Source organism: Aquarana catesbeiana, linkage group LG03 (assembly GCF_042186555.1).
Source record: "Aquarana catesbeiana isolate 2022-GZ linkage group LG03, ASM4218655v1, whole genome shotgun sequence".
Taxonomy (NCBI): Eukaryota; Metazoa; Chordata; class Amphibia; order Anura; family Ranidae; genus Aquarana; species Aquarana catesbeiana.
Window position 1 is genome coordinate 270,552,625 of NC_133326.1, and position 281,554 is coordinate 270,834,178.

Sequence of the window (281,554 nt, forward strand, 5' to 3'; positions counted from 1 at the left end):
CTTCCGGAGAACAGGGATCTGGAAAAAAGGAAGGTAGAACAATGTCTTGGTTTAAATGAAAATCAGAAACCACCTTCGGTAAAAAAACTAGGATGAGGGCGTAGTACCACTCTATCCTTGTGTATAATCAAATAAGGCTCCTTACAGGAAAGAGCTGCTAATTCTGATACTCTTCTAGCAGAAGAGATGGCCACCAGAAAAATTAATTTCCTTGTCAACAAGACCAAAGGAATCTGACTTATTGGTTCAAAAGGCTGTTTCTGTAACACAGCCAGGACCAAATTCAAGTCCCAGGGGTTTAGGGGCGCTTTAACCGGAGGATTAAGACGCATCACCCCCTGCATAAAGTTTCGGACCAAAGAATGCGAAGCAAGTGGCCGCTGAAATAATACTGATAAAGCAGAAACCTGGCCCTTGATGGTACTCAAGGCCAGCTTCATCTCTAATCCCATCTGTAGAAAATCAAGGATTCTACCTATGACATATTTCCTGGGATGCCAACCTCTGGATTCACACCAGGTTATATAAGCCTTCCAGACTCTATGATAAATCATCCTGGAAGCTGTCTTCCTTGCATTAATCAAGGTAGATATGACAGGACCTGAGAGCCCACGACTCTTCAGAACGTGGGTCTCAATAGCCAAACCGTCAAATTTAGCGTTTGTAAGGCAGGATGGAACACTGGACCCTGAGATAACAGGTCTGGGCGTACCGGTAGGGTCCACGGGGAACCCACCGTCATCCTTACTATTTCTGCATACCAAGTCCTTCTGGGCCAAGCGGGGGCCACCAGAAGTACCGACTTCCTTTCCTGCCTGATCCTGCGAAGGAGTCGTGGTAGTAGCAGAATAGGCGGGAATGCGTAAATCAGTGAGAACCGATGCCAAGGAATCACCAACGCATCCGTCCCGCATGCAAGAGGATCTTTTGTCCTTGCCACAAATCTGTCTATCTTTTTGTTGAATCGGGATGCAAAGAGATCTACATCTGGAACCCCCCATCTTTGGCATATGGCCCAAAAGACGTCGGGATGCAGAGACCATTCCCCTGGAAGTAACTGCTGGCGACTTAGATAGTCCGCCTGCCAATTCTCTATTCCCGGGATGAAAACTGCCGATATGCATGGCACATGCATCTCTGCCCAGACTAAGATCTGGTTCACCTCTTTTTGAGCAGCTCGGCTCCGGGTGCCTCCCTGATGATTGACATAAGCCACTGCTGTGGCATTGTCGGACTGGATCCTGACCGGACAACCCTGTAGCCTGATAGTCCAGGCTTTTAGAGCTAGATGTATCGCTCGGATCTCCAGAATGTTGATGGGTAAGGTCCTCTCTGTCTTGGACCATACCCCTTGGACCGCAGCCTGTTCCAGAACTGCTCCCCAACCTGACAGACTGGCATCTGTTGTTACCACCGTCCAGGTAACCGGTAGAAAGGATTTCCCCTTCTGCAGGTTTTCGGGTATGAGCCACCAATTGAGGCTCTGACGCACCGCATGCGACAGGTGCATCGGAAAGTCTAATGCCTGAACCTTCTTGTTCCAGGTCGACAGAATACTGTGTTGCAGCATTCTTGAGTGAAACTGAGCATAGGGAACTGCTTCGAATGAAGACACCATCTTCCCTAGTAGCCTTATACAAAGGCGGACTGAGGGACCCTTCTTGGTCCTTACTGTCAGAATCAGCTCTCTCAAAGCAGTGATCTTTGCCTGAGGTAGAAATATTTTCTCCTGGATTGTATCTATAATCAGACCTAAATACTCCAGTCTTCTTACTGGTTTTAGGAAAGACTTTTTTAAGTTGAGGATCCAACCCAGGTGTTCTAGATACCTGACCGTGGTCCTCAAGTTTCCATTCAAAGAGGCTACCGACCGGTCTATCAAGAGCAGGTCGTCTAGGTATGCTATGACAGCTATACCCTGAGCCCTTAATCTGGCCAGAGGAGGAGCCAAGATCTTTGTGAACACTCGAGGTGCAGTGGCTATCCCGAAAGGCAGAGCCACAAACTGGAAATGGCGCCCTCCTACCTCGAAGCGCAGAAACTTCTGATGAGCAGGAAAAATGGGCACATGCAGATATGCATCTCTGATGTCTATTGATGCCAGAAATTCTCCTCCCTGCAGGGTGGGAACTACTGTTCGAATTGATTCCATGCGGAAGGATTGAATCCTTAGGAATCGGTTCAGATCCCTTAAGTCCAAAATGGGCCTGACATCCCCATTTGGCTTTTGGACCGTAAAAAGGTTGGAATAGAAGCCCAATCCCTGGTCCTTTGCGGGAACTATCATAATGACCTCCTGCGACAAAAGTCGCTCTAACGCTAGAAGGAGCGACTGCTTCTTCTCTGGGTCTCTGGGAACATTTGATCTGAGGAACCGAGGAGAAGGGAATTCCTGAAACTCCAGCTTGTACCCTAAGGTTACCGTGGAGACTACCCATCTGTCCTGGAAGTCCTCGTGCCAGAGCTCTGAGAACTGTCGCAGTCTTCCCCCCACTCGAGTGAGCGGGGGCGCCCCCTCATGCAGAGGTCTTAGTGTTTTGCCTAGTAGGCTTCTTTCCCCAGGACTTCTTTTGTCCCTGGGGTTGACTTTTGTCTCTGGACCCCGATGGAGGCGGCCGTCGAGACTGCCTGGAGGCTGAAGCCCCCGGCGCTGGGGAAAGAGTCAGTTTGAAAGAGGGACGCTTACTCTTCTTCTTGACAGGTAAGAGAGTGCTTTTCCCACAAGAGATTCTCTTGATATAGTTATCCAAGTCCTCTCCAAACAACCTTGCACCACGAAATGGAAACCCAGCCAGTAGCTTCTTACATGGTGCTTCGGCTGACCAATTTTTCAACCATAGGATTCTACGTATATGCACCAACCCCAGTGAAAGACGGGAGGTTTGCACGATAGAATCTCTAATGGCGTCAACCACAAAGCATAAGGCTGCTGGAAGGTTAGCAAACCCCTGGGCCTGCTGTTCAGGTAATACTTTGATGACCTGCTTAACATGGTCTCTTAAGTATTGACAGACTCCAATCGCTGCTACTGCAGGTTGGGCCACTGATCCTGCTAAGGAGAAAACATCCTTCAATAGGGATTCCATCCTTTTATCTACAGGATCCCTGAGCATCTGAGCATTGTCTACAGGACAAGTCAGGCTATTATTTACGGAGGAAATGGCGGCATCAATAGCCGGTATTCCCCACATTTTAATAAACTTTTCTTCCATCGGATAAAGTGTTGAAAACTTTCCCGGCGGAAAAAAACGTTTGTCTGGGTGATCCCACTCAGAATAAATAAGCTTTTCAAGTAAAGTATGAACAGGAAAAGCATGTGCTGCTTGGAAAGGTTTCAGTGACCCCAAAGCAGAAGAGGATTCTTTAGCAGTTTCAGGTATGGGCAACTTAAATGTGGAGCGGACCAATCCAGTGAGGATCTGCACTAAGACTTTCTCCTCTTGGGAAGTCGCAGAGGGTCCCTCTCCACCTGAATCCTCCGAAGAGGAATCATCCATCCCATCCCGATCCTCTGAAAGGGATTCATCTCCTTTATCCCAGAGCTCCTCTGTCTGAGGGTCTTGGGGAACAGAGGAAAGCCTAGTGCGTTTTCTTCCACTGAGTGAAGACGTAATCACGGCCATTAATCTTTCCTCTAGACCATTAATGGTTGAGGAAAAAACCTCTTGTGTAATATATACAGGGGCTGAAGTGCCAGAAGCAGGTGTAGCCCCTGACCCCGATGGCTCTCCCTGGCTAGCCGTCCCTGGCCCATCTTTAGGGGGGGAGGATGCTGCTGACAGGGGGCCCTCAGAACCTGAACGAGATCCCCTAGTGTCTCTGGTTCCTGGGGTGCTTGAACCTCTTCTACCCATAGTGCAAAGCAACAAGGTGTGAGGTATACAAATGAACACTGCCCGCTGAGCGATGTAGTCTGGCTAAAAGCCTTGCTACCCAATGCTCAGTCTGGTGTTACTTCAGTAAATGCTGCCTAGGAGAATGCCTGTGTCCCACCTTACATGCGACCGTCAGCTCTGTGTCTCTCAGAAGGCTGAGTGCACCTGTACAGAGTGCCTTTAATAGCCTGCAGCTGGCCTGAGTGGGAGTCTAAACACTCTGTGCTGACGTCCCGCCCCCTCCTCTACCGCCCCCCCCCCCTCGAGTTTTGAAAAAAACGAGCGCTTCCCGCACTGCCGACTCTCCTGTCATGCTTCTGGAGAAAAGGCTGGGGATAGGGGGGGGAGGGAGGGAGGCCGGTAACAAGATCTGCCTGAACGGCTATCTTCAGAGATGGTGGCCATTAGGCCGCAGAGCCCGGGTGGTATAACCACTTTCTAGACCCCTGTGGCCCCTCTCTAGCCTGGGGGGAACATTCAAACATGAGAAATCCCCCTTTCCACCTTACCTGCTTGCAGCCTGCTTTGAGATGCTGGGACATAATCAGCACTGAACACCTGAGACAGTCAGTCAGCATGTGTAGGTTTGTGCTCTTGGCAGCCCCCGGTGGTCACAATAGGCATAGCATGCATTTACCTTAAAGGAGAAAAGCCACTAGAACTCAAAAATTCTGTGGAATCTCCTCTTACCTTATCCAGCCGCAGGGTGCTGTTTACGCAGACCCAATCTTCACCTCTCACGGTGGGCTCCGTTTGAAAAAACCGTCAGACTGGGGCCCCCATCAGTAGGGGGATCCAACAGTTCTGGGACCGTAAAGCACCTCGCCAGAAATTAGGAAGTTTAAAGCCATTTTCTGATCTGCGGGGTCCAGCTCTCTAAAAAGAGAAGCATTACGGGTAAAACCTCGTTTCTTCGGACACGAGGCCCGGGTACCATTCAATTCGGCCATGAAAAGACACTTTGAATGGATCCGGTTCGCCTGGCTTGCCCCAGTATAGGATCTTAGGATATTCCCTTTGGAGCTCAGCACAGGACATCTTTACACGTCCATCACCCAAGACACTGGCGTAAAAACTGAGGTATCCCTGCAAGGGGGAGGGATTATATAGGGGGTTGAACTTCCTGATAGGGTGTGCCAGTGTCCAATCACCAGTGATACCTATATAACCCATCAGTAATTACTGTGGCTCTGTGTCCCGTGATGTTCGAGAAAGAAATCTCCCTTTAGTTGGGACTTTGACAGACCACCAGCTCTTGAAGTAAAAATATTGTTTTATTGATATGCTTAAAAAAGACGTGAAAGCATCTATAACACAGGATAAAACCATTCCATACATAATAGATACAAAATCAAAACAGTATTTGTATATAAGAGAAAAATAGTAGAAGTGCTCTCATGGGGGTGATGTACGCCAGTACCCAACGCGTTTCCGGTATCATGGTACCTTCATCAGGGGTTTGAGAGTAGTAAATGTTTTGTATATGTATGGATTCTAACGGAATGACTTGCACTGAGCACTAGCAGGGGAAGGTATCCCCTACTGGACCTGCATATTCGAAGGGTTATACCTAGGAACTAGCCACTATGGGACTGCATTTGGATGTTCATCCATCTGGCATGCAGCCGGCATACTACAGGTTCTAACAAACGCTCCCCCCCAGTTGGCTCACTGATGATTTTTTTATATTGTCAACACAATATGCGTACTACTTCTATATAGTTTTGGTTTGGTGTATACGAACCTTGAGGCCATAGGTGCTACCTGAACACAAAGTCATTCCGTTAAAGTAATCCATACATATACAAAACATTTACTACTCTCAAACCCCTGATGAAGGTACCAGAATACAGGAAACGCGTTGGGTACTGGGGTACATCACCCCCATGAGAGCACATCTACTATTTTTGTCTTATTGTCATAAACCAGATGTGACCAGAACTGTGTGACTGCGACAGAGTGAACCAGACATAAATAGGTGAAAGTAAGTTTATTAAGGAAAATGCATATATGAACACACCAATACAGAGTGAACAACCAATCAGTGATATAAAACCAACCAGCATATGTAGCAAGAGGGAGTGCCAGAATCGTAGTTAAGCCAGGCCGGGGTCATAAACAGGGAATAAGTAGCTGGGAAGGGAGATAAACAGGACAAGAGAGGATGGATGGATCACAGGAGGGACGGGTCAGGTACAAGGCTCAGGGTCCAGGGTCCAGGTAACAGACAGGAAATAGGATCAATCAGGCTTCAAGATCAGGCTTCAGGAATCAGGAATCAGAGTAACAGGATACAGGTCAGGGCTCAAGGAACAATACCAGGGCAACATAAGTGTGCAATTGCCGGGTATTTATACTACAGTTCTGCTATTTAAAGTCAGGTGACACCTGTCTGCAGAGGGGAATACCTGCTCCATACTGCCAGGATTCCTCCGCTGGTGGACGCCAGTACTGCGGCCCAAAGGTGATAGAATGCTTGCAGGAAAGAGCTCTTCTAACAGCTCGAAACTGCCAGGAGACACCTGCTGGTGGACCTCAGTACTGCATACCAAATGATCAATATCACCAGCGGGAGACCTTTCCTGACACTTACATACAAATACTGTTTTGATTTTGTATCTATTAGGTATGGAATGGTTTTATCCTGTGTGTTATAGCTGCTTTCACGTCTTTTTTTAAGCGTATCAATAAAACAATATTTTTACTTCAAGAGCTGGTGGTCTGTCAAAGTCCCAACTAAAGGGGGATTTTTCTTCCTTCTATGGTCTATTATGTAAGGGATGGGACCACCATGCTCTATACTATACTTCTTGTTTAGAAGTCTGTCAAAAGTCCGTCGAAAGTCCGCCGGAAAGTCTGTCGGACCAGTCCGGTCGAAAAGTCCGCCCGTGTGTACGCGGCATTACTTTCACCTACTGGGTGAGCTTGCCTGTAACTGGGACTTTCTTTACTGTATATGCTTTGACTGGGATGCTGAAAGATTCATGTGAGCCTATGTTGTGCTGATGGGAGGATTTACCTGCCGTGTGGAAACTGAATCTGAAGAAAAAGACTGTCATTTTTCTGTTTGGTGCTGAATAAAGCAGATTTTAAGTTTATTGAACTGTCTCCCAGAAGCCTCTGAAGTACCCCTCTGATCCAGACACACGGAACAATGTATTTACCTTCTGAAGTATCCCTCTGCACTTACATATATCAGAACATGATAGATCCTTTTAAAACAACATTTCCAGTGCCACAGAAGTGACAATAGACCACCACTTACCAAAATTGTCAAAGGAGAACCTGTTGACCCGAGTGAACCTGTAACGGTACACTTTGCAGAATTAACCATCAGTTACACAGATTATGAGGGATGGTCATGGAGTATGTAGATAGACCACCAAGAAGGCAGAAAAGTGAAATCTTTTCCTCTTTTGCAGGGATACATACTGGACACACTGGTTTCTCAACAAAAGGTGGGTGGCTGTCCAATCTGAGAAGGAGCGGGGTGGGGACTTGTACAGTTTGGCGCCAATACCTGCCCAATCATAGTCCCTCTTACAAGTATTGAGCATGCAGAGATGCATTTTGTTTTAATTTACCTTTTAATATTTTTTTTCATCCATGTTTTCCATTGTAAAGCCATCCTTACCCAGTTGAAGTATATATGGGCAGGGATGGCTATGCAACCAGAGATGGCTAAAAATTTTCTTTTTTTAAATGGCCAAAAACGTAAAAAGCCTATAAATGAAACACGGCTAAACGTGGGTTACCGTGTTTGGCGTCTGAAACATCTGACACTTAGGCGTCTGAACTCATTTTTTTGCCTTCAAAAAAAGGCCTATAAACGCAACTGCCTAAAAACGTCAGTAAACGAGACTATGTACATGTACACATAAGATAACATTGAATGAGTAGAGGGGCAGTTGAAAAAAGTGTCCAACTGCCTCTGAACATCCGTTTAGCAGCAGCAGTGTACATGGGGCCTGAAGAGGCAAGTGATCAGGGCAGAAACATGTCCTTTTGATAATGCTGAGATCAAAATACTGGTACAGACCAACCCATTCTAGCAATAGTATTTTTTCATGTTGTTAATGTTTATTTTGAACAATCTTTTTAACATTAGCTTGTTAATCATTAAAACATTTTATTTTTTTTATTTGTTTTGGTTACTTTTTTGTGGTAAAGCCATCCCTGCACTGGACAAACCCACACTGCATGTTTTTGAGCCATGCAAAAGTTGTTTACTTTAAGACTTTAGGTCCATTTCAGGAGTCTCTGAAAATTATGACTTGAGACTGAATTTGGCTTTCAGAACTCGTAGGTAAGCCATCTGCTTTGGGTTCTTTATTTTGGTCAATTGTTTCTAGACAATTTCAATGTTGTGACACTGTAGGTTGACATACCATTCTCATATTGTACAAGAGTACCATCATGGCTCTTTGTACATACAGACCACAAGAAGATATTTAATAGGCTTGTTCTATCTTCATCCTAGGTGATTGCTATTAATCATTTTACATTTTTGGTCTATAAGCCTGGACCTGGTCTTTCTTTCTGATTTGCCTTATTTTCTTTAGCAGCCCATGTTCATTTAGAAGATCTTCTATGACTATAGGGCAGTAGAAAGGAGTTTACAATGGCTGATAAAGGATTGATTAAATGGTTATAATTTTTATTATAAGAACTTTCTTTTCTTTTGTGAGGTTTTCTTTAACTGAAATCATGTGCAGATCAAAGGTCACTTTTTTATCCTGCAGTATAAATATATGGTAGCATATTTATGAACGATGCCTGCAAATTGTCTGCAAGCATCATTTCACACAGGAGCTGCTGCAGACGCTGGTGAGACTCTGGGGCTCCCGACACTCAAAATGACAGCTTGGCCTTGCTGAAATTAGAAACAGAATGGATGCAATTATCAAAGAGCAGCGTGTATGGGGTGCATAGTCTTGCTGCATTCTCAGGATTCTCAGTGGATTTGCAATGAGGCACAACCTCATTCTGGCTTAGGCTGCAAAGTAGGAAGTACTGTGATGCAGCACAAAAAAAGGCACTAAATCTTTTTGTTTGTAATGGAACATCACCCAATTCTTTTATTGGGGGGGGGGAGCAAAACATGATTTTATGAGTGATTTTCTGCTTTGAGTGGCTGAAAATTGAGGTTTTTGTTGCAAATATATGTTCTGCAAAAAGGCAGCAGTACAAAGTGTGGTGCCCATACACTTTGTAGATTCACACATCTCTGAACCACCATTGGTTTAAATATTTATACAATTAAATGTCCTCCCCACCATCATTTCTAAATAGATACAAAGTATACCATATTAAACTTTGACAGATGTCAAATTGGGAGCAGTGGCAGTCTGTGTAGACGCCACGTCCCAATAGACATAAATGAGACTACCTGCATGCAAAATGCAAGTAAAACACAGCATAGATGTACTCCTAAGTACCCCCTGTGAATGAAGCCATAGTAGGGTTGTTCTGTGTGTATATGTTTATCTTTTAGCTCCTAGAGGCAGCATGTGGGCAGGAAGTGGGCACACAGAAGCTAGAGGAGATCAGCACCACTGAGTTCCAAAACAAAAGACAAAAACCAAGACAGTGTTTTCTGAAAACAATTTTTGATACATAGTGATGTAGCAAATTAAATGTAATCCAGCTTGGGTTTACATCTACTTTAAAGTGGATGTAAACCGATTCATGAAATTTGAACTAGGCACATATATCTGTAGAGTTTTCTTATCTCTCCTCAAAGCCCTAAGTCCCATGTCTTTCTGCTGTTTCGTTCCTGTTATCAGCATGATAACTTCTAACAAGTTCTCCAAGACGGGAGATAAAAGCAGCTTGAAATTTGTGTCGGGGTGGGTGCTATAAAAAGATTAGCAGAGAGTGTGTCTTGTCACAGCACAGCTCTGAAAGTATCTTCATTCTTCTGCCTGCCATGTGGAGTGGGGGGGGGGGGTGCCTTTCCTCCAATCAGCTCACACACAATGTATGCCAAGACTACACTCCTACTGCTGAATGAGGAAGTAAAAATTCTACCACAATGTTAGAATTCTAAAGAATGTAGCAAGCTGAAGACAGCAGATATCCATGTAAAACCTATATAGGAGGATTTGTTTCATCCCTGTGTATGATCTGAGGCTGTTCACTTCACTGGGTATATGGGAGGGTTTACATCCACTTTAAAGCATAAAAGGAAATATCCTGACTCTCAACAAATCCAAAAAACATTACCAAGCTTATTTCTTGGCATAAGATATTATTCATCCAGCTTTTTGTAAACATTATTTGGAGTTAAAAACTATTTTTCCTTTTATTGTGTGTGTTAGGGCTGTTATTATGGCCACAGAGCTGTGTTTAGTTGATAATGAATTATAAATAAAGCATTCTTTTTTTGCCAAAAATGTGCTTACTTAATAAGTTATTATACAGTCTTGCTGTGCTTATCTAGTGTATTTGTACACTGAATACTAAATATTTGTTGCGGTTTATAAACAAGAAGTTATCGCTGTCACTGAAATTAATGATTTACACATTTTGATTGCACTTATTTGTGGAAATATAGGGCTATACCATTTTCTTTTAAATCCTGTTTAAATGCTCCTTTATAATTAAAAATGACTTTTCTTTTTTAGTACACCCATAGCAGGTCCTGTAAGTAACAATATTGGGAGATCTGCTGTATTAAAATAAAATTAGCCTACTGATGATAGCATGGTAAATATACAGGGATACAGTCATCTTGGTAAAGTACCTTTATTCATTGTAAACACATTTTTTTTTTAGAAAAAGGTAATTTTACTGCGCTATCCAAATAAATCATATATAATAAAAACAAGCCGCAACTATAATGTGAGACACACACACTAAATATAACATAAGAAAAAAAGCTGCGCTATATAATATTGGTGATCAAAAAATGTGACTTGAAAAAGCATTCAGCTAAACGAATTGAGACATGAAGACTCCATATGTCACACTATTACATAAATATTTAAATGCAATCACAAGTGAAATGTGCAGAAAATGATTGAATAAAAAATAAAAAAACAAAATACATTTCAAAAACTTCTCAAACAAGGTTACGTCCACTCCGATGGGCTGTTAAATAGAAGCCCCACTGAATGTACAGTTAACAGAGATCTTCCAAGTGGTGATATTTCAGCCCTCTAAATAGTAGTGACATGCGACCACAACGCCAAAGAAGATGTGATAAAGTGCAACAAGAAAGTTCCTCCACTTGTAATATTACTGCCGCTTACCAGCTTGTTAGATCTCTTGTTTAAGGAGATCGTGAGTGCCTGTGGCTCTTATCCCCAGCCCTGGGTCTTTGAACTTGAATGGCTAGATGTCCCCGGACTCTCTATGCGGAGTAGCCTCTGTATAGCAGATGTACGCTCATTCCCCATGAAAGAACATAAAGGCTTCCATAGCGTAACTTGCAGGCCAAGCTGTTCAACAAAAGAGCCAGTCATAGGGCTTGGTGCAATTTTCTCATCTCATGTGTTCAGACTAAGAGTTCATTTTCTTTTTAGTTTAAATTTTTAAGCATGTACAAGTATAGCGTGTGTAAGCAGGAAGGGGTGTATAAAAAAAAAAAAAAAAAGTCATTCACGCATGCCCGCTTCTAAATTATGAGTCCTCAATCTGCTTTCATGAATATCAAATACTGTATATATATATATATATATATATATATATATATATATATATATTGTGGTCCCACTTCTGTGGAAGTTTCAGTTTCTCTTCAGGTATCATCTTTGGCTTTTTTTGAGCATAGACTACATTTTCCTTTCTTGCCCTGGAGGTTTAGTTTACAATATTTACTAATCATTTACAACTTTGGGAATTTGCCCTATTCTGGAAATAATAGGACCAGGCTGGACTATACCCTTCAGATAGTATTTCCAATTTTTTTTATTTAATTGAGGAAAGAAAAAGATCCTGGACGGTCGCACACCATAGAAGGCATCTTTATCTTCATATCAATAAAGATGCCTTCTATGGTGTGAGGCCGTCCAGGATCTTTTTCTTTCCTCAAGCTTGTGCAGAGCCAGCACCTGTGAGTTCCATCAGGGCAGGTGTCCTGATATAGATTTGAGAGATTGGAGCAGCAATCTTTTGCTTATGATTTTTTTATTTCATGGTACCAATATAGTTACATTGCCCCCCTCTTGTAGGCATCTGGAGTTAATTCTGTATACTCTATATAAGGATTTGTGTGTTCTTTAGTTGGGCTGTATTAATATATTTCTAAATTGGATATTGAAATGGTGATGGGGTGAATCAGATATTAAATGGTGGTAGAGGATATTATAATCACAGGGGTATAAATATGGTAGTGGTATGGTGAATATTATGTGGTAGACAGTATTATCATGGCGGTAACTAGTTTTTATAAGAATGAATATCATTTTGAAATTGGGGAAAATATATGGCGGTCAAACATGTTATGATGGTGGTGAGAGATATCATTGTGGTGCCGAGGGAAATTATTATAGACAAGTATTGGCTGGGATGGATGGGATCTGGCATTGGCAGCTGGGTGCCGAGGAGCTACTCCAGTGCATCATTTCAGCATATGGGGAGCCTTCCATAACTTGCCCTAACTATTTATGCTTACTGAATCCGGAAAAGAGTTGTCAAGAATGATTATGTATTTTGTGCTTACAGATTATGTAGTTAAGAAATATGCATGTTTTTGCTCATCTCTAAATGTGCTGCAAAGGTATATCCTTTTTGTTCGTTAAAAGAGATTTTGTTTAGCAAAATAATACAGTGCTTTTATGAGCAGCACCTTGCCAAGAATAGAAGTTAGGACTGTTTGTAAGCAGTGTTCTTGTTTTTGGCAAAAAGACTTTGCTGTATCAGTGGCAGTATGACTGAGCATATGTGGAAATGCATTCCCAGCATTTAGCAATCACCAATGTACTCACCCACGGGCAGCTCTCCTAGGAATGGTGGCCAAAGGTTATCTCTCTGCTTAAGGCAGTAGTAAACTCTGCTATCCCGATGCTGCTTTTTATCTAGTTCATTATAATCAGTTATTACCAAACATTACCCAGTGTAATCCAGGCCCAATCGCAAATTACTTACTTTTTTAGCAAACTTTTAAAAATCTTGTATTCCAGGATTAGGAGGCGCCATATTAATTATGGTTTACCGAGTCCGCAATGAAGAACATTTACGCCCTTTCATGTTTCCCGTGCTGTAAACCCTTGCATGCGCAACCGTGTCTTAGCCAAGCCTCGGTCTCGATTCAACGTTCCTATGGCAACCATTCACTTTTCCTTTCTTGTAATGTGTGCCTGTCAGTCCGTTGTATGCTGTGGTAGGATGCAGTACGATGCCCAGGTTTTCTCCTGTCAGGGAAGTACTTACCGAGGCTGAGATGCCGAGAGCGGTTCACCCTTGCAACTAAGCGCAGTCTGCCCCCTGGGGGTGGTACAGGGAATAAATGGCACCAAGAGACACAGGCTACCCCAATGGACCGTAGAAGACTTGCGTGAAGGTCCTTGTAGAGAAGAGCCGCTGTGCAGAAACTGGTAAGCAGGAGTACTAGCAAGTAATAGAAAGTCCAGAACCAGGCTGTGGGTCAAACACCAGGATCAGTAATTAAGCTGCAGGCTGTAGGATGGTGTCTGGAAGACACAGGCAAGTCCAGGTACAGGCAGGGAGACAGGAGACAATCCGAGTAACAGGCCGAGGGTCAAACACAGGAGAAAGGCGGAAATCCGTTTAAACAAGCCAAGGTCAGGTCCAGGAGAAGAGCAGAGGAGTCAGGTAGCAATCCGGGTCACAACGGGTAATCAGGCACAGGTACAGGAGACAGGATCAAGTTTTAAACAGGAAGCTGAGACGAACCAGCAATGTGATCATTTGAGCGCCTTTTATAGGCTGCCCAAAGGGTCACGCTGGGTGTGCGCCAGTGCGCATGTGCGTGCGCCGTAGCGCCAGACCGCGAATGCGGACATGGCTGGAATGGTTGGAAGGAATATTCCTCTGACAACTCCCTATGTGACGTCACATGGGCACATGGGGTGTACCAGGAAGTTATGAATGAATCTGCATCTTTGATTGCAGAGCCACAGGGAGCAGAAATCGCAGACACTGTATCCTGTCGATGGACAGGCGGCACACAGGGCATACCATGAATCAAGGGTGAGATGCGCATTCTCCAGTGACATCATTAAACAGAACTGATTACACAGCAAGTAAAAATCTACAAGCAGCGATCATTAGTGTTTTTATGCTGATTAAAATCTGATAAAGTTGTGGGTGAGAGTTTACTACCACTTTAAGAAGGGGCCAAGTGTGCAAAGAGGAAAGTACCATAAGCAATAGGTATAACATCCAGATTTAGCTTTATTCTTAAAAAGCCAATGCGTTTTGGGGGTTCTAAAGGCCTTGGTACAGTTGAATGAAGCACGTACTGGACTGATACACTTGGAGGGATAATTAGTATGACTGGCTTAACTGCCATCAAGTGACCATATTCATTACCCCTCAGGATTACTACAATTTTTATTAACTTCAGTACATGCTTCATTTAACAACACCAAGCCTGATGAAAGGGGGCCCTTTGAAACCCCCAAAACACAATGGATTTTTTTTATACAATAGTCTGAATAAAATAAATCTTGACTTTATTTTTTTTGCTTTTGGCACTTTCGTCCTGGCACGCCTAGCTAGACAGTTGACAATCTTATTTTCTGATTCCTTGCAGTTTCTAGTGTCATTCATCTAACCCTTGCATTCAACACTGAATCAGCATCATAACCCCTACCCAAAGAGAAGGTAGGACCCAGGGAAGTGCAAAGCAGAAGCAGGAAAAAGTAAATACTGGTAGATGCTTCCTAAGCCATAGGTTTTGGAGAATGTCCGCTAGCCAACTGTGGATTGAGTCTCAAAGATTTAGATCACTTTCAAGTAAATCAGTGCTATGCCAATGCAGGGCGAAAAAATATGTTTACTTTAATGCAAACCTCCATGGATGCATTATCCCACCGCTGCTTTAAGCTTCTGGGAGTAAAAGCAAGAAAGCATGTAGGCATAGGACACCCCCGTACCACACCCCTTAAGGGAGAATTATACATATAAAAAGGAATAGCTCAACCCACAAATGTTTTTTTCCCACTACTATTGCTTTATACCAGCTTTTGAAATTTACTCATGTAATTTTGAAATTGGATGAAAGGTTTAGCACTGGGAAACACTTTTTGAAAGATAAAAAGTGAATTTTATTTACAACTATATAGATCAGACCAAAATGAGGGACAAATGAGGAGGGAAGAGGGACAGAGGGACATTGTTCCAAATCAGGGACAGTCCCTCGAAATCAGAGATAGTTGGGAACTATGACTTAGGTGGGCCTATGGACTTCCTGTGTGAAAGCGCTGATTGGCCAAGTCACATCCTGCTGCCACATCACTCCTCTTTCTGTGCGGACACACTGGAGTTGATTTACTAAAACTAGAGAATGCTAAATCTGGTTGCTACCATGCACAGCTGCACCAGATTTTGCACTCTCCAGTTTTAGTAAAACAACCCTATTGCTGTCGCTTTCATAAAGCACAATACTATATTTTAGGCCTGTGTTTAGTCAGTCTTTATCTGCTTTATTGCGCTTCTCCTCTATATTTTGCTCCTTCAATTAATTTACATGTTTGCTTTTATTAAATTTAGTTTTTTTATAAAATTACATTATGTGCACGGAAGAGAGTGTAAGATTATACTATACTTATTTCTAGCATAGTAGATGGGAAGTCATATCAGCAAAATCTGCAATGCCCATTGTCTTCAATAACTGAACATCCAGTAGCCATTTGAAAACACTTCTCCGTGGGGCTAACACACAGTATATGGAGATTTCAAAACAAGATACCACTTTTATAAATACGATGAAGAGCTTCAGGGTGGGTTCACACATATGCGAATTGGATGCAGTGAACCCACATCCAATTCGCAATAGCAGGAGATTTTGACCCTCTCTCTATGGAGCCAGTTCACATAGCTCCACTGCGGCTCCAATGCCAATTTACACAGGAGCCCTGTGCGTCATTTGGTCTATTTCGGGTACGAATTCAGCCAAAAATTCAGGCTGAAATCGGACCTGAAACGGTGAAACAGAACACACGGGACCCCTGCTGTGAGCCGCAAGCGGCGATGGTGTGAACCCAGCCTGAAGCTCCACTTTGGAGGATGGAGGGCTGTCTCATTTAACCCCATACTCAGTCCATCAGTGTTCTAGCATTGGCTCATCGCCAATAAATAAGAGCAGGGACACATCTACCGGTCTTTAATCACACTGGCCATTACCATTGGTAATCTTTTAAGTCGCCTGGTAAGAAAAAAATAGTACAACATAGTCACTACCTCTTTCTTCTCAGTGACAATGATTGGCTGAATCAACTAAAGATTTTCCAACAAATTGTAAAAAAAAGCTGAATTGCAATATTGCAACCAGTCCAATTGCAATAAGCAGGTGGACTGGGCCAGGTTAAAGAGGAGCTCCAATCTGTAAACAAATAAAATAAAATTCAGCAGCTGCAAATACTGGAGCTGCTGATTTTTAATATAAGTACACTTACCTGTCCAGGGATCCCGCAATATTGATACCCCGAGCCAATTCGTCAATCAGCTTTGGGTGCAGGCACCAGCATTGTAAGTAAGGGAAACCGGCAGTGAAGCATTCAGGCTTCATAGCTAGTTACCTACTGTGCATGCGCGAGTCACACTGCACTTTCTATATGGTCCGCTGACTTCTGGGACCAGTGTGTGTCCCAGAAGGCAGCGGGGGGAAGGAGGAGGGGCCAGAAATGTCGTAGACTGACAATCTCACCCGGAAGTGGGAGCGGGTACCTGTGAAAACCATGTACCTGCCCCCCCTCCTCCCCAAAAAGTGCCAAATATGACAGTGGAGGGTGTGAACAAGTGGAGCTTCCCCTTTTGGGTGGAGCTGCGCTTAAAGGTCGTATGCTATGGTTCATTTCTAAAATAATCCAAAAGCCCCATATTAAAACTAATTTTAAGCCTTTATTTCAGTTCTTGCTGTATCATTAGAATCATGACCATGTTATTTTTGCTGCTTTAATCATTCATTCTAAATACTGAAACCTGCCACAAAGATAAATGAAAGCATCTTTCAGGTAGGCAAAGTGTTCAGGGCAACATTGTGTCACAGCGGTCAAAAGCAGCAACCGATTTGCCAGTCAGTCGGATTAAAACAGTATGCACGTCTCATAATGCTTAGTGGTGCATCAGAAATGCCAGCTGCGGCTCAGGACTTTAAGCCTCTGAGCAATAATGTCATTGCCAATACACTTTATGTAAATTACAGTAACCCAGGTGTAGCACCGAGATGAAAATGAAATGTAGGATAAAAGCAATACGAAGGTCATGATTGTGATTTAATAGAACAGGCATGCCAACATTTTTTCTTTTTATCCTTTCTGGATCGCCCTTCCTGAGCCTATCCTTCCAACTCTAGAAATCCTCATTATGCTACTTTTCTATTAAACAATAAATAATTAATTTTCTTTCTAACACATTGGCAGATATGAGATGAGAAACCGGTGGCAGCTTACATTCTCTGAATGTCTAAATTTTTATGTACATTTATTTGTGGTCAGAAGTAGGGATGAGCTTTGTGTTGGAGTCGAACCCATGTTCGACTCGAACATCGTCTGTTCGCCCGTTCGCCAAATTGCGAACGATATGGGCTGTTCGCGCCAAATTCGTGTGGCACGTCACGGCCCATAATTCACTGCGGCATCACAGTGCATTGCTGGCTGATGATTGGCCAAGCATGCACTATGACCCACATGCTTGGCCAATCACAGCGCCGTCTGAACAGAGAGCCGTAATTGGCCAAAGCCAAGGAGGGTTTGGCCAATTATGGCTCAGGGGATTTAGTACTCGCCCCACACTATATAAGGCTGCCTGCACGGCGGCCCTGTGTAGTGTGTGTTCCGGCGTTGAAAGAGATAGACAGAGAGACAGTGTCATTTGATTTAAGTTAGATAGATTAGGCAGGACAGTCAGTGAGTTAGCTGCACTTACAGTGTATTGTGTATATATATGAATCCCAGGTGTTGTGTGTGTATATATATATATATATATATACACACACACACTGTATTCAGTTTAGCTAGATCCATTCCTGTTTTTACAGCTACCTGAAGAAAATTGCTGGTGTTCTTTTGATCCTATTAATACCACAGTCAGGCAGCTAGACTATTTACAGTTAGTGTAGTGCGTCCTCCTCACAGTGTTCAGTTAAAGCTACAAGTTAGTTTAGTGTGACCTCTGCACAGTGTTCAACTAAAGCTACAAGTTAGGGTAGTGCGTCCTCCTCACAGTGTTCAGCTAACGCTACAAGTTAGTGTAGTGCGTCCTCCTCACAGTGTTCAGCTAAAGCTACCTGTAGAAGGTTGGTGGTGTTTTCCTGATCCTATCACTACCGCAGGCAGCTAAATAAGCTACAAGTTAGTTTTTTGCAAGCTCTGCACAGTGTTCACCTAAAGCTACCTGTAGAAGGTTGGTGGTGTTTTCCTGATCCTATCACTACCGCAGGCAGCTAAATAAGCTACAAGTTAGTTTTTTGCGAGCTCTGCACAGTGTTCACCTAAAGCTACCTGTAGAAGGTTGGTGGTGTTTTCCTGATCCTATCACTACCGCAGGCAGCTAAATAAGCTACAAGTTAGTGTAGTGCGTCCTCCTCACAGTTTTCAGCTAAAACTACAAGTTAGTGTAGTGCACAGTGTTCAGCTAAAGCTACAAGTTAGGGTAGTGCGTCCTCCTCACAGTGTTCAGCTAAAGCTACAAGTTAGTGTAGTGCGTCCTCCTCACAGTGTTCTGCTAAAACTACAAGTTAGTGTAGTGCAACCTCTGCACAGTGTTCAGCTAAAGCTACAAGTTAGTGTAGTGCGTCCTCCTCACAGTGTTCAGCTAAAACTACAAGTTAGTGTAGTGCGACCTCTGCACAGTGTTCAGCTAAAGCTACAAGTTAGTGTAGTGCGTCCTCCTCGCAGTGTTCAGCTAAAACTACAAGTTAGTGTAGTGCGACCTCTGCACAGTGTTCAGCTAAAGCTACAAGTTAGTGTAGTGCGTCCTCCTCACAGTTTTCAGCTAAAACTACAAGTTAGTGTAGTGCACAGTGTTCAGCTAAAGCTACAAGTTAGGGTAGTGCGTCCTCCTCACAGTGTTCAGCTAAAGCTACAAGTTAGTGTAGTGCGTCCTCCTCACAGTGTTCTGCTAAAACTACAAGTTCGTGTAGTGCAACCTCTGCACAGTGTTCAGCTAAAGCTACAAGTTAGTGTAGTGCGTCCTCCTCACAGTGTTCAGCTAAAACTACAAGTTAGTGTAGTGCGACCTCTGCACAGTGTTCAGCTAAAGCTACAAGTTAGTGTAGTGCGTCCTCCTCGCAGTGTTCAGCTAAAACTACAAGTTAGTGTAGTGCGACCTCTGCACAGTGTTCAGCTAAAACTACAAGTTAGTGTAGTGCACAGTGTTCAGCTAAAGCTACAAGTTAGGGTAGTGCGTCCTCCTCACAGTGTTCAGCTAAAGCTACAAGTTAGTGTAGTGCGTCCTCCTCACAGTGTTCTGCTAAAACTACAAGTTAGTGTAGTGCAACCTCTGCACAGTGTTCAGCTAAAGCTACAAGTTAGTGTAGTGCGTCCTCCTCACAGTGTTCAGCTAAAACTACAAGTTAGTGTAGTGCGACCTCTGCACAGTGTTCAGCTAAAGCTACAAGTTAGTGTAGTGCGTCCTCCTCGCAGTGTTCAGCTAAAACTACAAGTTAGTGTAGTGCGACCTCTGCACAGTGTTCAGCTAAAGCTACAAGTTAGTGTAGTGCGTCCTCCTCACAGTGTTCAGCTAAAACTACAGGTTAGTGTAGTGCGACCTCTGCACTATGTTCAGCTAAAGCTACCTGTAGAAGGTTGGTGGTGTTTTCATACTACAGGCAGGCAGTTGATTTTGCTAGCTGCAGTATCAGTATATTATATATATATATCCCAGCTTAGTGCAGCTACAGGCCATTAGTATGTCTGGAAGGCCAACAAGGAGAGGCAGACAGTCACAAGCCAATAAAAGAGGGCAAGCAGGCTCTGTGTCTAGAGGCAACAGTGCTGGTCGTGGAGACGGTGCATCCTCATCAGCACGTGGCTGTGGGACACGCTTGGCCTTTTTTTCGGCAGCTGGCCGTGTTGAGCCGCAACATGCGGAAGACTTGGTCGAGTGGATGACCAAGCCGTCCTCATCCTCCTCATCCTCTCTCACCCATGCTCAGGGTACTTTGTCTGGCAAAGCAGTTGCCAACGCGGCCTCTTCCCTCGGCTCAATGGCCTCAGTGACTCCTTCCCTAGCCCCACCATGTCCTCCTGAGGAGTCCCTCGAACTGTTTGACCACAGTGTTGGGTACATGCTCCAGGAGGATGCCCAGCGTTTAGAAGGCTCTGATGATGATACTGAGCTAGATGAAGGCAGTAACGTGAGCACGGACAGAGGGGGTGCCCAAGAAGGACAACAATCTGGCAGTCATGCTCCCCCTGCTGCAGCATACTGCCAGGTTTGCTCCAGTGATGAGTAGGGAGGGGATGATGAGGTCACTGACTCAACGTGGGTGCCTGATAGGAGAGAGGAGGAGGAGGAGGAGGAGGCACATCACCAACGAGGCAGGAAGCCCTCCAGGGGCCAGCCTAAGGGCAGCACACTGACTGCATCACACCCCAAAGCTCTGCATGTGCAGGGTGCTGCTGTCTCTGCGCGTTATTCCAAAAGTTCTTTGGTGTGGGCCTTTTTTGAGACGAGTGCATCAGATCGCACCACTGCTATTTGCAACATATGTCTCAAGCGTATCTCGCGTGGCCAAAACATCTCCTGCTTGGGCACCACATGCTTGACCAGACACATGTTGACCTGTCATGCAGTTCGTTGGCAAGTGTATCTAAAAGACCCACACCAAAGAACAAAGAGGACCTCTCCTTGCTCCTCATCAGCTGAGATCTCCAACCCCACTATACCTTCAATCCTCTCTGAGACCTGCACTGAGAGGAATGAAGGTGAAGAATTAGGTGTGTCACAGCCAAGTACTTGTGGGCAATCTGCTTTCGGTACACCGACGTTAGATTGTACCAGGCAAATTTCCCTCCCCCAGCTGCTGCACCGCCGAAAGACGTTCGCTCCCAGCCATCCACATGCCCAGCGGTTGAATGCTAGCTTGGCAAAATTGCTAGCACTTCAACTGCTGCCTTTTCAGTTGGTAGACTCTGCCCCCTTCCGTGAGTTTGTGGAATGTGCAGTTCCTCAGTGGCAGGTACCCGAACGCCACTTTTTCTCACAGAAGGAGATTCCGGCTCTCTACTGGCATGTGGAAGGCAATGTCAATGCCTCGCTGGACAGGGCAATCAGTGGTAAGGTGCATATTACCGCTGACTCATGGTCCAGCAGGCATGGACAGGGACGTTACCTAAGTTTCACTGCGCATTGGGTGACATTGCTGGCAGCTGGGAAGGATGCAGGACAAGGTGCAGTAGTGTTGGAGGTTGTTCCGCCACCACGCCTCCAAAATGCCACTACTAATGATTGTGACACACCTCTCTCCTCCACCCCCTCTTCTTCTTCCTCCACGGCCTCTTCCTGTGCTTGGTCCTCGGAACCAGCGGTGCTCTGTAGCCGTTCAAGGGGCTACGCAAGTATGCAGGCCAAAAGATGCCATGCGGTGCTTGAGCTGGTGTGCTTGGGGGACAGGAGCCACACTGGGGCAGAGGTTCTGTCAGCTCTGCAGGGGCAGGTTCAGAGGTGGTTGACGCCACGCCAACTTAAGGCAGGAATGGTGGTTTGTGACAATGGCACCAACCTCCTCTCTGCCCTCCGACAGGGACAAATGACCCATGCGCCCTGTTTGGCTCACGTCCTTAACTTGGTGGTGCAGCGGTTTTTGGGCAGGTACCCGTGCTTACAGGATGTCCTGAGGCAGGCCAGGAAAGTCTGTGTGCATTTCCGCCGGTCATATAATGCCAGTGCTCAGCTGGCAGACCTCCAAAAGGAGTTTAACCTGCCCAAGAACCGCCTAATCTGTGACATGCCCACCAGGTGGAACTCAACGTTGGCCATGCTGCAGCAGCTGCACACGCAGCAGAGGGCCATCAATGAGTACCTGTGCGACTATGGCACCAGGACAGGGTCAGGGGAGCTTGTTTTTTTTCCCCACGCCAGTGGGCCATGATCAGGGATGCATGCACTGTCCTGTCACCATTTGAGGAGGCCACGAGGATGGTGAGCAGTGACAGTGCATGCATCAGTGACACTGTCCCCCTTGTCCACCTGTTGGATAATGGACAGGGCACTTAAGGCAGAACAGAGGCAGGAAGAGGACTTCCTTAGCTCTCAAGGCCCCCTTTATCCAGACAGTGTTCCTGCGTGCCCGCCGATCACACAGGAAGAGGACGAGGAGGAGGAGGAGGATTGTGTCAGTATGGAGGTGGAGCCTGGCACTCAGCATCAGCAGCAGTCTTTAAGGGATCAGTCCCAAGAAACACATGGACTTATACGTGGCTGGGAGGAGGTGGCTGCAGACCATGTCGTCCTTAGTGACCCAGAGGACTCCGGACCGAATGCCTCAGCAAACCTACGCTGCATGGCCTCCCTGATCCTGCAAAGCCTGCGTAAAAATCCTCATATTCGTGGTATCAAGGAGAAGGACCAATACTGGCTGGCAACCCTCCTTGATCCACGTTACAAGGGTAAGGTTGCAGACCTTATCTTGCCGTCGCAGAGGGAGCAGAGGATGAAACATCTTCGGGAGGGCTTGCAGAAAGGTCTGTGCAATGCGTTCCCAGAGACTGGGAGGTTACAAACTCCTGTTTCTGGACAACGTGCTGAAGCTTCGGTCAGTCAAAGAAGGAGCGGTGGAGAAGGTGGCCGTCTGACCGATGCGTTCAGACAATTTTTTAGTCCGCAGCCCCAAGGTATGATCGGTTCCAGCAACCATCACCAGGGTCTGTTTTACATGGTGCAGGAATACCTAGGGGCAAGATCTGACTTGGACACCTTTCCCACCGAAAATCCTCTTGGTTACTGGGTCTTGAGGATGGATCAATGGCCAGAGCTTGCACAGTATGCAATTGAGCTACTGGCCTGTCCTGCATCCAGCGTTCTTTCGGAACGCACATTCAGTGCTGCTGGAGTCTTTGTAACCGATCACAGGGTGCGTCTGTCCACCGACTCGGTCGATCGACTGACCTTCATAAAAATGAATCAGTCTTGGATCACCACCAGCTACCAAGCACCTGATGCTGATGTAACCAAATAATTTTTTTTGAAATCTCAGATCCCTTCAAAGACTGCCTATGCTGATGCTGAGTGACTATCCTGAGTAATTATCCTCTTCCTCCTCAATGATCACGCTGATAGCTTGTAAGAACATTTTTGGTTCTGGGCGCCGCCACCAGTGCCTAAGGCCCAATTTTTCAGCCCCTGTTTAACAGGGGCGTGTAATTACAATTTTTGATGCAATACTTTGCAGCAGGGCTCGTTCCTGCGTTCCAACTAGAGTATCTGTGAGGGGTTGCAGTGTTGTGGCACCAGCACCAGTGCCTAAGGCCCAATTTTTCAGCCCCTGTTCAACAGGGGCATGTAATTACAATTCTTGATCTAATATTTCACAGCAGGACCCTGAGAGGGCTTACAGTGTTGTGGCCACAACACCTAAGGCCCAAATTTCTGCTGAGTATATAGGGCAGGCCCCTACTTTCAAACATCCAACTTACAAACGACTCCTACTTGCAAACGGAAGGAGACAACAGGAAGTGAGATGAAATCTACCCCTAGGAAGGGACATTCTCTCCTGTAAGAGTTAATATGGGAAAAACATTTCTCCTTTTCATTGATGCTTTATCACCAATCCTTGTTTCACAAAAAACCCCAAATTTTCAAAAAACATTTGTCATTGGGACAAAAAGTGAGGTGAAATCTTCTGAAGAGGAGCACAGACAGCAAAACAAATGTCACAGGGGTGGTAACCCTTCCCTATGTTTTCCAAAAAGCTTAAAATAGATTTTTTGGCTGGAGCTAAACACGTTAAAATGTACCAGTTCAAAATTTCAAACAGATTCTACTTAACAACAAACCTACAGTCCCTGTCTTGTTTGCACCGCCTGTATACTGCTGTTTCCTTTTTTAATTTGGGTTCGGGGTTCCCCTTAATATCCATACAAGACCCAAAGGGCCTGGTAATGGACTGGGGGGTACCCATGCAGTTTGTCTCACTGATTTTCATCCATATTGCCAGGACCCGACATTACATAAAAGCCACAAGCAGTTTTAAATTAACTTTTTTCCTTTAAAAATGACATTTTGTGCAGGGACTGTTCTAAGCACGGGAAACACGCGCCATTTTACAGGCATACTATAGACACCCCCCAGGTACGAGATTTAAAGGAATATTTCACTTTTTTTTTTTTACTTTAAGCATTAAAATCACTGCTCCCGAAAAAAACGGCCATTTTTAAAAGTTTTTTTTGCATTGATACATGTCCCCTGGGGCAGGACCCGGGTCCCCAAACCCTTTTTAGGACAATACCATGCAAATTAGCCTTTAAAATTAGCACTTTTGATTTCGAACGTTCGAGTCCCATAGACATCAATGGGGTTCTAACGTTCGTGCGAATTTTCGGTCCGTTCGCAGGTTCTGGTGCGAACCGAACCGGGGGGTGTTCGGCTCATCCCTAGTCAGAAGGCGCATTCACTGTAACCACTGCTGTACAGCATATACATACACTATTTTAAAAAAATGTACAGTCTGTTTGATACCACATGAAAGTGAATGAAAATCTGACTTGAAACTTGAGCTGCTTTGGTATAGTTATTTAAATCTTTTCATTATAATCTAAGGGTCAAGATGTGCAGAACTAATAATTGGAACTGACTTTCAATGGAGGTAGTGCATTAGGCTGTGGTCATGGGACGCATGGAAGTATAGTATACATATTGGGGGAAGATGGTTCACTTTGGAATGAAGGTTGGGGGGGGTGCAAAAAGGCCTTTGTGGAAATGCACCTATACTTTATAGACAGACAAGCTTGTAAAGTTTGTCTTCCTAAAGCTGAAGTTTATTGAAAAAAAAAAAAAAACAGCACCAGGAATGGTACTTACCATGAATGAAGAGTGTCTCGTACTCTGGTGGCTTCTATGTTAGACTGAAATCTGAAGTCCTCTACTCGCAGAGCAGTGATCTTCCGGTGCTGTGGGGGTTAATATGAGCAGTTGTGATAGGCACTTGTTAGTCAGCCACCAATTGTGCAAGTTCTCCCACTTAAAAAGATGAGAGAGGCCTGTAATTGTCATCATAGGTATACCTCAACTATGAGAGACAAAATGTGGAAACAAATCCATACAATCACATTGTCTGATTTTTGAAAGAACTTATTTACAAATTATGGTGGAAAATAAGTATTTGGTCACCTACAAACAAGCAAGATTTCTGGCTCTCACAGACCTGTATCTTCTTCTTTAAGAGGCTCCTCTGTCCTCCACTCATTACCTGTATTAATGGCACCTGTTTGAACTTATTATCAGTATAAAAGACACCTGTCCACAACCTCAAACAGTCACACTCCAAACTCCACTATGGTGAAGACCAAAGAGCTGTCGAAGGACACCAGAAACAAAACTGTAGACCTGCACCAGGCTGGGAAGACTGAATCTTCAATAGACAAGCAGCTTGGTGTGAAGAAATCAACTGTGGGAGTAATAATTAGAAAATGGAAGACATACAAGACCACTGATAATCTCCCTCGATCTGGGGCTCCACGCAAGATCTCACCCCGTGGGGTCAAAATGATCACAAGAACAGTGAGCAAAAATCCCAGAACCACACGGGGGGACCTAGTGAATGACCTGCAAAGAGCTGGGACCAACATAATAAAGGCAAAAACAGAATACCAAAAAAATTGAGACTTTCCCCAAGGGGTTTTTTAGGCAGCAAAACATGAAGTAATGATGTGGGAATGAAACAGATCAAAAATTCAAGAAAGATTCAATTATGCAATTGATTTATTGTAAAATACAAATTCTGGTTCACGTTTAACAAACAACAACATATACATCGCTCATGGCCAAAGGCCCCCAGGAAAACATTTATCCAGTAGGTATACAAATTTATTATCCACATGAATACCCCAATGCATTTCAACTCAATCTGGTCTACTTCAGGGGGATATAGATTCTAGGGAAATATAGCAAAATAAAATGAGCTTAAAACTATAGTCAATATACAAAGTATTTTTACAATATTTTAAATTATGCAAAAAAAGGTCTCATCATGTTTGTGGAGGTATATTTACCATTTGGTAGATGATAAAATGAGGATGCATCACACAAACCACATTGTTAAAAACATTCAAGTTCAAAGATCCCAATGACCACGCATACCCCTTCCACACCCTCCAGGCGGATCCACAGTCCATCGGACTTGCAAGGGGCCACATACTTTGGAACAGGAGGGGAGGACGAGGGGCAAGGCACCTGCAATTGGGCAATGAAAGACCTTAATTATTGAGTATTCTAAAAATATCTAGTGCGGTTAAGCAACTTTAGATTAGCTCATACTGCAGCAAGTGTTAATTTGTATTAATTGGACCTGTTAATTTTAATGTATGATTTAATCATAAATTGAATAAGTTATAGTTATATTAATTAAGATTAGTATGAATGGAATGTTTGAAAATATAGTAAAATTAAAAAAATAAAAAATAATGTCACATTAAATCAAAATGTGAAGGTGAGCGTACTAGGTGTGCCACGTGTGATGATGAAAAAGCGGTGGAAATTATGTGTAAACATATGGTGTTCATGAAAACTTAATAATGTGGATTGAGTGCCTGTGAACAGTGAAAAAATACCATATAATGGTGCCTGTAGTGGTAAAAGAGGTACATGTGTTGATTAAGCTGAACAAAATGAAATGAAATAAAACGTTTTCATCTCCCATGAACCTCTGGGTGCCACTCCGTGTCCCTGGGTGATTGTTCCCCTTTACTTCTGGCTTCCTGGCACGTGAGGGGAGACGCGATTGATTTTGCGTTTCCCCTCATTGTGTTTTCCACAGTTAGGCCCTTTCATCAGGGCCACTGTGGGGAGCCTCCTTCGTGCTGGCGGCGTCCCGTGATCACCGCCGGACTGTCAGTGACGTTGCACGCGTGCGGGTTAAACCACGCACGCGCGTGACGTCATGACGTTACACAATTGCGACGGAGGTGACAGCGAATGCCGGGGGTTAAACACCTTTTGGAACGCTGAGGGGGCCACACAGATGCCGCTTGATCAGCGGTGCGGACGTGTGAGGGAGTCAGTGACGGGGTGGAGCCTGGCACCTGTAATTTGTAGGTAATCAATTGAGACAATATAAATTGGCAGTTACCAGATGATGCTGAGGTGATCTTGGGAATGCTGCCATTACACACTAGATGGACATAGCACCAGGTAAGTGCAGTGCTTTGAAAATGCTAGACGGGCTGGCATCAGTACTATTTTTCGATTGACCACTTCTCTACAATTTTCCCTCCTTTTGCGATCCTCACTACAATCAATAGTATAGCCACATCACTTCCTCATCATTACTACAACGGTTTTGCTAATACTTCAACACTTGCACCTACCCCAGTACACCTTTTATTTCATTTCATTTTGTTCAGCTGAATCAACACATGTACCTCTTTTACCACTACAGGCACCATTATATGGTATTTATTCACTGTTCAAAGGCACTCAATCCACATTAAGTTTTCATGAACACCATTTTTTGTTTTTCACATTATTATTTTTTAGCGTTTTCCATATGTTTACACATCATTTCCACCACTTTTTCATCATCACACGTTGCACACCTAGTACGCTCACCTTCACATTTTGATTTAATGTGGCATTATTTTTTATTTTTTTAATTTTACTATATTTTCAAACATTCCATCCATACTAATCTTAATTAATAATACTATAACTCATTCAATGTATGATTAAATCATACATTAAAATTACCAGGTCATAGTTACATAGTAGGTGAGGTTGAAAAAAGACACAAGTCCATCAAGTCCAACCTATGTGTGTGATTATGTGTCAGTATTACATTACATATCCCTGTATATTGCGGTCATTCAGGTGATTATCTAATAGTTTCTTGAAGCTATCAATGCTCCCCGCTGAGACCACCGCCTGTGGAAGGGAATTCCACATCCTTGCCGCTCTTACAGTGAAGAACCCTCTACGTAGTTTAAGGTTAAACCTCTTTTCTTCTAATTGTAATGAGTGGCCACGAGTCTTATTAAACTCTCTTCTGCGAAAAAGTTTTATCCCTATTGTGGGGTCACCAGTACAGTATTTGTAAATTGAAATCATATCCCCTCTCAAGCGTCTCTTCTCCAGAGAGAATAAGTTCAGTGCTCGCAACCTTTCCTCATAACTAAGATCCTCCAGACCCTTTATTAGCTTTGTTGCCCTTCTTTGTACTCGCTCCATTTCCAGTACATCCCTCCTGAGGACTGGTGCCCAGAACTGGACAGCATACTCCAGGTGCGGGCGGACCAGAGTCTTGTAGAGCGGGAGAATTATCGTTTTATCTCTGCAGTTGATCCCCCTTTTAATGCATGCCAATATTCTGTTTGCTTTATTAGCAGCAGCTTGGCATTGCATGCCATTGCTGAGCCTATCATCCACTAGGACCCCCAGGTCCTTTTCCATCCTAGATTCCCCCAGAGGTTCTCCCCCCAGTCTATAGATTGCATTCATATTTTTGCCACCCAAATGCATTATTTTACATTTTTCTACATTGAACCTCATTTGCCATGTAGTCGCCCACCCCATTAATTTGTTCAGGTCTTTTTGCAAGATTTCCACATCCTGCTGAGAAGTTATTGCCCTGCTTAGCTTAGTATCGTCTGCAAATACAGAGATTGAACTGTTTATCCCATCCTCCAGGTCGTTTATGAACAAATTAAATAGGATTGGTCCCAGCACAGAACCCTGGGGAACCCCACTACCCACCCCTGACCATTCTAAGTACTCCCCATTTATCACCACCCTCTGAACACGCCCTTGTAGCCAGTTTTCAATCCATGTACTCACCCTATGGTCCATGCCAACGCACCTTATTTTGTACAGTAAACGTTTATGGGGAACTGTGTCAAATGCTTTTGCAAAATCCAGATACACCACGTCTACGGGCCTTCCTTTATCTAGATGGCAACTCACCTCCTCATAGAAGGTTAATAGATTGGTTTGGCAAGAACAATTCTTCATGAATCCATGCTGATTACTGCTAATGATATCATTCTTATTACTAAAATCTTGTATATAGTCCCTTATCATCCCCTCCAAGAGTTTACATACTATTGATGTTAGGCTAACTGGTCTGTAATTCCCAGGGATGTTTTTTGGGCCCTTTTTAAATATTGGTGCTACATTGGCTTTTCTCCAATCAGCTGGTACCATTCCAGTCAATAGACTGTCTGTAAAAATTACAAATTTTTTGTATTGGACAAAGGTCCAATACAAATTAACACTTGCTGTATTATGAGCTAGTCTGAAGTCGCTTAACTGCACTAGATATTTTTAGAATACTCAATAATTAAGGTCTTTCATTGCCCAATTGCAGGTGCCTTGCCCCTCGTCCTCCCCTCCTGTTCCAAGTATGTGGCCCCTTGCAAGTCAAATGGACTGTGGATCCGCCTGGAGGGTGCGGGTATGCATGGTCATTGGGATCTTTGAAATTGAATGTTTTTAACAATGTGGTTTGTGTGATGCATCCTCATTTTATCATCTATTTAATGGTAAATATACCTCCACAAACATAATGAGACTTTTTTTTGCATAATTTAAAATATTGTAAAAGTGCTTTGTATATTGACTAAAGTTTTAAGCTAATTTTATTTTGCTATATTTCCCTAGAATCTAATTCCCTCTGAAGACAACCAGATTCAGTTGAAATGCATTGGGGTATTCATGTGGATAATAAATTTGTACACCTACTGGATAAATGTTTTCCTGGGGGCCTTTGGCCATGAGCGATGTATATGTTGTTGTTTGTTAAACGTGAACCAGAATTTGTATTTTACAATAAATCAATTGCATAATTGAATCTTTCTTGAATTTTTGATCTGTTTCATTCCCACATCATTACTTCATGTTTTGCTGCCTAAAAAACCCCTTGGGGAAATTCTCAATTTTTTGGTTTTCAACATAACAAAGGCTACCATCAGTAACACACTACCCTGCCAGGGACTCAGATCCTGCAGTGCCAGACGTGTCCCCCTGCTTAAGCCAGTACATGTCCGGGCCGGTCTGAGGTTTGCTAGAGAGCATTTGTATGATCCAGAAGAGGATTGGGAGAATGTTATGTGGTCAGATGAATCCAAAGTAGAACTGTTTGGTAGAAACACAACTCGCTGTGTTTGGAGGAGAGAGAATGCTGTGTTGCAACCAAAGAACACCATACCTACTGTGAAGCATGGGGGTGGCAACATCATGCTTTGGGGCTGTTTCTCTGTAAAGGGAACGGGACGACTGATCCGTGTACATTAAAGAATGAATGGGGCCATGTATTGTGAGATTTTGAGTGCAAACCTCCTCCCATCAGCAAGGGCATTGAAGATGAAACGTGGCTGGGTCTTTCAGCATGACAATGATCCCAAACACACCGCCTGGGAAACGAAGGAGTGGCTTCGTAAGAAGCATTTCAAGGTCCTGGAGTGGCCTAGCCAGTCTCCAGATCTCAACCCCATAGAAAACCTTTGGAGGGAGTTGAAAGTCCGTGTTGCCCAGCGAGAGCCCCAAAACATCACTGCTCTAGAGGAGATCTGCATGGAGGAATGGGCCAGCAACAGTGTGTGACAACCTTGTGAAGACTTACAGAAAACGTTTGACCTCTGTCATTGCCAACAAAGGATATATAACAAAGTATTGAGATGAACTTTTGATATTGACCAAATACTTATTTTTCACCATAATTTGCAAATAAATTCTTTCAAAAATCAGACAATGTGATTGTCTGGATTTGTTTCCATTTTGTCTCTCATAGTTGAGGTATACCTATGATGACAACTACAGGCCTCTCTCATCTTTTTAAGTGGGAGAACTTGCACAATTGGTGGCCGACTAAATACTTTTTTGCCCCACTGTAGAATGCGTACTGGTTTCCACAATGGAAAGTGCTTCATGAGTGAAGGAGGCAGATGCGGTTTTAACCATCCCCTATTCTATCTAAAACTATAAAAAAAGGCTTTAGCTATACTTTTACGTTTTTTGTAGAAAGAGTTAGTTTATATAACCCTAGGCTTTAAGATTTGTTCACACTGGATACATTATAACGCATTTTTGGACAATTCCCAGTGCATGGAGTATTCAATGTTTTCTAAAGGACCTGTTCACAACAGTGCATGGCAGTTCCATTTTGAATACATTGACCTAATTTTGCCATTCATGCCAATACAGTTCTGCCAAAAAAAACACAACGCAATGCAGCACACATCATTGCAAATAAATTATAATATATATATGCATTTCCTTACAATTTATACATAAAATCTGAGAAAAGTTGATATATGTATATAAATATTTAATTTCTTGTTTCAATGCTGCCATTTTTTTGAAGTTGTAAAAACAATTTAAGAAAAAACATCTAGTGATATGCCAGCTAAAGTATAATAAATTAAATCTTAAAATGAACTTCACTTTGTTGAGAAAAAGAGAACAATTTGTGGGAAAATTATTTACATTGCAAAGATTTTAGCAAAAATAATTGTAGCATTTTTGTGTGTTTTTCTTCTGTGGAAACAGACACATGCATTCTAGTTTTCTGAAATCCCAATCAGTCACAGTGCAGTAATAAGGGTAAAATGCTGAAAAAAAAAGCAGCATGCCAGTTTGCATGAACATTCAAGGCCCATTCACATCTTGGTGGCCTGGTGAGTTAATGCATATAAGATCATGCAAATTTTTTCACAAGTTAAAAAGGCTCTCAGCAGCTCACTGAGAGGCTGAGCCCGGTGCCAGTCTGATTTTCATGATCTTGCCTGAGCCTGGACCAGCTCTGTGACGTCAGCTGGCGCTGTTTGCTGAACCACAGGAGTGCAGTGAATGCAGTGAACTGCACTCCTATGATCCACAGGCGAAGTACAGCCAAACGAGCTTTGGCTGTACTTCTCCTTTAAGGCAACCCATTTCAATGATTTGATTGGCAATGCACCAAAATGTTCAAGAAAATGGGCAGGCAATATTTTTGATAAAGCGGCACTCCACAACACACAGTAGTGTGCTACTGTGCGCTGTAGTGCATTGCAATGCACAGGCATCGGAGAGGAGTTACATTAGTGCATTGCATCGCAATGTATTGCAGTGCAAAAGTCTGCTTGCAGCCTCAGTAATATTTTTATTATAATTATACAGGATTTACTTAGCGTCAACAGTTTGCGCAGCACATTACTATTTAAAGGGCGACATTACAGCAATACTACAATTTAATACAAGAGGGTTAGGAGGGCACTGCTCCTGCAAGCTTACAATCTAATAATAAAATATTTCTCATAATTCCTGCTGCTGGTAGGCTGCACAGTGCCACTCCTGAAGGGCTCTTTTTCTTTCTTAGTCTTCTTCAACAATTTAATTTTTTTCACTTTTTTGGGGGGAAGTAAACTGTTTGCTAATGACAGTTTGCTAATTGCTATTGATTGTGGTAATTATTGTAATTCAGAACAGCACTTTTGGAACCTAATTCTTTAGAATACACTGTATATCACTTTATAAAATGGGCTAAAATAGATGGCAAATTAGTAAAATATAATAATAGTTAATACAAAACATTGTTTATAAAGAAACCTCCCGCAGGCCTGGTCTGATTGGCACAGAGGGGAACAGTAAAAAGCAATCATTGAGGCCTTTGTATGTAAAAAAGCAAATATGGCTTCCCCGTTTACATGTATAATTACAAAGTATACATAAAAAAGATTTCCAAAACCTGAACATACATTGATAAGGTTATTTACATGCATATTTCTATTGAAATAAATTCATCCATTTTTAATCTTCCGCTGTTAATGTAAGTTGCTCTTTTACCTTGAAAGGCCAGTTGCCAAGCTGAAAACATTTGCATTTCACTAAATCATGACAGATACACTCTTTAAAGGTACATATTAAAAAAATAAAAGGTAAGGAAACACATTTTGACCGTTTAACACATGGGTTAAAAGTGTTTCTATGGGGAAATTTTTGTTTAAACAATCCTTATGTGCCATGAACAGTGATCCATGTGGCGCCCGTCCACCCCAGGGTACAAGTACCAATGAGTTTTGCTTGCTTAGACTCCTCTCCACACTATGTGCCTTACCATCACCAGGTAGCAATAGTAGGATACTTTGGAGGGGGCAGGGTATGGTTTACTGATCAAGAAGCTGGTTGGTGCCTACATCCTGGGGAGCAAGACTGCTATACTGGGTGCCTAGTATTTATTATAAAAAGGGGATTAAAAATGCCTCCACAAATTTGTCCTAATATGCTCATAAAAAATGTATCATTACTTTTTCCAAGCTAGTTAGGGAAAACCCAGGCATATTGTTAATTACCTAAAAAGCTAGTGTGGATTAGGAGTAATATTCAGTATGTAGCTATAATTAAGAAATATTAAATATTTATAGTTTTCGCAATTCATACATGATGAGGACTTTTGTCTGACAAATTCACCCTTAAATCATATGTGAGTAAGGGTTATTACTGTAATAATAGAAAGAGGAACTAACTTATGAAAAAAAGAACATGTTTTAAAGCTGAACTCCAGCCAAACTACTAAGTAAATGCACAGAAAAAACACATTGAAGAGTTTATCTCCCAAAGGATATGTATTTCTGTCCATCCATTTGCACAGCTCTGCTACACAGCACAACCTTGCCCTGAAGGGCACAAAATCAGATTTTCCTTTCTACTTTCCTGTAGTAAAGTTACACATACAGGCTTTCTTCCTCCCCCAGCCTATGATTGATGAGCTCATCTCTCTCTCACATTGCTCTCTCCTCCTATCAGCATGTCTGTTGATAGCACATGAGTGTTGTAGCAAAACTGGACCGCTCCTTGCTTTTCCCAGTTTGAGCTTCACTATACAGTGAACTGCAAGATGATGACAGCAGGTTAAATCCAGTTTTCATTTAAAAATGTATTTAATGATGTAAAAAATGAATACAAAAAAACTGCATTCATTTTTTTATTTTCTATCTACCTGGAGTTTAGCCTTAAGAAACACAATTGAAGCTTGGAAAAAAATGACCAACTCCAAATTTCCCATTTGATCAGTAAATGAATGGCACACTTGTATTTGGAATCAACTTATATGGGCTGACAAGCAACGTATCATATTCTCACTTTTGTGCTTAGAAAATAAAGCAATATAGAAATGTATATTTGTAAGACCTTTTCTGGATTTTGGACTGAAACATGCAAGCTACATTAGGCATAACATGGCTTGTCACCTTGAGTGCCAAATACAATAGTCTACACTACCTCTCACGGTGTTCATTATTACGCAAGGGCTCATTTAGACTTGCTTTAACTTCCACACACTTCCTACCGCTTAACCCTTTCATGACTAAGCCTATTTTTGAAATTTGGTGTTTACAAGTTAAAATCCATATTTTTTGCTAGAAAATTACTTAGAACCCCCAAACATTATATATATTTTTTTAGCAAAGAATCTAGAGAATAAAATGACGATTGTTGCAATATTTTTTATCACACGGTATTTGTGCAGCGGTGTTTTAAACGCAAATTTTTGGAAAAGTGACACTTTCATGAATTTTAAAAAATCCAAACAGTAAAGTTACCCCAATTTTTTTGTATAATGTGAAAGATGATGTTATGCCGAGTAAATAGATACCAAACATGTCACCCTTTATAATTGCACGCACTCGTGGAATGGCGACGAACTACGGTACCTTTGAATTTCCATAGGCGACGCTTTAAAAAAATTTTACGGTTACCAGGTTTGAGCTACAGAGGAGGTCTAGGGCTAGAATTATTGCTCTCGCTCTGACGATCGCGGCGATACCTCACATGTGTGGTTTGAACACCGTTTACATATGCGGGCGCGACTTCCGTATGCGTTTTCTTCGCTGCGCGAGCTCGCGGGGACAGGGGCACTTTAAAAAAATTTTTTTTTTTTTTTTTTATTTAATTTATTTATTTTTGTACTTTATAAATTGTGTTTAAAATTTTTTTTTTTTTTTTTTACTTTTATTGCTGTCACAAGCAATGTAAACATCCCTTGTGACAGTAATATGTGGTGACAGGTACTCTTTATGGAGGGATCGGGGGTCTAAAAGACCCCCCATCCCTCCTTTACACTTCAAAGTATTCAGATCGCCGAAAACGGCGATTCTGAATACTGTGTACTTTTTTAAATTCGGCGCCATTGGCAGCCGAGTAAACGGGAAGTGACGTCATGACGTCGCTTCCGCATTTACAAGAAGAAGGCTGGAACGAAGCCGCTCGCAGCTTCGTTCCAGTCCGCCCCCAGCCGCCGAAGGCAGCGGACCGGACACCGGGCCTCCCGATCGCACGGGAGGCCCGGTAACAGCGGCGGGAGGCGGCGGGAGGGGGGGGATGTCCCCTCCCGCTCCTCCGGTATAACAACCGAGCGGCTTTTAGCCGCATCGGTTGTTATATTCGGGTAGCCGATCGCCCGCTGAAAACAACGGTACCGGGATGATGCCTGCAGCTGCGGGCATCATCCCGGTATAACCCCGGAAAGCCGAGGACGCATATATGCGTTCGGTCGGCGGGAAGGGGTTAAACATGCTTTTTTGATGCTTTGGTGGTGCTTTTTTGAAGCTTTAATGAAGCTTGGCAGATGTCAGTGTGTGTTGATATCTCATACTTCAAAACAAAGCAAAGTTAAAACTGAATAAAAGCCTCTCAAAAGCTTCAGGTGCTTCAAGCGAGCTATGTCATAGACTTCTATGCAGGCTTTTGCACTTCACACACAGGGCATCATCTACCAAGCTTCAAAGTACCACCAAAGCACTGCAGAAGCATGTATTTTAATATGTGTTAAAGTCGAAGCAAACGTAAATGAGCCCTCAGGGATTCAAGACTCAGAAAACACAATCTGATTTCTTATTAAGAAATGGTGTGGAATTGGGGAATCTCTAAACTCGATAACAGAAAACATGGGCCCCCTTTACTATTTACACTTCAACTCTCTATTTGCTTCTTATTACATTAATCAGTAAAAAAAAAAAATAATGTAACAAAGTAAAAATGGCATACAGTAGCTGTGAAACATATTGCAGGTTGTGCAAGCCTGGGCAACACAATAATTATTTAATGTAATTGTTTAGCATTAAACAAACATGTCATTATGGAGTTCTAGTTGCAATCTCGATGGAAGTAAAAATGATAGTCTGTGTACAGGATTCCAGCAAAGTTTGGATCCGTTGAACAATTTGCAAGATCCTATAAAAAGAAAAGAAGAAAAAATTGTTATAAATATTTGCTTCGGAGTTTCTCTCATTTCTTTTTGCTTCCCTGCTGAGTCAGAGTGCCGCAATATTTCTTTGTTGGTATTCTTTAACTTCATGTAAAAAATAAAAATAAAAAGATGCCTGGATGCCAATAGGATGAAGGACAACTACTTCTCTACAGGCTCTCTCTTTCATACCACAGGCCTATGCATAAGGGCCCATTCATATGTGCACATTGCAAAAATTTGAGCAGTAATACATGTTTCTGCAATGCATTGCACCACATTGCACATAAAGAAGATGAGTTACCATGTGTTATGGGAACGCATGTTTTATTCAAATTTTATTTAAAGGTAGAGTGATTTTCCAAGTATATAACAAGGTAGGGACAAGCTGTCACTCAGGACAGTAAAACTGAAAATGACAAAGAAAGAAAAAAAGCACATGAAGCTCAAAGTACAGCACTGAGCACCCAGAGTATCATTCTTAAGTGAATATGACACCCATACTTCATACACACTATATAATAAGTTGACAGTTATCCCACAAGTAATAGTAAATGATTGTTGTTATTAATATACAGGATTTATATATAACGCCAAAACAGTTTACACATCACTTCACAACTTGAGGGTAGACAGTACAAATACAATACACTTTAGTACAGTAGGAATCAGAGGGCCCTGCCCATTAAAGCTTACAATCTAAGAGGGATTGTCAAGAGATACAAGAGGTAATAACTGTGGGGGATGTGGTGATGGATAAAATAAATGTACAGTATGTTGTTAGGTGCGGTCAGATGGGCTTTGCTGAAGAGATGAGTTTTCAGGGATCGTCTGAAAGTGGACAAAGTAGAAGATAGTCGGACAGAATGGGGTAGAGCAGGGGTCTCAACTGGCGGCCCTCCAGCTGTTGTAAAACTACAAGTCCCATGAGGGATTGCAAGGTTGACAGTTACAAGCATGACTCCCACAGGCAGAGGCATGATGGGACTTGTAGTTTTGCAACAGCTGGAGGGCCACCAGTTTGAGACCCCTGGGGTAGAGCATTCCATAGGATGGGAGAGGCTCGGGAGAAGCCCTGGAGGTGAGCATGGGACGAGGTGACAAGAGAGGAGCTAGAGCACAGGAGGTCTTGGGAGGAGCAGAGAGAACAATTAGGTTGGTATTTTTAGACTAGGTTAGTGATGTAGCTTGGGGCCAAGGTTGTGGATGGCTTTGTAAGTTATTGTTAGTATCTTGAACTTAATTCGTTGGTTGAGTGGCAGCCAATGGAGGGATTGGCAGAGAGGGGAAGCAGACGCTGAGTGGTTTGTAACGTGGATGAGCCTGGCAGCAGCATTCATGATGGATTGAAGGGGGGATAGCCTATTTAGAGGTAAGCCAATGAGGAAGGAGTTGCAGTAGTCGAGGCGAGAGATGACCAGGGAGTGGATTAGAAGCTTTGTGGTGACATTGGTTAAGAAGGGGCGTAACTTGGAGATGTTCCGAAGGTTGAGGTGGCAAGCTTTGGACAGCGATTGGATGTGGGGCCGAAAGTATAGTTCAGAGTCTAGGATTACACCTAGGACCTTGGCGTGTGGGACGGGTTGATAGTTGAGCCGTTGATTTTGACAGAGAAATCTGGAGAAGAGGCACGTGGGGGAGGAAAAATTATGATCTTGGTTTTTGATAGGTTGAGTTTGAGGAAGTGATGCGACATCCAGGCTGATATGTTTGTTAGTAAGTTGGTGATGCGTGAGGAGACAGATGGAGTGAGCTGAGGAGTAGAGAGATAAATGTGGGTGTTGTTAGCATAGAGATGATATGGAAAGCCATAGGAGGCAATCAACTGACCCAGGCAGGAGGTGTAGATCAAGATAAGGAGAGATCCAAGAACAGAAACTTGGGGGACCCCAATGGAGAAAACAAGAGGAGAGGAGGAAGTAGAGTTGTAAGTGACACTGAAAGTGCGGTGGTATAGGTAGGATGAGAACCAGCGAAGAGTACAGTCAAGAAGACTTTATATTGGCTGAAGTCTTTCTGGGACTTAGTCTTACACCACAGACGCTCAAGAGCGTGGCTATGATTTCTGAGACTTCTGGTGTCGTATGCTTGCCAGGGTTGTAGGGGTCGGGCCTGATTCTGCGTGTAGTGAGGGGTGCGAGCTTGTCTAGGGAGGACGACAGTGAACTGTTGTATTTGAAAGTGGCTAGGTTGAGGCAGGACAGGGGTGAAATTTTATCATGGAGGTGGTCCGTAGCAGAGTAGAGAAGAGAAGGGTTGAGGTGGCGAAGGTTTCTACGGGTAACTTTTAGATGGTTGGAGGGAGAGGAAGTGGAAAACTGGGAGAGAGTGAAACTAATAAGGTGGTGATCAGAGAGTGAGAGAGGATTGTTGGAGAGGTTGCACGGAGTTCACAGATAGGAGAAGACAAGGTTGAGGGTGTTGCCGTTGGAGTGAGTAGGAGCCTGTATCCATTACTTCAGGTCAAAAGATGAGGTTAGACTGAGAAGTTTAGAAGTAGTATTAGCATTAATAGGGATGTTGAAGTCGCTGAGAATGATTGTGGGGATTTCAAAGGAGAGAGAGTAGGGTAGCCAGGAAGAGAAGTCATCCAGGAAGGTCGATACTGGTAAATGCAGCATTCTCAAAAAATAAAAATGTTAAAAGGACACATTACACCTATCAAGCTAGGTCCAGCTTGATAGGCGTGATGTGTCCTTTTATTATTTTTTTGCATCAAAATTGCATACAGCATTACGGAGGTACATATGTTTCTCCCAACCAAATATATTTGTTCATTTCAGATTTCCACTCATCTACATTTGGTGGACTAGCCGATGTCCAATTGAAAGCAATCGGCTTTTATGCGATAAAGAGTGATCTTATGGCTGCCAAAGTTAAGTTAGAATCCAACATAGTGAAAGCAACATAACCTAGGTTGCAGAAAATGAGATCAGGGGCTAGGGCAGTTGGTATGCTATGTGTAAGGCTTCGGCCAAAAACGTGTTAGAATTTCATGATGTTGCAATTGCGGTAAATGCTCAAATAAAGTTTAATTATGAGAAGCTTTCAGGTTGCTGGCTCTTTGATCTTATGGACTTGTAGGCAGGGGCGGATCCAGAGTCTAGTCTCGGGAGGGGCACTGCCAGAAAATATATTTTTTTGGGGTACATCTATCGGGGAAATGGCTGGTGTTGGCGCTTCAATCATCACGGCACCATGGTTGTTATGGTGTCAGGATGATTGAAGCGCATTATTACTATTATTACATTGTTATAAAAAATTAAATAGTTTAACTCACCATAATGCAGAATCAGTGGGAGCCCCGAGTGTGTCACTTGCCACGTCACCTGTCACCAGATGCATATTGTCACTTGCCACGTCGCCTGCCACATGTTGCCGATTGTCACTTGCCACGTCGCCTGTCACCAGATGCAGATTGTCACCTGCCACGTTGCGGATTGTCACTTGCCATGTCACTTGCCACGTCGCCTGCCACATGTTGCGGATTGTCACTTGCCACGTCACCTGTCACCAGATGCAGATTGTCACTTGCCACGTCGCCTGCCACATGTTGCGGATTGTCACTTGCCACGTCGCCTGTCACCAGATGCAGATTGTCTCTTGCCACGTCGCCTGCCACATGTTGCGGATTGTCACTTGCCACGTTGCCTGTCACCAGATGCAGATTGTCACTTGCCACGTCACCTGCCACATGTTGCGGATTGTCACTTGCCACGTCGCCTGTCACCAGATGCAGATTGTCACTTGCCACGTCGCCTGCCACATGTTGCGGATTGTCACTTGCCACGTCGCCTGTCACCAGATGCAGATTGTCACTTGCCACGTCGCCTGCCACGTTGCGGATTGTCACTCGCATGTCACTTGCCACGTCGCCTGCCACATGTTGCAGATTGTCACTTGCCATGTCGCCTGTCACCAGATGCAGATTGTCACTTGTCACCTGCTAAGGTGGTCTCTTGTGTTCCAGAGACAGGCAGCAGAGAGATGATGTAATCTCTCTGCTGCCGCAGCTGCCTGCATGATGGGGGGGAACTGCAGGGATGCAGGGCGGGCGGTGAGAGATGATGTCATCTCTCTGCTCCCCCGCCCGCCTGCTCCCTGATTGGCCACACATGTCAGCGGTGCTCTGTCACCTATGGAGCCGCCCGGCGGCTCTTTTACTCACAGAGCCGCCCGGCGGCTCTCTCACAGTGACACTCACCTGCATTTCTCGGAGGGGGCAATTGCCCCGTTGCCCCCCCCCCCTGGATCCGCCCCTGCTTGTAGGGCAGTACCATAAAGATAATTTTAAGTTGCGATAACCCCATGCCAGTAGCATCTAAGCTTTGGGCATATCCACAGTAAACGAATAAGGTTATCATGCGGGTGGTTGCATCTGGAAAGGTTTCAGTTTTCCCTGAGGCCTATTCGATCCCAAAAAATTTAGTGTATGGTACACTCTATGCAAAATAAAAAACTGTCACCCTATGAGTGAAACCATCTAGTTGCTCTGCAATACTTCATCCCAAAGCTCCTCAGAAAGGGACCCCAAACCTTCCTTCCATCTGCGCTTACAGGGGAGTGGAAATTTAAGGAGACATTTCGCCAAGAACTGCGTGTATACCATTGGGATGAATCCTTTAGTACACTCAGCCCCGTAAAGTGTATCAAATAAAGGGTTGGAAGGAGTCAAGCCCTGCGTATGGAGTGCTGACGCAAATGTAAATATTGATAGAACCAGTTTTGTTCCAAATTGAACTCTGAACACAGTTATTGGATGAATTTTAGGGTTCCATCAGAGTAAAGCTAAAAAAGAGCTGTGACCCCTGCCCTCTCCCAAATCAAAAACCTTCCAGCTGAGAAAGTTCAGCCAACGAATCATTGATCAGTGCGGGGTATACATACTTTATCCAGTAATTCCTAAAAGAGCTGCCTGCCACACTTTATACATCAAATGTGATGTGGGAAGTGTGGGGTGTACATTAAGAAAAACAATGCCTGTAGTGAGTTTTTGCCATGGAGTAAAGAAATAGTATGTTATGAGAGGGCACATGAGGGTCCCATCTTTCCCAACCCGTAATGTGTTGAAGTTGAGCTGCAAGGAAATATAGGAGCTGACAATCCCCCCTAATCTTTGGAATATTGCAAGCAATCTAGCTTGATCCTGTTTTTTTTCCCTAGACAGGTCTCTAAACACTACAGTAAATTTCTTAAAATGGAAATACATGTTAACGGACATGTTTAAGCACATTTTGCTGGTGGTATCATTGTGAATGGCATCCTAACACATTGTACAGTAGAGCACAGCATACCCCTGTGCACCACAATGCATATGCCCTTGTGAGCAGTGTTGCTAAAAAAAGAAGTCATATACACATTTTACCCGTTGTGGTATGTCGGAAGCAGCCCTTATGCTGTGCACGTTAACATACTGCAACACTTATGCGAATGAGCCCTAAGATACAGATTAGGAAGGCAACAGTCCACCATTTCATGCATCTGCCCTGACATATTATATGTGACAGACACTACAGGTAAAAGCCATGATCTGCTCAGAATGTTGAGGCTTCTCTGGGTAAGTAGGATAGGTCGTAAAGCTCTTTAACAGCTATGTACATTGGATTTTCTTTGTTTTAATACCATTGAAGGCACTCAGAAGTGTCTCAAACTGATCTGAAATATAAGTGTATGCACCTGAAAGCACAATATATTTGCCCGTCTACACGGGCCCTATATCTTTTTGCCAGGGAGAAATTGATAAAGGGTACAGCAACTTCTGTAGTTTTTTTTTTCCAACAAACATTCTGTTCTATTCATGTTCTGTTTGGCAGTGATGAACTTGGCCCTGCTAGGACTAGGATCTGAACCTGCTAGAAAACCGTCACTCCGTAACTGCACATATACATGCCTGTTGTATATGGGCAAATACAGGGCAGATAAAGACTCAGACACATGCAGGCAGGTAACCTACTGTATGTATAGTTAGCATCTGGCTGTGAGGTCGGGGCAAGGGGTAAATGATTTTGCCACCATTCCCTGGTAAGTTTGCAGGCTTTCCCTGGGGTCCAGCCTCCCTCTCATGTTCTATAATAGGGAAGAGGTCCCTGGGGTTTTTCTTGGTATCTGGAAAGTGTCAGGTTTTCTGGCAGCATGGGGGACGGTGTTTGGACTCCCTCCCTAGCTGTCCATCTCTGTCGAGACAAGGAGAGAGGCGCCTCTAGGTGCAGATGTTTAACAGTTTTTAATATAAACTTAATACAAGCAACTCACATTTTTTAAGTTAAATTCAGGCATGTAAAAGATCCCAAAAGGAAAAAAGGACAATACATTTATATATATATTGTCTTATAACTTATAATACACACACACACACGAACAGACATATGCTTATATCCAATAAGTCAATAATTGCAATAAAATAGGAGAAGGGGGGGGGGGGGGTGGAGAAGGGATTTTTATTGTAGAAATTAAGCATGATGAATATTAAAAGTGAAATAGGGATTAATTATAGAGAATAGGTTCTGATGTAATTCTAAACAAAACACACTTTCTTGCTTTCACCCCCAAAAAAGGGGGGGGGGTCTGGGGTAAGGGAATAACCATACTTACGAGTACCCGCCACCCCCCAAAAAAAGAGAAGAAGGAATGGAGACCAACCTAAGAGAGCATGGATATAAGGTTATTATGGCATAGCTTATCAGTACAGTTATAAGTAACAGATGTCTATGTCTACATTAGCCACAAATAAATTGGGATAGAAATTAGATATAGAACTGAAAGCAGGGAACTAAAGGATGGTAGATATCTCAATCCCTTTGTTTATACCACCTGGTGAGAGAACATATAGATTGTATATCCAGTAAGTTTCTCTTGCACACAGCTGTTTAAATCTCTCGGCTGGAGAGAGAGATCTGGGGATCTGCTCTATAACCCATACTTTTAGTCCAGTAGTAGATTTATGATGAACCTCTGCAAAATGTCTCGGAACACTATGTGGGTCTTTATCTCCTTCAATGAACAGCCTATGTTCGCCGAACCTCTGCCTTAAGGCTCGGATAGTTCAACCAACATAGATGAGGCCACAGGGACATGTGAGGCCATACACTACAAAGTCTGATGAACAATTATAGAATTCTTTGAGTTGGTAAGTTTTTCCTTTTGTACAAAAGGATTTTTGACCATGCTGCACAAATCTACATGTTTTACACAATGCTTTGTGGCATTGGTACATGCCTACCAATGGTATCAGTACAGGCATGATTGGTGGAACTACAGTAGATTTGAATTTGCTAGGAGCAATTTTGCCTTTTAGGTTTGGGGCCCTATGGTATGTGACCCTAGGGTGTGTGGGAAGAATGGTTTTCAGGTGTGGGTCGTCTTGTAAAATATCCCAATGAATGGATAATATGTTCTCCATCTTTTTGTATTGTGAATGGAATGTAGTAACAAACCTAATGGAATGGTCTGTCTGAGTTTTATTAGCTTTGGGTGGTTTTCCTTGGAGATAAAGTTTATAAGCTTGATCTACTAGGTCCTCAGGGTACTGTTTGTCAAGGAACTTTCTTTTTAGGTTGGCACTGAATTCGATATAGTCGATGACCTTAGTACAATTTTGTCGTAAATGACAAAATTGGCCTTTGGGGATGTTATTAATCCATTTGGGATAGTGACAACTCCTAAAATGCAAATAGGAGTTGCCAGAAGTCGGTTTTCTGTAGTTTTTGGTACAAATTGTCTGGCAATCATAACCCAATTCTAAATCTAAAAAGGCCAATGTAGTGGGATTCAAAGTGAATGTAAAAGACAGCCCGTATGGGTTGTCATTACAGTGTTGGACAAATGAATGAATGAGGTCGGGAGTACAGTCCCAGATGACAATGATATTGTCTATACATCTGCCAAAGAAAACAATATTGGCTGAGAATGGGTTATTTTTGTGGATATGGTTAATCTCCCAAAAACCCATGGCCAGGGTAGCATATGAAGGGGCAAAATTTGCCCCCATCACGATACCTTTTAATTGCAGATAGTGGTCTCCGTCAAAATTAAAATAATTATGCGTTAAACAGAATTTGGTTGCCTCCACAATGAAGGCTGCCTGTCCAGGGTTGGTTAGAGGGTCCATAGCTAAAAATTGTTTCAAAGCCATTAGGCCAAAATTATGGGGGATCGAGGTGTACAGAGAATTTACGTTAAGTGAGAGCCACATATAAGTTGGCTCCCACCTGTATGGGGACAGTAGTTCCAAAAGATGCGTTCCATCTTGAATATAGAACTGTAATTGATGTACTAAAAGTTGTAAAAATTGGTCTATATATAAACTGAAGCCAGTGGTGACACTGTCCATTGCAGCCACGATGGGTCTACCTGGGGGGGATCTAGATTCTTATGGATCTTAGAAGATAGATAGATAGATCAACACCTACACCAGCAAAAAGAAGAACACCAATGATAGGAACAATGATAAAATTAATGCCCTTAATCATTTCTACAATAGGCCCCCCTCTACTCACAACCTTAGGAACATGCAGAATCCAACTCCCAGACTGAGATCCTCTCAGTCTGTAACTTCTGCCCTATCCCAGCCGAGTATGCCCAAGAATAATGACTCTGCTGCCCCCAATTGTTTTACAAATCATCTTGCCATGGCAACACCTTCCTCTATTAGTTTTAATTCCATGAATTGGCCTACTCTCTTATCACCTACCTCTGTAAATACCGTATCATCTGAACCGATGGAGCATATACTGTACCCACTCCTATCCACACTGTAGATCCTTCCCCTTCCCCCTCTTTTTTAGTACCCAGTCCTCTTCTGGCATCATCCAGAAAAAGAAAACTCACAGGAGAAGCTGTAGAGGAGGACGAACTAGAAACCAACCAAAATGCTCAGAAGTACCAAAAACGATAAAGATTTTCAATCTTTAGTCACATACCCTTTCTACTCTAGATACGTCTCTCCTTAGTCGTGGACTCAATTTCGCCCCAATTAATAAGCCTAACGCATTTCTCCTTTAATAGATTCATACTTAATCTCACCCTTAAAAGACATTTCTATATCAAACAAGAAAAAGAAAGAAATACCCTTAATGACCCAAATAGTCCCCCATCATACCTGTCACTACATCAGTTTGATTTTGATATTGATGATCTTGATATCAATGCAACTGACAGCCCAGATATGCTACCTATCGAGTATGAGCCTCTAAGACTACTCATACAACATCTGGCCACATCACCCCCTATAGTTCATTCTTCCCTCAGACCAAAATCCATTTTTTATACAGCCCACTCGAAAGGCCCATATTTGGAAAGTTTCTATAGAGTAGTCTATGCAGACTTATTAAAACTTTGCAACTCCACTTCTACCAAAAAATATAACAATCTTTCCCCATCAGAAATAAAAGCCCTAGATTTACTGATGCATGCACAGGATCTTGCCATCAAATCAACGGGCAAGGGTGGAGGGATTGTTCTCCAGAATAAGATGGATTATTTGGAAGAAGCAAATAGACTCCTTTCAGATAATCCTACAGCTGACTTTGCTAAGGAAGCCAATATCTTAATTTCCACTGCTCTTAGTGACGGTGTCATCTCTAAAATAGAAAGCTTCTATCCTTAGGATAGGATGATAGAAGGCCTTCTATCAAATACCATACTTCTATCATCTCCCAAAGATCCATAAGAATCTAGATCACCCCCCCAGGTAGACCCATCGTGGCTGCAATGGACAGTATCACCACTGGCTTCAGTTTATATAAAGACCAATTTTTACAACCTTTAGTACATCAGAGTCCTATATTTGAGATGGAACACATCTTTTGGAACTACTGTCCCCATACAGGTGGGAGCCAACTTATATGTGGCTCTGACTTGACGTAAATTCTCTGTACACCTCCATCCCCCATAATTTTGGCCTAATGGCTTTGGAACAATTTTTAGCTATGGATCCACTAACCAACACTCGACAGGCAGCTTTCATTGTGGAGGCATAATTATTTTAATTTTGACAGAGACCATTATCTGCAATTACAAGGTACCGCGATGGGGGCAAATTTTGCCCCTTCATATGCTAACCTGGCCATGGGTTTTTGGGAGCTTAACCATATCCATAAAAATAACCCATTCTTAGCCAATATCGTTTTCTTTGGCAGATATATAGACAAAATCATTGTCATCTGGGACAGTACTCCCGGCATCATTCATTCATTTGTCCAACACTGTAATGACAACCCATACGGGCTGTCTTTCACATTTACTTCAGATCCCACTACATTGGCCTTTTTAGATTTAGAATTGGGTTATGATGGCCAGACAATTTGTGCCAAAAACTACATTAAAATGACTGCTGGCAACTCCTATTTGCATTTTAGAAGTTGCTACTATCACAAATGGATTAACAACATCCCCAAAGGCCAATTTTGTCATTTATGACAAAATTGTATTAAGGACACCGGCTATATCAAACTCAGTGCCAACCTAAAAAGAAAATTCTTTGACAAACAGTACCTTGAGGACCTAGTAGATCAAGCTTATAAACTTGATCTCCAAGGAAAACCACCCAAAGCTAATAAAACTCTGAAAGACCATTCCACTAGGTTTGTTACTACATTCCATTCACAATACAAAAAGATGGAGAACATTATCCAATCATTGGGATATTTTACAACAAGACCCACACCTGAAAACCATTCTTCCCACACACCCTAGGGTCACATACCATAGGGCCCCAAACCTAAAAAACAAACTTGCTAGCAAATTCAAATCTACCGTAGTTCCACCAATCATGCCTGTACTGATACCATTGGTAGGCAGGTACCAATGCCGCAAAGCATTGCGTAAAATGTGTATATTTGTGCAGCATGGTCAAAAATCATTTTGTACAAAAGGAAAAACTTACCAACTCAAAGAATTCCATAATTGTTCATCAGACTTTGTAGTGTATGGCCTCATGTGTCCCTGTGGCCTCATCTATGTTGGTCGAACTATTTGAGCCTTAAGACAGAGGTTCAGCGAACATAGGCTGTTCATTGAAGGAGGCAAAGACCCACATAGTGTTCTGAGACATTTTGCAGAGGTTCATCGTAAATCTACTACTGGACTAAAAGTATGGGTTATAGAGCAGATCCCCAGATCTCTCTCTCCAGCTGAGAGATTTAAACAACTGTGTGCAAGAGAAACTTACTGGATAGAAACTTTCCCTCGCCAGGTGGTATACACAAAGGGATTGAGATATCTACCATCTTTTAGTTCCCCACTTTCAGTTCTATATCTAATTTCTATCCCAATTTATTTGTGGCTAATGTAGACATAGACATCTGTTACTTATAACTGTACTTAAAAGCTATGCCATAATAACCTCATATCCATGCTCTCTTAGGTTGGTCTTCATTCCTTCTTCTCTTTTTTTGGGGAGGTGGCGGGTACTCGTAAGAATGGTCACTCCCTTACCCCGAGACACGCAAGAAAGTGTCTTTTGTTTAGAATTACATTTTTACTTATTCTCTATAATTAATCCCTATTTCACTTTTAATATTCTATATCATGTTTAATTTCTACAATAAAAATCTCCCCCCCCCCACCCGTTTCTCCAATTTTTTGCAATTATCGACTCATCAGATATAAGCACATGTCTGTTAGTGTGTGTGTATATATATATATATATATATATTTATATATTATGTATGTATTTTCACACATACAAATATTTTAACTCCATTGTCTATCTACTTCAACCGATTATAAGTTATAAGACAATATATAAAAAAATTGTTTCCCCCCCTTTTTACCTTCCCTCTCCCTCCCACCACCAAACATCCCCCTCCCTATCCAACAATTAATTATTAATTTTTTATTTAAATTCAAGATTGATCAATGAATTGATCATTTATTTATTAATTGATTCATTTGCATTAATTTTTAATTAATTTTATACTCCTATTTCTAATTAATGTACTGTTTTTAACATTATCTTTAATTTTTCATTTTTTGTGTCAATTATTTGTTATGCTCTGTATAAGTATTTACATGTATTCATAATAATGCTGCTACATGCATAAGTTTTTTTTGTATGTATATTATGCTTTCCTCCCCCCCCCTCTCTTCTTCTCTTAATTACTGCTCATAGTGTGTAAAAAATGGCGCTTTCTTAATCATTCATTTCCTCTTGCTCATTATCAGTTTACTATTGTCATCATCTTATGATATTCAACCTTTATTAAATAGTGCCAGCGATTGAGCAACACATTGCCTCAGTATGTTACGTTTGTTGAGATATACCGCCCCCTCGTTCACTCCTTATAGTGCAGCTCTTCAGTCCCACTGCGTGTTATTCGCAGTGCGCACACTCAAGAAACGCGTCATACCTTTATGTTGTACTGTTTTCTGTACCGGTAAGTTTGTGGCCAGTTGTTGCCCACAATGTGTGGCTTGTTATAACATGTATTGTATAAAAACAAATAAAAAAATAATTTTCAAAAAGAAACGCGTCACTGTTCCAGTGGCATCATCCACCCGTGCCTGTTTACAACTGCGCCTCGCTTTAAAGTGCCTTCACTGCGGCTGGCCTTTCTCACGAACATCAGTACCTCAGCGAGCTCAGAGCTTCTCCTCCTGCCGGAGTGGACTGTCAACTGATGTCACCTCCCCCTCTTGGGATCTTTACATACCTGAATTTAACTTAAAAAATGTGAGTTGCTTGTATTAAGTTTACATTAAAAACGTGTTATACATCTGCACCTAGAGGCGCCTCTCTCCTTGTCTTTCCAGTTTTTTTGGAACACGCTTCTCTGTTCCTCTGTGACGGCAGCCCTGTGTGTTGGATTTCTCATCATCTCCCCTTATGGTCATTGGACTATTAATACTGTTTATGACCATGGACTACTGCCATTGTTTTTACCTTTTGACCCCGATTATTGTACGGAACTAATGTTCATGCCACATTACACTATGGGATTGGTTGCTCTAGTTCTCTGCGCCTTCACTTGTATTACTGTCAATCTCTGTCGGTCACTGGAAGTGGTCTACTGTTACGGAGATATATGCCTGGTCACTTAGTACATAAAGGGAAGAGTTAATTAAGAGCACGCATGAGCTCCATGCTAGGTACATGGCGGGACCCTATTCTGTTACTGGGAGTGAGGTAACAGAGGTACACTGACTGGTGGAGTAGACAGTGGCTCAGCCTGGCTCTTCGAATGCAACACATGTAGAACATGACACGAGGAAGCTTAACTTTGTATTTTGTGTAATGTAATGCAAACACATGGCTCATCAGGTGGGAGACCACCTTGTTTGACATTCACATGACCGCGGCTCCTGTCTGGTCCTCAGGCTTATTTGAGCATGCCATCCGCAAAACTTTAATACACGCAAAGGTTAATGGTACCGTTCAATATCTGGCATAGTCCAAGAACCCACCCTGAGGAGGAACCTCTCATGTGACCCTTACTTGGCGCTCAATACAAACATGACCAAGCGCATCACTGTTGTCTGATACCCATTAACTAGACAGGAAGTGAGCAGAAATCTCCCAAATGAGGACACAGACAGCAACAGAAAATATAGGTTTTTAACATTTGCACATCACACAAAAAAATAAAAATATCTCGCCTTCAAAAGTTATGACATAGATATGATACAGAGCTAACAATGGATTTAATCTCCCCATTTTTGTATAGGTTATGTAGGGAAAAAAACATGTGACAATGTAATCCATCATTAAACAGGTACTACTATTTCATCCTCAAGGCCATCATGATTATTAATAAATAAAATAAATAAATAGAGTCTAAAAAGTTACCTACTACCATTGGGCTATACAGATAATAGCTGTGTTCTTTATTTTAGTTATTAGCTGTATTCTAAGCACAGAGCAACTTACCGGGGTGGCTACACGAAAATGGTATTCACTGTCAAACAGATAGGCTACAGGAAGGATCCAGTGATGCTGAAGACCCTAAAAAAATCCAATGACATGAGGATGAAATAAAACTCAGAATGGATTAGGTACACACACTTGTATCTCAAGGAGAGATAATAAAGCAAATCATCTGATATACCAAAGCAAACATGTATTTTAAGTAACATTAAAATAATAAAAACTCCTAAATAGTTTAACAAATTGTAAAGGCCTGTGCCAACAGACTTTGATGGGCAGATTTACCATTCTTTTGACAGCACTCAGCATAATCCCCCCAAAAAAAGCTGCACACCGATGATGACTTCACAGGCGAAACTTTAATCAGCTGACATGGTAAGCTCAAATTACAGTGTACTTTCACAATATATATGTGGGTATGCAACAATGATAGGTTCACCCTGTGGTAAGAAAAAAACGGTGATCTTTGAAATATCCTAGTTTGAAGTGGCTGTAAAGGTAGAAGTTTTTTACTTTATTGTATTCTGTGCATTAAGGTAAAAAACCTTCTGTGCACAGGATCCTCCCCAAGCCTCCCCCCTCCAAAATACTTACCTGAGCGAAAGTCAGAGCTGTGCCCAATAGCAATGTCTCTCTCTGCTCTCCCTCTCTTCACTGGGCATGGAGGTAGCAGATCCTGCTGCCGTCAATCACAGCCTGTGAGGAGAGAGTGGGGTCGTCGCTGAGCCACACTGTGTTATTCAAATGGCTTGCTATGGTGGCACTCAGCAGGGGGATGGAGCCAGGAGCACTGGGTGGGGAACCCTAGAAGAAGAGGATTAGGACTGCTCTGTGCAAAACCATTGCAAAGAGCAGGTAAGTATGACGTTTTTTTTGTTTTTTTAATTTTGTTTTCAATCACTTTAAGGTAATTCCAGAGCTGGTTTTACATGAATTGGGGCCCTAGGCAGAACTAAATTGAGACCCTTTCGGCTGGAATATTGCAGGCGCTCTGGCACAACCCACTTTATAGGGTACAAAATGCTTTGCTCCTTTTTGTCTTTCTACCGTTCTGACTTTTTTCTTCAAGTGTTCATTGAGTTCAAATTGAAATAAAAATTTGGAATACTATGCCATGAGAGTTTTCATCTCATGAGTTACAAGGAGTGGACAGATGGAGTGATTGCAGGAAAACAGAGGTAGAAAGTTGGTGAAGGGACGGATATATGGTGATGCAGGAATAATAAAAAAAAAACATATTATACCGTCTGTTGATTAAAAGATCACATAAATCCAGTGAATGTGGAGTACGTCCAGAAGGTGTTGGGTAGTGTTAATTTGGCCATGTTAGCACTCTATCATCTGACATCCTTCAATTTGAAAACAAAAGCAGGCGGGCAGAAAATTGTCAGTCGAACAGCTTCTGCATCCAATCAGATGCGGCCATTGTTTGGGTATTCTGACTGCCGTGGATGCCAGCTGTCACAATACAATGGCTGTAAGGGGAGATACTCCCATTCACTCTACATGAAGTCGTACTAATGTATATCTTTATTATCATCTGTATAGAATACTTAATCTAGCAAAAAAAAATTGGCAATAGTAAACACAATTGAGTACCTAAAGTATAGTTTTCCTTTCATGTCCCTCGGCTGCTCCCCTTCTAAAACTTGCTAATGATTTCTAAGTGTCAAGTTGATATGTAGTAGTAGTAGTTGTATCAAGTGTAGATACAGCAGCTGTAATAGCTGCTGCTGTCAAAAAACAGACTGCCTGATACTGTGTAAATAAACACTGTTCAAAATTGAGATCAATTAAAATGTCACAAATGATAGAATAAAATTTGTACTTTTTTACAGTAATATTCATTTGTTTTAAACACTGATCTAACACTGTGGGGGTTATTTGCAAAAGGCAAATCCACTTTGCACTACAAGTGCACTTGGAAGTAAAGTCACTGTAGATCCGAGGGGGACATGCAAGGAAAATGAAAAACGGCATTTTAGCTTACACGTGATTGGATGATAAAATCAGCAGAGCTTCCACTCATTTCAGATCTACCCCTCAAATTCACAGCGACTGCACTTTCAAGTGCACCTGCAGTGCAATTGTAGTGCAAAGTGGATTTGCCTTTCGTAAACAACCCCCAATGAGGTTTTTTTTGCCATTTTTTTTTTTACCTATACCTTTAGTCTATGGATTGGTTAAACAAATTAAAACATTTTTGAAAGACAATATCACCAAAATGAAGCCTTGTTTGTCATAAAAAAAAATCATATGTATTATTTGTTATTTTAAGTAATGAAAAGGTTACTTTTGCAAGATCCACAGCAGACATGTACAAACTGCTCTAGTCCATAGGCAGTGTACAGGTGTGAGAGCTGAACTGGTTAAAACTTAGCTTCAAATGTATTTCTGATTTTACATGCTTGTATCCCAAGTAAAGTATAACCATAAAAGTTTACTTGCAGGTATTTTAGGCTGGGTTCACACTGGTGCGACAAGACAGCTGTCCTACTTTGGATCTGACTTTGCCCTGCGATTTGAAGCCAACATACGTCCAACTTTCAATGAACGGGGATCCGACTTGGATCCCCTCCAATGCCAGGCACTGTGTTTGGTATGATTCTCGAGGGGGAAATCCGTGCCAAATTTTAAATAAAAAAACAGCATGGGTTTCCCCTCCAAGAGCATACCAGGCCCTTTGGTCTGGTATGGATTTTAAGGGGCACCCCCTACTCCATAAAAACAGTGTGGGGGGGTCCCCCCAAAATCCATACCAGACCCTTATCCAAGCACGCAGCCCGGCCAGTCAGGAAAGGGGGTGGGGACAAGCGAGCGCCCCCCCTTTCCTGAACTATACCGTACCAGGCCACATGCCCTCAACATGGGGGGTGGGTGCTTTGGGGCAGTGGGGCCACCCTCACCCCAAAGCACCTTGTCCCCATGTTGATGAGGACAAGGGCCTCTTCCTGACAACCCTGGCCGTTGGTTGTCGGGGTCTGCCAGCGGGGGGCTTATCGGAATCTGGGAGCCCCCTTTAATAAGGGGGCCCCCAGATCCCGGCCCCCACCCTATGTGAATGAGTATAGGGTACATCGTAATCCTACCAATTCACCTGGGGGAAAAAAGTGTCAATAAAAAAAAAAAAAAAAACACTAGACAGGTTTTTAAAGTAATTTATTAGGCAGCTCCGGGGGTCTTCTTCCGACTTCTCCGCGCTGTCCGGTTCTTCTCCCGCTCTCCTCCACTATCTTCTGCTCTTTTGCCTGCTCTTTTGCTAGCAGTGGCCTGGTCTTCTCTGCTGTCTTCTTCCCTTTTCTCTTCTTCCAATGTTGACACGACGCTCTCTCTCGCTGTAATGCGGTGTGCACGCTGTGCAACGACTTATATAGGTATGGGGCGTGGTAACCAGGTGATATCATCTGGTGACTCCACCCCTTATAACATCACTGCCCGGGGCATGATGGGATGTGACGTCATAAGGGACGGAGTAACCAGATGACATCACCCAGTGACCACGCCCCATGCCTATATAAGTCGTTGCACATTGCGCACACCGCATTACAGCGGGAGAGAATGTCGTGTCAACATTGGAAGAAGAGAAGAGGGAAGAAGACTGCGGAGAAGACTGGGGCACCGCTAGCAAAAGAGCGGGCAAAAGAGCAGAAGATAGCGGAGGAGCCCGGCAGAAGAACCGGAGAGCGGGAGAAGAACTGGAGACCGGGAGAAGAGGCCGGAGAGCGCGGAGAAGGAAGAAAGAGACCCCCGAAGTCGGAAGAAGACCCCCGGAGCTGCCTAATAAATTACTTTAAAAACCTGTCTAGTGTGTTTTTTTTATTGACACTTTTTTTCCTAGGTGAATGGGTAGAGGTACAATGTACCCCATACTCATTCACATAGGGTGGGGGGCCAGGATCTGCAGGCCTCCTTATTAAAGGGGCCTCCCGGATTCCGATAAGCCCCCCACCCGCAGACCCCGACAACCAACGGCCAGGGTTGTCGGGAAGAGGCCCTTGTCCTCATCAACATGGGGACAAGGTGCTTTGGGGTGGGGGGGCCGCAGGGCGCCCCCCTGCCCCAAAGCACCCACCCCCTATGTTGAGGGCATGTGGACTGGTACGGTTCATTGGGGGGCGCTCGCTCGTCCCCACCCCCTTTCCTGACCGGCCGGGCTGCGTTCTCGGATAAGAGTCTGGTATGGATTTGGGGGTGACTCCCATGTCGTTTTTTCGGCATAGGGGGTTCCCCTTAACATCCATACCAGACCGAAGGGCCTGGTATGCTCTTGGAGAGGGAACCCATGCCGGTTTTTTATTTAAAATTTGGGGCAGAGTTCCCCCTCAAGATCATCTGAGCACAAGTCGCATGCCAAAGTCGGATCATGCAAGATGGCGATCCGACTTTGATCCGACTTCAATGATAGTCAATGGGCTGAAGTAGGATCAAAGTCGGACCAAACTAGTACAGGGAGCATTTTCAAAGTCGGACCGACTTGTGTCGGACCAGTTAGGATGGCTCCCATAGGGAAACATTGATTTTCTCACGTCATGGGACATGATCTCCCAATGTCGGAGCGTTTGTCGCACTAGTGCGAACCCGGCCTTATGCTTCTCAGAGATCACAGTACATTTCTTGACAATGCCTTCAGCTATCATTTTACTGAAAAGCCCAGCATCATCTTTGTTCAGGCATCATCCTGGATCACTATATACTTCCTGGACTAAAATTATTTTCCTAGATGACACAACCATGAAAATTATTGTGCATGCACTTTAAACATTAGGTTCTGGGATGTGCTTACACACTGATTAGCTCTTTCCTGTTGCCTTGCCATAGTGACTTGCTACATAGTTAGTGACCACTGGGAAGGAGAGACTGAGGAATGAAGAGACTGGTTGAATAGCATCTCTTGTCTAAAAGAAGCTATCATTTCTGTTACATGCACATATGCTGTTAAAAGGTATAGCAAGAGGAATGGCAAGAGTCACTTTAAAGCTGAACTCCAGGTAAATAGCTAATTAGACAGATAAAATAAATATAAAACAGCTATTTCAGGTACCAAAGGATTTGTGTTTTTATCCACCTTTCACATGGGCGTTCCATCTTCCGATTTTTCATCCATCTGTTGACAGATGAAAAACAGGCAGCAATGCATTCCTATGGGCAAACAGATGTAAACGGATGTCTTCCGTTTTCATCTGCTTCCGTTCAGGTACGCTCTTTTAAACTGAACAAGTTTGCATTTTTGTTCAGTTTTAAAAAGTGGATGTAAATGGATGATCATCCGTTTTTTTTTGTCCTGTTTTTTTACTAAATATTTTGATTTACATACTTTAATGTACTTTATGTACCAGAAGTTAACCTGTAACCCAGGTAGTGGTCAACAAAGGAAGTGAAAGGATGACACTCATGTGAAAGAGGCCCAAGTCTTCAGATTTAGGTAAAAAATGTAGGTACAATCATTTAAACTAGTCCATTTTAGTAATTCCCCTTAATTTTTTTTTTTGTAATGGATACATGCATGCATGAATTGGTGTTTTTTATCTGGCTGGAGTTTGCCTAGAAAGGTTTGTTGAAAAGCTGTGGCACTGAAGAGAGAGAGCAATAAAGAGCTTACAACTGCCTTTATGCACAGGTAGTGGTTTACACCTATACATTTTTAGTGCTTTTTGCATTTTGCAGATTTGCACTACAGAACGTGTTCCATAGGAAACCATGTTAAATGGACTGTCGTGCAAATTGCAAAAAGCACTAAAAATGCATAGGTGTGAACCAGGCTTACTGTTATATGGGATTGCAAGAGGAATATCATGGTTTGCTTAAGGCTCGATTTACATCTATGCATGTTGCTTTTGAGTGTTTCTGCAGTGCTTTTTTGGTGCTTGCCGCGTTTCGGTCACGCGTTTTTATGGCGATTTTGCAATTTGTGGTTTTTTTTACACCGTATGTAGCTGGTTGCTAAGGATGGGGTCGGGAAGCAGGCCGCCGCATCCCTCACAACTGATGAGTCATCAGCTGTCAGCAGGCTTCCACCGCTGAATGTAAAAAAAAAAAAAAAGAATTCCCTGGTAAAAAAAATTGTGAAAAAAAAACAGCATGGGGTCCCCCTCACAAGTCCATACTTGGCCCTTGGGTCTAGTATGGATTTGGTGGGGACCCTCCATGCCAATTTTTTTCTTCAAAATTGCTGTGAGGTCCCCCCCAAAATCCATACCAGACCCTTATCCGAGAATGCAGCCCGGCAGGTCAGGAAAGGGAGGGGAGGAGCAAGCGTCCCCCCCCTCCTGAACCATCCCAGGCCGCATGCACTCAACATGGGGGGATGGGTGCTTTGGGGCAGGCTGAGCTCTGCACCCCCACCCCAAAGCACCTTGCCCCATGTTAATGGGGACAAGGGCCTCTTCCCGACAACCCTTGCCCAGTGGTTGTTGTTGCCCGGCGGGGGGCTTATCGGAATCTGGAAGCCCCCTTTAACAAGGGCCCCCAGATCCCGGCCTCCTCCCCTATGTGAATGAGTATGGAGTACAGTGTACCCCTACCCATTTACCAACAAAAGTAGTGTAGTGTGAAAAAAATACAGTAGACAGTTTTTGACAAGTCTTTTATTAAAAATATCTCCTTCTTCCCCTGTATATTCCTCCTCCGGTCTTATTCTTCTTCTTTCTCCTGTCTTCTTTAGCCAGTGTTCTTCTTCCTCTGCCGCCGACCCTCCTCCGATGCTGCGTCCCGCTGATCTGTCCATGTCGATGTCAAGCGTGTCTTGGATAACAATGGGGGCGTGGCCATTGGATGCCGTCTTCCGGAGGCCCCGTCCCCTTGTGACATCACCGACCGCAGCATGATGGGTTTGTGACGTTTGGGGGGACCCCAAGCCGACCCTTTCCAAAAACGCAGAGGCACAAAAATGCATTGATGTGAACGTGTTCCATAGGAACTCATGTTAAAAAATTCCCTGCATTTCTGTAAAATGCAAATTGCATCAAAAAACGCATTGTGAATCAAGCCTTAAAGAGGAACTTCAGTCTTCTCACATAATTTGTAATAAAAACATCTTTGCCATTCTGAAGCTTCCCTCCAACCACTTTGCAGATTATTTTATATATACTGTGATTCTGTACTTGCCAAATATGCTGCAGAAATCTCCCTCCACTGAGTCTGGCTGCAACCATTTTAAATGTGGGCAGAAGCTGAAGCTGCTGCCTGTTCACTTCCTGGATTTACACAGACACACAGAGGCACACCTCCAGCCTTGCAGTTCTCATTAGCCCTCTTATGACTCCCCTCCCTCCCTGGCAAGCTCTCAGGAAAGTGAGAGAGAGAGCTGTGCATGATGTCATAAGCCTAGGCTTCTTCTAGAAATTATGACCTTGTTGTCTGATAAGTCAGGGCAAGTGACAAAACTATGTTTCCCATTAAAACAAATTAATAACTTCAGTTCGATAGATTTAGCTTGGTAAATGTATTTAAAATGTATCCACAATTTTCTCAAATGATCGTGACTTTTCAGTTAATAATACCTACCAATTACAGTGTCTTGCACCAAATAAGACATTGGAGCTAGTGAAAGAAGTAACCCTTTGGGATTTTAACATGCTGACATAACGAGGGCTCCTCCATCTACTTTTCTATGCACCAGTTTTTCTTTTTATTATTAGTGCAGTTTACACACATTCTTTTTACCTGAGTTGCCTCTGGAGAATCATCTCTTTTTTTCCTTACATGAACACGTCTGTTACAGATATTTCCCAGGATCACCTTACATTGGTAGACAATCAGTGGTTCTGTAGTACTAAAGGCAGAAATAACATACAATGCAAATTAATAAAAGGGGAAAAGCACAGCAATAATTATGAATGTCAGACAGATTACAGCAAACCTGATATTTCAAGATAACATTAAATAAAGGCATAATAAACATATTAACATATAACTTTTGAAAGATTTGTATTTCCACTTATAAATTTAAATGTAGAGAGAAATAATCATGATTGATGGGGCTGCACAGCTTGTTATCACAGAGATAGTAATAAATTGAAAGTGGTATCAAATTCTATGGGAGAATGTCAGGGCTGTGGACCTTCACTTGAGGTTTAAAAGAAATTTAGTGAAAGAACAAAACAATCACACAGAGAGAAAACCACACAGAATGGCAATAAAATGGAAACGTTAGAGGGTACATTCTATGATATACAGGCTTCTACATAGTTCTGCTTAATGACCCAATACCTAGTGCCTTTCACAATATGCAGTGGCTGATCTGTTTTATTCTCCTCGCAGCTAAAATCTCAGTAGCAGGAGCATGGAAGAAATCCTCTGTAAGTTCACAGCAGGTCAAGCACAAAATCTCATGGATTATGATTCATGAGAAGTTGGCCAGTGTAATTAATGATAGAGTGGATCAATCTGAGAAGACCTGGGATGCTGGGAGCACAATATGTACCAGACCAGCATATTTTTCCTTCCATGACACACTCCACACCACACTCAATCGCATGTGAATTGAACAGGAATGCAATGCGGTTCCTGTACCATTCACATGTGGTTCATAATGTGAACCAAGGCTTGAGCCAATCTGATCAGCAGCTAAAGGAAACATTTGCTGGAAGTTATTTCTAAGGAGGTTATAACAGATATAAGGTAAAAGTACACACCAATTAAAGTAGCATCGATCAATTAGCAATGTTCAGCAGGCTTAAACAGTGAAATTTGCCAAATACAACCATTTGAATGCAACACTGGCAAAGAAGAGGAGGAAGAGAGGCTTACCAGTCAGTCAGCTTCCTCTGGGCCACCGGTGCACTAAAGAGCATGAATTTATGTATATACAGTATATATATATATATATATATATACACACATAAATAGTTAGTTTTTTATATATATACATATATATAAAAAACTAAGGGCCCCCCATCTATGATGATGATAATAGCCTCAGAAAGCAAAGGGTCTCCTTAATTAAAGGAATGCAGTCAGGAATCCTGGATTGCTGAGAAATCCTGGTGTGGTGGTATCAGTTGTCTTCTGCTAGCAATGGTGGGGCCCATGAGTAGTGTTGAGTACTTATAGGACAATGAAGTTAAACAATGGTGCTGCTTGCAATAGTGGGTTCTCAGTAACTGAGGTGTAAAGGTGCCTGCATGCAGTGTCTCTAGAATGATGGATGACAGAAAGAGGTTGGGCATTTGACCGCTCACCAATCCTGAGGATAAAACCCCCTCCAAGGAGACAGGGTGCCCTGTGCAGGCTCCTGAGTGTCAGTAGGGAGTTGAAGGATAGCCACCCAGTAGGCAGAGAGCAAGACTGGAACAGCGACTGATGTAATGAGATGGATAATGGAAGTCTCAGGGTGAGGTTGCACAGATGCAGTCCCGATCCAGTGATCTATATCACAGCAATGCAGATTCGCTGAGCTGAATATCGCAGTGGTTGGCTAGGCAGCAGAAACCCACTGTGTCCACTTGAAGACAGCCTCAACTGACCTACAGAAAGTCCTGCGCTCCAGAAGAGCGAGCCCATCACTCGCAGTTAATATCTACTCTGCTAAAATCCTCCTTGCTTCGCCAGCCTTCTGGCATGTGTAGTCCAGTCAGCACTCAGGAATACAGTATGTATGGAGTGACTACAAGTACCAAGATCTTCTGCTATCCAGGATAATTTGCTCTAACTCTACAAACAGGAAGTGATGTAGTTATCCTAATACTGGGCACTAGAAGAAAAGGTTTAATCCACAGTCCAGCTTGTAATTGTCACTTAAGTTCACCATATCATAGCCAGTCCCTGGCTACATCAGCAGAAGGGTTCTTTATCCATCATGGACTATGAATATTTAAATAATGCATTCCATAAGGACAATAAAAAGCTGCAGCTCTTTGAGTGTTATTATTTTTTATTATTATTATTAAGTAAATAGTTTTTGTCTGTTATTGCACTTCAACTGAAGACCAGACCACACTTTAGGCTGGGTTCACATCTAAGCCGCATGCGGCTCACAGCAGGAGTCCGGTGCGCTTCCAATCATCGTCTCAGGTCCGATTTCATTCCGAATTTTGGACTGAATTCGGACCTGAAACAGACCATAAGACGCACAAGACTCCTGTGCAATTCGCACTGGAGCCAATGCGGAGATGGGTGAACCAGCTCCATAGAGCATCCAATTCGCATAGGTGTGAACTCAGCCTTAGGAACCATTAGTGCAGAAATCCAAGTGTCCTGGTGTTACAAATGATCAAATATCTCTTTTTGTTTCACCATCCTAATACCAAATGCTTACACCTGCAGATAACAGTGTTTTCGTTTGCCACATCAGTCAGTATTTTACCAGACTTCAACTGGTAATCTTGGCATTTAGGTTGCTTTATACACTTATTTCAAGAACTATACAAACCAATATTTTCATCTTAACTAGCCACATAACATGAACCCAGGGTAATTAAGAAATCATCCACCTTTTAAGGGAAAAAAATCAGGGTCCCCACAAGTCAGTCACAGGGATAGAGGGAAATGCCAATACTTTTCTTCCTGGCAAATTGAGGGTTAAGACCCTTTGGTGAACATACATAAATAAAAAGTCAAGAGAAGATCTATTCCTTCTTTATTTTAATAAAAATGTCTTTTAGAGTGGTTTGTTTCTCTGTTAAAAAGTTTTCCAATTATGCCCTGCTCTGGCATGGGTGCTTAATGATGGAGAAAGTAAGGGGAAATCTCCCCAACAAGAAGGACATCCATATGAATCCAGCAGTTCTCATTCATCCCCACTCTACAATTAGTAAAAAATAAAAATTAAGTCATTTTTTGCATAAAGTTCCAGATTTGCACACAGGAACACCCTTATTTTGGGAGTCCTATGGCACTCAAAAACAAATCAAAAGGTACATGCAGGCATCTCAGGGTACGTGCTTTTCATGCCAACTGGTGCTTTGGAATGTTTAGTGAATTAAATAGCTCACAAAAAAAAAAAAGTAATCACCTAGTAATAACATAAAGAAAGATACTAAGCCATCATTTCCATCAGGAAATGTCATGTAACAAATGAACGACTTTGGTATTAAAAATAAATTTGTTTCTCTGAGATTTAGTACAATAGCTTTATGCCACATAGCATCCTATACTAGTTGAAATGCTAAGAGACCTGACCATAATTCCTTACAATAGAAATGGGTGAGATGACAACTGGGTCAAGGACTCTCCTGAGTGTTCTTCTACAGAGTATAATAAAGCTCACATCAAAGTGGGGATTGAACTATACGTGTCTCTGTGCATAAATGAACAAAACAGTAGCAGTCACAGGGATTTAAGTGAGAAAACAAATAGAGTGCAATGTGTCAAGGGAATAAAAAGTCTGAGTAATTGAACAATAAAGAAGATTATTGCAAAAAACAACAAAGCCAAATTTCAGCACAAGTAAGGCTGTAACTAACAGGTTTTTTGTCACACAGAAAGGTATAGCAAAACATAGGTAGTGACGCAGATTATGATAGGTATTTACTTTACAACTGGTTTAGGCTTTACACTGTGCTTTATGTGAAATAGTCTTTCAAGTTTAAAGTTAAATCTTACAGTTGGCTGCCCAAGTTTGCTGGATCAGTTATCAAAACTACAGACAAAACAGTTGGAAATCCTTTCCTTTTTGAGGGGCAGCCTAATTTGCACCAGATATTTGGCTGAATATGCTGGAAACTTGATAAAAGGGAATATATAGTATTTTCACTGATTGGCTTGACCTAGATCAATAATTTTTAAGAAAAACGAAATATAGTTTCAATTATATACAGTATGTACATGGGGAAAGCCATATATTGTCATTACATACTTGAAATATCTCCCATTTTGCAATGCTGCACAACACGTGCCTTGTTGGGTTTTTTTCCCCACAATGTATGTTTATCAATCAGCTGACTCATTGTAATTAAAAAAGTTATCTCACCATTTGATAAACAGACAGGCTGGTTAAATTGGAACTATGGGCATAATAAAACATAGTTTTTTTGACCTGTTGATCTAATTCCTTTAATAAGCCAAGCTGTCCAGCAAAGGTTTTGGTTACAGGGGCTGGAACAGACAATTTAACAATTCTTACAGCGGTCAAATTTTTTTTTACAAAAAAAAAAAAAATGGTAATACCTGTTGCGGTAACTGCTTAAAATGTTAGCTAAATTTGGACATTTATTTGTTTGTCTCTTACTTAAAGGTCTATGAATATGACATGTTCATCTAAACCTGGCCATAGATGGGTTGTTTTTTTTTTTTTTTTATTCAGAAAGCGAGCTGAACAGAAATAAATTAGCAGATTCCTCCGTTCACATAAATAAGTTGGATGGAGGAATCCCACCACCCACCAGAACATTGCCACTGATTGACAAAAGTTTTTCCATATACCAGATTACCAGAAGTTGATCTAATGACCAACTTCTGTTGAACAGGGGTGATCACATAAGGATTAAAACTCTGCTGGTCCCTGTTGAACCAGTTGAATTTTGATCCATCTATGGACAGCTTAATGCTATCATTTCAACCCTGACAACATTGCTTTACAATTTCACACCAAAAAGAATAGTGTTGTAAACCTATTACTGAAAGTGGAAAAATAACAGCTCTACTGCCATGATCAAAATGTAAAAAATATGTTAGACAGGACTGCTGTGTTATAACCTGAGTCCATGTTTTCTGTCATTTTAAACACTGGGGTTTGTTTGGACCAAGCTGGTACAAGTCCTCCACAGACACTGCCAGACCACAGCACTGCATAGTGTACTGTATGTAATTGATGCTATATACAGTATGATACAGAGCTCACAGCAGTCACATCACTAAGTAAAGAAAATACAGTGAGGGTAAAAAGTACTTGATCCCCTGCTGTTTTTGTACGTTTGAGCACTGACAAAGAAATCAGTCTATCATTTTAAAAAGGTAGGTTTATTGTATCAGTGAGAGACAGAATAACAAAAAATTCCAGGAAAACGCATTTCAAAAAAAGTTATAAATTGATTTGGATTTTAATGAGTGGAATAAGTATTTGATCATCTATCAATCAGCAAGATTTCTAGCTCCCAGGTGTCTTCTATACAGGTAATGAGCTGAGATTAGGAGCACTCTCTTAAAGGGAGTGCTCCTAATCTCAGCTTGTTACCTGTATAAAAGTCACCTGTCCACAGAATCAACCGATCAGATTCCAATTTCTCCACCATGGCCAAGACCAAAGAGCTGTCCAAGGATGTCAGGGACAAGATTGTAGGCCTACACAAGGCTGGAATGGGCTACAAGACCATCGCCAAGCAACTTGGTGAGAGGGTGACAACAGTTGGTGCGATTATTCGCTAATGGAAGAAACGCAAAATAACTGTCAATCTCCCTTGGTCTGGGGCTCCATGCAAGTTCTCACCTCCTGGAGTTTCAATGATCATGAGAATTGTGAGGAATCAGCCCAGAACTACATGGGAGACTCGTGTCAATGATCTCAAGGTAACTGGGACCATAGCCACCAAGAAAACAATTGGTAACACACTAAGCCATGAAAGACTGAAATCCTGCAGTGCCCGCAAGGTCCTGCTCAAGAAAGTACATGTACAGGCCAGGCTGAAGTTTGCTAATGAACATCTGAATGATTCAGAGGTGAACTGGGTGAAAGTGTTGTGGTCAGATGAGACCAAAATCAAGCACTTTGGCATCAACTCAACTCGCCGTGTTTGGAGGAGGATGGCTGCTTATAACCCCAAGAACACCATCTCCAACGCCAAATATGGAGGTGGAAACCTTATGCTTTAGGGATGTTTTTCTGCTAAGGGGACAGGACAACTTCACCACATCAAAGTATATAGATACGTTTTCACCATGTCAGAGATTGGTGTGTTGTTGCCACATCTCTTTTATATAGGAAAAAAGGAAACCTCTTTCAGTTAAAAACAAGACATAACAAAAAAAAATCAAAAGAACAAAAACGTAACAAAACTGCATAGCAAGCATAGAATTATATCATAAATACGCTTCGATTATTGAAAATCTCCGGTACCCGACATGTTTCTGGTTCAAGCCCTTCGTCAGGGATATTGGATAGGAGAATATGTAATCATAATTTGTCTAACAAAGTAAAATAAGAAAATCATAGCAATATGACATGGATTATGGCAGCCATACAAGAAGAGGACAAAAAGTTGTTCATGGGAAACCTACCATAAGGTAAGCAAAAACTGATCTGAAGGAGTATACTGTACTATGCGAACAGAAGAGGTTGATAAGAAATTGCCGAGGATAGCGTCACTGGAAGCCTATTAACATTGTTACCAGTGGTTCAAACAAATATCTTGTGTGGGCCCTCCATGAACTGGTTGGTCACAGATCAAGGTGGTACATGAAGTGCAGCAAAGGAGTTATGAAACTGCATATATAAAGACAAAGAAAACAGGAAAAAAAAAAAAGAAGAAAATGATAGAAGAGAAAAAGGAATAAAGAGCAAGAAAAAAGAAGGAAAGAAAAAGAAGAGAAAAGGGGAGAGAGAGAAACGAGAAGGAGAGAAAAGGAGAGAAGGAGAAAGAAGGAAACCAGGAAGCAGAGAAGAAAGTAGAGAAAAAAGAAACAGATTAGTAAGTCTTATCACGGCTGTAAAAAGATATGTACTGAGTACTGCAGCTGTCTGTATCAATATTGTGACCTAGCCACAAAAGCGAATGGAAGGAGTGTAACAAACAGTGTTTACTGGTAGTCAATCTGATGATGGTTGAGTGATGCTATCCAAGCCTCAAATATAGCCTTACTTAGTCCGTTTGTAGCACACTCAGGGTCACTTGAAACACCCCTCTCTAGAAGATGTCCATATAGAAAAGAGCTTATAAATTATTCAACGACCACTATGTACCTATATAACTCCAGCATCTCAAAGGAGGCTGAAGTGCTCACTGTATCTGTGGTTAATGCTGCTCATCCGCATCTGACATCCATCTCCTCCGGCAGTGCTATGGAACAGCACTGCTTAAGGCACAGCCACAGGGGCAGGTCAACAAATAGACAACCCCAGCCGTTTGGCAATTAGCAAAGTGTGAGGGCCTGTACCTCTGTCCACTAGCCAGTATCTGGTTATTGCCTGTATCCATAAACTGACACTGAGCACATCCCCCACATCTAAAGGTGCCCTTCCTTTTGCATGGGTCCCCTCTAATTTCCCTGTGCATTCACTGGGGACCAAGATATCTTTCAATGATTTGGTTCGTCAGTAGGTAATTTGGGGGTTTTCTGAGACAAACTGGTTTAGGAACAGATCAATACGTAAGATATGCCAGTGTCTGGCTAATATCTTTCTGATCTTTTCACGTTGTTTTGTATATGTTGTAACGATCCTAGTTTGCATGCTCCCCATGTTGGACTAATTCTTGTTCTTTGTCATGCCAAAAAGCAAATTCTGTCTAGTCTGGTCCCTCGCTCTTTTATATGCCTTTTTGAGACCAGTTGCTGAGTACCCTCTCTGTAGGAGTCTTGTCCTTAGATTTGCAGCTTCCGTTCAGAATGTGTCATCACTGGAGCAATTCCGTCAATATTTCCTGGGGAGGAACAGGAGCGAATAACAAAAAACACGTTACAGAAACCAAGGTTTCCACGCAGTCAACTTCAGTGGTGGTGGGATCTGATCACGTGTCTAAGTCAGGTAACTCACATAGTGGCCCCTCTGGGCAAGGGAAACAACAGGGATCTAGCACAAATCCTAAAACGAATCCAACAAATTCCGAGGAACCATCCGTGAAAATGACTGCTGATGGACCCTCGGAAGCCCATTGACATAAGGCACAAGGAGAAAAGATTGATGATCGTCTCAGTATTATCAATTTATCAGATTATAAATTATCGGATATTGAGACCCAAACATTAAACAAAGGACTAACATTCTGTCCAGATTCTAATGTTGATGTCTTTGAGACTATCAGAGATCTTCAACTCTTTGCTCAGAAACTAATTCTACAAAGTCTATATGCAAAACGCATGCAAAAAGATGAACCAACGATACAAAATTAGAAGGCCTTGAATGACCTGATCTCCCTTTTGGAGGATCAGGACAACAAGGTCCTAATAGATCAGGTAGACATTGAGGCTTTGCTTAACAAACAAGCAAGCTCAGATTCTACTAAAATTTGGGCAAGTCTGATCTGAAAAAGAAATCCAATAAATTCCCTTCCCCAAACCTCATCTCAACCTAGGCGCTTTACTTGCCATGACCAGACAGGAAATTCGGAATTTGAAACAAACCCTCTCATATGACAACCTATCTAGAGATGAGAAAGAGGCACTAGTGAAATTAACCAGTCAACAGCAATCAGCTTACTATTAAACCCTCAGATAGAGGGGGAACATTGTAAAATTTAACAACTGCCAATATAAAACTAGGTGCAAAAAAATCCTCTCCAATACGGCCTGGTATAAACCGATATCCAAATTGACCATTGAGAACTTTGACAAAAGATTTTATCTCCTGGTTGATCAGGCATATCTGAACAATACCATTAGTAAACAAACATGGGACTTTATATGTAGCAGCCACAAAGAGGATCCCCACTTTCTACGGCCTCCCCAAGGTCCACAAGGATCTTAAAAATCCACCCGGGAGACCAATAGTCTCCGGTAGGGGTAGCATAGCAGAAAACCTAAGTAGATACATGGACGAACAACTTTGACCCTTGGTAACGAATTTCCCTTTGTACATCAGGGATACATCAAATCTAGTACGAAACTTGGAAGGCCTTTCTATCCCACCAGATGCTATTCTGGTCACAGTGGATGTCGAGGCACTCTATAGCTCTATTAAACACAAAAAGGGACTTGAGGTCATTAAACACTTCATATCCCAGTCCCATAGGGATAACAAAGTTTTGCATATATTCATTCTGTCCTCTCGAGTTTATTCTAACACACAATGCTTTTTCCTTTGACGGCCCCCACTTCCTCCAGGTACAGGGTGTGGCAATGGGGACATGCTGTGCCCATCCTACGCCAACCTTTACCTGGGGGAATGGAAGAGTTTCTTTCTAGCGGACAAACATCTGAGTGCCCTCACTAATAACATAGTGATTTGGTACAGATATATTGGCGACATTTTTTTAATCTGGAACGGATCGGTTGACTTGTTGAATGTATCCTGGTGATGAGTCATAACAACTTCAACCTCAAATTCACAATGACACATGACCCCTACAAAGTAACCTTTCTGGACGTAACTATCATAAAGGACTTGGAGGGCCACCTCTTGAGCACATTATATCACAAAGAGACGGCTGACAACACAGTCCTATATTCCACTAGCTCCCACCCAAAATCCTTGATAAAATCAATACCCTATAGCAGTGATGGCGAACCTTGGCGCCCAGATGTTTTGGAACTACATTTCCCATGATGCTCATGCACTCTGTAGTGTAGTTGAGCATCATGGGAAGTGTAGTTCCAAAACATCTGGGGTGCCAAGGTTCGCCGTCACTGCCCTATAGCCAATATCTCCGCATCCAACAGAATTGCTCCAGTGATGAGACATTCTGAACGGAAGCCACAAATCTAAGGACAAGACTCCTACAGAGAGGGTACTCAGCAACTGGTCTCAAAAAGGCATATAAAAGAGCGAGGGACCAAACTAGACAGTGCACTAATTCAACCTGTGGAACATACACCTGTGCAAGAAAAAATATTTTAGATACTGCTAATTGGCGTCAATAGCAGGGGTACCTAGTGCTAACAAATATATCTGTTCAATTTGTGAATTAAGGTATAAACCTCACTAATGTGATAAAAAGTATAAAATAGGGCTGTTACTGATTAAAACTTTCATGTTTGTTTAATCAATTTTTTTTAAATCGATTAATCGACTAATTTCGATTAATTATAACGCACATACAGATCCAACTACTTTTAGCTGATTTAGCACCGTTGTTATGGCAACAGCTAAACATAGCGGAACATGGCTAGAATGTCACGTCATAAACTCAACCTCACCGGGCCCATAATCTCAGCCTTACCGTGCCCATAATCGCAGCCTCACCGTGCCCATAATCGCAGCCTCACCGTGCCCATAATCGCAGCCTCACCGTGCCCATAATGCTGTCTCACCGTGTCCATAATCGCAGCCTCGCAGTGCCTATAATGGCAGCCTCACCATGCCCATAATGCAGTCTCACCGTACCCATAATGCAGTCTCACCATGCCCATAATCGCAGCCTCACTGTAGTCAGTGCCTATGCCTGGATTATACAGTCTGCGGGCATCTCACACAGTCCGTGTGTCTCGGAGCTGAGTGTGAAAACTTTGGCCGCACTGTGAGAAAAGTCCCGCTCTCCTCCTAGATCAGCTAGTGTGATAGACAGAACACTGCGTCTATCACACAAGCTGATCTAGGAGGAGGGCAGGACTTTTCTCACAGCGCGGCCAAAGATTTCACACTCAGCTCAGAGACACACAGCGGGAGATGCCCGCAGACTGTGTATGACATATAGTGGAGGAGGAGGAGGAGGAGGGAGCGGAGCGCTGCGCTGCAGCCACAGCTTGTCCCAAAGCGGCCCCAGGGCAGGCAGCCTACCGATCAAAAAAATTTTGATTGATCAAAAAAATTAACAATCATTAATTTCTGCAGCCCTAGTATAAAACAATAAAACAAAAGGAAAAAGTGTGAAAAAAGTCCCAGACAAATTCTAATAAAGGAGGCTTGTGCGGAAAACTTGTTCCAATATGTGCCATGCAGCAAAAATCCAGTGATTCGTTCACCACCACTTCCACCTCTAGGTGAATTGCCTGTGAACTGGTGGATTCCCGCCGTTTTGCTCAGTACAGAGCCTGCGCTTTTTAACCTGCGATGGTCTGCATTTAGTTGCTGCTCCGACACAGGCGGTCAGTGTTCTTCGTACCATTGTAAACACCTGGAAGAAGGTGAGAGTGTGAACATAGCTCACTGTAAAATGATTCTATGGTACAAGCAGCTTTCAACTTATAACCAGGTGCCAGTGGGGACCGAGCAGTTTAAAGAGTCATGGCAGAACAGAGAACCCATTGTATGAAACGGTTCCTTCATGGCAATCTTTAATGAGCAGATTCCACTATATGCTACAAGGACTCCTGGCGATCCTGGATACAGTGTACGTTTTCTTATGATCTTGGAAGATCTCTATACCTATGATGTGACTTGACCCGTGGGGTTTCCCTTTGAAGTGAGCAGGCGATTCACATAGAGGTGGCCGTAGTGGTGAATGTATCACTGGATTTTTGCTGCATGGCATATATTGGAACACGTTTTCCCCACGAAGTGGATCCTTGTCTCATTTATTAAAATTTGTCTGGGACTTGTTTCTCACTTTTTCCTTTCGTTTACCATTGTAGGTGTGAGATCACTATTCTAACGGTTGCAGCTGTTCATTGGTTTCTTCTAATTCTTTTTTTCTATTTCAAAATATTCACATTATTTACACATAGTAGCACTTAAGGTACTATACAGTATCTCACAAAAGTGAGTACACCCCTCACATTTTTGTAAATATTTTATTATATCTTTTTCATGTGACAACACTGAAGAAATTACACTTTGTTACAAAGTAAAGTAGTGAGTGTACAGCTTGTATAACAGAGTAACTTTGCTGTCCCCTCAAAATAACTCAACACACAGCCATTAATGTCAAAACCGCTGGCAACAAAAGTGAGTACACCCCTAAGTAAAAATGTCCAAATTGAAATTGGGCCCAAAGTGTCAATAGTTCACCAGAGCTTCAAAGGTTGCCACTGGAGTCCTCTTCCACTCCTCCATGACGACATCACGGAGCTGGTGGATGTTAGAGACCTTGCGCTCCTCCACCTTCCACTGGAGGTTGCCCCACAGATGCTCAAAAGGGGTTTAGGTCTGGAGACATGCTTGGCCAGGCTGTCACCTTTACCCTCAGCTTCTTTAGCAAGGCAGTGGTCGTTTTGGAGGTGTATTTGGGGTCATTATGTTGGAACACTGCCCTGCGGCCCAGTATCTGCAGGGAGGGGGATCATGCTCTGCTTCATTATGTCACAGTAAATGTTGGCATTCATGGTTCCCTCAGTGAACTGTAGCTCCCCAGTGCCAGCAGCACTCATGCAGCCCCAGACCATAACACTCCCACCACCATGCTTGACTGTTTCCACCCGGTCGCCGCAACACACGCTTGACACCATCTGAACCAAAGACGTTTATCTTGGTTTCATCAGACCACAGGACATGGTTCCAGTAATCCATGTCCTTAGTCTGCTTGTCTTCAGCAAACTGTTTGCGGGCTTTCTTGTGCATCATCTTTAGAAGAGGCTTCCTTCTGGGACGACAGCCATGCAGACCAATTTGATGTAGTGTGTGGCATATGGTCTGAGCACTGACAGGCTGACCCCCCCACCCCTTCAACCTTTGCAGCAATGCTGCTAGCACTCATATTTGCAAAAGACAACCTCTGGATATGATGCTGAGCACGTGCACTCAATTTCTTTGGTCAACCATGGCGAGGCCTGTTCTCAGTGGAACCTGTCCTGTTAAACCTCTGTATGGTCTTGGCCACCATGCTGCAGCTCAGTTTCAGGGTCTTGGCAATCTCCTTATAGTCTAGGCCATCTTTATGTAGAGCAACATTAATTTTCTTCAGATCCCCAGAGAGTTCTTTGCCATGGGGGTGCCATGTTAAACTTACAGTGACCAGTATGAGAGATTGAGAGCAATAACACAAAATTTAACACACCTGCTCCCCATTCACACCTGAGACCTTGTAACACTAACGAGTCACATGACACAGGTGAGGGAAAATGGCTAATTGGGCCCAATTTTTACATTTTCACTTAGGGGTGTACTCACTTTTCTTGCCAGCGGTTTAGACATTAATGACTGTGTGTTGAGTTATTTTGCGGGGACAGCAAATTTACACTGTTAAACAAGCTGTACACTCACTACTTTACATTGTAGCAAAGTGTCATTTCTTCAGTGTTGTCACATGAAAAGACATAATAAAATATTTACAAAAATGTGAGGAGTGTTCTTACTTTTGTGAGATACTGTATATACAGCCTCAAATTCTTAATGACTTGGAGAGGATCTGCAAAGAGGAGTAGGACAAAATCCCTCCTGAGATGTGTGCAAACCTGGTGGCCAACTATAAGAAACCAAAAAAGGGGGGGAATTGGGAAATTGGGACTTTATATGAGGCTATACTGGCTGGGTAGAACCATGTGCCTCCATCCCTGTCAACTATGGCGAAACATACACTAAAGCGGCCAAGGCAGCAAAGTGTAGCAAGAGAAGTGGGACTTTAAATGAAGCTTGTGGTGACAAAAAGAACAAAGTGGTGGACGATAAAAAATTGTTTAATATTGCATAGAAACATATTTAACCAACTTAAAATTGCACATACATGAGGATGCACCCATAACTAGGCGCCAGACTCTATAGTAGCAACAACTGGTAATAACATGTTTACAATCATATACAATAATAGCAAAGTTTAGGGAGTCCGCCAGTGTTCATGCAATGTAAAAACATTCAAGAGGTAACAACTGCACAGTCAATAGTTCTTAGATCCTTCATAGGTAGAATTGTAAAAACTTTCATAACATAATAGGTGTATAAATGGTTCACAACATCAATTAGCTCGACGAATTTTGCGGCTTAAAACCACTCTTCAGGAGCAGATATGCAAATTGTCTGTAATGAAAAATGTGTAGATACTCAATAACGAAGTTGGGGGAGTATGGGTAAACTTCCACCCAAGAACCCAAGACACATGACGTCCAGGTCAGCAGGTCAGCCCAAAGTCAGTAACGGGAGCCGAGAGGGCGCTTCCAATGGCGCCAACCAACACAGACAGCAAACACGGCAGACCAGCACTCCCAGGCTCACCTGGTGTGAAAAAAATGGTGGAAAAACCTCAAAGTGTAGGACAATGTGAAAAAAACAAACAAATGTGGTTGCAATGGTAAGAGAATAGGAATAGGGGGGGGGGGGGGGAGAGAAAAGGAGGGCAAACTAGAGGGGAAAGTGGTGGAGGGGGGAAAAAGATGATTGGTGGTCAACCAGAGGTGAAGGTGAGAGACCATGGTAGAAGCGTACTGGAGCCCTCCTCCCCCCGCCCATCGTCTGAGGCTCGGGGGGTGGCCACGCCACCACTGTGCATCGACGTCACACACACACGCCGGATGTATGGCGTCTGTGACGTGGCCCTTCCGGCGGTTGCTTTCTATCTGCGCGAGCGGTGGGAGGGTTCGGTGCCGGTCAACTTTTTGCCTATGCGTTGACGTCCGGACGCCCCTCCCCTTACACTCGTGTGGTGTGGCGTTGGGGGCGGGTCCGTGGCGGCGCATATATGCGGGCGGCGGCCCCGACGTGTTCCAGTGCTCCCTGAGCTCCCTGCCAGTCAGGCTCCACGGTTTTGGTTGGACTGCTCGTTCCTTCCTTTCCATCAGGTACACTTCCCAGCCTCTCCCACTTCTTTCTCTCCCCCACACTGGGCGTTTTGGTGTTGACCTTCTACCATGGTCTCGGGCCACCCCCCGAGCATCAGATGACGGGCGGGGGGAGGAGGGCTCCAGTACGCTTCTACCATGGTCTCTCACCTTCACCTCTGGTTGACCACCAATCATCTTTTTCCCCCTCCACCACTTTCCCCTCTAGTTTGCCCCCCTTTTCTCCCCCCCCTCCTATTCCTATTCTCTTACCATTGCAACCACATTTGTTTGTTTTTTTTCACATTGTCCTACACTTTTAGGTTTTTCCACACCAGGTGAGCCTGGTCTGCCGTGTTTGCTGTCTGTGTTGGTTGCCGCCATTGGAAGTGCCCTCTCGGCTCCCGTTACTGACCTTGGGCTGGCCTGCTGACCTGGACGTCATGTGTCTTGGTGTACATACCTAGTAAGTTTACATGCCCTACCCGGGTTCTTGGGTGGAAGTTTACCCATACTCCCCCAACTTCGTTATTGAGTATCTACACATTTTTCATTACAGACAATTCGCATATCTGCTTCTGAAGAGCAGTTTTAAGCCGCGAAACACGTCGAGCTAATTGATGTTGTGAACCATTTATACACCCATTATGTTATGAAAGTTTTTACAATTCTACCTATGAAGGATCTAAGAACTATTGACTGTGCAGTTGTTACCTCTTGAATGTTTTTACATTGCATGAACACTGGCGGACTCCCTAAACTTTACTATTATTGTATATGATTGTAAACATGTTATTACCAGTTGTTGCTACTATAGAGTCTGGCGCCTAGTTATGGGTGCATCCTCATGTATGTGCAATTTTAAGTTGGTAAATTATGTATCTATGCAATATTAAACAATTTTTATCGTCCACCACTTTGTTCTTTTTGTCACCATGAGCTTCATTTAAAGTCCCACCTCTCTTGCTAAACTTTGCTGCCTTGGCTGCTTTAGTGTATGTTTCGCCAACTATAAGAAACATCTGACCTCTGTGATTGCCAACAAAGGTTTTGCCACCAAGTACTAAGTCATGTTTTTTGAAGGAGTCAAATACTTATTTCACTCATTAAAATACAAATCAATTTATAACTTTTTGGAAATGCGTTTTTATGGATTTTTTTTTTCACTGCAAAAAAATACTTACCATTAAAATTATAGACTGATCATTTCTTTGTCAGTGGGCAAATGTACAAAATACTTTTTTCCCTCACTGTAGTTGGTTTTGCCAGCTTGGCCCAGACAAACTGTTTTTTTCTACCATAAATTTTTATTGATTATTGACATAAAAAGGAAAATACTAACTGTCGCAGTTACATATGATGAGTGAGAAGATTCACAGTATACAGAAGAAGTATAAGGTAATATATGTGAATATGGAAAATTCAAACAATATCTGTACATTTATAATGGAAGATTAAATAATCGCATAAAATCTTAAATGGTGATTATGGAACAATAATGAATGATAATAAAGATTATATTATCAATAATAATATAAAGGAATTCTTAAGCTATAGCCGTCAATCTACCATCATGGTGTAGATATGAAGATCTGGGATATGGGAAAGGGAAAAGAGAAAAGAAAGAAAGGACCAGAGAGGAAGTCATGAATGAGGACCAAGAGAGTGTATATCAAAATGAGCAAGTAATTAGATCATAAATGTAACAAGGATTTATTAAAGTCTCGTGGGTGGTATGACTTAATCAAGGAGATCAGATTTTCTCAAATTTATGGATTTTTTCATGAAGAATGCCAGCAAGTTTTTCACTTATATTATTACATATACATCATCTTGTTCTTAACTAAAGTAGAAGTAGGTAAGGAGGGCCACTAACATTTTGCTAAAGTTTATTTGGTTGCAGTAAATAGGAATGTGAGCAGATGGAACTGGTCATTAGTGTAATTGGGCGTTTTCCAATTTAGCAATGCCTCCTTTGGATTTTTTGGATTTTTTTGTAGTTTTATACCCAATAGTGTAGGTATCATTCAGTAAACGTTAATCCAGAAATGTTTAATTTAGGGGCAATCTCACCAGATGTGTAGAAGTATGCTGGTTGTTTGGCAGCTTTGTAAACATTTATCAGAGATGGGAGAGTTAATTTTAGCCAGAGGTTGGGGAACCATACAGTATATCAATGCATCAATAATTTATTAGATTCAATTGTTGGTAAGGAAGATTAGACGAATGGCTTTATTGTGTATAAAACATATAAGACAATCCACACGGGCAGGGGAACAAAGGTAGACGTGTTTCACACGGAATCGAGCTTTATCAATACTATATGGAAATGCGAGTGTAGTATTGATTTTATATATATATATATATATATATATATATATATATATATATATATACACACACACACAAACACATTTCAGAATCTGAATTCAGGTGTATCCAATTCCACACTCGCATTTCCTGTTTCAAGTTCCAGGTTTCCCGTCATGCACATTCATATTTAAACAACATTTAATATAGTATGAACAATGCAAGAACAATAATAAAACAACAGAAAACAAAGAAAGAAAAAAAAAAGAAGGAAACTATTTAACAAGCGTTGTTCTTAAAACAGTACATGAACAAACCAAAAACGAAAACTAAAAACATTTATAAGTATAGCATACAAGAAACCGTGGAGGATATAAAAAGAGGACATCATGTGGATATCAGTATGCATGAAAAATACAAATATAGGTATGAATACCTGAAAATGTATATATACATGCCACCATGAAGTTCATACAGAAGGAAAGGAGGTGGATTTATGAATTATGAATTTGTAAACTATAGATTATAAACTGTAAACATCATTAACCAACACCCGCACTCACATGTCAAACGTGTATGTGCAGGTGTATACATGTATTGCCAACAGACAACCGTGCCTAATTAGATCCGTAGCATCAGTCAATTGTCTATTGCAGGGGTCCTAAAACTTTTTAGACAGGGGGCCAGTTCACGGTCCCTCAGACTGTTGGGGGGCCGCACTATAGTTTAAAAAAATATGAACTAATTCCTATGCACACATCTTATTTGTAGTGCAAAAAAAAAAAACAGGAAAAAACAGTACAATATTTAAAATAAAGAACAATTGTGATCAATATGAACTTATCAGTATTTCACAGACTCCCCTCATTACAGAACCACTCCCAATCACAGACCCCCCCTCCCCATCACAGACTCACCCCATAACAAATCCCCCCATCACAAAGCCCCCCAACACAAACTCCTCTCCATCACAAAGCCCCCCATAACAGATTCCCCCATATCACATACTTCCCCCATAATAGACGCCTCATCACAGACTTTCCCCATATCACAGATCCCCCCCATAGCACAGACCCCCCCCCATAGCACAGACCCCCCCCCATAGCACAGACCCCCCCCCATAGCACAGACCCCCCCCCATAGCACAGACCCCCCCCATAGCACAGATCCCCCCCATAGCACAGATCCCCCCCATAGCACAGATCCCCCCCATAGCACAGATCCCCCCCATATAACAGATCCCCCCATATCACAGACTCCCCCATATCACAGACCTCCCCCATATCACAGACTCCCCCATATCACAGACCTCCCCCATATCACAGACCTGCCCCATATCACAGATCTCCCCATATCACAGATCTCCCCATATCACAGATCTCCCCATATCACAGATCCCCCATAACAGACTCCCCCCATATCACAGACTCCCCTCATCGATATTACACTGCCGCCCCTTGTATAATATCACAGCACTCCCACTCCCCTCTGTTACCTGTATCACACAAGACACGAAGCATGGTAGGTCCGGACAATGGGCGGGACTTTGCAAGTGAAAGGCAGGTGATTGATTCCTGGGACCGCCCCGATGCCTAGTAACCAATCACCTGCTTCTTAACACAAAAGGTCCTTTGTCCAGACCTGTCATGTTTGCCGTCCTGTGTGATAAAAGTAGCAGAGGGCAGGGGGAGTGCTGCGATGTTAAAGGGGCAGTCCGCGGGCCGGATAAAATACGCTGGAGGGCCGGATTCGGCCCACGGGCCGTAGTTCGAGGACCCCTGGTCTATTGTATACACTGGTCAATCATAATAATGGGTTAAATCCCATTCAAAGTTTAAGCCCTGCGAAATTCTAGTTATATATATAATATCCTAAAGCTGTCATCTCCTCGTTTTGGTGTTTTAAGGAGGTGATTTGTGTCAAGGAAGTATTGCCATTGTGGATCTCATTAAAATGTCTGGCAACGTTAGTGGCATATTCCTTTTCAGTATTTGCGAACGTGGTCGTTCAATTGATCTCTCAGTCTTCTAGTGGTGTGACCAATATACTGAATGCTACATTCTTTACATTTAATTAAATAAATCACATGTCTAGTGTTGCAATTAATATATATCCCTATGCTGTAGGACCTGCCACTAATGCTGGAAGAGAAACTATCACCCCTTATTATACGTGGGCAACATGGGCATACATTGGCTCCACATCTGTAGTTACCCACAAAATCAAGTCATGTCTTATTGGGAATGCTGGAACAAAAATCACTAGGTGATAAAGCATTACCCAAGGACAGTGCCTGTCTGGATACCACTTTGATCTCTTTAGTTAGAATATTGGCATATGTATTGTCCTCATATTTAATGGGTATATATCTCTCAACAATCCTCTTGATAATTGCTGTTGTATTAGTTGAGCAATGTGCTGTGGTATGCCAAATATGGTGCCATTCTTTTCCACTAACTTCTCACCTAGATCTTCCTTCCATTTCATCATATCTGAATGTGGGAAGAAGACCCATCTTCCAAGGATGAATGTAAAAATGATAGTGATAATCCCTTCAGCATTAGGATTATGTAAACAGAATTTCTCAAAAGGGTTAGTGCCGGTTCACACAGGGGCGACTTGTCAGGCGACCTAGCCGCCTGACAAGTCGCCTCCCGTTCTGTACAATGGAACCGTTCTAAAAGGAGCGACGCAAGTCGCTCCGACTTAAAAAAAGGTTCCTGTACTACTTTGGGGGAGACTTGGGGCGACTTGCATAGACTTCTATACAGAAGTTGTTTTGCAAGTCGCCGTGGCAGTCGTGTGCAGGTCGCCTCGGTGAGGCGATCTGCAAGTCGTGCCGCCCCTGTGTGAACCGGGGCTTAGGGTTTGAAGTGAAGAAGAGCTAATACTGTGTCACAAAATTCTTAATTTGGAGATTTCCCAAGAAGGTAAGTTGTGTAGTGTTTTCATAGCAGATAGGTCTAAAACATTTGTGGATGATATTAGGTTATAAATTTTGTATAGATGGTTGGAGATACCCTGAAGTGAAAATTGGATTGTGTGTAATAGTAAGTAAAGGGGAATAAGAGGACATAAGGTTCCCATTGAATTTAAAATTTTCCCAAATTAAAAGGGAGTGTTTATTAATGGGTTTAGAAACCCTTTTATGGAATCATTTGGGTAACCATAGAATAGTCTCAATGGAGGTAGGCAGTGGTGTATTTAGGTTTTGTGCTGCCCTAGGCCTGACTAAACTCACGCACCCCCTAATTTAAGTATGACCCACCCCTTCCTTTTTAAGACCCATGCTGTCAACTTCATGAGAGGAGGACAGAGGGACGCCATGGAAGAAGGACGCCGTGGGAGGACGACAGAGGGACGCCGTGGGAGGACGACAGAGGGACGCCGTGGGAGGACGACAGAGGGACGCCGTGGGAGGACGACAGAGGGATGCCGTGGGAGGACGACAGAGGGACGCCGTGGGAGGACGACAGAGGGACACCGTGGGAGGAAGACAGAGGGACGCCGTGGGAGGACGACAAAGGGACGCCGTGGGAGGACGACAAAGGGACGCCGTGGGAGGACGACAGAGGGACGCCGTGGGAGGACGACAGAGGGACGCCGTGAGAGGAGGATAGAGAGACGCCGTGAGAGGAGGACAGAGGGTGCAATGGGACTGTCAGGGCTGGGCTCAGCCCTTCCTTCTCAGAGAAGGCCGCTCAACTGTCAGTTAATTTCCAGCTCTAATCTTTCCACAGTGACTCACCTGGTGATGATATCCTGCTCGTCAGTCCTGCTGGCTACTTAAGCCTCTCAGTTCAGATCCTCTCTGTCTTTTCCTTGGTCAACATTTCAAGAGACTCTCTCCTGTGTTCCCATTAAGACTTGCTTGGCTGACGTCCCTTCTGGTTCCTGATCCTGGTTGCTGTTCCACTACGCTGATTCTCCAGTTTCTTGATTTCCTGGCTTGTTCTGAACTACGCTGATCCCTGGCTCCCTGACGTCCTGTCTTGTCTGACTATCCGTTCCGGTTACCGAACTCTGGCTATGTTTTGACCATGTTTGCTCTGTTTACCTTTTATTAAACAGTGTGATTTTTACTGCATTTCTGTCTCAGTCTGATTCATGGTTCCTGACAGGGAGGAGGCCAGTGGGACGCCGTGGGAGGAGGACAGAGATAAGGTATGGCTCTCTTCTACTAACCTCAAAGTTTCTTGTCCTTAAAGGAAACTTGAGCCAAGATTTATCGGTCCATTCGAAATTAAGAGGGAGATTAACCCGTTGGCATTTGAACTTTCCCTGCCAAGCTCATACAAGATTCATCCTGTATTCCACGTCTCCCTGCTGAAACTAGAGGTACCCAGCCCATTTCCTGGAAGAGAAGAATCACCTCCACCTCCAGTCTCGGTTGGAGACAAAATGAAATTCGAGGTAGAAGCCATTGTGGACTGTTGTAAGAGAGGTAGTCAAAATCAGTTCCTTATTAAATGGAAGTGGTATCCTGCAGAGGAAAATTCATGGGAACCTGCAAACAATATACATGCTCCTAGGCCTTTACAGCTATTTTGCAATAGATATCCTGAAAAATTGGCTTGTTTGGGCATCCGAAGGCTGCCCCTTGGGGGGGGCACTGTCAGGAAAACGGCCATAGGACTGGCAATGTCGCCAATACTCATAGCTTCACTAGACAAACCTCCAGACGCATTGGCGAATGCAGATGCGCAACGGCGCTAAAGCTAGCACGCAGGTGCAGGTTGTGATAGATGCTGACGCCCACTGCCTATATAAACCCACTGCTGAGATCCATGAGTTGCTGGATTATTGTTAGCTCCCCTGTGTTCCTGCATTCTGATCTTGGACTTCCCATTGAACGACCTGGCTTTCTCCACCCACTTATCCTGATCTCCTGGCTTGACCCCTGGCTTATATTCTGACCTACTTCTGCCTGCTCCACTGCTTGATCCCGGCTTGGCTCACCAACTCTGCTTCTGCCTGTTTTACTGTGAATGACCTCGGCTTGTTCCAGTGACCCTACCTGAATCCAGAATCTGCTTATGGACTGATCTTACTGTGTATGACCCCTGGCCTGGCTTCTGACTCTCCTACCGGATTTCCCAGCTACCCGCAACATCTGGCTCCTTTATAGCACGCCTGCCACACAGTGCATCCAGCTTTCTTCAGCTGCTTCATGGTGATCAAGTCATCAGGCCACAGCCACCGGCAAACCCTGCTTCTTTGGGCACTGCATTCCCTGTTCCACCTTCAGGATTGCACTGCACCTTGGCCTCCAACTAGACTTCTGACAGACGCCGTGGGAAGAGTACAGATGGATGCCATGGGAGGAGGACAGAGGGATGCTGCAGGGAGACGACAGAGGGATGCCGTGGGAGAAGGACAGAGGGACACCATGGAAAGGGGACAGAGGGACGCTGTGGTGAGGGGGACAGAGGGACACCATGGGGAGGGGGACAGAGGGACACCATGGGGAGGGGGACAGAGGGACGGCGTGGGAAGGGGGACAGAGGGATGGCGCGGGAAGGGGGACAGAGGTACGCCGTGGGAAGGGGGACGCCACGGGGATGGGGACAGAGGGACACAGAGGGGACGGGGACAGAGGGACGCCGCAGTGAGGGGGACAGAGGGATGCGGCATTTGCGGGAAGAGGTGGGTAAGAGGATATGTGCTGGGGTGTGCTTTGGGAGGGGAGAGGAGAGGATCAGACCCCCACTAGCAAATATATTCTCCCCTCCCAAAGCACATATCCCTTTACCCCCCTCCCCTCCCATCACTCCATGTGTGCACCTGTTATCTGCCCTCCTCTACCCCCTTCCCGGTTACCATTTCCCTCTCTGGTTGCACACAGCACACATAGCAGCACGGCTCTCTCAATGAAGTTATGTTCCTCCTCTGGGCTCCTCCTCCTCCTGTGTACACAGGAACATTGGAGGCGAGAAGGAGGAGGAGCCGAGGAGTGTGTTCAGCTGTGAGTGGGGAGAGAGGGGTGGCCGATTGCGGGACCCCGGGCCGCAGATGTCCCGGGTGCCCGCGCTAGCGCATCCCTGTCTAGCCAGTTACTTGAGCATAATGCCGAAACTTGTGGCACTGAGCTCCGGGATTCAGCTGTGCGGCTCTGCATGCGAGAGGAGGGGAAAGGCTTTTTTCGTGCAGGGGGCAACAAAGTGCCGTCCTAGGCCTGGGCCTTGTTGGCCTAGGCCAAAATACAGCACTGGATATAGGATCTAATAGAGATGCTGCAGTGGAGGTCCAAAGAGGTGGGTCTTTATATTTATGATAAGCTGTAAGTTGAGCTATTTGTGCTGAACAGTCGTAAAATGTTACATTTGGGACTGCAAGACCTCCTGTGTCTTTAAGCTGAAAGAGAGTTTTACGATTGACTCAGTGTTTAACCTTGTTCCAGTTAAAGGCAAATATCAGGTTATGAATTGATCGCAATATGCGGGAGCGTATCTTAACTGGGAGTACACAAAATAAACAGAGCAATTTAGGGAGGATAACCATTTTATCAACGATGTGTCCCTCTCCCAACCATGAGATCTGGTATCTTTTCCAGGTCTCAAGAAGGGTGTGCGCAAATGTCGTATGACAGAAGGGTAGTTGGCAGCATATAGAGACTCATAAGATGTACTACGTAGAGGGTTCTTTATTGTAAGAGCAGCAAGGATGTGGAATTCCCTTGTAACTATGTAGTAAGTAAGATAGACACCTATAATGAGGTATATTCCCATGGGAAAGAAAAGTTTGTTTTGATATGGGAGATAGTTTCAACAGGGAAATTAATATTGATAGCTTTAGATTTGTCATTATTGATGTGTAGGCCAGATATAGTTTGAAAGTTATTCAGTTCTTTTTATAAGTTAGGGAAAGCAGTTAGAGGGTTTGTTATGACCATAACTGCATCATCTGCAAAGAGACACAGTTCATGATTATGTCCTGCAAATTCAAAGCATCTGATATTCATGTTATTTCTTAGAGAAATTGTTAGAGGTTCAATGACAAGTACAAATAATGGTAAAAGAGGACATCTGTGTCTGATACCTCTCTACATTTCTAAATAAGATGAGCAAAAGCCGGTATGGAGGACAGATGCTTGTAGTGTATTATAAGGGTGTTTACCCATCTACAAAAATTGGGTTTTCCAAGAGGAAAGTCAGATATCGGCCATAGAACTGTACCAAATGCTTTCCTGATGTCTAAAGACAAGAGGAAAGTAGAGATATTGTAGATTTAGCGGTCTGAATAATATGTAAAATTCTGCGTATATTATCGCTCGTTCGCTTCCTAGGCATAAAGCCAACTTGGTCTTTTCCTATTAATTTGGTTATATCAGTGTTTAGACAGATTGCTAATATCTTAGCAAGAATTTTAGAGTCGTAATTAGGTAGGGAGATTGGACAGAAATTAGACCATGATGTAGTGTAAGTATTTGGTTTATCTATCTTACATATAGAAGCAAGGAGTGTATTGGAATCCAAAGTATCCCCTTTGAGAAGAGCATTGTGATAAGATGATAATTGTACACATAGTATAATATACTGTATCTACACATTTTTCTATAATAGAGGGCAAATAGGCCATCCGGACCAGGTTTCTTCTGGATTTTAGGTGATTTGATAGCAGTGGTGGCTGGTGCTCCATTTTTTTTGGGGGGGGGGGGGGTGGCAAACAAAAACAACTGGAACCCCCCCCCTCGGTGGGTGATACTCATGCAGTCAGGCTCTGGCTTCTGTGTTGGCAGAGACGCAGAGCAGAGAGATCGCTCCGATGAGGATGACCATCTCCCGAATCTTCCTGTACATTGCCCCTGGTATCGGCCAATACAGTCGCGGCTCCTCTTGGCCAGTCGGGTCTTAAGACCCGCTTCCTGATTGACCTGGAGGAGAAGCAGGAAGACAATAGTGAATATTAATTCGCTATTGTCACACAACTTGGTGAGCTCAGGGCGCAGTGCTCTGCACCCCAAGCCCACCCTTTTTTGAAGCCAAATAAAGCCTCAGGCTCTAATCATGTGCTTAAAAAAAAAAACCATTGAAATCCATGCGTCCGGCACCATGCATTTAGATTAGGGGCCGGGCGCATGGATTAGGGGGCTAGCTAGCGATTTATTATAAGTAATAGGGGCCTGGTAAAGTTTAGCCAATTGGTTTTGAAATATTTCTAAAATTTTAATTGGATTACTGGTTATGGTGGATAAGTTGATTTTCAATCTAACTGGTTTAATTGTAGGGTCGGATTTGCATAATCTGTTAGCTAAAAGAGTATGAGGTTTATTACCAAATATGTAGAATTTGTTTTTTGTCCATCTGAAATATTTTTCAAAAAAGTGACAGAAAACATGGCGTTAGGCTTTCATGCTAGTGATAGACTGCATTACATGTGTATTTTTTTTTTACATTTTAACCATTATTACATTTGTAAGTTAAATACAGCACTCTCGCTTGTGGTAAGGCTACAAAACTCTAAATATGGAACAACAAGCTGTCAGGGCTGGGCTCAGTCCTTCCTTCTTGGAACTGGCTGCTCAGCTGTCGGCTAATTGCCAGCTCCCCAGCTGTTGTTGATTCTGCTCGTCAGTCCTGCCTATTTAAAGCCGTCCAGCTCACTTGATCTCTGCCTTCACCTTTGTCAACATCACAGAGACTTTCTCCTGCGTTCCTGTTGAAGACTTGCTCAGCTGACGTCCCTTCTGGCTCCTGATCCTGCTTGTTGTACTACTACGTTCATCTCTGGCTCTCTTACATTGGCTTGGCTAACTACCCGATCCGATTACTGAACTCTGGCTTGTTTTGACCATGCTTACTCTGTTTACCTTTTTATTATTATTATTAAACAAGTGTGATTTAACTATACTTCTGTCTCGGTCTAATTCCTGGTTCCTGATAGTAGGCAAAGGCCATGAATTCAGACGATACAGGCAATACTCTTGTTGGTAATATTTTTTCCAGATTGGGTGAGCAAGATCACCGCATGGATCAGTTTGCCATGGCGCACGGCTTACCTGGAATCTCCCACTGTGGCTGCTCCGGTACAACTTGAGTTGCATGCCGTCCCTGCTGCTGTGCCAGTCTCTGTGCAGGCACCCCCCTCGAGTATTACCCCTATAAGAGGTTTGTCTGGTTCCACTCCGCTTCCCCAACGATTTGGGGGTGATCCAGTTCAATGCAGAGGTTTCTCAACCAGGTTGAGATATACTTTGAGATGCTGCCCCAGGCGTTTCCCACGGACAGAAGCAAATGACCCCTGATGACGTTAGAACGCACTGACGAAACCGGTAGGGTGTTTTGAACCTGACACGCAGTTGAAGTGCTAGCGGCATTTCCGTTTTGCACAGGGATCTGCCTGCCCAGCTGCTATGAAAGTTTTAACTGGTTTTTACTTCGTTCAATAACTTTGATACACTTAACCATGGGAGCCTTTTACCTTTTTCCAATCTATGGCATTAATGGTCTGGTATGACCAATCCTGCAATAATATTTTGCACTTGCACTTTATTAGAGAGCGCGGTGCTAATTAATTTATCAATTAATTATTCTCTATCCAGAAGCAAAGTAGGTTTCGTGATATCTTTGCTTTTTTGAGAGATCCTTGGCCTGGGCAAACCCTCTATGGGAGATGCAAAAACCTGTTGTCTTGAGTTACCCTGAGTTTGTGGCCTCCTTTAACCACTTGCCAACCGCCTAACGCAGATATACTGTGGCAGAATGGCACGGGCAGGCAAAATCACGTACCTGGTACGTGATTGCCTTCCCGCGGGCGGGGGGTCCGATCGGACCCCCCCGGTGCCCGAGGCGGTCGGCTTTGGTCTGGGAGCGATGAGAGGTGAGGGGGAGACCATCCATTCGTGGCCCCACCCCTCGCGATCGCTCCCAGCCAATGAGAATCATTCCTCTGCTGCTGTATGCTAAACAGCAGCAAAGGAAATGATGTCATCTCTCCTCGGCTCGGTATTTTACGTTCCGGCGCCGAGGAGAGAAGACTGCAATGTGAGTGCACAACACTACACACACAGTAGAACATGCCAGGCACACTTTACACCCCCCATCACCCCCCAATCACCCCTCCCCCCCCCCCGTCACACTGACACCAAGCAGTTTTTTTTTCTGATTACTGCATGGTGTCAGTTTGTGACAGTGAGTATGGTAGGGCAGTTAGTGTTAGCCCCCTGTAGGTCTAGGGTACCCCCCTAACCCCCCCCTAATAAAGTTTTAACCCCTTGATCACCCCCCGACGCCAGTGTCACTAAGCGATCATTTTTCTGATCGCTGTATTAGTGTCACTGGTGACGCTAGTTAGGGAGGTAAATATTTAGGTTCGCCGTCAGCGTTTTATAGCGACAGGGACCCCCATATACACCGTATAACTGTTACGGGTGACGCTGGTTAGTTTGTTTATTTTTTATAGTGTCAGGGCACCTGCCGTTTATTACCGAATAAAGGTTTAGCCCCCTGATCGCCCGGCGGTGATATGCGTCGCCCCAGGCAGCATCATATTAGCGCCAGTACTGCTAACACCCACGCACGCAGCATACGCCTCCCTTAGTGGTATAGTATCTGAACGGATTAATATCTGATCCGATCAGATCTATACTAGTGTCCCCAGCAGTTTAGGGTTCCCAAAAACGCAGTGTTAGCGGAATCAGCCCAGATACCTGCTAGCACCTGCGTTTTGCCCCTCCCCCCGGCCCAGCCCACCCAAGTGCAGTATCGATCCATCACCGTCACTTACAAAACACTAAACGCATAACTGCAGTGTTCGCAGAGACAGGCCTGATCCCTGCGATCGCTAACAGTTTTTTTGGTAGCGTTTTGGTGAACTGGCAAGCACCAGCAGCCCAGTACACCCCAGTCGTAGTCAAACCAGCACTGCAGTAACACTTGGTGACGTGGCAAGTCCCATAAGTGCAGTTCAAGCTGGTGAGGTGGCAAGCACAAGTAGTGTCCCACTGCCACCAAGAAGAAGACAAACAGGCCCGTCGTGCCCATAATGCCCTTCCTGCTGCATTAGCCAATCCTAATAATTGGGAACCCACCGCTTCTGCAGCGCCCATACTTCCCCATTCACATCCCCAACCAAATGCAGTCGGCTGCATGAGAGGCATTTTTATGTCCTCCCGAGTACCCCTACCCAATGAACCCCCCCCCAAAAAAGATGTTGTGTCTGCAGCAAACGTGGATATAGGCATGACACCTGCTATTATTGTCCCTCCTGTCCTGACAATCCTGGTCTTTGCATTGGTGAATGTTTTGAACGCTACCATGCACTAGTTGCATATTAGCGTAGGGTACAGCATTGCACAGACTAGGCACACTTTCACAGGGTCTCCCAAGATGCCATCGCATTTTGAGAGACCCGAACCTGGAATCGGTTACAGTTATAAAAGTTACAGTTACAAAAAAAAAAAAACCACAAAAAAATATATAAAATAAAAAAAAATAGTTGTCATTTCATTGTTCTCTCTATTGTTCTGCTCTTTTTTACTGTATTCTATTCTGCAATGTTTTATTGTTATTATGTTTTATCATGTTTGCTTTTCAGGTATGCAATTTTTTTATACTTTACCGTTTACTGTGTTTTATTGTTTTGTCTTCAGGTACGCCATTCACGACTTTGAGTGCTTATACCAGAATGATGCCTGCAGGTTTAGGTATCATCTTGGTATCATTCTTTTCAGCCAGCGGTCGGCTTTCATGTAAAAGCAATCCTAGCGGCTAATTAGCCTCTAGACTGCTTTTACAAGCAGTGGGAGGGAATGACCGCCCCACCTTCTTCCGTGTTTTTCTCTGGCTCTCCTGTCTCAACAGGGAACCTGAGAATGCAGCCGGTGATTCAGCCAGCTGACCATAGAGCTGTACAGAGACCAGAGTGGCTCCAAACATCTCTGGCCTAAGAAACCGGAAGCTACGAGCATTTCATGACTTAGATTTCGCCGGATGTAAACAGCGCCATTGGGAAATTGGGAAAGCATTTTATCACACCGATCTTGGTGATGTCAGATGCTTTGAGGGCAGAGGAGAGATCTAGGGTCTAATAGACCCCAATTTTTTCAAAAAAAGAGTACCTGTCACTAACTACCTATTGCTATCCTAGGGGATATTTACATTCCCTGGGATAACAATAAAAATTATTTAAAAAAAAAATGAAAGGAACAGTTTAAAAATAAGATAAAAAAGCAAAAAAATAATAAAGCAAAAAAAAAGCACCCCTGTCCCCCTCCCTGCTCTCGCGCTAAGGCGACCGCAAGCGTCGGTCTGGCGTCAAATTTAAACAGCAATTGCATCATGCATGTGAGGTATCATCGCGAAGGTCAGATCGAGGGTAGTAATTTTAGCAGTAGACCTCCTCTGTAAATCTAAAGTGGTAACCTGTAAAGGCTTTTAAAGGTTTTTAAAAATATATTTATTTTGTTGCCACTGCACGTTTGTGCGCAATTTTAAAGCATGTCATGTTTGGTATCCATGTACTCGGCCTAAGATCATCTTTTTTATTTCATCAAACATTTGGGCAATATAGTGTGTTTTAGTGCATTAAAATTTAAAAAAGTGTGTTTTTTCCCCAAAAAATGCGTTTGAAAAATCGCTGCGCAAATACTGTGTGAAAAAAAATGAAACACCCACCATTTTAATCTGTAGGGCATTTGCTTTAAAAAAAATATATAATGTTTGGGGGTTCAAAGTAATTTTCTTGCAAAAAAAAATAATTTTTTCATGTAAACAAAAAGTGTCAGAAAGGGCTTTGTGTTCAAGTGGTTAGAAGAGTGGGTGATGTGTGACATAAGCTTCTAAATGTTGTGCATAAAATGCCAGGACAGTTCATTGATGCTGCCTTTGTATTGCAGCACTCGATTCTGCTGCAGCTGCGTGACACTCCACTTGCCATTGAGGCGCTTGACGGGAGACCTCTACAGCCTGCCCATGTGACTCATGAGACAGTTCCGTTGTCCATGGCCGCAGGGGCTCTTCACCATGAGATAATCCCATTCCAAGTTATTTCCTCACCTAGGTTTCCACTGGTTATTGGTTATCCTTGGTTACAGAGGCACATCCCCTCTTTTGATTGGCTCCGTGCTGAGGTTCTCTCCTGGTCACCACAATGTAGTGAGACATACATCCAGAAGGTAGCCAAGGTCCTGTGCACCTCTTCACTCTCCTCCCTGCCAGAGGAGTACCGCAATTTTAGTGATGTCTTTGACAAAGGTCAAGCCGTTAGTTTGCCTCCACACCGGCCTTATGATTGCGCAATTGGTCTTCAACCTGGTGCCATACCCCCTCGTGGCTGGGTTTACCCTTTGTCGGTCTTGGAGGATAAGGCCATGGAGGAGTATGTTGCAGACGCACTTTCTCAAGGTTTCATCCGCAAATCCTCGTCTCTTGCTGGTGCTGTTGTCTTCTTTGTGAAGAAGAAGAGCAGTGAACTGAGACCTTGTATTGATTATAGGAGTCTCAATCGTTTCACGATTAAGAATGCCTACCCGATTCCGTTGATTACAGTGTTATTTGACCGCCTCAAGGGAACGGTTTTCACAAAGCTTGATTTGAGAGGGGCATACAACCTCATGCCGATTAAGGAGGGCCATGAGTGGAAAACTGCGTTTAATACCAGAACTGGCCATAAGGAGTACCTCGTAATGCCTTTTGGCCTTTGTAATGCCCCGGCAGTTTTCCAGGAATTTATTAACGATGTCCTCCGAGAGTAGTTGCAGTTATGTGTGGTGGTTTATCTCGATGATATCCTCATACTTTCCAGGTCCCTGGAGAGCCAACACACAGATGTCTGTCATGTGCTTCAGAAACTAAGAGAGAACAATCTCTATTGTAAACTGAAGAAGTGCAAGTTCCATCGTGAACAGGTTAAATTCCTGGGCTGTCATTTCCACTGTTGGTTTTTTGATGGACCCAGAGAAACTATCGGCAGTCCTACAGTGGCCCCGACCCGTGGGTTTACGTCCTCTGCAGCATTTCCTGGGCTTTGCCAACTTATCGGAAGTTTATTCGTAACTTCTCGTCTCTGGTCAAGCCCCTGACTGATATGAACCGAGAAGACAGAGTTGGTCTCTGGAGTCTATTAAGGCCTTTGAGAGTCTCAAAGCTGTCTTTGTTTTTGCTCCTGTGTTGGCACATCCTGATGCTACGTTGCCTTTTATCCATGAGGTTGATGCTTCCGAGACTGGTGTTGGCGCCCTTCTGTCTCAACGTCCTACCTCTGAGAGCGCTATGCATCCTTGTGGCTACTTTTCCAAGAAATTGTCACCTGCGGAGTCTAATTACAAGATTGGTGGCAGAGAGCTGTTGGCGATCATTTTAGTCCTGAAAGAATGGAGACATCTCCTCGAAGGTACCGCTGTACTGGTTCTTATTCTTACTGACCATAAGAATCTCACATTCTTGTCTGAGGCTAAACGCCTCTCTCCCAAATGGGCGCTTTTCTTGTCAAGCTTCAGTTACATTGTCGCATTCTTACCTGGTACTAAGAATGTAAGGGCTGACGCCTTGTCATGACAATTTTCCTCCACTTCCAAGTTGGAGTCCGTTCCGCTTCCTATGATTCCTCCTGTTCATATTCTGGCTACGGTTCGCACCAGTCTTACTTCTCCTTTGGGTGACAAAATTCTTGCTGCTCAGGTCCATGCCCCTCCTGAGAAACCTTGTGACCGCTGCTTTGTCCCAGAGAGTCTCCGTACTGCCGTGCTCCAGACTTACTATTCTCCCAAGGCAGCTGGCCACCCTGGGAAGATTCAACTTGGACCATTTCCCAACAATTCTGGTGGCCTAGTCTACGGGCTGATGTAACTGCCTTTGTAGCTGCCTGTTCCGTGTGTGCTCAGAGTAAGACTCCACGACACCTTCCAGTGGGCCTCCTACAACCCATACCCAATGGAGAGAGGCCTTGGACCCACCTGTCTGTGGATTTCATTGTGGAGTTACCCAACTCCCAAGGCAACACTGTTATCCTTATGGTGGTTGACCGGTTCTCAAATATGTGTCATTGTATTCCACTTAAGAAGTTGCCCACTTCTAAGGAACTGGCTTTCATTTTTGCTCGGGAGATCTTTCGCTTACATGGGCTACCCAGGATGATTGTCTAGGACAGGGGTAGTCAGTTTGTCTGGTTGAAGTTCTTACTAGGGCGGTGTCATTCCAGAGCAAGAGTGTTTGTGAGCTGCATTTCCTTTTCCTGTCTACTTACCTAGTCAGTTTGTCTCCCGGTTCTGGTGAGCCTTTTGTACACAGTTGGGAATTCAGCTTGCTTTCTCCTCTGCGTATCACCCGCAGTCTAATGGGGCAGCAGAATGAGCCAATCAGTCCTTGGAGCAATTCCTACGTTGCTTTATTTCTGACCATCATAACAACTGGTCAGACCTATTACCGTGGGCAGAGATTGCTCACAACAGTGCCTTAAATTCTGCTTCCCGATTGTCCCCGTTTATGGCCAATTATGGTTTCCAACTTTCCATGTTGCCTGACTCGTTTGTTCCGCAGAGTATTCCTGCATTGGAGGAGCATCTCCGTGGTCTTCGTTCCACTTGGGCACAAGTCCAGGAGGCTTTGCTCCATGCTAATGATATGTACAAACTCCATGCTGACCGCAGACACCTGCACCTTCCTACCAGGTTGGGGACCGGGTCTGGCTGTCACCTCTCAACCTCCGACTTCATGTTCCCTCACTGAAGATCGCACCTCGGTTTATTGGGCCCTTCCGTATTCTTTGCAGGATTAACCCAGTGGCTTACGCATTAGACCTTCTTTCTAATATGCGTATTTCGAATGTATTTCATGTCTCTTTATTAAAACCTTTGGTCTGCAACCGTTTTACCACCTCAGAGCCACGTCTTCACCCTGTACAGGTTGAGAACCATGAGGAGTATGAAGTACAATCCATTTTTGACTCCTGTAGGTTCCGTGGCGCATACAGTACCTGGTGCATTGAAAAGGGTACGGTCCAGAGGAAAGCTCTTGGGTCTCATCTTCGGACGTACATGCCCCTGTCCTTCTCCGTGATTTCCATAGACGTTTTCCCCTCAAGCCTGGTGGTCCCCCGAGGGGGAGGGGTCGTTGAGGAGGGGGTACTGTCAAGGCTTCTTTGAGCTGGCCGCTCAGCTGTCGGCTAATTGCCAGCTTCCATCTCTCTCCACAGTTACCCAGCTGTTGTTGATTCTGCTCGTCAGTCCTGCCTACTTAAAGCCGTCCAGCTCACTTGATCTCTGCCTTCGCCTTTGTCAACATCAAAGAGACTTTCTTTGCATTCCTGTTGAAGACTTGCTCGGCTGATGTCCCTTCTGGCTCCTGATCCTGCTTGCTGTACTACTACGTTCACTTCTGGCTCTCTGACATTGGCTTGGCTGACTATCAGATCCGGTTACTGAACTCTGGCTTGTTTTGACCACGCTGACTCTGTTTACCTTTTTATTATAAAACAAGTGTGATTTAACTATACTTCTGTCTCTGTCTGATTCATGGTTCCTGATACAAGCATTTTAAATCACATCACAACTTATTGCAATAGTATTTAGAATATTAGTGCATTAAAGGTACTGGAAGACTTTAGGTGATCATTGCCTGAACTAACTTTTTTTTCCCTTTTATTGGTTGAACTAGAAGGACTTGTGTCATTTTTCAACCAGACTAACTATGTAACTACAGTATTTAAATAACTATGTAACAACTGGACCTTCAAGATCAGAGATAAGTGGGGATTTTTTAGGCACTTTCAGTTCCAATCAGATACTGCCACCCAATGCATTCTGAAGAAAGCCAAGTTGGTTGGTAACTAAAGGACTAATGCCTAGTACACACGGGCCGAATGTTGGGAGACATCGGCCTGTTCAATAAAAACAGCCGACATTCGGCCCGTGTGTATCAGGCATCCCCTGATGAAGCCACGTGACCCGTGACGCCACGCGTAGGGACAGGCACCGCCCACTGTCAGCAGTGTATGAGCTCGCCGCTCGTCTGGATACACTGTACCTTTTGTTGTTTTAATGTGTGAGTACCCTGTTTGTTGCTAATGTCTAATAAAGCCGGAAACATTCTTTAAATACTACACTATATGGCATCTTTATCTCTCCATTTACTATGATGTTCCCCATGGATCTGAGGTCTGGTATATGACAGTCTATGACCTAGGACCCCCCTGCACAGGAGACACTACAAGCGCTATCTGTTCTATGCTGTAACCTCAGTGTAGTGAGGTAAGGGACCATTATCTACCACTAGAGGATTGTTGCATGGAGAGGATCCTGCTATACACTTCACATCCACCACTCTTCTAAACAAATGATATCTAAACCCAGCTGCCATCTGCACGACTTAATTGTCTGTCATCACTAATGAAGCATTGAAGCTGTTTTTTTGCTGCACTAAATCACCTTTATTGAACTGTATTATTGTCTTTTTAAGTTTGAGCACCCCCTGCTGGCGCTGGACACTATACTGCACGATGCACAGTTATTAAGATCACTTTGGACATTCAATGTAACATTGTATTATTTGGCATTATTCGCTTTTATGTTATTTAGTTTTTAGCTATTCATCTATTTGTATGAATCACGGTTGATTGAACTACATTAATTCTCGGATATTAATTTACAGCACTTTGTACTGGCACTAAATGTTTTGGCGGCAATCACTGCCTTATTGGGAAAAAAAAAAAATTTTTTTTTTTTTTTTTTTTAATTTTATTGCAGACTTCACTATGGTTTCATTTTTTTACTCAAGCTGAGATATATATATATATATATATAGATATATATATATATAGATATATATATATCTATATATATATATATAGATATATATATATATCTATATATATATATATATAGTCTGTTTTGATGGGCTCCACCCCTTAATTTCTCATGCATATACTGTTTGTACGTTCACACAGTGCTATATTCCTCATTGTGGTCAAGACCATCACCATATGCCTCAGTGAAGGCAAGAATTAAGCCCCCTACCCTAGGATATCCATTACACTTATTGATTTTAGTTTATTTCAGGATTAGCGCAGCACCATTCCCATTTGTCAGTTGAAGTCTACACCAGGGGCTAGGCTGGACCCCATTCGGTGCAGGCTGCTTTTCCCTATCTAGTATCACCTACACCACCACTACTTGGTAGCGCAGGAATAATATACCCTACATATCAGTATATAATATACATTGACAAACACATTACTGGACAAATCAATACTCAACCCTTCTGCACTTTAGAAAGGCCAGTTAATACTTACACAAATGTAATAAATGAATAAATACGTGTATAGTCCTTAAGAATAGCTGCTGTGCTTAAAATACCCCTAAAAATTGTGGAACAGTCTGAAAATCATGGAATCTCAAGATCCCCACATGGTATTGATCCCCAATCAATTCCAGTGCATATATAACAATAAAACACAATAAAACAATAAAAATGTGACAGGAATGTTCAATCAATATACAGTATACATGCAAAACACCAAGGTATTGTGTCCATAAATTACATAAACTTAAAATATAGTGTCCATAGAAAAAACATGTAGAGCAATATTCTATTTCCAAATCCAAATGACCATCCAGTGTGTTAAATGAATTAACAAAATATATAGTCCTCCGTGCTCCCTTCACTACACTCTTGGAGTTACATTCACCAAATGTGTTTGCAACTTGTTACAGAATAGGCAGACACAGCTTGTGTAAACATATAGAAAAACAGGGAGGGCACACCGACCTTGTGCACAAGGTTGGTGCGCCCTCCCTGTTTTTCTATATGTTTCAGCTCTAAGGATACCCATTGTTCTGAGGAGGGCAGCAAGACCTTTGACATTCCATATTTCATCCGAAGGGTTGGCTACACCACCTACACATTGACTAAGCTCCTGAGCGCAGGAGATTGTGTTGTACAGCTTGTGTAAACACAATCCACTTGTGAAGTGTCTGGAATGATCTCCTCCACTCACCTTCCCTCAATGGTTTCATACAATCCAGGAAGATGATATGCAAACCATAAGAAAACTCACATAGTGTGATAACATTTCAAAACACTTTTATTAAAAGCATTGCTAGCATACTCACGTAATGATAAGAGACTGTAAGCATAACACAAAATATGTAAACTGTGCACTTGTGCAGCAAAAACAGCACTCTGAATGAGCCACAGACTCCCGCCAGCCACCAGCTGCTCCACTCATAATAGCTCACAGAGATGCAGTGCAATCCAAGTCCAATTTGGTGGACAGTGTTAGGCTCCGCCCCTACGCACATTTCATAATTTGAGACTCTGTCAAGGGGATCCACTTATATGTGTGTGTTTTATAGTTATACTGTATATTACTGGAATTTATTGAGCAGCGCTGTACCAGGTGTGGATCTTAGGATTTCATGATCTTCAGACTGTTTCACATTATTGAGCATATCTTTTTGGCTTTACTTACATATAGATGTACACAAAATATTCATTACTAGTATTTTGAAGAGCATGATAATAAAAATTTAAATTATCTCACAAAAAAATACAGCACATCTTTTTCTGAGCTATAGCATACAAGCAACAACATTTCACTGGAATGAAGCCATATACAGTATCTCACAAAAGTGAGTACACCCCTTACATTTTTGTAAATATTTTATTATATCGTTTCATGTGACAACACTGAAAAAATGACACTTTGCTACACTGTAAAGTAGTGCGTGTACAGCTTGTATAACAGTGTAAATTTGCTGTCCCCTAAAAAAAACTCAACACACAGCAATTAATGTCTAAGCTGCTGGCAACAAAAGTGAGTAGACCCCTGAGTGAAAATGTCCAAATTGGGCCCAATTAGCCATTTTCCCTCCCCTGTGTCATGTGACTCATTAGTGTTGCAAGGTCTCAGGTGTGAATGGGGAGCAGGTGTGTTAAATTTGACGTTATTGCTCTTACTCTCTCATACTGGTCACTGGAAGTTCAACATGGCACCTCATGACAAAGAACTCTGACGTTCTGAAAAAAAGAATTGTTGTTCTACATAAAGATGGCCTAGGCTATAAGATTGCACAGACCCTGAAACTGAGCTGCAGCATGGTGGCCAAGACCATACAATGGTTTAACAGGACAGGTGCCACTCGGAACTGGCCTTGCCAAGGTCGACCAAAGAAGTTGAGTGCACATGCTCAGCGCCAAATCCAGAGGTTGTCTTTGGGAAATAGACGTATGAGTGCTGCCAGCATTGCTGAAGAGGTTGAAGGGGTGGGGGGTCAGCCTGTCAGTGTTTAGACCATACATCGCACACTGCATCAAATTGGTCTGCATGGCTGTTGTCCCAGAAGAAAGCCTCTTTTAAAGATGATGCACAAGCAGGCCTGCAAACAGTCTACTGAAGAAAGCAGACTAAGGACATGGATTACTGGAACCATGTCCTGTGGTTTTATGAGACCAAGATAAACTTATTTGGTTCAGATGGTGTCAAGCGTGTGTGGCGGCAACCAGGAGAGGAGTACAAAGACAAGTATGTCTTGCCTACAGTAAAGCATGGTGGTAGGAGTGTCATGGTCTGGGACTGCATGAGTGCTGCCGGCACTGGGGAGCTACAGTTTATTGAGGGAGCCATGAATGCCAACATGTACTGTGACATACTGAAGCAGAGCATGATTCCCCTCCCTTCGGAAACTGGGCCGCAGGGCAGTATTCCAACATGATAACGACCCCAAACACACTTCCAAGATGACCACTGCCTTGCAAAAGAAGCTGAGGGTAAAGGTGATGGACTGGCCAAGCATGTCTACAGACCTAAACCCCATTGAGCATCTGTGGGGGAACCTCAAACGGAAGGTGGAGGAGCGCAAGGTCTCTAACATTCACCAGCTCCGTGATGTCTTCATGGAGGAGTGGAAGAGGACTCCAGTGGCAACCTGTGAGGCTCTGGTGAACTCCATGCCCAAGAGGGTTAAGGCAGTGCTGGAAAATAATGGTGGCTACACAAAATATTGACACTTTGGGCCCAATTTGGACATTTTCCCTTAGGGGTGTACTCACTTTTGTTGCCAACGGTTTAGACATTAATGGCTGTGTGTTGAGTTATTTTGAGGGGACAGCAAATTTACACTGTTATACAAGCTGTACACTCACTACTTTACATTGTAGCAAAGTATCATTTCTTCAGTGTTTTCACATGAAAAGATATAATAAAATATTTACAAAAAATGTGAGGGGTGTACTCACTTTTGTGAGATACTGTATACAAATCCAGTATATATGTGTTTGTAATTTATACACTGCTCGAAAAATGAAAGGAACATTTTGAAAACACATCAGATCTCAATGGGGAAAAATATCATGCTGGATATCTATACTGATATGGGCTGGGCAATGTGTTAGGAAAAATATTTTAAAAAAGGGTGAAAGAAACTGCGCTAAGGAAAAAGAAATAAATAGCTGGAAAACGTATTCCCAACTATTCAATTGGAAGCTGTGATTCTCACGTATAACAAATACAAAAACAAAAATTGGAAAAAATTAGAATCGTGCTACCCACATAATCCTAAAACTATTAAATAAAAAATGACATATGAACCACCTATCGTTCAAATCATGTGATAGAATCCTGTGCGTATCATAGCAAAAAATTGTAATAAGGATCAAAAAATTAATCAAAATCCACAATTAAACTTATTATTAATTTCTAAAACATAGTGTCCATAAATTATGAAAATAAGCATAAAAATTAGTGAAAACTAAGATGAAAAGTATATATACTCAGTCCATAAAGTGCACAAAATAAACTGATTGAGAATTAAAAGAATTGTTAATAAACCAATATACACCAGTGCACTGTGAAAAAAACATCCATATACATGTGAAAAAGTCATCTTCAAATTCTATGATCAGGAAACCGTGTTGAATCCACCACCAAACCAGCAGAAATGGACTCTTACCAAATCACCGTGATCCCCCATAACAGAAGATCAAGGAGTGCATGAAATGGATCACAGCTTGGCTCCAAAGGACAGCAGACACATACAGTATAACGATGCTTGGCAACCACCTCCCAGACAGTCAGACCATCACATGGATATACGTGGTGCATAATTTTTTTTTTTATGCACCACGACTGGCCGGGAGCAGTCGTGGTGCAGCAACTCAAAATGGTACTCAGTAGTTTGTATGGCCCCCACGTGCTTGTATGCATGCCTGACAAAGTCGGGCATGCTCCTAATGAGACGATGGATGGTGTCCTGGGGTATTTCCTTCCAGATCTGGACCAGGGCATTGCTGAGCTCCCAAACAGACTGAGTTGCAACCTGGTGGTTTTGGATGGACCGAAATATAATGTTCCAGAGATGTGCTATTGGATTTAGGTCAGGCGAGCATGGGGGCCATTCAATGTTATCAATTCCTTCATCCTCCAGGAACTGGCTGCATTCTCTCGCAAACATGAGGCCGGGCATTGTCGTGTACCAGGAGGAACCCAGGACCCACTGCACCAGTGTAGGGTTTGACAATGGGTCCAAGGATTTCATCCCGCTACCTAATGGCTGTCAGGGTGCCATTGTCTAGCCTATAGAGGTCTGTGCATCCCTCCATGGATATACCCCCCCCCCCCCAGACCATCACTGACCCAGCACCAAACCAGTCATGGTGAATGATGTTACAGGCAGCATAACGTTCTCCATGGCTTCTCCAGACCCTTTCATGTCTGTCACATGTGCTCAGGGTGAATCTGCTCTCATGTGAAAAGCATAGGGTGACAGTGGCGAACCTACCAATTCTGGTGTTTAATGGCAGATGCCAATTCAGCTCCACGGTGCCAGGCAGTGAACACAGGGCTCACTAGAGGATGTCAGGCCCTCAGGCCACCCTCATGAAGTCTGTTTCTGATTGGTCAGAGACATTCACACCAGTGGCCTACTGGAGGTAATTTTGTAGGGCTCATCCTGTTTCTCCTTGCACAAAGGATACCGAGTCTTGCTGATGGGTTAAGGACCTTTTACAGCCCTGTCCAGCTCTCCTGGAGAAACTGCCTGTCTCCTGAAATCTCCTTTACGCTCTTGAGACTGTGCTGAGAGACACAGCAAACCTTCTGGCAATGGTACATATTTATGTGCCACCCTGGAGGAGTTGGACTGCCTGTGCAGGGTCCAGGTATCGCTATTTTGTCCCTATTTCAGTCCATAGCTGGGACATGCAATGTATAATTAGTCCCACCCTCCTTTATGCTTCAGCCTCTGTTCTGCTTCAGCAATCTAAAAACTGAAACTGTGATCTCTATGGCTGAGCCAGTTTTAGTGAGAAACCTTAACTTACAGTCTAGTAGCTTGGCAGACAGTGACTCAATCCAAATTACAACTTGCATAGATCCCAACAGATGAACATCAGATATGTCAAAAAATCATAGTGTGTCTAACTCCAGAATACAGTACATAGGATGAATGAAGACTTAAGCATGAAAAAGAAGAAAGGTGGGCCTAACTACATTGAGAATCCTCGAGCTATGGAGTGAAAGAACAAAAATATTTTTCTCCTTCAAAACCTCAGCTCCCAGTCTCAGCAGCTGTATCCCTCAACCAAGCTCAGCACACTCTGTCTACCCCCCCTCAAAACAATCTCCCTCCTCATCCCCCAGTACCAGTGTTAATTTTAGTCTTAGGACTAAAATGGCATTTCAGTCCCATTTTAGTCTTCTGCAATTATTTTAGTCGTATTTAGTCGACTAAATCTCCAGTACATTATAGTCGACTAAAATGTCCTACGTTTTAGTCGACTAAAATCTCTAGTACATCTCAGTAATTGCAATTTAGTTTTAGTTATAGTCTTTTGACTAAAATGGCATTTTAGTTTTAGTCTCATTTTAGTCTTTTGACTAAAATGGCATTTTAGTTTTAGTCTCATTTTAGTCTTTTGGCTAAAATGGCTTTTAGTTTTAGTCGTATTTTAGTCATCTCAATTGTTTTAGTTTTAGTCGTATTTTAGTCTACTAAAATAGTATTCATTTAGTCGACTAAAATGCTTTAGTCATTTTAGTCGACTAAATTATCACTGCCCAGTACACCAGGTTTTCACTCCTCAGCACACTGCGGACATGCAGATAATGCACACACTACCTTACCATGGTTCTAGTCAGTTACCTCCTGCTAAGTACTCTGTATCTCAGCTGCAACCCAACACAGCAATCAACTCTAAGCCAATGTCAAGTATGAACTCCTTTGCACCACCATATCTCCCAAAGTCACTCTATCTGAGCACACCAGCCAATATAACTTTGATACACATGAAGCTGTGCATTCAAAGTCTGAAAACTCAGATATGTCACAGTTTGTACAAATACATGCATCACAAATAGCTCACCAAAGGAGGTCTCACTAAGTTTGATGGGTGACAGACCTGAAAACTACTGTGGCTGGAAACACACCTTCAAAGGCCAATTAGTAAACCAGATATCACAACTTTGGAAGAACTAGATCTGCTAATCAGGTGGCTGGGTCATTAAAGTATCAAAAGAATCAAAGCTATTCACATTGATAATCCTGCCACAAGTCTTGATGGTGCTTGGGACAGACTCGAGCGTAGCTTGTACTCTGAAGAAAATGTGAGAGTAAATTAAGCACCACAGTTGGTGCCCGGGACAGCAATAATAACCACCAGCATTGGTGCCTGTGCCACTATTAGTCCCCAGTATGCCTCAGGGCCAGCAATAACCCCCAGTAAGTGTCAGGTCCCGCAAAGATAAACTCCAGCAATAACCGCAGCAAGTTTCAGGGAAAGCAATAACCCACAGAAAAGTCAGGGTCAGAAAATATAGCCCCCAGAAGTGTCAGAGCAAGCAATATAGCCCCTTCAATGACACAGTATAATAGCACACAGCATTGGTGTTCAGTAGTTTTCTTACCTGAACACCCACTCCCTCTTTCCAATGCTTCTGCTGCAAACATGTCAAAACAGCACCATTGCATTCAGTCTGCAAGAACACATTGCATTTTTTGCACTTTTTTCTGCTAAGGAAGTAGGGGGCAGATTGACAAGATTAGGGCATGTTCCACATACTTCAATAATGCTTTAAAAATGGGTGGCTGAAGCAAATTGCAAAGGCCTGTTTTAGAGCTGCACGATTCTGGGAAAAATGACAATCATGATTTTTTTTGTTTACAATAAAGATCACGATTCTCTCACGTAACATCATCTTTCACATAATACAAAAAAATTGGGCTAACTTATTTGTTTAGTTTTTTTTAAATTCATTAAAGTGTATTTTTTCCAAAAAAAAAAAAAAAAAATATATATATATATATTATATATATATATATATATATATATATATATATATATATAATGTTTGGGGGCTCTAAGTAATTTTCTAGCAAAAAATTATGATTTTAACTTGAAACCAACAAGTATCAGAAAAAGGTTTAGTCTTTAAGTGGTTAAACTTCCCTCATTTAGAGACCGAATTTCATTCCTTTGATCTAAAGAACAAAATGTTACAATGTTTATAGTTAGCTAAGTGGCTGAGGAATGTTGCGAAACTTGACAGACTGCCTTTTTTTTTTTTTTTTTTTTTTTTGACAGCTGTCGGCTTGAGCAGAGAACTCTGCATAGAATCGGGAAAATGTTTTGTTAAGATCGCGAGGGGGAAAGAATCGTGATCTCGATTCCTAATGATTAATCGTGCAGCTCTAGCCTGTTTGTACACCAGTCTGTTGATGGGCATTTACCAACCCCAATAAAATAATTTAATCACATTACTATAGACTGCTGAGGATGCAGTTAACCTAAATGCATAACATTCTGAAGGCTACAATTACTCAAAAACAATATTCTCAGTTTGAGTGAAATGAAAAATAAGATAAATCAAAGAAAGCAGAATTTGTAAAATAAAAAAAAAATAAAAAAGCAAATAATGGAACATTTCAATTAATACATAGTAAAGCTAGTGTAGTTTCCCATTTAAGGGGAAACTTCCATTAGCTGCTATGTGAAGCTCAAGGTTTACAGATGACCATCTTTTTTATTCTATTTTCTATTGAGTGATTTTGCTTTTATAACTTGTTTAGATAAATATTGAAAGACATGACTCAATTTAGGCTGAAATTATTACGGTTCAGTTCTATGCTGTTGCTATGGTTTTCAGAGACAAAAATACTATTTACTTATATCAACAAGTAGTAAAAAATGAAGGTATGTTGACTTGTTGCATAGAGTGCTATGTCATGAGTGGACTGAGATGAGGACTTTTTATTAGGACTGCTTATCATTTTGCTCCATAACAGTTTTGCTATTCTAAATGTTAGCATTTCAATTGTCCCAGGAAAATCTCTTGGGCAAATGTTTGGAGACTGCAATAAAACTGGACTCTATAGTGTTAGGGGCCAGGGCCCATATCCTGTGGACTTTTCTGCACTTGATCAACACCAGTCAATGAAAGGGGACATGGAAAACAATTGTCTTCTATGTTCCCTCTTCCCACTGACATACTGCATTTTTTGCAACGCACCAAAAGCTCACTTGTAGTCACTTCCACTTTCATACTGCAGCTCTGCTGTGATGCATAGAAATGAATGATTGATATGAAACTTTGACAAACAAATAGAGTTTAAAGTAAAGAAAAAATGGTAAAGAGTACCTGGGGTTGTAACAACACAAGGCACCGCCCCCCACCATCAGCACACAGCAGGCACTAGTCTACACACTAAAAATGGTGTGTGGGCTAGTGTGAATGGCCCCTCAGAGAGCTGTTAGAACTATGAAATGGGTGCACATTGGCAACTTATAAAAACACTATTTCACCTGCCCATGGCATACCAAACCTCTCCAGTGCCAGCATGTGGGCTTGCCCTCCTGTTGACAAGTACACACTGGTCCCACATTGTATGTAGTGACATTGGCAAAAGGAGCAGTGACACAACCTGTGTGGGGGCGTTTGGGCGCGTTTACAGGCGTCAAGTGGTTGGGCGTTAATTCATTTAATTGGCCAGAATAAATTACATTTAAATTTAAAATGTAAGTACACCATTCAGTCTTGGATATAGAAGGCTTTTTCCTTGCATACCTGCCATGCAGGACAAGGTGTTATTAAACTTTAATCAAAAAAGCATACTGTATAGTGCTATAGAACACAGCACTCCTGTTTGCACATCTTTTCCTTTTTAAGTGTAAGGTTGCTTTAGATTTCCTATCTCAAAATTCTCCCTTTTCGCTTTCGGTTTTTGAGTGGCTCCTTCCCCATACAAAGTCTCATGGAGACACCTGTTTCTGCACACTTTCTTATGGCACTACACAGAAGTCTCCATGCATCTGAAGAAGCAGAAGTGTTGGCAGCAAGCCACCCCCCTGTTCCTCCTCCTTCCAGCTAATGATTGCAGGCAGCTGAAGCCTGTGCTATCTCCTTTCAACTAGTGTGGTGAAATGCTCAGGACATGAGATCCCCTACCCAGAAGTTTAGGGAAGCAGCGCTGTGCAACCTGGAGCCAGCGGGGGTGAGGAGTAAACAATGTACAGGGGTTGGACAAAATTATGGAAACAAGAATTGAAAAAGAATAAAATTGTTACCTAATCTGGTGTTGGACTGCCTTTGGCATCCAAGACGACCTGAATTTTCCTGGAAATTAACAAATATAAGTCTTGGATGGTGGATAATGGAATCTGATACCACTCTTAATGCAAAAATCTGGATCACAATCCTGCGCAATGTCCTTTTGTCTCTTTTGGTCAGTTGACCATGTCAACCGCGCTTATGCTTATCAGAAGACGTTTTCCCGGAAACTGTATATGTCATCATAACCTTTGATACTATACGTTGCGACAACACAAATAAATTGGCAACTTCAGTTACAGAGGCACCAGCTAAGCGGGCACCAACAATCTGCCCGCTTTGAAACTCCTTGAGCTCTGACATGACTTCATATTACTAGCAGCACATGCCGTGAATGATGAAAGTGAAGCTTCCCACCTGTTAGCAAGGTGTCTCATCACACAGCGGAAGCAAAAGAATGTGACTTCCGCTTTCAACGCAAAACACGTTGTCATTTTCACACCTGCAAATCATGTAGTGTTTCCATATTTTTGTCCAACCCCTGTAAGTGTTTATGCACAGATATAAGGCAAATACAGTGCTGTTTCATTGTTTAACCCTTTAGCCGCCAAAGTCTTTTGTGTATTTTTTTTACACATATGTTAAAATGCCAAATTTAGGCCTGAAGACTAAACTCACAAACATGTTTTTTTATTTTTAAAGCAGAGACCCCAGATAATATAATTAGTAGTTGCCATTTTTTATGTCACACCTAAATTTAGTGCAATGGTTTATCACATTTTTTGCAACAAAATGTGCATGGTAAAAGATAAAAGACAAAAGATGAGGCTGCCTCGAGTAACTAGATCCCAAATATGCATAAGTAAAAGAGAACAGATGCGGGACTTTGAATGAGGCACAAGGGGGCAAGAATGTAAATTGGAAAAAAAATGCGATTTATTCTTGAGATAATACACAAATTGCAAAGTTACATATCATTACATACATATTAAGGCACAAGGCTCTATATATGCTGGCACATAGCTCAATAATAATGATTAAAAACATTTAAACATTGTATAAGATTCGACAAGAATTATTAATGCAAAAAATGACATATGACAAGATGTTATTTTCTCACCGGAAACATGGACTCGCAACACGTATGCACGGAGGCGTCACGGCCCCACATGCCACGCCAGCCCGTGTGCCGGGGTCCGAAGCTTGTTTTCTTGTCACACTTTGAATAGTTACACACTACCCCCCATATTTGTCTCTTACAGGTCGGGCAGTGCATCACCCTTTCCCCCCCCCCCCCCCTCATGGGGTCACACACTTCACCTATCCATCTTCATCCCCCACACCGACCTAACCTGGAGGGTCACCTGTGTGGTTGGCGCCGCTGAGACACACCCCCTCAGCTTCGGACCCCGGCACACGGGCTGGCGTGGCATGTGGGGCCGTGACGCCTCCGTGCATACGTGTTGCGAGTCCATGTTTCCGGTGAGAAAATAACATCTTGCCCTGTTCCACCATTACCCATTTATTTTTTATTTTTTATTATTTTTTATTTATACTCATGATTGCTATTTCTTTAATACATAGATGATACAACGGTTACGCTCCTGATGAGGGGCTATAAGGCCCCGAAACGACGTAGAGCTCAGATCCACCGTTTTGTATACATAATGATTCATCACAAACGTATGAACGTTCCTACCTACTGTATGTCATTTTTTGCATTAATAATTCTTGTCGAATCTTATACAATGTTTAAATGTTTTTAATCATTATTATTGAGCTATGTGCCAGCATATATAGAGCCTTGTGCCTTAATATGTATGTAATGATATGTAACTTTGCAATTTGTGTATTATCTCAAGAATAAATCGCATTTTTTTTCCAATTTACATTCTTGCCCCCTTGTGCCTCATTCAAAGTCCCGCATCTGTTCTCTTTTACTTATGCATAGAGCCGGGATGGAGGAGGGGTATTGGACGGCCCTACTGTCCTCACGTAAAGTCCCAATTAGTATCTTGTTACATTTACCAATAGATCCCAAATATGTCAAGCCTTACAATTGCACACGCCCATGAAATGCCAACAAACTTGTCCATAGGTGACGCTTTGAAGGCCCTTACAGTTCAAAAGTTTAGAGCTAATCATAATGATCCTAGAAATATCGCTCTCACTACAGCCTGTGCAGTGATACCCAGTATGTGTGGGGTGTTGGTTAAAATTGTTTTTGTTTTGTTTTTTATTGATTCTTTGAAAGCTTAATTTTTTTCATTTTCAATAATTTTTTATGTAAGATTTTAAAGGATACAAAAGCAGAACCTCATGCAGATATATAGGCAAAAGTAGAACCTTTCATTTTTTTTTTTTAACCTAACTTTGTTAGCACATCGGGGGCTAGTCAGGCTATCACACAGGGGGCTTGAACATGACAGGTCTTTTTTAAGGAGACCTTAGGAATCTATTGGTCCCTTAGATCCTCTATCCACCTCCTTTGTGTGAATGGAGGAATCTTAGTTTATTCATTCAGCCCTCTGGCTGAACGAAAAAAAAAATTACAGTGTACGACCAGCTTTAGAGCCATGACACCAACCACATTAATAACAAACAGAACAGCAGATTCTAGATTTCTGAGGATTAAATAATACTTCCTAAGTAGGTTCTAATCATTGGCACCTTTTCTGGAACACCTGCTTTTAATTTCATGGATTTGAACGTGTGGTAAATGCAGAGATGTACTTACTTTTTCCATGTGAAAAAGCTGCATTTTCATTCATTTAGATTATGAAAATTAATATACCATGTTAATTGTAGGTCTCATTTATTCAAGTATAATAGTTTTATCTGTAGACACTGTTTGTACAGCCCTACTGTCATGTAATTTTTCTGTGTTGTATTGAACTGCATGAGGCTATTATTTTTTCCTTTCGTATGCTAAGGATGAGCTCCGGTGTGTTCGCACACTCCACGCGCCGAGCCCACCAGGAAGTCGACACGGCGCTGCGCTAATCACAGGCAGTGAGACATTTCCCAATCTCTGCAGCCGCACATCGGGAAAATGTCTCACTGCCTGTGATTAGCGCAGTGCCGTGCTGACTTCCTGGTGGGCTCGGCGCGTGGAGTGTGCAAACACGCCGAAGCTCATCCTTAATGCTGACATCTAATTTGGCCACTGCACCTTGCTTGCTATGTGATTTTGGTATCTTACTCTGTCTACCCCTCCTGTTTAGTACTAGTTAGTTTAGTCCTAAGCTAGACCCTCCCCTTTTTTCCATGCTCCCTCAGTCAGTGTTAGATATTTGCAGAAAGAGGGCTCAGGAAAGCCATTGTCTTCTAATGCCGTGTACACACAGGTGGACTTTTCAGCATCAAAGGTCCGACAGTCTTTCTGACAGACATTTGACGGACTTCCAGCGGACTTGGCTGCACACGATCACACCAAAGTCCGACGGAATTCTACGTGATGACGTACGACCGGACTAAAACAAGGAAGTTGACCGCCAGTAGCCAATAGCTGCCCTATCGTCGGTTTTCGTTTGTCGGACTAGCATACAGATGATCAGACTGTATCAGTCTTTGCTGATCTCTAGTTGCTGATCACAGATATATCAAAATGTTGTATACACGAAATGCATAGACTCGTTTACCCATTTAATATATATATATATATGTGTGTATATATAGATATCTATATATCTATATATATATATATATATATATATAATATATTTACTACCTTTTCAAAAGTAGGAGATTATGACAACATTTTACAACAAAAGCGAGCTGCAACACTTTTTAACTACCATGAATGTAATAAATACATTATGGATATTGGGGGAGAGTCAGCATCATAAGGGTGAAGTTTACCACCTGTGGATGATTAGGGGACCCGATAGTCATTATGATCCTTCAAAGAGCAAAACAGTGCTTCTAAAAACGATTTGCCTCCCTATCATGTTTTTGGAACATTGACTCACAATGGTTTTAATTTTGTTTTATTTTTTACACTGATCAACAGAAATAAACTGTTTCATATCAATGTGAACACATATCTATAAAGAGTGAATGAAATTAATTACAGTAAAAAAATAATAATAAAACGAAATACCGGACTGCATAAGTATATACTCCCTTTGAATCAGTATTTAGTAGATACACCTTTGGCAGCAATTGCAGCCTTCAATTATTCTTCCTTCCTCCTGGCAAAATGTTCAAGCTTGGTTATGTTCTTTGGGGAGCAAATAGTATTTTTAAAATTACAGCCACAAACTCTTTATAGGATTGAGGCCTTGACTCTGACTTACCCATTCCAGCATTGTTGTTTTTCAGAAAATCTTGTATAGCTAGTAGTAATCACATTAATTTTGACTTGCCCAGTAAGAAGTTTCATAGTTTCTTCAAATCACTTCTTCAATTGCTAAATAAGTGGCCTGGAAAAGCTACAAGGTGTCTTCAATCGCACAGAACAAGTCCAGTTGAATGTAACTAACCACTACTAGCTTTACTATGGCCCTATTCTTTTGGCTTTATGCTTGGGGTCATTGTCTTGGTATAAGGCAAATTCGGAAAACTATTCCTTGTTATGTATATATTTGATACGAAGAACATTATTTTCTCCTCACAAAAACGCTTGCGGACTGCCTACTGCAGATTTACTGCGGCAGAGCTTTCCCGCTGCGCTGGATCACGTACATATATCATGTACGTGATCCAGCACTTCTGGGTAGGGGGCGCATGCATGCGCTCCCACCGCCCTGGCTGTGCTGCAATTCACTACAACACAATCCTCAGCAGGTCCCAGCCAATGATTTATGGCCGGAACCCACCGCTCAGCTGAGCGAATGACAGGAGAGAGCCCTGTGTAAGTAAGCAACACAGCGCTCTTTACTGTTAGCAGTGATGTGCCACTTTTTTCTCCCTGCCAAGCAGGGAGTAAAATCTCGCACATTGCTTAGTAAAAGAACCACACAGTAAACATTGTTAGGCACACATTTAACCCCTTGATCGCCCTAGATGTTAAGCCCTTCCCAATCAGTGTCATTAGTACAGTGACAGTGTATATCTTTAGCACTGATCACTGTATTAGTGTCACTGGTGATGTCAGAGGAAGATAGTCAGTTTCCCCCCCCAGCATCAGTTAGTGTCAGATTTCCTTCCGCACTATCGCAGTCCCATTAGAAGTCACTGATCACCGCCATTAATAGTACTGTATATATATTTAAAAAATTAGTTTGTAGACACTATAACTTTCACGCAAACCATTCACTATACACCTATTTTGATTTTTTTTTTTTACTGATGTAGCAGAATACACTTTGGCCAAAATTTATGAAGACATTTTTTTTTATTTATTTATTGGATATGTTTTATAGCAGAAAGTAAAGAATATTGTTTTTTTTTTTTTAAATCTTCGGTCTTATTTTATTTATATCGCAAAAAATAAAACCCAGTGGTGATCAAATACCACCAAAAGAAAGCTCTATTATATAGATTTAGTTTGGGTACAGCATTGCATGACCATGCAATTACCAATTAAAATAGCGCAGTGCTAAATAGCAAAAAATGGCATGGTCATGAAGGGGGTAAAATCTCCTGGAGCTGAAGTGGTTAAAGTAAAGTTTTCTTCTCCCTTAATTCAAGGCACAATACTGCTTGCAGAAGCCAATGTGCAGCCCACAATCTGATGCCCATAAAAAATGACTTGCATGTGGCAATCCTCTCCTCTACAGAATGTTGATCAATAGAGCAGTTTATAAACAACAAAGTACTGAAAATGTGTATTGCATCATGGGAGCTGACCTTTTCATTCCTGGTTCAAACCCACTCAGCTGAGAGAATGTGACCATGCAACGGAAGAAAACTTCAAACTAGTGCACATTTCAAAACTTTACAGGAACATAATGTGAATTTTTATCAGTTAAAGTAGTCATTCATTCTAAAAATGATGGAGGCATTTTTATGTGACTATTTTAGTTACAGGACCTTTATCCCACACAGAGACGGTCTTTCAATGTGGCAGACAGAAGAGGAAATAAAGCAGCAGTCACTAATGACTTTGGATAGTTCTGCTCCAGAATGAAGGGGATCATCTGGGATGGTGGGGGTACATTTTTGTAATGGCAGACCCAAGGGGACCAGGGAACCTTAAGATTATTTTTGAGTTTATGTCTGTTTTAAGACAGCTTACTACATAATGCTTTGTGTGATTTAACTTACTTCATTTCTAAAGTAATGCGCATATTGGTTGGAGTATACTTGCTCACTGGAATGATGTAACTATAAACTCCAGACCTAAAACAAAGACATATAAGTAATCAATCAAAACAATTATATACGTGATTAAACAAATAAGGTACATAATTACTTGCAAAACTGTTTTACAATTGAATGGCTCCATATAACATTTTACAGTGATAAATGTCACCACCCCGATTTATATAGCAGGCATTATGCCCCATACGAAAAAAAATCCCCTTCGACATACAATAAGTTATACTTGTTAAAGCAGATCTTCACTGCATCCGAGCACCACAAACCAAAAACACTATTTAATTCATTTTTAATATTCAAAGCAAACTCCCCCATACATCCATGTCTCCATGCTTTATTTTGTTGAAAAATCAATTTAAAAAACAACCCCCTAGCATTTCTGGCTATGGCCATCTTGAGCAAGGGCAAATGATTCCTGTAGACTTTACTTCCTGGAATCCCCCTGCCCTTAGCTCAAGCATGCATACAGGAGAGTGTGCTTAGCTGAAAAAAACCTCCTCCCCTCCTGAAGACTCCTGGGATGTATGACATCATTTGTCTAGACAAGAAACCAGGAAGCAACTGAAATGTAAAAAAAAAAAAAAGCTAAAAACAAGTAAATATGATACACGTTCCTATCTGTTTGCTAATGCTATCAGCATAATAAAAAATAATCAATGTTGATTGGGAGAGTGAAGTTCAACTTTAACACTGAACACCTACAATTCATTATTTTTACTTTTTTTCCCTATATTGAGTGCATGCTCACATAAGTTCTTTGGCTTTCTAGTCTTCATATGTCACTACAACTTTAGGGAATGATAGGGTACAGGTAAACTTTTAATGAATCCCCAAAGTAAGCAATCCCATAGATTAGAGCAAAGTTAACACTGTACAGAGGGGCCTTGAAATTTGGCAAATATATGCAAGGTGAGATATTCTGTTTTTTATTCGAAGTTAAGAAGCAGTATTTACTTAGGTGTATCTTGGTGGTTTACATAATAACATTTTGTATATGATACTTGGGCAGTGGTTCCTCCCATTGTGCAACTTCCCTGTTAGTTACAAAAGGCTGAGCATTTATCATTGTCTATTTATGTCTCTTAAGGACACACATCCCCATCATCAGCAATACACAATAAAGGGTGAGGTTATGGCAGTTTATTTTTCATTGACCTAATTTTACCTTGTGATTTATTTATCCTATGTGGAGGGTATGTGGCTCCTACCTGAAGTCCACAGCTACGCTAAATTATCTGTAGAGAGCTGTGCAGGGATATATACACAAACTCTTGACCCTGCCCATTGTATTTGCCTCATTCCCCCTGGATACTCAAGACTACTCTCGGCCATTCCAGGTCAGTTATTCAGATATCATCTTTTATACTTTTCAGTCCTTGCCTTTACTTTCCCCTTTCTCCCTACTCCCCCCCCCCCTTTGCCTTTCCCCCCCTTTCTCCACATTCCCCCCTTTTCTCCCCCCCTTCCTCTCCCCCCCTCCTCATCCCCCTCACTCCCCCCCCCTTCCTCTCCCCCCCTCCTCACCCCCCTCACTCCCCCCCCCTTCCTCTCCCCCCCTCCTCACCCCCCTCACTCCCCCCCCTTCCTCACCCCCCTCACTCCCCCCCCTTCCTCACCCCCCTCACTCCCCCCCCCTTCCTTCTCCCTTTCCTCTTTCTCCCCTCCCCCCTATCCCCATTTCCCCTTTCCCCCAATTGATCATCTGATCTATTAGATATTTATATCATAAATGACTATACTTATATTTTTTATGACAGTTATATTTGCCATCCATGCTTTATGTGCCCCCACATCTGCCGTAGGGGAACTCTGGGTGTTGTTTTGATGCAGAACCATCAGTAAGCGGCAGCTTTAGAACTTTTCCCTCGTATCCCCATTTGTAAATTAAATGTTTTGTATTTATGCATCTATGCATGACGGTTATCGTTTGCTTACCATGTGTATTTTTATCAATCCACTACAGACAATACTCTCCTGATGAAGGGGCTAAGGTCTGCGAAACATGTTGAGATCGAGTAATGCATGATTTGTGAGGATCCACTATACCTCTGTTCTCCACTATGGAGCACATTCAGTATTAGTGACACACATGTGATGTTGGGATATATTTCTAAATGGCATTAGAATGTATAACCTTTTATGTTATTCAGGGATATGTATCCTCAATTTTAATATTTTGTATTAATAAAATATATCTTTTTATGAAATTTGTATACTATTTGTTTTCAAGCTGGTACCGTGATAGTCCATCTCCTTCTTCCCCTTTCCCCTTCTTGGTGACCTGTTGGGGACAGGTTTTCCTTGTCTCAATCTCCTCAATCAGCAATACACAGACATGTAACCACTATCTCAAAGACAGTGTAAAATATTTTTAAAAATGCAAATGAATGTAAATGCAAAAAAAAAAAATGAAAACAGTATTTATCTATATCCAGTTTACAGACATTCCAGAACGCAGCCTGTTGAAGCCAAACAATTATTAAATTATGGTTACAATAACGGCAAACTGTTTATGTAAACCAGAATAACTTCTAACTGGTGTGATAGCTGTATGTTCCTCTTACCCACACTGCAGGTTTTTTTTGCAGTAGTGATGATCAATTACTTGCTGATTCTCTACAATCTGTATAGAACTGATGGTTGTATCAATCCCTGAAAAGACAAAAGGGATAATAATATAATGAACAGAATAGTGATGTATGCATGTAAAGTAGTTATGAGTCCTTGAAAAAATGTATTAAACAGTTAAGAAAGGGCATTTACTGAATACATATAATGTTAATGTTCCGATAAATTTGGGGGTCAAAGTCATGACCTTTCTCTTTCCATAATCTGTATAGTAATTTCCTCTCTAATAAAACCATGTATGCTAATTCTGAGGTCTAAAATATTCTAATAAAGCAAATCTAAGTAAAGAAAAAAAAAAACCCATACCCAATATAACAAAGCCATCTGAATGTATGTAATTATTGATAAATGATATCATGAAAAAGAAAAAAAAAAGGGCATGACTGAACGTCTCTTATTAATTCTTTATAGTAAAATATACATTTGCATCATATTTAGTGGGAACGAATCCTTTCCAGACAATTTACTACCTTCAATGGGGTAGACAAAAAATTAAAAATAATTGAACTTGTTGTTCCACTTCTGTGGATGGTTTAAAAACAAAGACACAAAATGTAAAAGTACACGAAAAATGTTTATATTGTGATATCAGCCTAATTCAATAAGTTGTAAAAAAATTGTAAAAAAGTACAGTAAATGAGCTGTAAAAAGGTTAAAGTAGTCTTAACAGGGCATTAATATTTTGCAGCATGTTTGTAGGTAAATGAGTATTGCTATACATACAGTGCAGAGACCACTGTAGCATCATAGTCAATTTCTGCAAGCTATTGCTAAATCCCAGTAATCCCAAACTAGAGCTTTCGGTTTTCAACAAAGTAAAAAAAAATGTATAATAATAACAATACTGCTGCTAGTAATTCCTCATTAAGGGTATGTGTACCCACAACCTATATTTCAGTTTTTGGTACATAGAGTGTTAAACCAGCTGACAGCTTTTGGTTGCTCAGTTGGTAAGAGTTTGTACACCTAATGCAGCCATTACAAGGGGATTTTAATATTGGATTTTAAATTATTTTATACCAAGAAGAATACAGGAGGGGTGTGGAAAAGATGGAAACACACAACTTTTAGATGGACAGGAAAAATCAGGGATAATGGTAATGAGTGTTCCATGTTGACATTTAGAACAGCGATGGCATAACATTCATCAAGTCTTCCCCTTCTGGTTTTTTATTTTTTTTTCCTTTATTAACCTCATTGTATTCATCTACAGCATGTTTGTCTCTTGTATGTTTGAATTCACTTATTGTTTACTGCTGGAGGTCTGCTCCAAGCATCAACTACTGTTTCAGCAAACTAATACTTTCTGTATATCAAACACAAAAGAACACTGGGGCTGAAACAGCCCAGAAGACCACACCTATAACTAAAGTATAAAGGCTCATTTACAGGTTATGAAAATCGGACGGAAAAATTTGTACGATGAGCTATCTGCCAATTTTCGGATCGTTAGTATGGTGCTTTCGACAGCCGATTTCACTTTTTCGTCTGGATGTGCAGACTATAACATTTTTGTCGGATGTGAACTCAACATCCAATTTTTGTTTCATTAGTATGGTTTCGGGAAAAGAAAATCGTAAGAGCAAGACTACACATGCTCAGAAACTAAAGAATACATACAAAACTATTCAACACATTACGTCACTTCTGACGTTGTATTCTGTCGTATTGTGAGTAACCTCTTCACTTTTGACATGAGACTAGCATTCCACAAAAAACAGACGTTCGGTCTTCCGAAAATCTAAGCGTGTGTACGAGGCTTAGCTTTCGGGTTGACTGGCCCTTCAAGTTTCTACTACCAAGGGATTGGTTGGTTAGGCTGTAAACTGACTTTTTATGGCTTGTTCACATTGGTGCATTTCAATGCATTTAATGAGTTTCCCAGCACACTTGATATATGTGGACATCTCAGAAATCTTCTCTTCAAATGAGAATCATTTACACCAATGTGCTTTGTTACATTAATTGGGAAAAGGTCTCACATGCCGCACTTTTGGTGCACTGACCTCTTTTTACCCATTAAGTCAGTTCAAATAGGCTGCTTCAAAAATGTAAGGCAAGGCATTTGTGTTCTGATGTGAACAAGCCCTTAAATATTTTTATTAATGTGCTTATTTATTTTTTCCTCCTACCAGACCTTCATTGTCTTTTATAATGACATAATAATGTTTATAACGTCAAAAAAGAACGGCAGCAAATACAAACAATGTGTGTTTAATACATACATTATATTTTTGTGCAATAGTTTTAGGTCTTTTACACATTATGCTGATGATTTTCTGCATTCATGTGTATGAATATTTTAGCATTTATTTTTTCAAATATAATATCCATGGTTCTTTTAGCACATTTCAGAATCTTTAACTTTTCATATACGTACTTTATGAAGCATGCACGTTTCTATTGTGATGGGTTTGTAATAAACTCACCAACTGATGCATACAGAAAATAATGTGTTGCACCATTCTAACAGCTGACTAACCCCATACAGGAGGCGACACAAAAATTAGATGCTATTATTTCTGTATCAATTTGATATATAGTTATTGCACATAATAGCTACTTAATTATAGCCATTAGTATTAAAGTTCTGGAAAAAGGAATGCATGAAGGGTCCTTAAATATTAGGTGTTGTAGATAACATTTATATAGATGACCCTATAAATTGCAAACTGAACTCACCAACTAGAGTTCGGTTCATAAAAGCCTTGTGAGTACAGGGATTATGTTGTGAAACAGTGCCCTCTGCTGGACAGTACCAGTATTTGTGAGAACAAATAAAATCGTGTCTCTGTAGAATTATTACATAAAAACTATAAAATGTATTAAGGAGCAAGATAAACATCTTAAAGTAGAATTCAAGCCTAATGCTAACTAGTCCTAAAAGTGCTCCCTCTCCACTCCTGCTACCAAACCTGTGTAAAAACAGTGGAGTTGATTTATGAAAACTGGAGAGTGCAAAATCTGGTGCAGCTGTGCATGGTATGGTAACCAATCAGCTTCTAACGTCAGCTTGTTCAACTGAGCTTTGACAAAAAAACTTGGAAGTTAATTGGTTTCTATGCAGAGCTGCACCAGATTTTGCACTCTCCAGTTTTAGTAAATCAACTTCAATGTGTATAATGTACTTTGCTATCTTTAACATTTTTAACATTAGTCTTAGGCTGGCATCCTACTTTAAAGTTGAACTTCAGGCACAAAATAACGTAAAATATATTCCTTGATAGCCTCGAAAGATCTCAATTCACTTAGGCTGGTTTCACGCGGCCAATCAGGTCCACCTGTCAGTTTTTCAGGCGGACCTGATCAGACCATCCATAGCTCTCTATGGAGCGGCTGACACCTAGCTGCATGGCATCAGATCAGACCCTGACGGCCAAAAACAGCGGATTGGATCAGATGACAGTCGGATGGAAACGGACCAGCAGTTCATTTCCATCCGACAGCCCCATAGAAAACAGCGGGGCTGTGTTCACATACGCTCTGCATAGCGAAGCGAACACGGACCTGTCATCCGCCTGCTCAGCGGGGAGATCCCCAGCAGAGCAGGCGGATGCACATTACGGAGAACACCCATGTGAAACCAGCCTTGGCGTGCACAAACAAAATGTATTTCAAACCCAGTTATTACCTTGTAAAAGTAATGGCGGCATCATCACTGTGTGTACATAGCCTGCGAAGAGAACCTAGAGGGACCCAGCAGCTTCACCAAATACTGGGTGAAAAAAAAATAAAAAGGCTGCCTGCAGAATGTTACAGGAGGGGGCCGACACAACACCAGCCACACTACACAAGAAGATAGAGTAGCAGTGACTGGTCTTAATACAGATAGCTACTACACAGAGGCAACATTACACACTGGATTATTGCACAGATCTGGAAGAAATACACAAAAGCTCTCAAAGATTCAAGTAAAAATACAATTTCCCCTTGTAGACAATATTTGCTTATCCTAGAGTTTAGCTTTAAAGTGGTTCTAAAACCTAAACATTTCTTACCATAATGCATTTCCTGCATTAGGGTAAAAAAATGTTCCAGTAGCAGTATCCCCCGCCCGCATATATTTATAGTGGTCCTCACTTAATCCAACGCTGTATCTGTCTCTAGTGACTCTCTCTTTGCTTTCACAGACTTTGTTGAGACAACAGGAGTCAATTGACACCCGCTGCTGTCAGTCAAATCCTGTGATGAGGGAGCCAAGGGGGCGCGGTTGAGGTGTGCTAAGTGTGTCTATGGACGCAGGCAGTGCCGCTTGGGATCAAGCCCACACGTACACACCCATAGGAAGTGCATTCCTAGGGGGGTGCACAGAGAAGAGGAGGGCTCAGGAGTGCCAGGTGGGGACCCCAGATGAGGAGGATCGGGGCTGCTCTGTGCAGTTCCATTCCACAGAGCAGGTAAGTATAACATGCTTGTTATACAGAAAATGTATACTTGGCACTGCTCCTATGTATCAAATATACAATAAATCAATACATTTACGAAAAATGTGAATGAATTAAAGTGCAGTGCAAACATTTAATTCATAAAGTTCAAAGATAAAGTTCATCCGTGCAAATAAAGTACCAAAACGTGTTCAAATCCTGCTTGTAAGGGTTCTGGTGCCAAGCAGAAATTGAACACATTATGGCACTTTATTTGCACGGGTGAACTTTATCTTTGATTGCACTTTATGAATTATATGTTTGCACTGAACTTTAAGTCATTCACATTTTTCGTAAACGTATTGATTATTTATTGTATATTTGATACATAGTAGCAGCGCTAAGTATACAGTTTCTGTATTACTTTAAGTTTTTTTTTTTACCTTGCACGATAGAAGCAGCTCCATAACTTAATTTAACTCAATTTACTTAATATTACTACACCATATAGCGGGCAGTTACATTTTTTCATACCATGTTTGTTATTTAAAAAAAAAAAAGAAGACATGACAATCACTTTAAATATAAAATAGGGTGATATTGCTATGAGTCTCACAGTGTACTCTTAGATTTTCTGCTTAAGAAAAAATACAAGACCCTATGTAGAGCAGAGCCCAGTGACAGTTTATCCTAGCAATGAACTTAGTCAAAAGTAAAACATTTTTTAATGTTTTCATTACAGGAGTATGAATTTAATCTTCAAGATACAGAAAACATAACTTACAGTCACTTGAGAAACCAGGTTTATCGATCCGCCTTATTTCTGTTAAACCTTTACTGGTATTTCCTGTGAATAAACCGTATTTATTAAAATCTGTATTGTTATTTCATTCACAGTTTGATTTTGTCATTAAAACATGTAAACTAAAATTAGGAGAGAGCAAAAGCAGAATCAAGTTAATTAATGTTAGGCAGCCTCCCAGCTCCTTCCACCTTCCTTGTCAGCTGTGGGGTAATGAGTTTGGCCACAAGCCTCCAGCTCTGGGATGACTAGGCAGCCTCCCAGTGCTTACTGGGGGCTTCTCCCCTGTACTTTCCCTGTCTTCCTTGTCAACTGCTAAGTAAATATGGCTACACTCCCCCTGCTCTGGGATTGGTCCATGGTGCAAGAGATGCCCTATTTAAAGTGCATTGGCCTGTACCTGTGGGCTTGTGATAGCAATTTCCCTGTGAACAATGTTGCTTGTACCTTTTGACTTTCACCACAATAACAGATCCCTTTACCATCTGCTGTCTGCCCTGGCCTTAGCTATATTTAATAGGGAATTCAACAGGCAAGAAAACAGAGTGGAGAGTGTCTGAGTTTCAATTTAGATAATCGTAAAGGAGGTATAATATATCTGATGATAACGTTTGAGCTGGAAAAGTCTATCTTTAGCAGAATTCAGACAAAAGCGTTGAAACGCGTAGGGGTCACTATTGGGCTTCTTAGCCTTCATGGCAGAATTATTTTAACACTTGTTCTAATTTTTTCTAATTTGTACAGAATTATTGTAACACTTGTTCTAATTTTTTTCAAATTTTTTCTAATTTGTACACATTATGGTTTATTTTCTTAGTATACTAACAGCATACTAATTATCTGCAAATTGTCCTTTGACAAACACGAACGTAGTGACATACAGCGTATAAAGAGGAAGTTCATTTCTCAAGCGCCACCCTTTGGACCCTTATGCTAATTTCATGTTAGTAGAGGTCTGGTGAGCGTTGATTCGCGATTTTCAGATCGTACAAAACAAATGCCTTTTAAAATATGTTTGGCATAACTACATGCAAAGCAGCTTCATTATTATCCAATTAAAGAAGATGAGAATTTTGACATTTCATCAATTGCCGCATCACGAATGTTAATTCTAGATTACGGACAGGAGTCGGGTCTCTTTTAGCCAAGAGCAACATAGTGTAATACCTGGAAATCAAGTTAGTATTATTCGGGGATAGTAGTATTTCCTCTGAAGGGGTTTTGTTTAAGACCAAGACATCAGGCTTGAAGCAGGTAACAGTACTGGATTTCAGTAGAGGGATCGCATATTCTAACTTAAAATCCTTAAATGTTCCTTCATTAAAAAGTGTATGCACAAACCTAAGGCTCAAAGAGGACAAAGAATCCAACACTAGTGATCAACAAAAACTCAGGCAAGGGATGGTTGACCTAACTACAGTTATTAAAAGAGGTGGACCAGAACTCCCTACAGATGGTCGTAGTAGCATAATGAAGAAGCTTTAACGTAGTTTGAGGGTGGTGCCCTGAAAATTATCTATATTTTGATGGTATACAGAGTTATTTATGAAGCCATAATAGCAGCCCTGAGGCTGTGTTGGTATTATTACTCATCGGTCATAGCCAATCATGTATAGGGATCAATTGTGCTGCCAAATAATAGAGACAGAAGTTAGGGAATACCAGTCTGGGGAGATCAGATGGCAAATGACCACAGCTGATCACAGTTGAAAGTCAACTGGCTTTGTCTGCCATTGATAAGGTGATTAGCTACATCTGATTACGTTTAGGGGAGGAGGGTGATCCTTTTTTCAACTCAGTGATTCTGATATTGATTTATTTTTTTTTTTAAATGCTCTGACATGTTGGTTTTATATCTTTCACTTGGATGTTATAGGTTGCACTGAGTAAATACAGCTGGATAAAACAAAAATCGTGTCTGTCTTCTTTTCAAACACAATGTGATTAATTTAAAGGGGGCGATTCTTTTCTATACCCACTGTACAGTATATGCAGCACTGTAATTTTTATCCTTTTTTTGTGTATGGCACCTGGTATTATAGGTTAGTCATTTGGTATTATCTCTCATTTAACATGTTGGTACAGTATATTTTACAGTGTGAAAGATGTGGTACAGAAAAGACAGCAAGCATAAAAGTTTTGTGCATGAAACGATTTATTAGTAAAAAGCTTACTGTTTATCAAAGGCAAACAGGGAGTACAGCACCAGCATTATTAAATTTAAACAAAAAAAATGGCACATCCTACTCCAAGATTGCAAATTGGGACCCTCATTACCACCTATACCCATAATAATCTACAGGAAGTCTCCAGTATTAAAAATAAGATTTCCCCAACAAACTTAAATGTACCTACAAAGAAAGAAAGATTCTTTGCCATTTCTTAAATGATTTAAACAAGGACAGAAAACTTTTCATGCTAGTGATAGAAAAGAATTTAAAGGGTAACTCCACTTTCGTGGGGGGGAAAAAGAGCAAATAATAAAAAAACATAATATAGTGTACACAATTGCGACTCAAGTCATATTGTAATTGAATGTTATTAAAATGTACCTTTCCTTTTCAAATCAGCAGGACTGTAATTTTTGGTAAAATGCAATATGGCTACCTGGAGGCATTCTGTACACAGATGGTGTACAGAATGCCCCCTGAAAAATATAATTTCCTGCTTGTGTGATTGGCTCACTGATTTGCTCAGAAGTCTGCACTAAGCTAAGATTTTTGGCATCCCCTGCAAAAAAAAAATCTTTTTTGGTAAATATATAAAGGGAAATCACATTTAAAAGGGATGAACCTTGCCAATTTCCTCAATAGAGCCCTGCAGGTGCGGCAGCTGACTGATAATTATAAAACCACTCTCATGCAGATTGACTTTGTACATGGACACAGAAATAAATATTTCTTCAGAATAAAAAAGTTTGTTAAAATCCCTGCAATGTACATAGATCAACCAGAGGGGAATAATTTTTTTTCTCAACAAAAGTACTCTAGTGAACATGTGATTTATGGCCTTACCTGTCCCCGTGGCCTTCTTTACATTGGCTGGATGAACAGAATGTTCTGCAGTAGGTGTGGCGAGCTCTGCAGATTGAAAATGGCAGTTTAGACCATGGTGTTCTATAGCACTTCATGTTGAAACATAACAAATCCACAGAAGATTTGAGGGTTTTTGTTATTGGATCGATTCCTTCTGACCTTCCATCAGCTAAACAATTCTGTACACTGTACAGAAAATTATGTAAATTATGTACACAAGAAACATTCTGGATTTATACACTAAAACCTCTAGCCCTCATATGTTTAAACTAACAGCTAGAAATACGTTTTGTTTTTTGACAAAACGTAGTTATATAGTATCTGTTATTTATATATCATATATATATTTATATATATATATATATATATATATATTTACCACTTATTATGGCTATTTATTTAGACCTCATTTTATATAGTACTAATGATTATTATCATTAGTATTATATTTTACCATTTTTTAAATAATTTTTATAAAATGACAAAATGCCATACAATTCAAAATCCTCTAATACTTTAAAGGGCTTGTAAACCCTCGTTGTTTAAAAAAAAAAAAAAAAACATGTCATACTTCCCTCTACTGTGCAGTTCATTTTGCACAGAGTGGCCCCAATCCACCTGTTCTGGGGTCCCCCGGCATAGCTATCAGTTCCTCCCCGCATTGGTAAACCCCCTAGGAGAAGCGCTCTCCCTGTTGGTTACCATGTGGGTGCACTCCCGAGTCCAGCATTTGTCCCTAGACACAGAATGCCGGACTCGGCCCCGTCCCCCGGCGCCCACATCATTGGATGTGAATGACAGCAGTGGGAGCCAATGGCTGCGCTGCTATCAAGCTATCCAATCAAGAGCCAAGACAACGGACAGAGAGGTAGAGCGCATCTCCACCAAGGGAATGAACGGGCTCAGGTGATTAAAACAGAGGGGCTGGTCAGTGTCCGAAGTTTTTTTTTTTTTAGGATGCATTAAGGTGAAAAAACACAAGGGTTTACAACCCCTTTAACATTTTCAATATAAAAGTTTTAATTTTAGGATTTATTTGTATGGATGCAATTTTTTTTAAATGTTTCAATATATTGGGGAGTATGTCTCCCCAGTGATGCCTCTTCTAGCAATATCATGTATCTTATTACCTTTACTTAACGATGTTATGCAGTAGTAGAACTAATGCGACCCCCTTCTTGGGTTACCCTATACAAAATTTGGTATTCCTTCCTTAAAGATAAATAGAACTGATAAAAAACTGTGGACTTACTTTTTTCTACAGTTTGTGCTGCCTCATAGTTAATATCTCTCAGTCTGGGTGGTTGAATGGAACAGCAGTACTCTTGGTTACACGGTAGGAGGTCACAAAAATTGATTTCCGTTGCACCAACAGGCATAGATGTTGTCGTAGATGTTTCCCTTGAAACTGTACAATAAAAATAATCATCAGTTCTCAACCTCACTGGTGACACTAACTATCTAAGCACTCCTTCAGTGTCACCTTCAACTCTACCTCTTCTCATCTACTTCTTTCTGTAGGGGTCTGTCCATGGACTCCTTCTAATCTCTATCTGCACCATCACCCTTGGTCAGCTGATAACTTTGCACGTCTTCAAATACCATCTCTATGCTAAAGACTCTCATATCTATTTCTCTACTTTTCAGTTCACACCCTTCAGTCTTCTTGCGCATCACTCATTTCCTGACATATTAGTATGAATGTCAGACCACTTCTTAAAACGCAATCTTTCAAAGACTGAACATATAATATTGACAGAACTATTAGTCCTTCCACTCTAATAGGGTACTAGGTGTAATCTTAGACTCTGACCTCTCCTTCCAGCCCCACATCTAGACATTGTACAAATCTTGCCACCTTCACCTTCAAAAAATGTCCAAAATACACCCCATCTTAACCAACGACACCTCAAAGCTACTAATTTACTCACTTATGCTCTCATATACTGCAACTCCCTCCTTACAGCCCCCCCCCTTTCATTCTAACAGGAATGCTGCTGCCAGAGTCATCCATTATTAATCACCCAGAATCTGCCACCCCTGTCTGCCAATCCTTTACCGGCTTCTGATCACCCAATACATTTAAAATAATGAACTTCTTATAAAGCAATCTGGAATCCCAACCTCATCTCAGAATATCAACTGAACCACCCTCTTCACTGATTTCTGAAAACTCATATCTTCAGGCTATCTTGCCTCCAGATAATAACTGAATTTTACTTTCTCAAACAACTTATTCCCACACAGTTATTACCTTTTGTATCACTTGCCCTTCCCTTTAAATTGCAAGCTCTCATGAGCAGGGACCTTGAATTATATTGGAACTGTATCATCTCCCCTATTTTGTAAAGTGCTGCACAAACTGTTAGCTCAATATAAATCCTGTATAATATTATAATAGTAACATACTACCCAGTAAGAATTTTATTCTAATAACTGATGCAATCAATCGTAGTTTTATCCTTAAAGGTTTACTTAAAAAGTTACTGGGAGAAAATGAAGGGCTTAGTGAATCCTGACCTAGGTATGGGCCTAACTAACCTTATGATAAATGCAGATATACAGTAGGTACATGGTTTAAAATGCATTTAGGGATGTTTTACAGTGGACAGTATAAGAACCTTTTCACAAGCAGCAGCTTCCTATAGTCAACACAGATAAAGTTTTCAACTCACCTGCTAGTCCCTCCATTTTATATTGAACAGAAAATAATATGAAATCAGTTCTACAAACATTAATTATTGCATGATTACTTTTCAGATATGTGCATACCTATCATGGTTGTGTAAACTGGTGGTATCAAAGAGCTTGCAGCACTTGTGAAGTTATTCCTGTAGTTGAAAAAGAAAAATGATGGCAGCGCAGGATGGAAACATACAGTAAAAATGTACACATTATAGGGTCTATATTTATAAATGTTTTCACACAACGGTTACACAACTTTCACAAAAAATTAACACATTTGTCCAATTGGATTGAATTGGAAAGCAAAAGTGAAGCTTCTTAGTTTTCTAATTTAATAGACCCCCGTGTCTCCCATTTTTGACAGATTTTGAGTATTGTAAATATACAGTGCCTTGCAAAAATATTCACCCCCCCCCCCCCTTGGCTTTTTACCTATTTTGTTACATTACAGCCTTTAGTTCAATGTTTTTTTAATCTGAATTATATGTGATGGATCAGAACACAATAGTCTAAGTTGGTGAAGTAAAATTAGAAAAATATATGCATAAAACTATTTTTCAGAAATAAAAAACTGATAATTGGCATATGCGTATGTATTCACAAAGTATTCACCCCCTTTGTTATGAAGCCCATAAAAAGCTCTTGTGCAACCAATGACCTTCAGAAGTCACATAATTAGTGACATGATGTCCACCTGTGTGCAATCTAAGTGTCACATGATCTGTCATTACATATACAGACCTTTTTGAAAGGCCCCAGAGGCTGCAACACCTAAGCAAGAGGCACCACTAACCAAACACAGCCATGAAGACCAAGGAACTCTTTAAACAAGTAAGGGACAATGTTTTGGAGAAGTACAAGTCAGGGTTAGGTTATAAAAAAATATCCAAATCTTTGATGATCCCTATGAGCACCATCAAATCTATCATAACCAAATGGAAAGAACATGGCACAACAGCAAACCTGCCAAGAGATGGCCGCACACCAAAACGCATGGACCGGGCAAGGAGGGCATTAATCAGAGAGGCAGCACAGAGACCTAAGGTAACCCTGGAGGAGCTGCAGAGTTCCACAGCAGAGACTGGAGTACCTGTACATAGGACAGCAATAAGCCGTACTCTTCATAGAGTTGGGCTTTGTGGCAGAGTGGCCAGAAGAAAGCCATTACTTTCAGCAAAAAACTAAATGGCACGTTTTGAGTTTGCGAAAAGGCATATGGGAGACTCCTAAAATGTATGGAGGAAGGTGCTCTGGTCTGATGAGACTAAATATGAACTTTTTGGCCATCAAAGAAAACGCTATGTCTGGCGCAAACCCAACACATTACATCACCCAAAGAACTCCATCCCCACAGTGAAACATGGTGGTGGCAGCATCATGCTGTGGGGATGTTTTTCAGCAGTCTGGACTGGGAAACTGGTCAGAGTTGAGGGAAAGATGGATGGTGCTAAATACAGGGATATGCTTGGGCAAAATCTCTACCACTCTGTGTGTGATTTGAGGTTAGGACGGAGGCTCACCTTCCAGCAGGAAAATAACCCCAAACACACTGCTAAAGCAACACTTGAGTGGTTTAAGTGGAAACATGTAAATGCGTTGGAATGGCCTAGTCAAAGCCCAGACCTCAATCCAATAGAAAATCTGTGGTCAGACTTAAAGATTGCTGTTCACAAGCGCAAACCATCCAACTTGAAGGAGTTGGAGCAGTTTTGCAAGGAGGAATGGGCAAAAATCCCAGTGGTAAGATGTGGCAAGAAAGCAACTTGGAGCTCTGATAGCCGCAAAAGGTGGCTCTACAAAGTATTGACTTTAGGGGGGGTGAATAGTTATGCACATTGACTTTTTCTGTTATTTTGTCCTATTTGTTGTTTGGTTCACAATTAAAAAAAAAAAATCTTCAAAGTTGTGGGCAAGTTCTGTAAATTAAATGATGCAAATCCTCAAACAATCCATGTTAATTCCAGGTTGTGAGGCAACAAAACACGAAAAATGCCAAGGGGGTGAATACTTTTGCAAGGCACTGTATGTAAATATACTGTATATGTACAGTATATGAATTGCAGTTTACCAATTCTTAGTCTGCGTTTGATTTCTTTTTTAGGCTTTTTATCCTTTTTTGTCACCTGCTGTTCTGGCCATTAAGTCTGCTATTTTTCAACAAACCAAGCTGTCCAACAAAAGTGACAATTATAGTGTTGAGACAAACCCATTAACACTCACAGGGATGCTTACAATGATCAGCTTTTATTTATGTAAACCTGTTGGCTGGGGCCTACAAGGGTTTAACTTGTTTTCTGTTATATGCCCATGTTTCACCTGGCTGAGCTCATTTCCTCCTGTTAGCTAAGCCAGCTGGGTGCCAAATGTTTGTATTTTTTCCTGTGTCTTCAAGTTGACCTGTGTGTTGAGGTAGCCAGGCTGTAAGCGTTAATGTCTTTCCCACCATATTCAGTCGGATACCACCTCCTACAGGCCAGCCAACATAAAATGGGCTGCCTTAAAGCCCCTGGGTTGATCCATGGAGAAATATTGCCAAAATGTAGCTGGATATTCTGCTGGAAGAATTACCCCCTTTGGTGGTGGTGATAGAAGCCTTTACAGGGTTCCTGGAGAGGGTCTCATGCTGGGGACCTTATGGACTTGTAACTGTTAATCATGGACTTACTGCCTTTGTGGGTCACTGCCAATCATGGACTCTAAGGGACTATTAGTACCTCTTGTGGATTATTGCTCTAATGGACTATTGCCTAAAAAGTGATTGCTTTCTGGACTTGCCTTCTGTATAAGGTATGCACACTCTATGTATGTTAGAAGAGCTCTGTACAGGATTTTTGTTGAAACTGCTTTGTGAGAACTGTACTGTATTTAGCAATTACATCAGTAAAGAGGATACAATACATGGGTCTAACACACAGAGTACTGTCCAGTGGAAGTAAATGTGTTGTTGCTAAGGACTACAATGCTGTGTCATTGCTTAAAGCGAAGTTCCACCCAAAAGTGGAACTTTTGCTTATTTGTCTCCTCCCCCCTCTGGTGCCACATTTGGCACCTTTCAGTGGCCGACTCCCCTCTATTTGGGACGGGACCAGCACAGAGTGTGTAAAAACCTAGCCTGGAACCACGGAAGAGAGTGTGTAGAGGGGCCTCTGGAGAAGAGAGCAAGCACAGAGGTTAGAGAGAGAAGGAGAGAGCGCATTTCCTGTATCCCATAGCAACCTTGGGATGTGTCACTAAGAGAGATAACATCCACTGCTGGATTGGTGCAGCCCAGTACAGGCACAGTGGTACCAGCTTCAAAATGCCACACACCTGGCATCTATGCAAAGGAGTACTTAAAAGGTAACTTCATTTTTGCCGGAAAAAATTAGCAAATAAACAAAAAGTGTAATATAGCATATACAATTGCAACACAAATCATATTGTAATTGAAAGTTATTAGGAATTACCTTTCCTTTTCAATCTGCAGCTGCTGTAATTTGCTGTAAAATGCAATGCCTTCAAGTCATACAACCGACTTAAAGTGAAAGTAAACCCTCCTATCATTTTCAGCCAAGGAAGCTGCCATCATGGCCTCTTTTCAATCTTCAGATGCCATGATACTGCACATGTGATCAATTATGACACCAGCCATTGGATGGTTTGACAATTAGGTTGAGAGCACAACCAATGTGACAGTTAGCATTCCCAGCATGCCGGGAATGTAACTCTTTTTGAAACTGTTAAATTGATGGGTTTACTTCCGCTTTAAGAGAGTATATATTCCCTCCAAGGTCTTCAATCAAAGCCAGGACATCTGGCACATGAAAATCTATATCTGGGACTTTGCCAGGGAATCTGGCATATTAAATCTTATGCCTGGGTCCTCCTATCAGCCACATTAGGTGTAAACTGAGAGGTGCCTCCAAAATAACAAAAACAGACTCTTAAAATCATCCACACAGACATAATACATACTGTAATAGTGGTTCTTTTTCGATGGCTTCTTCTTGCACATATAATATATACAATGTAGAAATGGTCATGGCACTAAAAAACAAACAAATTATGGTCACTGAAATCATCACATTAATAAGAATTAGTCTAATAAATCTAATAATACTTTACAAATTACAGAGTTCTGAACTATGTAGTTCCATAAACATAGCTAAGTATTTACTGACTGTATAAGATGCCTGTAGGCCAAACACCTAGCAGTATACAAATACAGACTTTTTTTTTTTTTTTTTTTTTTTTTAGAAAAGTCAGTTGTTGAATAGGATTCCTTTCATGGGCACCAGCATGGATTTGGGTGGTGAACAGAAGCAATAATCAAACTATGGCACTGGAGGGAACCTGCTATGGATTACAGAAAGGAGTTTTAGATCTGATTTGTCGATGAGAGGTTTCATTTTAACTTATGCAGAGGAAAACCAAAAGAACCCAAAAAGCTCTCCACTAAAATGCAATCAGGATCAGATGATTAGATTATTATAAAAAATGTATATACATGTTATCACTTCCATCACATATATATTAGATTAGATCACTAATACAACCTAAAATATTGAGCCTTATACCAAACGTGCAAACAGCTGTTTCAAGCTTAGCCCTGATAAGGAACGGATATACAGAAAAATATATGCAAACCTGCAAACAGCTGTTTCAGGCTTAGCCCTTATGAATAAACAGAAGAAGCTATGTATTCTTTGAATTAGTGCTCAGGGTGCAACAACACAGAACAGCCATTAAGGTTATCGTGAGCCAAATCCCCTCTATTTTAGGCTGCTCTCCAGGCAAACAGCTAAACAGTTGGAATACACATATGGGACCAGTTTTCCTGGCCAATTAATGTTTATGTCTGTCAAAGCCCATGCAGACTTGACTATTCATTACTGCAGCTATGCATCTCAGTTTGGTCACCATCTTGCCCCCAGCTTGTGACTGAACAAAAGAAGGAGCATCAGAAATTTAAACGAAAATGCCATGTAAACAGAGCCATGAAAGTAATTCCTTGCGGCCAAGTGGGTATTTAGAAGTTGCATAGATACAGCCTAAAATTACAGAGCCATTTGTTCTATCTTGAAGACAGTTTTTTGATCACCAGGTAAGAAAAACACAATACATGGACTCAAGCTTGGGGAGTATCATACCAGAAGACCTAGAAAGTTTATGGTGAGGTGGACAAAAAAGTAGCTAATGAGATGAAAGGATGCATTCACATCTACCCATTCGAAACATGCATTTTGTGGGCTTTTTTTGGTGCAACATGCATTTAGCAGCCCAATGATTTCAACGGGCTGCCCTACATGTGACAAAGTAGCTCCCTGGAGCATTTAGCCATGTTCCAGTTGGTGCATTTTTTTACTATGCACTTGTCGTGCATTTTGCCTGCAGCAAAATGTGCTTTCTTACGTTTGGCATGCCATTACCAATTAATGGCACCGCAAGCAAGATGCACGCAAATGCGTTAAAGTTTTTAACACACAAAAAAAAATTGGTTCCCAATCAAGTTACCACTGTGACAGTCAATCACAGAAGTCAGATGATCAACTGATGCTTCTCACCCTCGTGTACAAACGTATGGTGATACAACTGCTTTTGAATTTTTTTATGTATATGTAGCACCCTGAAGTCTAGACATGGTTGCTCCCAAATTTACCTGCCAGGTATAGTTGCCTTGGCCAATTGTTAGGGATCAATTGATTTCACCCTAAGTCTGAAATTGCTGCACTTCTCTCTTCTGTCGCTGGGTGGACGGGTACCTGGTGACATTAGATAAGACAAGGGCGATGCAAGGACAGATTAGGAGTATATGGGGTGTCTCAGCCAATGGGCAGGGGTTTTCTTGGGCCCCTTAGCCTGTTGGGAGAACCTATATATTTGGATGGAGTCAGGTGATCGGGGTTCTGTGCCACCTGGATGGGTGTCTGGGTGGACGTGTGTTGTGCTGCCGGGCTGCTAGGCCAGAGTTTGGGCCTATCCCAGGCACATCTGGCTGCTAGGCTGTCTGAGGGCCTATCCAGAAGCAGGAGAGCAGTGTAGGGTTGGTATTGCGGCTTGCAGTCCAACCAGAAGTGACGGTTCTGCTGGCTGGAGAACCTGTTGTGGTCAGAGGTAGAGGGGAAGCTGCCACCACTAAGGGACCATCCACCTTGTTACCAGGGACCACAGTGAGTAGCTGAAGCAAGTACCAGGGCAGTGTTCTACCAACCGGGGATGGTGAAGAAATGGGAAACCTCAGCAGGTGCCAAGTCAGGGACCCAGCCAATGGGGTGACGCTTGAGGAGTATATGGAGTGCCAAGCCAGGGACAAAGCACGGAAGCGGGGGTGATTGAGAAAGATACTAAAGTAAGAAGATTAGAAGAGCTCACGGGATTCAGTGGCAGTGAATCATCAAGTCTAGTGAGAGAGACTGGGAGCTCAGTGGGCTATGAATCTACGAGAAGCTATTGTATAAAAGTAAAGGAGTTTGTTACAATTTGTGTTAGGAATTGTTCTAAGACTGTTGCCATAGGATACAGCTACAGCTCTCCTACACATGCAGATGTGGTGCCGGCTGGGTGCCTTTCCCTGCATGGCTGTCTACCTGTAGAAGTCTCGGAGTCTGCCAATTGACATTGCAACTACCTAAGGGTGTCCTGGCCCTAAACGCTCTCTCTCACAGTTCTGTTCAAAAGAAAATAAATCTCTTTGCATTCAAGAAGTGTCTGGCACCCATGAATCTACCTTACATCACACCCACTATGCCTTGCAATCCACTCTATACAGAAGGATGTCAGCTGTTCCTGGCTCTGGAGGTTCTCATTAGACCAAAGGAGGCTGGGAACCTTGCTACATATAGCGCCCAATGTGGGGCAAAGGTGTTATCCTTGCCCATAGCAGTCGCCCATAGCAACCGGTTACAGCTGCATTGGGAGTTCATCTGACTCTGTGGGAAAGCGGCAAGTAACATCTCTACTTCTCATAAATGTGTTATTTAGCATTCTAACAACGTGGGGAAGAACCAGCAAGTCTCATTGCTCATGGAAGAGGACAAGCCTGGTCGTTTGACACGCCAGCGATGTGAGGGTTAAAACAAACTCCATTACAGTTTTGGTGCGCTGCAGTATAAAGAAGTCGTGCGTTAAAGTTTCCAGAAAGTATCTGCAACAATCCGTTGGCAGGGGAGGGGCTCCTGCTCTGCAGAGGAGAATAAGGAAGTGCTGCCACATGTGCCTGGTTGTGGGTTGAAGAAGATGTCGCAGTTTGGAAGCGAGATAGCAGATTAAAGAAAGTATGCTCCGGGTGTTGGTTTTGGCCTGAGTGAGGCTAAACCTGTTCTGACTGACACCGAAGTGCGGTACATACCGAAGGGTAATCTTGCCCTGTACACGGCTGGGACAATTTTCTGCGGGAAATGTTCCAGTCTGGCCACGCATCTGAGGCCTTGGATCGTCTGTGGACATTGTGGGGAACACCTGCTTGAGGTAGTCGCACCAGCCCAACCTCCGCAGACACTACAGGCTGATTGGGACAAGAATGTCGCTATCCCAGGTAGGAGTGATATCAAGAGCCCACCTGCCATCACCAGAGTCATGCAGGAAATTGCTCCTACTGTCTCGGCAGCTGCCCCAGAAGCCAGCGCTCCGGTTGCCCCTCGAGGCTGCGGTCAGACCCATCTGCACGCCCTGATGTCCGAGCCACCAGGGAAAAAGAGTACCAGAGTTGGGTAAGCCTGCAAAGGGTGAAAACCATGTGTCTGTAGGGGAGGTGATACCCGTGGCCATTACGGGAGACAACGTGGTTGTGCCGGTTAAAGCCAGTGCCAAACTCAACTACCTCTCAGTTGAAGAGTGCTTCTCCATAACAGATTCAGACGTCCCCTCTGATGGATTGTCTGACCTGTTTTCGGACACTTTATCCTGGACAGGGAAGTGGAGTGAAAGTGATGAGGAGCAAATGTGTGAAGTAGAGGAGGATGAAGTTCCCATTGCTACTGCTGCTAGTGTAAAAATTGAGCTGTCTACCAATGCAGCTCAATCCGTACACATTATCAGGTCCTTTGAGGAGGATTGTTGGGCCCAATGGGTCCCCAAAGTTTACACTACTAAGCCTGTGCCTGCGACCAAACCTGATTGCAAGCCAAAAGTCATTGCTGGGTACCTGGTTCAGCGTGTTCCAGACGCACGGGTCCTACCAAGGTATGAAGACCCCAACACTGCCTCGGCTATCTAAAATACAATGGATCATTATAAAGAAGGTGGCTGAGGAATACGGGTACCTGTATTCCTACATACCACCTCACCTAGAATAGGACATTTTGGATAAAGAGACCCAGTTTTCTCTGGATCCCTCTTCAGATATACTTTCCAAAGCTGTCACCAAAAGTTGCCGAGAGGTATGTCTCAGTGCTAGACACCTGGGGTTACGGACAGAATATAATCTAGACAGTGTGATTATCAGGCCCGACAAGAAGGGCATCAAACACTTCATTACTACGGTAAATACCAAAGGAGAAGATTTGAAGTTGACATCCCAGGTACTGCTGGTAAACTCCATGGAAGTGTATCTGTTCATATAACCCTTGGATTACAAATGTGTGCTGTGTGGAGTTAAGGAAGCTATGCTGGAAGCCACTTCACATAAAATGTATTGCTAGTGGAGAACATTCCTGCTGGCTGTACTGCTGAGATTGCGCTGGACTGAATGCTTCAGGCAGATACAGGGAGTGTCCACTTGAGTCGTGCTGGCCAGTACTCAAAGTTGCCAGTATGCCTCTCTCTGAAAAGTAGTCTGCTGATGTGAAGTTCAGCAGGTTTGTTCCTCAACTAATGAGGAAATCTTCCTCAGTTCCTGGCCGTCTTGCGGACAGATTGAGGCTACTATTGCAAGGGGACCTGTGTTCAAGAGTGCGGTCCCTTGCACCATGGTTTGGCTGCTTGTTGCCTGAATGCAGCTGTGTCTTCTTGTCCCTGGAATTATCCCTAAAGAAGAAGGGAAACTGCTAGGAAGTATTGCTCACCCTGAGTGAAAGTTTGATGGACTGTGCCATGTCAAGGACACTGGGGTGTGTAGTTACTCAGGTAGAATAGGCTGTGGCAAAGGGGCCAATTCGTACCTCTTCTCTATGAATAATGGACTAACCCATGCTTCAGAACTATGTTAGTGTTGATCACCAGGTGGCGTGAGCAGTGCTGACCTGAGTGAATCTCTTCTTATTATGAGTAGTTTGACAGAACATGCTAAGTAAAGTTCTTTAGATTAATTGGAAGGGGTCGGCATTCTCAGCTGAGAACAGGGCCCACTTCTATATGTATATGGTTCAGACCTACCATAGGGTGTACTTACACTGCTATGCTGCCCTTGGCTAAGGACAAGTAACAATTACTTAACCACTTCAGCCCCAGAATGATTTACACCCTTCCTGACCAGAGCATTTTTTGTGATTCTGTACTGCGACGCTTTAGCTGACAATTGCGTGGTATACTAAACTAAAGAGATACGTAGGATGGTAAAGGAAAAAAGAAGATATAGAGGTATAGCTGAGAGAGAAGAGTATAAAAATAGATTAAAGGAGGTCAAACTCATTATCTGTGGTGCCAAAGGACAGAAAGAGAAGGAAATTGCTAAATCTATTAAGAAATCTGTTAATGTACCTTTTTTTTTTTTAGGTACATTAGTGATAGAAGTAAAAAATACAATGGGATCACTAAAATGAAAAATGGGCACAAAACTTATGATGAAGGAAACCTGGATGTAGTAAACCATTTAAACAATTACTTCTGTTCAGTCTTCTCAGAAATAAATTGTACCAACAATAACGAGTTGGGGAATCATATTAGTTCTGATTTTTAGGATTTCTGGAGACAGAGGTAGCAGAGAAACTGGCTCAGTTTAAGCTTAATAAAGCAATGGGCCTTGACAGTATTCATCCCAAAGTTCTAAGAGAACTATGAGGTATAGTTTTTGGACCATCAAGGGATCTTTTATTCAATCCCTTCTAACAGGAAAAGTTTGCCATGACTGGCATACAGCAAATATTGTATCTATCCACAAGAAGGGCAGCAAGGTAGAAGCTGGCAAATACAGGCCAGTGAGTTTAACATCAGTTGTAGTCAAATTAATGGAATCATTTCTAAAAGGAAGGATCATTGATCACTTAAAAATACACAACTTGCTGGACCCAAAGCAGCATGGCTTTATTGGGGGGCAGATCATGTCAGACAAGTCTGATTTAATTTTTTGACTTTATTACAAATGTTTTGGACTAGGGTGGTGCTGTGGACATAGCATATCTTGATTTCAGCAAGGCATTTGATACAGTTGCACATAATGATCTAATAAAAAAGTTGTATAAGCTAGGACCTAACCCTTGTGTGGTTCAGTGGATATGGAGTTGGCTAAAGGATAGATACCAGAGTGTGGTTGTAAATGGAGTTCACTCAGAACAGAGACTAGTCACTAGTGGTATACCACAATGCTCTGTACTAGGTCCTGTTCTATTTCAACGCTATGTAAGTGATATAACTAAAGGTTTCTTGAGCACAGTATGTCTTTTTGCTGATGATACAAAGGTGTATAATAGGGTTGATATCCCTGGAGGTGTCTGTAACATGGAACATGATTTAGCATTGGTGGAAGATTGGTCAAAGCAGTCAAAACTGCAGTTCAATGTTTCTAAATGTAAAATAGTGCACCTACAGAAAAATAATCCCTTGAGAGAGTACAACATTGAGGGGTACAGTGTTAGCTAGCACTACAGGAGAAAAAGATTTGGGGGTACTTATTTCAGATGATTGCAAAACAAGCAAACAATGTGACCAGGCAGTGGGAAAAGCGAATAGAATTCTAGAATTCATCACTAGAGGGATCACCAGCAGGAGGAAGGAGGTTTTGATTCCCCTATATAGATCTTTAGTTAAAATACTGTGTCCAGTTCTGGAGACTTCACTTACAAATATATATTGATAAGATACAACGAGTCCAGAGACAGGTAACACAAATGGTGAAAGGTTTGGGGGATAAAACATACCAGAGCGACTTCAGGAAATGAAAATATATATTAATATGTACAGTCTGAAGGAAAGAAGGGAAAGGGGAGACATGATTAAAGTCTTTAAATACATCAAGGGGGTGAATAAGGTTTAGGAGGGCAATTCTTTCAATATGAAACCAAAAACAAGAACACAGGAACATGACCTCAAACCGACTGGAAGCAAGTTCAAAACAAATTTTAGAAAGCATTATTTTGCTGAAAGCGTAGTTGATGCTTGGAATAAACCTCCAGCAGAGGTAGGAAGACAGTTAACAGCTAATGGCTTCAAACATGCTTTGGACAAACGTAGATCTATACTCAGACAAAAAAGTTAATGAAAAAAACATGATAAACAAAAAAAAAAAAAAATGGACAGACTTGATGGACTACTTATGCCCCATACACATGGATGGTTTTTCCGACAGAATTCCGCTCAAGCTTGCCTTGCATACACACGGTCACACAAAAGTTCTCTGAACTTTCGACAGTCAAGAACGCGGTGACGTACAACACTATGATGAGCCGAGAAAATTAAGTTCAATACTTCCAAGCATGCATTGAATTGTTTCCGAGCATGCGTAGGAATTTTGCGCGTCGGAATTTGTACAGACGATTGCATTTTCGTATAGGAACTTTTCCCGACCGAAAAATAGAGAACATGCTCTCAATCTTTTGCTGGCTGGAATTCCGCCAGCAAAAGACCGATGGAGCATACACACGGTCGCATTTTCCGACAAAAAGCTCTCATTGGAGTTTTGCTGGCGAAATTTCCTATCGTGTGTACGTGGCATTAGTCTTTTTTTGCTGTCACTTTTCTATGTTTCCCTCTTTGACCTCTCCTGGTTCCTTCAATCCACCTGATTCCTGAACGCTGTTGGTTCTGGCAGGGTAGGGTACATCTTCTGGATGTTTTTGCTGTTGCCTGAAGTCCTGTCAATGGGGGGCCATTTAGTAGCAGCAGTGGTGGGATTATTCAGGCCCCACTCCTCTGAGGATGCCTGACAGGGGAGGAAAAGGCATCGGATCTTGCCTGGTGTTCCGTCCCCCTGCTTGGCATGTTTGTGGCACACAACACAGACTTACCCCATAATGTACTTTGAGATGGTATGCGAAAGATGCTCATTCACCTATGTTGTAGGAGCATTTTCAGCTTCGTATACAATAGAGAAAGCACTATTTCCAGGACTTGCTACATGCATTGTTAAGACATGGCATATACTGCTCCAATTACATATGGACATCTATGACATCACACTACAGTGCATAGGGGATATAGTATACATTGGATAGGGGTATCCTAAAGGCTTGGGGACATATTCATACAAGACTATATAGTCATTGACTAATGCCACTCTTGCACACTACAATTACTTCCCTGACAGATATAGCCGGTCGGCATATATCCCCTAGTTTTGGCACTGCATGATATAGGATGATTGCCCCATATTAAGAGGATCCACTAATGTATACATCTTCTTCATATACTCATGTGGGACAATTTTGTGGCACTCATAATTGTACATTGTGGACCAGCTAAATACTGGTCCTAATCTCTTGGGGATTGAAGCCTATATCTTCCACCTGCTTGGTAGCTGCATTCTGGGGCAGGACAACCTGTGAATTCATAAGTTGGTTGGATAACCTATTGCTGTATGAGCACTTTTTGTTCACTTGGTTGCTTATGTTTGCTAATTTAGTTGCTTGCATTTTGAAGACATTCTGACAAATCTGGATGGATTGGGATTATTGAAAATGAGAGGTAGCCTTTGATCATTATTAATTTAATGCATAGGAATTTGAGGCATGATGCCTTAAACAATCATTAAAGGATCTGAATTTAACCAAAGTGAAATTCCTTCCAAGAAACCATTTTAACGTGATTTTAAAAGGTATACATTATAAGTGATATACGGTATGTATATTTAACGTTGTGAAATACTTTTTAAAAAAGGGGGAAGGTATATTTATCATGCCTTTTAGTCATATCTCCACTTTGGGGACATTTTGTTTTAAGTACTTACCAAAGTATCATGACAGAGATCAGTGCAATTACTGTAGCCTGGAATATTCTTCTGGAGCATTGTTGTTGTTTTGTGGGAATCTACAAAAATCAAGAAAGTGAAACAATAAATATTGTGTACTGTATTCTTCAAAAAAATTGCATAATGAGCATTGCAGAAACATTTTCTTGTCCAACATATTTTCACAATGTTAAAGTACATAATTTGATTTCCTTTAACATCTTTGGTTTTTTCTACTAACCTTTTTTACTTTTACAGTTAATGGTATCTTTTGCAGTGGTGCGCGACTAACTTTGCTATATCTGTAAAAACAAAATCAAATTGTTGAAACTGGTAGTGTATTGATCAAACTGCAAGGATAGCTTCATGTGTCCTATATGCACAAAAATGGTGCCCTGTGTACAATTCTAATATATTTCACAAGCACACTATTGGGTCATTAAAGCGGAGTTCCAGCCAAAAGTGGAACTTTCGCTTTAAAAAAATCCTGTCCCCCTGACATGCCACATTTGGCATGTAATTTTTTTTTGGGGGGGGGGGGGGGGGGCAGGTACCTAGTTTTGCCAGGTACTCAGCCCCACTTCCATTCAGGCCACCTAGATGGCCCCTCCCTCCCTGCAATCTTCTGGGACACGTCACAGGTCCCAGAAGATTGCCAGGCCATTCAGGACGTGCAGCGCGATTTGCGCATGTGCAGTGCGCACCCGGCTATGAAGCAGTAGTGAAGCCGGCACCGTGGAGAGGAGAGGGAGAGAACCGAGGTTTCGGGCAGCCGCATCCCTCGACCATGCGACAGGTGAGTGGGTGTTTATTAAAATTCAGCAGCTACATTTTTTGTAGCTGCTAAATAAACACAGAAACGTTTGGAACTCCGCTTTGGGTTGAAATTAAAATGTCCTTTCTAAACCAGATAGATAGCTAGCTATTTTAGTAAGAAGCTGTAGTTTGTACCACCCCATATGATAAATGTTTAAAGCATGGGAAGACGGGAAGAATAAAACCTAATCCCAACTGCTTCTACCCATTCTCAATTTTAAAAAAAAATCTTCTGAAACACTTTTTTCTTTCCATAAAGTTTTACTGAGTTTTTCCTTGTATTACAGCAAGAGAAGAAAACGACAATCAGAGTGCAGAAATGGAAGCAAGGATTAACATACTATAACAGAGATATAAAGGGGATAAATTCAGTGCCCCCAGAATAAGGCATAAACTGATACCACAATGGTTTCAATGGACATAAAGTAAACATTGGAAAAGTTCAAAGAATAACCTAAGGTAAATATCCCTGGGAACCATGGTCTTAAGCTAGTTTACTCAAATAGTTAAGCTACATGCTTTGGAACAGTGTGAATCACTCCATTGCCCAAACAGAAACCACATGGGGATCTTTGAAAAGAAAGGCAGGAAGAGAAACAGATAGCAGTAAGAAAAACAATAAAAGAGGGTGGCAAAAACAACAGAAAAATGAAAAAAAAAAAGGAGGGGGAGGGAGGCAAGTATCAACTTGATTCCGGAAGCCTTAGGTGCAGGGGGTGTACTGGATGGAGGGGTGGAAAGGTAGAGGGAAGGTGTGGGCATAGGATCAGGATTAGGACAGGAAAAGCTAACAGTTAACCAACCCTCATGATCACTATTAGCCCTCAACCATTCTCTCCGGGGCCCGCTAAAACATTTACTCCTATTTGTCTATCTGCAGGTAAAGAACCATACCGGGTTCAATCAATATTGTATTTAAACTGATGCCCCCAAAATAATGTTAAACATAATGACTTATTACAAAATGACTTCTGAGTAAAGAGACCATTTCAGCTATTCTATCCAACTATGAATATGTGGTTTTTCCTAGGTGAAAAATCCCTCCTATACTAGGTCAACCCCCACTGCGCCTTGGATAATTAACCTTGATGATCTTATTCACCTGGTTAAGAGCTCCTACCTAAAGCTGCCACTTAATGTAAATCAGACAGTGTATATGAGATTTAAATCCGTGCTGTGTGATCAGTGCAAAAACACCACACGTGACAAGTTAAATCGTGGCGCTATTACTAATGAGTCTGTTCCACCTCCTGTGGTGAAAAATTCAAATCTAACGAACACCTCTTTGCTGGTGCTTATCTACATATAGTGCAAAAATAGAAAGATGTGTGCAATAGAACTATAATGAAAATATACTATTGATAAATCCACATCAAAATAAAAAATATATATATATAAACAATATATATGAACACCACAAAAATACAAAACGTGACTTGGTGTCAATATTACTCAGATCCTGTTAAATATAATCCCCATGCAATGATTGCCCAAAGATATTAGTTCATTAGATGGCGATCCGTGAGCATCACCACACACTTCTATAAAACCATAAAAGTGCAAGTATTACATTAGTCAACTTTCGCTTTTGCATCTGTGTGGGCATTAGCTATACCAATAGAGTGTCAACAATGCTGTAAATAACCATTATTGTTTGTGAATGTAAAAAATGTTGATTTTGTACAATATATGTCCCTTGTAGGACTTTTTATTATTATTATGGAATAAATTTATATTTTTTAATAAAAACAAGTCTTTTCCTTATGGTACCGCAACAGTCCCTTTTTTTCCTGAAAGAGGCAGGACTCTGTTGGAGAAGTCCCTGCTTTTTGCTTCTCTTTCAACCTCATTTTTGGCTCTATTCATACTCAGGATGATGGTACCTATTCATGAGATTATACCCCCTCTTGTAAACTTTGTGGCATATTTGTCAATTTCATTATAGTGGGTGGATAACACACCCGGATCCTCGGATCCAATTTTTTCTCCCCCCTTTTTTTTTTTTATTTTTTCCCCTTTTGCCACTTGATATTATGATTCTATGTATGTCTTCCAATTGTGGTTATCTCTGTCTTTTGTAGCAGCCGTTTAATTATTTAATTTTCTTTGTTTGAGTCCTTCTTGTTCACGGTCAGGGCTTTTTTCCTGTTGTTTTGCATAATATTTACTATGGATGTTTTAGGTACTGCCTGGGGGGACTTTATGTCCACCATACAGGCAGGATGTCTAGCCCATCAACAGCTAGAGGACGAAACTAAAACGTTCCTAGATAGGTTGTTTAACCTCCTTAAGAAAAAATCTCATTTACATTGGCACATCCAATATTTTGAACTGTACATTACTGAAAAAGTTTGTCCCCTTGGGCTTCGCGTCCAACTATTCCCTACAATCAAAGATCCCTCTGTGGATTTTAAAAAATCCTGGGAAAATACGTTAACTAACTGTAGCATTGAACTCATGTCAAAGCTTACTACCCAGTACCGTTCCGATATGATATCTCTTGACGCGGAAATTGACAGATTACTCGGTCAATTCCCTAACATCCAAGAGTCAAGTTGCTTCACAAATAAATGGAAGGAAATACGAGACAAAATTGAAAATCTAAACAAAGACATCATCATTAAAAAACAAAGAAAATTTTCCCAGGACAAATTGGCATTTTCGGAGGGCTATGCATACAAATGGTCCGGAAAACCATTCCCTCACAAACCTAGACGCCAAAATCGGCAATTTCCAGCCCCGACGGCAACAGATTATACGGAATCTGACTCATCGATATCTTCTGTATCCTCACAGATCACTACCCGTCCCACTTTATCACGAGCACCGGGTGCCCCTCGAAAGAGATCCCTTACTGGTGATAATTCCACCACTAAACACCCTAAAAAAGGCAAACAACATGGCAAAGCACTAAAAACACCACAAACACCAAGGCCAGGTGGACAGGCCCCCCCTACGGGACCTCTCCACTCTACTCTACATAATGTTATCCCGAAACTCTTGCAACCTAACATCCAAACACTCCTATCACAGCCTGGTTTTTTGGTGCAACCAGGCCCAGAGCCCCCCAAACAGGGGAATCTGGACCTGTTTGTACAAAGGACCCCAACCCCAAGCACGTCTCACGAGTGATCACCCCCACCATGGTTAATGATTCCCATTCCCTCAACATCATCAATCTCACACCCTATCGGCTGACACCGGAGGAGAAACAGGTCCTTCATCTAGGCCTGGGTTTCTGCCCTTCGGAGCCAATCGATATCTACGAAACAATTAAAGACCTTTATTTATTTGCCCGTAAGTTGACTTTCAACTATATGTTTGATCCTGACCGTAAATGTGCCAATTTGGAAAAAGAACTAGCAGAAAAGACCAAGAACTTCACGGTAGCGGAGTCTAGAGCATTAAGGGATCTTATGCTACTCCTTGACGAGGGAGAGGTTGAGTCGGATGCCCTAGATAGCAATTCCGGCTCCCCCTCCACCTGCCACACGATCAGTACCCCCCAATCTCAACATCTTACTTCTAAAACGTCTTTAAAAATGAAGTCCAAGGTCTTTCCTGATTTATTAACTTGCCCCCCCATCTGGGCTTTCCTACATGAATGCATCCTCTCCCTTAAAAGAGAACGGTGGCAAACATTACCCTCCAATCTGACTCGACAACAATTTTGAGCAGTTACCAAACTGCAAAAAAACACTGATCTAGTCATAAAGCAATCCGACAAAGGTGGAAACCTGGTGCTGATGACTCATCATCAATATCAGTCTATGTGTCTCAAAATTCTTTCCAATACCAATTGGTATTTACCGATTGAAAACTACTTTATTCAACAAACCATTGATGAATTTAGGGGACTCATCGGTAGGGCCTTCCTTGAGGGCCTCATCGATGATGACACCTATAAATTCATCAATGTACAATACCCACGTACTCCTACGTTTTATGCCCCGCCGAAAACTCATAAAAATCTCTCTGTACCTCCAGGCCGACCTATTGTCTCTGGCAAAGGTTCACTAACGGAAAACGCCAGTAAGCTGGTGGATACCTTTCTTTTACCACACGTCATGAGACTACCCTCTTACATCAAGGATACAACTGACCTGTTGAAACACATTGAGGGGGTCCAGGTCCCTCCGGACGCCCTCCTCGTGGGTATTGATGTCGAGGCTCTCTACTCGAGCATCCCCCACGAGCAGGGCGTCCGGATGGCTGGCTCTTTCTTAATGGAACAGGATCATCATACCTGGCCCACCAATACTTTCATCCTAAAACTTTTAGAATTTATTTTGACTAAAAATTATTTTCTATTTATGGATCAGTTGTACCTTCAAACACAAGGTGTCGCAATGGGCACATCTTGTGCCCCTTCGTACGCAAATTTATACCTTGGTGGTTGGGAACGGGCTATTTTTAGTGATGACCTCATGGAACCATTCCTGGGCCATGTTCTAGGGTGGTTCAGATTTATTGATGACCTTTTAGTCATCTGGACAGGTACAGAGCAACTCCTACAGACCTTTATTGCAGAGCTTAACATTAATCCTTTTAATCTCCATTTCACTTTCTCCTACGATAGATTAAGTATTCCGTTTTTGGATGTACAGATTATTAAAAACTCCACTGGTTATTTAACCACTGACCTATACCGCAAACCCATCGCGGGAAATACGTTGTTGCACGCCTCGAGCCTTCACCCCCGTCCTCTGGTTCGCAGTATTCCCTTTGCTCAGTATCTCAGACTGAGAAGAAACTGCACAGAGGACGGGGATTTCCATAGACAGGCCAATGCTCTCCGTACACGATTATTGGCGAGAGGCTATAAACGTACGGTTCTTAGAAAAGCATTTAATAAAGCCCGAGCTCTAGACCGACAAACATTACTATATGGTCCTCCACGTTCTCAACAACCCTATATGACCAAGATCATTACTAAATTTTCTGCCCATCACCAGCAATTAAGAAAAATATTGTCCAACCATTGGCACATCCTGACCGACCATCACACCCTTAAAAAATATATTAAACCAACCCCAGATTTGGTCTTTAGAAGGGCCACCTCTTTAAGGGATAGATTAACACATAGTCATTATAAGATTCCTTTCCCTGGTCCGTCGGAACCCAGGGGCACTTTTAAATGTGGCAATTGCCCACATTGCCCCTGGATTCAAGAAGGACAACACTTTTCATTACCCAATGGGGAAATGTTTTTCCCCAAACATTCTGCCAACTGTGGCACGCGTGGGGTAATTTACCTCATGACTTGCGCATGTGGCGCTTTTTATGTGGGGAAAACGATCAGAGAGTTACGGCAGAGACTGGGGGATCATTTATATGCCTCCACAAATGGCAAGCTCACTACTGTGGGCCGCCATATAGGCATTCACCATCGCTTCAATCTGGATTACATCCGGTTTACTGTGTTAGACGTTGTCCCTGAAGACCCCCGCGGGGGCAATTGGGACCGGGAAATTTTAAAACGTGAATCCCTTTGGATTGAGCGATTGAATGCATGTGTTCCTCCCGGTATCAACGAGGCACATTCATATAAATATTTTCTCGAATAAATTAGTAACAATGCTATTTTCTTCCCCCTTTTTCCCCCTTTCCCCCCTTTTTCCCCCACTCTTCTTCCCCCCCCCCCCCTAGCCTCTGCCGTGATTCCACCATATATTAAAACTCTTGGGCTTCTTTTGCAGAATTTCAGGTCCCCCCTCCCCCTTGACTATACTTGATCGGACTCTATACATATAGTGGTTTGCACTACATTAAAATTTGTGAATTCTGATAAATTTGATGTTTTTTCTCTGTGGCTGACTCCAAATTTTCAGTAGATTGCTTGCTTTATTCATTAAAGTTATGTATACCTAGATTGAATTGTTATTTTATATGTTCTGGGATGGGTTATGATGCTTATTTCTTTAACTGTGGGTTCCTTTATGTCCCCACCGTTTGAGATTATGCATCGTCCTTTCCCCCCCCCTTTCCCAGTCTATTCCTTGTTTTACATAATGTGTATTGAAATCCTTATTAATAATTTGCACTGACCACTCTGCTTTGGAGGAATGTGAGGAGTTAATTCTCCCCCCACGGCGGGCTTGCGCTCCTCCGGCGGCAGGCTGGGCTCTAATGAGCCCAGCTGCTGCTTCGTATGATCAATGTTCAGGCACTGATCACTTTTGAGCTGTGCGCTTGCGCCGGGCATTCTCCCGCGCATGCGCAACAGTGGAGGACCGGACCCGGAAGTAATCACGGCGACTGTTGTCGCCGCTGAACTTCCGGGTTGGAGGCATTTAAGATGCCCAGACGCAGCTGCTTATTGCACCAGACGGACACCCAGCACTCCACTGACGCCATCCGGAGCCCCTGTAAGTACCTAGCTGATGTCCCCCATGCAGGATGGGGACATCCATCCTTTCTGTTTGGTATCCCCCCTTCCTTATTGGTACAGAATACTTAGGGATTATTGTTTAATCTTCAGATTATCTTTAACATCTCCCCATCGTTTTACCTTTCTTGCAGTGACTCCCCCTGACAGTGTGGTGTGGCGCACTGGTTACTAATTGTATCAGTCACGCCATTCTGAGTGCCACTGGCTAGCAGCGTCTGGGTTTAACTTACTTTATATTACAGCAATGATAGGTAAAGAATTTTTCTGATATTATTAACTTTCTTCTTCAAAACGCTTTGTGTGCTTCTGATTTCCTTTACCAGGCATATTGGGACTTCTCTTCACCTCTCTGGCACTTCTCTTTTTTCCCCCTCCCCTCCTCCCCCCTTCCCCCCCCCTTTTTTCTTCTCTTCCCCCCCCCTCCTTCCTTCCCCCCTTTCCTCCCCCATTCTTTCCCCCCCCCCTTCCCCCCCCCCTCCTTTCCCCCCCCTCCTTTCCTCCCCCCCCTTTCCCCCCCCCCTCCTTTCCTCCCCCTGATCCCCTCCTTATCCACCTCCCTCATCCTCCTCCCCTCTCCTTTTTCCCCCCATATTTTTCCCTTCCCCCCCTTTTTCCCCCATCCTTCCTTCCCCGTCTCTTCTGTCTTTTTCTCCCCCTCTCTCTCCCCCCCTTCTCTCTCCCCCCTCCCCCCCCTCCTCCTTTCCCTCTCCCTCCCCTTCTCTCCCTTGCCCTCTCCCTTCTTCCCCTTCCTCCTTTTCCTTTACCCTCTTACCCCACCCCTGTTTTTCCCCTCTCTTCCCCCCCCTTCCTTCTTCTTATTTCCCCCCCCCTCTACCTGCTTTCCCCTTTCTCTCCCTATGGTTCTAATTCTTTCCTTCAATTATGGCACTTCCTGGGTGGTCCCCTTTCATAAGAAAATATATTATATCAATTTGCTAAAAATAATTTACCCTATTAAATTTTCCACAATAGTATTTTCCTAATCTGCCTCCCTGGCCCGCCCCCGGGGGAACGCCTCTTGAGGGCGTCTCACAGTATTGCTCCAGAGAACCTTTGTGGTTACAGCTTGGTGAGTGCAATTTTTTAAATCTAAGTATGCTCTCCAATATTAAATCTGTATACTCTCTTTGACAATTATTTATATATTGTTACCTGTCATGTTGATACTATACTGTTTTCTCCCTTTCATAGACTATATACTATCAGACGCCTCCTGAAGAAGCGGCTGTGACCGCGAAACTGTAGAGGTCACGTCTGCAAGTATTACATTAGTCAACTTTCGCTTTTGCATCTGTGTGGGCATTAGCTATACCAATAGAGTGTCAACAATGCTGTAAATAACCATTATTGTTTGTGAATGTAAAAAATGTTGATTTTGTACAATATATGTCCCTTGTAGGACTTTTTATTATTATTATGGAATAAATTTATATTTTTTAATAAAAACAAGTCTTTTCCTTATGGTACCGCAACAGTCCCTTTTTTTCCTGAAAGAGGCAGGACTCTGTTGGAGAAGTCCCTGCTTTTTGCTTCTCTTTCAACCTCATTTTTGGCTCTATTCATACTCAGGATGATGGTACCTATTCACGAGATTATACCCCCTCTTGTAAACTTTGTGGCATATTTGTCAATTTCATAAAAGTGAATATGTAAATGATATAGTCTCTTAAATAACACACAAGTGTGCCAAACAAGTGTCCAAAATAGTGCTCGAAAAAGAATATAAAATTGTGCTTCAGTAAGTTCCTTTATTTTAGGAGTGTAGATTCTTCTAGTGCAATCTTCCACCACACCTCTGTGTTCAGTGACCACTCTCCTTATGGACAGCCACTCACCAGCTCCTCATGCCTCCACTTTCGTATGAGGCTAAAAGGCATAGATGACTACTGCTAACGGCAAGGGTCAAACTCATATCCATCCGGAAGATCGTTCCATATAAAATAAAAAAAAACTCCCAATAGTGTAATACTGTAAAACACTTTAATTCACACTGCAAATACCACTTCAACAGTTCCACTCACATTGTGTAAAAAATAAACCAACACAGCAAACTCCACAGCAATCTGTCCAGTGTAGTATTAACCAGCTGCTAAGATCAATCTCCTAGGGGGTATGCGGTCATGGCGGACCCTCCAAAAGCCAGCGTACAAGAAGTATCTCTCACCCTCTCCCCGCCTGCTTCCTTGATGAGTGTAGCCGTCTCCTCCACTCGGTAAACCGTGCAGCTAACTTTCTCCTGTCACTTGTACGTGGTGTTATCCTTCATATGGCCACGCCCCGACATGTTTCGATACGCCTGTACCTTAATCATGGGACTATCCCATGATTAAGGTACAGGCGTATCGAAACATGTCGGGGGCGTGGCCGTATGAAGGATAACACCACGTACAAGTGACAGGAGAAAGTTAGCTGCACGGTTTCCCGAGTGGGGGAGACGGCTACACTCATCCAGGAAGCAGGCGGGGAGAGGGTGAGAGATACTTCTTGTACGCTGGCTTTTGGAGGGTCCGCCGTGACCGCATACCCCCTAGGAGATTGATCTTAGCAGCTGGTTAATACTACACTGGACAGATTGCTGTGGAGTTTGCTGTGTTGGTTTATTTTTTACACAATGTGAGTGGAACTGTTGAAGTGGTATTTGCAGTGTGAATTAAAGTGTTTTACAGTATTACACTATTGGGAGTTTTTTTTTATTTTATATGGAACGATCTTCCGGATGGATATGAGTTTGACCCTTGCCGTTAGCAGTAGTCATCTATGCCTTTTAGCCTCATACGAAAGTGGAGGCATGAGGAGCTGGTGAGTGGCTGTCCATAGGGAGAGTGGTCACTGAACACAGAGGTGTGGTGGAAGATTGCACTAGAAGAATCTACACTCCTAAAATAAAGGAACTTACTGAAGCACAATTTTATATTCTTTTTCAAGCACTATTTTGGACACTTGTTTGGCACACTTGTGTGTTATTTAAGAGACTATATCATTTACATATTCACTTTTTGGTTTTATAGAAGTGTGTGGTGATGCTCACGGATCGCCATCTAATGAACTAATATCTTTGGGCAATCATTGCATGGGGATTATATTTAACAGCATCTGAGTAATATTGACACCAAGTCACGTTTTGTATTTTTGTGGTGTTCATATATATTGTTTATATATATATATTTTTTATTTTGATGTGGATTTATCAATAGTATATTTTCATTATAGTTCTATTGCACACATCTTTCTATTTTTGCACTATATGTAGATAAGCACCAGCAAAGAGGTGTTCGTTAGATTTGAATTTTTCACCACAGGAGGTGGAACAGACTCATTAGTAATAGCGCCACGATTTAACTTGTCACGTGTGGTGTTTTTGCACTGATCACACAGCACGGATTTAAATCTTATATTCTATCCAACTGCATGAACCATTCTTTCAGTTTAGGCGCTTTGGTTGTTTGGTAAGTGGACCATAATGCACATCCATGTCATAATAACCATGTGCAAAGCTAATAATTTCAGGTAACTAGAAACCATTCCAGGAAGGAAAGGGGGGGTCCAAGATTTTTTTGAACAAGTCAGGTGACGAAACATGTCAAGGAAGTGACATCAGACATACAGACGGGAACATGAAGTACGGTAGCCGCCTTCTTTGTTATTCTGCGGTTTGGAAAAATAGGATTTTTTTGTCATACTTACCTGTAAAATCATTTTCTTTGGCACATCATACTGGGATGTCCCAGAGCAATAGCCTTGAGGAGAGGGAGACACCCTTCCAATAGCCATCAGAACTTATACGGCAGTCCGCAGTACACTGCGGCTGAAAGCCAAATCCTTGACTGATCAAACATCCACTTGATAAAAGTTTGTGAACGTATGCACTGAAGACCAGGTAGGTGCCTTACAAATCTGAGCCACAGATACCTGATGGCGAAAAGCCCAGGAGGTTCCTATACCCCTGGTAGAATGAATTCTCACCCTAAAGGGAGGAGCTTTATGTTTCAGACTGTAGGCCTGAATGACCAATTGACGGACCCAATTGGCAATGGAAGCTTTGGAAGCTGCCTGCCCTTTCTTGGGTCCTTTTTGGTAAAACAAAAAAGGAGTCTGATCCTTGGATCTCTGCAAATCTAGACAAATACACCTTGACTGCCCGGACAACGTCCAAAGAATGCAGTCGCCTCTCTTCCGCCGAACGAGGCTGATAGAAAAACGAAGGCAAAATAATGTCCTGATTTAAATGAAAGGCCGACGCCACTTTTGGCAAAAAGGATGGAACAGGTCGTAAAACGACCCTGTCATGGTAAAGGATCAAGTATGGTTCCCTGCACGAAAGGGCCGCCAACTCCGACACCCTTCTAGCTGAGGTGATGGCCATCAGGAAGGCTAGCTTGCGTGACAGCAAGTCTAATGGAATTTCCTTGATAGGTTCAAATTGTCATTTCTGTAACACAGACAACACCAAGTTCAAGTCCCAAGGACACATAGGTGACCTAACGGGGGAAGCAAGCGAGTTACCCCCTGCATAAAGGTTCGGATCAGTGAATGGGAGGCTAAAGGCCTTTGGAAGACTACTGATAGGGTCGAAACTTGACCTCTGATTGTACTCAAAGCCAATTTGATCTCCACAGCTGACTGTAGAAAAGAGAGAATTCTTCCAATCACGTATTCCCGAGGATGCCATTGTCTGGTTTCACACCAAGTAATACAAGTCTTCCAGACATTATGATAAATTTTCCTAGTGACAGCTTTTCCAGCATTCACTAGGGTAGACACTACTGATCCCGAGATGCCACGGTCCTTTAACACGCTGGCTTCAATAGCCATGCTGTCAAATTTAGAGACTGTAAATTGGGGTGCAATATAGGACCTTGAGACAGTAGATCGGGGTGATGTGGAAGCCTCCATGGCCCGTCTATTGTCAGTCTCACAATCTCCGGGAACTAGGGCCTTCTGGACCAGGCTGTTGCCACCAGAATGACTGGAACTCCCTTTTTCCAAATCATGCGCAACAAAAGTGTAAGAGGGATTGGAGGGAAAGCATAAACCAGGGAGTACTGTCTCCATGGAACTATCAGAACATCTGCTCTGATTGCCAGAGTATCCCTTGTTCGATACACAAATTGCTGTAGCTTGTTGTTGAACCTGGATGTCAATAGGTCGACCTCTGGCCATCCCCAACGCTGGCAAATTTCCTAGAATACCAGTGGGTGTAGGGCCCATTCCACTGGGCAGATCTGCTGGCGGCTGAGATAATCTGCCTTCCAGTTCTCTACTCCCGGGATATGGACTGCCGATATAATCGGCACATGTCCCTCTGCCTAGGCTAGTATGTGGTTCACTTCCTTCAAAGCTGAACGACTCCTGGTACCGCCTTGGTGGTTTTTATAGGTCACTGCAGTGGCATTGTCGGACTGAACCCTGATAGGGCAGTCCTGAAGCTCCATCATCCAGGACCATAGAGCCAGACGTACTTCCAGGACGTTGATGGGCAGGATCTGTTCTGTCCCTGACCATTTCCCCTGAGCTGTGAGCCCTTCTAGGGTCACTCCCCAGCCTGAGATTCTGGCATCTGTAGTCACTACTCTCCAAGTTACCGGGAGAAAGGATTTTCCCTTTTGCAGGTTCTGATCCTGCAACCACCAGTTTAGGCTTAAGCGTGCCCGGGGATATAAGCATATTGGATAATCCAGGGCTTTTCCTCTTCTGATCCAGGCCAACAAGATATCTTGTTGTAAAGGCCTGGAATTGAACTGGGCATAGGGCACTGCCTCGAAGGAGGATGCCATCCTCCCTAGAAGACTCATACAGAGCCAAATGGAGGGTTGTCTGGTGCCCCTTATCTGATGCACTTGAACCTTCAGGGCACAGATCCTTACAGGTGGCAAGAATATTCTTGCTTGAACCATATCTAGGATCAGACCTAAATACTTTAGACTTTGAGCTGGTCTCAAGGCTGACTTTTCTGTATTTTATGATCCAGCCTAAGCTTTTCAATTACCGCATTGTGCATATTATGCTCTGTTCTAGAGCCTGTAATGAGTGATCTCTGAGTAGGAGGTCGTCCAGATAACCGAGCACCAGGATCCCTTGGGCCCTTAAAAGACCCAGTACAGGTGCTAGGACCTTTGTGAACACCCGGGGAGCTGTAGCCAGCCGGAAGGGTAGAGCCACAAACTGAAAATGACGTTCCTCTACTGCAAAACGTAGGAACCTCTGATGAGGCTGAAAGATAGGTATGTGTAAATACGCGTCTTTTATATCGATGGAGGCTAGAAAGTCTCCCCTCTGGAGTGAGGTTACTACTGAGCGGACAGACTCCATCCAAAAGGACTGTATCAGTAGATACTTGTTCAGGGATCTTAGGTCAAACTCTAGCTTGTAACCACGAGATATAATTGGGGTGACTCACTCGTCCTGAATTATTGTTCTACAAATGTCTGCAAAATGCAGCAGCCTTCCCCCTCACTCAATGGAGTGGGGGCGTCCCCTCAAAAGGAGGGCTTGGTGCTGGGTTTTGAAGAATCTTGGACCCAGGGCTTCTTCTGGCTCACAGCTTGCCCCTGGCCCTAGCACCCTGTTGGTGGCGGAACCGCCTTGACGCTGAGACATTTGAGGAAGCAGTCCCTTTGGTTTTAAACGAGGGATGTCTGGTGCTTTTCTTCACAGGAAGTAGAGAACTCTTCCCTCCAGAGATCTTTTGGATATATTTGTCCAAATGATTGGCAAATAAATGTTCCCCATGATGAGGGAAACCTGCCAATAACTTTTTACAAGGAAGCTCGGATGACCAATTTTTAAGCCATAAGAGTCTGCGCATATGTACAGACGAGAGAGCCAAACGAGAAACCTGCTGTATTTAATCCTTTAAAGTGTCAATAGCAAAACATAGCGGTCGAGAAATATCGGTCTTATTTTCAGGCAGATCATCCTCCTGGTTAGGCGTATCAGGCCCTTTGACCTGATCCTTTACGGACTAGCAGATACCAATTTCTGCAACAGCTGGCTGAATAGCTGAACTGGCCAAAGGAAGCCTTTAATTATGACTTCAATTTCTTGTCAACAGGGTCTTTCAAACCCTGTGTGTTATCTACCGGACAAGTTAAGTTCTTGTTTAAGGAAGAAACTGCTGCATCTACTGCTGGCATGCTCCATTTTTTAATTAACTTTTCATCCATGGGATATAAAAGGGAAAACCTCTTAGGAGGAACAAAAATCCTGTCAGGATGTTCCCAATCGGCATACACTGCCTGTTCCAACAGGGGGTGTAGAGGGAAAGCCTGTGCGGCCTGAAGAGGCCTCAGGGATTCCAAAGAGGACCAGGGGGGCTCAGTCACCTCTGCAAGAGGCAACTTAAAGGCAGAACAAACCATTTCAGATCAAAAGCCTCTGCGACTGAGGTGCAGACATCAACTGGATATCTTCTTGTCCAGATTGCTTGGAAGCAGACTCGTTTGCCGAGCCCTCCACAGAGTCCCAAGCTTTAAGCTCTTACCCATCCTCAACCCATTCCTGCTCCAGACTGTAAGGCTCCGGGGAGGGGGTTCTGTCACGATTTCTGCTATCCTGCGGGATGGAGGCAATCATGCCAGCAATCCTGTGCTCTAACCCGGCTAGGGCCGAGGACAGTTCATCCTTAGTGATAAAGGGTGAAGCAGCAGCATTGAGTGTAGGCACAATACCAGATAGGCGCAGCGGCTCCGATTGCCCGGAAGCCTCTGGTCTTTCAGGGGATACAACACTAGGGATACGACTAAGTTTATCAGGAATTACTGACGACATTGGTGTGTCCTTTCCTGTAGTGTTAGTCCCACTCCTCTTTTTTGAAGACATTTACTAGCCACAAAAAAAGTACTTGGGTGTAGTATTAAAACAACTCAGAAGGGAGACCCTTTAATAGGGCTCCCAAGCCCCTATGTAACAATCCTGCTAAGCACCTTTAGCCTGCCAAGCAACACTTGGTGACTCACGTGACCCGGTAAGGAAAGAATGAACCGCTGCAAGTGTCTGTTTAGAGCCTGCTCTGTGTCCCACAGCTGTCTGGAAGCACTGCATGCTTGGCCTATACAGCTTAAATAAGCTGGGTGTGCGCCGGAATGTTCTATGCATGGGTACGCACGTGCGTGGTCCCGGTGGAGGGGCGTGGCTGTATTCGTGTATGACACAAATCCTCGTGCTCCCAGATAAAGGCTACTGCGCATGTGTGGTGAAGCCGTGTGCGCCATGGCCACCAAACAACTGCTAAGTCTAGCGGAGCTTTTGCGAACGCACGTGCGACCTGGTGAACCAAGTCGAAATGGCACACCATCGTGCGCCATCATACAGGTAGCAAAAAGCCAGACACAAGCAAAAAAAGGTACACTTTGCAAACACCCACAGCTAGCCCAAAACACCCTGTATGGTCACTGCACACAGGCTCTAGCTAGCTTGACTAATTGTTACAATCACTGGGACACCCCACAATAATAAGTAGAGGGGTTTCACTTACCCATCAAGGTGCAGGGCAGCTTAGAAACTAGGAGTCCAAACTTCATCCTTTATGGCGGATTCCTGTCACTTGAGGCCCTTCAAGGACTGGGTACCCTTTTCATGTTTAGGGTCCACTCCCTTGGACCTGTACAGCACCCTGCAAGAATGCCTTAGCACTGTGGTGTCCAGGATTCCACTTTGCAGGGTCCAGCGCCCATAGGCCGCATTACAGGCAAAACCTTGCAAGAGTCTTCTTTGCGAGGCTTGGGTACCATTTACCTAAGCATATAAGCCTGTGTCAAATGGATCCGATCGGTCAATCCCTTGATTAATTTAAGAACCGTTTGTGGGACTAGAGACCTGGAGCTCAAAGAGCCGAAACAAACTGTGCCATCCACCCTACAGACACTGGTAAAAAACTTAAGTGCTTCCTGTGTGGGAGGGGTTATATAGGGGATCACTTCCTTTTTGAAGACCTTTGGTCTACTAGTGTCCATTCACCTAGTGATGGAGTATAACCCAGTAGGTAATGAATATTAGCCTGACTCTGTGTCCCCTGATGTATGAAAAAGAAATTGCTTTTCTGTGAGCATTTTTAACCCTTACTTGACTTGAATGCTTTCACAATTGCACTTTAAGATCAGGGATTCAATTGTATTGATGTATGAGATTTGTTTTGAATATACTAGATTATTGTTTTGTTACTTTTGGGAACATTCCGTGGAGGATGTATAAGGTATGAAGGCGGAGCACGGATTAGGTGAAGTAGTAATATATCTGGAGAAGCTAGTTGTTATTTTAAGTGTTGCATGACCTACTGTTTTTTTTTACGGTCAAAATACCTATTGAGAGTTTAATATTTTTATAAGGGAAGAAGTAAGAATTTATCACATAAGAGAAAATTTAGATGTTGGACTTTATTAAATTTAGAGATTTGCATTATATTTTTGCACCAACTTTTTCAGGGATTGTATGACTTTGGAAGAGCTGCATTACTTATGGTTCCATGGCATCTGCCCAGGGGGACAAGAAATACCTGCAGCTGGGGAACTGGGAATAAAGTTAATGTCTTAGCCTGAGCACTAAGAAATCTATACTAATATCATCCATCAGCCAACTCTTAGCTCTCTTTATTTTTACATCTGGTCTACTCTAAATTAACTGCTTGTTGGAGACCCAAGTGATTATAGTCAGGCATTAAATGTTAAAAATGATAAAATAAAGACAGTTTTATTTAAACAGGTTTGGGAAAGATGAATACCACCATGTAAATATAAAATATATGTCTTTTTCCATTATATCATAATAACCTTTTAGTATTCTCTACCCTTGAAGAAGGCCTCTCATTGGCAGTTTGTTTTAGGCTGCTAATACGTTTTAGTTTGGCAAGCTTCTGGTTCCATATTTCAAGTTCCTCAATTCTCATTTCAAGGTTATTTGTGAGTTTGCAGAGCTGTTTTACTGCTCCTACATTTTCCATAAAAATCTGGTCCTGAAAGAGAAAGCCATCCCATTATTTTTTATGATCATTTACTGTATGGGGAATAATTTTGTTTATAATGCAAAAATACAGCAACATTTATTTATTCAGTGCAGTGACAAATCTGTAGTTACCAATCAGATGTAATTTTTTCCCTTAAATGACTGCAGTAAACTGAATTTAGATCGTTAACATGTAGGTAATTATGTCTTACCTTAGGTAATGAAAATAGCATACCAGAACTGTTAGAATTCACACCTCCTGTAACCTATGGGCATGCATACTAGCTCACTGGCTAAATTTAGAGAAATCCACACTATAGATTCAACTCACTTAAAATAACCATTATTGGCCATAATAACAATTACCATATATACTCGAGTATAAGCCGACTTTTTCAGCACACGCCTCCTCCTCGTCCGTGATAGACGGAACACTGAACACTGATACAATGCTGGGAAACTGAACCAGTGTTCCGTCTATCATGGACAAGGAGGCAACGGGCTTTGTTACAGTGGAGGGCCGCCGACCAGTTAAGACTGCATGACACAGCGGGAGATACCCGCTGTTTTGGTTATCAAAAGGTACAGGTGGGCACAGTGAGGCTGCAAATGGGCACAGTGAGGCTGCAGATAGGTATTGTTTACCCAGCAGCTGCCGCATTTCCCAGCCTAGGCTTATACTCGAGTCAATAAGTTTTCCCAGTTTTTTGTGGTAAAATTAGCCTCGGCTTATACTCTATTTTATTTATATATATATATATATATATATATATATTTGCAGCAATGTGGACTACATACAATGGAAAACAGCAGTCACATGGTTGAAAACTAACATTATTGTGGCAAACAACACCTATTTTATGGCTTATTGAATGAAGCCCTATGACCGCTTTTTCAGTATATCATTTTTGCATATTAATTTCTGGATCATGTTACCTAAACTAAGGAGCAAGTCACATAAATCGACCTAATGGTACTTATAGAGTAGTTTGAGTGTCATTGATAACCCAGTGTTTACTAGGAAAACGTATTTGTTTTTAATCTGGTGATTACAGTTCAGTGTATCCAGTTCGAATGATGGTAATAAGTGCAACTATGTAAAAACATTACCTTTCCTTCTGCAGTAAACTATAGAAATAAATGGAGTTACCTTATCTACCATCAGGAAATTTTCAATTGTTTCTCCATTTTCACATTTGATGTTGCCAGTTTCTTTAACGGCATGTGGTAAAACATTCCTCATTTCTTGAGCAATTATACCTGAAATATAGAAATATGTATTAGTTTACATATGGTAGCATTGGTGTTATCCATATGGTTGTGACATGCTATTATATACCTTGATAAATAATGTATTTTCTACTAGACCAGACAGTTTTAAAACACTTGGCTAAACTACAATGGCAATTTTAGTCCTGGGCTATCAAGTGATTTAACGACTTACTGGTAGTCACCTCACTAATTTCAACTGCAGATTAAAGCGGGGGTCCACCCACACCGCCAAAAAAAAAAATATTAAAAGCCAGCAGCTAAAAATACTGCAGCTGCTGACTTTTAATACATGGCCACTTACCTGTCCCAGGGTCCAGCGATGTCGGCAGGCGACGCCGAGAACCCGCTCGGTTCTCGGCAGCTGCCGCCGCCATCCTAGGTGAGGGAATCAGGAAGTGAAGTGTTGCGGCTTCACTTCCCGGTTCCCTACTGCGCATGCGCGAGTCGCGCTGCGCGTCCCAAGTGATCCCCGCTCTCTCCTGGGAGCTGTGTGTTTCCCAGGAGACAGCGCGGTGGGGACGGGAAGAGGCGTAGACTCCCATGGGAGTCTATGCCGGAAGTGGGTGCAAATACCTGTCTTAGACAGGTATCTGCACCCCCCTCCCCCCTGAAAGGTGTCAAATGTGACACCGGAGGGGGGAGGGTTCCAAAAAGCGGAAGTTCCATTTTTGTGTGGAACTCCGCTTTAAGTAATTGCAAACATAAAAAATGTTCAGTGGCATGGGATTAAAATCACCACTGTAGTTTAGCCAATTGACATCTAGCAGTAATAAGTCAGGCATATAGCTTACAAACAAACAAAAAAAAAAAAAAAAAAAAAAAAGAACTGAACTGTGGCTACTACAAAGATAAATGCACATTGTACAACCATCAATCACCAAAAAACATTTAGGTTAGAGAATGATAGTTCGGCTGTAAAAAAAAAAAAAATCAAAATGGCGCAAACAGTTCACTATTTCTTAACCACTTCAGCCCCGGACCATTTGGCTGGCCAAAGACCAAAGCACATTTTGCGATTCGGCACTGCGTCGCTTTAACTGACAATTGTGCGGTCGTGCGACGTGGCTCCCAAACAAAATTGATGTCCTTTTTTCCCCACAAATAAAGCTTTCTTTTGGTGGTATTTGATCACCTCTGTGGTTTTTATTTTTTGCGCTATAAACATAAAAATAGCGACAATTTTGGAAAAAAAACGCATTACCTTTTACATTTTGATATAATAAATATCCCCAAAAAATATATAAAAAAACATTTTTTTTCCCTCAGTTTAGGCCGATACGTATTCTTCTACATATTTTTGGTAAAAAATAAAAAAATCCCAATAAGCGTTTATTGATTGTTTTGCGCAAAAAGTATAGCGTCTACAAAATAGGGGATAGTTTTATGGCATTTTTATTGATAATTTTTTCTTTACTAGTAATGGCGGCGATCAGTGATTTGTATCATGACTGCGACATTATGGTGGACACATCAGACAATTTTGACACATTTTTGGGACCATTGGCATTAATACAGCGATCAATGCTAAAAAATTGCATTGATTACTGTAAAAATGTCACTGGTAGTGAAGGGGTTAACCACTAGGTGGCACAGTAGGGGTTCATTGTGTCCTAGGAAGTGATTCTAACTGTGGGGGGGAGGGGCTGTGTGTGACACATCACTGATCACAGCTCCCGATTACAGGGAGCTGTGATCAGTGACAGTGTCATTAGGCAGAACGGGGAGATGCTTGTTTACATTAGCATCTCCCCGTTCTTCCTCACCGTGAGACGATCGTGGGTATCCCCGCGGATATCGAGTCTGCGGGACCCGCAGTCACGGAGTTCCCGGAGGGCGCGCCCGCAAGCCGCCTCTTAAAGGGCCACGTACAGGTATGTTAATCTGCCTGTATGTGCCCTTCTGCTGCAGTATATCTGTGTGAGGTGGTCGGGAAGCGGTTAAAGTGGTATTAAACCCAAAACCAAAAATGTAATATGTTGCAACTTACCAATCATTAGATATGGTGGCTGCACCATATTTTTTTTTAGGTTTTTACCCCTCTGTTTTCATCTGGTGATCTGGCCAATAACACACCTCCTGTATTAAGAGGCCCCCAATCTGGATGAATGAGCACAGGGGGCACCTTTGGACAGCAGCATTATCAGTTGGGGGGGGGGGGGGGGTTAGATACACTAGCAGATTTGGATACATTGATAAATTGAAGCCACACTTCAACTAATACTTTATAATTAGTTACAGGAAACTGTTTTTTTTTTTTCTTTTGGGATACAGCTTTTACATAAATAAATAAAAGCTGACCATAGTAAGTACCTCTGCCAGTGTTAAATGGTTTGTCTCATCTTTGTAACTGTTACATTCTGCTAGACAGCTTGTTCCTTTGCAAAACAATGGACTTAATGGCTAGATCACCAGGTGAAAATAAAGGAAAGAAAGCCTAAGGCTTCATGTAATCTGGCAGCTCTTAAACTTGAGTTTAGGTACTGTTGGCATTTTTTTGCCAGAGCTCCTAAACTCAACTCCATAAAAGCCTGTGTGTCCATGTACACCATGGGTGCTCAACCTGTGGCCCCCCAGCTGTTGCAAAGTCCCAAAGACAAAGGCACGATGGGAATTGTAGTGCCGTAACAGCTGATCAGGGGATCAGGAAGGAATTTTTTCCCCTGCTGGAGAAAATTGGTTCATGCTTTGCTGGGATTTTCTTGCCTTCTGGATCAACTGTATAGGACTGTGTATATAGGATTTATGTTTCTTTTCTTTTTTTTAAGGATTTTTTTTTCCCTTTTATTGGTTGAACTAGATGGACTTGTGTTTTTTTCATCTAGACTAACTATGTAACAGCTGAAGGGCCACAGGTTGCGCACCCATGATGTACACATAGGCTTTTAGCAGAGTTTAGGAGCTGCAGTGTTCAGGTGAGGTTAAACCTCCTTCTCCTGAACGCTAAAGAATTGCGTTCAGGATAGGAACATTTTGTACACATCCCTAGCCTGCCCTGCTCTGTAGGTCCCTAAACATGCAAAGATGTCTGATGTTATGGCAAGCAAAGGTAGCTGAGGGCAGTCAGACTGTGTTTGAATGTCCGACCACCCATTAGTTATTTTTTAAAATATACAGGGCTCTCTTATAAGTATATTATCTCATATTAGAAAATATAGTAATTCATTCATGTATTCTTGATCTATCACGATGGCAACTACTAAGGCGTCCCTTGTAAAACAAATTGGATGAGCCTCTGCACTTCTGAAACATTTCTGATTTGTCTAATTATCTAGAGATTAGACAAAATTTGGGAATATAGGCAAATGTATCCATTGTTGTTATCACAGACACCAAAATTCTGCTACCAACATCAAAACCTCATTCCATCTGTAAAACACAGACCTTTCTTTGAATGGCCAAGAGATAAGGGGGGTGGGCTGCAGCTCTTGTATTCAGTGGGCCAGAACTACAGAAGAAGCTGTAATAACGGACATGACAAAAAGTATATATTTACAGTACAGAGCAACAATGCAGGTTTGGCATACATCCCAGAAAAAGTAACTTTTTTTACACACCAGAAATAAAAAAAAATAAATAAGCTGTGTGAAGTTCTGCTTTAGGGACGAGCAAAGGGCTCAAATACCTGTTTCATGAAGTGAATCTATTCCCAAAGCTGTTGCAAATTCGGGTTTATAGTCATACTCCACAAGCCTCATGCGAGATATTCTTCTGAGCTGTTCTACTGTGTCAACCTGCATAGGAAAAAAATATATACTTATTTCAGAGTATATATAGATGATCCTGCACACAGTATCTCAGGTACACCCCTCACATTTTTGTAAATATTTTATTATATCTTTTCATGTGACAACACTGAAGAAATGACACTTTGCTACAATGTAAAGTAGTGAGCGTACAGCTTGTATAACAGTGTAAATTTGCTGTCCCCTCATAATAAGCCAATACACAGCCATTAATGTCTAAACCACTGGCAACAAAAATGAGTACACCCCTAAGTGAAAGTGTCCAAATTGGGCCCAAAGTGTCAATATTTTGTGTGGCCACCATTATTTTCCAGCCCCGCTTTAACCCTCTTGGGCATGAGCTTCACAGGTTGCCACTGGAGTCCTCTTCCATGCCTCCATGATGACATCACGGAGCTGGTGGATGTTAGAGACCTTATGCTCGTCCACCTTCTGTTTGAGAATGCCCCACAGATGCTAAATAGAGTTTAGGTCTGGCAACATGCTTGGCCAGTCCATTACCTTTACCCTCAGCTTCTTTAACAAGGCAGTGGTCGTCTTGAAGGTGTGTTTGGGGTCGTTATTTTGGAATACTGCCCTGCGGCCCAGTCTCCGAAGGGAGGGGACAATGCTCTGCTTCAGTATGTCACAGTACATGTTGGTATTCATGGTTCCCTCAATGAACTGTAGCTCCCAATGCTGGCAGCACTTATGAAGCCCCATGCAGCTTCACCTGGTTGCCACCACACATGCTTGACACGATCTGAACCATATAAGTTTATCTTGGTCTCATCAGACCACAGGACATGGTTCCAGTATTCCATGTCCTTGGTCTGCTTGTCTTCAGCAAACTGTTTGCGGGCTTTCTTCTGCATCATCTTTAGCAGAGGCTTCCTTCTGGGATGAAAACCATGCAGACCAATTTGATGCAGTGTGTGGCGTATGGTCTGAACACTGACAGGCTGACCCCCCCACCCCTTCAGCAATGCTGGCAGAACTCATAATTCTATTTCCCAAAGACAACCTCTGGATATGACGCTGAGCACGTGCACTCAACTGCTTTGTTCGACAATGGTGAGGCCTGTTCTGAGTGGAACCTGTCCTGTTAAACCGATGTATGGTCTTGGCCACCGTGCTGCAGCTCAGTTTCAGGGTCTTGGCAATCTTCCTATAGCCTAGGCCATCTTTATGTAGAGCAACAATTCTTTTTTCAAGATCCTCAGAGAGCTCTTTGCCATGAGGTGTCATGTTGAACTTCCAGTGAACAGTATGAGAGAGTGAGAGCGATAACACCAAATTTAACACACCTGCTCCCCATTCACACCTGAGACCCTCTAACACTAATGAGTCACATGACACCAGGGAGGGAAAATGGCTAATTGGGCAGAATTTGGACATTTTCACTTAGGGGTGTACTTACTTTTGTTGCCAACAGTTTAGACATTAATGGCTGTGTGTTGAGTTATTTTGAGGGGACAGCAAATTTACACTGTTATACAAGCTGTACACTCACTACATTGTAGCAAAGTGTAATTTCTTCTGTGTTGTCACATGAAAAGATATAATAAAATATTTACAAAATTGTAAGAAGTGTACTCACTTTTGTGAGAAACTGTAGCTCAAGGTTCCAAAAAATGTATTTATCCATACAAAGGCATATGATTAAGACCCTTTTTAGGGTTGAAACATGTTAATTAATTACTGTACATGCGTAATTAAAAAAAAAGCAAAAAAAAAAGCTATTTTGCCTGGAGAGGATAAAAGTAAATGGTCAATACATTGTTTAGTTTCTGAAAGGGATTACTGGAGATTATTTGGGCAGGTACAAACAATCCCAGGCTACAGAACTGTGCGTTTCTGTTGATGCATACAGTATGGGGGGGACAGTTCTAATTCCTGAATATATATATACTGACTCCATAGGTTGCTACAAGTATAAGAGGAAATCTGGGGACAGTGATCATGACACCAGTGGAACATACAGTATTAAAAAGTAAAGCGCTGCCTTTCTTTTTTTTTAAATGCAAAGTAAAGGCATAATGTACTAGTATGCATCACATGCTAGCACATTATGTGAAACTTACCTGCAAACGAAGCCCTCCACTGATGCGTTGTCACCTCTGGAGGCTATATCCGACTTCACCCATTTTCCTTTCTAGGTCCGTGGACTCTGGCTGTGTGACTGACTGGAGCCGCCGGTCATGGAACAGGGCTCAGAAGAAACGGCACGGGTGGCCATTCCTTCAACGCGCATGCGCCGATGATGTCATCGGCTGCATATACAGTAAATATCTCCTAAACGGTGCACTTTTAGGCTTACCTATAGGTAGAAATTATTATTGAATTTTACAACCACTTCAAAAGATTAAAAAGCTGCATACTTAGTAAATGTGGCGCTTTCTCAGTAACCTAAAGTGCTAATGCAATATAAATCCTCAGGTGGTAATAAAATAATATCCAAATATGCACAGATAAACAATTCATCAATGACCAAAATAATAATAAAGTGCTAGGTACAATGGATCAACAATAACACAAAGAATAATTAATGAATATTAATCACAGTGCAGAGTAATAATAATCTCAATTAATAATGCAATGGCTCCTCCCGACGGGTGGGTCAAGGGTGAAGTCACATGTTCTGACATGCAACGTGTCAGGAGGAGCCGGGTGAACATCACTACCAGTCGCGGCCGAGACAGGAAGTCCCTGATATATGTGAAAGCTGACGATTGTGAACTTCTATGTGAGTTACTACGTTTTTAATAAATATTTGTATTGGAATGCTACACATGGAGACTCATTTTTATTACATGTGAGCCTACACTGGAGAAAAGTGGAGGAAATGGAGGAGATTGTTATATTTAGTGGAAATTCCTGCCTGTATCAGAGAACACCGCTGGTCTGATCTAGTAGAGGATTACAAGGAAAGAGCTCGCTGCTGTGGATACTTATGAAAGATTCATCTTAAATGTGACTAGACCTGTAGGGATCTTCCTTTGAGGTGAGAGGCTGTGGCACACTTTATACACAGATGGTGAAAGCAGTACTTAAAAATGGGATACACTGGTTTGCACTGTGATGGGTGACACTATGAACTCATTTTTGCACTGAAGATTTGTTGCACCAAGCACTTTATGGACTTTGTTATTTACAAGTTATTACTGCACCTTTCTATTGCACTTTAATTATATTGAAGATATTGATGAATTCGTGTGAACACCATTGAATTATTAATTGAGATTATTTATTATTACTCTGCACTGTGATTAATATTTATTAGTTATTCTTTGTGATATTTTGATCCTTTGCACCTAGCACTTTATTATCATTTTGGTCATTGATGAATTGTTTATCTGTGCATATTTGGATATTATTGTATTATCACCTGAGGATTCATATTGCATTAGCACTTTAGGTTACTGAGAAAGCGCCACATTTATTTACTTTCAATTATCACTGCGTGGGAACATATTTTGTGTTGGCAGCTACTCACTAGTGTTAGTTATTGGTTTGTGCATTAGTAAATTCTTACTATTATGCATACTCAGTAAGTTATTAAATCATCTGCTGAAATTGATGGAAAAAAAAACAAGGGTTTTGATATCACTAACATTATTAACTGCAGTGCTTCAAACTTCCTATATTCATTTCCAGAGCTGCCAGTTACACACCTTTACTTTGCTCTACCTGTAATAATTTCTCAAACCTAATAAAGTCTACAGGAGATCTGCAGCATACAAGCACTGTGACCAAGAACTACAGTTTTGTATAGATTCAAATCTCTTAAATTCTGGAGAATCCAATAACTCATTGTATTGGTGCCATGATTACATCAATAAAGATAAGAAGAAAAATACAATTTTAGCACAGTTTGGGGACAACCCATATATAGTCTTGTTCGGATGTGTCCTAAGAAGGCCACGTGTCATGTCACAGCATTTGATTTTGTTCTACAGTAATGTCCATTAGAAAGGCATAGCAGTTTCTTGGGGCTCACCTCCTGGATGTTCCTCTTTGCTCGACTGTCAGATGGATGCATAACTGTCCCCATCACTTTCACATTGCCACAAACAACCAATGCTTCATCAGGTGTGTCGGTGTTAATTCCTACTCGACCATGAGACACCACTGTCTCTGGGACATGCCCTCGTTGCCACAGAACATCATTATCATTCTCAAACTGCCCAGGGTTCGATGCCTAGGAAATTTTAAGGTCAGAGGTACAATATTATCAAACACTTCAAGGAACATCTGCTTCTCATGGAAAAATTGTCCACACTAAATATGTTACTTGTATTACATTTACTATAGTCAAACATTATCATAAAAAAATGTTTTAAGTAAACAACAGGATTTTTAACTTACCACAAAATCCTTTTCTTGGAGTTCATTAGGTGACACGAGTTAGAAGTTTTTATGAGACACTGGGATGCCCAAAAGCAGTCCTACTGAGGGGTTGGCAACACAGCAAACAAAACTCTAACAGGCCCACAAGTAAACTAGAGGTAACAAAAGGGGCTCAATAATGCTTACAGAGCTGCCTGAAGAATGGAAGCTGGCATTAGTTAAGGCCTGAACCTTCACTTGGTAAAACCAAACGAAAATGTGAACAGAAGACATAGACTGAAGAGGGGATAGCCTATGGAGAGGTAGGCCAATGAGAAGGGAGTTGCAATAGTCAAGGCGAGAGAAAACAAGAGAGTAAATGAGGAGCTTGGTGGTTTCATTTGTTAAAAAGGGGTGAATTTTAGAGGTGTTACGGAGGTGAATTCTACAAACTTTTGACAATTGGATTTGAGGCTGAAATGACAAGTCAGAGTCTAGGATTACACCTAGTACCCTGGCGTGAGGGGTGGGACTGATGGTTGCATTGTTGATTTTGATGGAAAAGTCATGGAGGGGGGCACGGGCGGGGGGGAATATTAATAGCTCAGTTTTAGAGAGATTTAGTTTAAGGAAGTGGTGCGACATCCATGCTTGTATGTCAGTTAGTAATGCGAGAGGAGACTGAAGGAGTGAGGTGAGGAGTAGACAGATAGATTTGGGTGTCATCAGCGTATAAGTGGTATTGGAAGCCGTGGGCAGTTATTAGGTGACCAAGGGAGGAGGTGTAGATAGAGAAGAGAAGGGGTCCAAGAACAGAGCCTTGGGGGACCCCCACAGAAAGGGGCAATGGAGAGGAGGAGACAAAGTTGTAGGTGACACTGAAGGTGCGCTGTGATAAATAGGCAGAGAACCAGGATAGAGCAGAATCTCGGAGGCCAAGGGAATGTAGTTTATTGAGAAGGAGCAGGTGGTCAACAGTATCAAAGGCCGCAAAGAGGTCAAGTAGTAGGAGTATGGAGTACTGGCTGTTGGTTTTAGCAGTTAGTAAATCATTAGTGAGTTTTAGTAAGTCAGTTTCCGTGGAGTGCTGCGAGCGAAAGCCAGACTGTAAGGAGTCAAGAAGGTTATTTTCACTGAGGTAGGAGCTAAGACGGTTGTAGACTAAGCGGGTGGTGAGTGATCTGAGCATGTTTTAGAGGGGAGGGGAAGATGCCACTAGAGAGGGAGAGATTGAAGATGTGGGTGAGGGTACATAGGATAGAAGAAGAGGGTGACCGTAGTAATTGTGAGGGAACAGGATCCAAGGGATAATTGGTTAGGTGGGCATCCGAGAAAAGTTTTGTAACCTCTTCAGTAGTAGCCAATTCAAAAGAGGAGAGTGTTGAATGTGCTGCTAGGCAAGGTATGTTGGGTGGGGAAGACGTACACACAGTGGAGGTGTCCTCACAAATTGCATCAATCTTGTCTTAGAAGTGATTGGCGATCTCTTGGGCAGTGAGCGAGTTAGTGGGTAGAGGGGGTTGGGGACGAAGCAGAGAGTTAAAGGTTGAGAAGAGCTGACAGGGACTGGATGACAAGGAATTAATAAGAGAGACAAAGTATGCTTGTTTGGCAGCACGGAGGCAGGAATTGTATTTTAGAAGGGCAGATTTATATAGAGCGAAGTCTTGCAGGCATTTGGTTTTACGCCACAGTCGTTCAAGAGCATGGCAATGTCTCTTGAGATTTCTAGTGTTGTCAGTTTGCCAGGGTTGCAACGGTCGGGGCCTGATTCTGCATGTGGTTAGAGGAGCAAGTGCATCTAGTGTTGATGAGAGTGAACTGTTGTAGACAGAGGTGGCCAGGTCAGGACAGGACAGGGGAGAGATTATGTCATATAGGTGGTCAGTAGCAGGGGCACATGTACTGTAAGAAGACGTAGGAAAGAGGTATCATTCTGAAGTTCTTGAAAGTATGGTGGTGCTGCAACAATTAGATGGAAATATTTGTGCTTAGGGTATGGGGTAGAGCCCTGTACACACGGGCCGAATGTTGGGCGGTATCGGCCTGTTCAAGAGAAACTGGCTGACATTCAGCCCATGTGTACTGCAGCTGTTCCGTTCGGGCGGCTTCTGTCGAAAGGGTATGACTGAAAAAGGTCTGTCGATCGACTCGCGATCAGCGCTGTCAGCCAATGGCTGAGAGTGCTGACTGGTGTGTTCTGGCAGGGGGCCGTCCCCCTGTCAGAACACAATAGCACAGCAGGGGAGATCGCTGTATTAACATTGCATGGTTAGTACAGAGGCTTTGCAACACTCGAAAAAGAAAAAGAAAATCAAATTAAAGCCTATATATATGCTAATATAAATGAAAATAAAGTTGAAAAGTTTGTGTATCCTCATCAAATGGATGAGGGAAAAAAGGATAGAAGCGGGAGCTTTCAGCAAAAATCATATATGTGTAACTCAAGAATAAAAAACCTGAATTTAGCTCACTAAACTCTCACAGCCCACCGTACATCTCACTAAGTGTGCCCCAGCGTATGGGATCCTTTGAGGCCCTTCGTAATGCCCTTTATAGGGGGTCGAGGGGCTCCCATACACCCCTAACATTTGCTATGAAAGCAGTTATTACAGCATGGCATATTGTAGTAATCAGACCTAATATTGCAAGAGGCTGTTGGTCCCCTAACACACCACTTTGGTGTAACCCAAGGTTACGGGAATTTCACTCACTGTAGGACCTGGGGCTCTGGGCCAGCAGGGGCATTAAATATTTGATGGACATATGTGTGTGGCTTCAGTATAAATTACACAAATAGGAAACATAAGGGGAATACAAAGACACTGAATTTCAAAAGAGCCAACTTCCCTAAACTATAATCCTTGCTAGAAGGCATAAATTGGGATAAAATCTTAGGAACAAAGAACACGGAGGAGAGATGGGTTTGCTTTAAGAGCATATTAAACAAGGGCATTAGCCAATGCATCCCATTGGGTAATAAATTTAAAATAGCAAACAAAGTCCTGGATGGCTTAACTCCAATGTAAAAATGCATATAAAAGCAAAGGCCTTCAAAAAATACAAGGTTGAGGGATCATTATCAGCATTTAGACTTTATAAAGAATGCAACAAGAAATGTAAGGGTGCAATAAGGATGGCTAAGCTAGAACATGAAAGACACATAGCGGAGGAGAGCAAAAAAAAAAAAAAAATCACAAGAAATTCTTTAAGTATGTAAACAGTAAAAAAGGGAGGACAGACCATATTGACCCCATAAAGAATAAGGAAGGACATCTGGTTACAAAGGATGGGGTGATGGCGAAGGTATTGAATTTAGTATTCTCCTCAGTCTTCACGAGGGAATCAGGGGGCTTCAGTAACCAAAACTGCAGTGTTTATCCTCATGACACATCACAGGAAGCATCTCCATGGTTAACAGAGGACAGAATTAAAATTATACTTGGGAAACTTAACATTAATAAATCACCAGGACCAGATGCCTTGCACCCGAGGGTACTTAGGGAACTCAGTCAAGTAATTGCCAGACCATTGTTACTAATTTTTACTGACACTCTACTGACTGGAATGGTACCAGCTGATTGGAGAAAAGCCAATGTAGCACCAATATTTAAAAAGAGCCCAAAATACTTCCCTGGGAATTACAGACCAGTTAGCCTAACATCAATAGTATGTAAACTCTTGGAGGGAATGTTAAATTATGCATTTGGGTGGCAAAAAAAATGAATGCAATCTATACACTAGGGGGAAAACCAGGATGGAAAAGGACCTGGGGGTCCTAGTAGACGATAGGCTCAGCAATGGCATGCAATGCCAAGCTGCTGCTAACAAAGCAAACAGAATATTGGCATGAATTAAAAAGGGGATTAATTCCAGAGATGAAACGATAATTCTCCCGCTCTACAAGACTCTGATCCGACTGCACTTACAATATGCTGTCCAGTTTTGGGCACCAGTCCTCAGGAACGATGTACTGGAAATTGAGCGAGTAGAGAGAAGGGTAACAAAGCTAATAAAGGGTCTGGAGGATATTAGTTATGAGGAAAGGTTGCGAGCACTGAACTTATTCTCTCTGGAGAACAGACGCTTGAGAGGGGATATGATTTCAATATACAAATACCGTACTGGTGTCCCCACAATAGGGATAAAACTTTTTCGCAGAAGGGAATTTAACAAGACTCGTGGCCACTCATTAAAATTAGAAGAAAAGAGGTTTAACCTTAAACTACGTAGAGGGTTCTTTACTGTAAGAGCAGCAAGGATGTGGAATTCCCTTCCACAGGCGGTCATCTCAGAGGGGGGCATTAATAGTTTCAAGGAACTATTAGCTAAGCACCTGAACGACTGCAGCATACAGGGATATACAATGTAATACTGACATAATCACACACATAGATTGGACTTGATGGACTTTTTTTTTTTCAACCTCACCTACTATGTAACTATGTGATAGATCTGGGCTTTTCACATTTGACAGATTGAAAAACAAATTTCAATTACCGATCTCTTTCTTTTTCAGGTTCCTGTAACTCTTCCATGCCTTCAATTCGCAATTTAAATCCATCCAGCTTTGGCTAGAGCAGGATGACCTGGCATATTGGAAGACGCTGTATTGCTAAAACCATTATCCTAAATACACCGAGCACTGCTGCCGTCCATCCAGGTTGGCCTGGACAGTTTGTGTGGTTTGTGGCGGACGGAGGTGCAGGAGCTGGACAACAAAGACTGGGAGGATATGTTGGACTACCCGTTTCAGCCATTGGTTGTGGCTACAGACAAACTAATTCAATTCAAAATGTTACATAGGATATATTATACGACATAACGCCTAAATCACATACACCCAGCCTCCTCAGCTAGCTGCTGGAGATGCTCTGGTACTCCTGCAGGTTTCACACATATTTTGGGAATGCCCACAGATTTAAGATTAGGTGGGAGGTGACTCAATTCATCCACGGGTTAACCACTATTCCTATTCCCCTGATGGTTAGTGTTTGTCTCCTTGGGCTAGTAGAGCTACTGTCATTCGCTAAAGCAACATGCACTTTAAAAAGTATCCTCCTATTTTATGCAAGAAAGGCCATAGTTCTCAAATAGAGGTCAGCTGGTCCCCCTACGTTGTCAATATGGAAGCAGTCGGTCAATGCTGTGATACCCCTTTATAAAGCAACATACTTATCCCACGGCTGCCCCAAGAAATATGAAAAAGTTTGGCATTTGTGGATTCGGATTCTATGGTAGATGCTCAGACGTTAGTAGACCAATATAGTTAAACTTCCTGCAGATATACATGGCTTTACATGGAGCTGAGATCTATGCCTGGGATATGTGAGTGGTTTGATAGCCCCCTACAGATAGTGTACCAATATTTTAATCTCATTACACTTACAGTGTCCAGTCCTGATAGCTAGAATGGGAAGAAGGTCCTCCAAAAAGCATTATTCCAAATCATTATCCTGTTAACTGTAGCCTGGGCAGTGTGTATTTTGTTGTTTAGTGTTTAGTGGTAAATGGTTAGCTGGTAAGGTAAGTTATGAGCTGCATCTTGTTAGGCACATGGCTATGTGCACCAGTTAGCCAGGGTATGCACCAATGGCTCTGTTTTGTATCTATAATTCATAAAAAGTTTAAGTAAAAAGTGTGCCCCGGCATATGCGAACATCTACCTAAGTGATTGGAGAATTGGCTGTTTGATGGAGGGGGGGCATCCTCAGAGTGCCGGTCCACGATTTTACACTGGTACAAGTACATTGACGACGTCCTCCTGCTGTGGTTGGGTAGTAAGACAGAATTGCAGTCATTTGTCAGGATGCTGGGTGGTAACCCTTCCAATTTACATTTTACCTGTGAATTTCACAGGGAGAGTGTCACTTTCTTGGATTTGGCAATATTAGTGGACAAAGAGAGGCGTATCCAAACAAAATTGTTTAGGAAGCCCACTGCGGCCAACGGTCTATTACATGCAGAAAGTATCCACCCCAGAACATTGATAAAAAAAACATACCTGTTGGTCAATACCTCAGGGTCCATCGTAATTGTACAAAAAATCAGGACTTTGAGGAGGAAGCCCAAGTTCTAAGGGAAAGATTCCAATCGAGAGGTTATAATAAGAAGTGGCTTACACAAGTCTATAGTGGGGTGAAGAGCAGTGACAGGGATTCTCTTATTTTTAAATGTAAGGATATCCAGTCCCATAAGATTGAGTATACAATACACACAGAAGAGTAATAAAATAAGGGACATTTGTTCTGAACATTGGCACCTCCTGAGGGAGGATGCTGCAGTTAGCAAATTCATCTCAAGAGACCCAAAATTGGTATACAAAAGGGCACGATCACTGAGTGATATTTTGGTTTACAGTGACATCTCTTGGAAACCCCCCCAATATTCGGCACATGTAAGCATGACACGTTGTGGAAGTTGTGAATCTTGCTCCCACATGAGAGGGCGACACCCTACAATTACCTACTGGGAGGCTCCTTAAATGTAGACAAATTGCTAACTGTGGTACTATGGGGGTAGTATACGTAGTTGTCTGCTCATGTAATTCCTTTTATGTGGGTAAGACAATTAGACCAGTTCGTAAACGCTTTCAAGAAAATATTTCTGAGATTGAGACCTACCATCTAAAAGCACCACTTGTGAGACATGTATGTGTAGCGGGCACCAACTTTTAGGTAGGTTACCTTTCTTGTTAGCTTTCTGTGACAGGTAAATTTAGACAGGCTGATGCTATTACAGCAGGCCTGTTTTGTTGATTTCCATAGTTGAGTGACAGGTAGTTTATGTGTTGGGTTCGGCCAATCATTAATTTGCTTGGTAATCCCGGGACTCTCATATAAAAGCGGGGTCACATGGTGCAGAGAGGAGTTCGAGTCTGGTCCTGCTTTGAGGAGCGAGAGAGCCAGCCTGGTTCCCGGAGGGGAAGTTGGAGGTTTTCCCCTCCGGGGAGCCAACGGAGCTTCACCTTAGCGAGAAGGGTGGAGATCCGATCCTCATGGAGGAACAGACGACATCTTACAGTGTGTAGTCGTGGATGTCGTAGGCCGCCCCTGTGGGGAGGGAAGCGGGCCACAAAGAGGTAGAGAAACTGAGAATCATTGCGGATGAAGTAACAACAAAACGGAAGGAAATTGGGCGATCGATCGTTTATGAGTGTCACATGGACTATTGATCACGTGAGTGAAAGTCCAAGGGAAGGGTACTACCAGAGGCTGAGGGTTGTTGGTGCACAAGTCAGTGAGATGGGCAGTAATGGCCTATGACTTTGAGTTAAGCATTGCCCCAGGATTCCAATCAGTCAAGCGAGAGGAGTTATTCAGAGTGGCTCTCCTTTAGCTTAATTTGGAAGTACCATGTCGGTGGGAAGTAGTGGTAAAGAGGTAGCGGTGAAGCTGCAAGTACACATATAGAGATATGGATCGTTCTTTTAAAGTCATCCAGATGAAGGAGTTATTCAGAGTGACTCTTTATCAACTCATTCTCTATCAAATCTACTTCCATCGTCCCTGATCGAAGAGATCGTTTAAAATGATTTCCTGACTATCCGCAATTGTTCGTAGATTTTCCTGTAAGAATCATTGAAAGATGACAATGTAACAAAAGAGCATCTCAAAGGAAGTCCTTCTCCCATCCCAGTTTATGTAGATGAATAAAGCATTAAGAAAAAGCATTAAGGACTGTGACTTTTAAATCTATGGGCTGCGAGGGTTGAGTAGTAAACGTGAATTACGGATATAGCAAATATTCAGCCGCTCCTTCGGGGGTAAGCGCTACATATGTTTACAACATGATAGGAACCCCAGTTGCCTGAAATGTTGGGTGTTGGAAGTGATCCCACAGGACAAGGGGGGGGGCAACTTTGGCCAGCCGGTTCAACATGAAGCCCACTGGATTTGGGAACTTGAGGCCACGAAGGTTCCAGGATTGAATGACAGTTTGAGTCCCTTTTTTTTCTTTTCTTTTCTTTCACAGCCCACTGTACATATTAGGGTATTTTGGATTTTTTGGATTTTTTACATAAACAAATTGATATCAAGCTACTTAATGGTTCTGTAGCCCTATGTCTTATCTTGGCACTGTTGTTTTGTTGGGATCCACCTTTAGGATTTGTCTCCATCTTTGGACAAGGGCATTACTTGGTTTTTGTGATCCGCCTTGCAGTATCAACGTCTGGATGTGCACTACTAGATGGCGCTGTCCAATGTGGAACATGATGCAGCATGCAGAGAGACATGCACCAGCAGCCATTTAAAGGAGAAGTCCATTGAAACCGGTCAGGCGATTTATGTGACCACCTCTGATGTTGTGACTACATCAATTTCACCCTGAGGATTTGAAGCATGGCACAACCTGTGATGACTAGGGGTGCACCGAATGGAAATTTTGGTGCCGAAACCGAAAATGGAGGATGCACTAGACCGAAAACCGAAACCAATACCGAAAATGAGAGTTTTTTTTTATATATAATTGTATTATATTCGACGTTTTAATTAATATAATCAATTTAAATTCATATGAATTTATTGTTGGCCATTATTGGCACCTTTAGTGCAAGAAAACTCAAGAAAAATGCAGTCTGCCGTCTCTAACCATCTCTTGTATCATGTCCTCAGTCTCTAACCATTTCTTGTATCATGTCCTCAGTCTCTAACCATCTCTTGTATCATGTACGCAGACTCTAACCATTTCTTCTATCATATCCTCATTCTCTAACCATCTATTGGATCATGTCTGCAATCTCTTACTTAAACTTAAACACACTGCTAATATTATTAACAAAATTTCCATTCGATGCACCTCTAGCAGACATGATACAGGAGATGGTCTGAGACTGCAAACATGTTACAGGAGGTGGCCAGAGATTGCAGATATGATGCGGGAGATGGTCAAGGAATGCAGACATGATACAGTAGATTGTCAGAGACTGCAAACATAGTACAGGAGAGGACTGGGGCGCACCAGGATGACACCCCCGCAATGGGCGGCACCAGGGGTGGTGCCCTGCCCGATTTGCGGCTCCATTATCAGCAAAAACACAATTTTCTGCATTTTTTTTTCTGCCGCCGAAATTTCGGCGCAACCCTAGTGATGAGCAAGCATTGAGTTTGATGAAGCACCCCAGGACCGGATAAGTACCCGTTCAATATTTTATCTTGAAGGAATAGTGGCTGTGTAACAACTCACTTAGACCCGGATCATGCACTTCAAAGGACTCCACAGGAATCTCATTGGTAGCCCAGTGATCTACATAGACTGTGCATCTATTTTTAGTGCGAGGGAGGGAGTCTAGGATACAGAGTGATTTCACAATTGAATATATGAAAGATACTTCACGTTCACATCTTGTTCCTGACATTTGAACCTCCTCTAGACCACTACTACCAGCCTCTGGAAACATGTTTGGTTGTCTTCACCATTTGCCATCGGTCTGTGTTCATTTGGAGCTGGGACTTTGGTGCAACATCTATACTTTCTGTGGTTCATCTTCACTCCTTTAGTTCACAGGACAGTTTTGCCAGCTACCAGGGTGTACAATTCCATCTATGTTTCTTCTCTTAAGTAGCTTAGTGCTAATATAGAGGACATTATATACAATATAAACAACACAATAGCACTTATGGTTCTGCAATACAACTGTAGAGGTGGTCACATTCTTTTAGCAATGTATGTGTCTTGTCATGTTTGTTTTTCTATATGTAGCTTTCCATAACTTTTTCAAACCATTAAACTTTTTGCCTTATTGAGATGTACGGTGGGGTGTGAGAGTTTTTTGTTCTGTCAAGCGAGGAGGCGTTTGAGCTAAATTCAGGTTTTTATTTTTGAGTTACACATTAGTACAGCGGCTCCTCCTGAGCTGTCAGGTTTTTTTTTTTTGTTCAGCCATGCTGGGTTGAACGAAGAAAAAACTAGTAGTGTGTAGTAGGCTTTAGTATAATGTACATCATTATGCTAACCTTGTCCTAATTAAGGTATTTAATGTTCCTGTGTTTCTTTTTATGTGTACCAATTTTATTTTTGAAAGGATAGGTTTCTAATTTAAAAGATTGTTTAAAAATTCTATGGTAATAAGCTGGTCTTCCTTTATATAACAAAGTGCATTGATAAGGATAATTTTAAGTTGTAGCTGCTCTTTAAGCTCATACAGGTTAATCCAGACAACCTTGATCTGGGCCCTGTTTTATTATTAAATTGTTTCTTTAAAGTTCAAGACTGAAAGATGAATAATGGAATACATTTTTTTTAATTCTATCTAGCAGCTGTAAACGCTGTTACAAATCTGAACAAGGTTTATTCAAATTCACATGCAAGAGAAGGGACATGTGCTGATAAAGTGAACTCTATACGTAGAAGTTGTAGGATGTGCTCAAAGAATGGGTAGCAAATTGTCACCAGTAATAACATTTTTGGTGTCACTTGAACTGAAATAGTACATCATAATATTCTACACATAAGAGATTATAGCCATGAACTAGCAGCCATCACACGCATAATGAGGTATGTAATATAAATGTCAGGTTTAATAAAGAGAGATTTTTGATTGTAATAGTTCAGGGTTTCGTTGAGATCCGCCCCTATTCTATTATATACAGGGCAGCTATTAGAAATCAACAATAGCTGCTGACAGCACTGCAATATCTATCAAGGATTTCAGTCTGTGTTTTGATGATGCAGAGGAGGAGGCAAGTTTGCCTCACGTTGGCTTAAAGTGGTTGTTAACCTCAGACATGAAATACGCACAAAGCATATCCCACTATAGTGTGTACTTGTCCCAATTAAGAGCACTAAATGTAATTTCTCTCTGCTGCTTCGTTCCTCTGCTATCTGCATGAGCCAATTCTGATGAGTTTTCCTGACACCAAGAGAGAAAAGGTGACAAAGGCAGGACCTCCAGCAGATGGACCGCATCAGCTCTGTTCCTGTGTGCTGTTTGAAGGGGGTGTTATCCCTTCCCTCCAATCAGCTCTCAGAGCTCTCCTCACTGAACTCTGCAGAGTGTAATTTCAGCTCTCTGTCCACTTCTTTTCTGACAGCTCAGACAAGCTTTATAAATTCTGGATTTTTGATTGGCTGTAGAGAAGAGAAGACTGCAGATAAACTTGTACAAGTTATGTAGGGGGATTTGTTTAATCTCTGTGTATCACCTGAGGCCAGTCACTTCACTGGGTGGGTATATTTAAGGGTTTACAACTACTACTACTAAAGAAATTGAGAATGAGGAAAGTCTGCCACATTCTCTCAAGGTCCCTATTCAGATCAGGATGAAGTCCAGAGTTCCTGATCAAAGCAAGATGCAGTGCTCAACTAAGGGGGTTCTTAGGCATTTCTAGTACGGTAGAAAGGCCCCATTCTGCCCTTGGGGTAAAAACATTTAATCAAAGGTTATAAAAGAAAAATAAATATTACTTTATACAGAACTGAGTTTGAGCACATTTCTGGTAAATAAATAGAAAACTCTTAGCTCAAAGACCCCTGGGACAGGTTCACTTTCTGCAGCTTATGTAGTTTTAGAATATGGTAATTATATAGTAACTCACGGTTTCATACAGCTTATCAATACCTGAGTTCCTTTCCCTCGCCTTCTGTCCTATATACAAGTTAAAAAGGTGATCCATGCTGGATAATAATAAAGGTGTAAAGGATCACTTTCAGAGGTATTTGTCACAGTATTGAGCAGTGGCGGCCAGTGCATACGGGGCGCTGCCCCCCTAATTCATGCACCCTGCCCCTAATCTACATGCAGGGCGCTGGACTCATGAATTCCAATGGGGTTTTTTTTTTTTTTTCAAAGCACAAGATTAGAGATGGAGGCTCTAATTGGCTTCAAAAAGGGTGAGCCCACCCACTTGTGTGACAATAGCGAATTAATATTCCCTATTGTCTTCCTGCTTCTCCTCCCGACCAATCAGGAAGCAGGTCCTGAGACCAGATTGGCCGAGAGGAGAAGCTTCCAGCCCATCTGGCTTGGTGTGCTGCACGTCATTCAGGCACGCTTGACACTTCAGTACGACTTGGCTCCCCTGGTCTCCAGTCCCGCTTCCCGCAGAGGTAAGTGCTGAAATGGTGGGGCAGACGGACAAGCGCGCGCAGGGGGGTTTGGTGGGGGGACCGACTGGAGGGGGGGTGGCTTGTTTGTGGCCCCCCTTCCAAAATGGAGCACCAGCCGCCACTGGTAATGAGGTCTCTTGTATCGAGTCCTCAGTCTCTAACCATTTCTTGTATCATGTCCTCAGTCTCTAACCATCTCTTGTATCATGTCCTCAGTCTCTAACCATTTCTTCTATCATATCCTCATTCTCTAACCATCTATTGGATCATGTCTGCAATCTCTTACTTAAACTTAAACACACTGCTAATATTATTAACAAAATTTCCATTCGATGCACCTCTAGCAGACATGATACAGGAGATGGTCTGAGACTGCAAACATGTTACAGGAGGTGGTCAAAGATTGCAGATATGATGCGGGAGATGGTCAAGGACTGCAGAAATTATACAGTAGATGGTCAGAGACTGCAAACATAGTACAGGAGAGGACTGGGGCGCACCAGGATGACACCCCCGCAATGGGCGACACCAGGGGCGGTGCCTTGCCCCATTTTCGGCTCCATTATCTGCAAAAACACAATTTGTTACAACACGCCTTTGTCACCTTTTCTCTCTTTGTGTCACTCAGACAAGCTTTATAAATTCTGGATTTTTGATTGGCTGTAGAGAAGAGAAGACTGCAGATAAACTTGTACAAGTTATGTAGGGGGATTTGTTTAATCTCTGTGTATCACCTGAGGCCAGTCACTTCACTGGGTGGGTATATTTAAGGGTTTACAACTACCACTATAAAGAAATTGAGAATGAGTGAGACGCTTCCCGCAGGGGTAAGTGCTGAAATGGTGGGGCAGACGGACAAGCGCGCGCAGGGGGGTTTGGTGGGGGGACCAACTGGAGGGGGGGGTGGCGGGTGGTTTGTTTGTGGCCCCCCTCCCAAAATGGAGCACCAGCCGCCACTGGTAATGAGGTCTGGGTACCCCAATAAACAATGGGTTATCCTTATTCAGCAGTCTGCAACACATTAGTTTTACAGTAGTTGTACAGAATTTGGCACTGCATATACAACTCTCACCATGCACTTTATTAAAGTTTCTTAGCAGAGAACATACAGCCTGACAGTATCAAAAATTACACTGAAACAAGGAAGCAGGGCCTTAGGTTAGCTAATGGGATCTGGCAGGTTTGCACATATACATTATAGTCTGCCATAAATTACTAATGGCTACTCTAAAAGATGTGTGTTGAACATTTTAGCTATTGACACACTCCAGACCAGATAAGTACATCTGTTAGCTGGTATCAGGCGTGCAATAAAACCTCTGGTAGTAATTGACCATCATAAACCATTTAGACTAATACATAGTTAGGTGTGGCTTTCTGTGACTGTAAGATGCCTTTTTGAAACAGTACACCCAATACACATAACTGGCTATAATGGAGATATCTTTAAAGAACACATCTAAGCTACTATATCATGAAGTCCACATCAACTCAGGACTTACCATAATTCTGTGTAATAATAGGTTGATTGCCTGAATGTACAATATGGTAATCTGGAAATATGGATATAATTAGGAAATTGCCATTGTGGGAGGGCCTGGTGTAATATTATAAAAAAATGTCAGCACTCCTATCTCTCACCCCTTAACACTTGTGATTGTGAAAAGACTTGTGAAAACTTCTGCATCAGCAATCTGGAGCTCTCTTTACCATTGAAACAAAGATCATCTGTCAAGAGTCCTTTTTGTGAGAATCAGATCAGAGCCATTTCATGCCTATTGGCTAAACTTTGCCAGAACCGGAAGAGCCCAGGCCTTTGTTAAGTACATTTTTCTGTAAACTATGATATTTTAAAACTGTTAAATTTATTTTTAATGTACCAAGGCAAAACTTACAAAATTCCTGTCTTTTTGAAGAGCGCTACTATATTGTACATTTCTGAACTACAGTATATCTGTGCGTTATGACAGTATTACAGACATTTCTTAAAAGTCAAAATTGTTAAAGTAGATATTTTGTTCTTATTTAGTTCTTATTTCTGATAAAACATGTGGTGGCAGGCTGCTTGAATGTGTAACGGGTTTAACAGCATAGTTAGCTGATCCCAGTGCCCATCTCTCTCAGTCTGATGGGACTTAGATTGTCGTCCGATGGATAGCCTTTGTGCAGGGTAAGCCTGAAAGTGTCATTGTCATGTATTTAGTGCAGTGAGAGTTTATTCCACGTTCAACACATATTGATGGCAGCATGGTGAGATCTGACAATGCTGTTGTCACAGCATTCTTTCTCAGGGATAGCAGGTAGGTGTCAACATAAGTTGTCAGCACATAATTTAGCTACACAATTTTCTCTTCAGCACTGGTCAGATTCCCTTCCAGTTATTTATTACAGGTACTTATTTACATAAACTGTATATTCAGGGCAAGAAACCCCGCCCCGCTTCAAGCCCAGGGTCTTTCCCTCCGAGCCTTTAATCCTGTCATGAGGCTCTTTATTATGGTCCCTCAGTGGGAACCTTTCACATGTTACATAGTAAGTCAGGTTGAAAAAAGACACAAGTTCATCTGGTTCAAGATAGATAGATAGATAGATAGATAGATAGATAGATAGATAGATAGATAGATAGATAGATAGATAGATAGATAGATAGATAGATAGATAGATAGATAGATAGATAGATCTATATATCTATATCCATATACACATTCCTCTCTGGGAACTCTGCGGACCCTGATGTAAAGGGGAACTCTGCGGACCCTGATGTAAAGGGGAACTTTGCGGACCCTGATGTAAAGGGGAACTCTGCGGACCCTGATGTAAAGGGGAACTCTGCGGACCCTGATGTAAAGGGGAACTCTGCGGACCCTGATGTAAAGGGGAACTCTGCGGACCCTGATGTAAAGGGGAACTCTGCGGACCCTGATGTAAAGGGGAACTCTGCGGACCCTGATGTAAAGGGGAACTCTGCGGACCCTGATGTAAAGGGGAACTCTGCGGACCCTGATGTAAAGGGGAACTCTGCGGACCCTGATGTAAAGGGGAACTCTGCGGACCCTGATGTAAAGGGGAACTCTGCGGACCCTGATGTAAAGGGGAACTCTGCGGACCCTGATGTAAAGGGGAACTCTGCGGACCCTGATGTAAAGGGGAACTCTGCGGACCCTGATGTAAAGGGGAACTCTGCGGACCCTGATGTAAAGGGAAACTCTGCGGACCCTGATGTAAAGGGGAACTCTGCGGACCCTGATGTAAAGGGGAACTCTGCAGACCCTGATGTAAAGGGGAACTCTGCAGACCCTGATGTAAAGGGGAACTCTGCAGACCCTGATGTAAAAGAAAACTCTGGTGTAAGAGGTTCTCTGGTCACCAGAGCCCCCCCCCCTTACCTTACAGTTTGCAGAGCTCCTCCTTACCTCAGAGTCTGCAAAGTTTCCCCTTGCACTGTAAGGGTGAACTCTGCTGACTCTGATTTAAGGGGGATGCTAGGAATTCTTATGTAAGGGGGGGGGGGGAATCTGATGACCAGGGAACCTCTTACATCTGAGTTCCCCTTTACACTAGAATCTGCAGAGTGAATACACTAAGGTAAAGAGGTTCATTGATGTAAGAGGGAAGTGAAGACACAAATATAAGGGGGGTCCTTTAAATCCATGCCCCCCTCCTCAGCTTAGGGTCTCCCCTTGCCCCCCCCCCTTACATCAGTGACTCTCCCATAAAGTGATTCATTGACTGCCCCACAGACACTGTGTGGCCTGGAGCGGTCACACACGGACCTCTGCAATTGTCTGCAGGCTTTGGTCCTCCTCTCCCCCGAAACCCCTCCTTGCAGTCGCTTTCAAATTTGCTGGAAAGGCACTAAGCACGATGACATCACCACTGCACTAACTGTCACGTCCGGTGTCAGCGTCCCAGATAACACATGCACAATAAATCGTTTGGTCCATTTGAGGCAGTTGGATTTGCGTTAGATAGTGTCTGATTCTGTTCAATATTTGCTAGATAAATCCCCTTGGTATATTAAGCACAACTGAACTGTTAATGAAACATTGTCATCAGATCTGAAATGAATGTAATGCTTTAACTAATACAATATTAACGTCGATCTAGTGTGCTTGCTGTAGGAAGTTTTGACCACGATGACAGGGCTAAAAATCTGAAAACTGAAAGATATTTTTTGAGAAATACCTTGTCATGCTGGGTTATGGTACATTTACCATGCCAGCAAGTGCTAATATGGGAGCAAGGGATCACTGACTGCACTCACATGCTCTCAGTGTCACTCGGCTCCCTTGACGTGTCTCCTGTGATGCCTATCCCGACATAGAGCCTCCTCACACAGTGTTGAGCTCCTCCCCCTTCACTCTAATGGCCCTGGGTCAGCTGACTTTCTCGTTCAGTTTCCGCCTCCCGACATGGCATCTGCCTGCTGCTGAACTCAATGGGTGGAGAGGATGGGCGGGTGGTCCACTGTGTGGATATGACAGTGAGTGCTCAGTGTAAACTCCCATCATTGAATAACCTAAATAACCTTTATGTGGTGGGTAGCGTTGGCAGGCAGCAAGCCCCCCCTCACAGTGGCGGAATGCCAGGGAGACCTTTGCGACCAAGGCAACCTTTGGTAGTTACACCACTGCCTCAAGGAGCTTACAATCTTAAGTCCCAAACTCACATGCATACATAGACATACTAGGGCCATTTTAGATAGGAGTCAATTAACCTACCAGAATATCTTTCGAGTGTGGGAGGAAACCGGAGTACCCAGAGAAACCCACTCAGGCACAGGGAGAACATGAAAACCCTTTGCAGGTAATGCAGTGGTTGAGATTTGAACTGATGACCCTAGTGCTGCCAGGCAGAAGTGCTAACCACTTAGCCACAGTTGCAAAGTAAGATTTAGACAACCCCAAAGCCTGCAAAAAATTCAGGTGCCCAAGCAATCTATTAGCATTGTCATGTTGAAGGCAGGTTTATGTTTATGCAGATAGAAACCTTGTTCAGCAGGGTGCTCACGTGAAAGCAAGGAGAATACTGTCAGCTACCTGCTGCTGGGAGTCAAGCGCCTCTGCATGGCATTCACAAAAGGAAAAACAGATTTAAACAATGACAAAAGTAATGCTTATTTTTATTTTTTATTTTCTATATAAAATGTATGTGTAAGTATTGGCTCTACATATACATGCATATGTACGCTTACCCTTACAATGATCCTTTCAGAGACATGGGCAACCACCAGGAAGGACTCTTCATTGCTTACAGCATACAGCCCAACCACCAACATGAAATACCTGCACAAACAAGGGGAACACATTAGGTCTCCAAACACGCTTAACGTGGTTCTAAAGCCAAAAGGTATTTTACCTTGGTACAGTACCTGTCAGGAAAGGTTCCACCCGCTGATGATACTGTCTGACATTTGGCGTGCAGTACTGTGGTCCACCAGCAGGTGTCTCCTGGCAGTCTGGAACTGCCAAGGGAGCGTTCCCCTGTTGGTGGTATTATGTGATCCTTGGGCCGCAGTACTGGCGTCCACCAGCGGGTGGTTCCTGGCAGTGTGGGGCCAACATCATCTCTTGCAATCAGGCATCACCTGAGTGATTGCAGGAGATGTGTATAAGTACCCGGCAGACATACTTATGTCTTGCCTTGGTATCTTTCCTTGCGCCCTGAACCTGAGAAGCTCTGTATCTGTAGCTGACCCTGACCCTGTTCCTGTCTGTTACCTGAACTCTGAGCCTTGTACCTGTAACCGTCCCTCCTGTGATCCATCCATCCTCTCTTTGTCCTGTTTGTCTTCCCTTTCCCCAGCTGCTGACCTCCCACTGACGACCCTGGCCTGGCCCTGTTTATGATTCTGGTATTCCCCATTACTTGTATATATTTGTCTGCTACTATTATCATTTGTGGGTTTCTGTTTGGTATTGGTTGTTGTGCACTGAGTGATATTGGAGGTGGTTGTATTTATATTTTATTCTCTTATCTTTAAAAAATCATATATTTTCACCTTACTTGCGTTTGTTCCTCTGTTGCTGTCCACACAGCTTTGGTCACACCTGATACTTGACAGTACCTGCATTAAGGTAAAAAACCTCCCACTAGTTGTTCCCCTCAGTAAATATTTACCTGAGTCCTATATCGACCCAGTGCCCTTCTGCAGTATCACCGATTCTGTCTCCCTGCTCTCACAGGCACAGATACAGCAGTGAGAGCCATTGGCTCCCGCTGTTGTCAATCAAATCCTGTCAGGAGGAAGCTGGGGAAGGGGCTGAGCCACGCTGTGCGTGTCTATGGATGTAATGGGCTATTCTGTGCAATACCATTGCACAGAGCAGGTAAGTATAAACCACTTCTTTTATTTTAGGTAAAGCAAGATGAGCCTTCAGTATCACTTTAACAGAAGCTCATTTCACAGAGGGCTGCGACTTCCAATCCATATTAGATATTGCAAGACAAGCAGGAAGACTTGAGAGCATAAAAATACCTTTGTTTCTTCACATGAAGCAATATTTCTGCAATATCCAGGTTATTCATTTTAAACCGAAGTATGAATTTCACTAATTAAAATGAATAAACAGGGAAGTATTATATTCTGTATGTATTTTTGTCATAAGAAGACATTCAGCTGAAAAAAAGAGTGGTTACAGTATATCAATTCCATTGTTACCTCTGCTCTGGATTTGGTTTCCCTTTCTTTCTCATGTTGTTTGCTGTAGTTTCACTAAAATGTAACCTTCCCAGCGTTACTTTAGTGACCTGATCTGGGGGTAAATTTACCCTATAAAGAAAAAGAACATTGGCTGACATGTAGCAAAGGATCACCAAACATTGGTATAGTTTATGTTAAAGTCCAACTCCAGCAAGAACTTTTAACTAGAACCTAGCTTCTCTGATCAGGTTTTATTGCAGTCTGTAACTGATAAAATATGAGAAACTGAGGAACCGGTTTTATCAGGACAGGAACTCACAGACAGTAATAAAACCAATACAGAGGTTCTAAAGTTTTCCTATTTTACAAAAAAATTTTGTTTCTGTCCACTCTGGAGAAACCAGTCTATAGATGAGGTAACTGCATTCGTTTTCTGGCTAAGTAAATATCCTCCAAGTAAAGCAAAATTCATGTTGATCCTTTTTCTTCTTATATCTTAAATGCAGTGAACTGAAACCTCAAACAATGTTATCTGCCTTCCCGAGTTTAGGGCTGGGAGAGATGTATACTTTAAATCAGTAGAGCAGCCTGAGGTGACAACACTGCTCTTCCATTGATGCAGTACAGACAATGAGCGTTATCACCCTAGGACAGGAGTGTGTTATGCCGCGTACACACGAGCGGGCTTTGCGACCGGACTGAGTCCGGCGGACAATTCGACCGTGTGTGGGCTTCATCGGACCTGCAGCGGACTTTTTAGGTTGAAAATCTGATGGACTTTAGATTTGGAACAAGTTTCAAATCTTTCCGACGGACTCGAGTCCGGTCGAAAAGTCCACTCGTCTGTATGCTAGTCCGACGGACAAAATATTACGCTAGGGCAGCTATTGGCTACTGGCTATCAACTTCCTTATTTTAGTCCGGTCGTACGTCATCACGTACGAATCCGTCGGACTTTGGTGTGATCGTGTGTAGGCAGGTCCGTTTGTTCGGAAAGTCCGTCGGATAGACCGTCTGGCCAGTCCGGTCGAAAAGTCCGCTCGTGTGTATGCGCTATTACTGTCAGGGTCATCAGGTGAAAATAAAGGGAAAAAGCCTGAAAAAAGGAAAAGGACAGGGGTTCGTATTGCACTGATTGCAGAAGTCAGTAATGCATATCACAACCCCCCCCCCCCTCCCCCTAGTACACATCTGTTGGAAGGCAACATGGTTTAATATCATATTTCTGGAGTTTTACTGCCTGGTTGATACAGCCATTTGGCCTAAGTTGGAATTTGTCATCTTGGAATGCCAGTACAGCAGGTTTACCAAACAGGCCTATGTAACTGAAGAATGCATATCAGAACCTTCATCTGGAAGAAAGAAGTCACGCATACCCCCTGCCACGGGGAGTATGTGAAAGGAGAGTTTGGCTTCATACCATGGCACATCAGAGTAAGGGGAAGTCTTCCCCTTAGCTTTGTCATGTGATACCCCAGAGCAGAAGAGAAGCCTCCCTCAGCTTTGTGCAGCTGCAATATCTGAGTTCTGACATTTGGGCTGCAGTAACTTAGATCTGACAGTTGGGTCATGGTGTCCAAGATTTGACAGCTGGACTGCGGTGTCTGAAGTCTTCTAGCAGCTGCAGTGCTAATGACACTGCTGTGGTGGAACTAAAATAAAAAAAAAAAGAAAACTGTGGGCGGTCATTGTGGGACACATTCCCCAGGTGCCCAGTGCTAGTGGTGTCCTTGAACTAACCCACAGTCAGGCAAATCAGTTCACAAATCATGCAAATAACGCAATAAGCTTCAAGTAAGCACAATCTGTATCATTTTATACCATTGTTATCTACAAAAGGTCAATGCACTGTCCAAGCCCATGTGCAAGTTGCATGACTGTCATGTTGATTCTCTGACTTCAGTGCTTTCTGAGTCATTGACTGTAAATTAGTATGTAGCAAGTTAAATCAGAAATCCTGATTGGACACTGGTCACACCCTAGACAGGAAGTTCAACCCCCTATATAACCCCTCCCCTTACTGGGGATACCTCAGTTTTGTAGCAAAGCAATATAAGTGTATTAGAAGAGGGGTGGGACCTCTGTGTCCCGTGACGTACCTCAAAAGAAAAGGATTTTACAGGAAAGCTGTTATAAAAAATCCTATTTTCTTTCTCGTACATCACGGGACACGGAACCTCAGTAATTACTGATGGGATATCCCAGAGCAATGCTATTTGAGGGGAGGGGACCACACAACGTAGGGTGTAATCAGACCTGTGGACCTCGTACTGCTGCCTGCAGCACACTACGCCCAAAGGCGATACCCTCATGCCTTCCCACATCCACCTGATAAAATCTGGTGAATGTATGGACTGAAGACCAGGTTGCGGCCTTGCAGATTTGAGCCATAGAGGCCCCTGTGATGCACCGCCCAAGAAGCACTAATCGCCCTTGTGGAGTGTGCCTTGATTTGAAAAGGTGGAATTTTTTGTTTCAAACCGTAAGCTTGAATAATCATTTGTCGAATCCATTTCGAAAGGGTAGACTTTGACGCTGCTTGTCCTCTATTGGGACCTTCTGGTAGTACGAACAAAACATCCGTTTTGGGAACTTGAGCAGTTGCTTCCAAATAGGCCTTGACTGCCCTTACTACATCCAAAGAATGTAGTGACCTTTCTTCCGTAGAATAGGGATCTGGAAAAAAGGAAGGCAGAAAAATATCTTGGTTTAGATGGAAATCTGAAACCACCTTCGGTAGAAAGCTAGGATGAGGGCGCAATACCACTCTATCCTTATGCATGATTAAATAAGGCTCTTTACAGGAAAGGGCTGCTAAGTCTGATACTCTTCTAGCAGAAGAAATGGCTACCAGGAAAATTAACTTTCTTGTCAACAAGACCAAGGGAATCTGACGTATTGGTTCAAAAGACTGTTTCTGTAAAACTGACAGAACCAAATTCAAGTCTCAGGGGTTTAAGGGCGTTTTAACCGGAGGATTAAGACGCGTCGCCCCCTGCATAAAGCTTCGGACCAAAGAATGTGAAGCAAGTGGCCGTTGAAATAATACTGATAAGGCCGAGACCTGGCCCTTGATGGTACTCAAGGCAAGCTTCATTTCTAATCCTATTTGTAGAAAGTCAAGAATTCTACCTATGACATATTTTCTGGGATGCCAACCCCTGGCTTCACACCAGGATACATAAGTTTTCCAAACTATATGATAAATCACTCTGGAAGCTGGCTTCCTTGCATTGATTAAGGTAGAGATCACAGGACCTGAAAGCCCACGACTCTTCAGAACGTGGGTTTCAATAGCCAAACCGTCAAATTTAGCGTTTGTAAGGCAGGATGGAACACTGGACCTTGAGATAACAGGTCTGGAAGTGACGGTAGGCTCCACGGGGATCCCACTGTCATCCTTACTATTTCTGCATACCAAGCTCTCCTGGGCCAGGCTGGGGCTACCAGAAGTACGGACTTCTTCTCCTGCCGGATCCTGCGAAGGAGCTGTGGCTGTAGCAGAATAGGAAGGAATGCATAAATCAGTGAGAACCGATGCCAAGGAATCACCAACGCATCTGTCCCGCATGCAAGAGGATCCTTTGTTCTTGCCACAAACTTGTCGACCTTTTTGTTGAACCTGGATGCAAAGAGATCTACATCTGGAACCCCCCATCTTTGGCATATGGCCCAAAAAACGTTGGGGTGAAGAGACCATTCCCTCGGGACTAACCGCTGGTGACTCAAATAGTCTGCCTGCCAGTTCTCTATCCCTGGAATGAAAACTGCCGATATGCATGGCACATGCTTTTCTGCCTAGACTAAAATCTGGTTCACTTCTCTCTGAGCTGCACGACTCCAGGCCCTTAGGGCTAGATACGCCGCACGAATCTCCAGAATGTTGATGGGTAAGGTCCTCTCGATTTCGGACCATTCCCCCTGGACCGCAGACTGTTCCAGAACTGCTCCCCAACCCAAAAGACTAGCATCCGTTGTTACCACTGTCCAGGTAACCGGTAAAAAGGATTTCCTTTTTGCAGGTTTTTGGGTATTAACCACCAACTGAGGCTCTGACGCACTGTAGGAGACCGATGCATCGGAAAATCTAATGCCTGTACCTTCTTGTTCCAAGCAGACAGGATACTGTGTTGCAGCAGTCTTGAATGAAACGGAGCATAGGGAACTGCTTCGAATGAAGCCACAATCTTTCCAAGCAGCCTCATACAAAGGCGGACAGAAGGACCCTTTTTGGTCCTGACTACCTGAATCAGTTCTCTTAAGGCACTGATCTTTGCCTGAGGTAAAAATACCTTCTCTTGGCTTGTATCTATGACCAGGCCCAAATACTCTAGTCTTCTTACTGGTTTTAAGAAAGATTTTTCTAAGTTGAGAATCCAACCTAGGTATTCCAAGTAGTTGACTGTGGTCACCAAGTTTTGACTCAAGCAGGCTACCGACCGGTCTATCAAGAGCAGGTCATCTAGGTATACTATGACAGTTATACCTTGGCCCCTTAATCTGGCCAGAGGAGGAGCCAAGATCTTTGTAAACACCCGAGGTGCAGTGGCTAGCCCGAAAGGTAGGGCTATAAACTGAAAGTGGTGTTTTTCTACTTCGAAACGCAAGTACTTTTGATGAGCAGGGAAAATGGGTACATGCAGATACGCATCCTTGATGTCTATTGATGCCAGAAATTCTCCTCCTTGTAGGATGGAGACTACTGACCGAATTGATTCCATGTGAAAATATTGAATTTTTAGGAATCGGTTTAGATCCTTTAGATCCAGAAAGGGTCTGACATCTCCATTTGGTTTTTGAACTGTGAAAAGGTTGGAATAAAACCCCAATCCCTGTTCTTCCATGGGAACCACCACAAAGACCTTTTGCGACAATAGTCGCTCTAACGCTAGAATGAGAGACTGCTTTTTCCCTGGATTTCTGGGGACATTTGATCTGAGGAAATGAGGAGAGGGGAATTCTCGGAACTCCAGTTTGTAACCTAGAGTTACCGTGGAGATTACCCATCTGTCCTGGAAATCTTCCTGCCAGAGTTTTGAGAATTGTAGCAGTCTTCCCCCCACCCGAGCGAGCAGGGGCACTCCTTCATAAAGAGGCTTTAGCGTCTTGTCTAGTAGGCTTCTTCCCCCAGGACTTCTTTTGTCCCTGGGGTCGACTCTGAAATTTATTTATTGAGCCTGACGGAGGAGGACGTCATGACTCCCTGGAGGCTGATGCTCCTGGCACTGGGGAAAGAGCCCGTTTAAAAGAGGGACATCTACTCCTTTTCTTAACAGGTAAGAGAGTGCTTTTCCCACTAGAGATCTTTTGGATATAGTTGTCCAAATTCTCGTCAAACAGCCTTGCACCACGAAATGGAAATCCAGCCAGAAGCTTCTTACATGGTGATTCGGCTGACCAATTTTTCAACCATAAGATTCTACGCATATGTACCAACCCAAGCGAAAGGCGAGAGGTTTGGATGATAGAATCTCTGATTGCGTCAACAGCAAAACATAAAGCTGCTGGAAGGTTAGCCAGCCCCCGGGCCTGCTGTTCAGGTAGAACTTTGAGGACCTTTTTAACATGGTCTCTCAAGTATTGACAGACTCTGATCGCTGCCACTGCAGGTTGAGCTACTGAACCCGCTAAGGAAAAAATATTTTTTAACAGGGATTCCGTTTTTTTATCAGTTGGATCCCTAAGCATCTGAGCATTGTCGACAGGACAAGTCAGACTTTTATTTACGGAGGAAATGGCGGCGTCAACTGCCGGTATACCCCACATTTTTCTAAAATTTTCCTCCATGGGATAAAGTGTTGAAAACTTTTTAGGCGGAAAAAAACGTTTATCTGGGTGATCCCACTCAGAATAAATGAGCTTTTCTAGTAAACTATGAACAGGAAAAGCATGTGTTTGAGGAGGTTTCAGTGAACCCAAAGAAGAGGAGGGTTCTTTAACTGACTCAGATACGCCAACTTAAATGTGGAGTGGACCAACCCAGCAAGAATCTGCACTAACACCTTCTCATCCTGAGAAGCTGAAGAGGGTCCCTCTCCACTTGATTCCTAAGAAGAGGAATCATCAGTAACATCCCACTCCTCTGAGAGGGATTCCTCTCCTTTTTCCCAGAGTTCCTCAGCTCGAGGGTCCTGGGTAACAGAGGGAGACCTAGTGCTTTTTCTTCCACTGAGTGAAGATGCAATTAAGGCCATTAATCTTTCCTCTAATCCATTAATGGTTGAGGAAAAAACCTCCTGTGTAATGTATACAGGGGCTGAGGTGCCAGAAGCAGATGCAGCCCCTGACCCCAACGGCTCTCCCTGGCCAGCCATCCCAGGTCCTTCGGGGGGGAAGGTGCTGCAGAAGGGGGGTCCTCAGAGCCTGAGGGAGATCCCCTAGAGCCTCTGGTTTTCGGGGTATTTGTACCTCTTGTACCCATAGTGCAAAGCAACAAAAGGTGGAGGTACCACAAAAAAACACTGACTGCTGAGCGACGTAGTTCAGAAACTGCCGCTGCTACCAATGCCCAGTCTAGTGTTTCTAAGTAAATTCTGCCTGGGAGAATGCCTGTGTCCCACCTCACATGCGCCCGTCAGCTCTGTGTCTCTCCATAGGCTGTGTGCATCTGAAAAAAGTATGCACTTTATAGCCTGTGTAGCCAGCGATGTGGGCGTTTAAACACGCCGGACGTCGCGTTATTGCTCCGCCCCCCCTCCTCCGATGACCCCTCCCGCCCCCCCTCGGTTTTTTCAAAAACGTGCGCTTTCCTGCGCGAGCCGAGGCTCCGATCCTCGGGACAAGCATGGAGGGGAGGCTGGGGTGGAGGAGAGAGAAGGGCCGGTAGATGGGGAACCTGCCGAACAGTAGTGGCGGTAGTGCGGTATACTACCGCTGTTTAGTTCAGGCCACCCCCGCCCCCCTAAATCTCAGGGGGGAGGTATCCCTAAGGAAAGAGCCCCCCCATCCCATTCTACCTGGAGCTTGGCTGGAGGAACGTACAGCGTGGACACTGAGACAGACAGAACAAGCATGAAAAGGTATGTACTCTTGGCAGCCCCCGGTGGCGACAATAGGCATAGCATAGATTTACTTAAAGGAGAAACCTACTAGAATTTAAAAATTCTGAGGAGTCTCCCTTACCTTATCCAGCTGCAGGGTTCTGTTATACAGACCCAATCTTTACCTCTCACGGTGGGCTCCATTTGGAAAAACCTTCAGAGATAGGGGCCCCCTAGAAAAGGAGGATCCGCAGTTCTGGGCCTGTAAAGCACCCCGCCAGGGATATGGCTGAAAAAACTAAATACTGGATCCCGGGTCCAGCTCTCTAAAAAGAGAAGCGTTACAGGTAAAACCTCGTTTCTTCGGACACGAGGCCCGGGTACCATCCAATTTGGCCTAAAAAAGCACTTTAAATGGATCCGGTTGAATGGCTTGCCCCAGTATAGGATATCCCTTTGGAGCTTAGCACAGCACATCTTATTCGTGACCTAAGACACTGGCGAAAAAACGGAGGTATCCCCAGTAAGGGGAGGGGTTATATAGGGGGTTGAACTTCCTGTCTAGGGTGTGACCAGTGTCCAATCACCTTGTGATACCCATAACCCATCAGTAATTACTGAGGCTCTGTGTCCCGTGATGTAGGAGAAAGAAATGTTGACCGGAAAATGCTTGCCATAGCGGGGATTCATCCATCAGCGATGTGCAGCATGGCTAGGAGAATCTGTTAAATCATTTTTGTTCAGCCTGTTGGCTGAATAAAAATGATCTATGAGTGTATACCCAACTTAAGTTATGACCAAGAAGCAAAGATATTTCTAGTGGTGTTTTTACCTCAATTTACAAATCTCAGGTGTAGGAGGTAAAACCTGACCCACATGTTATGTTATCATGGTACTATAATATCTTGGTTTCTTTTAAACGATTGCTCATGTTTACCTTTCCCACCAAATTAAGTAGATAGATTGAACAACTGAAGGTGTTGTTATGGCTCTTTTTTGGTGATTTTTAAAGCACAGATATGTTGAAAATCATTTTAGTTAAAGGTGTTAATGGAAGCTAGGCCTCCCATATTCAAATGCTAATAAACCTATTGGACTAGTTCATGAAGCCCAGGACAGAAAATTATACTATAGGAAGTGGGGGGAAGAGAACTTGAATAAACCATGTGCTCAAGACAAAGGAGCACTAGGAACAGTTGTTTGCTGGACTTTTTTAGACGCAAGAAGCAGTTTGGAAAGAGATCTTGGATCCTGGAAGATGACTCCTTAATAAAGAAAGACCCAAGTTAAAGTGTTACTAAGCCCACAACAGTAAAATCAGTCTGTATGTGGAGCATGCTTGTTATACTCACTGTGGAACTTAAGGGGTTAATCCTCTGCATTGTGTAGAAAGGCTGTTTTGAACTATTTTCATATTACTGGGTTTAGTAACACTTTAAGTAACTGTTTAGTGTATACGTATCACATACATTCTCTCCTCTTTGCTAAAAAGGTTAGCTTGTGCATGTTGTAGGCATATTTTGTAATACCTTGTATGCTATGAATTGTTTTTCCTGCAGTTGAATGTGCAGCCTGTTTAGTAAAGCAAGCATTATTACACTACAGATGTTTGTAAGCTGCCTTTCTTTACAGCAAAGTGACTTTAATAGTTGCAAAGCAAAACACTGAATGAGCAAGGTATTTGCTGTTGCGAAGGGATATACAGTGGGCCAAAAAGTATTTAGTCAGCCACCAATTGTGCAAGTTCTCCCACTTAAAAAAGACGAGAGAGGCCTGTAATTGTCATCATAGGTATACCTCAACTATGAGAGACAAAATGTGGAAACAAATACAGACAATCACATTGTCTGATTTTTGAAAAAAAATATTTGCAAATTATGGTGGAAAATAAGTATTTGGTCACCTACAAACAAGCAACATTTCTGGCTCTCACAGACCTGTATCTTCTTCTTTAAGAGGCTCCTCTGTCCTCCACTCATTACCTGTATTAATGGCACCTGTTTGAACTTGTTATCAGTATAAAAGACACCTGTCCACAACCTCAAACAGTCACACTCCAAACTCCACTATGGTGAAGACCAAAGAGCTGTCGAAGGACACCAGAAACAAAATTGTAGACATGCACCAGGCTGGGAAGACTGAATCTGCAATAGGCAAGCAGCTTGGTGTGAAGAAATCAACTGTGGGAGCAATAATTAGAAAATGGAAGACATACAAGACCACTGATAATCTCCCTCGATCTGGGGCTCCAGGCAAGATCTCACCCTGTGGGGTCAAAATGATCACAAGAACGGTGAGCAAAAATCCCAGAACCACATGGGGGGACCTAGTGAATGACCTGCAGAGAGCTGGAACCAACGTAACAAAGGCTACCATCAGTAACACACTACGCCGCCAAGGACTCAGATCCTGCAGTGGCAGACGTGTCCCCCTGCTTAATCCAGTACATGTCCAGGCCCGTCTGAGGTTTGCTAGAGAGCATTTGAATGATCCAGAAGAGGATTGGGAGAATGTCATATGATAAGATGAAACCAAAGTAGAACTGTTTGATAGAAACACAACTCGTCGTGTTTGGAGGAGAGAGAATGCTGAGTTGCAACCAAAGAACACCATACCTACTGTGAAGCATGGGGGTGGCAACATCATGCTTTGGGGCTGTTTCTTTGCAAAGGGAACAGGACAACTGATCCGTGTACATGAAAGAATGAATGGGGCCATGTATTGTGAGATTTTGAGTGCAAACCTCCTCCCATCAGCAAGGGCATTGAAGATGAAACGTGGCTGTGTCTTTCAGCATGACAATGATCCCAAACACACTGCCCGGGCAATGAAGGAGTGGCTTCGTAAGAAGCATTTCAAGGTCCTGGAGTGGCCTAGCCAGTCTCCAGATCTCAACCCCATAGATAACCTTTGGAGGGAGTTGAAAGTCCGTGTTTCTCAGCGACAGCCCCAAAACATCACTGCTCTAGAGGAGATCTGCATGGATGAATGGGCCAACATACCAGCAACAGTGTGTGACAACCTTGTGAAGACTTACAGAAAACGTTTGACCTCTGTCATTGCCAACAAAGGATATATAACAAAGTATTGAGATGAACTTTTGTTATTGACAAAATACTTATTTTCCACCATAATTTGCAAATACATTTTTTCAAAAATCAGACAATGTGATTGTCTGGATTTGTTTCCACATTTTGTCTCTCATAGTTGAGGTATACCCATGATGACAATTACAGGCCTCTCTCATCTTTTTAAGTGGGAGAACTTGCATAATTGGTGGCTGGATTAAAAACTTTTTTGCCCCACTGTATCATTTTGGCAGGAGACTTTAATACAGTTATGGAAGTACTCCTGGATAGATTCTATAGCAGCAGAGTATATCTGCCGATCTGGAGGAATTGGACCGAGGGCTACAGTCTGACAGACGTGTGCAGATGGAGATATCCTAAATATAGAGAATATTCTTGTCACCCAGATTCTCATAACACCTTATTCAAATTGGATATGTTTCTACCAATTGCTGAGGCACCCAATAATAAAGTCTGCAGCATAATATATTTAGCAAGAGCTATGCTCTGCTACAGCTTGTGCTTACTATGACACCCCCTCCAGGTCCCCAAACTTGGAGAATGGCTTCATAATGGCTAAAGGACCCTAAGGTCTTATATAAGTGTCAGTAAGATATGGCTAACTTTTGGAATGAAAATGATCAGGATGTTTCATGAATGTCTTAAACGGGAAGCTTTTAAGGCCACTATGAGGGGTTCAGAGATGACTGGTGTGAGTGAACTTAAAAAAAGTTAAAGCGGCGCTCCACCGATTTAAAAGTCAGCAGGTACAAAAAGTGTAGCTGCTGACTTTTAATAATCGGACGCTCACCTGTCCCACGGTCCAGCGATGCGGGCGAATTAAGCCTTGCTCCTCTCCCCCTCCTCTCTGCGGCGCTGGCATTGTAACTGTGAGCGCCTGGCTGTGGCTTCACAGCCGAGCATGCAGTGCACATGCGCGAGCCGCACTGCGCGCTGTGAATGGTCGGGCAATCTTCTGGGACCTGTTACATGTTCCAGAAGATGGCAGGGAGGGAGGGGGGAGAGGTGAACTTCCTCCCAGCGCCGCAGAGCCCCAGGAGGAAGTGGGAGCTGGATGCCTCTAAAAAGAGGGTATCTCCCCCCCCCAAAAAAAATGACAAGCCAAATGTGGCATGTCAGGGGGTCACCATCACTTAAAGCGAAGTTCCATTTTTGGGTGGAACTCTGCTTTAATAAAGGGAAAATCATCTCAGTATCAGAAGCTTCTTATGTTACAGATACCACATTACAGATTTTCAAATGTGGAAAGATTCACAAATGTTATACAAGTTAATTATCACAGAAAAGACTCCAGGATATAACTAACTAATCTTAAAACTGCCCCCATCCCTCTTCTAACACCTATACCAGTGATGGCGAACCTTGGCACTCCAGATGTTTTGGAACTACATTTCCCAACTACACTGCAGAGTGCATGAGCATCATGGGAAATGTAGTTCCAAAACATCGGGGGTGCCAAGGTTCGCCATCACTGACCTATTCTAACTACCATGTGGAAGAAAGATGCATATGCTTACCTATTGTGAAACCCCTCTGGGCTGGTCAGGTGATTGACTCCCCTTGGTCAGCTAGCAGTTTAACTACTAATTTAACTAATTAGCACCAGTTGTACTGACTATAGGATACATAATGTCATACTGGCCCAATAACCTGACATCTGAACTTACAGTGGGGATGGAAAGTATTCAGACCCCTTAAATTTTTCACTCTGTTATATTGCAGCCATTTGCTATAAAAAATTTAAAAAAAAAGACTCATGGCTGTATTAGATCAAAAGGGTGCTTCTACTAAATACTGAGCAAAGGGTCTGAATACTTAGGACCATGTGATATTTCAGTTTTTCTTTTTTAATAAATCTGCAAAAATGTCAACAATTCTGTCATTTTCTGTCAATATGGGGTGCTGTGTGTACATTAATGAGGAAAAAAAATGAACTTAAATGATTTTAGCAAATGGCTGCAATATAACAAAGAATTAAAAATTTAAGGGGGTCTGAATACTTTCCGTCCCCACTGTAAATACTGTCAGGACTTTGAGTCTATGTCATTACTACAATATTTGTATCAATGTACATCATTCTTTCAGTGTAATAAGTATAAAAAAAAAAAAAAAAAAACGAAGATATTTTGCAGGCAAACATGACCCCCAATATACAAAAATAATGTTTTTTAAATATTAGCATACACTGAGGTTATTTATACTAGGCTGGTCTTTATTACATTTATATCTAAAAAAAACATTAAAAAAAGACTATTGGTCCTATCAGTCAATGCATGTGAAAATAATACACTCTGGTGTCATCATGTTGTAAGTCAAGAAAAAATAAACCTCAGGATTTAATAACAGCGACAAGAACAGATTACAAGATTCGCATTAGCAATTGTACATTTTCTTTTTATCCTGGCACAATGTTAGTTTTGCTCAGTACTCTATAGCAGCACAACTTTTCCTGTATACTTTTGCCTACTACCTAATACAAAAAAAAAAAAAGTGTACACACATTGATCTTGGGGGATTTTTACCTGCAAAAACAGGTAATGAAAAATGCTGAACCACCTGGGTCCCTCAGCAACGCTGCTGCATAGGCCTCAACCTTGGCTATTTGATGTTCCCTCAGACCATCTCACTCAGCTCTTCTGGCAATCTGGGCTCTCCTGGTTCTCTCAGTCTTTTAGTTGCAGCACTTTCAGTACGGGCCCACTCCTCTCCTAGCCTTTCACTAGGGCAGTGGTCTCCAAACTGTGGCCCAGCAGCCAGATGAGGCCCTCTGCTTGCTTTTATCCAGCCCTTGCAGTACTATTTCATCCATTGACACAAATGATGGGGCATAATTCCTCCCAATGACAACAATGATGGGGCACAATTCTTCTCAATGACACCAATGATGGGGCACAATTCTTCTCAATGACACCAATGATGGGGCACAATTTCTCCCAATGACACCAACAATGGAACACAATTCCTCCCAATGACACCAGTGATGTGGCGTAATTTCTCCCAATAATGGGGCACAATTTCTCCCAATGACACCAACAATGGGGCCTAATGGCCTAAATACCAATGGTATTTAAGAAGTGGTGCAATTCCTCCCACTAAGACCAGTGATTGGGCACAATTCCTCCTACTGACAGCAAAGATGGGGCATTGTTTTTTCTCACGGACTCCTGGACCTTTTCTACTTTCAATGGTCACAACCCACCTAAAGTCTGAAGGACAGTAAACTGTTTATAAAGTTTGGAGACCCCTGCATTAGGGGATCTCCTGGCACTCAGGGCTCTCTCACGCCTCCAAGACTTATACTCCCTCAATCTCCTGGACTCCTAGTCACCTCAGTTCTCCCAGTCCTCCTGACTCATATAGCTCTCTCACTCTGACGGACATAGAATCTCTCCTCCAACGTGGAGTGCTGTCTCTTGAGTAGAGCACCTAATGGGAGTGTACCTGTCTCCTGCATGGAGCACACATCCATCTCCAAATGGGTGCCATGCACTATGATCAGGTCCTTGCTTATAAGGAGTGTGCACAGTTGTACACTCACTCAGCCTGCAGATCTTTAACAAAACCTGGACATCAGATTGAAGGCTTCATCTCACCCAAGACTCTTTGAAATCTTCACACTCTGGATCCTGATCTGAAGAAAGCCAAAACCTGTTGAAAATCGAATACCCAGTTTTTCCACTCAGTACAGACACTCTGGAGCCCTGTATTAGTGCGAACCATGCATCACTTTTACCTATACCCACACAGTGGCAAGGCCTAGCACTGTTACAATATATATATATATATTATAATTGAAGTTTGTGTTACATGTATTGCCAAGAATTCAAATAGAAGCAATCTTTCTCTCTTCCTTCAATGAAATCCTCAACTACTGCATCTACTTGCTTGTTAAGCTGTCACTTTGCCAAGAATTCAAATGGACGCAATCTTTCTCTCTTCCTTCAATGAAATCCTCAACTACTGCATCTACTTGCTTGTTAAGCTGTCACTTGTAAAATGTCTAACTTTTATATGTGTGACTTACCAGTGAAAACCCCAGGAAAAGGTAGTTGTGATAAACAAAAAAGCTATGACAGTGCATGTCATGCATAATATGTGATTTTAATATCAATCTGCTGGGAGGAAGGTATGTTTTGCATTCCATAATAAAACAGATATGGGAAAGATACCTACGTAACAAGATTGAAAGGCCTCTTGCTGCGATCCGATTGAGACTGCTCAATAGTAATTTTCTGGTTCATAGCTTCAGCCTAAATATAGGGTAGAAAACACATTTGTGTCTTTTTGGGTGGCTAAAATATACACATTGTATCTGGTGCTATTATATTATGTCTGTTTTTATAGTTTTTTTTTTAAACTTACTCTCATCTCCAATTACACTCTCCTACCTTATAGCAGTGGCCCATAGAACATGTGCTGAAAGAACTAGCAGCATGATTTTATGATAAAAAGGAGAGATAGAACCAAAGCAATTTTTTGTTGAATGTTGAGCAACCTTGAATGGTTTGTGTTTATTACCAGTGTTACAAGTGTTTTGGACCAGGGTGGTGCTGTGGACAAAGCATATCTTGATTTCAGCAAGGCGTTTGACACAATTCCACATAATGATCTAATACAAAAGTTGAACAAGCTTGGATTTAACCCTTGGGTGGTTCAGTGGATATGCAGTTGGTTAAAGGATATATCCCAGAGTGTGGTTGTAAATGGGGTTCACTCAGAACAGAGACCAGTCACTAGTGGAGTACCACAAGGCTCTGTACTGAGTCCTGTTCTATTTAACCTATATGTGTTATAACTAAAAATTTGTTGGGCAAGGTATGTCTTTTTGCTGATGACACCAAGGTGTGTGACAGGGTTGATATCCCTGGGGTTTCTGTAACATGGAACATGATTTGTCATTGCTGGAAGATTGGTCAAAGCAGTGGAGACTGCAGTTCAATATTTCTAAATGTAAAATAATGCACCTAAGGAAAAAGAATCCCCTTAGAGAGTACAACATTGGGGCTACAATGTTAGCCAGTACTACGGAAGAAAAAGATTTGGGGGTGCTTATTTTAGATGATTGCAAAATGAGCAAACAGTGTGACCAGGCAGTGGGAAAAGCGAATAGAATACTAGGATGCATCACTAGAGGAATCACCAGGAGGAGGAAGGAAGTTCTGATTCCAGAATATAGATCTTTAGTGAGACCTCATTTAGAATACTGTGTCCAGTTCTGGAGACTTCACTTACAGAAAGATATTGATAAGACAGAACAAGTCCAGAGACGAGTAACAGAAATGGTGAAAGGTCTGGGGGATAAAACATATCAACGGTGACTTCAGGAACTTAATATGTACAGTCTGGTGGAAAGAAGGGAAAGGAGAGACATGATTGAAACCTTTAAATACATCAAGGGGGTAAATAAGATTCAGAAAGGCGGTCTTTTCAATATGAAACCAAAATCAAGAACACGGGGACATGACCTCAAACTAACTGGAGGAAAGTTCAAAACTAATCTTAGAAAGTATTATTTTACTGAAAGGGTGGTTGAAGATTGGAATAAACTACCAACAGAGGTAGCGAGACAGTCAACAGCAAACATGCTTGGGATAAACATAAATCTATAGTCAGACAACGAGCTTAAGAAAAAAAAAAAGAATTGGCGGATTTGATGGACTACTTAGTCTTTTTTCTGCAGTCACTTTTCTATGTTTTATTTAATTTAGGGAGTTCTGTTGACCTTGGTGATTCAACTGTAAAGGATCTCATGGAGCAAATATTTTTATAAAATGCATACTACTATCAAAAAGGCATGGGAAGACAGGCACTACCATGGAGAATATGTACCCATGCCAAAAATGAATAACAAATACCTCACAGCAGGAAGAGAATGTTTTCAAGGGGAACATTTAAATACAACATACACAAAGGCTCTGTGAACAGGAAAAAGGGTTAAAAAACAAAAACAAAACCTACAACACCAAGCCTGAAACAAAAACCCACTCTTTCAAAAAGAAAAAAAAAAAAAAAACTGTTTAATCTAAAAAAGGCCTCTAAACAAACGATACAAAAAATATACCTCCAAAATAGATGAAAATGCCAAAATAATACCCTCTTTATTTTGAGAGGAATGGCTTATCCAAAATCCCCCTTACTGGAACTTGTATGCCGCTTATCCCAGTTCAAAGATGAGGCACTATACCTACTGGCTACATTCAAAGATCATACAGTGCATTATGTTGTATAACAATTTGCTGGAACTGCAAATCTCCAAACCATAATAGTAGGGATCCCAAACTTCATCCCTAGTAATAGAGTGCAAGCACTCCTGGCACCAATATTAATAAAGAGAAAAATAGCAGTTTGTTTTGCTATAGATATAGCAGTTGGCCAGAAGAATCCAATGTGGTCAACTGGCCATTCCCCAGAGACCAAATGGCTGCATCATATAATGATTGTTTATTTTTTTCCACTCACAGGTATATTTATTTTAAAGGCTATATAATAAAATTTATATATATATATATATATATATATATATATATATACTATTTTGTCAAAAGTATTGTGACACCTGCCTTTACACACACATGAACTTTAATGGCATCCCAGTCTTAGTCCGTAGGGTTCAATATTGAGTTGGCCCACCCTTTGCAGCTATAACAGCTTCAACTCTTCTGGGAAGGCTGTCCACAAGGTTTAGGAGTGCGTCTATGGGAATGTTTGACCATTCTTCCATATATATATATATATAAATAATTGCATCTGCTAAAATGGATCAGGTATAGCTTCACAGTACTAAATCATATTTATGGCTTATATTCCCAAATGGACATCCAAGACAATTCCCCAATTAGGATTTGATCACATCCGCTTTTAATAAAGCCCTTTGTCCGGGGACATAATTGCTTCAGCTGTCAAACAGGCATATATTATTCAAAGCCAATGGCAACTGTCCAACCAACCTTTCCTTTGTTTTATAGCATGCTATGCTTAAAAAACACTATGAATCTTAGCAGAGAGAGACTTTTTTTTCAAACTTGCTTAGCTAATATACTGAAAATAAAAAAAAGATAACACAGCACTTGAAAATCCTTTGTCTTTCATTCCATTGGACCCAGTACTTCCTGGCTCTTCTAGTTAATGGGCAGATATATTTTATAATTTCAATAAATGTTTGTTTTGTAAGTTATATGTGTTGATGTAGACTCTCAGACTGCTGTAAAGACATCTTACCTTGACACCAAACACTTTCAAATAAAAGCTTTCAATTGGACTGAAGCCCAGCTGTGTTTTGATGTATTTCGGATGTCCAAGCACTCTGATATGAACTGTGACCTGGAAATGGTTCTTCTTCTGGCATACATAGGTATCATCTACTACTGAGAAGTTGAATCCTTTGTCAGTGATTACTCGGTACCCCACAGCAGGACTGAAAGAAAGAATAGTCTGTTACAGTATAATACAGGAAAACAAACTTTGGTCCATCTTCGACAGAAGCAAGGTCATATTTCACTGATAAGCCCCCAAAGGTAACATTCATTGTTCTAGCTGCAACTACAGACAGCTCTTTGTGGCTGAAAGTATTTAAGAATATCCCCAAACAGTTGTATTATTTTATCATTCTGGCTTGCAAAGCAATAGTTATTTTTAAGACAGTAAAAACAACAAAACAATAATATACTGTGTTGCTGCCTGGCCTAGAATTCTATTCTTAGAAGATCCAAATGGCTTCCTAGTATAAAATTTGGTCAGAGGGTTTCAAGAATGAATATTATTTAGAAAGACAACGAATTGACAGATGTTCCAAAACCTAGTGACTAGTGATATTACTGGGTAGAAATAAAAGAAACCTGCCAGACAAACAGGGAGTCTGACATTTCTGTATTGTCCTTCTGACAATGCCTGACTGTCATGCTGACCCTCTTGTTAGGATATTTGAGTCAATAACAAAAACGATTGTAGAAAAGGAGCTACGACTTTCTCCTGCCCTACGGCTCTGCATTTTTCCAAGCCAGTGACAAGTATTCAGTATTTTAAATGCTTGCTTGTGTTTTTTAATAAAGATTTTTTTATTCCCTTGTTTATCAATGAATCTGTTAGAAAATTTCACTACCAGGAAGAATCTATCGCCTAGCACAGCTCCATTGTGCTCCTTGTACATCATAGCCGCCTTCTCTTCTGGGAGTATTTAAATACTCTTTTTGATGACCCAGTTTCTCAGCCCCTCTCCCTACCTACTTTCACATAGTTGTTAGGGGAGTAACAAAAGGGGAATACTATAGAGTGACACTTCAAAGACAGCTCTATTTCTGCTGAAGCTTCTGACTTCACATTCAAGATGTGGACACCCGACAGCGGTCTCAGGGCTTTTGGATAACTACACGAGAGGGGCGTTTACAGATAAATAACATGCATAACAGATTTTAAATGTACATACAGTATAATCATATGGGAAGATTGTTGTTTAAATGAATGGTTTGACAGAGGCCCTAAGCCAGAAGGTAAACATTACAGCCAGCATTGACAGATGATCTTTCTAAAGTCATGTTATGTTAGGATAATTTAGGGGTCCTGAAATGTAATGTTGGTCTCAATAAATAGTGTCAGAAAAGAATGTGATAATGATGACCACAACAACCAGATTTTAGCTGTCGTTTTTCCTGCTTTTGAACAGATCCATAGGACATGGAAACAAGACTAAGCGACCTAACTATGCACAAAAACATAGGAACAGGTGCAAAAAAATGGCAGCAGGTGCAATACACGTATGAGTCATCATTTGAAATATTTGGCTGTAGCAAAAGGCAGTTTGTGCACAAAGGGCTGGAGAGTGGTACAATAATGCGTGTCTGTAGGCAACAGTAAAGCATGGTGGAGGTTCCTAGCAAGTTTGGGGCTGCATTTCTGCAAATAGAATTGGAGATTTGATTAGGTTCAATTATGTCCTCAATGCTGAGAAATACAGGCAGATACTTATCCATCATGCCATAGCATGAGGGAGGAGTGTAATTAACCCCAAATGTATTCTGCAGCAGGACAACGACCCCAAACATACAGCCAATGTCATTAAGAACTATCTTCAGTGTAAAGAACAAGGAGTCCTGGAAGTGATGGTTTGTCTCCCACAGAGCCCTGATCTCAACATCGAGTCTGTCTGGGATTACACGAAGAGACAGAAGGATTTGAGACAGCCTACATCCACAGAAGATCTGTGGTTAGTTCTTCAAAATGTTTGGAACAACCTACCTGACAAGTTCTTTCACAAACTGTGTGCAAGTGTACCTATAAGAATTGATGCTTTATCTAGACTGCCCCAATACACCTTTGCAGCAGTAGATTACTGCTATTAGTAATCTATTGCTGGCTACAATTAGCCTACAATAGATCGCTATAGCGGTGATTTGCTGCTGTATAGAGAGGCTAGGCAAAGCTATGACAGCTCTGCCTGAGACTCCCATAGTGAATGGGAGCGTGGCGACGTCACTTGTGACGTTTCCACACTCCCAACGTAAACACATTATAGAAGTGCTGTGTTTACTTTTCCTTTCCCAGAGTGCTCCTATGAAGGGCTTTGCAAAAGATTTGGAAGACCAGCAGTTGATCGTTAACTTTAAAATGGCACTGGGGAAGCCATGGTTTTCATACACCACACTGATGATGAGCAAAAGGCCAGAAACAGCTGCATGCAGTTTGCAATACATGCCTTTATATCTGTACTTTTAACTCATCAGTTCTAAATGTACAAGTGGCATGGGGCAAAAGGGCAGTGATTTGCATGATTTGGCCAACTATCTTTACTCTTTATTTTTTAGATTTGCAATGGAAGCTTAACATACAAATATGGCCTTTTTATAGTAGGCACGGCTTTGCTTCACACTGGTTTAGTGAATGTTTTTTTTTTCCTTCTAGCCCACTGTACCATAATTCCTCTTCTTCTATCTTCCTGTTGGTCCCCCAACCCAAATCCATAAATGGTTTATATGCATGCAGAAATCTAGATGTGAGCCAGCTCGCAAGTAAAATCTAGCCAGAGTCCACACAAAATGGTACAATCGTACCCTCTAAAATAATAGAAAAACCCCTTGAAAAACTTTGGATTTTGTTCAATGGAGAGTAAGGTCTTAAAGGGTAACTCCACTTTTATTGGAAAAAAAAAAAACATTCCCCTCTGAGTGATTTATGTACATTGCAAGGATTTTAACAAACTATTTCAGATTGCTGATGTATAAGTCTTAACAGCGCTCATGGAGAAAGTAAAGTAGCAGGCTTCAAAGGAATGATGGTAGATCCAAGATCGAAGGAGCTCCAACAAATGATTAACATGCGGACCAGGGAAGACGATATATATTAAAAGAAGAGAAAAAAGGCATATAGTGAAGTAATGCCGGCACTGACTGTCTGCGCATTGACAAAACGCCACTCATGAGACAACTTTTTATTTTCGGTTTTACGTACCAGTGCCGCTACTTCCAGTATCTGTGGAACGCACGCGGAACACCCTGATGCCTTTTTTCAAGCCGTCTCGCGAGTGGCATTTTGTAAATGCGCAGACAGTACTTCACTATATGCCTTTTCTCTCTTCTTTTAATATATATCGTCTTCCCTGGTCCGCATGTTAATCATTTGTTGGAGCTCCTTTGACCTTGGATCTACCATCGTGACTCCACTAAGCGTTTTTGACCCCTGGACTGCAAAGCTGAGGGTCTACAGGTTCTGGTGAGTGGGGTTACAAGAGGGGATTTCTTGCTCTTCATTGACTGTGGTCTCTGAACATTTCCTTTGAAGCCTGCTACTTGAGTTGCCGCTGGAACCACTTGGCACTTTACACATATATTTTTATATATATATAGGTCTCCATTGGCGCGAGTTTTAGTTTGTTTTATATATAATCAGATTGCTACCTGCTTGTGTTCTGAAGAAAAAGCTGTTTGTCTATGTGGATGTGCAAAGTGAATCTGAATGGGAGTGACTTTTTCATTGTTCTAATGAGGAAAATTGGGGGATCTGCATCCCTTTAGAAGTAATTAACTTTTTGGGAGTATCTCAACAAAAATAAGATGTCTCCCTGGCATAGATAGCACAAAGTTGTTGGTGTAATCAACAAGCATTAAAGTTTATGTAAAAAAATACAAAAGGTGCAGTGCTGCCACCTTTTGTATGTTTTTATGTTAATATTCGCCACCAGTGATTTGTGTCAGGTGCTTTTCTATGCATTATCCTAATATTGTAAGCGCAGGTTTATTGTTTGTATTTGATCAAAGTTTATGTATTTCATCTATATATATATATATGTAGAACAGTAATAGGCTCAGCTGAATGTGTATACTTGTTTGCTATTGCATACATACAGAGATAGAGTAGATAATGTTGAGCTTCCTACAGGAATCCATACCAAACCATGAATAGCATCAGACACATCAGATCTTTAGGCAGATACCACAACTGCTCGACATCCAGTCTGGGCCAGGTAATAGAAAATACTTATGTTTAATTTTTTTACTTACCTTTTGCAGTCCTGTTGTTTCAGCCCACTCTTAAAAATGATTCATGCCTAAAAAAAATTACTGGCGCTATTTTACCAGCTTGGTAATGTTTTGTACAATATATTTACACTATCACACATACGTTATAAACAAATTGCTGTGGAAAGTAGTCATTACTTATTTTTATAGCACTTTTGTATGTGGGTAATTTCTGTAATAGGAAGCAGAAAAGACCTACATTGTCTCAGTTAGGGTCTTGTACAGGGTTGCCCATTGTGATGTCTGGTAAGGCTTCCATGTTAATGACTGATAACATTTATCCATGGGAGATACAGCTTGCCCATCACTTTCATAGTCATGAACATCCATAATACAGTCTGTTGGTGGAGCTGCAATAAAAATAAACACTTTAAAGTGAAATGGTGAACATCATGCTTTTATCAAAAACACATCAAAAAGAATTTGGCAGATTACAGTTGTTGCGTTTTTATGAAATAATTAGTATAACTAGTAGAACTAAAAGCAATGCTTTTTTTTGAGAATAGGAGGGTTATAACCCATTTTGTCTGTCATCTATGTCTCATTGGGGAGAAATCTCTCCAAAGTGAGGGAGTCAGTGGTTGTCACCAAGATCACAAGAACTAATATCCCTGTTGTAAGACTTCCCTTCTATTTCTGATCTGGCGACAACCAAAACAGAAAGCAATAACAACCCGACAGGTGTTCTAATCCTTTGCCACTCCAAAAGGAAAAAAATAAAAAAAGTTTGTTTTAGTTATACTTTAGAGAGCGTATCCTTTTAAACACTGTTTTAGATATACACTCACCGTCCATTTTATTAGGTACACCTTGCTAGTATCGGGTTGGACCCCCTTTTGACTTCAAAACTGCCTTAATTCTTCTCGCATAGATTCAACAAGGTGTTGGAAACCTTCCTCACATTTTGGTCCAAAATTGACACGATAGCATCACACAGTTGCTGCAGATTTGTTGTCTGCACATCCATGATGCAAATCTTCCATTCCACCCTCCCAAAGGTGCTCTATTGGATTGAGATCTGGTAAATGCGGAGGCCATTGGAGTACATGGACCTCATTGTCATGTTCAAGAAAGCAGTTTGAGATGATTTGAGCTTTGTGACATGGTGCATTATCCCTGCTGGAAGTAGCCATCAGAAGATGGGTACACTTTAGTCATAAAGGGATGGACATGGTCAGCAACAATACTTAGATAGGCCATGGTGTTTAAACGATGCCCAATTGGTACTAAGGGGCCCAAAGTATGCCAAGAAAATATCTCCTACACCATTACACCACCAGCCTGAACCGTTGATACAAGGCAGGAGGGATTAATGCTTTTATTTTGTTTACGCCAAATTCTGACCCTACCATCTGGTGTCACAGCTAAAATTGAGACTCATCAGACCAGGCAATGTTTTTCCAATCTTCTATTGTCCAATTTTGGTGAGCCAGTGTGAATTGTAGTCTCAGTTTCCTGTTCTTAGCTGACAGGAGTGGCCCCCGGTGTGGTCTTCTGCTGCTGTATCCCATCTGCTTTAAGGTTCGATGTGTTGTGCGTTCAGAGATGGTATTCTGCATACCTTGGTTGTAACAAGTGGTTATTTGAGTTACTGTTACCCTTCTATCATCTCAAACCAAATCGTCTGCCCATTCTCCTCTGACAACAAGGCATTTTTGTCCACACAACTGCCGCTCATTAGATATGTTCTCTTTTTTGGACCATTCTCTGTAAACCCTAGGGATGGTTGTGCATGAAAATCAGTTTTTGACATTCAAAGTCACTTAAATCCCCTTTTTCTTATCTATTATGACGCTTGGTTGGAACTTCAGGAAGTTGTCTTCACCACATCTAGATGCCAAAGATGCATTGAGTTGCTACCATGTGATTGGCTGATTAGCAATTGAAAAAACGTTGCCTGGTCTATTGAGTCCAAATTTCAGCTGCGACATTCAGATGGGGCAGAATTTGGCGTAAACAACATGGAAGCATGGATCCTTCCTGCCTTGTATCAATGGTTCAGGCTGGTGGTGTAATAGTGTGGGGGATATTTTCTTGGCACACTTTGGGCCCCTTAGTACCAACTGAGCATTGTTTAAATGCCACAGCCTACCTGAGTATTGTTGCTGACCATGTCCATCCCTTTATGACTAGTGTACCCATCTTCTGATGACTACTTCCAGCAGGATAATGCTCCATGTCACAAAGCTCAGATCATCTCAAACTGGTTTCATGAACATGACAATGAGCTCACTGTACTCCAATGCCCCCCCCGGTTCGCATCAGAAAATGCGAACAGGCAAAAAATTTGTGCAAACCCTATTAAAGTCTATGGGACACAAACATGAAAAATCAAACTCGCTAATTGTAAAGGCTTATATGCAAGTTATTGCCATAAAAAGTGTATAGGGACCCAGGTACTGCCCCAGGGAACATGTATCAATGCAAAAAAAAAAGTTGCAGTGATTTTAATAATGCTTAATGTGAACCATTAAAAATGAAATATTCCTTTAAATATCATGCCTGGGAGGTCCCTTTGGTCTGCCTGTAAAGTGGCGCATCTGTGTGATGCATTTTACAGTGCCACAGCAAAATGATATGTTGATCTAAAGGAAAAAATGTAATTCAAAATTGTTTGCGGCTTTAATGTATGGCCGGCTCCCAGCAATATAGATAAAAAAAAATCAATGAAAAAATCAGCGTGGGCCCCCCTCCCCCTCCAGTCCATACCAGGCCCTTCGATTCTGGTATGGATTTTAAGGTAAACTCCACGGCAAAATTTTTTAAAAAATTGGCGTGGGGGTCCCCCCCAAAATTCATACCAGGCCCTTATTCCGATAATGCAGAATGGACAGGATGCCAGGGCGAGCGAGCGCCCCCCTCCCCTCCTAAACCATACCAGGCCACATTCCATCAACATAGGGAGGGTGCTTTGGTTGTGGGGGGTCTGCGGGCGGGGGGGCCCCCAGATCCCACCCCCCCATGTGAATGGGTAGGGGTTACCCCTACCCATTCACCAAAAAAAGTGTCAAAAAATAACAACCACAAAAGACAGTTTTTGACAATTCCTTCATTAAAAAAAAAAAAAAGGGTCTCGTGATGTACATCCATCATCAATCACGCTGCCCGATGGACCCGAAAAAAATATCCCACCTCCATGGGAGGCCTCCCGGCGACTGCTGACTTTTTCCACTGTAATAGCTGTTATATAGGCAAGGGCGGGCCACCCGCTGATGTAACCGGATGACCCCACCCCCTCTGATGGCACATGACATCAGAAGGGGCGGGGTCACTCTGTTACATCACTGGTTGGCCCCGCCCTTGCCTATATAACAGCTATCAAAACCAAGAGACAGCAGTCGGCGGGTAGCCTCCCATCGAGGCGGAGGTTGTTGAGGGAAAGCACCCTCCCCATGTTGAGGGCAAGTGGCCTGGTATGGTTCAGGAGGGGGGCGCTCGCTCACTCTCCCCATCCTGGCCTGCCAGGCTGCTTACTCGGATAAGGGTCTGGTGTGGAGTTTGCGGGGGACCCCATGCCAATTTATTTTTAAATTTTGGTGTGGAGTTCCCCTTAAAATCTATGCCAGACCCAAAGGGCCTAGTATGGATTCTGGGGGGGACCCCATGCTGTTTAAAAAAAAAATGTTGGCGTGGAGTTTCCCTTAATATATTACACATATATATATATACACACACACACACACACACACACACACACACAGAATGTATGACTCCTTGGCCATTTTTCAGAGAATATGAATGATAACACAAAAACTTTTCTTTCACTCATGGTTAGGGTTTGGCTGAAGCCATTTATTATCGATCAACTATCTTCACTCTTTTTAAATCATAATGGCAACAGAAACTACCCAAATGATCAAAAGTTTACATACCCCAGTTCTTAATACCGTGTATTGCCCCCTTTAACATCAATGACAGCTTGAAGTCTTTTGTGGTATTTGTGGATGAGGCTCTTTATCTTCTCAGATGGTAAAGCTGCCCATTCCTCTTGGCAAAAGTCTCTAGTTCCTGTAAATTCTTGGGCTGTCTTGCATGAACTGCATGTTTGAGATCTCCCCAGAGTGGGTTTAATGATATTGACGTCAGGAGACTGAGATGGCCACTCCAGAACCTTCACTTTATTCTGCTGTAACCAATGACAGGTCGACTTGGCCTTGTATTTTGGATCATTGTCATGTTGGAATGTCCAAGTACGTCCCATGCACAGCTTCCTGGCTGATGAATGCAAATGTTCCTCCAGTATTTTTTGATAACATACTGCAGTCACCTTGCCAACAATTTTGACCAAATTTCCTGTGCCTTTGTACCTCACACATTCCCAAAACATCAGCGATCCACCGCCGTACCTTTCATCATAGGCCTTGTTGACTCCTCTCCAAATGTAGAGTTTATGGCTGTGGCCAAAAAAGCTAAATTTTGGTCTCATCACTCCAAATGACTTTGTGCCAGAAGGTTTGAGGCTTGTCTCTGTGCTGTTTAGCGTATTGTAAGCTGTATTTTATCTTAAGTTATTTGTGGGTTTTTCTTTGAAATCCCAAACAATTTTCCTGGCAGTTGTGGCTGAAGTTTTAGTTGGTCTACCTGACCGTGGTTTGGTTTCAACAGAACCCCTCATTTTCCACTTCTTGATTAGAGTTTAAACACTGCTTATTGGCATTCTGAATTCCTTGGATATCTTTTTATATCCCTTTCCTGTTTTATACAGTTCCGCTACCTTTTTCAGCAGATCCTTTGACAATTCTTTTGCTTTCCCCATGACTCAGAATCCAGAAACATCAGTGCAGCACTGGATGAAAGATGCAAGTCTCTTTCAGCAGTCCAGAAACTCATTGACCTTTTATACACACTAATTACAAGCAAACAGATCACAGGTGAGGATGCTTACCTTTAATAGTCATTCACACCCCTTTGTGTCAACTTGTGTGCATTTTATCATGCTAAAATCAACAGGGTATGTAAACTTTTGATCAGGGCCATTTGGGTAGTTTCTGTTGCCATTATGATTTAAAAAGAATAAACACAGTTGAATAATAAATGGTTTCAGCTAAATATTAACCATGAGTGAAAGAAATGTTTTTGTGTTATCATTCATATTCTCTGAAAAGTGGGCAAGAAATCATAAATCCTGCCATGTAAACTTATGAGCACAAATATATATATATGTGTATATATATATATATATATATATATATATATATATATATATACACACACACATATACACACATATATATATATATATATATATATATATATACACATACACACACACACACACACACACACACACACACACACACACTAAACTGCCTCCACTAACTAACCTGCCTCTAGCTAACGTTCTCCCAATGATAGCCTTATAGTGTGGGGTGTGGACAAGCCCCCTGAGCCATGATTGGCTAAAGGCACTCTGCCTTTGGCCAATCATGGCTCTCACAGCAGAGCATGCTGTGACTGGCCAAAGCATGCAGGTCAGGTGCATGCTTTGGCCAATCAGACATCAATGCACTGCGATCTCGCAGTGCATTGTAGGACATTCCGTGGCGCTTGAATTTGCCACAAAAGCCCCATAATGTTCGCTATTCGGTGAAAGCCCGATGTTTGAGTCGAACCTACGTTCGACTCGAACATCGGGCCCATCGCTACTCCACAGTCACCAGATCTAAATCAAATAGAGCACCTTTGGGATGTGGTGGAACAGAAAATTAGCATCATAGATGTGCAGCTGACAATACGGACCAAAATCTCTGAGGAATGTTAACAACACCTTCTATGCCACAAAGAATTAAGGCAGTTCTGAAGGCAAAAGGGGGTCCAACTCATTACTAGCAAGGTGTACCTAAAAAAAGAGGCCTGTGAGTGTGCAACTGGCTCCAGGTCGCGGACCCCAGGGTCTCCCAGCTCACGCTGATGGTAGGCTTCAGGGAAACAGTAGCCCGGGACAGCAAGGGATAGTAAGGAGGTAGCCAAATGTTGGGGTGACTAGCAGACAAGGATAACAGAGAACACGCCAAAAGTCAGGGTCACAGGCAAACAGGGATAGTCTAGAATGCGCCAAAGGTCAGGGTCACAAGCAGACAGGGATAGTCGGGAACACGCCAAGATCGGTAACAGAGACAAACTTAGAGCACACGGCAAACAGGAAGCCAAACACACAATATTGCACGGTAAGGCAGGCTTTGAGAATACGGTGTTAAATAGTGGTTCCTGTTGAGGCTAGGGTGGAGCCACACAGAGGGAAGATTACTTAAGCATGCAGGTGTGAGAGTACAAGCCTCAAGGCTGATACACAGACCAGGTGAGAGACAGACAGGTCATGAATGTAATACTGCAAGGTCATGACATAATAAACATGACATTTAATAAATCTGCAAAAATGTCACCAATTCTGTGTTTTTCTGTCAATATGGGGTGCTGTGTGTACATTAATGAGGGAAAAAATGAACTTAAATGATTTTAGCAAATGGCTGCAATATAACAAAGAGTGAAAAATTTAAGGGGGTCTGAATACTTTCCGTCCCTATATATATATATATATATATATACACACACACACACACACACACACACACAGAGTATATAGTATATTTAATCTGAGCATTAAGTGCAGAAGTTCAGTTTCCCTACATCTTGTCTACCATGAACCAGATTGCTGCTCCGAATTAATGAAACGGTTACCTGGCTTTGAAGAAATAACAGTGGTACTTCTGTGTTTTTAATGCATTTTTCATGCTGTTTTAACAAACAATCCTGAAAGCTCAGTAATACAATATGCTCAATGAGTACTGGGACTATAGGGAGACTTCCCATAATTAAAAAAATAGTTATAGTTTTGTTTTCTAGCCCTCATGGGGAAAGTAAAAGATCAATTATGACTGTTTGCTTTAAAGATAAATAACTTTTTTTTCTCTTGCTTCTTTGGCTTTATAAGTGACCCCCCACTTTGTTTTAGGTACTACAGAAACTGCCAATATCATTAAATGGTTTTTCTTCACTGGGAAAACTGTAAAATGTCAATGATCCTTTAAAAGGAAAGGAAATCACTTGAATATACCAATTACATGTAAAATAACATGAAATTACTTTGTCTTGTTTCAATGCTCCATGTCTGCTGCCAGTTCTCTCCTTCTTCCAAGTGAGAATGTTTCCTTTTCTTTGATGAGGAAAATGAACTCCTTAAAAAATGTGAATAACATTATTAACAGAGAAATTGGTGAAAATGGGTATTAAAAACTTTTATACATTTTAAGCATACTTTTGGTGCCATCTAGTGCTAGAATTATTTACTTTCCGCACAGCTGTACAGTCAAACTCATTTTAGAAACTCCTACAGTAAGCCATAGCAAAGAAAAAAAAACATGAAAGCTTCTTTTCAAAGCATATTTAAAGAAATTATGCAAGCAAAATGTGTGAAACGCTTATCCTGCCATAAGCTGTTTCTAACTTTACTCAAGGGTATATTACATTTTTTCCCAAAAATTTGAAATGTTAATGCGATAGCCATATACAACTCTCTAGCTGTTTAAGGTATTCCGACTTCTAAAAACAGGATGCTTGTTCCTAAGGTGGCAGTTTAAGTATGCAATTTTTTCATTACAGATCCTTTTAAATGTATTATAGGCTTATCACACCTGGAATGTATATATACACACATACAGTATATATATATATATATATATATATATATATATATATATATATACACACACATACACACACAGTATATGTGTATGTGTGTGTATATATGACACCCAAGACAGTAGTGCTAAACAATTCATATGTCAGTAAATATATGGGATATGTCAAATACTATCATGCTGATACAAATGGCAATAACACAAAAAATTGCAATGCTGTGTAAGCTTTGATACTATTTTAAAAAGTGTCAAATTATCAGCTTCAGAAAACCTGTATTATATGAAGTGATCAATTAAGGCTACAACGTATATACATGCCCCTGTTGAAGACCCCTAGGTCGAAACGCGTTGGGCTCTATACCACCCTCCATGTTGCCCATTTATTTTAAAGCATGATTTTTTATTGTTAAATGGTGTTTTTTTTAGAAATAAAAATACTCCCCTTTTTTTACCTGCACTATGTGGAGGCATGTTTTTTCTATCCATGTATCCTTCCAATAAGTCAAGTGTCTACTTGAGCTTTTTAAGTAACGTCTTTGCCTACCTGATTTGCATCCTGGTTTCACTGTGAGGACTTGCCTGGTGGCCCCCAGAGTTCCAAGCAGATACGAGCCTGGAGGATTTCAGTGAGGAGATGTCGCTTTCCATGCCCTGAGTGGCACAACGCACATGTGATTCCCTGTCGCTGACATGGGAATCTACGGGATCTGGTAAGAGTTTTCCTACATACCATCTTCTCTACCATTCTTTCTACCATTGTCGCATCCCTGTGTTTTGGTTGGATTTACATGAAGTTCAATTTGGGATAACCATCTCAACACCACCAAACTTTGGAGTCCATTTACTTCCCAGTGTTGTTGGACATTACTGTTCAGTTATTATTGACTTTATGCTTAGCACAGGCTATCAGGCTACTTTTTCTTTAACCATTTTTACTTTTCTTTTTGAAGCACTTATTTGAAATAATTCACTTATTTCTATCACTCACACATATATTATGCGCTGCATTTTTTAAGGTATATTTTATTTTATAAACAATCGTAAATCACTTTGTAATTTTCAATCACAATAGTATGCTTATCATGTTAAAGTCAGATATTGTAAAACTCAAACCTCACTTGATTTAAAGGTCTTATTTACGCAGAGTTTAAATTCTTTGTTTCACTCTTCAGTATATATTGTGCCTATTATATATGCATTAAATATTGATCTATATTGGGTAAATCGCTATTTTTTTTTTTCTAACAGTAATTATTGGCTCACATGATACGAATTATAAAATACTGCTGATAATTACAACTGTAATAAGAAGGCAAATACCAAATTTCCTTCTAATCATGTCCTTAAAGCCCAGGACTAGATGGTTAGAGTGAGGAAGGGGTATAATCTCTGTAACCATTTAATTGTGGTCTGTGTACCTGTCCAGGAAATTTCCCTTTACAGCCTTTCCTGATGTCCTAACAGAAAGTGATGAGAACTCCCTAATGGGCACTCAGACGATGACAAAAAAAACTGACAAGGGTTCTTACCCTTCTTGCTCTATTAAAAATCTCACTATTTGTGCCCCTGTTGGAGAAACTTCGCTCACTTCCTGTTACAGTTATCGGACGACACAGGAAGTGAGAGAAAATCTCTTCCATACCTCAGCAGGCACCCTTATTAGCCTCTAAGGCACTCTTACTAGACAGGTAGGTGGCAGGTAAGCAAAACCAGTTTTAGAGCATCCAGAAAGTTCTTCTGTGGGGTGCCTGCTCCTAATAAGGATTTTTACTTTTAACTGTAAAATGTCTGCAAGCCACAATCTAACTCTACAATGGATAACTTCAAAATAACATATGTCTCCCTAAAAGGGTTGAAGAATTCAGAATGGATGGTGATGACCACTGACATCTGGGAATACTAAGCCACAGGTCTGCAGATAGGCAGGATGTCTGATGCAACACAGGGACCAATGAGTCCAATATGTGGACTGTGGAAAAGAAAAAGAATCTGAAGTATATGTAGGCAGGTTGAAATATGTTGGTTCTAGTGATATAGTGGCCTGCCCAGGCCAGTGGAAAAGCTCAGTTCCCAGGCTTTTTAGTCATAGCTAGCCCTCCTGTGCTATAAAAAGGGGGAAGGCTGAGGTCCAAGAACCCTTTGAGTCCATTTGGTTGATTCTGTTCCCTCTTACAGTTGGAGGTACTGGGACTGCTGTGCCTTCCAGTCTGCTAAAGGCACCAGGACTTACGGAGACACCCAAGCCATGGAAAATGCCAGGATGGACTCTCACCTCTTGGAGGTATGCCTGGGAAGCCACACTACAGTAGTTAGTTTAGGGAGAAAGACATTGTTCGTGTTGAACTGTTATGCTACAACTTGTTCAGTAAAGTTACATTAACTGTTCTGAGCCTGGTCTAAAGTTATTCAAAGGGGTGCATATTGGTTCTGGCGTATCTAAAGAACCAGGATCTGTAAAGCATTACTAAGGTAACACAGGTCCTATGGTAGCATGGAGGTCGATGTTCTGGATCCCTCCCTAGCGGTTGATTTCCAATAGCAACTGAATCCGAACCCACGTTACTGAGATCTATAGCCTGGTCACGAGGTGCAGAAAGTGAAGGCGTTTGACCATTCATGGGGTCCGTGCTATGTGCATGGCGGGACCCCATTCGGTTACTGGGAGTGAAGTAACAGAAGCGCACTGGACTGGTGGAGTGGGCACAGGCTCAGCACATCCCTCCCAATGCAGCATCTACCAAGTTACAGAGTGTAGTGACATGGGACACCACGTTTTCCCAGGAACTCTGCATTTCTACTGCACAAAGTGAAGACTCATCTCTAAGTCGGAGAACTGCCTTAATGTTAGACTTCAAATGACCACAGTCTCCGCCTGGTCCCAGGCATTCATAAGTGCGTTCCCCGCAAAAGGTACCCCTACATGCAGGGCAAGCAGATCCCACCCACATGTGGAACACCCAGCAGCAGAAGGAGTCCAGAAGTGCACCTGAGCTGGCTAGAGTACAAGGAGAAAAGTTGATAGGCTCAGCCAGCAAGGATCAACCCTTACCTAATTGCTTAATGCGTAAGCAATGACAGAGATGATCATCCAGTTGGATGAATGCAGCAAGATTTTCATCCTAATACAGGAATGTGATGTTAGAGATTTAAAGCGCTGCTATGTTACCCCAGTGCAGCCATGTTAACATAGTAATTGGAGGATCCTGATTTTCCATAACGTAGATAAAAATTTTTCTAACGTAGATTTTTCTAATGTAGATAAAGAGTAGCTGTAGAGGTATTTTTCCTTGAATAGTACACAATGTACATAACCACAGTGACAACAGCCATCTGTATCAGAAATAATCCTCTTTTGGCTACCGAGATCGCTAAATGTCCAAATACCTCTAACACCCATTTGTAAATATAAAAGGAATTCCATGTAAGGTTCACTCAAACCTACAAATAGCACTCAACCAAGAACACTGAAAGCAGCTAGGAAAGCTATAGGTTAGTGTGTAAACTAGACTTTCAACTAATAAAAACTGTATATCTGCTGAAGAAAAAAATATTAAATTAAATTCTATTAAATTCTTTCAAGATGGCTAGGCCTAAGCCCTGCCTTAGTCAACCATAGCTATCCTCTTCTTTGCCAGTGATCATGTAACCAAATGCCTACATTCTGTTCAAATGTTGTGGGAGGTTAGTGTCATTTACACTTACCTCTGTAGCATTCATCACAAAATACAAAAGCGCTCCTCAATGTACTACCCTTATCTTCAAAGCTTCACAGATGTGCATTCAATTCTTATCTACTTAAATTCAAACACTGCGCAGGCACTGGAAGCATGTGGGCCATGGTAGTGTGCCAGGGAACGTTGTGATATGCCTGAATCTAAAAAAGGGTGCCATGGGGGTCTGTGTCAATTACTCATTATAAGTATGAGACTACTAATTTTCATTCCTTTTCCAACAGTACAAAATATTACATACAGGGCCGTCTTTACCGCAGGGCAAACGGGGCAGCTGCCCAGGGCCCTTTCACTGTTTGGGGTCCAAAGCAGAGCTGCCCCTTAAGCCCATGCGGTGCCCGCCAATCGGCGCTAAAAATCCCCACTGGCCCTGTGTCTGTCTGTCACAGACAATTATCAGCTGGCATCATCAGGCACGCACACAGTGCCAGTGCTGCATTAGTTTTGATGAAGGAGTGGGCCGTGGGTGGGCGGGGCCTTGAGCTCCCCTGATGCTCTGGCCGAGCCACTTGCTATGCTGGCTGCAAGCGTGTATGTGATCGGACTCGGAGGAGCAGCTGCGGAGGCCTGGGTAGGAGGAGTCAGACGCCGGCGCGGAGTGGAGACTGTGAAGTGCTGTCAAACAGAGTGCTGGTGCCTGGAGTGAAACTAGCAAAAGCAGCAGACCAGCAGTGTGGAGGAATTGATCGGGTTCAGAGCTGAGCTGGCCAGGAGGACAAGGTAGGTCTTCTTTCTCCTCCCCTGGCTCCCGCACCCCATGTGTAGAACATTAGAAATTTTAAAAACCTGCCATCCCCTCTATCAACAATAGATAGATTTATGCATTGCGTGGCAGCGTTTAATGGACACAGTGGCTGCAATTTATGGCACAGTGGCAGCGTTTGAGGGCAAGGTGGCAGCGTTTGAGGGCACAGTGGCAGCGATTGAGGGCACAGTGGCAGCGTTTGAGGGCACAGTGGCAGCGTTTGAGGGCACAGTGGCAGCGTTTGATGGGCACAGTGGCAGCGTTTGATGGGCACAGTGGCAGCGTTTGATGGGCACAGTGGCAGCGTTTGATGGGCACAGTGGCAGCGTTTGATGGGCACAGTGGCAGCGTTTGATGGGCACAGTGGCTGCAAAAAAAAATTTGCCCAGGGCCCAAACCATATTAACTGCCTCACTCTCGCCCGCTGTCATATGACGTGATGGACTTTGAGCGTGTATATCTGAATGATGCATGTAGCTACAGACATCATTCAGAAATTGCCGTTTTCAGACGGCGATTCCCTACACCATAAGAATGATCATAGCGGCTGTTCCGAAGCTTGATCATTCTTACGGGAGGCGAGAGGGGATGCGCCCCCTCCCGCCACCCTCCGGTGCTTCTACTAACTCACCGCTATGATCGGAGGATCCGCCGGCCCCGGATGTTGATCATAGAGATTTCCGGCGGACCAGATGGTTGCCGGAGTCTCTATGATCGTCGGAGGCCGGGCGCGATGTTATGACGTCAAGCCCGGCCTCTGCATTCAAAAAAACAGCGCCGCTTCGGCTGGGAAGCGGTGATCGGTTTATTTCTTTTTTTATTTCAGGCTTTCCAGCCTAGTGGTGAGATGTGGGGTCTTTTTTATAAAGAGGACCTGTCATGTCATATTCCTATTACAAGGGATGTTTACATTCCTTATAATAGGAATAAAAGCGATCAAAATTGTTTTCTTTCACAAAAGTGTCAAAATAAAAAAAAGAAAATTTAACTAACAATAATAAAAAAAAATGTAAATTGCCCCTGTCCCCGTAGAAGTGCAGAAGCGAACGCATTCGTAAGTCCCGCCCACATATGAAAATGGTGTTCAAACCATACATGTGAGGTATCAATGCAAACATTGGAGCGAGAGCAGTAATTTTGTCCCTAGACCTCCTCTGTAACTCAAAGCATGTAACCAGTAAAAAAATTTCAAGCGTCACCTATGGGGATTTTTAAGTACCGAACTTTGGCGCCATTCCACGAGCGTGTGCAATTTTGAAGCATGACATGTTAGGTATTTATTTACTCGGCGTAACTTCATCTTTCACAATATGTAAAAAAACATTGGGCTAACTTTACTGTTTTTTTTTTTTTTTTAAAGCACAAAACGGTTTCTTTCCCAAAAAAAACGCATTCGAAAAATTGCTGTGCAAATACCATGCGAGATAAAAAGTTGCAACAACCGCCATTGTATTCTCTAGGGTCTTTGCTAAAAAACATATATAATGTTTGGGGATTCTATGTAATTTTTTAGCAAAAAAATGATGATTTTTACATGTAGGAGAGAAATGTCAGAATTGGCCTGGATGGCAAGTGGTTAAAGACGGCCCTGATTACATGACAGATGAAAGAATGGAATGTCTTGGGATCTGTGTGTTGCTTGCTTTCATTTTTAAAACTATCTATTTGCGGCCAGGCACAGATGCTACACTCTACTACATATCAGTACCACAGGAAAAATGCTACCGGAAACAAAAGAAACAGGATCAAACAAAGTTCACTTCCTCTTCCCTTTTAATCATATAGGTAAGATAAAATGCAAATATTGACACACTGTGGTGACTGATTTTATAATAGTTAAACATCTTGCTATTACCTGTTGTCTGGGGATAGTCTCTGATCAACATATGGATAGTTATAATCCATGCAGGATTTGTTAGGGGAGCAATGCCATGAACTCTCTTGGTTATTTACTTTCATGCAGCTCTCCTTTGAAGTACTCAGAGAATGGACTGCTGATGCAGGGTTCGGAGAGCGCTCCATGTACCGACAGGATCCAGAGGACTGTATCGAAAGGGTAGGTTGAAACCCATTTGGAAAGTGAGAAGTATGCATTGAACCTATAAAACACAGTATTGCATTGTGTTAAAAAAGTGACAATTTATTTACATCTAAAGTGCTACATTTCAGTTTCAACTTTGTAAATCAGAATCGAACACAACATAAATCAATCTTCCCCTGCTGGAGCTTATGAAAAAGAAATTCACTTATGCAAACTTGTGGTTACCATGCAAACACTTTACATTGCATTTACAGAGCATGAATAAAGCACGGATAGGTGAATCTCCCACTGAGACTTTTCTGTCCTGACAGCTGACTTCTGCAGCTGTCAGAATACAATGGGGCTGCCAAACAGTAAATTCAGCTGATTGGCTGCAGTCACATTATGGTAAAGACCTTATCTTTTCAGCTACTTTGATTTTCAGATCGAATAATTTTTGGTTATAGGATTTGTCATATAGGGGGAAAGTGACAGAGAGATGAGCTCATCATTCTGCTTCTTTCTCATTTCACTGTCCAGTAACAAGCTGGGGGAAGGACAAGTGTTACTTAATTGCAGCTAGAAAAAAAAATAGTCTCCTGTTGTGTAAATCACAAAAATGGATAATCAGAAATATAAACCTTTTGGTCAGTAAAACATCACATGTATACAGTGCCTTCAAAAAGTATTCATACCCCTTGAAATTTTCCACATTTTGTCATGTTACAACCAAAAACGTAAATGTATTTTATTGGGATTTTATGTGATAGACCAACACAAAGTGACACATAATTGTGAAGTGGAAGGAAAATGATAAATGGTTTTCAAAATTTTTTTTACAAATAAATATGTGAAAAGTGTGGCATGTATTTGTATTCATCTCCCTTTGCTCTGATAACCCAAGCTAAAATCTAGTGGAACCAATTGCTTTCAGAAGTCACCTAATTAGTAAATAATTCCACCTGTGTGTAATTTATTCTCAGTATAAATACAGCTGTTCTGTGAAGCCCTCAGACATTTGTTAGAGAACCTTAGTGAAGGAACAGCATCATGAAGTCCAAGGAACACACCAGACAGGTCAGGGATAAAGTTGTGGAGAAGTTTTAAGCAGGGTTAGGTTATAAAAAAATATCCAAAGCTTTGAACATCTCACAGAGCACTGTTCAATCCATTATCCAAAAATGGAAAGAGTATAGCACAACTGCAAACCTACCAAGACATGGCCATCCACTTAAACTGACAGGCCGGGCAAGTAGGGCATTGATCAGAGAAGCAGCCAAGAGGCCTGTGATAACACCGGAGGAGCTGCAGAGATCCACAGCTCAGGTGGGAGTATCTGTCCACAGGACAATTTTTAGTTGTGCACTCCACAAATCTGACCTTTATGGAAGAGTGGCAAGAAGAAAGCCAATGATGAAAGAAAGCCATAAGAAGTCCTGTTTACAGTTTGCACGAAGCCATTTGGGGGATACAGCAAACATGGGGAAGAAGGTGCTCTGGTCAGATGAGACCAAAATTTAAGTTTTTGGCCTAAAAGCAAATCGCTATGTGTGGCGGAAAACTAACACTGCACATCACTCTGAACACAGCATCCCCACCGTGAAACATAGTGAAAGCAGCATCAGGTTGTGGGGATGCTTTTCTTCAGCAAGGACAGGGAAGCTGGTCAGAGTTGATGGTAAAATGGATGGAGCCAAATACAGGGCAATCTTAGAAGAAAACCTGTTAGAGTCTGCAAAAGACTTGAGACTGGGGCGGAGGTTCACTTTCCAGCAGGACAACGACCCTAAACATACAACCAGAGCTACAATGGAATTTTTTAGATCAAAACATATTCATGTGTTAGAATGGCCCAGTCAAAGTCCAGACCTAAATCCAGTTGAGAATCTGTGGCAAGACCTGAAAATTGCACAGATGCTCTCTATCCAATCTGACAGAGCTTGAGCTATTTTGCAAAGAAGAAAGGGCTAAAATGTCACTCTCTAGATGTGCAAAGTTGGAGACATACCCAAAAAGACTTGCAGCTGTAATTGCAGTGAAAGGTGGTTTTACAAAGTATTGACTCAGGGGGGCTGAATACAAATGCACGCCACACTTTTCACATATTTGTAAAAAAAATTGAAATCCATTTATTATTTTCCTTCCACTCACAATTATGTGCCGTGTTAGGCTATCACATAAAATCTCAATAAAATACATTTACATTTTTGGCTGTAACATGATAAAATGTGGAAAATGTAAAATGTATATATATATATATATATATATATATATATATATATATATATAATAAAATGAGTTTGGTGGGGGTGTACTGAATCACAAAGACTCAAAGCATAGATGCAGGAACTCCTCCTTTCCGAGTCACCCCTACCCACCTCTGAGCACCATTCCTTGGTTTCATCCCCTACCCACCTCCCAGTACTGTCCCTTTTAGACAATACAGAACCAAGTATCATTTTGTGGTGCTAAGTAATTTGTATGGAATTTGGTAATGTAAACAAGAAAATCAGTAAAATAGATCCCCTGCAGCCAGCAACAATAGATTCCCCCTAACAATGGACCACCGGCTACAAAATTTCCCCCCTAGCCTCTCCATCATCCAGCAATAATGGACCCTCTCCCAGCATCAACTGACCTCCCTCAGCAATATAAGACCTACCCCCAGCAACAGTAGTTCCCCCACCAGCAACAATAGACCTCCTCAGCAACAGTAGACCCGCCGGCAAAAATAGATCCCCTGGCAGTGAGCACCAATAGACCCTGCAGCACACCACAGCACCCCTTGACATTACAGTCAGTCCTGTAGGTGCGTTCCCACTGAAAAAAAGACCTGGTTGTATGACAGTACTTTCTGCCCTTGATTGCCCTGATTCAGGAATAGCCTATAAAATGTTCAAAGCATTTTTTCACCAACTCCATGAACACTTGAACCAATTAAGGGACCATTCATACCAGCTGTGCTGGACTACATTACCAAAAGCTGTTCCAACGCAATTTGCCCTATGTCCTACTGCTGCAATTTACTACAACGTGCTATATTGGAGTGCACTGATAACAACGGGGACATGTTGCATTTTTGTACAATGCAGCACATTCCAACATGCTGTAACTCATCACAATGCCTCTTGCATCATTGGAGCTGGGATGAGATCTGTCCTTGCCAGCACTCCCAGCGTTGTACTACAGGAGAGGACCCAGCTGGAGCCTTGCGCGGTACCCCCTATTTGTTGTCATATCACGCTGCAGCACATACACATCACATCCAAGTGGGATAAAAAGCAAACACTGTAATATGCACAAAACACGCGTGTGGTGTGAATAGGCCCTAAAAGATAATTTTTCCCTTACTGGGTTCAAAAAATTGATAAAAAGTAATACCTAAGCTCCTTTTATAGCTTAAGGGCCAATTTGCACTACTCCTCTGTGAAATCCCAGAGCAGCTGGAGCGATTCATAGCTCCAGCTGCCCTGCTTTTTCGTTGCGCTAGGAGGTAGTGTGATGCATGATTAATTGCATCCCACTGCTCCTTTTTTTGTACTGACTTTATTTGAAGTGTACAAAACGTATGCTTCATTCACTGTAATGTCAGAGGTGGCACAATGCGCTGCGTTGCCTGACACTGCAGTGCGATTCAGGCCGGTGCGCTGCGATAAAATGCAGCATGTCTACATTTCATCACTACGCTGCGTTGCAGTGTGGATGGGACACATAGGAAGCAATTGTTTCCTGTGTGTCCCTGCAGTGACAGACGTTTTACAATGCGGTAAAACATATGTCACCACATAGTTTGAATTGGCTCTAAAGCAGTATAGACATAAAAAATAAAAAACTTTTTCTTTCTATTTTTTTAGGCTTTTTCCTGTATTTTAACCTGCTGACCTGGCCAGTAACACACTTAAGATGTCCCCACTCTGGATGGTGGAACAATAGAGACACCCTTGGGGAGCAGCATTGTCAATCTAAGGAGAGGGTATTGTTGGACTGGCAGATGTAGATGGATTTGACTAACTAAAGCCGAACTCCAGCTAACACTTTACAAGCAGTTACAGGAAGCAGTTATCCCTTTTTGGGGATAAAGGTTTTACTTAAACAAAAACTGTTTAGTGCAAGCACCCCTTGTCAGTATTAAATGCATTGTTTCAGCCCTCTAACTGCTACTTTTGCTGGGAAGCTTGGTGTGTTAAAGAAAGCTGAAAAATAACAGACTTATTGGCAGGATGACCAGGTGAAAATAATGGGAAAAGGGTTCAAATAAAAAAACAAATGCTGCCACCACATCTAAGAATTGGTAAGCTGCAAAATGGCACATTTTTGTTTTGGGGTTTACCACCACTTTAAACCAGAAATTATATCTTAAAGCAAAAGTCCATGGGTGAACCCCAGGAGAGCAAAATCATAAAGAAACCCCAATGTAAGTAAAGTGCTTAGTGGAAAACCCAGATAAAGTGAGTGGGTAAATGTGCAATAAGGTTAAAGAACAATACCAGGTATGGATATTTTTACATAGTTACATGGTTCCAGCTTGGACCAAAGTAGCATATATGATACCTACCTGAAGCAGGCACTGTTAGTACAATGAAATCTACTAGCATCTGTGTCCTGTTCTGAGCTTACTCCTGGACAGGGCTGGCCCAAGACATTGTGTTGCTTGGGTCCAAGAATAAAATGCTGCCCCACCCCCAAAAAAAAAAAAAAAATCACGCCCACCAAAAGGCAGGAAGACAGATTTACATGCAACAGGACCTTGTCTATATGCAAAAGTCTATGGCATACCATTATGTTCAATATTCCAAACTCCACATCGCAGACTCCCCTCACTCCAGACCATCTCATCACAGACAATCCTCTCCATCACAGACAATCCTCTCCATCACAGATCCCCCCTCCATCACAGATCCCCCCTCCATCACAGATCCCCCCTCCATCACAGATCCCCCCACCCCCCATCACAGATTTCCCCCCCCCCCCATCACAGATCCCCCCATCACAGAATCTGGATCAGGAGTGCGCTACGCACACAATGCAGGGATCAGGAGCGCGCTATGTACACAATGCAGAGATCAGGAATGTACTACGTACACAATACAGGGATCAGGAGTGCGCTATGTTCAAAAACCCTGGCTTGTTACTAAAATGTGGAAAACATGGGGTTAGTAGAATGCCATCAGAGGAGAATATCCTTTAATGGTTCAATCCATTCTCCTTGCCTTGTGACACCAGCAATGTTTATGTTAAAGATAATGGATGGATGGATGGACAGTACACTCAGACATCCTGCATTCTTTTCTCCCTGACAGAGTCTCTGTAAGAACCATATGACTTGGATAAATGGAGCTGCTCTCCACACTCTGGAAACAGCTTGAGCTCTCCATGATTGCAGCAGTGCAGACAAACACAACTCACAGTTTAACAGTGCAGGGCTCAGGAATCTGTCTGCTTCTTACAGTGTGTCCCCATAGCATTCTGGGGAAGGGGGCGGGTACAGTGCTTTACCATTGGCTGAGGAGGCAGCAGAGAGGTGGATATCAATTCGCCTCTGAAATTAGCCTCCTGGGTCTAACTAAAGATCATCGGCTTCTGAGGCCAGAGCTGATGTATCCCTCCACAAGAAAAATAGAGTTCCCAGCTTCCTGGCAGCAAAAGAGGGTGTGCAGGCAATGAAAAAAAATTGGGGGGATGCTTGAGCACCCCCAAGCACCTACCTGCCACCACCCCTGTTTGCCGCCCCTCTCAAAGTGCCGCCTGGGTCCAATGGACCCAGCAGGACCCATGGTAGGGCCAGCCCTGCTCCTGGAAACAACAGGAGAGCAGAGTGGCTTGTCAAAAAAAGGTAATATATTATTTATATTAAAAATGAGCTGATTTTATAATATTATTTGTAGTTGTTGGGGTAGCTTAAAAGTCAGCTGATTCCCCATTTCCATATCTATTGCACTAAGAAAAGAACTACAATAGCTGGATGGAAAATGACTGTTGTGGGCAGAAAATTATTTTACACAATCATTAGTAAAATATTCACACAGAAAATATACAGCTTAAAGAAAATGTCTACTTAAAGAAGTACGGGGGTTGCTATTGCTGACTTCTGCAATGCTAGTTGCCTGGCTGCCTGAAATATCAATACTTTGAGACATTGTCCTGGAGCAAGTATGCTAAATCAGAAGTGAGAAAGAAGTCAAAACTCCCAATCCTCATATTTGGTCCAAGACAGTGAGAGGCAGAAAGTACTAAAGCCCCAGGATTACCACGATAGCCAGAAAAGTAATATTTTAAAAAGGGGAAAGTCAACAATGGCTGCCTAAATACTTCATCATTAAAGGTCTATACTGAGAGACATATGTAGGCTGCTACTGCAGACTACATACCAAAATGACTATCATGCTGATTTGGTGTCTCCAGTACCTTCTCACTTACTAATATAGGCCCAGATCAGAATTTCATCTATATCTTGAATATAGCTGCTGCATGCTTATTCCCGGGTCAATATCTCACAATACAGCAAAGCTATAGAATCTGGACTGCCAACAATAGAGTAGAGACAGCCCTCCTATACTGGGCCCAGGTCCCATCAGTTCAGCAGGAACCTGAGGGGCAGAGAGGGGCCAGCAATTCCCCCAGGCCCAGCATTTAAGGCAGGCTGTATGGAGGAGGGGGTGGCATGGGGCATACAGGTAGGCTGTGTGGGACCCCACAATTTCTAATGGCAGCCCTGCATAAAATCAGAACCACCAATCAACTAGCATTTACAGATGGAAGTCAGCAAAAGATAGCATAACCATCTTTCTCATTACAGGCTTTCAAAAAGTATAACTAAAGGCAAAACCTTTAGATAGAGAGGGGATGGATTAGAACCCCTGTCAGGTTTGTATTGCTGTCTGTGCCCTCGTTAGGGAGATTTACCCTCTTTATTTGTCCTATTACCCATTATCACCGAAAGCAAAAGAAAATCCCAAATTCTGACTTGTTATCAGAACAGGGATAAAAGGGAAATCTTCCAATGGGGATCCTGATGACAACCATGGATTCCTCACTTTAGGGGGGGGGGGGGTCCTCTCACTTCCTGTTTTGGCTATGGAATAGGAAGTGGAGGGAAATCTACCCAATGGGACACAGACGGCAAAAATAAAACGGATAGGAGTTATAACCATGCCTTACGCTGTCCAAAATGAAAAAAATTAAAAATTTGCCTTTCGTTCTACTTTGTTCCACCTAAAGAAAAAGATGGCCAGCTGGTAAGATTATTAAATCTTTCAATAAGTATACAGTATCGTTTCATGTAAACATATCACAAACCGCTTGACTGGAAATATAATGTATGCTAACAGACAAAAAGTAATTTATTAAATTAGTACAATGATACTATTCAAAATGCATAAACCTATAAACCCATGCATTTATTAGAGACAGGAATTGAAAGGTAAATAATGATTGATGTATATGCTTATTTGCCCAATTATGTATGCCTTAAATAGAATTTTGCATCGCAAATCTAATACAGCATACAGCTAATACAGCAATACAGTCAAAAGCCCCGTAAACATGGGCTGAATGTCAGGCGGTGTGCAATAGAAATCGGCTGACATTTGGCCCGTGTGTCGTGCAGCCGGTCCGACAAAAGCTAGCCGTTCGGCCGGCTTCTGTCGAAGGGGCGTGACCAAAAAAGGTCTGCCAATTGGCTCCCGATCAGCACTCTCTGGCTGAAACCGCTGACCAGAGTGTTCTTCTGGCGGGGGGGGGGGGCAGTCAGAACACAATAGTACAGCAGAATAGATCGCTGTACTAACATCGCATAGTTAGTAGGCTTTAATTTACTTTGATCCTACATCAACCACTGCAGCATTCTAGAAGTATAAAAGCCTGAAAGTGAAGTAGAGATTTTATGCCCAGAGAGTTGATCCTTAAGTTTTAAATTAACAAATCAATAACCAGAATTTATAAAATGCCAAGTTACTTTACCAATTTGTGGGGGTGAACATGGCTCTGATCCAGAATCAGGAGGTGAATCCGGTAATCTGAGTTACATAGAGAAACATTAATATATATATGTATATTTGTAATACCTATTAATTTTTGTATACATTTTACAAAATAATAGCAAATTCTAATAAATATTTTTTCAAATATATTCTATATATTCTATTCACAACCAAAAGTACATAAATGACTTACATTTGTAAACCATTAGTTCCCTAAGCTAACCCAAAATTTGTGTGGCAGAACCCTTATTTTGTCAGAAGGTAAAATGGATTAATATCTATTAATTTAAATGTTACTGCAATACATTATTCATCATGTACAGTAGACTTATCAATATCAGAGATAAAAAGCAGACGAAATACATTATACTGTAAGTCAGTCTACCCAAAGATAATGCTTTAAACTTTGATAGACAGAATATTGGAGAACTTATAATATTTGTCAGAGACCTTACTGGTGAGGAGCACTGAGTCACAACTAATTGGCTTCTTTGTGCTGCTTCTCTCTTCCCCACTGTAGATTCTGCTGTACAGGAAAGTACCAATGGGTGATGCCAAGTCAAATTCAGGTACTTGCATTTAACAAAAAAACATTTATCCTGCAGTGACATAGGAGATCTGTGGCAGGGACCATTGAGCATGGTGGGGGAACAGACATCCAGCAACACACCCCAAAACAGGTGCTTAGGATGTGAAGATTCTTTGGGCAGGAATGCTACTATGCAACATACTAAGATTTAACGAATGAGTGAATGAGCACTGGTATAGATAAATAAAATGCCTCTTCTTGCATAAGTTTTATTCTTTTTTTTTTTACAATTTTATCTGAGTGTCAAAGTTCCTTATGGGAAAATGCAATAGGAGGCGTTTGAACATGCAAGGATCTGGGGAACCAAATCTCAAAGGTGGGCGGTAACAGTTTGATATTTTGGTAGTGAGATTATGCCACTGGAAAATCCAACACACATAAAATGCCAATGGCTTTTCTTTGGACTGGTCCTTACAGTATGACAAATTTAATGCTACCCAGTGTCTTAATTTATGCATACAAATTTGGACCTGATCAGATGGTAAAAGTTGCAATATTACATTTTGCTGATAAGCCTTGCTTAATTTCTTGTTATCGATCAATTACACACCTGAAACATTACATTTCAAGCTCTTTCAAAATGACCGTTTATTGAAATTTTTATTTAACACATAACATACAGGGGAATATTTATAAAGCATCGATTATGACATTCACTGCAGGTTAACCTTTCAGATGTATGTGTTTTAAATGCTAGCGATTAATTCACCACTAGTGGATGTTTGGTGAAAGTCACATACAATGCTTTATAAATATGCTCTTATAGCGTTGCAGTTGTCACATAATTATCAATACAGTTATAATTCAATAATGGATGCAATACAGTAGATACACAATAGTAACCATGAATACATTCATCAATTGTAAGTTTGAGAAAAGGTTTATAAAAGGGTTATAAAATCATAAATATGTGGTACCCAGGGCTTTTTTTTTTCTCAGGGAATAGGTACAGGTACTCCACCCTTGTGAGTCACTACTTTTCTCCACCCACTACCTACCTCCTAGCACTGTCCCTAGGTCCCACCCCCTACCCACTTCCGAGTACCACCCTTTTTAGAGAGTACAGACCCCCCCAGCAACAATAGATTCACCATCAGCTAGCATCAATAGACCCACCAGCATGCCTTGCCAATACATGCATTCAGTGCTGAGTGCTGGAGGTGTGTTCCTGCTGAAAAAAAGCCCTGGTGGTAGCAAGTGAAACCTAAAATTTAGATAAAGAATGGGGGAGAGAAGCTTTTTAACCATACCTCCCAGACTGCATATGGTAAAGTGGGAGTGTCTCTAGATTTATATACTGTATATAGTGTTTTAGAAGTATAAGATCATTAACCACAATAATCATGGAATGTTTATTAAAAGGATCTGCAAAAGTCCAATGCCTAGTGATCTATTTAGGTGCAACAAATACGTTTTCCTATGTATTTTATTATACGGGATTCATACAACGCCAACAGTTTGTGCAGTGCTTTACAAAAAGACAGTAAAGCTACAGTACAATTCAATACAAGAGGAATCAGTGGGCCCTGCTCATTAGAACTTACAATCTAAGAGGGAGGGGCAAGTGATACAAAAGAGGGATGAGCGAATAGAGAAAGTAAAAAGACAATGTTAGTTAGAAGCAGGATAGGCTTCTCTGAAGAGATGGGTTTTCATGGATCCCCAAAAGGTGGATATAGTAGGAGATATTTGGACAGATTGGGGTGAGGAGTTCCAGAGGATGGCAGAGACTCTGGAGAAGTGCTGGGAGGAGGTGAAGTGGGAGCTAGAGAGTAGGAGGTGTTGTGAGGACCAAAGACAATGGTGTAGTTGGTATTTTGAGACAAGGTTAGTGATGTAGCTGGGGGCAAAGTTGTGGATGGCTTTGTAAGCTGTTGTTAGTATTTTGAATTTTATTAATTAGGTGAGTGGTAGCCTGGGTGCCCCGGGCGCCTGAATTCCAGTGGTGGGGGTGTTTTTTTTAAGCACCAGATTAGAGCCATAGGCTCTAATAGGCTTCAAAAAAGGTGGACTTGGAGCGCAGAGCATTGCGCTCGCAGTCCACCCAGATGTGTTGTAAAGCAAATTAATATTTTCTTTTCTAACACTGAACCGCCTCTCCGGCAATCAGGTAGCACGGTTACCTGATTGGCTGAAGGCAGAAGTGCTTCGACTGGACGCCTAGCAAAATGGAACAACAGAGGAGGGGGAAGAATGGAGGACACAGGAGCCATCCCAAAGCTCGCTGCTGTCACCCGCTGCCTGACCCACCGGGCAGACAGCGGGCGGGCATTACAGTGGCGGCATATGATAAGCACAGGTGGCGGCATTTGATGGGGCACAAGTGGCGGCATTTGATGGGGCACAAGTGGCGGCATTTGATGGGACACAAGTGGCGGCATTTGATGGGGCACAAGTGGCGGCATTTGATGGGGCACAAGTGGCGGCATTTGATGGGGCACAAGTGGCGGCATTTGATGGGGCACAAGTGGCGGCATTTGATGGGGCACAAGTGGCAGCATTTGATGGGGCACAAGTGGCAGCATTTGATGGGGCACAAGTGGCGGAATATCATGGGGCACAAGTGGCGGAATATGATGGGGCACAAGTGGCGGAATATGATGGGGCACAAGTGGCGGAATTTGATGGGCACAAGTGGCTGCAATTGATGGAGTTTTTTTTTCAGTATATTTCAGTTTGTTTGCGCCCCCCCAAAAATGTTGAGCACAAGCCGCCACTGACTACTGGTCACAAACTCACCATGTAATGGAGATGGACATACAGACAGACATGTTTGAAGTCCAGCCTGTGGGACAACCATACCTCCTGTTATAGATAACAGAGAAATGAGTGTAGAAACAAAGGAACAGAAAGTGTGTTATTTGCAGGATTGACTGGGTGAAAACGAAAGGAAAATCATAAAAAAATAAAGCCTACTAGTGCAGTCACAACATCTAAGGACTTGTGAGCTGCAATAAATGGCATTTTTGGTTTTGGGTTTAGATATTCTTTATAGGGAATCTGCCATCAAAAAATAGGATTTTTTAAAACAGCTTACCTGTAAAATCCTTTTCTTTCGAAGGACATCACGGGACACAGAGCCACAGTAATTACTGATGGGTTATATAGGTATCACTGGTGATTGGACACTGGCACACCCTATCAGGAAGTTCAACCCCCTATATAATCCCTCCCCCTTGCAGGGATACCTCAGTTTTGTAGCCAAGCAATATAGTGTATTAGAAGAGGGGCCTCTGTGTCCCGTGATGTCCTTCGAAAGAAAAGGATTTTATAGGTAAGCTGTTTTAAAAAATCCTATTTTCTTTCTCAAACATCACGGGACACAGAGCCACAGTAATTACTGATGGGATGTCCCAGAGCAATGCTACCTGAGGGGGGGGAACCACGACCAAGTAGGGTGCAATCAGACCTGAGGACCCTGTACCGCTGCCTGCAGCACACTACGCCCAAAGGCGATATCCTCATGCCTTCTCACATCCACCTGATAGAATCTGGTGAATGTATGAACTGAAGACCAGGTTGTGGCCTTGCAGATTTGAGCCATAGAGGCCCGGTGATGCACTGCCCAAGAAGCACCAATAGCCCTTGTGGAATGGGCCCTGATCTGAAACGGAGGAATCTTCTGTTTCAAACCGTAAGCTTGAATGATCAACTGTCGAATCCATTTAGAAATGGTAGCTTTTGACGCTGCCTGTCCTCTATTGGGACCCTCTGGCAGCACAAACAAAACATCCGTCTTGCGGATCTGAGTAGTTGCCCCTAGATAGGCCTTAACTGCTCTTACTACATCCAACGAATGTAGAGATTTCTCTTCCGGAGAACAGGGATCTGGAAAAAAGGAAGGTAGAACAATGTCTTGGTTTAAATGAAAATCAGAAACCACCTTTGGTAAAAAACTAGGATGAGGGCGTAGTACCACTCTATCCTTGTGTATAATCAAATAAGGCTCCTTACAGGAAAGAGCTGCTAATTCTGATACTCTTCTAGCAGAAGAGATGGCCACCAGAAAAATTAATTTCCTTGTCAACAATACCAAAGGAATCTGACTTATTGGTTCAAAAGGCTGTTTCTGTAACACAGCCAGGACCAAATTCAAGTCCCAGGGGTTTAGGGGCGCTTTAACCGGAGGATTAAGAAGCATCACCCCCTGCATAAAGTTTCGGACCAAAGAATGCGAAGCAAGTGGCCACTGAAATAATACTGATAAAGCAGAAACCTGGCCCTTGATGGTACTCAAGGCCAGCTTCATCTCTAATCCCATCTGTAGAAAATCAAGGATTCTACCTATGACATATTTCCTGGGATGCCAACCTCTGGATTCACACCAGGTTATATAAGCCTTCCAGACGCTATGATAAATCATCCTGGAAGCTGGCTTCCTTGCATTAATCAAGGTAGATATGACAGGACCTGAAAGCCCACGACTCTTCAGAACGTGGGTCTCAATAGCCAAACCGTCAAATTTAGCGTTTGTAAGGCAGGATGGAACACTGGACCCTGAGATAACAGGTCTGGGCGTACCGGTAGGGTCCACGGGGAACCCACCGTCATCCTTACTATTTCTGCATACCAAGTCCTTCTGGGCCAAGCGGGGGCCACCAGAAGTACCGACTTCCTTTCCTGCCTGATCCTGCGAAGGAGTTGTGGTAGTAGCAGAATAGGCGGGAATGCGTAAATCAGTGAGAACCGATGCCACGGAATCACCAACGCATCCGTCCCGCATTCAAGAGGATCTTTTGTCCTTGCCACAAATCTGTCTATCTTTTTGTTGAATCGGGATGCAAAGAGATCTACATCTGGAACCCCCCCATCTTTGGCATATGGCCCAAAAGACGTCGGGATGCAGAGACCATTCCCCTGGAAGTAACCTGCTGGCGACTTAGATAGTCCGCCTGCCAATTCTCTATTCCCGGGATGAAAACTGCCGATATGCATGGCACATGCATCTCTGCCCAGACTAAGATCTGGTTCACCTCTTTTTGAGCAGCTCGGCTCCGGGTGCCTCCCTGATGATTGACATAAGCCACTGCTGTGGCATTGTTGGACTGGATCCTGACCGGACAACCCTGTAGCCTGATAGTCCAGGCTTTTAGAGCTAGATGTATCGCCCGGATCTCCAGAATGTTGATGGGTAAGGTCCTCTCTGTCTTGGACCATACCCCTTGGACCGCAGCCTGTTCCAGAACTGCTCCCCAACCTGACAGACTGGCATCTGTTGTTACCACCGTCCAGGTAACCGGTAGAAAGGATTTCCCCTTCTGCAGGTTTTGTATGAGCCACCAATTGAGGCTCTGACGCACCGCATGCGACAGGTGCATCGGAAAGTCTAATGCCTGAACCTTCTTGTTCCAGGTCGACAGAATACTGTGTTGCAGCATTCTTGAGTGAAACTGAGCATAGGGAACTGCTTCGAATGAAGACACCATCTTCCCTAGTAGCCTCATACAAAGGCGGACTGAGGGACCCTTCTTGGTCCTTACTGTCAGAATCAGCTCTCTCAAAGCAGTGATCTTTGCCTGGGGTAGAAATATTTTCTCCTGGCTTGTATCTATAATCAGACCTAAATACTCCAGTCTTCTTACTGGTTTTAGGAAAGACTTTTCTAAGTTGAGGATCCAACCCAGGTGTTCTAGATACCTGACCGTGGACCTCAAGTTTCCATTCAAAGAGGCTACCGACCGGTCTATCAAGAGCAGGTCGTCTAGGTATGCTATGACAGCTATACCCTGAGCCCTTAATCTGGCCAGAGGAGGAGCCAAGATCTCTGTGAACACTCGAGGTGCAGTGGCTATCCCAAAAAGCAGAGCCACAAACTGGAAATGGCGCCCTCCTACCTCGAAGCGCAGAAACTTCTGATGAGCAGGAAAAATGGGCACATGCAGATATGCATCTCTGATGTCTATCGATGCCAGAAATTCTCCTCCCTGCAGGGTGGGAACTACTGTTCGAATTGATTCCATGCGGTAGGATTGAATCCTTAGGAATCGGTCCAGATCCCTTAGGTCCAAAATGGGCCTGACATCCCCATTTGGCTTTTGGACCGTAAAAAGGTTGGAATAGAAGCCCAATCCCTGGTCCTTTGCGGGAACTATCATAATGACCTCCTGCGACAAAAGTCGCTCTAACGCTAGAAGGAGCGACTGCTTCTTCTCTGGGTCTCTGGGAACATTTGATCTGAGGAACCGAGGAGAAGGGAATTCCTGAAACTCCAGCTTGTACCCTAAGGTTACCGTGGAGACTACCCATCTGTCCTGGAAGTCCTCGTGCCAGAGCTCTGAGAACTGTCGCAGTCTTCCCCCCACTCGAGTGAGCGGGGGCGCCCCCTCATGCAGAGGTCTTAGTGTTTTGCCTAGTAGGCTTCTTTCCCCAGGACTTCTTTTGTCCCTGGGGTTGACTCTTGTCTCTGGACCCCGATGGAGGCGGCCGTCGAGACTGCCTGGAGGCTGAAGCCCCCGGCGCTGGGGAAAGAGTCCGTTTGAAAGAGGGACGCTTACTCTTCTTCTTGACAGGTAAGAGAGTGCTTTTCCCACAAGAGATTCTCTTGATATAGTTATCCAAGTCCTCTCCAAACAACCTTGCACCACGAAATGGAAACCCAGCCAGTAGCTTCTTACATGGTGCTTCGGCTGACCAATTTTTCAACCATAGGATTCTACGTATATGCACCAACCCCAGTCAAAGACGGGAGGTTTGCACGATAGAATCTCTAATGGCGTCAACCACAAAGCATAATGCCGCTGGAAGGTTAGCAAACCCCTGGGCCTGCTGTTCAGGTAATACTTTGTTGACCTGCTTAACATGGTCTCTTAAGTATTGACAGACTCAAATCGCTGCTACTGCAGGTTGGGCCACTGATCCTGCTAAGGAGAAAACATCCTTCAATAGGGATTCCATCCTTTTATCTACAGGATCCCTGAGCATCTGAGCATTGTCTACAGGACAAGTCAGGCTATTATTTACGGAGGAAATGGCGGCATCAATAGCCGGTATTCCCCACATTTTAATAAACTTTTCTTCCATCGGATAAAGTGTTGAAAACTTTCTCGGCGGAAAAAAACGTTTGTCTGGGTGATCCCACTCAGAATAAATAAGCTTTTCAAGTAAAGTATGAACAGGAAAAGCATGTGCTGCTTGGAAAGGTTTCAGTGACCCCAAAGCAGAAGAGGATTCTTTAGCAGTTTCAGGTATGGGCAACTTAAATGTGGAGCGGACCAATCCAGTGAGGATCTGCACTAAGACTTTCTCCTCTTGGGAAGTCGCAGAGGGTCCCTCTCCACCTGAATCCTCCGAAGAGGAATCATCCATCCCATCCCGATCCTCTGAAAGGGATTCATCTCCTTTATCCCAGAGCTCCTCTGTCTGAGGGTCTTGGGGAACAGAGGAAAGCCTAGTGCGTTTTCTTCCACTGAGTGAAGACGTAATCACGGCCATTAATCTTTCCTCTAGACCATTAATGGTTGAGGAAAAAACCTCTTGTGTAATATATACAGGGGCTGAAGTGCCAGAAGCAGGTGTAGCCCCTGACCCCGATGGCTCTCCCTGGCTAGCCGTCCCTGGCCCATCTTTAGGGGGGGAGGATGCTGCCGACAGGGGGCCCTCAGAACCTGAACGAGATCCCCTAGTGTCTCTGGTTCCTGGGGTGCTTGAACCTCTTCTACCCATAGTGCAAAGCAACAAGGTGTGAGGTATACAAATGAACACTGCCCGCTGAGCGATGTAGTCTGGCTAAAAGCCTTGCTACCCAATGCTCAGTCTGGTGTTACTTCAGTAAATGCTGCCTAGGAGAATGCCTGTGTCCCACCTTACATGTGACCGTCAGCTCTGTGTCTCTCAGAAGGCTGAGTGCACCTGTACAGAGTGCCTTTAATAGCCTGCAGCTGGCCTGAGTGGGAGTCTAAACACTCTGTGCTGACGTCCCGCCCCCTCCTCTACTGCCCCCCCCCCCCTCGAGTTTTGAAAAAAACGAGCGCTTCCCGCACTGCCGACTCTCCTGTCATGCTTCTGGAGAAAAGGCTGGGGATGGGGGGGGGAGGGAGGGAGGCTGGTAACAAGATCTGCCTGAACGGCTATCTTCAGAGATGGTGGCCATTAGGCCGCAGAGCCCGGGTGGTATAACCACTTTCTAGACCCCTGTGGCCCCTCTCTAGCCTGGGGGGAACATTCAAACATGAGAAATCCCCCTTTCCACCTTACCTGCTTGCAGCCTGCTTTGAGATGCTGGGACATAATCAGCACTGAACACCTGAGACAGTCAGTCAGCATGTGTAGGTTTGTGCTCTTGGCAGCCCCCGGTGGTCACAATAGGCATAGCATGCATTTACTTTAAAGGAGAAAAGCCACTAGAACTCAAAAATTCTGTGGAATCTCCTCTTACCTTATCCAGCCGCAGGGTGCTGTTTACACAGACCCAATCTTCACCTCTCACGGTGGGCTCCGTTTGAAAAAACCGTCAGAGACTGGGGCCCCCATCAGTAGGGGGATCCAACAGTTCTGGGACCGTAAAGCACCTCGCCAGAAATTAGGAAGTTTAAAGCCATTTTCTGATCTGCAGGGTCCAGCTCTCTAAAAAGAGAAGCATTACGGGTAAAACCTCGTTTCTTCGGACACGAGGCCCGGGTACCATTCAATTCGGCCATGAAAAGACACTTTGAATGGATCCGGTTCGCCTGGCTTGCCCCAGTATAGGATCTTAGGATATTCCCTTTGGAGCTCAGCACAGGACATCTTTACACGTCCATCACCTAAGACACTGGCGTAAAAACTGAGGTATCCCTGCAAGGGGGAGGGATTATATAGGGGGTTGAACTTCCTGATAGGGTGTGCCAGTGTCCAATCACCAGTGATACCTATATAACCCATCAGTAATTACTGTGGCTCTGTGTCCCGTGATGTTCGAGAAAGAAATAGTATTTGGGCATACAGCTACCTAGTAATTAGATAAGGTAGAGTGTTCCCACGGTATCTGTCAGCCTCAGAATAGCCATAATGAAAAATGATCGCAAGTGTCCATTGTCTCCACTGAGCAGTGTTGAGAACTCCAACTTTCAAGGCCATTCAGTATTTAAATGTTTCCTATCTGGGATGGATCACTCCAAGCCGAAACTTTGAATCCAGATTAAAGAAATAAATAAAGAAGTGTATTACTTACAGTACTCCAAAAGCAAAGTCATTACTGATGTACTCCTCCAGCATGCTTGTGTCCACCATAGGATTATCCAAGGCTCTGTGTACATCTTGCCCTGAAAAAGCATTTGTTACAGAAAAATGTACATAAACCACTTACAACTGTACTGCCACTAGATTACTACCAACAATCTGATTAAATTGTTTGTTTTTTTTAATCGTGGGACTGGCAAGCACCAGCTGCCTACTACATCCTAGCTTTTTACACACCAGCACTGCAGTATCTCATGGTGACGTGGGCAGTCCCAGCAGTGCATTACAAGCAGGCTAGCACTCATTGTGTCCCACAGTCACAAAGAATTAGAAGACAGGCCCGTAGAGCCCATAGTGTCTTTCCAGAGGTGCTTGTAAATCCTGATTGGCAGCCCCCAGATTCAATAGCACCCGTTCTCCCCCGATTCATGGCCCAACCCAGAATTCAGGTGGAAACAGCAAATTTAACAACTCCCCTTGATCTTTCGAGCCGTTTTCCATCTGTTTTCCATCTGTATCATTTGATTGTGGACCAGAGCAATCTTTATGCACAACAATACTTTCAGACCAGCGATGTGGAAACGTATCACGTTTTCCGAATTTAAAACTTTTTTGGGCCTAACCCTTAACATGGGCATTTCAACGAAGAATAAATTTGCAGTCATATTGGTCCACAGACCTGATTCATCACATCCCCATGTTCTCTGCTGCAATGGCCAAGGAAACAATATGACAATAATGCTTTTCAGGCATTTTAGTAATAATACACGGTCGTCCTCGGGGTGATCCTGAATATGATTGGCTCTACAAAATTTGACACCTCATAAACTACCTCACCAAGAAATTTGCAGTTGTGTATACACCCCAACAAAACATCTTTGTAGACGAGTCTCTCATACATTTCACTGGCCGCCTTGCTATCAAGAAGTATCTCCCTAGCAAGCGTGCCAGATATGGGATTAAACTGTATAAGCTTTGTGAGAGGGCAACAGGCTAAAGATGCAGATTTAGAGTTTATGCCCGGACTACATGGGGAGCAGTGGCAAGATAGTATGGGACTTAGTGTCACCCTTGTTCTGGATGGGATACCATTTGTATGTGGACAACTATTATGCAAGCGTGACACTTTTTAGACACTTATGCCTTGTTTCCACTGAGCGGCTCGGTTCAGTACGGTACGCTATTCTTGGTGTTTCCATTATGAAAGCGGCCCATACAACCGAACCGTACCGCTCCATTCAGGGTCCTGCTTCAGATGTGGGGCCATAGAAAATGGAATGGTTCGGTTAGGGCGGAGCTACGATACATTCCACTGATTGGCTGACAGAAAACCCTCTGCTGTGCTATGCTGAGACATTTTTTCTAAACCCTGTATGGCCTCTTGTGGTCCCACTTGCAGTGGAAACGCTCCCCAGAATAGACAGGACCATTCTAGGCCATTCAAACTGTACTGACCCAAACCGATCCGCTCAGTGGAAACGAGGTATTATTCAGTCTTGGAATTGGATTGGCACCATGCAGCCTAATCACTGGGGCTTCCCCTAACTACTCATTAACAACTGACTTAGAAAGGGGGAGAAAGCCTGCTTGCAGAATTAATTACTTGCAGTGAAGTGGAATGACAAACTGGATGTTTTTCGTCCTGTCTTCCGTTAACGCAGATACAACAGTCCAAATTAACACGGCATCTGGTGTCATTGGAAAGCCTCTCTGTGTCCATGACTATAATCTTTATATATGAGGCGTAAACTTCAACAACCAAATGATGAAGCCATTTTTAGCTTCCTGCAGAGTTAGACATTGGTACAAAAAGTGTAAATTTATTTCAATTGGCTATATATAATGTTTTTGTATTATACAAAGCAACTGGAAGAACTGGATCCTTCCTAAAAGTTCAAGAAACGATCATCACGGCCCTTTTGTATCCAGCAGGTGCTGTGGCCCAAATCCCAAATCTGTTTACTCCCATTATCAGCTGTCATTGGCTGACAGCTGAACACGTGGTAAAGGGCCAGCTGTGATTGGCCCTTTACCCTGCTCTTTGGTCAGCTGAGTCTGAAGAACTCGGCGATCACATAGCGTGCCACGCTGGGACGGCACGAGAATGGGAGGACGTACATGGACGCCCTCCCGGCATTTGAGGTCCACGCTGTAGCCGTCTTTCGGCTATAGCATGGACGTCAAGTGGTTAAAGTGGATGTAAACCCAATGTCAACCTTTCTAAACTACTGCCATAAGGGTTATCTATAAGGATATACATGCCTCCTGCATGTATCTTTACCTGTCAAATGTCTCCCCTCTGTCTGTTATTAGACCCGAAAAACTGCATATTCTGTGGGTGGGTCTGTTGTCTGGAGCTCGGTGGGTGGAGTCGTGATGTCAGTAGACTCCCCGCCCACCTCTACACTCCCCTTGTCAACACTTCTGCTATCATCTCTAACATCCAGTGAAAAGACAGGAAAGTAACCACATGACTTCAGCATGCCAAATCATGCTGAGGTGTGGAACAGCCAATCCTTGCAGAGCTGCTGAAGAAAAGAGTGGGAGGGAATTAAAAAATACTGCATGTCTCTTAGGCTAGTGCACGAGATATGTAAATCACCTGTAAATTACCAGCAAGGGGGAGTATTTCACAAAGTTTTTCTCAGTTTGTCAAGATTTATCTCACTGAACAATACAAGAGGATTGCTCAGAGATGGATTAACTCTGTGTGGCAAGATTGGGCTAAATGATAGGAAATCTTATACTCTACAGTATGAAAAAATTTGGGTTTACATCCACTTTAAGAGGTGGAAGCAATTAGCTGGGAATGGTAGATTAAGTCACATTAGGTGTTTTTGCTGTCATAGACTGGGGCACATTGCTAGAGATTGTCATGCTGTGAAGACTGGACAACAGCAGGCCAGTGTTCCCAGGACAGTACAGAGAGATGCAGGTTTATTATTCCCACTGGAAATCTACGTATGCCTTTCTGTGAAAATGTTATAAGGCTACAGTGGGCACCCTACAGTAGTTTTACAGTTAGAAATGGGCAGATAGAGAAATGTAAGCAGCGAGCTATGATTTTTGGCACAGTTGGAAGGAACATATAGTCTGCTTTGTCTTGTACTCTTTTAACCACTAAGCCACCGCCCACCGTCATATGACGGCTGGACGAGGCTTCCATTGTTCTGGGAGGACGTCATATGACGTCCTCGCATTCCCGAGCCACTAGGGGGCGCGCGCGCGCGCCCGCTGTGTCACTCGGGACCCGGTGCGCGTGCCCGGCGGCCGCGATGTCCGCCGGGCACCCGCGATTGCCGGGTAACAGAGCAGGATCGTGGATCTGTGCATGTAAACACAGATCCACGTCCTGTCAGAGAGGAGAGGAGACCGATGGCGTGTCCCTTGTACATAGGGACAGCGATCGGTCACCTCCCCCAGTCAGTCCCCTCCCCCCACAGTTAGAATCACCTCCTTAGGTAATACATTAACCCCTCGAGCGCCCCCTAGTGTTAACCCCTTCCCTGCCAGTCACATTTACACAGTAATCAATGCAATTTTATAGCACGGATCGCTGTATAAATGTGAATGGTCCCAAAAATGTGTCAAAAGTGTCCGATGTGTCCGCCGCAATATCGTAGTCACAATAAAAATTGCAGATCGCCGCCATTACTAGTAAAAAATAAATAAATAATAAAAATGCTATAAATCTATCCCGTATTTTGTAGACGCTATAACTTTTGCGCAAACCAATCAATATACGCTTATCGCAATTTTTTTTTACCAAAAATATGTAGAAGAATACGTATCGGCCTAAACTGAGGAAAAAATTTGTTAAAAAAAAAAAAAAAATTGGATATTTATTATAGCAAAAAGTAAAAAATATTGTGTTTTTTCAAAATTGTCCCTCTTCTTTTGTTTATAGCGCAATAAATAAAAACCGCAGAGGTGATCAAATACCACCAAAAGAAAGCTCTATTTGTGGGGAAAAAATGATAAAAATTTAATTAAGGTGCAGTGTAACACGACCGCGCAATTGTCATTCAAAGTGCGACAGCGCTGAAAACTGAAAAATGGCTTGGGCAGGAAGGGGGTGTAAGTGCCCTGTATTGGGGTGGTTAAGGTAATTAACATCCAGAGGTGGAGCAGGCAGAGCAAATGACCAGGCCAGATGGGATGAAGCAGAATACAAGAGATGAGAGCAAGAGGAAGATGCAGATGATTTTATGATGGTGGCTAAATTGGAGTGGACTTTTATCTGAGCATTCCTGGACAAAGGCTTTTCCTATATTGTGCTATAAAAATCAAGAGGTGGAATGTGTTGCTATGGCTATTTTTAGTAATTTTTATAGCATAAATATGGAGCAACATTTTAGTTACATGTGTTCTTTTTAGAAGCTCCTCTATTCATATGCTAACAACCCATTTGGACTGGTTTGTGAAGCTCAGGACAGGAAATGATATACTGGAAGTGGAGGGAGGGGAAAGGTCTTGAACAAGCCATGTGCTCATGAACAAAAGGACAGTTGCTGGCAGGACGTCAGAGAAGTAAGAAAGATCTTGGATCCTGGAAGATTACTTCATCATAAAAAAAGACCCAACTGTTTAGTGTATGTCTATCACATGCACTGTAGGTACATGCTTATTTGGAAAGGATATATAGCTTGTATATTGGAGGCATATTTTGTAATATCTTTCAGTTGTGAATTGTTTTCCTAAAATTGTAATAGCTTGTATGTGTATAATTTTTGTTTAGTAAAAGCACATTAATATACTACAGAGGTTTAATCTTCCTTGGGTTTACTGCAAGAACCTTAATAGATGCAAAGCAAAACACCCACTGGCCTTTAAACTGTATACTTTCTAAAACCAAGGGTTGATTGAGAACTTTTATCCTGGGGTCAAATGCAACCAAGAAGCTATTTTTTCACAGGGGCTCAAGCTACATGCAGGGCTTACCCAAGAGCAAACATAGCAAAGCAAGTTGAAAGCACCAATTACAAATAATACTATGAAATGCAGAGTATGCAGTATAGCATACAGAGTAGAACAATATGGAATATAAAACATACGGCAGGATGTGCAGAATGTGGCAGAATGAAATAGGGATATACAAGCACAACATACTGAATGAGATGGCCTAGAATAGACAATGTACAGAAAAAGGTGGTATGGAAAAGGAATTGTATAGAAAGAGGCAGTGTAGAACAGGAAATGTGTGGTGCATTATTACTAAATGATCTCAGGGCTGTTAAAAAGCAACTTGCCATCGACAGGATCACTAAAAAGACTACTTATCTGCGCCTATAACATGCTTCCTTGTTGGCCAAAGCACTGAGGTGTCATTCCTTCACTGGAGAGTGAGATTCTGCAGAAATTTGACTACTGATGCAGGTGACTAGTCCCCAGTCTACTGAGCCCCCACTGACTTGAATGGAGCCATTTATTAAGACTAGATATCCTCAGGCCACGGTACAAGTCTGATACCAACCCGTTAAGTCTATAGGGATTTAGTGCTCAGGTTTGGACAACACTGAAGGAAATTTTGTCCGGAGGATGTAATACACACTGAAGCAGGCCATGGCTGTGATAAAGACATAAATAAGCACATGGGATGGGTAGTGTTGTTTAGCTTATACGGGCTGACATAGGGGGTCAGGGTCGTTATTGTTTAGAGAAAGCTCAACCTACCCTTAAGGCCTCTTGCACACAGAATGTTTGTTTTCCAAACCTGAATGCCTTTGCTCATGGCAGGAAAAAAGCAGCTTAAAAATGTGCCTAAAGCTGTGTTTATAATCTTGACCAAAAAAGGATTACCCAATCTAGCTGTGCTTGGAACAGCGTGCCCGCAATATTAGAAGGGAATCCAACATGGTGCCAGGCATGCGCGTCAAAGCCTCAATAAAGATATTGACCAGCAATGAAGCCTCAACAAAAATGGCGCCCGTTGGTGAGGCTTCATTGCTGGTCAACATCTTGCTGGTCAGCTACCTACCCCTCAAATTTGGGGTCTCTGTGACCCCTGGTCTCTGAGCTACGACCCTGACCCTCACCTGCCTCCCCTGACTACCCCATATTGTATGTCCTTGTTTCAGTGATCTTGGAGGAACAGACAGTTGTGGACAGATCTGTGTAAGTGGGCCTGACACGTACTTGGTGCCTTAGGGGGCAAAAAAAAAAGCAGAACAGAATGCATGCAAATGAACTAGAAAATAAGCAGCAGCACTCACATTGACCATCAGCAGCTGAGGTACAGTTATGGGATGTTGCTTAGTGAAAGTAATGTTAATGCGGTTTTCATGCCTGCAAGCTCAATTCCCCCTCTGCTCTGTTTCCTCCTCTATGAGTCTCTTTAAGCATGTTTGAATGGAACACATTGGTCACCTGTTGGACATTGCTATGTCATTACCGTGACATTGCTGTGAGGCCCATCTCTTTCTGAGACAGCAGCAGCAGGCAAGCTGAACTGACACCCAAGGCATTGCCCAAATTGGAATGGATGCCGGCAGAAGCAAGTGGTGCAGCACCACAGGTTCTCCATCTCCTACTTTTCTCCAGTCATAAAGATGGTGGTCTAGGAATTCGAAAGTCATGGTATCACTGAAAAATGCACATCGTGAAGCACACCCCAATCTCAGCCATTCAGGAATCTGCTGACCCAGAAACAGTGATGCCATCCCTAAGCAACTTCTGTAGAAGGGGCATGTTGGAAAAATTCTCTCAATTGGCTGCAGCTCCTGCCCAATGTATTCTGACTGCACTATAAAAAGTCCTGCATGCTGTATCTTTGGTGCAGTTTTTCAAAAGTGCACCAAAAAGAGACACCTTCTATTGTAAGTCAATGGGAACAAAAAAGTGCACAAAAAGCATATCAGTTTGTACAAGCCCTTATGCTTCCTAAATCACTTTACTTGCATTTAGATGTTCCTTATTTATAACAGCTTTAGCCATGTTTAGAGTTTTTAATTGGATTCTGAACGCACATAATTCTATTTTCTCTAAACAAAGCTAAACTGATTGCGGAGTTTGAATGAAACCATCAAAAAATCATTACCTGCATTAGGAAATATCAGGTTTGACACATGTGAATGAGGCCTTACCTGTTAGCAAGATGTCATTAATAGTCTCAGCTTTCCACAGGCCTTTAAATGTGTGAGCTGACTGATGCTCGGGGCTCTCATTCTGCTGTGGGAGCCATGCTTTTTTGCGATGGGGAACCCATTACTGGGCACCCTATTAGTAAAGATCTAACCTGTCAGTCAGCGGCTTACACAAGCAGATGTTTTCTATGTTTATGCTATGAACAAATGTTAAAAATGTTCAAAGCCACCCTGTATTGAGAGTTGTTCGTTTGCTGTATTGCTGAAAAAAAAAAACAAAAAACAAAAAAACACAAAGCAAACCTGCCTGGATTTTTTCCTCTAAAGCCTTGTGCATAGATTACCGTTGCTAATACCAATTGAGCCCGCCCCCTTACAATATATAGATAGTAATATTTGGATACATTTTTAAACTTTGGCATTTTTGGACTTTTCAAATTGTACTTGTGGCTAGCTATTTTTCGAATATGTTTTTTATATGATGTTGTTGTGGTGTATGCTTTGAGGAAATGAGGTTGCACGGGTAAGAAACATTTATGAGTAATAAACACCTCTTTAAAGCAGCTGACAAATAAAATTAAAATTGTGATGATAGCATAGGTGATTGGCACTTGGCCAAGTAGGTGATGTTTTACCAAAAATCAAAGCACACTATCATCAAAAGGGCCCTTTCACACTTGTCAGTTTTTGATGCACTTTAGATGCCTTTATTTTTCTCTTTCTTTCTTTCTTTTAGATACAGAGCTCATTATTTATTTATTTATTTATTTTTTTAGAGTATTGATATTTTTTATCCTTAAAGCGAAGTTCCACCCAAAAAGTGGAACATCAGCTTATATGCTTCCTCCCCCCCTTCGGTGCCACATTTGGCATCTTTCAGGGGGGAGGGTACCTGTTTTTGACAGGTACCCTTCACTAGTTCCAGCAGACTGCGCTGCGGTGTTGTTGCTCAGAAGTTCAGCCCCCTTGCTCTTTCCTCTGCCCCCAGGCCAGTTAGAAAGCACAGTGCGCGTCGCACAGTACTGGGGAACCGGCTGAGCCAAAAGGCTTCAGTTCCAGTTTCCCTTACCTTGAATGGCGGTGGCAGCACCCAAGAGCCTATCTGAAAATCGTCTTTGGGTGCTGGTATCACGGGAACCTTGGACAGGTAAGTGTCCTAATATTTAAAGTCAGCAGCTACAGTATTTGTAGCTACTGACTTTTTCTTTTTTCGTTGGGGGCAGAACTCCTCTAAGGTAATTGTGTCTCATTTATGCATGAACTCCGTGTATCATTAGCTCTTTATGACAGTGATTGTAACAGAAATTATTATTTTGTGTGTGGTGCTTCCCAGTCAAACATTACCATGAATTTGTATGCAATTTCCTTACTTTATTTTTTATTACATTCCCTCCCATGTGGACTGCCCTAATACAGTTTTTGCCCAAAGGGATTCATTCTGAATTTATTATTTCCACCTGCTATTTTATTACAATGTCCTGGTAATCATTTATAACTTGGAGCTTTAGGAGGTAATCCAGTGCTATATAATGGTCTCAGCGGTAGCTCAGGATATCAGGCTAAGAAAGGCAGGTTCTCCTTGAACCGTGTCCCATTTGCTACTGCGGGGTGGAGGAGTGCGGACAGCTTTACATATGATCCTTGCCAGGTCTAGGGGTGGGCTGCTCCCATCGCAGGCACGGTTTCTGCAGCCGACACGGAGATGCTGATTCACTCCCTGGTCAGGGGGGTGGAGTACACAGGACTGCTTCATTGGGAGCCTACTTTTTGCAACCCTCTCAACCCCATTTGTGAGTGTGATTTTTATAGATCCCTTTTATTGCTTTTGAATCTAATAAATGTTGCACTATGCTACACTATCAGGATCTTTTTGCGCTACTTTCTTTGTTTTTATGAACACATAAGTCCCCCTGTTTTGCTATCAAGTTGGTAGCATCTAAACCTGATTTATTACTAGTCATTAAAGTGATCGTAAAGTCTTTGTTTTTTCTATAAAAATAAAAAACATATTATACTTACCTGCCCTGTGTAGAGGATTTGCACAGAGCAGCCCAGATCCTCCTCTTGTCAGGTGCCTCTTCATTGCTACTGGCACCTTTCTCCTGCTTAGTGCCCCTACAGCAAGCAGCACCCGAGCCGAGCTGCAGCTCCGTGACACGGAGCTGCGTTTCGGCCCGCCCCTCTCTCTCCTGATTGGCTAATTGACTTGACAGCAGCAGGAGCTAATGGAGCTGAGGAGGGAAAGTCCCGGACGGCCGAGACACTCGTGGACAGAGATGGGGCTCAGGTAAGTATGAGGGGGGCTGCTACACACAGAAGACTTTTTATCTTAATGCATTGAATTCATTAAGATAAAAAACCTTCTAACTTTACAACCCCTTTAATTAGATATTGAGCGGAAGTGGGGGTAAAGTGTATGACCTGTGGCGTGATATAGAACCTGGTCATCCACCTTATACACTGCTCAAAAAAGTAACCAGTTCCGAACTGCCCACCCCGCACATATACTGCGGCAGGGCAGCCCGGCTGCGCGAAACAATGTACCTTGTTCGTTATCCGTGCTCCCTTGTCTGGTGATTGGAGCGAGAACCAATCAGCAGGGCTGGCGGCCGCGATCATTCTTGGGAATAACAGAACGCCGGTCTACCTATATAAACAAGGCAGACAATCCTTCTGTCACAGACAAAGAGAGATATCTGTGATTCCTAGTACTCAGGAACAGAGATCTCTCTCTTTGTCCAGTGTCAGCATCCCCCACACAGTAAACACACCCAGGGAACACATTTAACCCTTTGATTTCCCCAGATGTTAACCCCTTCCCTGCCAGTGTCATTTATACAGTGATCAGTGCATTTTGTTTTTTAGCACTGATCACTGTATTGGTGTCACTGGTCACCAAAAATAGGATTTTTACGTCATACTTACCTGTGGAACCCTTTTGAATACATCATGGGACACAGAATCAGGCTAATATTCATTACCTGCTGGGTTATAGTCCATCATTAGGTGAATGGACACTGGTAGACCGAAGGTCTTCAGACAGGAAGTGATCCCCTATATAACCCCCCCAATACAGGAAGTATTTTAGTTTTGTAGCAAGCACTAAATCCTCAAAAAAGAGGGGAGGGATCTCGGTGTCCCATGATGTACTCAAAAGGATTTTACAGGTAAGTATGACGTAAAAATCCTATTTTCTTTTTCATACATCATGGGACACAGAGTCAGGCTAATATTCATTACCTGCTGGGAGGTCACAGAGCAATAGCCTTGGAGGGGAGGGAGACATCCTGCCAAATGATAGCCATCAGAACTTATACGGCAGCCCGCAGTACACTGCAGCTGAAAGCCCAATCCTTGGCTGCTCGAACAACCACTTGATACAATTTTGTGAACGTATGCACTGAAGACCAGGTAGCAGCCTTACAAATCTGAGCCACAGATACCTGATGGCGAAAAGCCCAGGAGGTTCCTACACCCCTGGTAGAATGAGTTCTCACCCTAAAGGGAGGAGCTTTATGTTTCAGACCGTAGGCCTGAATGACCAATTGACTGACCCAATTGGCAATGGAAGCCTTGGAAGCTGCCTGCCCCTTCTTGGGTCCTTTTGGTAAAACAAAAACATGCGTGACAGCAAGTCTAATGGAATTTCCTTAATAGGTTCAAATGGTTGTTTCTGTAATACAGACAGCACCAAGTTCAAGTCCCAAGGACACATAGGTGACCTAATGGGGTGAAGCAAGCGAGTTGCCCCTTGCATAAAGGTATGGATCAGTTAATGGGAGGCTAAAGGCCTTTGGAAGAATACTGATAGGGCCGAAACCTGACCTATGAATGTACTCAAATCCAATTTAATTTCCACAGCTGACTGTAGAAAAGCGAATTTTCCCAATCACATATTTCCGAGGATGCCATTTTCTGGCTTCACACCAAGCAATATAAGTCTTCCAGACCTTATGATAAATCTTCCTAGTGACAGCTTTTCTAGCATTCACTAGAGTAGACACCACTGGTCCCGAGATGCCACAGTCCTTTAACACCATGGCTTCAATAGCCATGCCGTCAAAATTAGAGACTGTAAATTAGGGTGGAATATAGGACCTTGAGACAGTAGATCGGGGCGACGTGGAAGCGTCCATGGCCCGTCTATCATCAGTCTCACAATCTCCGGGAACCAGGGCCTTCTGGGCCAGGCTGGTGCCACCAGAATGACTGGAACCTCCTCTCTCTGAATCCTGCGCAACAAAAGTGGAAGGAGAGGGATCGGAGGGAAAGCATAAACCAGGGAGTACTGGTTCCATAGAACTATCAGAGCATCTGCTCCAATTGCCAGAGGATCTCTTGTTCGAGACACAAACTGCTGTAGCGTGTTATTGAACCTGGATGCCAGTAGGTCGACCTCTGGCCATCCCCAACGTTGGCAAATTTCCTGGAACACCTCTGGGTGTAGGGACCAATCCCCCGGGCAGATCTGCTGGCGACTGAGATAATCTACCGTTCAGTTCTCTATTCCCGAGATATGAACTGCCGATATCATTGGCACATGTCCCTCTGCCCAGACTAGTATGTATTTCACCTCCTCCAGAGCTGAACGACTCCTGGTAACGCCTTGGTGGTTTATATAGGCCACTGCCGTGGCATTGTCAGACTGAACCCTGATGGGGCAGTCCTGAAGCTCCACCTTCCAGGACCGTAAGGCCAGATGTACTGCCCATAATTCTTGGACGTTGATGGGCAGGGTCTGCTCTGTCCCTGACCATTTCCCCTGAGCTGCGAGCCCATCTAGGGTCGCTCCCCAGCCTGAGAGACTGGCATCTGTAGTCAGTACTCTCCAAGTTCCCGGGAGAAAGGCTTTTCCCTTTCGCAGGTTCTAATCCTGCAACCACCAGTTTAGGCTTAAGCATGCCTGAGGAGATAAGCACATTGAATAATCCAGGGCTTTTCTTCCTCTGTTTCAAGCCGACGAGGTGTCTTGTTGTAAAGGCCTGGAATGGAACTGGGCATAGGGCACTGCCTAGGAGGATACCATCCTCCCTAGAAGACTCATACAGAGCCGAATGGAGGGTTGTCTGGTACCCCTTATTTGACGCACCTGATCCTTCAAGGCACAGATCCTCACGGGTGGCAAGAACACTCTTGCTTGGACCGTGTTTAGAATCAGACCTAAATATCTTAGACTTTGAGCTGGTCTTAAGGCTGACTTTGATATTTATGATCCAGCCTAAGCTTTTCAAATACCTAACTGTGTATATTATGCTCTGTTCTAGAGCCTGTACTGAGTGTTCTCTGAGCAGGAGGTCATCCAGATACCCGAGCACCAGGATCCCTCGGGCCCTTAAAAGACCCAGTACTGGTGCTAGGACCTTTGTGAAGATCCAGGATGCTGTAGCAAGCCTGAAGGGTAGAGCCACAAACTGAAAGTGACGTTCCTCTACTGCGAAACGTAGGAACCTCTGATGAGGCTGAAAGATAGGTAGGTGTAAGTACGCGTCCTTTATATCGATGGAGGCTAAAAAGTCTCCCCTCTGGAGTGAGGTTACTACTGAGCGGACAGACTCCATCCGAAGGGACTGTATCAATAGATACTTGTTCAGGGACCTTAGGTCCAAAATGGGCCTTGTGTCCCCGTTTGGTTTCTGAACTGTAAACAGGTTTGAGTAGAACCCTGTGCCCCTTTCGAATACAAGAAACCTCTACAATCAATCTTTGATGCACTAGATGATGTAGTGCCTGAAACAATAAGTTTCTTTTTGGAGGAGCCAGGGGAACGCTGGATGTTAGAAACCTCTGAGGGGGAACCCCCCGCAACTCCAGCTTGTAACCGCGAGATATAATTGAGGTGACCCACTCCTTCTGAATTGTTGTTTTCCAAATGTCCGCAAAGTGCAGCAGCCTTCCCCCCACCCGATGGAGTGGGGGCGTCCCCTCAAAAGGAGAGCTTGGTGCTGGGTTTGGAAGAATTTTGGACCCAGGGCCTTTTCGGCTTGCCCATGGCCCTAGCGCCCCGTTGGCGGCGGAACCGCCCTGACGCTTGAAGAAGCAGTCCCCGGGTTTTTAAACAAGGGACATTTGATGCTTTTCTTTACATGAAGTAGAGAACTCTTCCCTCCGGAAATCTTTTGGATATATTTGTCCAAGTGATCACCGAATAAATGTTCCCCATGAAACGGGAAAACTGCCAATAACTTTTTACAAGGAAGCTCGGCTGACCAATTCTTAAGCCATAAAAGTCTGCACATATGTATAGACAAGAGAGCCAGATGAGGAACCTGCTGTGTTGAAACCTTTAAAGCATCAACAGCAAAACACAGCGCTCGAGGAATATCGGTCTTACTTTGAGGCAGATCATCCTCCTGGTTAGGCCTACACGGCCATTTGACCTGATCCTTTACGGACTGGTAAATACCAATTGCTGCAACAGCTGGCTGAATAGCTGAACTGGTCAAATTAAGGAAGCCTTTAATAATAACTCCAATTTCTTGTCAACAGGGTCTTTCAAGCTCTGTGCATTATCTACCGGACAAGTTAACGTCTTAAGAACTGAAGAGACTGCTGCGTCCACGGTTGGCATGCTCAATTTTCTAACAAATTTTTCATCCATGGGATATAAAAGGGAAAACCTTTTAGGAGGCAAAAAAGTCCTGTCAGTATGTTCCCAATTAGCATACACCGTCTGTTTCAACAGGGGGTGTAGCGGGAAAGTCTGTGCGACCTGAAAAGGTCTCAGAGATCCCATAGAGGACCAGGGGGGCTGAGTCACCTCTGCAAGAGGCAACTTAAAGACAGAACGAACCATTTCGGTCAGAGTCAGGATCAAAAGCCACTGCAACAGAGGCAGACATCAACTGGATATCTTCTTGTCCAGATTGCTTGGAAGCAGACTCATTTGCCAGGCACTCCACCGAATCCTGAGCTTTCAGCTCTTCCCCATCCTCAACCCATTCCTTCTCCATACTCTGGGGAGGGAGATCTGTCAGGTTTACTGCCACCCTGCGGGGTTGAGGCAATCATGCTGGCAATCCTGTGCCTTAACCCGGCTAGGGCTGAGGACAGTTCATCCTTAGTGATAAAGGGTGAAGCAGCAGCGTTGACTGTAGGCACAATACCAGATAGGCGCAGCGGCTCAGATTGCCCAGGAGCATCTGGTCTTTCAGGGGATACACCATTAGGGATACGACTATGTTCATCAGGAACTACTTGATGGTGTTAGTCCCACTCCTCTTTTTGGAAGACATTCAATGCCGCAAACAAAGTACTTGGGTGTAGTTAAAACACTTCAAAAGGGAGACCCTTTAATAGGGCTCCCCAAGCCCCTATGCAACAATCCTGCTAAGCACCTTTAGCCTGCCAAGCAACACCTGGTGACTCACGTGACCCGGGTAAAGAAAAATGAACCACTGCATGTGTCTGTTCAGAGCCTGCTCTGTGTCTCACAGCTGAGATCTGGAAGCACCATATGCTTGGCCTGCACAGCTTAAATAAGCTGGGTGTGCGCCAGAACGTTCTATGCGTGTGTGCTCACGCATGTGCGCGGTCCCAGCAAGCGGGCATGACTGTATTCCTGTGTGACGCGAATATTCATGCGCCTAGATAAAGGCTAGGGCGCATGTGCGACAAAACCGCGTGCACCATGGCTGCCAAACAAACCAACTGGTGAGCCCAGCAGCGCTCTTGCGAATGCACGTGCGCCATGGCGAACCAAGGCGAAATGGCGCACCATCGTGAGCCATCATACAGGTAAAAAACAGCCAGACTCAAGCAAAAAAGGTACACTTTTCAAACACCCACAGCTAGCCCAGAACTCCCCCGTAAGATCACCGCACACAGGTGTCCAGCCTTTAGCTAGCTTGACTGATTGTTACAATCACTGGGACACCCCACAATAATAAAATAAAGGGGTTTCACTTAACCGTCCAGGCACAGGGCCACTTAGAAGCTAAGGGCCCATCTTCACCCTTCACGGCGGTTCATGTCACTTGAACCTTGAAGAACTAGGTACCCTTTCATGTTTAGGGTCCACTCCCTTCAACCTGTACAGCACCCTGCAGGAAATGCCTTATAGCTGTAGTGTCCAGGATTTCCACTCCGCAGGGTCCAGTGCCCAGAGGCCACGTTACAGGCGAAACCTTGCAGGATCTTGAGTCTTCTTTGTGAGGCTCGGGTACCATTTATCTAAGCATAAAAGCCTGTGTCAAATGGATCCGATCGATCAATCCTTTGATTTATTTTTGGAACCGTTTGTGGGACTAGAGACCTGGAGCTCAAACTGTGCCATCCACCAGACACTGGTAAAAAACTAAAGTACTTCCTGTATGGGAGGGGTTATATAGGGTATCACTTCCTGTCTGAAGACCTTTGGTCTACCAGTGTCCATTCACCTGATGGAGTATAACCCAGCAGGTAACGAATACTAGCCTGACTCTGTGTCCCATGATGTATGAAAAAAGAAAAGTGTTACTTAGTGTTAAATTTGTCCAACGCAATGTCGTAGTCCTGCTAAAAATCACTGATCACCGCCATTACTAGTTAAAAAAAAAAAAGTCCCTAAATCTATCCCACAGTTTGTAGAAGTGATAACTTTTTTGTGCAAACCAATCAACATTTGCTAATTGGGATTTTTTTTTACCAAAAATATGTAGCAGAATACAAATTGGCCTAAACTGATGAAGAAATTACATGTTTTACATATTTTATTGGATGTGTTTTATAGCAGAATGTAAAAAATATTTTTTTTTTTCAAAATTGTTGCATGTTTATAGCGCAAAAGTACAACATCGCACGACCACACAATTGTTAGTTAAATTGATGAAGTACCGTTTTGCAGAAAATGGCCTGGTCATTAGGGGATAAATCCTTCCGGGGCTGAAGTAGTTAAAGGAACACTTTAAAAACACATCAGATCTCAATGGGGAAACATATCGTGCTGGATATCTAAACTGATATGGACTGGGTAACGTGTCAGGAATGAAAGGATGCCACATCGTTTGATGGAAATTAAAATTATCAACCTACAGAGGGCTGAATTCACTGACACCCCGAAAATCAAAGTGAAAAAATGTGCAGCAAGTGAGTCTATTTTGCTGAAATTTCATTGCAGCAACTCAAAATGGTACTTAGTAGTTTGTATGGTCCCCACGTGCTTGTATGCATGCCTGACAACATTGGGGCATGCTCTTAATGAGATGACGGATGGTGTCCTGGGGTATTTCCTCCCAGATCTGGACCAGGGCATCACTGAGCTCCTGAACAGACTGAGGTGCAACCTGGCGGCGTCGGATGGACCGAAACAATGTCCCAGAGCAGTGGCAGCCTGTCCATATGGGGCGCCGCCCCCCTAATCCATGGGCCTGGCCCCCAATCTACATGCAGGGTGCCAGATGCATGGATTCCAATAGGGGTTTGTTTGTTTTTTTGAAGCACATGATTAGTGCCCAAGGCTCCAATTGGCTTTAAAAAAGGGTGGGCTGCCCCCCGAGCCCACCCACTTGTTTGACAATAGCGAATTAATATTCGCTACTGTCTTCCTGATTCTCCTCCCAGCGAATCAGGAAGCAGTTCCTGAGACCCGATTGGGCAGGGAGTCTTAGGACTCCCAATCGCGTCTCAGGACACACTTCCTGTTCAGCCCAGAAGAGAACGGAGAGGAGAATGGCTCAGCTCTTCATTTCCCCTGCCTCCTATGTTAAGGTTAGTCTGCGCCACTGCCTCCTTCTCGTCCATCTAATGCCCAGGGGGGTCATTGGTGTGCTTGCGGCGATAGATGCCTTTGCGTCTGTCTGGGGGGGTGTATGGCGTTTGTTTGCCACCGCCCCCCTCCCCAAATATTTAGCACCAGCCACCACTGTCCCAGAGGTACTCTTTTGGATTTAGGTTGGGGGAGCGTGGGGGGCCATTTAATGGTATCAATTGTTTCATCCTCCAGGAAGCGGCTGCATACTCTTGCCACATGAAGCCGGGCACTGTCGTACACCAAGAGAAACCCAGGACCCACTGCACCAGCGTAGGGTCTGACAATGGGTCCAAGGATTTCATCCTGATACCTAATGGCAGTCATGGTGGCATTGTCTAGCCTGTAGAGGTCTGTGCGTCCCTCCATAGATATGCCTCCTCAGTGAAAAACAGTCAGAAAAGATGAGTAGGGAAAAAAATGTCAGTGGCCTCCAACTGTAAAACCATTCCTGTTTTGGAGGTCATCTCATTGTTGCCTATCTAGTGCACCTATTGTTAATTTCATTAACACCAAAGCAGCTGAAACTGATTAACAACCCCCTCTGCTACAGAACTGACCAGATCAATATCCCAGAAGTTGAACTGGCTTGGTGCTATACTCTGATTAAAAAGTGTTCCTTTTATTTTTTTTGAGCAGTGTATCAAGCTTTGAGTGGTTGAATCTTAGCGTCATGTTTGAAAAGTATACACTGTGTAACTGAATATACGTTAAACACACTCCCCATTTCCTGATGGTTATAAAATCTAAATGCATACCGTTTAGAATACACATAAATAGTGTAAAGCGAGTAACTGTGTCTCCTATTTGCTGTGGGACTAAAGAAACAGAGATACAGGGCGAGTGCCTTACCTGTCCATGGCACTAGTCCCTATATAGGGTCCAAGCGTCGCCCGTCACAGTATGCATACTCCTAAAGGGATCTTCGGGGTCTGGGTTTTGTAGGGATGGACTACAGCCCTGAACCTGTATAGCACACTGCAGCTATCGACATGGCCAAGTGCCAAGGTGAGTGCTCATGCAGGAACTGGTGCCCGAAGCAACCTTACAGGCCATCGCCATGGCATGGGCTACCAAGGTTTTACTGAGATTGAATGAACGACTCCTATTGCATTAGAAGACGGGGAATTCAGTTGACAACAACAGTTACTGAAGAGTTAACTGAACTAGTTAAGCTAAAAGTAATTTTGCCATGAGGTAGAAGAGGTCTTTTATCTTCAGACACTAGCAAGACACTGAGGACTCACAGAGTGGGAGTATATGGTGATGCCCAGGGGGCATGTACTCAAAACCTTTGCCAGTGTAGGGATGTAATGTAGGGACTTTTTTTTAATGTGACAATAAAGGTTCTGGTGGAGTATTGTGAAGAGACGTGGTCTAGCCAGGTATCATCCCAACAATAGTATAGTCAAATGGCAAAATGTATTGGGATATAAGTTATACTTTAGGCGACCAAATATCAAAATACAGAAAGTATAAAATATAACAAATTGAATTGATGTTCAGTTAAACGACATCATAAAAACTTGTGATACAGTAATTCATTACACTATCGATGTATGTCTTTGAGATAAGAGGGACTATGCTTCCTCAGGACCCGTAAGGATCAATACAATCAAGGTTAAGAACAACATTCATAAAAACTAGTACACAGGGAAGCTGGGAGGAGACATCCAGAAAAAAAAGAGGTATCTTCCTATTGGATCAATAAGTTTGTGGGCTCATGGGAGGAACAAATCCAGACTAGCCAGTGCCACAAAGTTCCTCCTTTTCAGGATGACCATGTGAAGGAATCTGTCAGCACATATAGCCCACAAGCAGAGAGCCCAGGGTCATAAAATAAATCCATCCCAGCAGACTGCCGACCGTCTGTGAAAGATGTAATACCACATGCGGTATGTGTGCAGTAACTGTAATGCCCCGTACACACGGTCGGATTTTCCGACGGAAAATGTGTGATAGGACCTTGTTGTCGGAAATTCCGACCGTGTGTAGGCTCCATCACACATTTTCTATCAGATTTTCCGACACACAAAGTTTGAGAGCAGGATATAAATTTTTCCGACAACAAAATCCGTTGTCGGAAATTCCGATCGTGTGTACACAAATCCGACGGATAAAGTGCCACGCATGCTCAGAATAAATAAAGAGATGAAAGCTATTGGCCACTGCCCCGTTTATAGTCCCGACGTACGTGTTTTACGTCACCACGTTTAGAACGATCGGATTTTCCGACAACTTTGTGTGACCGTGTGTATGCAAGACAAGTTTGAGCCAACATCCGTCGGAAAAAATCCTAGGATTTTGTTGTCGGAATGTCCGACCGTGTGTACGGGGCATAAGACTCATTCCCACACATCTTGGGTAACTTTGGTTAGACATGGCTATGCAGAAACTGGAAAGGTAAAAAACAAATATTGCGCTTACACTAATTAGTATAAGCTGCGACTAAAAAGTGGTAAACCATAAATCATATAAAAATCAAAAAGTCGTGCTAAAAGCTAGAAGGTGACAACAGGCAAATGCCTAGAAAACCTCATAGGAATATGAGGGTGAATAATAATCACTGAGTAAATAAGTTTTATAGGAGTGCTGAGCAATGCACATACACACTGTGATAATAAACAAAGCTAAAAATACTATTAAATAAATGGGACACAGATATTATAAACTATGTCCGTGTGGAAAAATCAATATTGCATGACCCAATCAATGACAGGTGAGTATCAATTATGATGCATATTATATTGAGAAATAAAATGAAATAAAAAGTAAAGGAATGGGTCAAAACCTAAGCAATAAAAATAAATGCATATAAAAAATTAATTTTACATATAATTAGGAAACCGTTTCCCTGAAATGAGAGGGCACTCCAAAAACAGCAAATCAAAAACTCAACATATAACATTATAAACTGACTCATTGCACTTTTTAAAAAAAAAAAAAAAAAAGAAAAAGAAAAAGTAATAAAAAGAAACTAGTGGTGACAAAAAACCTTTACTTCCTAAGAGTTGTCTATAAAGGCGTTAACATCTACATCGATGTTAAGACCAAAGGGGGTATAGGACTTCAATTTATGAACCCAGGCCATCTCTAATTTAGAGATGCTACGTACCAGGACACTCCCCCTCCAATGGGGCTTAAACTTGTCTATCCCCAAAAAAATGGTACCTGTGGGGTCTCGACGGTGAGCTGTCAGGTAATGTTTTGACACAGAGTGTTTTGTGAACCCTCTCCTGATATTATTAATATGCTCGCTTAATCTCACCTGCAGGGGTCTTTTAGTACGGCCCACGTACTGCACAAAACACTCTGTGTCAAAACATTACCTGACAGCTCACCGTCGAGACCCCACAGGTACCCTTTTTTTGGGGATAGACAAGTTTAAGCCCCATTGGAGGGGGAGTGTCCTGGTACGTAGCATCTCTAAATTAGAGATGGCCTGGGTTCATAAATTGAAGTCCTATACCCCCTTTGGTCTTAACATCGATGTAGATGTTAACGCCTTTATAGACAACTCTTAGGGAGTAAAGGTTTTTTGTCACCACTAGTTTCTTTTTATTACTTTATTTTTCTTTTTTTTTTTTTTTTTAAAAAGTGCAATGAGTCAGTTTATAATGTTATATGTTGAGTTTTTGATTTGCTGTTTTTGGAGTGCCCTCTCATTTCAGGGAAACGGTTTCCTAATTATATGTAAAATTAATTTTTTATATGCATTTATTTTTATTGCTTAGGTTTTGACCCATTCCTTTACTTTTTATTTCATTTTATTTCTCAATATAATATGCATCATAATTTTTTAATATATTTTTTCTTCATATCTGAGGTCAAGATTATGAATTGTAGTGCACTTGTTTCTGTTACAGAAACATGTGCACGTAACAGATATTATTTATTTACACATGCAGCCCTTTAATTATGGTTTCAACCCACCAATTTGTTGCAGCATTAATCCTGCAATTTTTTGGCCATATATGTTTGGTTCTGATAGTCTTGATAAAGACGTTCTATATATTCGCTTTTTGCCCTAAATATCCACTACTAAGGTAACGTTTTGTCCTTGCCCATACTGTTTCCCTTAGACAAGATGGCGCTTTTATTCTGTTGTGGCAATGAGATGTTGCTGATGTGTCTATATAAGCGGTGCGTCGGGACGCTGCTCACATCCCGTGACCACGTCCTGTTGTGACGAAACGTCGTAAAAGGGAGGAGGAGCTACGTCCCGACGACACCGCGATTTACACACCTGGAAGACACGGGTTATCTTGGAGCCGGCCGGCTTTTTCTCACATGTTTTAAACTACAATGTTTCTGTAAGTGCAACCTTTATCTTTTATTCAATAAATCACTGTTTTTTATGCTATGTGGAGCACTTTGTTTTTTGCATGGTGACATTTCCATATTTGCTGAGGCTGGTTGGAGAGAGTCCCTGGATTTGGATGCTGAGTGCCTGCCATAAAGATCCCTGGCTGGGGTTGCAGCCATCCGCCCCCTGGGTCTCCTGTAATTAAGAGACCATTTCTATCTGGTAAGAGGCAGCAATTTTTCCAAGAGGTGGAGGTCTGTCTACGCACTCTATTTTTTCACTACAGCAAGATCGTGTTACAATATTTCACAGAGCACTTGGAGACAAGCCATTTTTCATGCATGTTAATTTAACACGGATGGACTTTTATCAATACTGTTTTTGTTGAGCTATAGACAGATTTTTTTGGGGTTTATTATATATTTTTTTTTTTATTATTATTTTCCTATATCAATTATGATTTAGTTTTCATGGTTACAGATTTGTCACAATATTATTCCTTTAGATATTTGAGATACTCACCTGTCATTGATTGGGTCATGCAATATTGATTTTTCCACACGGACATAGTTTATAATATCTGTGTCCCATTTATTTAATAGTATTTTTAGCTTTGTTTATTATCACAGTGTGTATGTGCATTGCTCAGCACTCCTATAAAACTTATTCACTCAGTGATTATTATTCACCCTCATATTCCGATGAGGTTTTCTAGGCATTTGCCTGTTGTCACCTTCTAGCTTTTAGCGCGACTTTTTGATTTTTATATGGCTATGCAGAGCAAGTTTGACTAAGCTTTCCACATGTGCCTTTTTGGCATTTAAGTGCTTGCAAAACTTGCTTGCAATAGTCATATATGAAATGCAATAGTCATATATGAAATGGAAACAAATGCAAAATTATGCTTAAACATCTCATATAAAAAAGTTCCATATGCATTAAGGACTAAAACAGTAGTAAACCAAGATAAAACTGATAGGAGGCCACAAAACCAAAACCTTCACTCCTTCATTCTGCATCTAGTTGAAGTTATAGGTAGATAATGTGACTGCTCCAACTACACATTCAGAATGAGAACTAGCCTTGACCTCCATAACCAAGCCTCCCACCTACGTAAACAGGTGCCTGCTCTAAGTAGGTTGTACAAAGTTCGGTGGAAAGACTTTAAAAGCCTCACAGGGAATAGAGACAGAGAAAATGAAATTTCATAATAATAGGATAGCTGGATTTGTACAATTACTTTTTGGAACACGGAGTGTTAAAACACAGAGTTCTCCAGCAACATAATAATTACTTAATATTACGGGAAGGAAGTAATGGGATTTTTGTACTCACCGTAAAATCCATTTCTCTGAGTTAATCGACGGACAAAGCGCCTCCTTAATCTTGACCATTGGGTTATATCGCCTCTGCAGGAGTAGGACTAAGCAGTACAAAAAACACCTGGCTACTCCTATGGGCTGTCCTCAGTCAGTATATAACCCCCTCCCTGCTCTAGGTATTCAGTTTAGTAGCAAGCAGAGGGGTGGGTGCTATGTCCGTAGAACTCAGAGAAATGAATTTTACGGTGAGTACAAAAATCCCATTTTCTCTTTCGTTCCTTGTTCGCTGGCTGTACTGGGGAGGCCACTGGATCGAGATTATCCAGCCCGTTGCCGAGCCTGGCAGTTGATTGCAGATCTTCCAGGAGAAGATGCATGGAAGAAAGACAAAGTAAAATTTGCTAGGACCAAAAGATTCCAGCAAGGAGCTAGGTCCTTACTCCTGACTAGACAGAAATAAAGGGAATACCTAGAGCAGGGAGGGGGTTATATACTAACCAAGGACAGCCCATGGGCGTAGCCAGGTGTTTTTTGTTCTGCCTAGTCCTACTCCTGCAGAGGAGATATAACCCAATGGTCAAGATTAAAGAGGCTCTGTGTCCATCGATGAACGAAAGAGAAAACCTGTTGTTACTATGGAAACATAAAATCTTCCATTTGTGGGTGTTTTAGCACAAATGTATATGATGTAAAAACAAAATTAAATATACTACAATTTTCTATCAGGAATCATTTTAATTATAATAGTTAAAATGTTTACATGTTTATTTTGCTTTCTATTAATCAAAAAAAATGTGTTTGCAGCACAAGTATTATTGTATGTTTTAAGAAAAAATATTATCTATTTCAAGGTTTCCAAAATGATGAAGAAAAAACCTCCAAAAAAAATTCTAATTCTGGTGCAATCATTTAATCGCTTGCCGACCAGCCGCTGTAGTTGTACTGCGGCAACATGGCTCGGCTGCGCAAATCACCTTCATCTTACGTCGCTTCCATATTCAGCCACACGTGCCCCCTGCTCGCCCACGAAGCTGATGCGAGTGCCCGACGGTCGCGATCACCGCCGGGCTCCCTCGATCACTCGGGGCACACAGAGAATCGGGATCTGTTTGTGTAAACACACAGTTTCCAGTTCTCTGAGGGGAGAAGAGAAAGATTGTCTGTTTATACAGAGTATGAACAGCGATCTGTCATCTCCCCTACACAGTCCCCCCCCCTTCAGTTAGAACACACACTAGGGAACACAATTAACCCCTTGATCGCCCCCTAGTATTAACCCCTTCCCTGCCAGTGACATTTATACAGTAATCAATGCATTTTTATAGTACTGATCGCTGTATAAAGGCCAATGGTCCCAAAAATGTGTCAAAATTGTCCGACGTGTTCGCCATAATGTCACAGTTCCGATAAAAATCGCAGATCGCTGCCATTACTAGTAAAAAAAATTTATAATAAAAATGCCATAAAGCTATCCCCCATTTTGTAGACGCTATAACTTTTGCGCAAACCAATCAATATACGCTTATTGGGATTTTTTTTTTACCAAAAATATGTAGAAAAATACATATCGGCCTAAACTGAGGAAAAAAATATTTTTTTATATATATTTTTGGGGGATATTTATTATAGCAAAAAGTAAAAAATATTGCCTTTTTTTCAAAATTGTTGCTCTTTTTTTGTTTATAGTGCAAAAAATAAAAACCGCAGAGGTGATCAAATACCACCAAAAAGAATCTCTATTTGTGGGAAAAAGGGACATCAATTTTGTTTGGGTGCAACGTTGCACGACCGCGCAATTGTCAGTTAAAGCGACGCAGTACCGAATCGCACAAAGTGCTCTGGTCAGGAAGGGGGTAAAATCTTCCGGGGCTGAAGCGGTTAAAGCACACAGAGCAAAGTCACTTATGCAAGCCCCTGTGGAGGCATTTTACAGTATCTCACGAAAGTGAGTACACCCCTAAAATTTTTGTAAATATTTTATTTTACCTTTTCACATGAAAACACTGAAGAAATGATATTTTTCTGCAATGTAAAGTAAAGTAGTGAGTGTACAGCTTGTATAACAATGTAAATTTGCTGTCCCCTCAAAATAACTCAACACACTGCCATGTCTAAACCACTGGCAACGAAAGTGAGTACACCCCTAAGTGAAAATGTCCAAATTGGGCCCAAAGTGTCAATATTTTGTGTGGCCACCATTATTTTCCAGCACTGCCTTAACCATCTTGGGCATGGAGTTCACCAGAGCTTCACAGGTTGCCACTGGAGTCCTCTTCCACTCCTCCATGACAACATCATGGAGCTGGTGGATGTTGGAGACCTTGGGCTCCTCCACCTTCCATTTGAGGATGCCCTACAGATGCTCAATAGAGTTTAGGTCTGGAGACATGCTTGGACAGTCCATCACCTCTACCCTCAGTTTCTCCCACCACCATGCTTGACTGTAGGCATGACACACTTGTCTTTGTACTCCTCACCTGGTTGCAGCCACGCACGCTTGACACCATCTGAACCAAATAAGTTTATCTTGGTCTCATCATTACTGGGACATGGTCCCAGTAATCCATGTCCTTAGTTAGCTTGTCTTCGGCGAACTGTTTGCAGGCTTTGTGCATCATCAGCTTCCTTCTGGGACAACAGCCATGCAGACCAATTTGATGCAGTGTGCGGCGTATGGTCTAAACACTGACAGGCTGACCCCCCCACCCCTTCAACCTCTGCAGCAATGCTGGCAGCACTCATATGTCTGTCTATCTCCAATATGACGCTGAGCATGTGCACTCAACTTCTTTGGTTGACCATGGCGAGGCCTGTTCTGAGTGGAAGCTGTCCTGTTAAACCACTGTATGGTCTTGGCCACCGTGCTGCAGCTCAGTTTCAGGGTCTTGGCAATCTTCTTATAGCCTAGACCATCTTTATGTAGAACAACAATTCTTTTTTTAGATCCTCAGAGAGTTCTTGAAGTGCCATGTTGAACTTCCAGTGACCAATATGAGAGAGTGAGAGTGATAACACCAAATTTAACACACCTGCTCCCCATTCACACCTGAGACCTTGTAACATTAACGAGTCACATGACACAGGGGAGGGAAAATGGCTAATTGGGCCCAATTTGTTGCCAGCAGTTTAGACATTAATATCTGTGTGTTGAGTTATTTTGAGGCAACAGCAAATTTACACTGTTATACAAGCAGTACACTCACTATTTTACACTGTTGCAAAGCTTAATTTCTTCAGTGTTGTCACATGAAAAGATTTAATAAAATATTTACAAAAATGTGAGGGGTGTACTCACTTTTGTGAGATACTGTATATTTGCAGGAGTTTGAGAATTTCTACATACTGATAGTTGTCCGACTGTAAAAATGTGCCATGGACTTTAAAAAAAAGCACTCACCAGTGATGTCAGCCCTTTTGATCTGGATACTTGTTTTGGGTCAATTACGAAGAATTTTTAAAGCTAAACTCTAGTAAATTAGTTATTTTACCTACCAAAAGGGTTAGTTGTTTCTGTCATCCAGTTCTGAGATTTATGCTACTCTGCCATGTCTGACAGGGCAGGATAGCTGTTTTTTTTCTGCTGTAGATAAGTAACGCTTATAGGTCTTCTCCCTCTTATGAGTGGAAAGTAAAGGAAAACAGCAGCCTAATGAGCTTATTCCTCTGTCACTCTGCTCTCTCCACCTACCAGCATATTGCTTGTTAGTACATGAGCACAATTGACTGGTTGAAGCTCCCTTTCCCAGTTTAAGCTCTGCTGTGCAGGTGAGTGCACAAGGCTGATTCTAGGTCAAATTCATTTATTAATCAATATATAACTGCATTCATGTGTGATTTGTGTGTCTGAAGTCCAGCTTTAAATTTTCAATTGTTCCATAAAGGTATATAATATCCAAGTTCATCATCTATTGATCTCCCAGAATTATCCATTTTGCTTAGAGAGCAAAACCATGTATCAAGTCAAAATTAGGACCTTGTATACAACTACTACTACTTACTCTGGAAAAAAATATTTTAACAATTTACTAGGCAGGACTGACCTGTAAAGTACAGTTACCAAAAGCACCCAAAAGGAAAAAATCCTTTAATTTTTCTGACTACAGCAAACCACTGACTGATCGCTATGAACGACTTTACAAAATTGTTGTTTATATAGCGTTTTTTAAGTAAATGCCATTATTAAATAAATAAGCAAGGCTGCATTTTTGTAGGTCCAAATAAACAAAACAGATAGTTAACTCCATCTGAAAGTCTTCTAAGGCAGCAATTACTGGGCTAGAATAGAAAACACTCAAAGCAAATTTTCCACTTTAAATTTTTACCTTCAAAGAACTGTTGCAATGCTTCATTTTCACCGAGTACATCCAGCCGATCCATATTGGTGTCCTGAAGATTCTTGACAAGTATTTCAAGGAGACAATGTGATGTGTTAAAGATCTAGGCCATTCTTCCAAAGTGCAACTACCTTATGCACAATCATGTCACTGTGTTGTAGAGCAGATAAACTGCTAAAGACCGGGTCGTGTACACAACTTGTTACCTGTAGGCATTCATCTTTTACAAATTTCGATCAAACTTCTTTTAAGGTGAGGAGTCGTATATTTCACTGAGAACAGCAGATTACACTATATCCATCCCTTCCTGGTTTAAGGACCTTTAGCCTGTGTGCTCTGAACAGCACATGCGTAGAAAGCAAAGTAATAACCATTAATTCTTATCTAACATTTGTCCTTCCATGCAGCAAAACAATTTTTACAATGTATGCTATCAAGAATTATAATATGCCTCCTCAAGTATTGGCTGGATGGCACTAAAAGAGTTTACTACATCAGCATAAGACATACAATTCTCTGATCTGTCAAAAATTTTCATTGGATGTGGAGGCATGTGATACTGCATCTGGAAAAAACATATACGAATGCCAACTCTAATGTAATTTCCATGATTTATAGATGTTTCACCAACATTCCGAATTGATAACAAGCAGAATGCACCAGCAGCTATATTGTATGTATACCAAAAGTATAACCAGATAGCAAGCATAGCAGCTGTGTAGTTAGTTATATGTGATACTAACATACATAAAACAATAAAAATAGCATAAGCTGCAACATACTGTATACTGTATGTGCAAACTGTAGTAATCCTAAAAGTTTACCCATTCATATCTTATGCTTTTTCCTTTACTAAATTGGTTGATTGGTTAATGGCTTACCAATATACTACTCTTAGATGTCTCAATGTGTCCTCTTAATACTCCAAGTTGTACACTGTATCTCTTAATTCAGTTTCTTCCCAGTATAGTTTAATATTGTCAATCTCCCTAGTCATGGACACTTTGTTCATCTAGTGTTTTTCTCTATTGGTTCTTAATCAGTGTAATCAACAATGCCTAGCCAAGGCCTCTACATTTTCCTTCTTGCTTGAAGTTGCAGTGGCATTATTGACCAGAAGCATGTTCTATTGCCTTTAAATTTTCTAATTTACTATAAAATGTGTGTTGCAAAAGGCAAAACCTATTTGCAAATAGTTTTGTTTTCTTTCTGATCTCTTTGCGATTACCAGAGTACTAATATTAATTATGGCTGGCAATAAAGTAACCATGCTTAGAATTTGATTAATAATTAGACATGGCATAGTAATACCTACAATGAAGACATTTTAATGGAATCTTACAGGCACAGGCTAAACTGCTAAAGGGAGCAGAAGGTACAAATCTAGCCCTTTATATCTTATATACTGTACAACCTAGTGGAAAACATGCTCTTGTGTGTCCATAATATTTAATTGTGTAACAGAGAGAGAACCCCTCCTAATAACTTACAAATACTTACAATTACTTTTTTTATGGAGCCAGAATTAATTGGGGGTCTATTTATATTACATATATCAACCCTGTTTTGCTAGCAACAGGCCTGACTGCTTATTGGTACAGAGTCAGTCATACGATAAATTCATAGCATTATCACAACTAGACAGTTTAGCATGCAGTATTTATTATATTTTCCTGATTTCGGATTCTGCAGTAGTATTCAAAAACCTGTACCAAAGGTGCAGACTATTAAAACATTCAATAAGTCAGTACCATGTGCAAAAAACTTTAGCAACTAGATTTGTTTATGTGATTGACTTTAAGAGGTGTTATTTTTATCTAAACTGGTCCACGACCAAATACAACTGCAATTGAGGAGACATAACGACCTTCTGCGCAAAGCAAATAGGATTTTGTACTCTTGGTAAAATCCTTTTCTTCATGCCTATTGAGGGGCACACAAATTCAGATACTGTTAGGTTATACTGCTGTCTACAGAAGGATTGGGCACCAGCACACAAAAAATGTTGTAGACCAGCTTCAGGTTAATCCCTCTCCTGCCTAGTATGCCTCATTTGCCATTCATTCCTAACAAACAGTGATTGGGCTTGTGGAACTTAGATGGACAGTAGGATGCACATATATTATATGGACATTGTGATATTAAGGACATATTTGGAGCTATTTATATTTTTTTGATTTGATTTTTTTTTTGTGAATAGCACCTATCTTTATATAAGGTTGGCAACCTCTTACTTTAGTCTTTACATTCTCTCCTACCCCCAGAAATATCACTTGGGCCTTGAGCTTGCCTAACCCCGAGTACAAGCCATGGACTAAAAAGTTTCTGATTATCCAGGTTCAACAAAGTATCAACAGCCATGGTGTGAGGAGCGGGCATGCTAACAGATTTACCAAGAACATGCACCCTGATTAGGGGCAGAACCAAGAAAAAGCTGTAGGAAAGCCTACAAGACTGGTGACAATCCAGTGAGACACCTGGCTCTGAAGCGATGATTTATGCCTGCCCACACAAGGGGAAGAAACTACCTCATTCGTCTGGATGAACGGGTCTATAGAGACAGAGCTATTGGTCTGCTCAGAATTTAGAAGTACAGAGAGGGGGTGGAAAAGGACCTGGAAAAAACAGGAGAGGGAGGGCCACCCTAAGAGAGGGCTTCCCCAAAACCCTATGGCCATCAGAAGGGGTTGATTCCCTGCCTGATGGCCATGGATCTAAAAGCACAAAGGATGTTGACCCTTTTAGTGAGGGTTTAAACTGAATCACTTCACCCAATGGGAACAAAAAGGTGAAGACACTGGAAGCCAGTGAAGCCTGAAAATGGTTGTATCTTGACTATGTTAGGTCCTTCACGAAGGTGCTGACTACACATATAAATAAAACAGACTTTCTACCTGGCAGGCTGTCTGAGCATACCACAATGAAGATACCAGGAAAAAGCATTAGACTGAACACAAGGGCCATCACTTTGTGAAGCAGTATAATCGGTGAAATACATTTTGCAGTGGAGGGAAAGAAAAATTAGAGTTACGCTTACCGGTAACGTCTTTTCCTGTAGTCTTTCAGGAAAGCCACAATGAGACCTTGGCTCCTCTTCTGCCTTTGGAAACACTGCACCAGCCCCCATAAATTTTCACCTCCCCCTGCCAGCCTCAGTTTTTTCTAGAGCACCTCCAGTCAGCTGGAGAGACACAAGAACACGTGAAGAACATATCACATATTACTATTGTGCCTGTGTTTAGGTCTTTCTCAAGACCCCCCAAAAAAATAGGGTGGGTAACTAGGGCTGTCTTGAAAGACTACAGGAAAAGATGTAAGCGTAACTCTAATTTTCCCTCCCCGTCTTTCAAGACAGCCACAATGAGAGGATAGGCGAGCACTTACCACTTTAGGGCGGGACAACAGCTTGCAGAACCTTTCGCCTAAAGGCCTGCTTATTTGCCGATAACCAGGTCCACTCTGTAATGTTTCACAAAGGTGGTATAACTGGACCATACTGCTGCCTTGCAAATCTGCTCTGGCCTTGCTCCAGCTCTTTCCATCTGCGAAGCTGCCATAGCCCTATTAGAGTATGCTGTAATTCCTATGGGAGCCTCTTTACCTGCCAGTTTGTAGGCCTGGCTAATGGCTACCTTGAGCCATCTGGCAATGGTGCGTCTAGATGCCTTCTGTCCCCTCTGCACCACCAAACAAAATAAACAGAGAGTCTGACTTTCTAAAACTCTTCGTCAGCACTAAATACCGTAAGATACATCTCCTTACGTCTAAAGTATGGAACCTAAATTCGTTTTCACTTGAGGGATTAGGGCAAAAAGTGGGCAGAATTACCTCCTGGCTTCTATGGTATTTTGAAGCCACCTTTGTTAAAAAAAAGCCGGATCAGTCTTAAAAACTATGCAATCCAAAAAAATAACTCAAAAGGGGGGTCTAATTGAAAGAGCCTCTATTTCGCTGATCCTCCTAGCAGTGATCACTGCCACCAAAAAAACAGTTTTGTAAGTTAAGTTAAGAGCACAATCTTTTAAAGGCTCAAATGGAGGCTCCGTTAGGGCCTGTAAGACCAGGGAAAGGTCCCACTTAGGGAAGGATGGACCCTGCACTGGCCTGTCTTGCTAGAGCTTTGAAAAATCTGACCACCCAGGGGTTGGTGGTCAGGGATTTCTCTAAATATGCGCTGAGACTTGGCTCTTAAGGGTACTAGTGGCTAGCCCCTTATCTGCCCCGCATTTCAAAAACTCCAAGACTGCTATAGGGCTCTGCACCTTAAAGGAGTTCACTAAACACCACTCTCTAAAGCGCACCTTTTGGTAGATTCGTTGCGTCTCCTCCTTCTTACTACTGAGAAGGGTGGCTACTAGTTGATCAGAAAAACCCTTGGTTTTTAGTATTTCCTCTTCAGAAGCCAGGCCGCTAAGTTCCAGCGGTGTACCTGGGGACAGAGAACTGGGCCCTGTGATAGGAGATCCCTTCGGAGCGGAAGGAGCCAGGGGGGTTCCACTGCCAACTTCCTGAGGATCGAAAACCAAGCACTTTTGGGCCAGTGTGGAGCCACTAAGATTAGAGAGGTGTTTTTTAACTGAAATTTTCTTGGTACAACTGGAAGAAGAACCGGAGGTGGGAAGGCGTAGCAAGTTTTGAAGTGCCAGTTTTGTGTCAGGGCATCTACTACTAGAGCGTTTTCCCATCTGTTTAGTGAGAAGAAGCATGGGGGGTCTTTGCATTGCTGCTTGAAGCAAATAGGTCCACTTCTGGGGGGCCCCATCTCCTGACTATAAGGTTGAAAACCTCCTGATTGAGTACCTAGTCGCCTTTTCTCAGCTGCTTTCGGCTGAGGAAGTCGGCCACTACATGCTCTTCCCCCTTTAGAAACACTGCGGAAAGGGAAAGTGCATTGACTTCTACCCAGCTCAGGATCTCCGTTGCTAGGCTCAACAGGACTCTGCTCCTCATGCCACCCTGCTTGTTTATATAAGCAATGACCAAGGAGTTGTCCAAACGCACCTGGATATGTTGGCCCAGGAGTTCCCCTTTGAAGGCTTCGAGTGCCAATCCAGTTCTTTCCAGTTGGGTGACCTCTTGAGTTCCTCTTTTTTACACGTCCCCTGTGCCGGCCGAGAACAAGTGTGCTCCCCAGCCTCTGCCGCTTGCGTCTGTGGTAATCACTCTGGACACTGGAATGATCCACAGGTGCCCCTGTGACAGATTTATCTGCTTCCTCCATCACCAGAGGGATCTTTTGACCCAAGGAGGAATTGAAAGCAGGGCGTCTAATGACTCCTGGCTGTGATCCCACACCTTTACTACAAAGGCCTGCAGGGGGCGGAAGTGTAGGCCTGCCCATTGGACCGCCTGGATGGCAGAGGTCAGTAAGCCCAGGGTTGACATTGCTGCCCTTATTAATACCTGCTGGTTGCTTTGGAGCGAAGCTACCGCTCTGTCCACTTTTAGTATCTTTTCTGCTGGGAGAAAAACTCTCAGCTGTGTTGAGTCCAGCAGGTATCCCAGATAGGTGATTTGCTGAGCTGGAATTAAACTGGACTTTTCCAGACTCAGCAGCCATCCCAGCCCAGGGTTTGTTTTGTTAGTTCCAGATCCCCGATTAGCTGCTCTGGAGATACTACAAAGATGAGTAAATCGTCCAAGTATGCAATAATTGATACTCCCCTGAGTCGCAGAAAAGCCATGGCTTCTGCCATGACCTTTGTAAATACTCGGGGTGACGAGGATAGGTCGAATGGCAGTGCCTGAAACTGCAGATGAATGGTTTCTTCCTCCACCTCCACAGCTAGGTGCAGGAACTTTTGAAAAGTTTCCACAATAGGGATGTGGAGGTAGGAGTCTTTGAGATCCAATGATACCATATAACAGTTCTGGGGTAGTAATGCCCCGACTGAATATAGACTCCATCCGGAACTTTTTGTAGGCAATTGATCGGTTCAGGGGTTCAGGTTTAGGATTAATCTGTAATTCCCTGAGGGCTTTCTCACCACAAAACCGTGTGAATAGAAGCCCCTCCCTTCCTCCCCTTTTGGAAGCCTGCAAACTACATTCTGTTCTAGTTCTTTTAATGCCTCCAGGAGGGCCTCTGCCTTTGCCACACATCTAAGGAGAAGTGTGACTAGGCTTTGCCGTGGAGGGTGCTCTGTAAAACTCTAGGCAGTACCCCCTCCTTACAACCCCCAGGATACATTGGTTGGGGGAAATTACTTCCCATTGTGGAAGGAAGGCCCCCAGTCTTCCTCCCACTATGACTGGAGGAAAAATCGCTCCTCCTTTGCCCTTACCCCTTTGGCCCAAAATCTTCTTTTCCCATTTAGGCTTGGGGGAGGGCTTTCTTTTTTGTGGACAAAACCCCCTCTTGGTCTGAGTTGGGGGTTTCCGTTTCACAGGGAACGCCTTTTTCTTATCGGCTGTGCGGTCTAATGCTGCTTCCAGACCTGGGCCGAACAGACGTTCCCCAGTCAGCGGAATGCCACATCATTTAATTTTAGAGGCATTGTCGCCTGGCCATGTTTTGAGCCAGAGGACCCTCCTGGCTGAGTTGGCTAGTTTAGTAGGAAAAAAACAAAAAAAGGAAAAACAGGTAACAAAATAAGTACTAGGAAGTTAAAATTGGGGTGTGCCCATATTGAGGCAGGTATTTAAGAAATGCTGACGCGTTTCGAGGAAAACCTCTTCATCAGAGCCAGGAGAACTGGAGCACAGTCTGTATGGGCCGGTAGGCCAACATGTGTACATGGGGAGAGGTGGTGTGGCTAGTAGGAGGATGTGTCCTGTGATGGACAATTGATTATTCCAAGTTCCATACCCAGGTGTTCTAGATGGGGTATAAATAAGAACAATATATACCGTACACTACAGACTGGAGACGTAAGATAAGTTTACATTGAAAAATGCATTCATAAAATGATAAACAGTATATAATATAAATATATTAGAAATAAAAATTACCATATCAGTAGGCTGAGTTGGCTAGTGCAGCGGTCCTGGCTGACATGCAGACCGACTCAGCAGAAGCATCCACTATATATGCTAATGGTATAACAGTGCTAAAATAAATGATTAACCACAGGTGAGTTAAAACAAAAACGTCCATAAATGGATGTGAATGTCCAACTGCGTAGGAGGTGTAGGTACTCCCAGGGGTGGTGGTGATCTGATGGTTGTCAGAAGTCACCTGGCATCTTATAACGACTTCCCAACAGGATGGATCATTCAGAGAAAATGCAAAAAAGCCTCTTACCATATCTCGTGGATTCCCATGTCAGCGACAGGGAATCGCATGCGCAGTTTGTCACCAATGACGTGGAATGGGAGCTGGAATCGCCAATCCCTTGGGTTGTGGTCTATAAGGGTCTCCAACAGCAATCGGATGGGTCTTCCCACCAAACTGTCCAAGCGTGAATCCGGGAGTTTCCAAAAGGTCACCAAAAGGGAAAACGGTTGGAGGTACTGGGTTTCATGCGGTGAATGTGAAAACAAAAAGAATATGCCTCCACATGGTGCAGATAAAAAGGGTGTTTTTATTGACAAAAACAGCCATAGACAAGTAAAAAACGTGATCACGATGCATAAAAACAAATGGGCAACAAGGAGAGTGGTATATGTACCGACCTAGGGGTCTTCAACAGGGGCATAGACCACCCACTCCAGGTTGCCATATATATATATATATAATAAAAATATCAAGAGAGGACCAATCACAATGAGTGAAAAAACAAGACATTTCATTGGGTGGATGCAATCACATGACTTGCTTGGATGACTGAACATGAAGATCCTACATGGTCTTTGTAATTAAATAGATAACACTGAACTGAAACTCAGGGTACTGTAGAAAGATCAGCCAGCCGAGAAACAAAAAACTGTAAGATCTCTCTAATGGTGATAAAGCTCTTTGCATTAGGACCTAGTGAAGAAAATACTCCTCTGCTGACAGTCCAGCCGAATGTAACGCCCTGTCAGCCAGAGGAGCCAATCCCCGGTTGGTAAACAACAAATGTTGGATGGAACAACCAATAGGCCGCTGTGTATAAGCCGACCTTTGTCCCTGCACTTCCGCATGTCCGGCCCGTGGAGGGAATGACGTCACGTCCGTGGGCGTGTCTAACGTCTCCCTCTCACGTGGCTCGTTCGGCCAATCGGAGAGCAGGCGTCCGACCCAGCTGTGCTGTTCGTACTATCCGTACACAGCAGAGGGATAGGACGTGACGCAGACATACCAAGCGTCTTCGCCCTCTACCTTCACAACTAACGGGTGCTCAATGTGGCCAAACGGCGTCCCGGTTCAATATACATAAAGAAGTGTATGACGGGGGATATTGGATCCTGATAACCCGGAAATGTACATAAAGGTTAAGTGGGCAGGAAGTGTATTCAAATGGGGGACACACATAGTGAAATGTGTTGCAATGAGAAACGTCTCAATGAAATAAAATAAAAATGTGTAAAGAGGTGACCTGAATGGCACACATATTTCACTTGTGATCCATATGTATATTGCCGAAACTAGCTAAAAATTATGTAAACAGAAATCGAGGACACACCTAATGAGATGTGTTAGGATAATAAAATTTCTAAAAGAAATATAGAAATATGTAAAAAGGTGACGTGAATAGCTCACAGGTATCGTTGTGATCCCTTGAGTGATGAAAGTCATTCAAATAGACCGAATAGGTCAATTCTAAATAGAACAATTTCTATTGGATGAGTAGACCCTCTAGGTCCCCCCAATAAAAAATGTGTAAACAATGTGAATGTGATAAAAAATGTGAATATGATGAAAAGAAAAAAAAAAAAAAAAAAAAGAGGGGGGGGGGGCGTGTGTACAAAAGGAAGGGAAATTACGATTGATTAATAAAGGAGTTGAGGTCCCACTCCACGTTCAAGCCAAACGGGAAATAGGACCTCAACTCCCATATCCAATAAGTCTTGAGGCGTGAAACCCCTCGAAGCCGGGATTCTCCCCTCCAATGTGGGACAAATTTGTCGATCACCTGGAATAAAGTCCCCGTCGGGTCTTTATTGTGACATTCCAGATAATGGCGGGGTACTGTGTGTTTATCCTTGCCTTTCTTGATACCTGCCACATGTTCATTAACTCGTATAGAGAAAGTCCTGATGGTGCGACCAACATACTGTTTGTGGCAGGGGCAAGTGATCAAGTAAACAATGTATTGTGATGTGCAAGTTGTAAAATGTTTCATCTGATAAGTAAGAGAAGTGACTGTAGACTGGAAAGTGGTACTTTTTTGTCTGCCTCGGATGTTGTGGAGGCAGACATTGCATCTACGGCAGGGGTAATAACCCTGACATTCCTGAAAAAAGGATACTTTTTTGGGGGGATCTAATATATTCGCAGCAATCTGTCCTTGAATGGACCGTGCTCCCCTGAATACAACAGCCGCCCGTTCAGGAAGAACTGACCCAAGAAGATTGTCATTTAAAAGTACTTTCCAATGTTTCTTAATTATAGCTTTCACTTGTTTGGACTGAATGGAATGAGTAGTGAAAAAAGACCATTTGTACATAGGTTCAACTGTGGATTTGGGGCGTTCTATCAAGGTGGATTCTCTATCTGTAAATAGTGCCCTATTGAGTTCCTCATCTAGATGTCTGGGATCGTAACCTTTTTCGATAAATCGATCTCTCAGAATTAGTGCTTGTGACTGGAAATCAGTAGCATTGGTGCAATTGCGCCGTAGTCTCAAAAATTGGCTACGGGGGACAGACTTGAGCCACTGCTCCTGATGACAACTGTCAAGCGGAATGAATCCGTTCTGGTCCGTGGCTTTAAAATACGTGCGGAACTCGAGATGCTTATCTACCACAAATATTTCTAAGTCCAAAAAATGTACACTGGTAGAGCTAGCCTCATAGCTCAAAGATATTCCTCTATCATTGGTATTAAGACTGGTCATAAAAATATCAAGCGATGTGCGGTCACCATCCCATAGGAAGAGGATGTCGTCTATGTATCTGGCCCAGAGGATCAACTCGGATCTCCGGGCCGCATAGACGACATCCTCCTCCCACTGGGCCATGAAGAGGTTGGCGAGGCTGGGGGCAAACTTGGGATGGTGACCGCACATCGCTTGATATTTTTATGACCAGTCTTAATACCAATGATAGAGGAATATCTTTGAGCTATGAGGCTAGCTCTACCAGTGTACATTTTTTGGACTTAGAAATATTTGTGGTAGATAAGCATCTCGAGTTCCGCATGTATTTTAAAGCCACGGACCGGAACGGATTCATTCCGCTTGACAGTTGTCATCAGGAGCAGTGGCTCAAGTCTGTCCCCCGTAGCCAATTTTTGAGACTACGGCGCAATTGCACCAATGCTACTGATTTCCAGTCACAAGCACTAATTCTGAGAGATCGATTTATCGAAAAAGGTTACGATCCCAGACATCTAGATGAGGAACTCAATAGGGCACTATTTACAGATAGAGAATCCACCTTGATAGAACGCCCCAAATCCACAGTTGAACCTATGTACAAATGGTCTTTTTTCACTACTCATTCCATTCAGTCCAAACAAGTGAAAGCTATAATTAAGAAACATTGGAAAGTACTTTTAAATGACAATCTTCTTGGGTCAGTTCTTCCTGAACGGGCGGCTGTTGTATTCAGGGGAGCACGGTCCATTCAAGGACAGATTGCTCCGAATATAATAGATCCCCCCCAAAAAGTATCCTTTTTTCAGGAATGTCAGGGTTATTACCCCTGCCGTAGGTGCAATGTCTGCCTCCACAACATCCGAGGCAGACAAAAAAGTACCACTTTCCAGTCTACAGTCACTTCTCTTACTTATCAGATGAAACATTTTACAACTTGCACATCACAATACATTGTTTACTTGATCACTTGCCCCTGCCACAAACAGTATGTTGGTCGCACCATCAGGACTTTCTCTATACGAGTTAATGAACATGTGGCAGGTATCAAGAAAGGCAAGGATAAACACACAGTACCCCACCATTATCTGGAATGTCACAATAAAGACCCGACGGGGACTTTATTCCAGGTGATCGACAAATTTGTCCCACATTGGAGGGGAGAATCCCGGCTTCGAGGGGTTTCACGCCTCAAGATTTATTGGATATGGGAGTTGAGGTCCTATTTCCCGTTTGGCTTGAACGTGGAGTGGGACCTCAACTCCTTTATTAATCAATCGTAATTTCCCTTCCTTTTGTACACACGCCCCCCCCCCCTCTTTTTTTTTTTTTTTCTTTTCATCATATTCACATTTTTTATCACATTCACATTGTTTACACATTTTTTATTGGGGGGGACCTAGAGGGTCTACTCATCCAATAGAAATTGTTCTATTTAGAATTGACCTATTCGGTCTATTTGAATGACTTTCATCACTCAAGGGATCACAACGATACCTGTGAGCTATTCACGTCACCTTTTTACATATTTCTATATTTCTTTTAGAAATTTTATTATCCTAACACATCTCATTAGGTGTGTCCTCGATTTCTGTTTACATAATTTTTAGCTAGTTTCGGCAATATACATATGGATCACAAGTGAAATATGTGTGCCATTCAGGTCACCTCTTTACACATTCTTATTTTATTTCATTGAGACGTTTCTCATTACAACACATTTCACTATGTGTGTCCCCCATTTGAATACACTTCCTGCCCACTTAACCTTTATGTACATTTCCGGGTTATCAGGATCCAATATCCCCCGTCATACACTTCTTTATGTATATTGAACCGGGACGCCGTTTGGCCACATTGAGCACCCGTTAGTTGTGAAGGTAGAGGGCGAAGACGCTTGGTATGTCTGCGTCACGTCCTATCCCTCTGCTGTGTATGGATAGTACGAACAGCACAGCTGGGTCGGACGCCTGCTCTCCGATTGGCCGAACGAGCCACGTGAGAGGGAGACGTTAGACACGCCCACGGACGTGACGTCATTCCCTCCACGGGCCGGACATGCGGAAGTGCAGGGACAAAGGTCGGCTTATACACAGCGGCCTATTGGTTGTTCCATCCAACATTTGTTGTTTACCAACCGGGGATTGGCTCCTCTGGCTGACAGGGCGTTACATTCGGCTGGACTGTCAGCAGAGGAGTATTTTCTTCACTAGGTCCTAATGCAAAGAGCTTTATCACCATTAGAGAGATCTTACAGTTTTTTGTTTCTCGGCTGGCTGATCTTTCTACAGTACCCTGAGTTTCAGTTCAGTGTTATCTATTTAATTACAAAGACCATGTAGGATCTTCATGTTCAGTCATCCAAGCAAGTCATGTGATTGCATCCACCCAATGAAATGTCTTGTTTTCACTCATTGTGATTGGTCCTCTCTTGATATTTTTATTATATATATATGGCAACCTGGAGTGGGTGGTCTATGCGCCTGTTGAAGACCCCTAGGTCGAAACGTGTCGGGTACATATACCACTCTCCTTGTTGCCCATTTGTTTTTATGCATCGTGATCATGTTTTTTACTTGTCTATGGCTGTTTTTGTCAATAAAAACACCCTTTTTATCTGCACCATGTGGAGGCATATTCTTTTTGTTTTCACATTCACCGCATGAGGCCCAGTACCTCCAACCGTTTTCCCTTTTGGTGACCTTTTGGAAACTCCCGGATTCACGCTTGGACGGTTTGGTGGGAAGACCCATCCGGTTGCTGTTGGAGACCCTTATAGACCACAACCCAAGGGATTGGCGATTCCAGCTCCCATTCCACGTCATTGGTGACAAACTGCGCATGCGATTCCCTGTCGCTGACACGGGAATCCACGAGATCTGGCAAGAGGCTTTTTTGCATTTTCTCTGAATGATCCATCCTGTTGGGAAGTCGTTATAAGATGCCAGGTGACTTTTGACAACCATCAGATCACCACCACCCCTGGGAGTACCTACACCTCCTACGCAGTTGGACATTCACATCCATTTATGGACGTTTTTGTTTTAACTCACCTGTGGTTAATCATTTATTTTAGCACTGTTATACCATTATAAACACATATGTTCATTTGTACATGCGCTGCATTTTTCCTTATACCCATTTATTGTTTTTGTCAGACTGTATGCAGCAGCTCTCATTTATTCCACTGGTTAGCGCGGTGTTTTCTATTTACTTTTGACACTATATATGCTACCCCTTGCAAAATAGTCGGAAAAGAAGAAAAAAAGGTCTCTTTTGCCGTACCTGCCTCGATGTGGACTTGAATTTGTGTAAGCCAATGTTCGAGGTTACGAGCCACCACTGTGACCGCCATCTCTGGTTTCAGATTACCCAGAGTTGATTCCCAGGTCTTTTTTAGAAGGGAATCAATTCTCTTGTCCATGGTATCTGTCAGAGCCCCTAAATCATCGAAGGCCAGATCTGTTTTTCTGGAAACTTGCGAGAATGCTGCGTCCAGTCTGGGGTTCTTATTCCAGATTGACGCAGGGTCATCCGAAAATGGAAACCTTCTTTTCAGGGACCTGGAAAAGAAGAGTTTCCGCTCAGGATCCTGCCATTCCTTTTTGACCGTCTCTACCAGGACCTCGTGGACTGGAAACATTTTCTTTTTCTGTCCTCCCAAGCCCTTATACATTTGGTTGTGAAGAGATAAGTGTTTCTTGTCCACCTGAACACCCAGGGTGGTATAGACGGCCCCTAAAAGGTCCTCTACCTCATCAAGGGACAGTTTGTATCTTGAGGGATTTCTGGACTCCCGGTCCCAGTTCTCTCCCTCCGATTCTTCCTGAGAACTGGAGGTAGCACTGTCTGGTTCCTCCCTAGCCTCTTCTCTGGAAGCCCCCGCAGTCTCCTCTGCCAAAGCAGTGGGCAAAGGTTGGGAAGATGCAAAGCCCTGTGCCAGGGGCGGGGTTGTACTCTGTGTTGCAGGTGAGGGATTAGCGGGAAATTGTAAGCCCTCAAACAAGGTTTTGAAAGACAGAAAAGTTGAGGACAACTCTTTAACCGATGCTGCTAACCCTGTCTCCTATTCTGATGCCCTTTCGTTAACCAGAGCATCAATACAACCTTTGCATAAAACTTTTTTCCAAGCCTCCCCTAGAGTGTCCCTACAGGAGGCGCACTTCCTCTTAGAGTTATGCAGAGTTTTTTTTTCTCGTTAGCTTTCTGAAATACATACAAAAAAGCACAAATCAATATCCCCATAAGACATCACACAGAGAAAACAACCATGGGGAGTACCTAGCTTCTAAAAAAAAAAATAAGGGACTTAGACCCCCCCTCCGACCACCTAGAGGGGTTCCTTCGGATGGCTGGAGCTGGCATCGCTGAGCGCGGTCTGAGCGTCTGCTTCAGACATGCTGGTGGTGCTGTCTGTGGAGTGTTCACACCGCCTGTGCTCAAAATTGTCTCCAGCCTCTGCCCGGCCCCCTATCAGCCCTGCAACCCGGAACCAGAAGTCGCAGGTCAAAGGGAAAGCTTCCGCGCCGCCCCTGCCCCCCGGAAATGACGTCAACTGCCGTCCGGCCCACCTGGTTCCATTCTGCAGCTTGTACGCTGTACAGGGGGAACAGTGAAGCTTCTCTGCCAATAGCCCTGTGGCTGTGAAAGCGGGCCCCCGGTCTTCCACCTACACTCGGTGAAGCTGGGAAGGCAAACATGCGGCCGGTTAGTACCATGCCACTGCCCTAGGAGAACCGTCTCCAAAATAGGGACTAAAAATACAGCCCCCAGTCTCTCTGACTGTCCTAGGCCAGGTTCCTGCGCAGCGTCTCCCCATCGGGGGAAACACAAATAACTAAGGCCGGCAGGGGGAGGTGAAAATTTATGGGGGCTGGCGCAGTGTTTCCAAAGGAAGGAGGAGCCAAGGTCTCATTGTGGCTGTTCTGAAAGACGGGGAGGGAAAAGAGGGCATGTCCTCATTGGACCATTTGTACTGCTGTTCTGCCTGAAGACCCGAACCAATTAACAATTGCACCATTGAAAGTTGAGAAACAGGAAGACAACAGGCATCCCTGCAAAGAAGATTGGCAGGATTGAGCAGCCAACAGACATGCCTGGGATACTTTACAGGTAAGGGAATTAACTAAAGCTGTAGAGAATTATTTTATTTTTTTTTTTTTTTAGTAAACATCAGCTTCAAAGCAGAACTGAAGCCTTCTATATTTTATAGCCAAGGAAGCTGCCATCTTAGTCTTTTCTTGATCTGCAGCTGCCATGGTGCTGCACATGTGATCAGTGACGACACCAGCCATATCATTGCTTAACAGTTCGGTTGAGAGCCCAGGCAAATGGGAGTTATCATTCATGGCATGCCTTGAATGTAACAGTTTTTGGAAACTGATAAATCAAAGGGTTTAAAAAGGAGAAGTATAGCCAAAGCTTGTTTGGCTGTACTACTTCTAAGTATCACAGGAGTGCAATTCGTTTTGCACTCCTGTGATCCGTTTTCAGCAGAGAGCGGACTGAAGTCTGCTCTCTGCCGACGTCACCAATGTCAGTCCAGGCACTGTGTCATCCGAACCACGGAGTCTGAATCCGCCAGCTGCCTGGACCGACACCTGGCTCAGCCTCTCAGGGAGCTGCTGAGAGCCTGAGACGACCGCTCTGCCCCCCTCCACAGCTCAGCACTCCAATGAGCAAGAAGGGAGAGCAGAAGAGAGCTGTGACTGACAGTTCACAGAGCTCTAAAAGAGTGATTGGCGGTGTTCGATCGATCTGTCCAGGGGACGGATGCAGCATCGGACCGATGCTGTATCCAACTAGGGAAGTATGATGGGGGGGGGGTGTTCCTTTACTTCTCTTTTAACTCTGCTTTAAGATGGGTCACTGAAGCATCCACAGTGGGAAAAGACCACTGTTTACCAAATTTCCAACAAATTCCCATTTGGGGCCCAGAACCCTGGGTGCCACGTCCATTATGCATAGAAGAATACTTTAAAGCAGTGATGGCGAACCTTGGCACTCCAGAAGTTTTGGAACTACATTTCCCATGATGCTCAACTACACTGCAGAGTGCAAGAGCATCATGGGAAATGTAGTTCAAAAACATCTGGAGTGCCAAGGTTCGCCACCACTGCTTTAAAGTATTCTTCTATGCATAATGGACGTGGCACCCAGGGTTCTGGGCCCCAAATGGGAATTTGTTGGAAATTTGGTAAACAGTGGTCTTTTCCCACTGTGGATGCTTCAGTGACCCATCTTAAAGCAGAGTTAAAAGAGAAGTAAAGGAACACCCCCCCCCCCCCCCCATCATACTTCGCCATCACTGCCTTAAAGAGTGGGTTTAATTGAAATGTCTTTGCAGCTGTAGACCCAAGGCTGAAGACAGCAGGTTGATTCCCCAAATGCAGGTTAGTATACACTGTAAAAATAAGATCAGAAACAATCCTTTGCAACTCTGAGATGATAGCAGGAGACTGCAGTGCCTCAAATACAATTTATGACCCTGGAGAGACTAACATGGACCATTTGTTCTACCTGACACAAAGGCTAGAGAGGTTCAGAAAAACTATTTGAGGGATGGTGCTGAAGTTTGATTAGAACCCCTGAGGTTTATGGCCAAAAAGTCCAGAGGGGAACAGACAGAACAAAGGAAGACTTATGTAGCAAGGTATCCAGCCTTGTCCAGTCTGAGGACCTCCAAGGCCAAAGATAGCTGACATCCTTCAATATGTAATGGGTTGTGAGGCATAGTGGGTGCAAAGATGGTGAAAGTAATTGGGCGCCAGGACACTTCTTGGATGTAAAAGAGGTTTTATTTCTTTTGACAGTCCTTTTTGGAGTTTTGGGGGAAAGAGGGTTCGGGCCAGGACACCCTTAAGTAGTTATAGATTCAATTGGCAGACTCCGAGACTTCAAGACAGCCGTGAAGGGAAAGGCCCCAGCAAGGCGTCACATCTGCACATGCAGGAATGCTGTCTCCTATGTTCTTTAACAGTTCCTAACTCAAACGTAACAGTCCTTTCAGCTCCACTACAACTGCCTCTTGTAGTTCTTCAACACTGAGCTCCCGGTCCCTCACTAGACCCTCCGATTCACTGACTCAATCCCTTGAGCTCCTCCATTGTTTGCGGTGGCACACCCTCAAGCGTCACCCACGCTTCCCTTCTGGGTCCCTAGCTTGGACTTCAGATACTTCTCAAGCTTCACCCCTGCTAACCCGTGAGGTCCCTGGCTTAACTCACAAGGCTGCTCTGCAAGCGTCTCCTCCGCGGGTTGGGTCCCTGACTTGATTACCGCCTGAAGTTTCCTGATTCTCCACCGTGTCCGTTCGGTGAGAATGTGGTTCCGGTACTTTCAGTTACTCACTGTGGTCCCGGTACTTTCTTCAGTTACTCACTGTGGTCTCTGGTAAAGGTGGTTGGTCCCTTTGTGGCGAAAGCTTCCCTTATACCTCCGACCACTGACAGGTTATCCGTCTGGCAGAACCGTCACTTCTGGTTAGACTGCAAGCCGCAATCCCAACCCTGCGCTGCTCTCTTTACTTCTGGATAGGCCCTTACACAGCCTAGCAGCCAGGTGCCCCCGGGATAGGCCCATTTTCTGGCCTAGCAGGCCCGGGTGTACGACACACATCCACCCAGACAGCCGTCCAGATGGCACAGAACATAGATCACCTGACCCCAGGGTGCTACACTTAGATGATGTAGGTCCTATAACTATAGAAGTATCAAATTCCAGATGCCAGCTCCCTCAGAGAATAGCAAGTAGATACACCAGAACAGTATGGGCTGGGATCACCTGTCTGCGTCTTTGTGCAGACATGCTGCATCTGTGAAGCAGTGACACAAACAGCTACCAGGCCTTGGGTACTCACAGGTAGCTAGTGTTAAGGGTTGAGAGGCCAGAGGTAACCAAGAGTTTCATCCGGTGTTTTGAAAGCAGGAGCAGCAGTTGGATGGTGCTTCCTCTAAATTGAATAGCGAGAAAGAAAGAGCAGAGCTTGTGCAACACTCAACCTAGGGGATGATGTTAGCGCTTAGTCCCTCAGAGTTCACGCTTTCTATAATGGAAACTGGGCTAGCAGAAAATTTGAAAAGGTGCCCAACAGTGCAATAGGCCCCACTACTTTAGAATGATCAGCCTTACTCACAAATCATATTAAGATTATATTGGCGCATACAAAATATTACTCACAAGTCAGTCTTCAGAAATAGGGGCACGCCCCCGACAATGAAACGTGATAAACGCATAATGAGGAGCCTGACGTGATGTCATCATACATGAGTCACTAACATGAGTCCTGACCTTAACTCGATAGAACACATTTGGGATGAATTAGAGCGAAGACTGCAAGCCAGGCCTTTTTGTTCAACATCAGTGCCTGACCTCACAAATGTACTTCTGGAAGAATGGTCAAACATTACCATAGACACACTCCTAAACCTTGTGGACAGCCTTCGCAGAAGAGTTGAAACGGTTATAGCTGCACAGGGTGGGCCAAATCAATATTGAACCCTATGGACAGACTGGGATGCCATTAAAGTTCATGTGCGTGTAAAGGCAGGGGTCCCAATACTCTTGGTAATATAGTGTATACGTATTGTGGTCAGGAAGTGGGGCTGAATGCTCCCTCTAGTAGCTAATTAGGGTCTGTCTTTAAGGTCAGGGTCCTCCTCACTTCTTCTTCGGGACAGGTGTCTCTGTTCAGACAGTCGGAACATCGAGGGGCCACAGGGTGGCACATTTGCTGCCCAAACCCCACCAACAGCCAGTTCATCTCAATCCACAGATCCCTGCAACAGGCCCAGGTGTAAAAGCTTAAAAGTCTATACATGTTAACTGGTTACATGGAATGAAGCTCCCGATTGGAGGAGGGGGAGTAGCTTTGCATGCCCAGGTGGCCACCCTAGTAAAAAAGGATTAAGATTCCCACTTAACAACTGTGCTTATTTATCTTATTACAGGTATTCATGTATACTGATAATTTACATACTGTACATTCACATAAGTCTCTGCCTTCAAGGGGGTTCAAGGTCCCTATGACCAGCTCTAGGGCCAATTTAGACTGGATCTAACATGCCAGCATGTCTTTGGACTGTGGGACAAAACCCTTGCATGCACAGGGAGAACATGCAAACTCCACAACAGGAACCCTAGCACTGCATTGCAGTAGTGCTAACCACTAAGCTACTGTACTGCCCCAAATCATTTGGGTACTGGCAAGGAGCAAAGATTTCCATATCTTCTGGCTTTCAAGAAATAAGAGTTTTGGCAGGTTTTTTAGTGGACAGGTTCTCTTTATCGCCCCATACATGACAAGTCCTCTTTATACTCCCATACATGACAAGTTCTCCCACACACGATCTCTTTATTCTCCCCTATTGGCAGCTCACCTTTTATTATACCTGTAGCCAAGTGCCGGGTCCCCTTTGGTCTAATGAGAACCTCCAGAGTTAGGGATAGCCGACATCCTTCTATGTAGAGTGGGTTACGAGGCATGGTGGGTGTGATGCAAGATAGATTAATGGGTGCCAGACACTCCTTGAATGCAAAGAGATTTATTCTCTCGTAAAAGGACTGTGGGAGAGAGCAATGTTAACCGGCAGATTCCGAAATTTCTTTAGGTAGACAGCCATGCAGAGACCCAGACACCACATCTGCATGTGTAGGCACGCTGTCTCCTATGGCAACAATCTTGAACAGTTCCTATCAAAGGTCACAATGAACTCTTTTACTTCCTCTACAATCTCCAATCTATAGTAGATCTTCACTCAACTGTGCTCCCAGTCTCTCTCTCTAGACTTGCAGATCTACTGCCACTGGATCTCCTGAGCGCTTCCAACCTTCTCGCTCAGTATCTTCCACAAGCAACACCCCCGCATCCCTAGCTTGGCATCCATGATACCTCTCAAGCGTCACCCCACTGGCCTGCTCGGTCCCTAGCTTGACACACAAGACTGCTCTGCAAGCGTCACCTCCGTTGGCTGGGTCCCTGGCTTGACACCTGCTGAAGTTTCCCAATTCTTCACCGTCCCCGGTTGGTGAGAATACTGCTCCGGTGCTTACTTCAGCTACTCACAGTGGTCCCTGGTAACAAGGTGGATGGTCGCTGGAGACAGCGTCCCCTTGAACCACCGACCATGACATGTTCTCCGGCCGGCAGAACTGACAAGATGCAGTCCCAACCCTACGCTGCTCTCTCTTGCTTCTGGAGAGGCCCTCAGACAGCCTAGCAGCCAGATGTCCCCGGGATAGGCCTCAGGCTCTGGCCTAGCAGCCCAGGACAGCACAACACACGTCCACCCAGACAGCAGTCCAGGGGGCACAGAACCCCGATCACCTGACCTCAACCAAATAAATAGGCTCTCCCAACAGGCCAAAGGACCCAAGAAGATCCCTGCCTATTGGTTGAGATACCCCATCTACTCCTAATCTGTCCTTGCAATGCCCTTGTCTTATCTAATGCTACCAGATACCCGGCCATCTAGTGACAGAATGGAGAAGTGCAGCAATTCCAGAATTATGTGGAATCAATTGATCCCCTATCAATTGGCCAAGGCAACTATACCTGGCAGGTAAATGTACTAGCAACCCTGCCTAAACATCAGGGTGTTACGTACCATACATAACAGATTTACTTTACTCTCCCATGCATGATGAGTGGTAATATACCATGCACAACAGGTTCACATTACACTCTGAGGTCATCTTTATTCTAAAAAACATGACAGGTCATCTTTATACTTCTATACGTAATATATCCCCATGCTGAGGCGAAATCTGCAAGCGTTCGGCAAGCAATCTTGCTTTTCTGTAATTATGAAAATAAAGAATATTATAAAATTTGCTATTACTGACTTGCAATAATTAAAAAAAAAATATTCAAAGTGTAATTTTAGTGAATTGAATCATAAAATGACCCAAAGCCTCCAAACCCAAATTATAAATCGCACATATGTGTTTTTCTACTGACCAGTTCAACTTTACACTTGTTATTCAATAATCAAAACTTTTGGTCTTTTCTAGTGATTACAGTAGAACCAATTCAAAGTTAATGCACAAGTGACATCTAGAGGCTGATAGTGGCAATCACACCTATCTATAGAAAACAAGCAACTCCAAAAAGCAATGG

At 42.7% G+C, this 281,554-nt stretch overlaps 1 protein-coding gene across 1 annotated transcript; it reads right to left on the minus strand.

Annotated features, from left to right (window-relative positions):
• Window positions 1-31,462: 31,462 nt before the first annotated feature.
• MYRFL (myelin regulatory factor like) lies at window positions 31,463-216,124 on the minus strand. The gene is made up of 24 exons (XM_073620053.1): window positions 215,883-216,124; window positions 208,998-209,089; window positions 202,114-202,264; window positions 197,626-197,821; window positions 194,581-194,657; window positions 180,357-180,467; window positions 178,890-178,980; window positions 161,319-161,519; window positions 157,219-157,327; window positions 153,475-153,584; window positions 152,153-152,334; window positions 135,423-135,483; window positions 135,182-135,261; window positions 126,121-126,192; window positions 122,254-122,312; window positions 120,734-120,889; window positions 119,461-119,526; window positions 116,429-116,491; window positions 111,217-111,304; window positions 108,599-108,673; window positions 57,896-58,004; window positions 50,237-50,311; window positions 35,700-36,359; window positions 31,463-34,485 (listed from the first exon to the last, which is right to left on the minus strand). Exons 1-23 carry the CDS (start codon window positions 216,119-216,121, stop codon window positions 36,273-36,275), a joined length of 2,550 nt encoding a protein of 849 aa, XP_073476154.1. The 5' UTR covers window positions 216,122-216,124; the 3' UTR covers window positions 31,463-34,485; window positions 35,700-36,272.
• Between the last annotated feature and the right edge of the window lie 65,430 nt (window positions 216,125-281,554).

Coding starts and splice junctions, on each gene's coding strand:
- MYRFL (XM_073620053.1), bottom strand. CDS start 216,121: ATGCATACTTCTCACTTTCCAAATGGGTTTCAACCTACCCTTTCGATA. Junction 178,981..180,356: donor AAACCAAATCCAGAGCAGAG/GTAACAATGGAA, acceptor TTGTTTGTGCAG/GTATTTCATGTTGGTGGTTG. Junction 126,193..135,181: donor ATCTCTGTCATGATACTTTG/GTAAGTACTTAA, acceptor TTTGTTTTTTAG/TGCCATGACCATTTCTACAT.